Source organism: Saccopteryx leptura, chromosome 1 (assembly GCF_036850995.1).
Source record: "Saccopteryx leptura isolate mSacLep1 chromosome 1, mSacLep1_pri_phased_curated, whole genome shotgun sequence".
In the NCBI taxonomy this organism is placed as follows: domain Eukaryota; kingdom Metazoa; phylum Chordata; class Mammalia; order Chiroptera; family Emballonuridae; genus Saccopteryx; species Saccopteryx leptura.
Genome location: NC_089503.1, coordinates 233371370 through 233600958, shown reverse-complemented (window position 1 = coordinate 233600958; position 229589 = coordinate 233371370). Strand labels below are relative to the sequence as shown.

General features: G+C 42.4%; 1 protein-coding gene across 1 annotated transcript; it reads left to right on the top strand.

Moving 5' to 3' along the window:
* Positions 1 to 50649: 50649 nt before the first annotated feature.
* Positions 50650 to 227584, top strand: SH3RF1 (SH3 domain containing ring finger 1). Its single transcript, XM_066387869.1, has 12 exons — positions 50650 to 50835; positions 52350 to 52835; positions 167502 to 167777; positions 168650 to 168745; positions 187117 to 187419; positions 193813 to 193923; positions 200454 to 200596; positions 201755 to 201925; positions 204628 to 204887; positions 205760 to 206100; positions 216017 to 216375; positions 225222 to 227584. The coding sequence occupies exons 2-12, from the start codon at positions 52443 to 52445 to the stop codon at positions 225388 to 225390; spliced, it is 2622 nt and encodes an 873-aa protein (XP_066243966.1). The 5' UTR covers positions 50650 to 50835; positions 52350 to 52442; the 3' UTR covers positions 225391 to 227584.
* The last annotated feature ends 2005 nt before the right edge of the window (positions 227585 to 229589 follow it).

The window sequence follows — 229589 nt, the reverse complement described above, 5'->3', positions numbered from 1 at the left end:
GAACAAAACAAAACAAAACAGAGAAAAAGATTATTTCCTAACTCAGGCACTACAAATGTAACTACTTACTGTACTAGAAAGACTCTCCAACCATTTTGTGTTGAGATTTCTGCTTATTTTATTGCACTATACAGTATTAGTGAAAGACCCTTGGGGTGTAATATATGGTATTGATCTCAGAAATATATATTTCTCATAAGCAACTAGGTTGTATTTTTAATTTTTTAAAATATTTTAAATTTTTGTTGATTTGAGAGAGAGAGGAAGGAGGAAAGAGGCAGAGAGAGAGAGAAACATAGATTTGTTGTTCCACTTATTTGTGCTTGATTTTTATATGTGCCCTGACCAGGGTTCAGACCTACAATCTTGGTGTATGAGGACAACATTCTAACCAATTCAGCTAACTGGCCAGGGCTTGAACTATGAATTGTGTAATTGGTCACTTTTCTCCCTGTTGGTTGGTAGAAAGCTTAGAATCAAATTTGATCCTTAGTATTTAGTAAGTATATAGAAATTTATGGTATATATTCTTATATTATCTTTACTCCTAGTTTATTTAATATCTTTATTTTTTCCCTTTGCAATATATTTTACCTATATTTAATTAATGCAAACTTGGTACATTATATATTTCTTTATAAGCTATCTTAAATCCTAGGGAAGAGAATAGGAGACACAGAGAGAAATTATATATATTATATATTTACTAAATATATATATATATATATAGAGAGAGAGAGAGAGAGAGAGAGAGAAACTAACATCAGTTGGAAAAAGGAAATTAAAACACAACAACAAAAAAGACTTTACTTTGACAAAATCTAATAATGGAGGATTTCCTTATTCTCTATGCTGTTTTCCACCCAAAAGTTTGCTTATCATGTTGTTTATATAGCCTTACTATTCTGGGTTTTTTGTTGCAAGTAGAAAAGGAATTCATTTAAAGCACATTGGGTAGGTCAGGAAGTCACCAGGAGTTCTGGAGAACCATGCTCGAGAAGGCATCAGGAACACAGGGCACCCATGCAGTGGGAACCACAGTCTACATCACATCCAAAAGCCAGCACCGGCAGGGTGCTGCCATAGTGAACTGTGCACACCTGTCTACGCATCTGCCCTGCTGCTCCTGGAAACTGGGTTTTGCTGCCTCTACTGCCCTCAGAATGATTCTTAACAGCCTCCCCCCACCCCCAGTGCTTTTTTTTTTTTTTTTTTTAAATCACTGCTCCTGGTTCAAAGTTCTGGATAGGAGCCTCTCATTGGCTGAACCTCAGTCACATGATCATTCTCTAGTTGTGAGGAAAAATAGAGACATAAGTACTGATTTTTGAAAAATCTTTTTTCTGATGTGGTCTTTTAAATCTTTATGGTGAAAAGAGGGTTCTGTGTCTTTCCATATTCACCCAAAGAGAGAATTTCCCCTCAAATAAGAAGGTTCAGATCCTGGACAGCAAAATATTGACACCCGTCAACTCCAATCCACTTTTTTGCCTACCTAACAGCCACACACATACTTTTTTTTAGCTTACACTTTTTTTCAGGGCCTTTACCTAACCAAAATACAAAAAAACCCCTCACATTTCTAACACAGTCTTTTTCTAATGGTACATTATAGCCCAAAGCCTTTTGCGTCACTACAAACACCTTCATTCCCACTCTAGTTTCAGTATAACCTTGCCCCAATAGTCTGCAACCTACTTCAGTTTCACTATTGATAACGCACTCTATATAATCAAACAGTGTAGAAAAGGGAGAATGACACTTTCAACTTAATTGAAATATATAAACATGCTCATTTAGTTGAAAGGTGGTGGGTAGCATTCATTCTGCATATTCTACAGAAATAACTATCAATTGAGCTGTAGAAATTTGGATCAATTTAGAATCATAGTGTCCTATTAAAATATACACACATAAAAACAGAATTTAAAGCTGTTTATTTCTTAGTTAAAATTTAATTACAACAATAGCTATAATTTATCAACAGAAACATAATTCTGAGCTACAGTTTACTCTTAATAGAATGTTACATTTTATTGAGATTTATGAATTCATTATTCTTATAGATGAATATATAGTCTTGCCTATGTTTTGCATACAAAATTTTAATAAGCAGGTCTTCCAGCATTATAAGAGTTTAAAATGAAGCATAAAAGCTGTGGTTAAGTTACATAAGTAATAACTTTTTGAAGTATATCACATATTTTTATATACTTTTTTGGTATCTGTCTCCAAGGTGTCTGCCTACTTCCAAAAAAAATAGTCAATATTCCTCTCTAAATGTGCAAAATAAAATTTATTCTTAAAAATCTTTTTCAGAATTGAATAGCATAGGGCTTTGACTTCCTTTTAAAACTGAATTACTAGGCACACTTTTCTGTCTCCCTCTAGAAAAGTATTATTGCACAGACATTTAATTCCCTACGATGAGTAAAACAGCACACTGAAATCATTCAGGGTAGAAGCTGGAATGAACCATGAAGATACATAATCTAGTCAAACACTCTCCTATTAAAGATAAGAAATAGGGCCAATAAGATGAAATGAGGTGCCCAAGGCTACATCACTAGCATCGGCCTTACTGCTCCCAGATCTTATGATAGAGTCTTAAAATCTTTGTCAGATATGACTATGGTTGGAGCAGGTTTGAGGGCTATGTGAAACACAATCACTTATAAAGAACTGCGTCCTCTTACAGACCCTCTCTCCCCCTCTCCGGCATCCCCATGCTATGGAGAATACTGTTGACTTTGGGTTGGAATTTTATGGACCCATGACACAACAACATTCTCAGTGTCTTATCCTTCAGAACACGATTCAATATGTTGTTTGAGACTCATTGATTTTTTGAGTCGAATGGTGGCTTAGACATCTAGATAGTGGTTCTCAGTCTTTGGTGATGCTGATTTAACCACACAGATTCTGATTCAATTGATCTTAGGTGTGTTCCGGGCATTAGGACTTTAAAAATATCCCCAAATAATCCAACTGTGCCATGGCGGTTAAGAACATTCAACCCAGAACTACTTCCCAACTCCTCTGTCTTAATTTTGTAGATAAACTGAGACTTGGAGAGTTTGCTTATCATCACCAGCTGCATAATGACAGTTCATGACTTCAGTTTAGCCTTTCTGTCCTAAGAAGCAGGGCCAGTGACTGAACCTGAGACTTCACCAGCAGCACTCCTCTAGGCTGTCAGGCGCAGAGCATCTGTCCCTGGGGCATCTGAAGTGACCATACAGGACAAGTCTCCACTGTTGGATCAAGACATCTCTAGGAGGTTGGTATGAATTGCCTACCCCCATTTTATAGGTGATAAAATTGCTGGGAAGATAGATTTTCCTAAGGTCACTGTTATTTCAGGTTCTATGGGAGCTTTTGAACAAAATTCTATTATAATTAGTCTAAAGTACATCCAAATTATTTTGTTTTATTATTAGAAACCATATCCCTTAGCACTTAAAACTTAATTGTTTCACAGCCTCAGTTATTAATTAAATGAAAGGATGCATTCTTAAAAAGAGAAATGTATGAAAAGATTAACGCTTTTACCTTCATGGCCATGTATAGTTAACAAGGGTTTTTTTGTGTTTTTGTTTTTGTTTTTATGCTGATAATTAATGTGTAATGACATCCATATAAGAGGATTTTCCTTATAATAAATACCGTAAGAAACCTAAAATCTAATGAGAAATACTGAATTAGCACGAGTCAAGTACGTGAAATCATGTGGAAAAGGATCATGCGTAAATAATGCATTTGTAAATCCTATTCTGAGAGTGGAAGGTAATTATGGTTTCCTTGGGAAGGCTTGTTTGAGTCAGCAGTGACCTATGAGCCCACTGGCATTTGGAATACTGTTGGCAGAATTCCCCCTGTCATCCCGAAATCTGTGGCTAGGGCCTGGCACTGAAGTGGGGTGGGGGTGGTATGGAGGAACAAGGCCTTTGGTTGACGAGAGGGGGTGAGTGCATAGAAAAGGGCCACGCTGGACTGTAATTCAGAGTGACTCATGCTCTGACCTCTGAGGAGACAGTCACATAACTCAGCTGTTGCTTGTAACACCCCCTCTTTTTTTGGAAAACCTAATGATTATTTAAAATGTGCCACTGTGGGTGGGCAAGCCCTTCCTTAGCACTCCAGTCTGCTTCCACTATCTGGACAGACTCAGAAACCAGTGGGCTTCTTCCTCTTTGAGCCTATGTGAGAAGCCCCTGGCTGTCTGCCCATGGCTGGACGGTTCCTATGTCTGCTGTGTAGGGTAATTGCAATTGGTTCTAGTCTTGGAGATTTGACAAACTGCCCATGAGAGCTATGAAGGTGAGAGAAAAAAGTTGTAAGAATTGTCTGTCTCTTCCATGGGTATGACTGACTTCCAGAATGTATATTTATACATAGATATGGAGATCTGTAGATAGATAAATAATTGTTCTCCTTCTTTCTTGATCTATATATTTGTCTCTCGCTCAGCAAAGAAAAAAAATGGAAAGAAAATACAGGGTGGGACAAAAGGTTTACAGTTGTAAATATGAGTTTATTCTTGCATTGTTACATATTATTGTATTATTTTCTATATGAACAACTGTAAAACCTACTTTTGCTGCACCCTGTACATCAGATTGGTAAATAGTTGCTGTCTCTGGGTAGTAGATGGTTTTTTCCCCACTCCTGTTTCACTACGAGTGTTATATATATTATATGTTTTTAGTTGATATTTAGAGAGAAAGGAAGAGAGAGAGAGAGAGAGAGAGAGAGAGAGAGAGAGAAACATTGATTTGTTGTTTTACTTATTTAGGCATTCATTGGTTGATTCTTCTTGTATGTGCCCTGACTTGGGAACGAACCCCCAACCTTGGCTTATCAGGATGACACTCTAAGCAATTGACCTACTGGGCCAGGGCCAATTGCATATATGTAAAAAATTATTGTTAAATGTACACCATCTTATCTTTTTTGTCTCTAGCAAACAGTCTAATTAGCTAAAGTACTGATTTACCTTAAAACCAAGAAGATGGGTTACTTAAAACCCTTTTTCTTCACAGATAAAATGAAAAATTTGGTTAGCATAAACAGTATATTTAGAGAAAACTGGGAAGGTTAAAAAGACATTGCTAGCCATAAAAAAGCAACATGAGGGGTCCTGGTAATGATGGGCATGTCCTATATCTTGACTGCATTGATGTCCTTAGCTGGGAGGTGATACTGTATTTTTTATTTTCTTTTCTTTTTTGGCAACATGTTATCATTGGGAAAAACTGAATAATGAGTATATTAGATCTCCCTATTTTTGCTTACAACTTCTGATGAATCTACAGTTATCTTGAAACAAGTTGAATTTTCTAAAAAGTCCCTAGAAAGTATAGCTCTGCTATTTTTAGGAGCATTAAAGGCAGAAGGCTTCATCATTATCATCTATCTCGGAGTCATTCTGGAGGCGAATATTTAATTTCTCCCCTCATGATTTTGATGATAAAGTTTTTGTTGCATTGTCTTTTAATACTTTAGGCCATAACCATGTGCTTCAAAATAACCGAACACCTGGAAGAATAGAGTATACCATCAAATGAGCGCGCATATTTTTGGGAGCCAGACCTCCATGGGTCTTCCATGCTTCCGCTTATCCTGTGAGTGCGGCATGGACTTCTCTTCATTCTAGACAATCTCCTCAAGGAGGTTTGTTTAGCAAACAGACTAGGGAGATAGAATGTTTCCCTTCAGAGCAAAGGACAGGCATGTTTATTGTCTATTTAAGAACATTTAGATTCCCTAAGTGCAAGAGTCCCATTCTGTGTCACGACCCACTGGGAATGCAGGTGGCCTCTGGACCCCTTTGTGTCACTCTGTAGAAACTGAGGCTCAGGGAACCAGCACAAGAATGCTGACACTGAGGCTACTTCTATTACCGTAAGTTACACATTGCCCTTTGCCTCTGACCCAAGTCTTATGTCTTTTACCAGCATCTATGAAACTGTACCAGGGTAACTTGTTAAGTCAAGGAGGGTAGAAATCTCGGACCCCTCAGAGTTCTTGACAGTTTTGGTGATGAGTAGGGAGATGACCCTCTGGCACAGGAAGAATGAGGGCCTTGTAACTAGCTAATGGGATGTGAGGGATTTCTAAGGGAAATGGCAGGGAGCATGCTGATGAAGTTTTATAGTCAACAAGGTAATAAATGGTCTTCTTTTTTATTTCCTACTAATGAGAGATTTGGAATTGGGCTGGGGATTGGAGATAGATTCGAAGACAGCTGCCCACATGGTGCCCTGGTGGTTGCTAACTATGATCCAGTGGAGGATTTCCTTGCCAACCCGGCAGGCAGCCTCAGGTCCTCACCTCACCATAATAGTGAGTACCAAGACTTGTCCTGAGTGGGCAGTAGGCTCTTCTCTTTTCAAATAATAGTTACTGAGATCTGCAACTACGCTTAGTATGAAAGGAGGGAAATCATGACGGCTATGAGCAGAAACCAGCTAGATCACTAGAACTTGAGTTGGTTCGCGTGGAGATGTGATACCTTAGGACATATACTATTTACTAGAAAGACTAACAACAGCTCTCTGTCTTGTGGGTCAAATACTCCTGCAGTCCATCAGGACAACCTTACACCCGTTTGGAAACCAGGGTAAAATATCTCAGACTTGTTTTGCAGTAGGTCCCGGCTGCAGTAGAGAAGCTTTGGCCATTTTAAGGACGTTTCCCTGAGACAAATTAGTTCCCATCAGAAACCATAGATGAGGTATTGACTAGTATTTGAGCTCTTACTGCCTTGCATTGGGTTTATTTAAAATGCTGGTGCAGGTAATCAACTGGAGAATGAGAATCTGACTCAAGAAAATACAGATAAATTCTTGTGGTCAGTCTTGCCACCTTGAAAAATTCACCTGACCGTGATATGGAAACAAGATGAAAATAGACGTCTGATTAATGGGCTAACAGTTGTCCCAGATTATGTGAACTCCTCAAAGAAGGCCCCAGCTGTGTGAGCCATGCTTGAGTCAGCAGAGGGTACCAACCCCATGATCCCAAGAAACAATATGGCTGTGGCTGCAGAGTCAAGGGTTCCTAAGGCTGAAATAAATAGTATCAGCCATGAGGATGTCACCACCCAACATAGAGCACTGTGAGGGCCAAGAACAATGGAAGTTCATTGGGCCGAGTGATGAGCCACTGCTGTTCTGTTTGAGACTGAGAGAGAGTAAATGAAAAGCCTTGTTTAATGAATAGAGCCACAGTGTTAGTCTGCTTGGGCTGGCATAATAAAGTACCCTGACTGGGTGGCTTGAACAATAAAAACTTATTTCTCATAGTTCTGGAGGCTGGAAGATCAAGATCAAGTACAGGGCATTTTGGTTCCTGGTAAGAGAGCCCTCTTCTTGGCTTGCAGCTGGCTGCTTTTCCACTGTGTCCTCACATGGGCCTGGGGAGAGAGACAGGAGGAGAGCAAGAGAGATAGGTATCTGGTGCTCTGTCCTCTATTCCCCTCTGGTAGAGACACTAATCCTGTCATGCAGGCCCAACCCTCATGACCTACATACATAATTACCTCCAAAGACCCCTCTCCAAATACTATCACATTGGGGATTAGGAGTTTAACTTATGAACATGGGGGAGATACAAACATTCAGTTCATAACAACCACTCTCAACCTGAATGGCCCTGATTTCCCGTCCCACTCTACCCCAACCTCAATCACTTTAAGGAGAAAAATAATTAGAGGTGATGCTGACATTTCTGTGTCCACAAGAGGGAATCAGAGGCCGTACTCACCTGTCTTGAGAATGGTAGGGGTTTGGGGGAAAAGGAGAGACTTCAGTTTTATGGCTCTGTTGGATATGGGTGCTCAAGGCAATAGCCTATCTAGTCCTGTTTCCACAGGGGCCCCCAATTTAAGTGATGGAATTTAGGCAATAGAGAAGGGAAGCTAAAGTGGTCTTGTGCCAGGGTCCTTTGGGTTAAGTCGGTACACTATTGTGGATCCCCTGATGAATGTATAATTGTTATTAATGTTACAATGTTATTGATTACATACTAGTGTTGTAAATGTTCCTGAAGTCCAGAGGGGAGTCTCCTGATAGAAAAGAGCTGCATTGGTAGAGTGTCGGCCTGTGGCCTGGTGTGTGGATGTGCTGGGTTAGATTCCCAGTCAGGGCACACAGGAGAAACGCCCATCTGCTTCTCCACTCCTCCCCACTGTCTCTCTCTCTCTCTCTCTCTCTCTCTCTTCCTCCATCCATGGCTCCAGTGATCCAAGCAAAGTTGGCCCCTGGCACTGAGGGTGGCTTCATGGCCTTGCTCAGGTGCTAAAATAGCTTGTTGCCAAGCAACAGAGCAGCAGTCCAGAGGGGCAGAACATCACCTGGTAGGGGCTTGCCAGGTGGATCCTGGCGGGCTGGGGCCTGGGCACATTCAGGAGTCTTTCTATGCCTCCCTGCCTCTCACTTGAAAGAAAGAAAGAAAGAAAGAAAGAAAGAAAGAAAGAAAGAAAGAAAGAAAGAAAGAAAGAAAGAAAGAAAGAAAGAAAGAAAGAAAGAGGGAGGGAGGGAGGGAGGGAGGGAGGGAGAAAGACAAGAAAAGAGCCGCATTTAGAGAAGTACTAGAGGAACACATGCATCGCTCCTCTACCAACCTCCCTGACCCTCCTGGGTGATCCAACAGAAACAGTATAGAATTCCAAGGGAGAATAGCCTTGATGAAGAATTGAAAGGTAGCAGAGATCATAAGAGATGCAATATCTTGATATAATAGTCCTCTATAGCCAGTAAGAAAAGCTGACAAAGTTGGAGGCATACAGTAGATACTGCCAACTGAATTCAGTTGTTGATTCCATAGTCCCAGCTGTTCAGACATTGTGACTATAACTGAATTTATCACACAGACCAGTGGTACTTGGCATGCTGTCTAGGACATTGCCAATGCCTTCTTTGCCGTGCCAAAGGCACCTAGGAGTCAAAACCAGTTCCCATTCACATGTGTGGGTAAGGACTCCAATACACATTTGATTTGCAGTATTTCTTCAGGAGCTCACAACGTGTATTCCAGAGACTTCAATTTTTATGTAGAAGCCAGGCTTTAACTTGCCCCCTTCCTGAAATCATAGTGACACGCACATCAGCAGTAGTCAGAAACAAAACTTCAGCCCTGGAAAGTACTCTGATAACTTGAGCTCACCAGCCAGGATTGTTATGGATGAGGGAATTGCTTAAGACTTCCTCTTGTGCTTTTATTAACACATCCTGCTCTACTTGGAGTAATATCTTGAGCCAAGGGGATTTCCATGGTAGACTCTGATGGTTTATAGGATTTGTTAAACTTGGGACTCAGGGTGGGGGCGAAGGGTGGATATGGTTGAGGTTGACTCTGTAAATTAGATTTACCCTGGTGTTTGGAGTCTCATTAATAACAGCTTCAATTAAATACTATATGAGACACTCTGACCAGATTTGGTTTTAGCCTCTGTCAATCAGATTAATCAGTGTTGGCATATTCATGGGAATATCTACCAGAAGCTGAAATGGTTGGGTTGAAGGATGGCCCCCCAAAAGATATGTTTATGTCTTAGCTCCCAGAACCTGTAAATGGGGTCTGAAAAAGTTTTACACATTGTCTGACCTGTGGTGGCGCAGTGGATAAAGCGTGGACCTGGAATGCTGAGGTTGATGGTTTGAAACCCCGGGCTTGCCTGGTCAAGGCACATATAGGAAACAACTACTATAAGTTGATGTTTCTCGCTCCCCAACCCTACTTTCTCTCTTTCTCTCTACTCTTTCTTTAAAAAAGAAAAGCGTACATTATTAATTAAGTTAAGGATCTACAGATGAGATCATCTTAGATTATCGAGATATACCCTAGATCCAATGACAAGTGCCCTTTTAAGAAGACACAGGAGAAAAAAGGAGAGGGACACAGGAAGATAGAGGCAGGGGTTGCAGTGACATAGCTACAAGCTAAGGTACACCTGGAGTTACTGAAAGCCAGAAAGGGCAAAGGAGGATTTGAGCCTTTGGAAGGAATGTGACTATGACAACATCTTGAATCCAGACTGCTGGCCTATGTGTAAGAATAAATGTGTTGTTTGAAGTCACCCTGTTCCTGGTAATCTGTTAGGGCATTCTCAGGAAACTATACAGTGGTGTTGAAATGAGGGTTGGATATGGCTGGGCGAAATTTTTCCATGAGAATTTCATTTCTCTGTGTGCCTTGCATGCAAGACGCTGACTGCCTTTTTTTCTGGATTATTGCATGGCCAGCAATCACAGCTGTCATGGCCATTCACATGCAGGTTCCCATTGGATTTGGGCAGATGGTAAAAAAAAACAGTGGAGCCAAAAAATGGTGGGCCATTGCTGTATTAAAGTCTCGCACCGGCCAATGAGCAAACAAACACACAGGGCTCACAAAGCCATTGATACATAATTCGGTTCCACAGGCAGGAGAATCTTCTCCAGTTTTTCCTAGAATCAAAGGCCTCACCAGTCCCAAAGCCCCCTCACTTCTGGTTCCCTATCTGCCAACATGACTTCTCACTCTGCAAAACTGGCTTCTCTCTCTTTCCTTGCCATCTTGGCTTCTTTCTCCTCTCTTTCTCTTCCTTCCTCTCCTTTCTTTTTAAAACTTTTCTGGCGCAAAAACCTCTCCTCCAGAAACATTAGCATAACAATAGCCCTTCCCAAGCAGGAAGGTAAGTAGCAATTTCACAGATCACATACCTGGCACTGCCCAGCGCCATTTTTTAACAATTAAAGCGAGCAAACTCAAATAACACAAATTTTACAAACTCATTTGCCCAACAAGTATTCCAGGGAACAGTCTTAGAAGATATAGTGTCTCCCTTCAGAGCAAAGGGCAGGTATGATTTGTGCCCCTTATAAAAGATTCAGGTTTCCTCAACTCAGAGTTTCTCCCATGTAATTTAATCTACTGTATGCTCAGGTGTTACCTGGCCCTCTTCACATCACCTGCGGGAGTCAGGGCTTGGGGAACCAGTGTAAAATGCTGATACTTTGGCTACAGCGATTACTGTGAGTGATAACCTGGCTATTGCTTCTAACCATGGGAGGTTTGTATCTTCTACCAGCATCCAGGAAATAATTTGTTAGTTTGAATGTAGGTTAAATCTCAGCCTCTTCACAGTTACTGAAGGATACCATTCTTAAATCTCCTGTAATTATTCTGTGAGTACCACTTGGGCTCTGTCCCACTTTCTGTAAATGCCTAATTTAATCCTATCCCCCCCTTACAATTCTCTAAATTTATGTGAACATTTGTCAAAGAAGCACATAAATTGTAAAGAGGTTGATTTATTATAATATTTGATATTTTCATCAGTTAAGGACGGGAGTAAAGAAAGGAGAAGTTTCTGCTTTTCAAAATCTGCTGAGTCTAGGAGCAAAGACCTTGATGAACATATGAGTGTGAACACATTATCTTCACAAAGTCATAGGTCATCAAGAATGCTTTAGTTAGAATATATCATTCCTACTTGTCACCCTAAATTACATGGAGAGCTGAGTTGTTGACAACTTTTCTTCAGGCCAGAGACAGGTCCTGCTCCGGCCTCCCGCCAGCAGCCCCTGAGAGCCGAGATAAGGACAGGCATTGGTGCGAATTGAGCTTTATGAAATGACTAATCGGTGCCATTTGTGGTTAGATGGTGTAAATGCACCATATCAACAATCCTGTCATCATTCAGAGCCGGGCAGGAGAAGGGACTGGGAAGAATGTTTCAGTTAACAAGCCTGAGCTGGTCAGGGCAGGCCGGGGCGGTCCGGGACTGTTGAAGCTCGTCTTTGGCAACACCCACTCCCCCTCGCCTCTTAGCGCCTTTCACCGGGACCTTTGTGCTGCCTCCCGGCTGCCTCGGGCTGTCATCAGCAGTGCCAGAGCTCTGGTCCTCCCCCCAGCCCCAACATACCTTCAAAACATACCTGCCCAAAGATCTCCAAATTGCCCGTGTTGCAGACGAGCAGTGCCCCACGCATCCGGGTATGCTCTCTCAGTAAATCACTCAGAGAGCTACAGCAGTCAGGTGGGCAACAGGACAGACTGAAAGCCATGTGCCAAACCCTGGGGCACTGCATCTTTGATGGGTTGAATTGAGAAATGAGTTTCTATGTCTGTACACTCTGCCCTTTACTTTGAAGGAAGCGGGGGAAGGGGTGGCCATAACGAGGTAGGCAAGGGTTCAGATCTTGCTGTACTCTTCCCGGAGCTTTGAGGCAGGGAGAGTGTGAAAACCACGGGCCCTGAGAGCTGCACTACACTGCACAACTCCCTTGTCGACCACACAAACTGGGCCACCTGCCTGCAGGACTTTGCTCTCGTCACATTCATTCTGTGACTTCCACTCTGAGTGTGCAGCGTGGCTGAGGCTGGAGGGCAGGGCCATCAGGACCCCCGGAGGGGCTCAGGGGCAGTGGATGCAGCCCAGGTGAATGGAGCCCCTTTGATTAGCCCCTTCTCAAATGGAGAGACAAACTGACTACTCTCAACCATGGTCAAGACTCTCTCAGTCCTAAGGGACACAGACCCAAATCAAAGTAGTTCTATTAAAAATGGATTTATTGCCTGACCAGGTGGTGGCATAGTGGATAGAGCATCGAACTAGGATGCAGAGGACCCAGGTTTGGAACTTTGAGGTTGCCAGCTTGAGTGCGGGCTCATCCAGCTTGAGCACAGGCTCGCCAACTTGAGCGTGGGGTCGCTGGCTTGAGCGTAGGATCATAGACATGACCCCATGATCGCTGGCTTGAGCCCAAAAGTCACTGGCTTGAAGCCCAAGGTCGCTGTCTTGAGCCTAACGTTGCTGGCTTGAGCGAGGGCTCACTCGCTCTGCTGTTGTCCCCTGGCCAAGGCACATATGAGAAAGCAATCAATGAACAACTAAGGTAGTACAATGAAGACTTGATGCTTCTCATCTCTCTCCCTGTCTGTCCCTATCTGTCTCTCTCTCTGTCTCTCTCTCCGTCTCTGTCACAAGAAACATGTATTTATTGACCACATAAAGTCCAGGGCTGGGGTGTATATCAAAGGCTGGGGTGCATATCAAAAGCTCAAGAAACAACAGTGATGCCACTAAGTGTCTGCCGTGTGTGTGTGTGTGTGTGTGTGTGTGTGTGTGCGCGCGCGCATGCGCGCGCGCCTCTTCTCTCCCACCATGTGTGGGCGTGTACCCTGTGGTATGTACCCTGTGGCGTGTACCCTGTGGTGTGTGGGTTGGAGAGCTCCAGGCTTCTATTGTCTCTGCTCAGCCATTGTAAAGGAGAGAGAGTAGCTTTCTTCAAGTGCTCATATCTAATCCAAGATAAGGACCCTCACCCAGTTCCAGCTTAGGCCACATATGCATCTGGGGATCACTTTCTAAGCTGGGCAGATCTGAGTCACTCACCCACTCCTGAACAGTGATGGCCTCGCCAGTCTACTGGAATGGGGAAGGCTACGACCCCCAAAGGATAGTCAGTTTTTTTGGGTAGGGGCAGAGGGAGAGAGTAGGGGTGGAGAGCCTTGCCGGATCTCAGAACAAGATGCCTGCTTCCAAAAGCTCATGTGGCCACAGCTCTAACATGACTGTGATAAGCTGGGAGCTTCCAGATCTAGACACATGGTAGTGCAGGTCATTCACCACTTAATGACACAGCTGGCCTGGGATATTCTACCAATCTCTGGAGTTTGGGCCAGTTTCTGATCACTGTCTCTGTGGCAAGCACTTTACAAGAAAGATCTACTGTCAGATACTGCTGGATCATGTGGAACTGAGTTTCTTATAAGCTTCAAGGAAACCAAGGCCCTTTAAGCAATGCTGGCTATTGATTTTTATGTCTTATGCCACACCTGTTGGCAGTCATTAGGACAGAGACATTCATTCTGCCACCCCCACCCCAGTGCTTCTACCAGATATAACTAATGAATCAAAACACTCTTTCCCACTGAACCAGGAAGGACCTCATTCCCCAGCCAGTCACTCCCTGGTCTGTGTGTTTATACTAAGGGGGGCCTACTGCTCATTCCTGTGCTGTGCCATCACAGCCCACTCACTGAGGGCCTCTTTTTATTATGCCAGGACCAAGTAGCCTAGGAAGGACCTGTGTGACGTTCTCATCGGTAACATTGCAGAGAGACCGCACCAGATGGAAAAAGGAGCGTGGGCCCGTGCTCTGCGGAATAGGACAAGTGCCAGGCATGTGAAAGGTTCTGTTCTTCAGACACTGTGGGGAAAATGCACCCTAGAACAATAAGTAACCTGTTTATCCAGGTATTTTCCAACTGTCAATATACATATTAGGTATATTTCCAGATTTTCTTGTTTAAGAATGAATACATCAAAACAACAAAATAGGGACCATGACATTTTTCTTAAGTAGAAAAAGCCTGGCTCTAAAAATGCAGAGCAAATTAGTACTTAAAAGATTTACTGTAGGAAAAATGCAGGTCAGCCTTGGAGAGAAGCTCCTTTTGACCTCAATTACAAGAAAAGACTAACTTCTTAAAATGATATGGAAGTTACAGAAAAACACTGCAGATTTCACAGTGTAGAAAACTGAATTTGAAAGGTAAAACCCAACTTTAAGAATCTTTCCAAAACCCAAAAGCATAAGGATGAAGAGCATAAATGATTTGAATAAAACAGCCAACTTCAATTATGAATATATATACAAACCTGCAGTGGTCAGGATAGTTTTATAAATGAGCTCTACCAAGCCTTTAAGGAATCTTTATCATGTATACACTGTTTTGAAGAATAGAAAAAAAGAGGAAATTTCCCCAACTCATGATATTACAAAGGTTCTCAATATCAAAACCAGATAAGAACAGAAAAAGAAAAGACAATTATAGGTCAATTTTACAAATAAACATAAATTTAAGAAATTCTCTATAGGCCCTGGCTGGTGGCTCATTGTCCTGGCATATAGACATCCCGGTTTTGATTCCTGGTCAGGGCACACAGGAGAAGCGACCATCTGCCTCTCCCTACTCTATCTCCAACTTCTCTCCCTCTTTCCCTCCTGCAGCCAGTGGCTCAATTGGTTCTAGTGTGACCCAGGTGCTGAGGATAGCTTTGTTGGAGCAAACCAGCCTCAGGCACTAAAAATAGCTCGGTACTAGAGCATCATCCCCAGACAGGGTTGCCAGATGGATCCCAGGCTGAGTGCATGTGGGCGTCTGCCTCACAATCTCCCTTCCTCTGACTTAAAAAAGAAAGAAATTCTCTGTAGAATGTTAGCAAATCAAATAAAATCCAGCATTGTATAAAACAAGAATACATCACAATGAGTGCAAGGATATAGGGTGTTTTAACATTAGAAAATCTAGTATAGTTCAAAATGTTGACTGGTTAAAGAAGATAAACCATCTTGGTAAAGGAGAAAATGCACTAGATGAAAAACTCAGCATTCATTCATACTTGATAAAAGAAGAAATTTAGTAAATTAAGACTAAAAGAGAGTTTCCTTAACCCTTTGAGTAGTGAATTTTTTCATGCTCACTAACCACTAAGAGTGAGTGTTTTTTCAAAAAATGAAATTAGTTACAGTTTTTTTTTATTCATTTTTAGAGAGGAGAGGGAGAGACAGAGAGAGGAGAGACAGAGAGAGAGAAGGGGGGAGGAGCTGGAAGCATCAACTCCCATATGTGCCTTGACCAGGCAAGCCCAAGGTTTTGAACCGGCGACCTCAGCATTTCCAGGTCGATGCTTTATTCACTGCGCCACCACAGGTCAGGCACAGTTACAGTTTTATTAACTTAAAATCATGTTTGTTTTATAACCAATTTATGGAAACAAAAAGAACATACATTTGCCTTTTTTTAAAAGTTGCCTTATATATTTTTAAAATAAAAATTTTTATCTCATACAATTGTCGCGTACCTCCCATCTGTAAATAAAGAAGTATTGTCAGCAGAATCTAACATATGTACTCGCATATGATGATATTCTTAGGACAATTTATAGATATTTTGATTTATTCCTTATGTTTAAAATTTTTTCAAACTGTGGTATTCCTCAAACGTGGATGCAGGCAAGGTGGTTTGTTACATTCAGTGCACATCACCCTTGTGTGCCTCCATTTACGTCCCTTATTGCTTGCTGACATAGGAAGCGTTTTCGCTGTGGCTTATCCTTTGAGGCTGCGGCAGGGACTGGCTTTGGGAAGTGCCGCCCTGAAAGATGAGGGCTGTCTCCTACTGACGATAGTCAACTTCCTCTGGGTGATTTCCTCTCCTTCACAAACTCCTCCAGCTCAAAGTTTAAAGACGTACGTGTCTGATCATACTCTGGATGGTCAGGAGGCGTGAGGACAGACACGCATGTCCGTCCTACTCAAAGAGTTAAAATGATGATGAGTTCCAGCCAAAATTCTACATCACAATGATGCTTTATGTTAAAGTGGTGAATCTTTTAAAAATCAAATACAAAACTGCCAACTATCAACACATCTATTCAAATTGCCCTGGAGATCTGAGCTGCACAATAAGACAAAGAAAACAATAGTCGGGATAAGGCCTAGACCGGAAGAAGCCAGTCTGGCATTCATAGATACTGTGAGTTTCTACATTGAGGATCCAAGAGAATCTATAGAAAGAGTTTTTAAAAAACTTTATTGAATGTATTGGGGTGACACTGTGATTAATAAAATCATATCGGTTTCAGGTGTACAGTTGTTTAATACATCGTCCGTAGACTATAGTGTGTGTTCCCCACCCCAAGTCAAGTCTCCTCCCATCACCATTTATCCCTCCTTTACCCTCTTCTACCTCTGATATCACCACACCACTGTCTGTGTCTGTGAGGGTTTTTTTCTTTGCTTAATACCTTCACTTTTTTCACCTAGCCCTCAACTTTACATGTTATATGTAATGGTATGTGCATGTGTGTTTAGTGAATAATATTGAATGCCTACCCTCTGCCAGGTACTGAGCTACATGCCGAGTACACAGTGGTGAATGCAAGAGATAGGGACCCTGCCTACACAACTTATGACTAGTGAAGGAAAGAGGCAGAGAGAGGCAGATAAACACAACGATAATAATGCCGTGGGATAAATGTTCTTATAGGGGGAGACTTAGAGATTGCAGCAGAAACTTCTAATCCTGTTCAAAGAGAGGCTGGGAGTCAAATAAATCTTCCCAAAGAAATTGAAATAGGATCTGAGGCTTGAGAGCTGAAAGGCAGTTAGGCAAGAAGCCTGGGAAGAGTGTCCCAGTGGAGAGAACGCCACGCAGAGGTGCGAGGGAGCAGAGCACGGTGAAGATCTGAGTAGCTGGAGGTGGGGACACAGGGGAGGTGGCAGTGGTGAGGGGAAGGGCATTAGAAGCCTCGGGAAGTAATGTGAGCATCGTCCTCAGGGCAGTGGAAGCCATGCGAAACATTTAAGCTGTTTCCATGTTAGTAAAACCACTCTGGCTGCAGTATGGAGAATGAATGGGGAGAGAGTGTGCCAGACTGAAGCTAAGGAGACTAGTCAGGAGGAAATTGCAGCAGTCCAGGGAGGAGATGACAGTAGCCCATGCAAGAGTAGAGGCTGGGAGGAACTGGATAGATTTGGGATATATTCAGACGATAGGGTCACAGGACTAGGAGACTTGTTGGATACAATGTGTGAAGGAGGAATGACCAGCAAATTTTCTACAGGATATACCAAAGACTGGAAGGAAATGTACCAAAATGTTAAAATTATCTATTATTTATGAATTTATGAATGATTATATATACATATATATATTTAATATATGTAATATATATTAGCAAATACAAGAGAGACAGACAGGAAGGGAGAGAGATGAGAAGCATCAATTCTTTGTTGCGGCACCTTAGTTGTTCATTGATTGCTTTCTCATATGTGCCTTGATGGGGTGGGGGGGCTTCAGCTGAGCCAGTGACCCCTTGCTCAAGCCAGCAACCTTGGGCTCAAGCCAGTGAACTTGGGCTTCAATCCAGAGACCTTTGGGCTCAAGCCAATGTCTATGATCCCACGCTCAAGTCAGTGACCCTGTGCTCAAGCTGGTGAGCCCATACTCAAGCCAGATTAGCCCACACTTAAGCTGGCGACCTTGGGGTTTCAAACCTGGCTCCTCAGCATTCCAGGCCAACACTAACACTCTATCCACTACGCCACTCACCACCTGGTCAGGCTCTTTTTTATATTCTTTATTTCCCAGTGTTCTATACTGTCCTTATCACTTTCATAATCAAAGAAAGGGAATGAATAACTATTTTCTTGTTCCTGACATCTATTCCTTGAGACTCAGCTCTTTTCCAGGAAAACTGGTATCTATAATCCATGCTAACAGGATAATAGGTTGGACATATGCTATTTTTCCATGTAATGTATTTTTCTTTTTACTGGTGGCTTCTGATGGCAATTTGTAGTTCCAAAGAACTTTATGTTTAGGAAGCTAGCAATTAATATCAAAAGATGGAACAAACCCAAGTTTTGCAGAAATAGGGACCCCTGTTGCTTGTCAGCTTAGTTGTCTTGGGAAAGACACCTAATATCTCTGGATAGAGTGTCTATCACATTTCCAGCATCCAGTGTAATAATGTGTGTGAAAGCACTCATCAAACATCACACACACGTTAGTGGTTACAAGGCCTTACCTACAGCTAAAGTTCAAACTCCTTTCCTAGCACGTAAGTCCTTAAACAACTTTCCTGAAATTAACCCTTCAATTCTATCTCCTCACACTTCACTCTTCTATTAAGTACTCGCCATAGCTGTACTTCACTTTCTCAACCCCATGTCTATTTGAGTATTTGCGAAGACCGAGGCAATGGTGCGCATATTTTCAAAGTGATGCCTTATTGTGTAAGTGATCATATGTCCTGGTTTGCCCGTTCTCCTGGCATCTCATACATTTTGCACTTATCGTGAACAACTGTGTCTTTTATCATGTTCGGCTTTAGAAACTTTAGACCTGCTTGGTCTGCTAAATCCCTGCGGACTTTGGATCCCAGGAATGGGACTCAGACCTTGGACAAATGATCTCTCTTTGAACTTCAGTTTACTTATTTGTTTATTGAAAGTAATAATGTCCACCTTGTGGAGATTAGAAATAATATTCATAAAGTGCCTGGCACATAATAGGTGCTTAATAAATCAGTACCATTAATCCAGAGATTCTGTTGTAATCAGTCTGGTTATTTTGTATTTTCCAAAAATGAGCAAAAATACATTATTGTCATCAATATGACCAGCTTTTTGGTGAAGGAGGAATATAGGTTTATTTTTTAAATAATGTTTCCATATTCTTCTATAATGTACAATTTTCTGTGCCCAGTCTATGTAGTTCTTTCACAGATTGACTGGCTGTAACTCAAGTCATGGCCAACTATTCATTCAAGACAAGAAGATCCCCAAATCTTTAGCACCCACTGAATAAGTTATCTAAGAGAAAACTTCACTCTTTCACTCATTATTCCTCTCTATCCATTTTATAGTTAAACCTCGGTTTTCAGACATGATGGATAAAACTTGGCAAAGCTGCCGGGGAAGGAAAGGTGGAGCGTTAACAACAAGAGGAAAATCTGTCCATCAATCTTCATCCCTTCCTGACATAGAATGACAAGCACTTTCATTGAACATGTCCTTCTGGGAAGTATGGAATAAAAAAAAAGAACCACTTATTGTGTAAATAAATATAACATGCTTTTAAAAGGTTATATTAAAATTCGGTCGCACCCTTTCAAACATCTGGTCTGTGAGCTGAGTCTGAAAGCCTTCTGAAACTTCTTCCTCCTTTGAGATAAGATGTGTCAGTAGCAGTAGCTGTCAAGTGCTTCAAGGGGCTGAGCTGAGATAAGGCCCAGGGTGTCCTACCCCGCACAGTCAGTCATCAAAGGCGACCAAGGACCTGGAGGCCTCCATTGACCCTTAGCAGTGAGGAAGGTCCAGGGCTGGACTTCTAGGGCAACACAACATTTTTCAATTGTCCTTTAGGGGAAAGAAGCGTGTCTTTGCCCCTTTCTGAGGCCAGGCAAGCACAATTGCGATGCCCGTTGTCCCAAGGATTCTGACAAGAAATGGTGTCCTGCGGGGAGGGACCTGAGCTGCCTGCCTTGTGAGGACATTCCACCGGGAAACAGGTTCACGATAGGACAGAATTACGCAGGCACCTGTGATGTGAGGAAACCCCAAAGAATCGGTCAGCGCAGATGTCCGATCGTTTTTGCTGACGCAGCATCATTCTTGTGGATCCTTTTTCTCAGAGCTGAGTTAGCCTTATTCATAGCAAATTAATTCCTTTCTCTATCTCTGCTTGGGAAGCCCTGTGAAAATAAGTCAAGTAAACTATTGCTTCAGCTATATTAATCTTATTCTCATTTTTTTCCCTGAGAGCTATAAGATGTCTTGTCTGTAATCTACTTGGGTAATTTCAAGAAATTATTTCACCTTTAATTTTTCTTTTTCTACTTTCTGAGATCTTCCTTTGATGTTGAAGGAAATAATTTATTTACAGACAGGAATGACTTTCAGATGGCTTTTTTCCCAGAAAAGAAATTTCCAAATTAGGCTGTAAATTAAGATAAGCAGATGCATCATTTGCCAGCGATGAAATCTCAGGATTTTTCATGCTTTGGGGACGTTAGACGGAGCCTTTAAGACAGTCCAAGCTCTGTCTTTATCTCACCTCTATATTTAGGGTTGGAAGGGTGAAGACACGTGTCTATACAAAACGAAATGGGATCCTTGAGAATGATATGTCAGCGGGTGTCCAGGAGAGCACACACTCTGCGGCAGGAACACAAGCAGGCCAGCCACATGTCCGGGCGATGAGTCCGAGGCGGTGTGGTTGCAATTCCAGGGCGCACGTTGCTGGCCTGGAGCCAGCCTCCGGAGCTGCAGAAACCATTTGCACTCCGGACTGCCCGGAAGGTGCCGGCGGACTGTGAGGCAGGCACACGCAGGCAGCCTCCGCGGCCTCCCGGCCGTTCTACTCGAACTCCGGGACCACGTCCTTTTTCTTTTCCTGCTTAGGGAATTTAGACATGTTCCCATTTCTGTGCTTCAGTTTGTAACAGAAGAGTTGGCACCGTACCAATATTCCTACACTCGACTGCAGGAGAAGCATTTTGTATGGGTTTTATTAATTTATGAGCTGAAAAACCATATAAACTGTTTATAGTTCCTTGAGTGAAATGTGAACTCAAGAAGTGACATTTTACATGCATCAGAGGCCCGAAGAACGAGTCCCTCGGTTTTGATATCTCCTTGTTTTACTACCTAATGAGGGGACAGAGGGGCAAGATGCTTGAAGAGCACGGTTTAGAGACAAAAGCAGCTCTATTTCTTATCAGTCCTGTGATGCCTGGTCAGTGCTTTGTTTGTGTTCACGTGGGGATAATAACATGGAATCTCCTTAGGCTTAGGTGGTTATGAGGATCAACCAGTAGCAGTACTTGGCCTATGGTAGGTAGTCAGTAAATAGTTTTCTTTCTTTACCCCAGAATTTGACTGAACAGCTCTGGAAAATGTTACTCCAGCCATTGGTTAAATAGAAAATGAAAACAAAATGATGCTTTTTTGTTTGTTTGTTTTGTTTCTTTTTTTTAATTAAATTTAATGCAGTGTCATTGATAAATCAGGGTACATATGTTGACAGAAAACATCTCCAGATTATTTTGACATTTGATTGTGCTGTATACCCCTCCCCCAAAGTCAAATTGTCTTCTGTCACCTTCTATCTGGTTTTCTTTGTGCCCTTCCCCTCCCCCACCCCCTCTCTCCTTCCTCACCCCATCCCCCCTCCCCCCACCCCCCCACCCCCGTTGCCATCACATTCTTGTCCATGTCTCTGATTCTCATTTTTATGTCCCAACTATGTATGGATTCATATAGTTCTTAGTTTGGACCTTGATAACATTATACGGAGTGAAATAAGTAAATCAGAAAAAGCAAAATGATGCTTTTTGAACACCAGAAATACAAAGGAGCACAAGCATAATCCCTATCACGTGCTCCGTAGGTGCTCTGAGGAATATTTAAAAACTATGAAATATATAAATAATACAACTCAAAAAGAAAGAAACCAATCTGTTGAGAAAATACATAAAGTATACTTACAACTCAACAACAAAAACACAAACAACCCAATTAAAAAATGGTCAGGCCCTGGCCGGTTGGCTCAGTGGTAGAGCATCCGCCTGGCGTGCAGGAGTTCCGGGTTTGATTCCCGGCCAGGGCACACAGGAGAAGCGCCCATCTGCTTCTCCACCCCTCCCCCTCTCCTTCCTCTCTGTCTCTCTCTTCCCCTCCTGCAGCCAAGGCTCCATTGGAGCAAAATTTGCCCGGGCGCTGAGGATGGCTCTGTGGCCTCTGCCTCAGGTGCTAGAGTAGTTCTGGTTGCAACAGAGCGACGCCCCAGATGGGCAGAGCATCGCCCCCTAGTGGGCGTGCCGGGTGGCTGGTCGGGCACATGTGGGAGTCTTTCTGACTGCCTCCCCGTTTCCAACTTCAGAGAAATACAAAAAAGAAAAAAGAAAAAAAAATGGTCAAAAGATTTGAATATACATTTTTCCAAAGAAGATAGCCAATAAGCAAATAAAGAGAGACTCAACATCACTGTCCACTAGGGAAATGCAAACCAAAATCACAGTGAGATACCTCTTCACATCCACGGGGATGGCTATCATTAAAAAACAAAAGGATGACCAGTGTCAGAAGGGATGAGATAAGCTGACGCCCTCGTACACTGACAGTAGGAATGTCACATGGTACAGCCGCATTGGAAAACAGCATGGCATTTCCTCAAAAGGTAAAGTTACAGAGTTACCACATGGCTCAGCAATCCCACTCTTAGATGTACACTCAAAAGAAATAAAAATATGTCCACATAAAAATGTGTACATAAATCTTCATAGCAGCATTAGTCATAATGACCCCAAGTGGAAACAACCCAAATGTCCATCATCCGATGAATATATATATAGATAAACAAGGTGGTATACCCATATAACAGAATCATATTTAGCAATAAAAAGAAGTACTCATACATGCTACAACATGGATGAACCTTATACTAAGTGAGAACATACTAAATGAAAGAAAGATTACACATTGTATAATTATATTTATATAAAACGCCCGGAATACATTAATCTACACAGGCAGAAAGTAGGTTAGTGGTGGCCTCTGGCAGAATTGAGGGGGGCTTTTGGGCAGTATATTAGCTTCCTATGGCTGCATGTTAAAGAACCACAAATCGGTGGCTTAGGACAGAATATTATTCCCTCACAGTTCTGGAAGCTAGAAATCTGAAATCAGAGTTGGCAGGGCCATGTTCCCTCTGCAGGGCCTCGGGAGGAAGGTCCTAGGGGTGGGAAGACTCCTTCTTCACCTCTCAGTTCCGGTCGTCTGCTTTCCTTGGTTTGCAGAAGCATCAATCCCATCTCCGCCTGTCTTCACATGGCCTTCTCTCCTATGTGTCTCTGTCTGTGTAGGATTTCCCTCTTCCCATGAGGACATCAGTCAGATTGGATTAGGGCTCACTCTGATTGAGTATGACCTCATCTTAACCTGATTACATCGCAAAAAACCTGCTTCTGTATTTGGTCACATTCACAGGTTCTGGTGTTAGGACTCGAACAGGTCTCTTTGGGGGGTCGGAACACAGTTCAACCATAACATGGAGAAATGGGGAGCGTCTACTAATGGGTATATTTCTTTTAGGGATGATGATATTTTAAAATTGGTTGTGATAATTGTTCTTAACTTCACGAGTATACTAAAAACTAATGAATTGTACACTTTAAATAGGTGAATTGTATCTCAATAAATCTGTTATTAAATAGAACAAAGCTATCATACATGGTCCCTGCCCTACTGTAGTTTATGGTCTAGTTAAAGAAACCAGTTTGTTCATGTGAAACAAATGAACGTGTCATAGAATGACATACAGAATGACATGTCAAGTCATGCAATATGTTGACTGATAGTCTGGATGCTTAGAAAATAGGGAGATGAGTGAGAGCAGCATAATCCCAGAAACTTCATAGATAACTTGTGCTTCAAAGGGAACCTTGAAATATGAGTAGGGTTTAAAATTAATTCTGCAGAGATTTAGAATGGCTTGAAATTCCCTCATTACCCAGTGCTCTTTTGTCTCCAGGTGTTTACATGTGTGGTCCCTTCTGTCCTCCCATCCTCCCACCCTCTTGCCCCGGGGCTACCTCTGGCTGCTGCCATGGGTCCCAGTCAGAAGCCAGGTACCAGCTCTGTGTTGCTGATGTGCCTGGATGGCTAGGTGGAGTGGACTTTCCTGGATCTATCTCTGTGCCTCCCGAGGCAGGATGGAGAGGGGGGACTGTGCTAAAACAGAGATTTCGTGTGAGTCAGCTGACCCTGGGAGGGCAGTTTGCTGGTCTTTCAGATGCTCCACTGGGAAAGAAATCCATTCTCTGCAAAAGGCAAGAAGGAGCAGTCAGGCCCCATTTCTTGCAAGGAGCGAGGACTCTGGGAGGGTGAGTGGGATGGAAGTGTGGTAAAGTGAGGAGAAGTTGGGAAACGGGAGAAGCCCGGAGACTCGCGTGGCTCCTGGAGAGCCTCTGGTCGCTCCTGTGTGCTCCGAGAGGGACGCGGTTCCCGGGGGAGAGGAAAGAACTGTTTTTGTGTTATGTTCTGGACTCTGAGGCTGAGGGCAGGAACTGAGTCTTGTTCATTGTAGTGTCTCCCAGATAAAGCATATCTCCTGGAGCATGGTAGCCTCATTAAATATTTGATTAAATGAGTGTCTTATTCAGTTTATTTCTAGCTCTTAGGCACTGCTTTTTGTTTTACTTAATACACCCACTTAATGTTATCTTAATTTCTGAAGAAAAAGTAATAGGGATTTATTTATTTATTTATTTAGTTAGTTAGTTAGTTAGTTATGTGAGGGGAGAGGAGGCAGAGAGACAGACTACCACATGCACCCCGACCAGGATTCACCTGGAAATCCCACTAGGGGGCGATGCTCTGCCCACCTGTGGCTGTTGCTCTATTGCTCAGCAACCAAGCCATTCTTTTTCTTTTTCTTTTTTTCTTTTTCTGAAGTGAGAAGCAAGGAGGCAGACAGACAGACTCCCACATGCACCTGACCAGGATCCACCCAGCATGCCCACCAGGGGGCAATTCTCTGCCCATCTGGGGCATTGCTCCATTGCAACCGGAGCTATTCTAGCACCTGAGGTAAAGGTCACGGAGCCATCCTCAGCGCCCGGGCCAACTTTGCTCCAATGGAGCCTTGGCTTCACGAGGGGAAGAGAGAGATAAAGAGAAAGGAGATGGGGAAGGGTGGAGAAGCAGATGGGTGCCTCTCCTATGTGCCCTGGCCAGGAATCGAACCTGAGACTTCCACATGCCGGACCAATGCTCTACTACTGAGCCAACTGTCCAGGGCCAGCAACCAAGCCATTCTTTAGCTCCTGAGGCAGAGGTCATGAAGCTATCCTCAGTCCCTAGGGTCAACTTGCTCAAACCAATCAAGCCATGGCTGCAGGAAGGGAAAAGAGAGAGAGAAGCAAAAGGAAAAGGGATGGAGAAGCAGATGGGTGCTTCTCCTGTGTCCTGACCAGGAATCAAACCTGGCACATTTGCCTGCAGGCTGATGTTCTACCACTGAGCCAACCAGCCAGGGCCAGTAATAGGTATTTATTGTAGAACATCATGAACCGAAGTCTTGATAAAGAATAATTTTCATACATTGTACAAAGGTCAAGTAAAATCGAAGACTATACATTAATTATTACTTTTAAGTAATGCTGTTAGCACTACCTAAGGCCATCATCATCATATTATGTAGGCTATTTTCTTACATTATAAATTTTCTTTTTTTCTCAAGAATATGGAGTATTTTATAACAATTAGCATATAAAATTGGACAAGGGATTTTCAAATTTAATTGAGCACCAGACTACCTGGGGTGTTATATAAAATGAAAGTTCTTCAGTCTCACTTCTAGACAGTCGGATTAATAGGTCTGTGAAGGGGGTGCAGGAATCAGCATTCTTCATCGATCCCCCAGTGATTCTGATGCAGGCGGTTCCCAGATCACACTTGGGGACAACTTGTAATAGAATCCCAAAACTGAAAATAGGGTCAAAGAGAAGAAACCATATAAAAATGGTTTCTGAAAGGGTCAGCACCTTGTCTCTAACATTGCTTAAATTTATTTGTAGTTTTTTAATAACTCTTGCAAAAAAAAAAAAAAAAAAAAAAGAAAAAGAAAAAAATGGAAAGAAAAGAAAGGGATGGTAATTTACATGGCTTTTATTGGAAAACTGAAGGTGTACTATTCCTTAGGAGAAAAGTGTTTTCCTAACACTAGGCACTGAAAATTATTTTTTTGTAAGTGGTCTTTACAGAATGGATGCCTAGGCTTACTCCTGGGGTGCTCGCAAAGCTGTGTGCAAACAGAGGTGTTTGCTGAGCGGGAGGCTGTCATCAGTGGCTCTGTTCTCAGAAACGCAGCAGGGTTTCCCACGTGCCCGATACTCGGCTACGTGCTGGTTGAAGGAACAGCCCTGCTCCTGAGAGGCTGGTGGCCTGTGACACGGGCGGGCGGTGACAGGGAAAACCAAAGGTCATGAGCTGAGCAGGTGACTCCCTGAGAGGTGGGCAGAGCTCAAGTCTGGGGTGGAGCTGTAGCCCGATGGGAGCGTTGTCTGCCACGTGAGTGGGTAATGCTGAGGCGATGGCACGGGGGCAGGAAATGTATGTTTCTGTAGGGTGAGCCTCCCAGCTCACAGAATCAGGGGCTGGCCCAACAGGAGCCCCCCAGGTCAGAGCAGGCACCCTCAGTGACGTCCAGTGTGACTGGTCCTCCACATAAGTTGAATTCCATAATACAGTACAAGAAAAATGACATTTACTCAAAATTACTCTTGTAAAATTCCTTAAATGGTCCATAAAATAAGCGTACATACAGATAACATATGTAGAACCATGAGGTATGTAATTAGTAGAACATAAGCGGAAGGAAAGTTTTTACTTAAGTTACATCATTTAAATAATTTCCCTCTTGCTACCTACTTTCTAAGCACAAATGGTCGCTTTACATTAAGTTAAAATCATGTATGATGAGATGGCACTGAAATGAATAATGTCTTCAGTAGGACTTTTCCTTTTGTGCAACAAATACAAAAAAGATTTTATGTGAATGGTACTCACAGCCCTCTTCATAAAATCTGAATGCTAAACATTAAAGCGTAAGTCAGTCAAGGGGATGCTAACATTAATATAGGGCTCAGTGGGCTAACCTGCATTGAGGTAGACTTTCAAAAGCCTGGAATTGCTGAACTCTAAATATTCACCCTGACCTGGCCGGTTAGCTCAGTTGGTTAGAGTGTGGTGCTAATAAATATTCGCCCTTACGACATTCCCTAAACACCGCCCCTCTGCAAGACCCCTGGCGAGAGTTAGGTGGCAAGCAGTTTGATGATTTGCTGCCTGGCAGGGACTGAGGGACTGGTCCTCTCTGTCCATGATTCCAGTTGGTTTCTTTAGGAAAGCCACAGAGGAGACTGTAGAGATGACGTTCGGATGTGAAAGTTGTGGGGCCAAGCCTGTGTTTTTGCCAGAGTAGACGGCTATTCCACATTCACAAAGAGTGTGGCCACACAGATAGGGGTTTTTCTCGGGAACAACTTTGGGCCCACCTTAGTACTTAAATACTGCCCATGTCCCTGAGACCCCAAGTTTCATAAAATAAGGCAGAAATAGTTTGGGTCTGAAAATGTTTTCAAAGCAAGTGCTAGTGGTTTTCTACATCCAGGCCCAGTCTGGGCATAGAAAACCTTAGGGAGGGGATTAGGTGCTGTATTATTTAATTTGAGATTATGGCCTCAATTTGCTTTCATGCTTGCATGTTTTTATCCAGTTTGAAATAGTCACACAGATTGGCTGGCTGCCTTTGAAGTCAATCTGCTGGGCCAACCCAGTGGTTTGGACTTCTGTGTTACCTGTATTGAGAGATCTTGGGGCCTTTACTGACAAGACTCATGGACTAGACTTAAGGCAGTTTTTCTTGGCATGTTATCTAATACATACATGAGATCAGTTCCTCCCAACAGTGTTAGGTCTTATTAAAGGTGATGTGGGCCTGACCAGGCAGAGGTGTAGTGGGTAGAGCATTGGCCTGGGATGCTGAGGACCCAGGTTCAAAACCCCAAGGTCGACAGCTTGAGTGCAGGCTCATCAGGCTTGAATGCAAACTCACCAGCTTGAGTGTGGAATTGCCAGCTTGAGCATAGGATCATAGACATGACCCCATGTTCACTGGTTTGAGCTCAAAGGTCACTGATTTGAAGCCCAAGGGTGCTGACTTGAGCCCAAGGTCACTGGCCTGAGAAAGGGGTCACTGTTTAGAGGCCCCACCCCATCAAGGCACATATGAGAAAGCAATCAATGAACAATTAAAGTACCACAACTATGAGTTGATGCTTCTCATCTCTCTCCCTTCCTGTCTGTCTGTTCCTCTGCCCCTCTCTCTTTCTCTCGCTTAAAAAAAAGGTGATGTGGGATAGTTCTAAAGCTATGAGCACTTTACTATGATGTCATCACTATCTCAAACACTTTCTAAATAGGGCATGGCCCCAGTTTTCCTACAAAATAGTGAGTCCACATGTCCATGAGCTGGTCTTGGGTTAGTCTGGAGATATCAAATTGAATTGGGTTCACTGTAGAGCAGACAGAGCTTCTGTAGCTACTAGGTGGGGACACGGAATTCTCAGAGGTGGAGATTGGCTGTAGACCCACCTGCACCGCACCTGAATGGGGAAATGTGGACACGAACCAGATGCTTGGGTGCCCTGCTCTGCCATATCTGCTACAAGGTCCTTTACATATTAGTTCATTGACCCTGATGACACATAACAAGATTCCATACCTCTGTTAGACCAGGAAACTGAGATTTAAGATGATTGGTAACTTGTCTGACGTCATATGCCTAGTAGGTGGCAGAGACAGGATTAGGATCTGGGACTGCCTTTCACATTACTATATCAGCCTATCATCCTGGGGATATTGTGAAAGTTTATAATCAGCTTAGTGAGTCTTCTATAAAAGTAACAAATGAAAACAAAATTGTCCTGTGTGTGTGTATAGATACCTAGATGCTTAGCGCTTGTTCTAAAAATGTTCTCTGTAAGGTTTTACTCAAACGAAGTGTTAGACGTGTTAGAGTTCAGTTTAGGCTCTGAACTCTACTATTCATTCTTCTTTTCCTCTAGGGCTTTCACAAATAGAAAGGCTGGAGGTAAGAATCACTAGTCAAATGTGGATCAGAGCATAACCTTCATATTAATGGTTTTATATGTAATAAATGGTTTTATACTGATAAATGCTGAGCGGGGTTTTCAGGAGGCCATGCTGGAGAAAGTGGCTTAGAGCTGCAGTCTTGTGGGGTCTCTGCTCCCTCCCGAGGTCTAGACTTTTGCAGCCCCCTCTGCCCATGCAAGGAATAGCCCCAAAGAACCTCACTCAGGCTGGCCTTATCCTTGCCATCACCAGATGGGAGAGGAAGGAGAGGAGGAGGAGTGCTTTACCAACGGGGACAGCAAGTGAAAAGCAGGATGCAGGCTCGCTGAGGTCCAGCAGCCCCAAGAGAGCCACAGTCTAGCTGGGGCTTGAAACACACAATCCTGTCTTCTAGCAAAGCATGGTCCAAGGAATGCCAGGCCCTCACCCATCACACCAGCCCCCCCCCCCCCCCCGCCGCGTGGGAAAGACAGCAGGTGTCCTTGTGCCATGCTCCCCTCTACGGCAGGGAACAGAAAATCCCATCCTCTTTGGAAACTTGAACGGGGATGATAAATGTTCTTGAGCATTTGAGCTATGCAGAGAGCACCACTGAAAACCCGAAATAAACAGGAGGCTCTGAGCCAAGACGAGGTCACAGTGACAATCTTGTTATCCAAGCAAACTTTTCATGCTCGGAGCATTTCGGGGCCTTGTGAGTATGTCTACCCAGAGGCAGAAGGCGTCATGTTCTCAGCACAAAGTTCTTCTTAGAGTTTGTTTGGACTTCATCTATATTAGCTTGCTCTTAAATTATTTTATTTCTGTGTTTATTTATTTTTGCAGTGAAATATAATGTCCATTGCAGGAAAAAATAATGTCCTATTTTGTACAAAATAATTCCAAGCTATTATTTTACTAGTTAGTTTAAAGTAACTTGCACAGCCTTCAAGCAGGTGTTTCAACATACAAACAATGATGTTGTAGTTACTCCCAAATTATAGCAGCTAAAGGAATATTTTGTTTTTGCATTTTATCTGTGCAGCGATATACTTTTCCATGGTCATTACAAATTTACATTATTCCTGTTACTGACCTGATACTTGAGCTTACTTTTTAAAAAGCTCAAAGTATAGCTGTCATTCATTAGTTACAGTAGCTAACACGTGGCACTTACCACGTGCCAGGCCCTGTTCTTTATACTAACTCATTTAATCCTTCCTGCAATCCTTTAAGGTAAATGCTATTATTAGCTTCACTTAACAGGTGAGGAAATGGATGTAAATAAAAAATTTTGAAACCTGCTGTGCTTTTATAAAAGATGGGGATATAGTCTGTATTACATGCACATATACACTTAGTAGCCAAAAGTGTATGTGTGTATAATAAATTCCTGTATAAATATAATAGAATTTATCGCCCATGTGCTCCCTGGCCCCCCACATGTGCATAAACTCTGTCATTATCAACATCCCTCACCAGAAAGCTATTACATTTGCTACAATCGATGAACCTATCTATACTAAGCATATAATCACCCAGAGGTCAGAGTTTCCATTAGGATTCACTGTTGGTGTTGTAATTTCTATGGGTTTGGAGAAATTTATATTGAGATGAACCCACCATTACAGGATCATACAGAGTAGTTTCTCTGCCCTAAAAATCCTCTGTGCTCTGCCTAATCATCGTCCCAGTCCCTGGCAACCACTGTTCTTTCTACTGTCTCTAGTTGTAGCTTTTCCAGAATGTCATATAGTTGGAATCATGTAGTATGCAGCCTCTTCAGGCTGGCTCCGTTCACTTACGAATATGCCCTTAAGAATCCTCCATGTCTTCTCATGGCTTCATAGCTTCCTTCTTTTTTTAGCCCTGAATTATTCCATTGTCTGGATGGACCACAGTTTATCCATTCACCTATTGAAGGACATCTTGGTCGCTTCCAAGTTTTGACAATTACAACAAAAGCTGCTCTAAGCATCCTTGTGCAGGCTTTTGTGTGGACATTATTTTCAACACCTTCGGGTAAATACCAAGGAACACGATTGCTGGATCGTGTGGTAAGAGCGTGTTTAGCTTTTGTAAGAAACCACCAAACTGTGGTCCAAAGTGGCTGTACCATTTTGCATTCCCCTCGGCAATGAATGAGCATTTGGTGTTGTCAGTGTTCTGGGTTTTGGGCCATTCTAATAAGTGTGTAGATGTAATTCTTTGTTGTTTTAATTTGCAGTTCTCTGATGACGCATGATGTGGGGCATCTTTTCATATGCTATTTGCCACCTCTGTATTTTCTTTGGTGAGGTCTGTGCTAAGGTGTTTGACCCACTGGGTTGTTTGTTTCCTTATTGAGTTTTAAGAGCCCTTTGTATATTTTGCATAACAGTCCTCCATCAGATATGCCTTTTGTAAAAATTTTCTCCCAGCCTATAGCTTGTCTGTTATTCTTTTGACAATGTCTTTTGCAGAATAGAAATCTTAATTTTAACAAAGTCCATCTTATCATGTGCCTTTGGTGTTGTAGCTAAAAAGTCATCACCAAACCCCAAATCATTTGTTATCCTTTGTTATATCCTCTAGGAGTTTTGTAGTTTTGTGTAATACATTTGGGTCTGTGGTCCCTTTTCAGTTAATTTTTGTGAAGCGTGTATAGTCTGTGTCTAGATGATTTGTTTGGTTGGTTTTTTTGTTTTGTTTTTTGGGTTTTTGCCTGTAGATATTTAGTTCTTCCAGCAGCATTTGTTGTGGAGAGGTGATATAATTTCTTCCTTTAAATGCTTGGTAGAATTCACCAGTGAACCCATTATGGCTTGATGCTTCTGGTTTTGGAAGGTTATTAATTATTGATTCAATTTTTTAATAGACATAGCCCTATTCAAATTGCCTATTCCTTTACATTATTTTTATTATGGAAGTTGCATTTTATTTCTCTCAAAAACACCAAATTCACAGATTTATTATCTCTGACTATGTGGGATTCTCACTTGTTTTCTAATAGTCAAGTCACATAGTCTATGTGGAATATGTTAGCTATATGTCTGAACCATTATTTCTAAGGCAGGCAAACAGTAAGTTAAATAATCTGTAAAAGTCCATATTCTGTAAAGGGTTAAGGAAAACTAGGGATTATAATGTTTAAAAGTTGGAGGTTCGAGCATTTTAAAAATTAGTTGAGCGTGAATCTTCAGAGGCTGGTTTGCTTTCAGCTTGACCCTGGGGGTGTGAATCTGAGTAGGATCGCCTCTGAGAGAGACCCCTGCTGTGGACAGACCTGAATGATCGAGTCACATCTCAAAGGAAGGACTTGGCTTGTCCGTCTTTGCTCATATCCTTACATTCATCCATCATCACAGAGGGAGCATTTACTGTATGGCTGTCTCTCTTCCGTGGCTCTGTCCCTCTCCTGCAGTCTGGCCTGATTCCACTCCGCGCCACCTGCACGGCTCACACTGTGGAACTTTCCGTTACTGTGCTCCTTGGTTTGATCCACTCTTTTTGCGATCCCATACCTTTTTCTTTCTTGTTTCACTTCTTTGGTTGCTTGAACACAGCTTCACATTGCTTCTTCAGAAACATACTAGAGAGAGAGATTGGCTTTCTGAGTGCTTGCAGGTCTGAAAATATGTTTGCTAGTTTCCGACATAATTGATAGATTGGTTGGCGACAGAGCTGCAGGATAAGGATCCTTCTCCTCATCCATCCTGTGAGAGCTGCCTACATGGGCACCTCAGCTGTGCCCTCTCCTCTCCCAACTCAGTGCCGCTATGGACTCCTCGGGTAGCCCCGGGGGTGGGCAGGGAGGACACGCAGGGCCTCCTGTGCTGAGGGATCCAGAGGGGAGAGCCTGTCCTGCACAGGGACCTCGACATCCTCCGGGCCAGAGAGAGACTGGGGCCTCAGAAGGTGCCTGGAGACCAGGGCTGGCGCTCCAAAGTTATTGGAGATAAGAGGAGATATTAGAGGGAGAACTCTCCGACTGACTAGTGTGACCAGGCTTAGTCAGAGAGAAAGAGAGAGAGAGAATATATAAGACACCCAGTTAAGTCTGAATTTCAGATAAACAATGAATATGTTTTAAGTACAAGTCTGTTCCATGTAATATATTTTATCTCGCAACCCTGTGGCTGACACAGCTGTCCCTGGAAGGACGTGTCGGTCTCTCGGGCCCTCTAGAGTCACTGGCGAGCTCCCAGAAGGGCTGGGGTCTCTGGATCTTTGAGGCTGGGAGAAAACTAATCTTTGTAAGCTGAGGAAGTTGGATGAGAAGCTGAGATTTTTTTCCTGGCTGATACCTTGTCTGTCCACAGGGGTGGAGACCACCAAACCTCCCATAACTCAAGGGATGGAGGGTGGTTGCTTTTGCCCAGGGTGGATAATATTGCAGGCGGGCAGTCACAAAGTCAGAGCGGGGAGAGTGAGCAGAGCATGCTGGGTGGGCAGCTGCCAGCAAAATAGATCTGCGGGAGGGGCGCATAGCAACTTGAATGAGAAAAGAAGTAATTACTGCAATCAAGGGGCTTCAGTTAGAGCATTAGACTGCTATCACTGGAACTCAAGAACGTGATTTTTAAGTTTAAAAATAGAGCAGATGAATTGAAAAGAGTATGGCAACTGTTGAGAAGTGAACAGAGGCCTGGAAGAATGAGGAGAAACAAACCTCTCAAAACTGTAAAATGTAAAGACAGAAATCATAAAGCAAACACGAGAGAGCCAGAGATAGACCCAGACATTGTAACACAGAAGTAAATAGGAACTTCAGAAGGAGAAGAATCAATAGAGGGAGGAGAGGCAATGTTTAAACAAATACATGAAGAAAATATTACAGAGCTAAAGAAACACTCGAGTCTTCAGATAGAAAGGATTCTTTGAGTTCCAAGGAAGGAGTGACAAAAAAGGTAAACAGCAGACAGATTCCAGGAAAATGTCCTCATTCCAAGGATATGACAAAGTTCTCCAGTCTGCCGGACAGTAAAAGCAAGTTACTGAAACAGAAAAAAAAGCAGACTGGCTTTAGATTTCTGTCTGCCACTCTGAAATCAGAAGACAGTGGGATCATATCTGCTGACAACAACTAGTGTGGGAAAAAAAGCAAAACCCAACCACATGTTACTTGAAAACCCACATTAAACAAAGTGATAGAGGTTGAAATTCAGTGGCTATAAAAAAATACCATCAGATAAATATAAACCAAAGTAAGTAATATCTGGTGATATTAATACTGGGACAAATAGGATAAATACTGATATTATGTATTGACAAAAGGCAAATTAAAATAGGTAATAACACCATAAACCATGTTTATCAATCAATGTACATTAATTATATATATTAATATATATAAAACAGAAATATTTAAGAGAATGTAGTAAAAATACAATTATAATAGGGAACTTTAATATACCTTTTCAGAATCAAACAAATCTAGCAAACAAACAAATAAATAAATAGGAACAGAGGAATAGATTAAAACAACCAAGAAACTTGACCTAAAAGATATATGGAATGTTACATCTCATAACTACATTTCTTTTGTATTTTAATGGAACATTTATAAAAGTTAATCTTGTCTTTGGTCCCAAAGAATATCTAGGATCTCTAAAACAACTCACAAAGATAGAGGTTTTACTTTTATAGGCTACATTTCCCAATTATAATAATTTTTTTTTGTGTGTGACACAGACAGAGAGAGACAGAGAGAGGGATATATAGGGACAGATAGACAGGAAGGGAGAGAGATGAGAAGCATCAATCATTAGTTTTTCGTTGCGACACCTTAGTTGTTCATTGATTGCTTTCTCATATGTGCCTTGACCGGGGTGCTACAGCAGAGCAAGTGACCCATTGCTCAAGCCAGCGACCTTAGGGTCATGCCTATGATCCCACACTCTAGCCAACAACCCTGCACTCAAGTCAACAACCTCAGGGTTTTGAACCTGGGTCCTCTGCATCCCAGTCCGGCACTCTATCCACTGTGCCACCACCTGGTCAGACATAATTTTTTAAAAATGGAATAAGTAATGAAAAGGAGATGCCCCCCCCCCCAAATCTTCTCTAATTACTTGGACATTAAGAAACTATATTCTCTCTCTCTTTTTTTGTATTTTTCTGAAGTGAGATTCAAAGAGGCAGACAGACTCCCATATGTGCCTGACCAGGATCCACCCAGCATGCCCACCAGGTGGCAATGCTCTGCCCATCTGAGGCATTGCTTCTTTGCAACTGGAGCCATTCTATAGCCTGAGGTGGAGGCCATGGAGCCATCCTCAGCGCCAGGACCAACTCTGCTCCAATGGAGACTTGACTGCAGGAGGGGAAGAGAGAGAGATAGAGAGAGAGAAAGGAGAGGGGGAAGGGTGGAGAAGCAGATGGGCGCTTCTCCTGTGTGCCCTGACTGGGAATTGAACCCGGGACTTCCACATGCTGGACCGCTGCTCTATCACCAAGCCAACCAGCCAGGGCCAAGAAACAATATTCTAAATAATTCTTCATCAAAATGTAAATAAAACTGAAATCACAAAATCCTACAAAGCAGTACCACAGAAAACTTCATACCAAAACATTCACAGCACAGCTCAAACTATTCCTATTGGGAACTTATGGCCTTAAATGCTTTATTATTTTAAAAGAGAGAGAAAGCAAAAAATAAACTTGGAGCTTAATCTAGGAAATTAGAACAAGACCAAGAAAATGAACCAAAGAGTTGAAAGAGAGGAGCAGGATAGATGTTAATGAATAGAAAACAGAGGAGAAAGGACAAGTATATCTTAAAGCTGGTTCTCAGAAGAGACTCCCCTAAGGAGTTAAAGTCCCCGCCTGATGAAGGGAAACGCAGGCAGAGCCAGCGAACACCAGGGTAACAACGGGCTGATTGACTTGCCGGCTTCATGGCTGCAGCAGCAAACAGCTTTGTTTTCTTCCATGACTACTTCACACTTTTTTGTTGTTGTTGTTGTTGTTTTTGGTCAGAAATATTTCCTTGCTCTTGGTGACACTTCCAGTAGATCCCATGGCATGTTGCCTACTTTGCATTCTAAAAACAGTCCCATTTTTAGACAGTTTGTAGTTCGCTCCAATCTAAATGAAAACCTGCACATCTCATGCCATTCCGCGCTTCCCTGCTTTTCCCAGCGCAGGCCTCACACACTGCCTTCTAGACCAGAGGTGAGGGAGCGGTGTGAGTGCCCATCTCCCCCGCACCTTCCTCTACCCCCACGCCTCCTCCGGAGTGAGGCAGGGAGTGCGTGGAGAGCAGAAGGACTATTTGTACTACTTCTTTTTTATTTATTTTATGTTTAATGTATTGAGGTAACATTGGTTAATAACATTACATAAATTTCTGGTCTACAACATTACAATTCCGGTCTTACGGCCATACCACCCTGAACGCGCCCGATCTCATCTGATCTCGGAAACATTACAATTCCATATCTGTATACTATTCGATATTTGTGTGCTAACCACCAAAAGTCTAGTTTCCTTTAGTTTCCATATATTCTACTATTTCTTTTGTTAGTCATAGATCCTCTCTCATGACACACTTTCAAATTCTGGTTCTTTCTGTATAACTTCCTTTGGAGTCCTCCACAACTGCACACTTCCCTGGAAAAGCCCGTACACTCACCAGCTGACCTCTAAAACACCCCAGCTGCCCCCAGCCCCTGCCCTCTGCCTTTCTTTGGGAGGGGGTTTGTTTTGTTTTTAAGTGAGAGGAGGGGAGATACAAAGACAGACTCCCACCATGTGCCCTGACCGGATCCACCCAGCAACCCCATGTGGGGCCAATGCTCTGCTCATATGGGGCCAGTACTCACAACTGAGTTATTTTTAGCACCTGAGGTGGAGGCTCCACAGAGCCATCCTCAGTACCCGGGGCCAACATGCTCAAATCAATCAAGCCATGGCTATGGGAGGGGAACAGAGAGAGAAAGGAGAAGTGGGGGAGAAGCAGATGGGAATTGAACTCAGGACTTCCACATGCAAGCTCAACACTATTACCACTGAGCCAAATGGCCAGGGCCACGGGGGCATTGTTTAGGTTGGAATTCATATCAGTAGCCCTCTTTCTAGAAATCATTTCAAGGTGATCCAAGCCCTGCTACCTAATGATACTGTGAAAATAATGTAAGCATCCTTTTGCTGTCAGAGGGCAGAAATCCACCTACTTACATTGTAGCCCTCCCCCACCCCCGGTTGTAGAGAGTGCTCAGTCCACTTGCATCTTCGACTCTTCAAGGACAGAGACAAGCTCTAGTGCTATGAAGTGACCCTCCAATTTCAGGAGACACAAGTCAGCCTCTGCTACTGAAGCTTCTGCTGTGCTTTGCCCTGGCCCCATAGCCAGAGGCATGCCAGCCTCCTTTCCGATCAAACGTCCCTCCTACAAGTACAGATCTTAAAACGCGCTTCACTTGGCTTGCCGTGGGAGGTGAGGGAGACAAGAGCACTCCTCGGCATGCCCGTCCAGCTTGGCAACTTCCGCCTGGCCGATTACCTTCAATCTTGCCGTTGAATTTCTAGTTTTCTCTTTTGTCAGCGGGAGGAGTGTGTTGAGGTGAGTGATGCTGTACAACTGGTCATCCATCTGGAATTCAATAGTGAATCTCATGCCATCACAACAACAACAACAGTAAAATGAATTCTAGATGATTAAAGATTTAAATGTAAAAACAAGAATGACAATTAAAGGACTATAACCTAGGATTTCAGGATATCTTTCAAATAAAACAGAAGAAAAATTAGAAGTTATAAATAAAAAGCCTGACATGTTTGAGAACAGAAAAACATCATAAAGAGCTCTCTTCTTTCTCTTCCCTTTTCTTATTTCACTTTCTCCTTCCTTTCTCTTCCCTTTCCTTCACTCCCATCTTTTCCCTTCTATGCCTTTCCCCTTCCCTTCCCTTCCCTCCCCTACCTGAACAATTTAGTCCTAAAACCATTAGGGGAAACGGAGGTAGATTTCCATGGTGAGCTGAATAGTGACCTGGGATGAGCTGCCCTCACCTGAGGGTGTGAGGGGGGTATGGGGGAGGGGTGTCCCAGCACCAGGTGACAGAGCTTGGGCGGAAGGATAATGCAGCTGTCCCTACAGAGCCGCAGCCTGGGGCAGGGTGTCAGAGGACTGATGGGGTGAGGAGGGCTGCTGTGTAGGGGCAGCCCAGAAGGAGATGTCAGCCTCGAGGAAGGTAAAGAAGGTGTTCCTCTGGAGGGGTGGCCAGGTGTCAGTTGTCAGAAAGGGGGTGCTCACACTGGGAGGACGTCAGGGCCCAGGCAAGGTGAGGAGGGTGTCTGCACAGGAGGACAGCATGGGGCAGGCTCCCAGAGAACATTTAGGGTGACGAAGTGGCCCTCCTAGGGGGTTGGCTTGGACGGGAGGTAGGGAGGGTGTCCTTGTGGGGGGACCCTGTGTGGGGAGCAGACTGGCAGAGCACAGGTGGAGTGAGAGGGTTTCTTCAAGGAGGAAGGGGCAGCACAGGGCATGGGAAATGGGGTGCGTACAGAAGGGCTGATCGAAGAAGTACATGCACTGGGTGCAAGGAGACTCGGGAAGGGAGTTGTAGCTGTGGAAAGGGGGAAAGAGAACCAGCTCTGTGATAGCGATCGGAATTAGAAGTCTCTGGGGCTCAAGGATTCTGATGTCTATAAATGTAGAAGTGAATATGGATGCCAGTGTGTGTGTGTGTGTGTGTGTGTGTGTGCGCGCGCGCACATTTTCCTTACAGTCCACTGAGATGCCCTGAGGTGGAAACACTCCTAAAGCAATGAGCACAGTAGAACCAGGACACTGGTTTCTGAAAACCGTTCTCCACTAATAGAAGCCAGGGCTCCTTGGAGAAATGAGATTCCAGGGTTGGGGCAGGGTGGTTCCGAAAGGAACCTAGAACTCTGTATCGTGCCTCAAAGCAAGGAGATGTGCAAAGAGTTTCGGGTCATAGCAAAACAATACAAAAGCCATTGTGAAGGAACGTCCAGAAATCTGGAACACATTGAGCACCAAAGTATGACAGAAATCCCTATAACCCTTTGAATGAAATTGAAGACCATGAAAAAAATATAAATACATGAATAAATTGAAAGTTTGATAAGAGAATATTTACTTAGTCTCAAAATATGCCCTGAGTAAATACTACACAGAGAGAAGACAAACTGTATTTCCCCAGGTATAAGACACATATGTTTTGGAAAAATTTGGTGTCTGAAAACTGGGTGCGTTTATACAGTAGTTGCAGATTTTTTTTTACTTGCATTTCCAGCTTTTTATTTATTTATTTATTTATTTATTTATTTATTTATTTATTTATTTATTTTTTGGTGACAGAGACAGATAGGGACAGACAGACCAGAAGGTAGAGAGATGAGAAGCATCAGTTCTTCACTGCAGCTCCTTAGTTGTTCATTGATTGCTTTCTCATATGTGCCTTGACCAGGGGGCCACAGCAGACTGAGTGACCCCTTGCTCAAGCCAGCGACCTTGGGCTCAAGCTGGTGAGCTTTGCTCAAACCAGATGAGCCGGCGCTCAAGCTTAGGTAGCATTTCTTGCTTTTTTGCGCTTGTTTTTGCGCTCATTGTTGAAAACGGTGATTCATCATCAGACACAGATGAGGACAAGCTAATGGATGGGAGTTTTGACAGTGATGAGGAGTTGTATGAATTTTATAATGAATAAAACTTGAATTCAATAACTTTATGTAATACATTTTTAAAAAAATTTTGGGCCCCCAAATTAAGGTGCACCTTATACATGGGAGCGTCTTATACATGGGAGACACAGTAACTTTGCAGTGAGAAGACTGGAAGACACCGTCTTAGTCACGGTGTCACACTCGACCACACCAAGTCCTAAGTATGTGCCACCTGGATGTTATTGCAGCTTTGTTTTCAGTAGCAAAAACCAAAATAGTGAATGACTACTAATAGAAAAATGATTATGATACAAACATTCCATGGAAGTCTATGTGGCTATTATAAGTTAATTTTATACCAGAGTATATTTTTAAGAGGAAAAAAAAGCAAGATACAAAGAAATATATAAAATATAATCATAGTTTTTAAACAAAGTCTATTCTCTAATATATGTACATATATTTTATATATGGTTACAGAAGGGTGGATACACATAAGAGGGAGATGATGATCAACTCGGATTCATTGTGCCACTTTGACAAATTTCTATTGCTGTACACACAGTTCTTACAGTCTGGCTAAAATGATTACTGAGATGGTAGCAGTTTGGCTAAATTAATTAAGACTGCTACTGTGAAAATAGTGAGAAGTAATAATCTGTAGATCTATGGCCAAGCCCCAACTGAGGAGGCTGGGATCAGAGAAAACCAAGATCTGGAAGTAGGACAAGTGACTAACATGCTCAGAAAAAAATGTTGATAGCAAGGTCCAAGAAAAATTTATGACAAAGCCCACGGGTGAAGACTACTTACCAAAAGTGGATGAGGAGGTGGTGAGTAGGAGAGGAAGATTCCAAACAGGAGAGTCAAACATCAGAGGATTCTGCAGGCCAAGAATGTGAAAGGACTCAGGGTCAAGTTCTTACAGTAAGAATCCCATAAGTGGAAGATGGGTCTGGAGTTTATCTCACAGGTGGAAGCGTTGACAAAGCAGTGGAGCTGGGTTGGGCCCTCGTCTGCTCTTCCTCCTGTAAGGCGGTTCCAAACCCTCAGCGTTAAAAGGTTCTTGTGGCTACCGGTGCCAACAGAAAGGTAAGACAAAAACAAAGAAAGATAATAAACATTAAAACAGTAAACAAAAGATTAAAAATGTAAAATGCTGGTGTTATTAAGAGAAAAATCCTCCTAAATTCCTCCATGTGAAATTATCACATCAATACTAATGCTAACACCAATATTAATAGTAAGACTGTTTAAGCTTTGCCGAGTTTTTCCGAAGCATCATGTTACTCTATTAAGCACTCTCTTTTAAAATGTATTATCTCTTTTAAGCTCCACAACAACCCATGAGGCAGGAACCATTATCTCTGTTTGAGCTGATGAAACTAGGTAATTCTGATATAGGTTAAATAACATTCAGGTCACAGAAAGTGAAAATTCCCAGAGCTAGGACTCAAACTCAAGTCTGTCTGACTGCCCTGTCTTAAGTACTCTGTTTGTACAATCATTAATATTTATAACGATGACCTGGAGTCACCTATAAATGTTAATGTGTTGTGTCTTTCAAAAATCAAGGAAACTTATGCTACATCTCACGTATTTTCTGGAGAAGTTGACTTTCCAGAATAACCCGGGCTTCAGGGATTCTGGATAGTGAAGTTTTAACTGTATGTTGTAGCTTCTTACTAGATTTCGGCAATTAGAACTCTACAAGTTGATTGGAATTGAGTTGCAAATAAAATTTTTATGAAATACTATAAAATATATTGGTTGTAAATTCTGAGTACTACATAAACTCTATTACATTTCCTTGTGAACTTCTTTTTTTAAAAGCCTTTTAAATGTTTTGGCAGGATTTTTTTTTCTCTAAATAATACTTCAGTATGGACTTTTTCTTGGTAATCCATGTGATTTCCTGGAAGTTCCTGCTGAGTATATCCTTACTATGTAAACAGAAAAGTTGATTCCTTAGTAAAAGCATCAACCACTGGCAAATGCCAGTAGACCTCATTAGCAACTTGCAGCCTGTGAGGAAGGTCACTCTCTTTTTGCCATATTTTCTCTAATGTTTGTCGTATGGGGCACAGAACTCTTAGAGAGGTGATTTGCGAATTCTTCGATTTAAGACCTCAGGACCTTTTGACTAAACATTCCTTCATTTTCCTGGAGTAAAGAATCTGATTTAAGAATGCTAGCCAGCTTACCTGATCCCATTTCCTCCAATACATCAACTTAGCCATAGCAACTTTGAACATCTAACCTTTCCTTAACCCCCGTCACATTCATACAACTACACATGACAATATATACAGTTTCTTTTCATTTATCAAAAGAAAGAATCCTTGGGGGAATAAAGATTTGACAGCTCCTGTTACAAGATAATTGTAATACTTAAAAAATGAGAGAGAGACAGAGAGATGAGACAGATGGTGTACACTGGAGACATGTGGAAGTTTGCTTGAAAAATAGCTTCAGAAATTCAATTGAGACAGAAAAGAAATTATGCAAATTATCATTTTTGCATAAAAGCATCATGGAAAACAAGGAAATTGTCTTAATCTTCAGTGTCCCACAATCTTGTCAAAGAGAAAGAATGTCAACTGGACTGATACCATGTAATCAGTTTCGTATTAAAAAAAAATCCTTTGTAGACACTCATTTGAATTACAGAGAAAAGAGATTATTCTGAGTGAGATGGCTAAAATCCATTTTCTGTATTGCTATGCTTAGGTCTAATTCATTAACATCAACCATTAATACATTTTTGATGAGTTATTCAGTATTTTTATTATATATTATGTCATTTACATAGGGAATGCTTTATGAAAAATTTATTTGGTATTCTCTTCAATTTGTAAAACATAAAACTATGATAGAAATTTAATTTTATAAAATTGTGCTTGTTACTCTAAAAATGATAAAATTTACATGCTTGCCTGATTCACACATTGCACACACACACACAAAAGCATGTTCAAAAGGCTATGAGGACTCACACAATACAATATACAGATGATGTATTATAGAACTGTACACTTGAAACCTATACAGATTTATTAACCAATGTCACCCCAATAAATTAAAAAAGAGAGAAACTATGGGGACAGAGATTCTGTAAGAACAATGTGAAGATTAGGGTGAAAATTTTGGTGGAATAAGTTGAAGTTATAAGGGGCAGAAAAATAGTAAAGAAACTGATTTCAGTGAAAGGAAGAAAGCTCCTTACTGAATTCAGGAGAGTTTTCAGAAAAACAAATTTGAAGTACAGCGTGATCAGTATCTGGTGTCATGATAATTATGCTTTTAAAAAGATGAATAAACACACACATTATTTAGGAGCAAGAAAGAGAGAAGGCAAAGCGTAAAGCTATAGACAAACAAAAATGTTATGATGGAATCATTTCTAATCATTATGAAATCATAGACTAGAGGCTTGTCTGTGAGTTAGGGCCAATAAATTGAGAAAGGCCCATATCTTTTGCTGACTGTAATAATGACAAAAGAAACATGGATTATATAGTATGAGCCTCCAGTGAATTCATCACATGTTGTCTGTGTATGTGTGTGTGTGTGTGTGTGTGTGTGAGAGAGAGAGAGAGAGAGAGAGAGAGTGTGTGTGTGTGTGTGTGTGTTTAAGCTGGCCTAGTTAACTGCATAAGAAAAGTCAACCTTTATTTTTAATTTAATCAGAAAAAAAGAAGTCTGAAAATTGATAAACAATCTTTAATATATAAAGGTGGGTTGCCAAGAAAGATTATGGAATTTCATTTCCTGAAGATGGTTAGATAAAGTGATGGATATTTATCTACTCTCTAACAGTTTGGGCTAGGTAAAATTTGCTTAGAAGCAAAAAGATCACTTCTAGGTTTAAACTTTTAAAATGATAATAGAATTTGAGAGAAAGAGAAGGTATTTTTAATAGAAAGGAAGAAATCCTATTACACTTTCAGATTAAATTTACCTTTAAACTTGGGTCAGAAATGTACTAGGGGCACCTAGTTTTTAGGAATGTTTTCATTGAAGTTTAATAGTACTAACCTTTTAAGGCTTGATGTGGGTGACACTCGTTCAATTATGGGTAGCTTGGGGCCAGCCAAGTGTGTTTCTCTGGATGGGGTAATATCTTAGCTCCCTTTTAAACTGGTATTTTAAAAATATCTGTCCAGCATTTATTAAAAGGAGAAGCTGAGAACTGCATGGTGGAGCGGGCAGTGAAGTGGGGGCAGACTGTAATGAATGGGGGTGGCAACACTCAATGGCTTTCCTGTTGTCCCCCGCTCCAACCTCCCACAACCTTGTCAGCAAAACCAAAGCCCTAGAGAGTCTTTACAGATTAGCTTCCCTGGTCAGTGCCTGGGGTACCCCCTCTGTGAATGTGCCGCTGGGTGACTCTAGGTTAGCGTTTCTCAATTTGTAGTCCCCGCGTCACTTATATTGAAATCACCTGATTCTTGAACTGTGCTAGACCTACTAAGTAAGATTCTTTAGGGAGGATACTAGAGTGTCTTTATTTCATTTCTTTTTTTTTTAAGAGAGAAGAGGGGAGATAGAGAGACAGACTCCCGCATGGGCCCCCAGTGGGATCCACCTGGCAACAATGTCTGGGGCCGATGCTCTAATCAAATGAGCTATCCTCAGCTCCTGAGGCTGACTCTCAGACCAACCGAGCCACTGGCTGCAAGAGAGAAAGAGAAAGAGAAGGAGGAAGGGGAAGAGGAGCAGATGGTTGCTTTTCATGTGTGCCGTGATCAGGTATCAAACCTTAGATGTCTGAACTCTGGACCGACACTCTATCCACTGGGCCAACTAGGTAGGGCCTAGAGTGTCTGCATTTTTAAGGAGCTTTCCAAGTGGTTCTGACTGCATAAACCAATGGTAGTCAACCTGGTCCCTACCGCCCACTAGTGAGCATTCCAGTTTTCATGGTGGGTGGTAGCAGAGCAACCAAAGTATGAATAAAAATATAGATTTAACTATAGTAAGTTGTTTTATAAAGATTTATTCTGCCAAACTTAGCGAAAATCCAACACAAAGTACTTGGTAAGTAATTATTATTATATGCTTTAACTTGCTGTAACTCTGCTTTATAAATTTTATAAAGTAAAGTTACTTCCCTGCTTTATAAATCACCATTATTGTGGAACCAGTGGGCGGTTAGAAAGTTTTACTACTAACAGAGATACACAAGTGGGTGGTAGGTATAAATAGGTTGACTACCCCTGGCATAAACCCTCAAGAGTCACTCCCTGAAGGAAGAGTTGGGTTTAGGGTCAATATATAGGCATTGCCTCTATATTCTGTGTTGCATAAATGGCATTTAGCTGTTTTTTTCATATTAACTGTGAAACATAAGAGGAAGAGTCATGTATCCTCATTTTCTCCATAAAGATGTACTGATTCATAAGTTATAGGACTCAACAGAATTTGGAACATTATCTGCTTGATTTCCTGTCTGCAGGACAGTGAAGCACTAAGTATAGATGTAGCTTTAGGATGCAATAAATATTCTATACTTGATTATTCCTTATTTGAGCATTACTCTCTGGTGCCCACTATGGATTGGTTGGTTGTCAAGGATATTATGGTGAAGCAGCTCTCCCCAGGTATTCCACAGTTAAATAGCTCCTCAAATACTCAGATCTATTCCAAGAAGGCTGGAGGAGGATGCAGTTCCGTTACCTCCTACTCATCTCCTAGCATCCATCCAACTGAACTGAAATCCTGGGGGAATGCCTATAAATATGCCATCTGCTCAGATTTTCTTTGCCAGACGGTGGAGTTTACACCACCTTCCCACTACTGCAGACCAAAATAGTTTCTTTGGGTCTGCCTGATTCTAACTGCTAGGCGCCCAGTTTACTGACAACTAGGGCATCCCAAGGCACTTGGCATTTTACAAGGGATTCCATTGTCCTTGGGTGTCCTCTGTGCAATTAAGATGGAGATAACCTTTTCTTTTATTTTTTTAGCGAAGGGGAGAGACAGACAAACAGACAGACAGGATGGGAGAGAAATGAGAAGGATCAACCTGTAGGTGTGGCACTTTAATTGTTCATTGACTGCTTTTTCATACATGCCTTGATTGGGGGACTGCAGCTGAGTCCATGACCCCTTGCTCAAGCCAGCAACCTTGGGTTCAAGCCAGCAACTTTGGGCTTCAAGCCAGTGACCATGGGGTCACATCTATGATCCCACACTTAAGCTGGGACCCGGTGCTCAAGCTGATGGGTCCACGCTCAAGACGGCAACCTCAGGGTTTTGAACCTGGGTCTTCTGCATTCCAGATCAACGCTCTATCCACTGTGCCTGGTCAGGTGAGACAAACTTTTAATGCTGGAAAGAACCTTAGAATAATCCAATACAATAAATATATGGAAATAGATGCAGACAGATACATAGAAAAGGAGGAAGGAAACAAATGTTTAATTGAGTTCCTACTATGTGCCAGAAAGGCACTGTGCTAGGTTTTCAATGAGTTTTATCACTAGTTTTTTACAACAGGCTTTTAAAGTGGAGAAGTTATCCATTTGTGTAGGTAAGGAAGCTGAAACTTAGAAAATTAATTTGCAAAGTCATTCAGTTAAACATTGGGCTTCAAGCCCAATGATCTAGAATTGACTCTAGATTCCAATAAAAAATATTAACTATCATTTATTAAGCACTTACCATGTCTTGGGCATGGTTCCAAATATTGTTTTTATTACCTTATGTAAAATTGCCACAAACATCCTGAGGTAGGCAGTAGTACATGCCCCTTTGACCAGGGAGACTCAGATACAGAAAACCAGAAATGGCCCAGAGGTAACCCAGTCAGAAGATGGAGCCTTAGACTCCAAAGTTCTCTGCAGAATTGAGAACCTAGAGAGACCAGAAGCAGGGAAAGTGGTTACTGTCCAGGCAGGAGACAAACAGGCCTGAACTAAGGATTGGGAGGAAAGGGCAGGTTTAAGAAGCACTCCTGATGATCTCTGGATCACCTATCTATCTGGGTGGGAGGCAGGAGAGCAAGCAGAGGGAGAAGGAGGAGTTGAAAATAACTGCATTTGCTTGCTTGCTTAGGACCTAAGTACATGGTGACACCATGAACTAGACCTAGCATGAAGACAAACTGGCATTGCCTCTATATTCTGTGTTGCATAAATGGCATTTAGCTGTTGTTGTTTTTTTCATATTAACTGTGAAACATAAGAGGAAGAGTCATGTATCCTCATCTTCTCCATAAAGATGTACTGATTCATAGGTTATAAGACTCAACAGAATTTGGAACATTATCTGCTTGATTTCTTGTCTGCAGGACAGTGAAGTACTAAGTATAGATGTAGCTTTAGGATGCAATAAATATTCTATACTTGATTATTCCTTATTTGATCATTACTCTCTGGTGCCCACTATGGATTGGTTGGTTGTCAAGGATATCATAGTGAAGCAGACAGATCCAGTCCATAAAAGTTAGACAGAGAAAAAGTATTATAAGGATAACAAAGTGCTGTGGTAGAGCATTGTGGTGCAGGGTCCAGGTGAGAGGAGGTCTTGTAAGATGTGGAAGCCATTTGATTCTAAGTGCGATGGGAAGAAATTGATGAGTTTTGAGCAAAGGAGTGACATAATCTGTTATGCATTTTTTTATAGCTCGCTATGAATGTTACCACATTCAGGGCAAGGCTGAAGACAGAGCGGAAGCATAGAAAACAGGTTGGAGGGCAAGAGGCGAAGAGTGATGATGGCTTAAAGAAAAATGAATGAAGCAAAGGGAAGTGGGTACAAATTGAAATATTGTATATTGGGGGCTGCTGGCAGTCTTGCTGATAGAGTGGGACAGAGAGGAAAAAAGGGAGAAATCAAAGATCCCTAGGTTTCTCATCTAAACTACTGGGTAAATAGTGCTGCTGTTGACCATTATCATGGCAACTGGAAGAGGAATCAGTTTTGAAGGAAAATGGTGGTCAGACACATGTATGCATATGCGTATATAAATATGATGCCAAAGTTTACCAAAGAGTGCTCTTGACTGGGAAATTAAAAGCCTTATTTGTGTCTAAACATCATCAGTAAGAGTAATAACTTCTCTATACCTAATTTTTTCCCATCTGCAACATGGGGATGATTATATCTGTCTTTGCTGCTTCAGAGGGATGTTGAGAAGATAAATGAGATAACACATATGAACGTACTTTGAAGTCTGAGGAGGAGAAAAACTGTGTATATCCAAACTATCATTATTATGTACAGGGTGTGTTTATATTTTTACATATCTACTCAAAATCACAGTGGCCATCAGTATATCACACTTAGATTCTTTTCTTCATGTTCAGTTCTCAGAAATGGCAAGATGAACACACTTCTCACTCCTCAATTGTCCCTTCTCCTGTAGGATTCTCTTGACGAGATTTTGTAATTATTAGTGTTGTCTCATATTTTTTGAAGATGCTGGGGGAAAAAAAGGGGTTTTGCTGAGTATAACTCAGCTTGGGTGATTCTTGGCAGATAATGCTAATGATGGTATGTATCTTTTCTAGTAGAGATGTACCGATTACATAAAACACGCATGTTGTCTCACGTTGAATCCTCCAACAATGCTCTTCAGAAGGGTATTATTTTTTCAGCATTAGACAAAGGGAAGATGGTCAAGAGGTTAAAGTAATGTGCCTAAAACTTCATTTTACAGCTGGGGTAATTACAGCTAAAATAAGAGTTGTGTTCTAAAAAATAGCGTGAACTAGCATTGGGGATGTTCAAAGAACTGCAGCCAGGTCCAGGATAATATTCATGGATGTGTGTGCAAACTTCTTTGATCCCTGTAATCTTGGACACACTGTCTTCATTATTTGATAATGGTGTGATTATGCTTTTCCTGCTTAGAGTTTTGAGAGCTATACCATACCACCCACGGCCTGTGCTAATGTTCTCTTTAACCACAAATAAACAAAAAATAACAAGACAAAAAACTGTCCCTTGAACTCTAGAGTAATTACATGATTAACAGTACAGTCTGTCCCTTGGGAGGAGACACAGTGCACTCAGTTTTGTGGTAGGTGATGTGCTCACGAGAGGTCCTTGAAACAGTAGAAAGAAAACTGGACTTGGAATCCAGAGACATCAAGTTGAGTCCTGGTACAAAATTACTTATTGTGTCACCTGGGCATGAAGTGAACCTACTGGAGCTTCCCTTTTAATAACTATAAAGTGCATATAATAGTATTTGTGTTTGCTGGCTGTAACCTTCTAGTCAGCTTCACCTTTATCTGCAGAATTATAGAGCACAAGTATATGGTCTAGTCACTTTCAGAGTGACTTGTATGTAGACTACTGGACTAAAAATTCTCTATTCTGTTCATTTCCTCCCTTGTTTTAGCAAAATGCATGAGTGCTCACTTCTAATGGAAGGGGAAGCGGGCTATTATTTCTGGTATTCATGCAGTATGACGCTCACATCTTAAGCTATTTAGAACAAAGTTAAGGAGGAATGACATACAGGGTTGCATGAGGATTTAATTAATGCATGTAAAATGTTCAGCACAGTGACTGGCATACAATGAATAATTGATAATTGTTAGCTGTTACAATTTTTTCTTTCTTAGATGGTTCTCATTTGTCTCAAATGGTTTAGTTGTGGCCCTGTGTGGAGAGTGAATAATCTGACTCCCTTTAAAACTGTCCGCCTGGTTGTGGCCAGGGAGGGCTCTCTTGCATACTGTCTGTAACCTTTTCCTCTTATTTCTGCCTAGGTTCTGCACACTAGTTAAAGTATCTGGATAACTTTTCTTAAGTCTTTGGTAAATGCAAATAGAATGACAACTTTGAGATCCATGACAAAATTTTAACTTGTTTTCCCTCTGAACTGAGTCTGAAAAGCAACCCTAAACCTGTGGACAACTTGTTTTTCAAAACTGCATTTCTGCGTTTACAGGTGTGTGCCTGGGGCAACCAAAACAAAGATTACAGTGATGGTGATGGCTGCCTCCCAGGCTCAGATGAAAGAGGCGCCTCTCGGTTAGCGTCGTGTGCCAGCTCACTTGAGATCAGACTTTGAATTTTCCCCTTTTAGGGCAGGTAGAACAGGGCCTCCCAAGGCTGGGTTTTAAACCCACACCACTGTTTTCCCAGTCTCTCTCCCTTCCCATTTTGAGTTTCTGGGTCAGCAATCCTCCCTGCTCGCTCGCGTGTGTGTCCCGGGGGAGACGGGGGAGGGGGTGCCTGGATGCGGGCAGATGGGGGAGCAACGCTGGGAGGCGGCGACCCCGGAAGCGGGCCGGTGGACAGCTGCCCGGGGACTATCCCCCCAAACTGAGTCAACATGCCTCCCTCGAACCTAAGGGGTCACGGCGTTTGGCTCGGACTCTACCCAGCGTCTCTCCAGCGCTGGGTGAGCAGAAGCAAAGCAGAGTGAGCTCAGTTCCCGCCGGGGCTGCTCCCGCCCTGGCCCGGGACCCAGCCCTTCCCGCCGCCGGCGGGCGGACGAGGTGGCCGGTCCCTGCCCCGTGGCCCCTTCCTCCTTTGCTCAGCCGCCGATCCCAATCCCAGCGCCCTCCCCGCCGGTGGCTTCCTTTTGCAGGCGCGGGTCCCCAAGCCCGCCTCCCCGCCGCCCCGGGGTGCCCGCGTCCCGGACCTGGGCTCCCGCAGCGCCCCCTCGGCCCCCGCCCCTTCGCGCCCGGGGCCGCCGCGGGCCGCGCGCAGGTAGCTCCGCGCCGGCAGCAGGGCGCGACGGTTCCGGGAGGTGCGGCGGCCGCTCCGGGGGGCGGCGCTGTGGTGCAGGGCGGCCCCTCGCGCCCCGGGCGCCGGCGGCGGCTCTGCCTCCTCCTCCTCCGCCTCCTCGGCTTCCTCCGCCCTCCTCGGCTGGGAAAGTGGGAGGCGGCGGCGTGTGTGCGCGCGTGAGGGGGGCAGCAGAGAGGAGTCTCCGGGGCCGCCGCCGCGTCAGAGACACTGCGAGCCGCCAGCGCCGCGGGGCCGCGTCCGCATCCGCATTGGCATCGGCTGCGGCCACCGCTGCGGGGTCGCGAACAAAGAGGAGCCGAGTCGCGAGGTAGGGCGCGGGGACCGGCGCGGGCAGAGCCTCACGGCGGGGACGGCGGGGACGGCGGGGGTCGGAGCGTCCCCTTCTCCTGCCCTCCGCGCCGCTCACGCTCTCCGGCCCCCACCCTCGGGTCCCCGTGGGCCCGGAGCCCGCGGCCTCGCTCCGTCTCCCGGCAGGAAGCCGCCCGGGCTCGGTGCCGCGGTCTCCGGCGGAGCCCAGCTCCCCCCGCTCCTCGCTGGCTGCGTCTCTCTGGGGACTCCCGCCTCCTCCCTGCGGGATGGTCGCTGTGTCCCCGTGGCACTTTCTGGGGCTGACTTTCGCAACTTAAGGCTGAGAATTTATTTTTAAGTCCTCGAAAACTTACAGGTGGGGGATTTGGTGCTCGGCATGACCCAGAGGGAGGCGGAGATGAGAGACTGTTGAAGGAGATAGATCCCCATTCGGGCACCGGCCGGGCCGCAGCCCCAGCCCGGCACCCTCCCCTGCAGGTGCCGACGACACCTGGCCCCGGGGTGTGTCTGCGGCGCGCGGCCGCCGCGCCTCCCTGCGGAGCCGGAGTACCTGTGCTGCGCGGCGTGGGAGAGGGGCGCAGCCCGGGGGCGCCCCCCGCCCCGCCTCTGTCAAGAACAGCTGTTAACGCTCCCAGCAAAACCTCTTCACCCCCCTCTCTCCTAGACATTTGCATTTATATGTATTTTGGTGGTGGTGGTGGGAGAGCGGCGCAGTCCCTGGTTTAAAGGCTTTTTTTCCTGAATGGCCCCATTTTCAGCCTAGCATTCCATTGTCACATTCTTTTGGTGATAATTTTGCCAGATTTTCTGAATGGGGTTAGGACAGGCCGTTCAGAAAGCCGTGTCAGAGTTTGTCAACCACTGCCCTGAGGGTGCTTTTATATTTCAGCTGCTTTCAAGTAAATCTTTAGTTGTGTCCTTTAGAATTGTCACAACCTTCAGCTAGCTCATTTTGGTTGGGCAAGATTAAACAGTTCTATTTTTAAGGCCAGTGAAGAAACATATGTATTTAATATTGGGATCATTTACCACAAGTGATCACATGAGGCATGGTTTTTCTTAAACACTAAAGTGTCTTAAAAATTGGCAATTTTTTGGATTTAAAAGTAATTTCAGGTGGAGGAAACTTTCAGTTGCTTCTGTTCAGCCTCTCATATGAGTTGAGGACTTTATTAAGGCAGCTAATATCACTTTGAGAGCTGAAGAAATTATGGTTTTTATTGCATTTCATAAATCCTATTTATTGCAGGAATCCTGATAGTACTTCATAGTTGTTTCTCAACCGTGAACTCCTAAATATCGCTAGGGATTAATTTTGAATGTTTTAAAAAGCCTATTTTGTTTTTAATTGTTGACTTTGGGGTTCAGGAACCACATTCCAAAGCAAAGCTACACTATTCAGAGGAAGTAAGTACTTTTGTGTGCTTTTGGTTCTTGGCTCCTCGGTGAACCTTTTCCCCAGATAACAATACTAATTTTTTGTCTTTTTTTCCTTCTCTCCGGTGACTCCAGAGCAAGTCTGAAATGGATGTTACATGAATCACTTTAAGGACTGCACACAACTATGAATATTTCTGAAGCTTTTCCTCAGTAATCTAGATAAAGATGGATGAATCTGCCTTGTTGGATCTTCTGGAGTGTCCTGTGTGTCTGGAGCGGCTTGATGCTTCTGCAAAGGTTTTGCCTTGCCAGCACACGTTTTGCAAACGATGTTTGCTGGGGATCGTTGGTTCCCGCAACGAACTCCGATGTCCCGAGTGCAGGACCCTCGTTGGCTCCGGTGTTGAGGAACTTCCAAGTAACATCCTGCTGGTCAGACTTCTGGATGGTATCAAGCAGAAGCCTTGGAAGCCTGGCCCTGGTGGGGGCAGTGGGACGAACTGCACAAATGCATTAAGAGTTCAGAGCAGCTCTGTGGCTAACTGTAGCTCAAAAGATCTGCAGAGCTCCCAGGGTGGACAGCAGCCGCGGGTGCAAGCCTGGAGCCCCCCAGTGAGGGTGAGTAGCCTACAGGAGCAGTTTGGTTAATGATGGTGGTAATGACCATATTTTTTCTTTTTTTTTTAATTGGCTGTTTTCTAAATGAGCTTATTGCCAAAGAAGCCATACTTACTGTAACAGATAAAAAATTATGCCAGGGTATTTTTTTTCCCTTTTGGAATGAGATCAGATATAAATAATAAATTTTCTTCTTAAATTTTATCTAGATAGTCTCTATTATCTTTTAAGATAAATTTTGGGAAACAAGTAACAATTTAGTGAAATACAAAACACAGCATTTTTTTGTGCCCACTTTAAAATGGACATTTGTTATGGTTTTACCTATTTCATGGATTTGGGAAAGCTATAATTATGTGTGTATTGTGTACATTTATGTATACATTTTATAAATATGTGTGTGGGTAAATCTTAAGTAGGAAGTCAAGCCTTAATTTTTATGCTGCCTAGAGCCATTCTATTGGTTTTATGAATGCACAATACAGAATTTACTGGTTGGAGGAATTCTTAACAAATCATGGCCACAGGTAGCAGAGTTTCGTTGCTATAGCAACGAAATGTCATTTAGGACTGCACTAAAACAGCAAGAGAATCTAGTAAAATCTGGATTTTACAGGGAGGGAAATGAAACATTCCATCAAAATGATTTTTCTTGGGTTTTGGGTTTGGGCTGAAATAATTTTAAGTGAAGCTAAATATTTGGACAGTTACCACAACTTAACTTTCTGGAAGGTAAAGGATTCTGAATAAATCTGTATTTATGTTGTGGGTGATGGCACTCCAATAAGACATGCTTTTCTCACCTTTGTAAAAATAAAAAATAGTTATAGACTTAAGAGAATTCAAACAATTTCATTCGTGTTGGAAGAAATAATTTTGATAATTGGCCAAACTGATAAAATATATTTTTAAAGAACAGTTAATCTGGATGAGAATATATTTTTGCAAATATTTGTAGTACACACTCAAAGCTGGCCTATATTTAATATATGAACAACCCATTGGGACAGCATTAGGTAGTTTAAATTCATAGATATCACTCTCAGACAACTATAATGGGGACAGCCTTATAACCATTCCCTTACTTCCTTTTCAACTCATCTTTTAAAATGGTGTAAAGATGTAAAGTATATAAAGCTTTTAATCACTAGAAAACAGTTTTAGCTCTCAGAGTTTTTTTATTGATATTTAATTTTAAAAAATTTGTTTAAAAGTTAGCGACTACTTTGGCTTAGGGAGGTTTCCTTCCTAGATTTGAAGCCCACGTGTTGTTAACTTGATCTGCTTATGTCACTTTTCTCAAATTTTTTTATCGTATGGAGTTGACCAGTAGCTTGATTAGTGAATATGGACTCGTCAATATTTTAACCGCAGAATCAGTAGTCAAGTTAATCATTTCTGAGACTTCTGACCTAGGTCTGCTTAGCTTAATAAGGGTGTGATTTGCTTCTTTGGAGATATTTTGTATCCTTGTTAATTAGACCAGAGAAGGTGTAGCTTCTGGCTATGACTTGAACTATCTCAGTGGTTGACATGTTTGTTGCCTTACCTGATGTGAGGAATGCATTGAAGGTTTGATTACTGATAAAAAGGAATTTAACAAGAGGGCTCAAGTATTCAACTTAACATTTGCTTTCTAACAAATTGACTATGTAATGCTGTAATGTTCATTATCTGAACAGCTAAGCTCCCAAAATTTAGTTTCACTTTTCTTAGGTAAATTTTTGTGAATGTTAATGAGGTTAGTATTGTTTTCCTGGCTTATTGTTTCACGTTTCTTCTCTAGCATGAAAAAAAATTACTCACCAAAAAGGGCACCAGCTTGAGTCCTAGTACTTGGATGAAATAGTTGATGTCTATAAAACAGGAGATAGACTCTGTTACTTTGGGGGCGGCACAGACAGTGGAGGAAGAAACGGCCAAGTTTTTCCATTATCTGAGTTGATGCAAATGCTGCAATACTTATAAAAACAATAGTTTATTTTCTAGTCTAAAGTAATTTCTCTTTACCAATTACTAGTACCTTCTATTTTCAAATATTCAAGAAAACCCAAGGCTACCCAAAGAGTTCTAGCATGTGAAAGGTTAAAAACATCCCAGAAAGTACTCTTTTAAAAAGTAAGAAACCTGCAAGGTATGGACATGTGGAGGTTGTAACGCACTCCTTCGGACACTTCCCTGAGGTGAGTGACCGTAATAAATCCCAAACGTGCATCCTCCTCCCTTAGATGTTCTGACACGGCCAAGCGGTGCATGAGCCTGTTTCCACATGTTGCGCAAAGCTGAAAGTGATAACATGTGGAATGTTGCTTCAGTTTATTAGTTATGTTCTATGATCCGTTAGATGGTGACCATGTGGCTTCCTCATGTGTTTAGCTGAGGTAGATTGAGTGTTATCAGCAGATACGAACATTTCCAATGTGTGACACACATCTTGTTCCCAGAATTTTAGTGTTTCCTGTCTAATATGAAGGAGAAAATGAAAAAGTGTTGGGCTGGAGTCACCAAGGGAATCTGTCAGTTCTTTACCCCGAGTAAAGAATGGCTGTTGGTTTTAAGCCAAAATCAAGCAGTGGAGTGAGCCACAGGGAGAGGGTGACTGCAGATATCTGTTTAACGGACTAAAAAATACCTGCAGATGATAGATTTTATATATATATATGTATATGCAAAATGAGTTATGGAAAGCATATTTAAGTAATTCCTATAGAATTACAACCCGATAGGATAGTTAAATTTCTGCTTTCTGTGTGTGGTCCCATTGTTCAGGATCTATATCCATGCGTGTATCTACCTACTTAGCTATTATTTCTTAATGATTTCATACTGCCTCTACCTCCAAGTGAGTTTATTCAGCAAAAATGGATCCCACAACCACTAATTATTTACACTGATTTACACACCACTTAGTTTTTATCTAACAAATATTTATTGAGCACTTAATAGGTGCCAGGCTGCTGGATAGATAATGATGGACAAACCGGATACTACTTATGAATTTATGAGTCTGTGTCAATCTTACGAGAGAGACATTAATAACAATAACCATGCAGGGAAGATAATGAAACGTGGTAAGTGTTATGGTAGAGAGCTAGGGGAGAGGATCGGAGAAGGACCTGTGTTAAGTGTGAGGGTAAATTGCGTGTGTGTGTGGTCTTCAAAAGCTTCCTTGAAGAAAAGGCATTTATTTGAACTGAGGTCTAAAGGGTGAAATGATATTAGTTGAAATGGGGCTGGGCAGTCAGAAGGGCAGAGGGGAAGAGTATCCTGAAGTCCCGTCCAGCAGGGCAGGGCTCCCAGGAGGAAGCAATGGAAGGTGAGTTTGGACTAAGCGAGGGACAGGGATAGTGACCTAAGACGAGGCCTCAGGTGCATCAAGAGCCACCACAAGGCCACCTGAGGTTCAGGGCCGGATGAGTGGTATAGCTAGTATGTGCTTTGCATCTGGAATTAGAAAGACAGGTCATTGGGACTGGGCTGATCAGCAAGGCTTCAGAACAGAAACAGAGCTTGGTGTCCAAGCACTGAGAGGCAGAGGGGCCAGGAAGGGCGTTCTGGAGATGGGGGAACACAGGAGACTGCTCTCTCCTGCAGCTGCCGAGTGTACTTCAGTCTCTCCATAGTCACACCCACATCTCCTTTCTCTCTCTCTCTTTTTAAAATTTTTATTAATTTTAACTTATTGTGTTCACATGGATTCAAGTGTCTCAGTATATAACACCCTCACCCTCCACCCCATGTCCCCCATTACACCCGCTTTGCCCCCCTCCCCCTAACTCCCTCCCCCTTCCCTCTGGGATTTGCTGTCCTGTTATCTGTATCTCTGTGTTATGTATATATAATTTCACTAATCCCTTCACCTTTTCTCATCCCATCCCCTCATCCCCATCTTTCTCTCTTTCTATTGCTGGACTGTTATGGGCTGAATTGTTTCTCCCAGAATCCACAAGCTGAAGTCCTAATCCGGTACCTCAGCATGTGACTGTGTTTGGGGTTAGCACCTTTAAAGAGATGGTAAAGAGAAAATGAGTATATAGGGGTGGGCCGTAATCCACAACATGACTGCTCTTAGAAGAGGTTAGGAGACAGACACAGAAGGAAGACCGTGAGAGTACCGTGGAGAGGATGGCTTTCCTACAAGCCCAGGAAAGAGGCCTCCAGCAGAGCCTAACCCTGCCGACACCTTCACCTTGGACTTAGCCTCTACAGCAGAGGAAGTACATGTCTTCTGTGGCAACGTCCCAGATTCAACAAAGGTTTTGGAGGAGAGGGAAGGAAACGCTGGGAAAGAGAAGTACTGCTACCTGTTACCTCTCACAAGTGCCACTGTACCTGGTCTGGAGAGCGAGCTCTGCTGGCCCTGCTGGTGTGCGCAGGAGGCATCACCCAAAGGAAAGACAGCGAGCCAGCGAGCATCGGAGGAGGGAGGAGGGGAAGGCAAGCCGGCAGCTCCAGGGAGCACTTGGAAAGCTGACACTAGCTCTCAGTGGCACCAGGGACCTGTGCAGAGTTTTGTTCAGGCTCCCTGCTGTGCTATAATTTGTCCTACAACGGAGGTGGCAGTCATGCATGTTTTTGCTGAAAAAGTTTACATTTTTGGGGAAGTAAAACACCCAAGAAACAGCAAATAAGGCAGCATGTAGTGGAACAGCAAACTATGGGATGAGATATGGAGTAAGTCTCTAAAAGGAGGTTTGTGTCCAGTTGCCCCTGGTCAGAGGGTGGATGGAGTAAATGTGGGTCAGTGTGGCAGGGACACAGAAGGACATGTCCCCCGGGTGTGGGAGGTTCAGTGCAAACTCTGTCAAAGGAAATGATGTCTCTGCACAGGTGGAGACGGGGCCTGTCTTCATCCACACTGGACCCAAGCAAGACTTCTCGTACCTCGACCCCTGCTTCTGTCCTCATGTCCACTTCGTCCCTGACCTTTACTGTAATCCCCAGTTGGGCCCAAGGCCGGGATTTGGAATGGGGGTGGAAGAAGGGACCGGGGAGGGAGCCTATAATGCACACACTTACTGGGAATTAAAATATAAATGCTTAATTTAATGATTTTTTTATATCTATGTCATAGAGTATTATGTGACCATGATCAGGTAAATCTCACAGCAACCTGGGGTTAAGTATTATTATTGTTTAAAACATTTTAAAGACTGTAAGTATCAAATAAGTTTTAAAAAACATTCTGGTTATAAAAAAATCAACATTATAGAAGTTGATGTTATAAAATCTAGATCCTTTCAGATTCGTTCATATATATTCACAATGTGTATGCAGATTGTTTTTGTTTTGTAAGTAAAAGGAACTTCATACTTTGCATATTCGATAACTCATAGTCTAATCATGTCTGAGCATATACATCTGCCTCATTTAAAAAAACCCCACCTCTTTATTGAGGTATAATATACAGAAAAGTGCCTATATTGTAAGTTTACAGCTCATTGAATTATAATGTTTTATTATTTTTAAATGACTGCATATTATTTTCCTCTGTATTTGAAAAATTAAAGGTAATGCATGCCCATTGTAAGAAATTTTATGATGGAAAAGGATGTAAAGGAGAAATCAAGGCCTCTAACCTATATTTCCATTCTCCACTGTGAAGAGGCTTTCTTTGGTGTTCTTTTTTCCAGGGGGGAAAAATTAGTAGAAATAGGAACTCACAGTGTGCTATTGTGCAGTTTGAGGTTTTCCAGTTAATGGTATCACTTTTAGGGCTTCCCATATCTAACTTCAGTGTTCTATAAGAAGGCATTGTGCTGTCATTCTCATTTCATGTACACGAAAAGGATGGCCAAGAGGCCAAAGAACTTGAGAAGATCTTCTAGCCAGGAAGTGATGGATGTAGGATTCCACCCTAGGTCTGTCTGATCCCAAATGCTTCCTTTCCTTAACCACTGTCTACTTAGGGGACAAGTATCCTTTCTGTCCTCATGTCACTTGCAGCAGGGGAAACTTTTCTTAGTTGTAACTAGTGGAGGTTCTTTTCTCCTCACTGCCCTTGCTGCATTTATTCCGGATAAAGAGGGGACAAGTAAAGTTCCTTTATAGTGACCACGGGCCAGAAATCCAGCCCATCTTTAGCTTGGCGTATAAGAGGAGCGTGGTTTGGAGGTCAGAATTTGTGGCCTCTGGTTCCAACACTGCCATCAGCCAGCAGCGTGGCTTCATTTCTTTGACAGGAAAAAGCATGCAGAACCTTCAGTCCCTAACCCATGCAGAGAGTGGAGGGACAAGGATTGCTGAGTGTGGTTCATCTTTGACTCTTCAGAACCCTTGTGGTGTCCGGCGCATGTACACACTCCAGAGAGGCTTGCAGAACACATGTGTGCTCGTCTTTTAGGGCTGCTGTCCCAAAGTACCACAAACTGGGTGGCTTAGAACAACAGGGCTTTATTCTATACCAGTTCCGAAGGCCGGAAGTCTGAGATCAAGATTGTGGGCAGAGCCATGTCCTGTCTGAAGCATTCAGGGTAGAATCCTTCCTTGCTCTGTCCTAGCTTCTGGTGGTTCCTGGAAAAATACTTGTTTTTTTTTTGCCTTTGGATGCATTCTTCCAATCTCTGCCCTGTGTGCCTGTGTCCATTCATAGATATTGGTGGTTCAGACTTGAACTTAACTCTTTGGAGGACATAGTTCAACCTATAACAGAATGAATGACCGTACGAATGAATGTGTGCGTGAACTACCCTGCAGGGATTCTTAGCTGTGCATTCTCTCAACAGCTGATGTATGCTTGACCCCTTTGTGTGTGTCCTCACAGTCTGTAAAATAGGCTTAACCCTTCCCTATTTATAGGTTGTCTTCTGGATAAATGCAAGAATTGATGTGCAAACAATTTGAAAATGATAAAGTCAATGTAAATGGAGGTATTATTAGTAGTATAATTATCATTTAAAATTATTGGTCTTCCTCACAAAGGAATATATATCATTTCTATTTAGGGCAACAAGAACTAAAATAATTGAAAAGAAATTTGAAAGATCACAACATGGATGTTAGGTTTGGATATAGAGCTACACAAGATGGGGACATGAACCCAGTTACTTTGGTTCCTTACCTGTGAGAGACAGCCTGAAGAATGTCCATTCTCTTTGGCTTCCCCTGGGGGTTCCCCTTCCCCCTATTTATGTCACTAGTCCCTGAACCATGTCTTATTTCTCTGGGTGACTGAAGGAGAGGAAAGGAAGGGAAGGGGAGATCATTTTATGTTGCTGGCTGGGCAGGACGAGGGAGGAAAAGGAGAGAAAATCTAGTTTTGCGTTGTTATAGGTCCCTGCTGTGCTGCTGCTTTAGGAAAAGTCCTGCCTCACCCCTGGCTCCGCCCCCTCACCCAGGCCCCGCCCTCACGCAGGCCCCGCCCCTCACCCCAGTCCTCCTCGCCCCTTCACCCCTGGTTCCAGCCTCAGCTGATGTGGAGCTTCTGTAGTCTGTCCCCTTCCCTGCCTTCCTTCACCTTGCATTGCCTTGCCTTGCTACCGTGGTCTGCGTTGTCCAAGTGGGTAAGAGGGGGAAGATGGGAGAAATGGCGGAAAGGAGAGGGGGAGAGGGCCAACAGGGCTCATGCTGTTCCATTTTCCTTCCTTGAATTGCTTTTCCAGGTTGTTTTCCCAAATTGCTCTTTTTGGAGCTATAAGTAGTCTCTGGATTCATAAAGAGGAAAAATAAAAACGGGTACCAAAAAAAAAAAAGGAAAAAAAGCATGAAGGTAGGGACAATCTCTCAGTCCCTACCTCTGACCCGTATCCTGTCGCCCGGGCTCTGTGCCTCACCGCAGAGCGCCCTGGCCCCTCTGCACGCCTCCATTCCTCAGCTCCGCACCGGCCGAGGGAAGGCCTGCCCTCCCCACTCTGGGCAGGCAGGCAGGCACTCTGTCTCGGGGCCAGCCCCTCTCCAGGCCATTGCTTTCAACATGGTTTAAGCAAACCTGAGACAATACATGACAAGCCTTTTTTATTCTAAGGTCAAAAGGCAAGTGACTGTGCAGTCCGCTTTGTAGCGGAGTCTTCACGAGGAGCCCCAGGAGTAGAGCAACATCAGACACGCAGTACAGTGAGGCGTGCTTGCCACAGAAATACTACCCTTGGAAACAGCTCGACTGGTGAGGCTCCCTCGCCGTGCAGCTCAGACCCTTCGCTCTCCCAGCGCTTTTATCATGGCCTGACCTGTGGTGGCGCAGTGGACAAAGCCTCAGCCGGGAGTGCTGAGGTTGCCATTTGGGTTCGGAACCTGGGCTTGCCTGGTCAAGGCACATGACTTGATGCTCCTGCTCCTTCCCTTCTCCCTTCTCTTTCTCTCTCTCCTCTCTAAAATGAATAAATAAAATCTTAAAAAAAAAAAGTGTGTGTATGTCCTTCCTCCTCTTCCTCCCTTTTTTAGTTTCAGAGATTTCTGAAAGTAAGGCCCTTAAGAAGTAAAATTCTGAGCCCCAACCACTCGTCTGGTGGCCCTGCAGCCCTTCGCGGGCTGTGTGCCTGCAGTGCCTCGTCGGGGGGGGGGGGGTAGTTGCCTCATGAATGGTGACATTTGGGTCGCTGTACACACAGCCAATTTAAAGACAGATGTGTGAGTGGGCTCTGTTGGGGTAGCCGAGAAAGGACTGGCGGTGCCATTTCAGAAGGGTGACAGTGGCAGTTCTGTAGCAGATTATTTGCATTGTGACACATTGGAAAAGAGCCGTGGGAGGGTGTGCAAATGAGCTCTGAGCCACAATAAATATAGTGCAGGCAAGCAAGGACCGTCACATACAAACATTTTTCTGTTAGCCTAAGGAAAGAATACATCCCTTAGAGTATTTTTTTTGTAAGAAAAAAAAAGTCCTTTTGAAACCCTGCATGGTCATTCTTTATAATTCAGCAGTGAATGAACAACAGTGAATTTTCATTATTTTAAAGTGTAGGTGAATGATCCTAAGCAATGAATAATTATACCAGATATGAAATTAAAGTTTACTGTAGGGTGCTCCACGGCTAGTTTTAATTTATGTGAGTTCCCCCTCAAATGGTACAGTAGTCATAGAATAAGAACATTGGTGTTGGGTGCAAACAGCCCTGGCATTTCTATAAGGTTCCTGGGAGTGTGTTTGAGCACTAATATTTGAAAGTTAAAATTTTGATTTGTTATAAGGAGATTCACTTTCTATAGAGCTAAAAATATTCTTACATTCCTAATTATATAACTGCTTAGTTTTTAAAGATCTTTAAAGAACTTCAAGAGTCCTTTAAATACAATAGATAAAAATGAATTCAAAAAATAAAAGAAGTTCTTTAACACATTAAATGGATAGATTAAACATTAACCTGTATCATAAAATTAAATTTTAAACCTTCAATTTTTGTTTTGTTCAGCTTATTCACAGTGATATTAGTTGGCAAATCTCTCCATTTCCCCTCCATTGTTAAACTTGTCTTTTTTTTTTTTTCAGCGAGAGAGAAAGAGTCAGATAGGAAGGGAGAGAGATAAGAAGTATCAACTCATAGTGTGGCAGTTCAATGTTCATTGATCACTTCTCATACATGCCTTGCCCTGGTGACTCAGGGCTCAGGCTGAGCCAGTGACCCCCTACTCAAGCCAGTGACCTTGGGCTCAGGCCAGCAACCTCGGGGCTTTGAACCTGGGTCCTCATATCCCAGTCAGACACTCAATCCATTGCACCACTGCCTGGTCGGGCGGTAGGCCTAATTATTTTCATTCAATATTATGTGTTTTATAGTACGTAATATTATGTGCTAGTGTCAGCACTTTCATTTTTCTATCTATTTATTTATTTTTTTTACTTATTTCATAAACAAGTCCAGAATGTGAGAAGGTATTGAAAGCTTTAATTCAGTTGTACAAAGATAGTGATATTGTTGAAACGGAAGCGATGCTTGAAAGGCACTGTCACGGGCAGCTTGAAACTGTTTACAAATTCCAAGATAACCCACCTCTGGCACCAGAAATGCATTGGGTCTCCACAGATGAATAAGAAAATGTATAATGTGCAGAAACTGAGGATCCCCAGTAAGGTGACCAGAGTGATGGAGACCTGGTTTCTAGCCTTCTTTTTGTTGAGCCAGCGATTTCTCTTCCATAGGTTATAGTTTCCTCTTTTACAAAATGAGAGTTTTTCTGATATCTGAGTCTCTTTGCAGTTCTTACATTTTGGAAACAATGGATAGTGAACATTTAGAACAAACTGAGATTTGTGTTTGAATATTATCTTGGAGCTGTGAGATGAATGCACCTCTCTAGTATTGTATGGACACTAGCATCTGCTTCAGTGTCCCCTTCGAAGCCCATGAATTGCCGAAACATCTGCGCATGTAGAAGAGAGGCAGGGCAGAAAGCAAGGACAGCTTGGGGAGCCTGACGTAGGACCGGGCTCCAGGCGGGGCTGGTTTGCTTGCTGGGCCTCCTTGGCCTAGGAGGATCTACTGCCTGAGTGTTACCTGACATTGCAGCAATTAGAGATTGAATGTCCACGTATTAGAGAAGTTCTGCCCTTTGGAAGGGTATGGATTCATCTAATCACATTGCTAGACTTGAGAATGCCTACTCTGATGGACAGGATGTTGATGCCGACAGGGTGGGAGAGAAGAAACTGGGCTTCCTGGAGTCAGACCAGCCTGCATGGAGGGGAAGTGCAGTGAGGGTTTAGGGTTGGGTGACCCCGTAACTTATCCCCTGCACTGGGACACTTTTGAGAGGGAGAAGGGATGCTGTTGATATACTGTTGCAGAGTCAACACAAGTAAACTGGGTCTGTCCGGGGCACACGGGGCCGCACGGTTACCCTTGCTGAGGGCACTGTGAGTAAGCCCAGGATATAGAAGAGGGTTTCATCAAGTGTGGGGCGAATGCCAAAGAATACAGAAGCTCTTTCAAAAATTTTCAGGGGAAGCGAGGGGAATTGGTTTCTTCCGCTGAATGCTTCTTTCTGTGCGCTTTGTGGTTTTGCTGGAGCGAAAATGTGCTATCGTAGAAAAGGCAGGGGGCCCCAGCATCAGGCCAGCCTTCTTCTGCTCCTCGTTATCTCTGTGGCATGTTATTTCCTTCGTCTAATTTCTGAACTTGTAAAATGAGGACAATCTGCTGTCCAGCGTTGGAAGGATTACATGAGATACAGGATCTTAAGTGCCCAGGTAAATGCTAGTAAATGTTAGTGCCTTCTGTTTTCTGTTTTTCCAGAAATTAGAACTTTTAGTTCCATATAATCAGTCATATTAGAAAATAAAATCTGAGTGTGTGAGGGCACCCATATGGGTGGGTGTTGTCTGATCATTTAATTAATCAACACTGGTAATGGTAATACCATAGGACATTTGGTTCTGTTTGAAACAGCCAGGTCAGACTTCAGGTACGCAAGCTGTTCATCAGTTAGTGACTACCCACGGTGTTACTGAATGTGTGGTTTGTCCTGGATCTACCAGTAACTGGAGAGCGACCCCGGGTCTCTGGGTCTCGCCTGGGAAAGGAGATGGTGGACCCCATTATCTGTTGCACCTCCTCCAGTTCCCTCATCCCAGGATAAGAGGCCCAGCCAGAGGGATCAGTGACTGGTCTCATTGCTTCTCTTCTTTCTTCTTTTGATGATATGGGGGTGGGAGGTGGGGGAGGGAATAGGAGAGCAGATATTTTAAAATCCATATCTTTTGTTGACTTTGTTCTTTGGCATAGGATTGAAAAGAGATCGATCCCTCAGACTTCTTTCAGGGCAATGAGGTGTGCCTTGTAGTACTGTTCTAATTTTCTAAAATGAGTGTTAGGAAAGATTATTATGAACCCTCACATGGGTCTTTTAATGCTACTGTTGGATATAAAATGTGTGTATGTGTTTGGTTACCTTGTGGCTGATTTTTCACACCCCCTGTCACCCTCCCCCACCGTTCTTTCCATAGCATCAAGATTATGTTTTTTAGATAGATATTACTGGTCAGTTTATCTGTGTTTTGATTGTTTTTGTATCTTCTATCTAGACCAATGGATTGTCTTTTTTTTTTTTTTTTAAAGTAAGGCTAGAACCATCTCTGGCTAGATAGTGCACGTATGTAACTAATAACTTTCTGATGGCTTTTGGAAATGCAGCAACAGTGAAGAGCCTTATTGGGCTTCAACTTGGAATCAGTTTGTATGTTTTTTTAATGGAGCTTCTATTTATAGTTAAAATATTCACTTCCTGATGTTGGAGGGTAAGAAAGGGCACTGAGTGAACATTTTCTGAAAATGTCTTTAAAAAGTCTCGTGAAAAGGACATTTCAAAAGCTTGTTGGTAACTTATTCCTGTGCAGTCTTCATAGCCAGGAAGTCCTCTCTCTCTCTCTTTTTTTTTCCTTCAATAATTTTGTATCAAATCCAAATCCCTGCCCTTGCCGTGTAATCACATTCCTCTCGTCCTGTCCTTCATGGAAAAGAAGGGCTCCCCTGTCCACTGTCCTTCATGACCTTGTGGGCTGCTGCGCAGCGGGCCTCCTCCCTAGCCATCTTCTGCTGGTCTTGCTCCGGTTCAGGTCCACAATAGCTCTTCGCTGCGTCGCCCAGAGCCTGCAGTGGAAGGGCTACCCCGTGACCCTCCTGAGCACCGTGCTGGTTTGTGCCTGATCTGAGGTGCCTTTAAAAACACCTCACTGTGCTGCTCATTCACCGCTGCCTCAGCCCTTAGAGTTTTCTCTTTTCCTTATGTCGAGGTGGTTGGTGTTACTCCATTTTATATCTTGGATTTATTTGTGTTTACTCCCGTCCCAGTGGAACTGCCCCCTGTTGTCTCTGTCATCCTGATGGCCGTGGCAGCAGTTTGCAACTCTCACCGGCAACTGAGAAATGTCCATCCAAAATGCTGTAGCTGTTGTAGGTATTTGTAGTTATAGGCATGCTTGATTTTAAACACATATATGACTTGTTTATTACATTTATTTTCAGTACCCCCCCTTCTCCCCCCCACCCCCCACATTTGATTGTTCTCTTAATTAACCGTGTTTTAGTTTTGTTGCCAAGAATAAGTGATTTGAGAGCAGGGGCTCTTGTGTTTTATCCCTCTGTTCTGTTCTGTTGTTCAGTTGAAAAAGTAGTAGCCATTCCATTCAGTAAATACATCTTGATGGGATCGATTAGATGTATCACATTCCAGAATCCTGAGGTTCTCTTGGACACATTCATATTTTCCTAAGAGAGAGAACCTAGCCACAGGTATATTTTTGGCTCACTTAATGATATTCATTTTTCAGTATTTAAGTCAGCAGTGAAAGTATTACCCAGAGGCTGAGTAAACTCTCATGAAACTTATATGTAATTGGATCCTGAATAACAGTTCTCTGGAGGTGGCCCTGGAAACACTGGTGTTGCACCCACCGTGGTGGTCTAGAAATCACATTTTCCTAGTTTACTAGAAGGAATGTCCTGCCGAATTTAATCTGAAGCCTTATGGAAGTTAAAACATGTGATCTATTTTCTCTTATCCCCCAGGCACATCATCATTCCAACTTAGAGGAAAATGAAATGGAATTACTAGGACGCATGTTGATTTTTCCCAAACACCCTGTGATTTCTCTGCTTGCAAACCTCTACTTCTGTAGCGAAAATGTTACATGTAATAATGGCCTCTGTTCTGGTGCAGATTATCTATGTACTAAGTGATCCCCTTGTCAGGTACTCCTGTGTATGGTAGGAAGCGCAGATAATGGTGTAATTCGCAATAGCACCTTCCCATTCTAAATCCCACGAGAGGCAATGTGCATATTCACAATTAAATTAAAATTCTTGAGAAGAGGAAGGTGGGGAAGGGCAGTCAGAAGAATAAATGAGCTCCAAGGAACTCTTTCCAGTTTTGAATCATAAACTAGCCAGCTAGGATATGAATCCTCACAAGGACGCTGGCTTCCTAGTAGTTCAGATACCTGCAAGGTTGATTCTCTGTCAAATAGTTAACTATAATGCATAGAAGTACCTCAAGGGACTATTGCTTCTCTCAGAGACTAAGTTATGATACCTACAAATGAGTCATACTAGATCAGGGGTCGGGGAACCTATGGCTCGTGAGCCAGATGTGGCTCTTTTGATGGCTGCATCTGGCTCACAGACAAATCTTTAATAAAAAAAAAAATAACGTTAAAAATATAAAACAATCCATTCATTTCCTACCGCTCCTGTTCATGGTTGTGGGTGGCTGGAGCCAATCACAGCTGTCCTCCAGGACAACACCAAATTTTTATTGGATAATGTGTAACGTACACGGGTTGTTGTATGGCTCTCACGGAATTACATTTTAAAATATGTGGCGTTCATGGCTCTCTCAGCCAAAAAGGTTCCTGAACCCTGTACTAGACTGACCTAACATTTCATCCTAGATGAAAGAGAATGGCATATCTCAAGGAGCAACCTGTTAGGAGGGCTTGCTAACTTTAGAAATGTGTCACGCTGCGGCTTCTTAGTATGTAATGAAGAAGAGCTGTGTGCGGAAGGAGCGGCAGTGCAACCTGAATATTTGTGTGTAAATTTGTGTGTCTCTTGCTAGGTTAAGTTTCTTCTTTGTGATCCTAGCTTGTTTGATTTCCTGGGCTGAGAGGCGTTTATTTTTCACATTAACCTGATATGTAAATTTCTCGGCCCCCCGCTGGTGGCTTTTTTCCTCTTTACAATTTAGTGGTATAGGTCCATCTGGGCAGGGAGTGCCCATGATTAGCAACTAGCTGGTGTCTTGTCTGTGTTTAACTGCAGCCATTCCTTCTGTAGCTGGGGATTGTTGGCCAATGTGGGATTTATTTAATATGCTGTATGTTCAGTGCTATATGCTGAAATTTAGAATGTATGAAAAGAATGCATGTAGCAGTTGTTCAGTCTACATTTCTTCTCCGTCCTTGGGCTGAAAGGTCATTGTTTCTTGGCGCTGTTACCAGACACAGGGACATAGTGAATAAAAGAACTAAATTGGGGCATGGGAGGGGAGTTAAAGATAGATTGAAGCCAAAATTGATTTTCAGTTTGATACTTAATATCAATTTTCCTAGTCAGCTGAGTGTTATCTGACAGGTATGCGAAGTTGCTAATTGTTGGCCGCTATGAGCTAGATAATCCAATTTGCAAAGTTGGGAGTAATTAGATCCAACTCTTGGTAGCTTTAGAATGGAAACAGTAGCAGTTTGAGCTTGATAGCACCATCACTTTTAAATGGCTGTGAGATCATTTTAGGAGTTGATCCAGTGGAATAATGTATTGTATATCTGATTCAAGAAAGTAAATTATTGACTACCTGAATGTGGGGGAAAATATGTAACGAAATGTTCTGTGATCTGAAAGGGTGAGGAAATGTCTTGGCTGCTTTATTCTGTTTGTTGCATCTAGGCTAGCCATCGGTGAATTCATTCTGTTCTCAAAGAATTTGTTTTGCCTTGAAGCCACTCTTTGCAAAAGGAAGCTGTGATAAGTTTCATCAGCTGAAGAACTCAACATTCCCTAACATGTGAAAATGCAGGACTTCCTTTCATATACACTTAAGTGCCACCTGAATCATGAGGTTACCATGACCTTCCCCATCTCACGTGGTGCTTGAGTCTCTGGACAGTGTACCTGCTGCTGTAGTCAGTTTTCGTTTATAGTCCGCACCTGATGAAGGCACTTATTTGGCACAACACATAGGATCAAAGGTGATCTGAGCAATCATATATAGTTTTACTTAATGAATAGGCTAGGCTTTTTGGATAAGGTTTGAACAAAGAATGATATGACTAACAGTTTTGTTAATAAAATAAATACAGCTTAAAGACGGGAACTATTTCTAGTAGACTGTGCAGCTCTAAATCATTCAAAAGCAGTGAAGCAGTTTTCTGCAACAGATTGTGTTTCCTTATGAAGGAAGCCACCTTTGTTCCCTGTCACTGATGCATTCCTCCTAGGTGAGGTCACTCTGCGTTACTGATATCTTTTTCCTTTCAGAAAAGGGAGATGTGGACCGCTCCCAATGCATTCCATTCCTCACAGCCTGTAAAATAAGGCTTAAATGTACCTGTCGATTAAAAGCTTTTGAAGGACGAAAGCCAACCTCAGAGGCTTTGTGAACCATGAATTGACAATAAAAGACAGTATGCTTCTGTCTTTCAAATAGCCTGTTTAAGGACAAAAGAACTATTCACTCCTACATGACTTTCATGTTGTTATAATAAAAGTGAGGAGGATGGTCATCTTCGGTGCATGATTTTAAGGCTGTTTGACCAAGATTATGTGAAATAAGTTTTCAGTTATTAAAACTAATAAAGTCACAAGAGAGGATCTGCGTATAGCATGTATAAATGTCTTTACATCTCTAGCTTTGGATAGAATTAAAGTTCAGAAGTAGCTCCCCACCCCCTACAAAATCTAAGGAGTGAAACCATTTAGAGAGTATCAGGTTAAGCTCTAACTGCTGAATGAGTCTCCTAACTAATCTTCCCATTCCACCTGTGTCTCCTAGAGTCGTTCTCCTGCCTCTCAGTTCGTGTGACCTGACACTCTCTCAACACTGTATAACGGCTCCTTAGACTGAAGCAGTATAACTGGGCCCGGCCCTTTCCTTCACCTTATCTTGCAGGCTCATTATGTGTCTTGCTCCAGCCATACAGGTTCTCTTTGCCGTTCATCACACCACCAAGGCCCGGGGCCTTTGCACCTGCTCTTTGCCCTGCCATAAAAGAAGGTCTTTTTCCACCCAGATGTCAACAATCCTTGCTCCTTGACTCCAGTGTGATCTTTTCTCACGTGTCACTTCTTTAGAAGGGTCTTCTCTGACCACCACATCCAAAGAAGCCCCTCCCTCTAGTCCTGTTCGTCTTCCTGCCTGGTCCTGCTTTATTTTTCTATGTAGAACTTATGTTCATTTAAAATTATACATTTATGTGTCTACTCCCCACCCCCAATAGATAGGAAACTCCGTGAGGTCCAGGACTTGGACCACACTGATCCCTGTCTGTATCCTCAGCAGCTAGAACATTGCGTGATGCCTAACAGGCCCTCAATGAGAGTTTGCTAGATTAAACACATCAGTGAGTGAGTGTAAGGCTAGTAGCCACGGCCACCATCACAGCCACTTGCCCATGCAGGTTCGCATTTGATTCAGACAGACGGTAATGAAACAATGGAGCCAAGAACTGGTGGGCCATCATCTTTATCCTAGCTTGCACCCAGTGGGCAAGAAATACACACTGTGGGAAAACACTTCCCTTTCCATTCAGGGCTCCCAAAGCCACTGACTTATCTGAGTTTCCTAGAATCAAAGTTTTCTATCTCACCAGCCTTATTCACCTCTGTTCCCCATCTCCTTCTCTCTGCACAAACTCGGCACAAACTGGCTTCTCCTTCAGCACTCCACCATCTTGGCTGCTTCTCCTCTCCTCCACATGGCCTTTCTCTGTTATCTTCTAGCATGGGCTCCTCTACCCCACTTTATAGTTATAGAAATCAAAACCTTTAATCCAATATATACATACAAACAAGGAAGTCTCTGATACAAAGTCACTTATCTGAGGCATAATGGGATTCCTCATGAGAGTGCACCACCCCCTATCATGCAACAGTCAAGGGTGTGGGGAAAAGCTTAGTCTTAAAACTAAGCCGTAGGCTATAAGGACCCTGCCTGCTTACAGTCTTTCCCCCACACCCAATGCAAACTATAAGCAAGCAAATATATATATTATATTTACAAATTTATTTGACCAACAGTGAGGTTTACTTGATGCATATTGGCCTTAATTCAACCTCATGTTGAAAAATGGGGCAAGCAGAAAAACGACTGTTAATCGTTCAGATGTTTAGGTTGGAACTGAGAATTTCTATGGACAAGTGAATGCAAGTGTCATACCTGATTGTTTGGCGATTTATTTTGTATCGTCTTGCTTTATGAAGATAAAGGTGGGATGATTTAAACAATAATTTTACTGTGAGCCTTTCCTTTTCAACCCAGGAGATGAGCAACATGATATCAGACTATAGCAGTCTCTGTTTTTAGCTTTTGGAAATGAATGCAGACCCTTTGTCACTGGTCACTGCGTCAGTGTACGTCAGTACGCACGCTTTTAAAGCTACCCAGAGCACCAGCATGGGAGCCTGGGAAGGAACAGTGTCTTTTGCATATATTTTTGCAGATTCCTATGCTTAACCTACTCCTGGGAAGAGACATTGTTTTTTGTAGCTAAAACTGTTTAAGAAGTGGGTGGAAACACCTATTCATCTAGGCTGTGTCGTGACTTGAGCATATTTCCTCGTATGATGTAGTGCGGATGCAAATTAGCCTTCAGATAGCCTTTATTTTTCCTCTGCACAGTAACACAGACTTGTGGGTTGGTTCTGTTGAGTGTCCTGAGCCTGTTGATTAATGTCAGAAATGAGTTTCCGTTCTTCTGATCTAATCCTGCTGCATACATTACAAGTGGAATTCACTTAAGTGTCTCTCTGCAGGCACTCATCGACATGACTGCAGTCACATGGCTCACCAATGACCATACTTGAGGCTGCACGTGTTTTCTCTAGCTTTCTGACCCAGGGAGTCACAGCTTGCTGGAAATTCACTTTTCCCATCATTGCCCTGCGTGTGTCCAACAATGGAATGCATCTTTGCATTTTTTTCACTGACAGGTCATTCTGTACTTTACTGTGCGTTGGTCCTTGGGTCTGCATTCCACATAGAATTAGAGGATGTCTTCTCCACTCCCCAGTGGGGAATCACCAAAAGCGATTTTGGGCAGTTCTGCAGGGTCCATGTAAGTAGGCAGTACACTTCAAGCTGAAGGAACTCATGATGTCAGCAATCCAAATGATCACACAGTCATTGGGCTGTTCCAGCCAAGCCCTGCACTGGAAACCGGGACTTTTCGCATGGCTGTTTCCCATTCCCATTTCTGTTCGCACTCTCAGCTACGGAGTTCCCATCATCTGCTGGAATGTCACGGTGCCCTCTCAGACTCCGATCTCTAGGTCAAAAACCCCTGTGTCGTCTTCAGTTAAGTAATACTGTTCTCTCTGGCCCCAGCACAAGCTTGTGCCCCCACCCCCCTGCCTGTGTGTTACTAGTGTGTGTCAAGTGACACCACTTCCTCACTTTGCAGATTCCAGCCTTCCTCCTGAACTCGGGGTCAGAGCTCAGCCCAGATGGAGCATGCTTCTCTCAGGGCGGCAGCCTGGCTTCCCACTCTCCTGCTCCCAGCTTCCCCTTTGCAGGCTGTGGGTTGGCCCTGTGGCTCCCTTCACTTATCTCGTGTTAATTACCTCCCTCTGGGTCAGGTACACACACCTCTGAGGTTGCAGTGGACACTGTGCACCATTCCGTGTCTCAGTAAATATTTATTTGGAAAAAGATCCCTGAGCTAGTTTGACTGCCTTTCCTGTTCACCCTTTGTAATCTCTGTGTAAACTTACCACCCTACTTTTTTCTCCCCCTCCCTTTTCACTTTTTCTTTGCCTCGTCTTGTCCCTGCCTCCCTCCCACCCCCTCTCAGTCCCATCTCCAGTTTCAGTGTCAGAGCCTTTGTCTTCAGTCATCACCCTCTTCTCAATGAGCACATCAGGAAGGTCTTACTCTGTTAGACAGTCCCTAATGCCCCTTTTTAATTCCTTAACTACGTTTGGTGGAATAACCAGTAGAGAATAAAGCATGCAGTAACAGGCAGCTCTAAGAGTATAATTTTCCAGCAAAATGGAACTTGATCTCTGTCTACCTTCCTTTTTTTAAATGAGGAGCTATAAGATTACTTAAATTTTTCTGTAACAGCCTTGCAAGATTGTCATATTTACCAGGAATTATTTTAAAGGTGGAAAAGAAATTTCAATTGGCTTTTAGTTTCAGAGTAAACTGATTGCTAGGTAAATGACTTAACATGAGTGGATCAGACTGAGTTAACGTAAATTCGTCTCTCTCTTAAAATAAAAGTTGAGAAAATTAAATTTGTTCCTTGGTAATTTGATTTGTAGAAAGTGGGAAACAAAGGATTCCAAACAGGGCTTTTAAAATCAGTTCTAATTAATTGTGTGCAGATGCATCAGCTAAGATTGGGAGGCAATTAGTCTAATTATGTTTAAAATACAGTTGCACGCCTAAATAGATAATCACACCCCCAGGCCTGCCTATCTTTTTCTACTTTCTCCTTTAGGCGCAAAGTGAATTTTTTGGCCATTAAGCATGACCTCCTCAGTGGCTTTGGAGCAGAACAGAGTGACAAGGCGCAGGAGCAGGACTGCACGTTGCCCCAGCCCAGTCTGACGTCTCAGAGATAATACGCAGCACACACCTAGATGGAAAGATATAGATCTGCTGGGGAAGATTTACGTTCCCCTTCCCGCTTTTAAATCTCACTTTTGGAAAGCTGATCTCTTTCTACACAGTGTCCTTCTCGTGATCCCATTTGGAGTACTGAGTCCTATCGTGAACATTATGAAATAATTTGAGTTGTAGAATAACTCTTGAGTAAGTAATGTCTTGCCTAACAACATACTACGTATTAGCATGAAAGACCCAGTTACAGGCAAGATAGAGGGGCCAGGTAGAAGTATCACCTGTCAGGGAAGTACACCTGTCAGGTCTTCAGTTGGTACAACTTACAACAGATGTGACACCTGGACAGCACTGTACTTTCCTGTCCAACTTAAGCAAGTGATAGCTGTACAGGTGAATTAACAGTGACGTTTTCCCTGCCTTTTCATTAAAAACTAATGTGACCGTTTTTCTCTCTGGTAGATTGTTTTATGGGAAGAATCTATTGGAGGCGGTCATGTACAAATACTTCCCTATTGCCCTTCCTTTGGTTTCTGTAGCATTAAAAATGATTTATAAATTACACTTTCCGTTTATAGGATATCCCGCAGTTACAAGACGACAATCTTCATTCCTGATCTACCGCAGCGGTTTTGCTTATTCTTTCAGCTGTGTTTCCTGTATTTCGGACCAGTTCCTCTCTCTCTCTCTCTCTCTCTCTCTTTTTGTAGCAGAAAGCTGAGGTTGACTATCATTGCTCTGTTTACACTGGATTTTCTGGACTGTTTTTGCTACACTAGTAAAAGAACACAAGCTTACTCCATCAGTGGCGGTCAAAACGCAGTGGATTCGTGTGAACACTAGATAAACCTAGATGGAGATTTGAAAGGTAGACATTTGCATCTGCAGGATATCAGTCAACATGGCCTGTGCTGTGACTCCAGTATGCACCTTCACGAGGGCCTCTGTTCACATGACATCCACAGACACAGGCTTAACTCTCAGTGGAGTTGTTAAGAGGCAACAAATGGAAAAGTTTTGTTTTATTTCCTTCTTTGAGATCACTGGATCAGGGTTGGTAATGTTGCATTTGAGAACTTCAGACAGGCAGGAAGGGAGAGATGAGAAGCATCAATCTTCCTTGTGGTACCTTAGTTGTTCATTGATTGCTTCTCATATGTGTCTATATGCGGGGACTCCAGCTGAGCCAGTGACCCCTTGCTCAAGCCAGCAACATTGGGCTCAAGCCAGTGAACTTTGGGCTTAATCATGGGATCATGTTGATGATCCCACACTTATGCTGTTGGCCCTGTGCTCAAGCTGATGACCTCACGGTTTCGAACCTGGGTCCTCTGTGTCCCAGGCTGACGCTCTATCCACTGTGCCACTGCCTGGTCTAGCCAAACGACTCTTATTATGCTACACGTAAGCAAATTTGTTCAAAATTTAGACAAATGTAGGAGTTTGGTTTGTATTAAAGCAAAAGATAAATGTATTATTTCAGCAGATGTTTGATGCCAATCATGCTGTCATCATGGTGGGATGTCTGCATATAATTATAAGGATGTTTACTGTAGTGTATTTTCCTGTGTGTCACAAGATCTATATAAACATGTGACTGTGTTTCGCAAAACCTTTTCTGAGAACTGGGTAACTCACATTTCTCGTACCTTAAGTACCTTTTTCATGCAGAGTCTCATATACCACCCTTTTTGTTTCTTATTAATAAGATATTAAATCATAGAACAATTTAAAGATATTAAAGGAATTAACAGATACAACAGTATTGGAAAAGCTTTTATAAGTTTAGAAAAGCTTAGCACTGTGGGGTTGTCATTGTGTCCTAGTTAAGTGTGTATAACTTAAAAAAATTATTCTCTGATGTATTATCTTTTTAGACAGTCTTCACCTATCAGTTTATTGTCAATATTCCCTCATGCATTTTACCTAGTTAGAACACTAGATTTTGTGTCTTTCCCCTTCAAATATTGCTGGTTATAGTTGGCTGAATTTAAATGATTAATTTATGGTCTAGATTAAGAATTTTGATTGATATTCTGGCATTGCCAGTATATTGTATTCTCAAGTCTCCCCAAAAAGATGTATTGTAAAACTCTAGAATTGGTAGAAAGAGATCATCTGTCTAGTGGCTTAAAAAAAACAACTGGGAAGAGCTTTTACAAAACCAGCAGGAAGTAGTTAGTGAATCAGCCCTGGTCCATTGTGTGGAGCGGTTTGCAGATTTCTAATTAAGCCACTGAATACTTAGGGTCCTCAATTCACAGGGAACATTTTTCACATGGTGGTGAGGCGCGTGTGCATAGGACAGCGCATGTAATGGCTGAGAGTGAAAATTAGGAAAAGGAATGTGAGTGGAAACAGCAGGAGAAATGGAAATAAGAGTGTCTTTAAAAAAAAAATACTGGAACAACAACCCCAAAGTCACTGTGTAATTTCGAGATCAGACAAAAGGATGGCCAGAGCAGAATGGGAGCGTGTAGAAGCCTGTTGCTAAATCAGAAATGAACAGGAATGCAGTTCGGAACCTCATTTACTGCTCTTTAGTCTGTTGTCCTAGAGACAGACTTCACATATTGACTTTGGCAACTCCAGGGTAGCTTGCCGTGTCTGCAGTTATTTAAGTGAAAATCTGAATTGGTGATTTAAAAATATACGCTTACTGTAGTCAGTGCGACAAATTACATTTGTGGTTGGGTGGGAATTTCCAGAAGGTTCTAAGTCATCTCTTGGAAAATAGTGAAGTGAATAGATCCAATAAAGAATTCCAATTCTGAAAAGTTCAAGTGGGGAAACACAGGAAAGGAAAGCCAGCCTCATTGAAAACCCAGGGCGAGAGGCTGTTGAGGCTGATTTAAATTTCGGGCATCATCTCACTTTGTAGCGTGAATGAGGTAACTGGAGAATGTAGATAACAAAATTAATAGTCAGGGGAGTGCTTAAAATACTGCTGAAAGATGAAAATGAGAAAATTAGCTTGGAATGATCCAGATCTCTTCCAGTTCTAATTCTCGGTGATTCCTTGGAGCAAGTGAACATTTTCAGCTTTCTCTTACTCTGCCATGCCTTGCCTTTTGCTGTTATTGTAATTTTGCAGTTGCAGTGAAAATTGCATTTCAAAGATTTCTTTGAAAAACACTAATCTAATTAGGGATTGTTTAAAATAGCATCAAATGAAAAAAAAAAAATCATGGAGTTGGGAGAAGGGGCTTGAAGATTGGACAGCTCTAATGGAAATGAGTTCTCTTCCCTACAGTGCTGTTTTTCAAAACCACCTGCATCAGAAACCCCAGGCTGCTTATTAAAAATGCAGATTCCTAGTCAGGTCCCAGACCCACTGATTTTGATTTCCTGGGGCTAAGACACAGGAATTTGTATTTTGAATAAGGTCTTGTGCCCACTAATGTTTGAGGGAAAACACTTCTAAAATTTAAGTGCAAATCTTAGCTATTAAGACATCCAAATTTAATATTATTCTTTTCTTTTTTTATTTTAGTGAGAGGAGGGGAGGCGGAGACAGACTCCTGCATGCACCCTGACTAGGATCCACCGGGCAAGCCCATCTGGGGCCGTTGCTCTGTTGCAACTGGAGCACCATTTTTTTAGCGCCTGAGGCAGAGGCTGTTGAGCATCCTCAACTCCCAGGGCCAACTCACTCTAATTGAGCCATGGCTACAGGAGGGGGGAGAAGAGAAAGAGAGAGAGAGAGAGAGAGAGAGAGAGAGAGAGAGAGAAACTAGAGGGGGAGGGGGAGGGCTGGAGAAGCAGACGGGCGCTTCTCCTGTGTGCACTGACTAGGAATCGAACCCAGGACAGCCACATGCTGGGCCAACACTCTACCACTGAGCCAACTGGCCAGGGCCAAATTTAATATTTCAAATCTCTCTTTCCTCTGAGTATCATTTTAGAAATGGTATTTCATCCTAAAAATACTGCTTGAGAGGAAAAGATTATTTAGGAAAAGATAAAAGCCACTGCACAAGTGAGATGTCTGTGTGGGGAGAAAAGTTTTCATGAAAAAGAAGTTTTATGTTTGCGATTAAATCTTATTTAGATTAATGAGTAAAATGGTCTATAGAGTATTTCCCCTTTGGAGGATAGGGGCAGAGAATCATTAAGCATTACAATTTTTGCTCCTGTTCAAAAGAAATGTATCCTAATTAAAGTAGAACAATATTTGATTAAAACTCAAATCCCTCCCTTTCCATCAAAGGATATGATTTGTGATATTTTGGGCACATCCGCTTTATTGTTCCTGTATATTATTCAATTCAATTTTATTCAAAATATGAATGAATCGAAACTTAAATGACCTGAAACTTTTATCTCATATTATTAAAAACAGTTTTGATGCTTAGCTTTCTGCTGTTTCACTACCCGTTCAACAGACTTAGAGACTGCGGCTATAAGAGCCCCCAGACGCCCGCTGACTTGGCCACGTCACAGAGCCTTGTCCGTGGGAACTAGCCCCCTCTGTCCCGAGAGCAGTATGTATTTCACTAACCACGCTACCGGCTCTTGTTTGAATGGCATTTCAGTAGGATCTCAGCCTGCGCTTTTGACTTTATTTTAGAAAGATAGCCACATTCACCTTGTTGTTGAATGCATTTCTGGATTAAGTCAGGTCGTGCCCAGGTGGAGCTCAGGTGTGCCGATGTTAGCGATGGGCCTGTCCTGAAGCATGTCTTCCTTGCTCAGATGCTTACCAATCCTTCTGCACCCCTGAGGCCTTGCCTTTAGTGCACGGTGATTGAAAACGCAAACAGAACCCTCAGAAATCCAACGAAACAATTCTATACAGCATTGGGGGTGAATTTTAACTGCCAGTCTGCTGAAGGGTGAATCTATCTGGTGAAGGAAACCTATTCAAGTCCCTTCAAAGTAGTATTTAGTGTGTATTTCCTATACTGATTGAGAAGTGTTTAAACTTAGGTTTGTTTCACATGGACTTGAGCAGGGGCAAATAGTTTAAATGTTTTAGCCCCTAGCAGATGTTTTAAAAAGAAGACTTCCTTTCTTTCTAGAAGTCCTCTCTGCCGTGGATGATGTTTAATTGGGGCTTGTAAGCACAGGGATCATTGTGTGAGGAGGGGCTGGTGTAGAAGCCATGTAAGTCAGATCATGAATAAAGCACGTATCGTAAGTTGATCTTGATTTCTCAAACCACTTCCTTAAATAATTAAGTGAAACTGCATTTATTATAAAACACCTTTGAAAGTCAATTCACTAATTGACTTTGAACACGTTGATTGTCTTAAGATTCCCACTCTTAGATGTTCCAGTACCCACTTGAGAGCTTGTGCTTTGTAATTGTCACTGTAGCTCTTAATTATCTTTAAAGAAACATTTTTAATTGATAGGTTTTGTGTTATAATCGGCAGTTAATTGCAATTATTCTACTTTAAAATACTCCACTCATTTCCTCAAAATAGAAATGTTTGATAGTGAGGTAGACATTGCCAAAGCTGGAATGGTTAACATTTCTGAACCTTAGACTATGCCTTTAAATTTGTTTGGGAAAATCTTCGAACAGTTGTTTTAATAAAAATGCATATAGTATCCATATTGAGTAGCAGGGACTGGTTCCAAGGTTGATCCTTACAGATGTCTCTTTTGTTCTCTGAACAACACGTGTGACTCAGAGCCCACTTCATTAACCTCTTGTTATTTCTTCCTATGCCTGACTTCCTGAACATCAGCTTTTTTCTGGATGTCACTTGTGCACCGGGCCTGCATTATATTCTTCATGGTTTAATAGTAATTTGTGATGGTAACAAAAATAGTTGGTTTTTTTTTTACAAAGTAAGTAGATTTATAACCTTTCTTATTGGTGCAATTTGGGCCGCAACAGAGACCCACATAGGGTTCTGAAAAGGTCAAGATTCCATGTTGAAGAGGGAGGTAAATGAGATAAAAAGATGGATGAAGCATCACTTTAATGAGCGAAATGTATATTTTAATATTTAAGGATTGAGCAAGAACAGTGCCAACAATTAAACCATCATTTTTGACAGTGCATGAAAAGCCAATATAGTTCTAGAAACGGGAAAAGGGCAAGGGAGGAAAAAAAAAAGAGTTAGCTTGGGAATTATTTACCTGTCAATTTTTATGCCTGAAATAGTTGGATATTTTAAAGATCAAATGGGAGGAAAAGGAGCAGGACGCTGTAGATGCTGCTTTTGAAGTGGAGGGAGACAGAACCAGACGTGAGGCGGGAGGACAGGAGGATGGGGGGCCGGGGGGGGGGACGAGAGGCGGGGGGGGGGCAGGGGGGCGGGAGGACGGGAGGCGGGAGGACGGGAGAACGAGAGGCAGGAGGACGGGAGGACGGGAGGCGGGAGTATGGGAGGACGAGAGGCGGGGGGGGCAGGGGGACGGGAGGACAGGAGGCGGGAGGACAGGAGGATGGGGGGACGGGGGGGGGGACGAGAGGCGGGGGGGCAGGGGGACGGGAGGACAGGAGGCGGGAGGACAGGAGGACGGGAGGCGGGAGGACGGGAGAACGAGAGGCAGGAGGACGGGAGGACGGGAGGCGGGAGTATGGGAGGACGAGAGGCGGGAGGACGGGAGAATGAGAGGCAGGAGGACGGGAGGACGGGAGGACGGGAGGCGGGAGTATGGGAGGACGAGAGGCGGGAGGACGGTGCTGATGCTGGAAGAGCCCTTTATAGTAGTATAGTTGTGCAGCCCAAGTGTTGTCAGAGGCGGAAGCGAACACTCCCCAAGCTAAGGAGCCTGTGGCTAGTTCTTTTTAGCAGTTACGTGATGGGGAGGAGTAAGCCCTGGTGTGCAGTTAACTGAGTTGTTCTAGAATCATGGGGGCCAGGACATGTTTTTTGTGAGAGGAGCCCAAGGCTGATCTTTAACCTTGCTGGTCTTGAGAAAGTCATTTCACCCTGGTGGACGACAGCCCTTGATTCTCAGCCTTCCCCACCTCACAGGCGTCTGTTAGGACAGATCTGTGAGGATGCGCTGTGTGTTTGGGGCAGAGACATCCCATAGATGCCTGGTGTGAGTCAATTGGGAGGGCCGCAGAGCACCCGTGGAGGCTTATATTCCGTCTTTTTCTTCGTGGTGAAGATGGCTTCTGGGGCCACACCTCGCGGCCAGGGCCAGAGTTCCCCACGTGGACTCCCTTTCGCTCTGCTGTGATGTTCTACTGGTGCTGGCTGGACGTGGGCTGCTGGCTCAGTTATGGAGGAACTTTCAATCATCAACGCTTTTTTGTTTTAAACCTCAAGCCTCAGTATTATCATTTCTCACCTATCACCTTGTAGAAAAGCATTATGTATTTGAGCCACATTTTCCTGAAAATGTCCTGGATTGGTGAGCAAGTGCTTGCCGAGGTTGTGTTGTCCTCGGGCTCATCCCTTTGTTCTGATATTCAGTCTCCTGTCAAACTGTTGGATTTAGCTCTTCACCCTCTAGCTCCCGGAAGAGGAGGTTTGTATTCCAGCTCCTCACTTCTTCTCTTTGTCCTCTGACATAGGTCTGGAAGTGTCCAGAAATCTCTGACATTTTTTTCTCTTTTCTTTCTTCTGAGTTTGTATGAAAACTTCTGTGTGTACATGGAAATGTATTTTTTTTTTTCTTGTATTTTTCTGAAGCTGGAAACAGGGAGAGACAGTCAGACAGACTCCCGCATGCGCCCAACCGGGATCCACCCGGCACGCCCACCAGGGGCAACGCTCTGCCCACCAGGGGACGATGCTCTGCCCCTCCGGGGCGTCGCTTTGTTGTGACCAGAGCCACTCTAGCGCCTGGGGCAGAGGCCAAGGAGCCATCCCCAGCGCCTGGGCCATCTTTGCTCCAATGGAGCCTTGGCTTCGGGAGGGGAAGAGAGAGACAGAGAGGAAGGAGGGGAGGGGGGTGGAGAAGCAAATGGGCGCTTCTCCTATGTGCCCTGGCCAGGAATCGAACCCGAGTACCCCGCACGCCAGGCCGACCCTCTACCGCTGAGCCAACCGGCCAGGGCCGAAATGTATTTTTTTTTTTCCTGCAGAGAGTGTGCACACACTTGCCTCAGATCTCCTTGGGCTCCACAACCCCCAAATATTAAGAACCACAGGTCACGAATAAGCTTAGTTCTTGTTTCCTGGTTAAGAATGTACAATAAGTCTCTCTCTGCAGTCTTATTACTAATTCCTTATCCCTGATTTATGTCTAGTTGACCTACCTTCACCTTAACTGTCTTGCATCCTCTTGCTGACTTTTCTGGTCTCAGGCATTCTCCTTAATTTTTTTAAAACTCTATATAACTCGCTACAACCATCACAAGTCACACTACTTGTGACCCAGCTGGGTGTGTCCTTCCCTCCATTAGCCACGCCCAGGGCCTTTTCATTCAAATCTGTATTTAAAAATATGTAAAACTCCACCCATGCATTTTATTACACCAGTTTTTCTACATTACTTTTTAGTAGAGCAAGATATTTTTTCAGTATATAAGGATGGTTTGTTTTTTTTTTAAAGAAAGTCCTTTTCTGTGTTCTTCACTAAAATTATACCTAATAAAGACTTCAGAACCTTGTATAATTGTGGTATGGGCAGCTGGCTAACAGTCATAAACAACCGTCTCCCCTTGTGAAATCAGTTTGACTTCTTTCCCAGGTCAACAGAAAGCACCCGGAGAGAATCACCTTTGGATGACGATGCTTTCAAAGGTTCCGTAGTTCTGAGCATGACCCTTGTTCTGACCAGACCGCCTTCCATGTGTGCCTAGGCACACTCCAGGTTGCCTTTCCCAGCACGTCACTCCCTGTCTGTCTGAGTATTCTAGTCCCAGTCACGAGACGTCAGGGGCTGGTTTATTAGTAGACGTTACTGTGCATGTCACACGGCCAGTTGGCAGCACATCTTTGGCTCCTTTCTATGAATCTCATTCTAGTTGGCTGGCAAGTTCAATCTGTTCATTGAGAAGAGTGTGTGTGTGTGTGTGTGTGTGAGTGTGAGTGTGTGTGTGTGCGCGCGCTCGCGTTCATGCATGTTTATGTGCATATTACTGGCAGAGGATGAAGCGGAAGCAGAGATTGGGCTGCTTAAATACAGACATCTCTCTTCTGTTTCCTTTTATTCTTTTTTCATTATTTTGTAGCTGAGGAGATTCTGGGTTTTGCTGTTCAGTTTTTATGCCTGTTCGTCAATTATTTGTTAGCTTTCACATCTGTATGCTTAGCATTTTATTGTTAGAATAGTGAGACACAGTATAGAAACAATACATGTATTTCCTACCCATTGCTCATGGTGTAGAGACCCATGACCGCAGTGATAATGAGTTACAGCTCGCATGACAGCGTCCAGGGTAAACAGTGTGTTCTTGCTGTGTGCCAGGCGATGTTCCGGGTGCTTTATGTGTATTAACTTGTTATATTGTCACAGCAACACCATGAGGTTGTTGCGATTATTATCTCAGTTTTACATGACCTGTGGTGGCGCAGTAGCTGAAGCGTCAACCTGGAATGCTGAGGACACTGCTTTGAAACCCCGGGCTTGCCTGGTCAAGGCACCTTCGAAAAGCAACTGCTATGAGTTGATGCTTCCAGTGTTTCCACCCCCCCTTCTCTCTCTTTCTCTCCTCTCTCTCTCTCTCTCTCTCTCTCTCTCCTCTTTCTAAAATCAGTAAATCTTTAAAAAGTTTTACAAATGAGAAAATAGAGGTTAAGCTATGGGAAAGTAACAAGCCCTTACATTAGAGAGGCTTCACATGACAGAGACCTATTCCTCACTCATGATTCCTGTCCAGGGTGGGATCGCAGGGGACTCTATTTACAGAAGTTAGTTACTTAGAGACCGGGGCCGACAAAGGCTCCATCTCAACACATACTTCTAGGAGGAGGCCAGGTGAATCAAGCCCTGGCTTTTAAAGCTTCCACTTGGTAGTGACACATTTTACTGCTGCACACATTTCACCGTCCCAACCAAGTCACTTGGCGATGACTCCAGTTAAAGGAAGTGGGAGGAGCAGCCCTGCCCTGTGCCTTGGGGGAGGGACAAGTCAGAATATTTGTGACTGGCCATAATAACTATCCCAGTCAGGGCCAGGACTGGAGTCCCAGCGGTGGGCCGCAGAGGCTGTGCCATTATTACAGTACAGTGACCGTAACTGTATGAAAATGCATGGCAGGTGTCCTAAGACATATATATATTGTGCAGTTTTGTCATTTAGGTTGCAGAGGACATGTCATTGAAAGAAATTAAGTAAAATTCTCTTAGAATATGCTCATTATTGTATGATTTGTAATGATCAATGTGGCACGCCATTATATGAAAAGCAATGCAGCGTAGTAGGTAGGAACATGGATTCTGGAGTCAGACTGCTCGGATTGAAGGTACCTACTGTGACTGATTACCTGTGTGACCTTGGGCACGTTGCTTAACCACTCTGTGCTTCAGTTGCCTCATATTTAAATGGGAATAGGAATCGTGCCTATCATAATAGAGTTCTTATGTCATTGAAAGGGATTATAAAAATTTGTGTGTATGTGTGTTGCTATTAGAATAGTAAGTATGGGATTCATAGTAAATATTGAACACGTCAGTATTTCCTCATGAATTTTAATGTCACAGTAAATGACATCTTTAAAAACTTAACTATAAGCAAAAAAGTTTGAAGACCAGGTTAGTCCATGAGGATATTACTGTTATTATGCAAGCTTAATTTTTTTTCATAATGCTTGGGTATTTTTAATGTTTGTAAATTTCCACTTGTATTCATTAAGAATTAAAGAAGTATTGCACTGAGTATTGTTTCCTGCAGTAGGATTATAGAGGGAATCCTGTTTTAAGAATATCAACATAGCCTGACCCGGCGGTGGTGCAGTGGATAGAGCATTGGACTGGGATGCGGAGGACCCAAATTTGAAACCCCAAGGTTACCAGCTTGAGCACAGGCTCATCTGATTTGAGCAAGACTCACCAGCTTGAGCCCAAGGTTGCTGGCTTTAGCAAGAGGTCACTCGATCTGCTGTAGCCTCCCAGTCAAGGCACATATGAGAAAGCAATCAATGAATAACGAAGAATTGATGCTTCTCATCTTTCTCCCTTCCTGTCTGTCTGTTCCTATCTGTCCCTCTCTCCCCCTCTTTCTGTCTCTGTAACAAACAACAACAAAAAGAATATCAACATAAAATAACTTGTTAACTTAGTTATTAACTGTATTTGTGCCCAGAAAACCTAATATATGAAAATTCAGATGTGGAAAACTTAAATGAGAGGTTGCTTTTTGTTTTATTTTGTTATAGTCTAGAACAGTGGTTGTTACTGGGGGCATGGGTATGACTTTGCCCCCCAGGGGACACTTGGCAGTGTCTGGGGACACGTCATACTGGACTGGGCACGTTGGTGTTACTGGCATCTTGTGAATAGAGGCCAGACATACTGCTGAATACTCTACAATTCACTGGACAGCCACCCTCCCCAACAAAGAATTCTTAGGCACAAACATCAATAGTGCCAAGGTTGGGAAACCCTGAGCTAGAAACAGAAATTGATTTCCTATGTATTACTTAACATACAAAAAGTCCTTCGAGTGCAGGTAGATTCCTGTTGTGGTAAATACCGTTGTAATGGCCTTTTGGAAATAGTATGAGGCTGTGTCTAAACACTGCCAGGCAGCTTATTCTAGTGAAGCTGTACTCTGAGATGTAGCAGCTTTTAAGTGAGAAGTGACCTGTTAGAAGTGTGTTAATTAATCCTCACCCGTGAAAGCAGCTATTAGGATATCTCTCCTTAGATGTAGTAAGTGTTCTTCACCAAAACCGATGCTCTTTAAGCGCTATGGCGGTCTGTTTGAGGAGTTATATGTGAATTTGCTTCCTGTGAGAATTGGAGGATTGTGGCACTTGGTCTGAGATCATATCCTATATCAGGGTTTCTTTGACCTTTGGGGCTAGATAATTCTTTTAGGAGGGGAGTCTGTTCTGTGGATTGTAGGATATTTAGCAGCATCCCTGAAGTCTACCCACTAGATGCCAGTAGCGCCTCCACCTGAACAGTAGGGACAGTTCAGAAATTGGCACTGCCAAGTGTTCCCTGGTGTGGGGGCAATGCACTCAGTGGTGTCCGGAGGCACTTGGACGAGGCTGCTGCTGTCCCAGGGCATCAGGTGGACTGAATAGACCGGGTGAGCAGAGTGAGGTGGGAATGGAAAACAGCAGCTACCAACCAGGAGAGCTTTTCAGCTTTGGGGGCACAGAGAATCAGGGTGATCATTGGAGAGGATCTCAGAGTACAGGATGGGGAAGCAGGTAGTAACTACCAGGGACAGGAAGTGTTCTACGTATGGAGACACCGAGAGGGAAAGGAAGACCGTCAGACTTACCTGAAAGCTAGATTTTCAATTATGTCCCTTAATGAAATGTCAGCTTGTAAGGGCAGAGCTGACAAGTATGGAAGAGTAATGGTTCTGTGAAATAATAGGGTAGAAGGAGGTGTTTTGCTGATTAAGTTGCTCATTATCTGGAGGCTATGAAGAAAATCAGTCAATGAGTTATTAGGGTGAAATATAACCTTCATTTTTCCAGAAGCCAAATCACCAAAAAAAAAAAAAAAAAAAAAGAACTAGACTTGTTTTTCATGACTTACAATGACAATTCTTGTTTCTCAGTGAGTTAATGAGGTCAAGTATAACACAATGAGTTAATATGTAGATATAAAACACTTGGAAGAGTACCTGCCCATGGTAAGATTTAAATAAATGTGAGTTATCATTAGCTGTTAAAATGAAGACCATGAATAATCATATTCAGTATGGTTTTAATTTTAAATGATTTTAAGTCTTTGAAAGTTGGTAATTCTGCTCTGATGTATAGACTGCAAGTGAACTGTCAGATAATCAGAATATTGCATTAACCAGACCCTCCTGTTTGCAACTATTTTGAATAAACCAGAGTTTTATTGTAATCTGCTACATATTTAGACTTAATATTTACAACCAGGGAGTTTCCCCCATTGATCAGATTCATAGATTAGATCATGGTCAGAATTTAGAGACTAAATTCCTGTTTAATTGTTTGGTGAGTATGAACCTTATTTGGGGGTTTGAGCCTGTCACTGAGGAAGGGTAAAGCATATCTGGGAACAACCGACTTTCAGGGCTAAAGCAGAGTTTATACAAATTTCCTGAACCCACTTAATATTATATAGCTCTGATACATGGGCTATGCTTTTTCAAAGTATCTGATGAGTCAGGTTCAGTTCATTTGCCCCGGATACTACTCGGGGCTGTTATGTGACCAAACTTTGCCTTTTATTTTAACTTCAAGAAGTTCAACAGAGAGGGCCTGTGGAATGAGAAGACCTGAATTCAAGGGGCTGTTTTCGCTATTATTTAATCATTATTATGTGAAGGACCTTCGGCAAATCTTTTGATCTTGTTGAAGCTCAGTTTTTGACATTAAATGGGAATAGAATGCCTGCTCCGCACAAAGTTATTTGAAGAGTGAACTGATTTTGAAGTCATGAAAATCATAAAGCTTGATGATTTGGTCTTTTTTGTTGTTGTTTGTTTCTACTTCTGTAGATCTGAGCGCTAACTCCTCTGTGTAAGTTCCTTCAGAGCCCTCTATTGAATGGAAAATAAAGTCCAGAAGTTTTAACACAGTCTACAAGATAGTCTGCTGGGTCTGACGTCCACTTACTCTCTCAGCCCACAGGTCCCTGCCAGTGCCCCTCTGGCCGCCCAGCCTTTAGGACACTCTAAGCCAGCTCCTGCATGGCTGCCTTGGGCATGCCAGCCCCTCTACCTGTGTTTTCTCTCCTCCCTTCGTCTACCTGAGCAGCACCCTGGCTTGGTCCTCTCTTTCCCCAGCAAGGCAGCCAGGCCTTTATTATTTTTTTTTTTCCAGTTTAATAAATTCTAGAATGGAAATATATCCAAATGCCTGTGTATATTTTCATTCTAGAAGTTTTAAAACTGTTAAAATATTTTTTCCCACTTCTAAACTACTAGATTTTTAAAAACAGGACCTCAGACTTACGTATCTTTGTATTTCTGATGTCAAACAGTGCCCAACATATGCGAGGTGTTTGATAGATACAGTTGAGTGAATCAGTAATTGAGGAGAGATGGTTCAGGCAGAAGCAGAAAAAGGCACTGGTCGCTCCGAACTGTGATGGGAGCAGAAGTGGGTAGTTGGTGGTGGTTGTGGGTAGATGGTGGAGGTGTAAGTGACCTGTCACAGCTTTGGGTAAAAACTCATCTTGGCAATTTAGAATCTTGAGTGTAAGAAAAACTTATTTCCTTTTTATTTGTGCATAACAGATTTGGGCCAAACAACACGATCATATTGCGTGTAGTAAAACAACTTTTGTTGAATGCTTATGTGCCGGTAGTTTCCTGCGTGCTTGGCATATTTTAACTCAGTTAGTTCTCAGAATAACTCCATAAGGTAGGTGTTATTAGTCTGTCCAATTTATAAATGAAGACGCGTGGGCCCTGAGAAGGCACACAAGCCCAGGGCACACAGCGCTGTGAGAGCTGGGATCCCACTCCAGGCCCCAGAGTTTAGGATCATTAGCTGTATTTTAGTATCTCCCAGCGGGACACTCATTGGCCAGAAACATTGTCTTTTAACCTATTGGGCCTAGTGTGTTGTTTTTACTTAATGGCCATAAACTTAAGTAGATATTATTTTTATAGAATTTTTAACAAGGAAGAATCCATAATATTTGAATAGTTATTAATATTGTAAGCTGAAAGCTGAGATTTTAAATTGAGATTGAAATATTTCTAGAATTTTACTGAAAAAACAGGGTGAAAACCATTTAAAAGAAATTTTCCGTTTCTTCAGAACCCACCTTACTTGAGTTAAATATAATTTTTGATTACCTCAGTGGATGAAGGAAAAAAAACCCTTTACAGTGCATTTTCTGACTGTTGTTTATATGTAGTGATAGAGCATCTATGGTTCTATTTGAGGGCCAGCATTTTGAGTGAGATACATTTGGACTATTTATAAACATGGTGTGGTTTGTTTAGACTTGGATCATTTAACGTCATATTGAGTTGAACATTATTTCTTTTAAATGACCCATCCATATAAATAAGATTAGAATCTGCAGTATATTTTCAGATTTGTGTTATTTCTAGTAAATCTTAATCATAGTTGCAATTTGGCATTGTTTCTACATTTGACATTTGCAAGTAATATCTCCTAAACTCTCAAGGGCTGAACTTTAGTTGTTTTTTTTTTTTCCAGTTGTGATGAGAATGTTCTGAAGTGCTCAATAAGTAATACTCTAAGGAGATATTCTCTACATTAGTATGCTCTTCTCCTGCTCCTGCCTCCATCCAGAGTATTTATGGGGGTGTTAGGAAAACTTTCTGGAAACAGTGAGGTTGAACAAAGTTAGAAGTTTCAGTGCTTTGAGACTTAAGAGTTTTATACAGCTAATATGCACTGTGACCCTCCAAAGGATATATCTTCTCCTAACTTTATGTGACCACAGAATAGGATTTTTTGTTTTTATCTATCTATGTATCTGTGTATGTATGTATGTATGTATGTATGTATGTATCTTAAAAGGCACATCAATTTGCATCACCAAGTATTCCAAGAAACACAGTCGGTTTGGGGAACCAAAAAGACATGTATTTTAGAATAAATTATTTCTGTTTGAATTGTTTTGAAGATTCAGAAAGTGTTTCTTTGATCATTATTCAAAGAAAGTGGCCAACAGAAATATTAGAGAATAGAGTTGTTTGACAAAAGAACCATTCTTAATTAAGTTCACATATGTATTTTAATTATTCCTTGTGAGTCTCTTAATAAAAAAGAAGAGTTGTAAAGATGAGTCCATTTTTCCCACAATTGAGGTTAGAATTAAAATGTCATGATTTATTTTTATTGGAAAGCAGTGACAGTTGAGACAGAGTTCAGATATCTTTGGTTAACTAAATGGAGACTTAAGAGTTTCTGGAAAAGCTCACTCTTTTGAGATAAAGTTAACATAACAGAAGTCTAGCCATAGGTCAGCCTGCCTATTGCAGAATGAATTATAACTATAGGCAGGAGCCTTAGGACCTTTTCTAGAATCAGCCCTGAAATGCGATTACTATAGTAGATATCAAACTATTTTTGAACATAAAAGAGCTCTGTTGTGCTTTTATTGTTATTTTTAAAAAAGTAGAGTGAAACATTTTCTGGTTTCCACTTTTAGAACTATCTGAAATTTCTCTCAAGAACAGATTAAAAAAAAAAATAACATTTTAACATTACAAAATAGTAGATGTTTGTGAAGTTATTCAGCCGAATTAGTCTAGAACTCAAATTAGAGGAGGGAAATACAAAGGACTTCTTTTGTTTGTGGATATGGTGTATGTCTGTGTGTCTGTATGAAGAAGAAATACAATGTTATGTATACTAATAGATGGTTATGGCCCTGGCCTATGGCTCAATGGATAGAGTGTTGGCCCAGCATACGGACGTCCTGGGTTCGATTCCCAGCCAGGGCACACAGGAGAAGCGACCATTTGCTTCTCTCCCCCTTCTCTTCCTCCTCTTCTCCCTCAGCCAGTGGCTTGATTGGTTTAAGTGTGGCCCTGGATGCAGGGGATAGCTCCGTTGGAGTGTGTCAGCCTCAGATGCTAAAAATGGCTTGGTACTTCAGGATCGGCCCAGATGGGGTTGCTGGGTGAATCCTGGTTGGGGCACATGCAGGAGTCTGCCTCACTATCTCCCCTCCACTCACCTAAGAAAAAGAAAGAAAGAAATAGATGGTTACAAATTGTGGCAGACAGAATAATGTCCTTCTCCCCCAGAGAGGTCCTCATTCTAATCCATGGAACCTATGAATATGTTGTTAAATGGCAAATGGGAATTAAGATTGGGATGAAATTATGGTTGCTCCTTAGCTGACCTTGAGATGAGATGATCCTATGGTATTCAGATGGGTCCAGTATAATCACAAGGACCTTTAGAGGTGGAAGAGAGAAGCAGAGAAGGTCAGAGTGATGCTGTGTGAGGAGGACTCAAACTGCTGTGGCTGGCTTTGATGAGGGAGGAAGGACCCATGAACCAATGAATACAGGCAACCTCTACAGGCTGGTATAATTAAGGAAAGGGATTCTTTCCTAGAGCCCCCAGAAAGGAGTGCCGTTCTGCTGATACCTTGACGTTAGCCCAGTGAGACCCCTTTTTTACTTCTGACCTCCAAAATTGTAAGATACTTTGTACTGTTTTAAGCCACAAAAGTTGATTTGTTACAGCAGCTATAGGAAGCGAATACAGTGCCCACGGTTATTGTGACCTGTTTGGTTGAACGGCCTATATTTGAATCACCTGATTTTATAGCCAGTATTTTCAAGTGCAGATTTTTAGTTCTTATAGAAAGTATACATTGAAAATATGCATGCATTGATAATCTGCTTATTGCTCCTGGAAACAGTTTAAAAAGTAGCATAGTGAAACAACTTGTTGAAGAAAGATAAGAATTTAAAATGCATTTTGTTACTTTTATAGGAAATAAAATCCTTAATGAAGTTCAGATAAGGCATTTGGGATTCAGAAACACTCCATGACTCCAGGATTTATGGAGTTCCCTTCATTTACTCCTTTGATATTATTTTTAAAACATTTTCCTTAAAAAAAACAAAAACACATTTTCCTTAGAAGGTGGTAGGGTAGGTATAGGGGAGATAAGTGGTGATGGACAGAGACTGGATGTGGCTGGGTGAACACACAATACAGTGCACAGATGAGGTTGTGGAACTGTGCACCTGAAACCCGTATAGTTTTTTTAACCAGTGTCACCCCAATAAATTCAATGAAAAGGAAATAAGTTACTGAACTGATTTATAGACATTAAAATAAATAAATAAACACATAAATGAAACATTTCCCTACGAGTTTCTTGAATTAAAGCATTTTGAAACGCTGTTGATTCTGCTCAATTATCCAAAGATGATGTATCTCCATGTGGGAAGTTCCAGTCTAGCTATTTCGTTGCCCTTCAGCCTTCCTCTTGAAAGTGGCTGGGTTTATCTTGGTGGCACATTTCTGCTGCCTGGGGATATGTGTAGTCTCTCTATGCCCAGGTGGTTTCCAGCCCGCTGGTCGAGAACGGCACACTGAGTAATTATAGATCAATATGGTAGTAGAGTAAAATAAATAATGCATTGCTGTATGGGATACCCAGGGATCCCAGCTACCCCTGCCAAATGTTGTTTCATAATATAAAATGCCAATTCAGATTTTAAAAGAAACATTATGTTGCTGTGGGCTCCATTACAAGTTGTAAAGCATAAATTCCAACTTGACACCTGACACCTGTTAAGAAAACCGCAGAGGTTTGTAGCCATGGATGGTCTCCATGAATCGTTTTGCCTTGTACCTATCAGAGAAAGATGAAATATTTGGAGACAGATATAGTTTATTCAAGAAGAATATCTTAAAAATATGTGAAGTATTAGTGTTTTTAAATTAGTATCTTAAAAGTTTTTTTGACAATAGGTTATTGCTTGATGTTATAGTCTATTGATTTTTAAGTTCTTTCCCATTCTTACCATTTTGTAATTGGAATTAATTGAATTCTCAGTCCTTTTTTTTGTGTGTTTTTAAAACCAGTTTAGTAATTTAGGTATTATCACTTAGATTTAGAATCACAGTTATTATAAGACTTCAGTTTCACCGATGATTTTGGAGCATTCTATAAAATATAGTTACAAAATAGTTTCATTATTTATGGTAGTTTCCTATAAAATTGATGGGACATCATTGCCAGTTGTTTTAAAAGCTCCTGACCTAGACATTTGCTGCTGGCTGGGCTTATAATGTAACTCCCTGTGTTCGAGGAGGAGTGGTTAACACGAGCTATGATTGATTATCTCATTAATTATTTAATTCATCATTGTGTTTTCTTCTGCTTTTTAAAATCAGGCTCCAGTCTATTTTTTCTTGTTATAACATTCTATATTTATATTTTTCTTTTCACTGCTGTGAAATGGTGGTGTTATGGTAACCAGGAACAAGCTTGATATATAGACATGACAACGATGGTGAAAAGCAGCGTCCTTTTGAATTATGAAGTAGAAACTGAATTGTAAATGTCAAGTGATTGTGAAAGACAAACCAAGTAGGAGTTTAAATTATTTTCAGAAACAAAATACACTCTTTTTATATATAGCCATGTTTTCCATTGTCTGGAAGGTTCATTCACTTACCAAAGGTACTTAATCACCCACCTCTTTTATTCACATTAAGTGTATTAAACAAAGGAGATAACCTGTGAGTCACAACACTTGGTTGTTCCTATGTCACGACATTAAGTAGAATAATGGCATTAGTTAGACTATTGTTCCTCCTACAAGTGATGATCAGAAGACTGTTATTATATATATATATAGCTTTATTCCTTGCCTCACTGGTCACCCCATAACTTTGCATATTATTGTCTCCAGTCTTGGTTGGGCGGGGGCTGTCAGCAACATGACAGCCACTGTGGTGCATGGGCCTGATCATCTTCCCTTGTCTGCCAAAGGAGAGTGTTTCTTTTCTCCAAGGGTATCCTGTCTGCCCATTGCTTCTGCTACCTTGTTCCTTAGTAGATGGTTTCATCCTGCATTTTTAGTCTCTTTCTTTCCATTGATTCTTTTCTTTTAAGCTTCTCAAATTAATTCTCACCCTTAAGACACACACACACACACACACACACGCACGCACAATCACACACACACACCCTTCCCGTCAAATCTGCTCCTCCCTCAAGCTGCCATTTTAATTCCTTCCTTCCATGTGTAACTAACTGAGCCCTGACACATAGTGTGCACTCATCTGTATTTCCTTTTTTTTTTGAAATTTATTTTTATTTTTATTTTATTTTATTTTATTATTTTTTTTAATTTTAGAGAGGAGAGAGAGACAGAGAGGGAGAAAGAGAGGAGAGACAGAGAGAGAAGGTGGGGAGGAGCTGGAAGCATCAACTCCCATATGTGCCTTGACCAGGCAAGCCTAGGGTTTCGAACCGGCGACCTCAGCATTTCCAGGTCGACGCTTTATCCACTGTGCCACCACAGGTCAGGCTCATCTGTATTTCCTAGGCTGACTCACTTCTGTTAGCACGTGACCGTCACCTTTCTCTCTGGATGAAACTGCGCTCTAGACCAGTGGTCCCCAACCTTTTTTGGGCCATGGACTGGTTTAATGTCAGAAAATATTTTCACAGACCAGCCTTTAGGGTGGGATGGATAAATGTATCATGTGACCAAGACAAGCATCAAGAGTGAGTCTTAAACGGATATAACAGAGGGAATCTGGTCATTTTTTAAAAATAAAACATCGTTCAGACTTAAATATAAATAAAACGGAAATAATGTAAGTTATTTATTCTTTCTCTGCGGACCGGTACCAAATGGCCCACGGACCGGTACCTGTCCGTGGCCTGGGGGTTGGGGACCACTGCTCTAGACAGTTCCTGCCTCTCCTTAGTCACAAAATCCATCAGCCGTTTCTCAGTCTTTATCCTTTATATCTGTGCATTTGACCTTTATACACACAACTGATCCTTGAAACTGCCTCTTTCCTTTCTCCTGTGCCCGGCATTCCATCCAAGATTTTCTCTGCCTGCCTCCTCTCTGGTGGTGACACAGTTTCAAACATGTGACTTCAGTGGGTCACCACCTTGATGATGACTCCCAGACAGGGGTCCCAGCCCTAACCGGTGCCGGGGCTCTGGTTGCACGGCTGCAGCCGACTTTCCTGCCTGTGCGGTGGGCCAGCACTCCAGTCCAGTGTGTCTGAAACTGGACACACTGCCTTTCTTCTCAGGTCCTCTCCTTTCTCCCTGGTGCCTCGCTTTGTGCATGGTCTTATCCACCCGTCACCCAGGGCCAGCCAGTCACTCACTGACACTACCTTTGTCTTCGTGATGTCTTTGGATGCATCAGCGCTGAGCCTGCTGCCTTTACCCCTCAAAGATTGGGGTGTAGTTCTCCCTCTCTTCAGCCTCTTCTCTTTCCCATGTAGCCAGCACATGGCTATTGGATTACTCTGCTTAAGCAAGAAGTCCTTTTTTTGGCACCATGTTGCCTACAGAATGAGACGACACAGCTGTGCTGGCTCCCCAGGCCCTACTGATCCGGCCCCCGTTCCCCATTTCAACCTCATCTCCCACGTCACCTCTTGAATACTCTGCTCCAACTGGGTGAGCCCATTAGGCACATTCTGATTTCGCTTTCTTCAGAAAACCCCTGTTATCACTACTGTTCAGCACGCCCGGTATCTGCCATGCCAGTCCAAGCTGTCATGCTCCCTGGGGGAGTGCCGTTGTTCCTCGTCCTGTTTGAATCGCTTGTTGTTCTCACCCGATTTAGCTCTCGGCTCACACATCAGCTTCTCATTGATCACTCCTAGAGAAATCCCCTAGGTCCCTGTGTCCCGACCCTGCTCTACTGTCCTTCTTTATATGGACCACGCCCTGACACTTCCTCATATATTTACTTGTGGATCTGCTCGTCAGTCTCCTCCACGGGAAATTAAGCTCCCTGAGAGCAGTGACTTTGCCTGTCCTGCTCACGGCACCTCCCCAACACTGAGAACAACAGTACATGTGGCTGTGCTCAGTACACATTTGTGGACGGAGTAGAAGCTTGAGATCTGACTTGAGTGAATGAACGGGTGTCTGACACTTGCCCCGCCTCACATGGTGGTGTCCCTTCTGCCCTCATCTACAGAGGGGTGTCTCCGATTCCTAACCCTCCTCTCAGGGTCTTCCAGCTGTCCCCTCTTTCACGAAGCCTTCTCTGATCTTGCCAGCGCCTCAGAACTTGCATGGAACTTTCTATCTCTTATTATACAGGGGTGGGCAAATGTAGGTTCACAGTTGTCAGACAGATCGTATGGTAACTGATAAATAGTAATACAAGAATAAACTGTGTCTCGCGTACTCACAACTGTAAACCTACTCTTGCTCACCCCTATCCGTACGGTCAGCATTCTGCTGGGAGGTGTGGCTCCCCGTTTATGTCCACGCTCCAGGTTCCTGACCCCCACCCCCCCATCTGAGCACAGCACCTTGCTGTGGGTCTCCTCAGGAAGAGAGTGTTTCCTCCCTGAAGTTTCCTGCCTAGGAGGCTCTAGAGGAGTGTCATCAAATAGTCCATATGTTGGAGGATTGTCGCCACCCGGGAAGAAAGTTGGAGGCAATATTGGCATGTAGTTCCCCTTGTGAAGAGCTGCAGCTGGGCCAGCCCTGTGGGCATGACACCAGCTCTTCTATTATAATAATCCTCAGGAGGACAGGGGTGCTGTTGACACAGGGTTTACCACGGACTGTCTGCTTCATAGTCAGACAGCTCAGAGCTTTTCATCTTCCGCTGAGCTTTCTCAGCTGAACGCGTGTATTGGAGGCGTGGGGTAAGGAGTGGGATGGAACGTGGGGAGTAAGCATGTTCCATAAAAGTTAAAGTGTCGCAAAGTAGAGAGTTGTTAACGTGAAGCTCTTTCTCGCTTTTAGTTGTAAAATGCATTTTAGCAGGCGAAAGATTAACAAGGGAAGCAGTAAACTGACTGAAATTCGTCCCTCGGATGGTGACTCTACTTTTATTGTGGCAGACTGTGTTATTGTTTTGTTATGGTGTTTATTCAACTCTTGTTAATTTTGGGTTAATTCCATTGTCTTAAATCCTTGTTAGGAAGGTGTTGAAATATTACAGAACAAGCAATGATTTATAATTTGAAAGCTTGTAATAATCATCACATTACTGATTTTACATTGTAGTATGCTTTGCCTTGGGAGAAAATATAAGTCAACATTTTTAAAAAAAAGCAAATAGATTGAATATATATTATCACATAATAGACATCGACACTTGATAATATAAGGAAAAACTAGTAGTAGATAAGTTTTTAGATGGATGAGCAGAGGAAGGCTTACTTTTTAGAAGGAGGGATTGTATGGTTTATTATTTTTCTAGTTTGTTTATCAACTAAGCACTAATTTATGCTTTAGCTTAGCAATTCACTTTGTATGCTCTATGAAGATTCTATATAAAGGATCCCTCTAACAAAAGGCTATCAGAATTGTAGAGTGCACATGTTACGTGAATAATGAATTTCAAAATTCATGGCAAAATTTAGAGAGTAACAGATGAAATATTATGTCACTTTAGATTTAACAGCTGTATTCTTATAAGACATAAAGGGTGTTACCTTTAACTATAAATTATAAGGTATGTTACAAGGAGTATAGTATTTAGGTGTTAAAATGAAATGCTGTCATGAAGGCGTTAGCACAATGCTTGTATTTGGCTGAACCTTTTTACCCAATATCACTGTTTTCCAAATTTTCCGAGAACAGAGTTGTTAGTATAAGTGATTATGGTAAATCTTTTAAGTTATTGACTGATTGATTTAAGTTATTGATTGATTTTTGAGAGAGAGAGATCCATTTGTTGTTATACTTATTTGTGCATTTATTGGTTGACTCTTGTGTGTGCCCTGACCAGGGATGGAACCCAACCTTGCCGTGTAGGGACAATGCTCTACCAACTGAATTATCTGGCCAGCGCTTGACTGTGGTAAACCTTAAGTTATACATTATTTTATTTTGATGGAGGTCAAAACCAGCAATTTGGGCAATTTTTGAGTTTTAGTTTTGAGGAAACTGGATCCCGAAAGTGCTTCCAAATCCATGTCTGCAGGACGAGGACTCAGCTTGCTGATTGTCCATCATAGTTTGTTGGAAAGACCAATTTTTTATTTTATTTTTTACATTCAGATGATTCACAGGGATCTGTTGATAAACATTGTCGGAAGCAGAGTGTTAGAAATCTTCCACCTGAAAGAAAAATGACAAAAAGAATAAAATCATTACTTGACTTGCCTGTGGCTCTATGCTCAGCCCCTGATCTTAATGCCGTGGAGGATTACTCTTGCTCACCAGAGAGCCGGCTGGTGTTGTGTCAGCAATTTGAAAACAGTATGAAATGCAGAGTGTGCCTCTCATTTCTGATTAACCACTGAGACCTTTTGGTATTAAAGGTAAGTGTGCTTAAACTATTTTGACACGTGATGTTCAAAGACCATGTACTTTTTAACTAAACCAGAATTACTCGTCCACTAAACTTCTGCCCTGAAGTCAAATTTCACCTGTGACTGACCTTCAATATCATTAATTTTAACAATAATGAAAACCTCTGCAATGACTTTGTTCTTGAAAATTATAGATGCTAACCTCATAAAACGTATGGATTTATAGATTCTTACTCCAGATTGCGTTTTGTGTTTTTTTTAATGTAACGACCGATTCCTTTGTGTATTACATCCCGATAAATAATTAGAGGTTGTTAGTCTGTTCAGACCCTGTGGCATGGTTGTGAACTCTAGAGCTTTGTGGGTCCATTGTTTGACTGAGGAACCCAGTGTCGTGAAAGCTAATTCCACTGGAGCTGGGTGCTCAGGTGCCCAAGCTGCTGGAAGGCGGCAAGCGCCAGATTGCTGACACTGCCGAAAGGCCAGGTAACAGCTGTTCTCTGGGAACAGAGCACGTGTTCCCCACCCAGAACACCGGCCTCCTCCTCAACACCCCCTTGCCGAATACGTACTCTGAAAGTACTAGAAAAAGGGAAATTGATCCGTAGAGGAGAGGATCAAACAGAAGTTCACTGGGCTCATTCATTTTTCACTGAGGAAAGCTAGTATAAATATTTAATCATAGAACTTGTGAAATGACATGTATTTAAAATGAAATTTATCCTTCCTGTGAAGAGTCAGCTAGCGGTAGACACCACTTGCTGCCTTTCTGCCAGTTGTAGTTGTTAAGTTCAGAGTAAAGGAAGAAAATTATTACGCCTGACCTGCGGTGGTGCAGTGGGTAAAGTGTCGACCTGGAACACTGATGTTGCTGGTTCGAAACCCTGAGCTTGCCTGGCCAAGAAGCAACTCCAATGAGTTGATGCTTCCCACTCCTTACTCTTCATTCTCTCTCTCCTCTAAAAATAAAAAGAAAAAAACATTCTGACAATTTAAATTTTATTATTACAATGGTAAAAATTAAGCATAGTTATAAGAAAAATGAATTTCCTGCCTGAGTTGCTCCTCTGTCTTAGTTGTAGATGGGCGGTGTGGGATGAGGCAGGCTGATAGCTGATTCACTGTGATGGATTTGAAGTAATTTCAGTATTTCATTGAAACATAAACTGAGCTTTCTCCTTTCTCTGTTCTTCTTTCCTCCCTTCTGTGTGTCCCCTGATGTCGATCATCACCACAGGCTAATTGGAACTGGCTGCATGGATTTTGATTGTTAATAAAAAAACAAACAAAACCTGCCTATCCAAGTATCATTTTAGTCAGCTGAGACAAAAGAAAATCTGGGAATCAGAACCACAACGTGTAGGTGGAGAATATGATTTTCTAGAGGGTGACAAGTAAATAACTAATCCAGCTGATTGCTTGCTTGATAAAATAGAGGGGCACAGATGAAGACACAGTCCCAGCCACACTAATGCACCCCTGGTTGCATCAGCCAGGACGTAGGAACACAGTTCTCAAGTTCGGGCTCTTGGGGTAGTTGGAGCAGCTGTCTACTGGCCCTCTGTCTGCACACAGGCTAAAACAGCAGACAAAGGAGAATGAACGCAAGCTGCCCCATACACACAGCCCTCAAATATTTTGTAAGGGATTTCAGAGGAAAACACATTCGTTTTCTAGCAGATAATCTTTGATAGCATTGAAATAGTTTCTTTTTGGGAAGAAAACATTGAAAATAAAACAATAGCTCCTTTATTTGACATTGGATAGGAAATAAGGCGTTCTCGTGGTGGAAATTTATCTAGCTGGAGTTTATTATGTCAAATACCAGGGTTGTTTTGTAATTTTAAGTCAGTCTTCCCTTAAATACATCAAGCACTCCTCCCATTTATTGAACCAAGACTACAGCATAGATGGATTCTTTCCAGAGGACTTAGGGTTACCCCATTACATACATTCATTGTTGCTCCCCGCCTTGACACAGTCCAGAGTCTGTTTCTTCTTCTTTTGGGGTGGTCAGTTTTCATCTCATCCATGTTATTGTGCCTGCATCTGTCATCTACTCCTAATGTTTTAGGAGTTGAGAAATCAGGTAACTAAACTTACTGTGAATTCTGTTATGTAAGGAAGGGCAGTTAAGGAGTTTGAGTATGGAGGCTGTGTGATAAGTTCTCTTTGGGTGGAGGACTCCTGCTTCTGTGCTCAGAGGGCAGACCCATCAAAAGTGTTGACTTCTAGCCTGACCTGTGGTGGTGCAGTGGATAAAGTGCCAACCTGGATATGCTGAGGTCACCGGTTCGAAACCCTGGGCTTACCTGGTCAAGGCACATATGGGAGTTGATGCTTCCAGCTCCTCCCCCCCTTCTCTCTCTCTGTCTCTCCTCTCTCTCTCTCTCTCTCTCTCTCTCTCTCTGTCTCTCCCTCTCCTCTCTAAAAATGAATAAATAAAAATTAAAAAAAAAAAGTGTTGACTTCTAAATACTGGAGATTACTATGTTTTAAGGCACCTTGAAAGAACGGTTCCCTGGCTGGTTGGCTCAGCGGTAGAGCGTCGATCTGGCGTGCGGAAGTCCCAGGTTTGATTCCCGGCCAGGGCACACAGGAGAGGCACCCATCTGCTTCTCCACCCCTCCCCCTCTCCTTCCTCTCTGCCTCTCTCTTCCCCTCCTGCAGCTGAGGCTCCATTGGAGCAAAGATGGCCCTGGTGCTGAAGATGGCTCTGTGGCCTCTGCCTCAGGCGCTAGAATGGCTCTGGATGCAACAGAGCAACGCCCCAGAGGGGCAGAGCATCGCCCCCTGGTGGACATGCTGGTCGATCCCGGTCGAGCGCATGTGGGAGTCTGTCTGACTGCCTCCCCGGTTTCAGCTTCGGAAAAATGAAAAAGAAAAAAAAAAAAAAAAAAAAAAAGAAAGAACGGTTAACTCCTGATTAATTACCTGAAGCAAAATTTTACTTCTAGATAATCTTTACTTAAGATTTCTAAATTCTGAGGTGCTTCTTTCCATTAATTAATTAATGTATTTATTAGAATTATACCCATGTTGCATACCCTCAAATTCACTTTAATACTTGCTTCAACCAGCCTTAATTGGGCAGTTAATGCTACTCTAAACTTTAAAACTAACAATAAATGACTTTGGCTTTGTCTATTTCAGTTCAGACCAATGATTTTTATGGAGAGAGGGGCACATATTTAAATAACAAAATATTTGACCCTCCAAATATGTGTGAATGTATGCATATAAGTAAGTGTGTGTATGTGTGTGTGTGTGTGTATGTGTGTGTGTGTATGCATATTTAAAATAAAGATGACTCTTTCAAACTTGATTCTGACATAAACCCTGGAAATTGCTTATTCCCCCTAGGGATAAAAGCATTCACATTTGAATTAATTCCTTGCTGAAATTTTAGTTTGTAGGCTCGTCTTTGTACTGTAGTGATTTGAAGGATCATAGGAAGTTTTATAGTTGAAGAGATCCCGTATTTTTGATCAGTGATGCTAGAAATCATTTTTTCCCTTAATTTTTGAAAATTTTATATTTTATTACAGTAAAAATATATGTAACATATAATTTCCCATTTTAAAGTATACAGTTCTTTGGCACCCAGTACATCATTGTGCATTCATCTACAGAATGTTTCTGTCCTCTTCCTACTGAAACTCTGTACACAGTAAGTCTCTGTCCCTTCTCCCTGTGACCAGGCCAGTTTTATTTCTCATCATCAAGTCATGTCTAACGCTTGTCTAGCTGAGACCTTGTCGCTGTATCCTTTGTCTGGAACCCTTGGTTTAACAATGTGTCCTGTGTGTCCTCCAGGTCTGGTCTGTGCCTTTCTGTGTCTTGTGTTCCTTTCCCTTTCAGCTTCCCCTGGGCCCCAGACCGGTGTCCTGAGCCCTTTGGCTGACTGATTGTCTCTGACCTTGCCAGCCATTACCTACCCTGATTTCCCGTTTCTGATTCACCTCCTGAGACAGACATTCCTGACAGAGACAGCTCTGCTGGGTCATTTCTCTGTTGCTCAGCTGTTGGCTTTGGTGTTCTGCCTGCTAGCTTCTAGATGTCTTCTCAGATTAATCCGTTCTTCCTACAGCTGCCTTTATGGGCATTGGTCCTGTCCAGTAGGCCCAGCTCATGGTGGTTAACCGAGCCTTGCCTGACCACATAAGAAATAATATCAGGCAGATTTTAAATTGTAAACTACCTTCTTTTGTTGAAGACCATGGGGAGTCTACTATACAAGGCACTAAATGGTATTTTATTTATAACATGGAACATTGAAAAACGAAATACCAAATCTATTTTATTTACCAAAAATGTAAGCAGCAGGAAGAATACAGAAGACTTAACTATCTTTCTAAAAAGCAGTTTTGAGTTAGCAATTAATGAATAATACAAAAAGGATGGAAGAATAATTCCTTTTAATAGATTGGACTGCTTGTTTAAGAAATTTGTATTTATCCAAGTTAAGATGATAATTTCTTAAGTTCTGATATTGCTGTTTATTGCTGTGTAATAAAGCACCACTACATCTGATATCTTAATACAATAATTTATAATTTCTCATGATTCTTGGGTTGGCTGTGCTCAGCTGTGCAGTTCTTCTGTACCATGTGCTCTCTGCTGGGGTCCTTCATTAGGCCGCCCTCAGCTGGGAGCCGGGGTGGGGCTGGGCCATTCAAGGTGGCTTCACTCTGAGGTCTGGCACCTTAGCAAAGCATGCCTGGACCCCTCTCTCTCCGCGGTCTCTCAGTCTAGTCCGCCTTCATTGCATGGATGCAGTATCTCAAGACAGTGTCTATTAACTTTTTATTCTAACAGGTTAGAAATTTGTTTTCCACCTTGCTTTTATTAGTTTGCTGTTAACTCTTTTTTTTTTTTAACAGAGACAGAGAGAGAGTCAGAGAGAGGCATAGACAGGGACAGACAGACAGGAACAGAGAGATGAGAAGCATCAATCATTAGTTTTTTGTTCCATGTTGCAACACCTTAGTTGTTCATTGATTGCTTTCTCATATGTGCCTTGATCGGGGGGCTACAGCAGACCAAGTGACCCCTTGCTCGAGCCAGCGACCTTGGGTCCAAGCTGGTGAGCTTTCACTCAAACCAGATGAGCCCGCACTCAAGCTGGCGACCTCGGGGTCTCGAACCTGGGTCCTCCGCATCCCAGTCCGACGCTCTATCCACTGTGCCACCGCCTAGTCAGGCTGCTGTTAACTCTTTTAAAGATAGAATTAAATACACCAATTGTTATATCTAGTGGGGTGTGTGTGTGTGTATCTTGTAGACTAAAGAAAAGAATTTTTGCTTGTAATAACTAGATAGTTATACTGCTTTGCATATGTAGGTATAATTTTCAAATGAACTGCTCTCATGAGATATTTCTCATATATTGGAGTGTAGCTTGAGTCTTTGATATGAGAACACGAGGAGAAAGCATTTCTTGTTTCTGGACAGACATTTTTATGCTCCATAGTAGTCCCTGCATAGATAGTATTTATAGTCACAACCAAGACTAAGTAAGAGCAGTTATAGAAAACTCACCCTCAAAATATAGTACTTCAAAAAAACGCTAGGAAACAAAAATAGCTGGATATCTTTAATTCAAGAATCATGAAGACAAATACTAATTTTTAAAAGGCTTAAACCTTATAATTTTAAACATTATAATTTCTGGTTTTCTTAAACCTTTTATAGAATATGTACTTTTAAAGATTCTTTACTTATTGTTGCCTGCCTTAGAAATAATGGTTCATACATACAACTAACGTATACCACATAGACTACATGACTTGACTATTAGAAAACAAGTGAACATCCGCATATTCAAATATAATAAATCTGTGAATTTGGTGTTTCTGAGAGAAATAAAATGCAACTTCCATAATAAAACAAAAGTAATGTAAATGAATAGGCATTGTAAATTAGGCTATGTCTATTAAAGAAATTAGAATTAATAACCTTCCAAAACAGCACCAAGCCCTCAGGGGTTCACTGGTGAGTTCTACCAAACATTTAAGGACCTAGACCTCAATGTAAAATGCCAAAGTATAAAGCTTCATTGAAGATAACATAGAAAATCTAGGTGACTTTGGATATGATAACTTTTTAGATACAACGCCAAAGGCACAATCCATGAGAGAAAAATTAAGACACTGGACTTCATCAAAATTAAAAAATTTGCTCTTTCAGCCTGACCTGTGTTGGCACAGTGGATAAAGCGTCGATCTGGAATGCTGAGGTTGCTGGTTTGGAACCCTGGGCTAGCCTGGTCAGGGCACATACAGGAAGCGACTACTATGAGTTGATGATTCCCACTTCTCCCTCTCCCTCCTCTTTCTCTCTCCTCTCTCTAAAAATCAATAAATAACACACACACGCACAATGTGCTCTCCCAAAGACACTGTCAAGAGAATAAGAAGACAAAATCTACAAGAATTCTAAAGCTTAATGCGAAAGCAAGCAATCCTATTAAAACTGGGCAAAAAATCTGAACAGACACCTCACCAAGGAAAATATTCAGATAAAAATAAGCATGTGGAGAAATGCTCCACATCAGATATCATCAGAGAAATGCAAATTAAGACAACAACGAGATAACCTGCCACACACATATTAAAATGGCCAAAATCCAGAACGCCGAGAACACGAAATACTGCTGCGGTTGTGGAGCAACAGAAACTCTTACTGCTGGTGGGGATGGTAAGTGGTATAGCCACTTTGGAAGACGGTTTGGCAGTTGCTTACAAAAGTGAACATACTCTTAGCTTAAAATCTAGTAATTGTTCTCCTTGGAATTTACCCAAATGAGTCAAACCTTATGTTCACACAGACATTTGTAGCAGCTTTATTCATAACTGCCAAAACCTGAAAGGAAGCTATCCTTTAGTAGGTGAATGGATAAATTAAGCTACATCCAATCAACGGAATATTTTTCAGTACTTACTAAAAAAAAAAGAAATGAGCGGGCCTGGCCGGTTAGCTTGGTCAGTGAGAGCATCGCCCCAAAACACCAAGATTGTGGGTTTGATCCCCTGTCAGGACACATGGAAAATGAATAATGAATGCACAACTACCTGGAACAACAAATGAACACTATTCTATCTCTCTCTCCCTCTCTCTAAAATTGATCAATTAAAAGAAAAGAAACAAATTATCAAGTCATGAAAAGACATGGAGGAACCTTACATACATGTTACTAAGTGAAAAAAGCCAATCTGAAAAGGCTGCATACTGTGTGACTCCAACTATAACATTCTGGAAAAGGAGAAACTATGGGGACAATAAAAAGATCAGAGGTTGCCAGGAGTTCTGGTGGAGGGATGGAAGAGTTTTGGATCGGTGAAACTATATTGTGTATAATAGCACAGTGATGGATGTGATTATACATTTGTCAGAACTCATAGACTGTACAACATCAAGAGTGAACTAGATCTTAAGTTGTGGACTTTGGATAATAAAGCTGTGTCAGTGTTGCTATATCAGTTGTAATAAGTGTAGCCTCTGGTGGGAGATGTTCTTAGTGGGGGAGGCTGTGCGTGTGTGGGGGCAAAGAGTATATGGGAACTACCTTGTAATTAATGCCTACTTTTTTTTCGTGAACCTAAAATTGCTCTAAAAATAAAGTCTATTTAAAGGGGAAAATGAAAGGAAATACTGAAAAAATAAAAAATATATAGATAGGAAATACTGAAAAAATAAAAAATATATAGATGTTTGCTTAAATATTAGAAAGAGTCTTGAGGTTATTGTGTCATTCCATTGCTTCAAACTAGAAATTTTTACTTTTTCTTTGATAATGATTAGATATTTCAGAGATTTTTTTTTTTTTTTTTTTTTGAGAGAGAGAGAGGGAGGGAAGACAGACAGGGACAGACAGACAGAAAGGGAGAGAGATAAGAAGCATCAATTTTTTCATTATGGCACCTTAGTTGTTCATTGATTGCTTTCCCATAAGTTCCTTGACCAGGGTGCTCCAGCTGAGCCAGTGATCTTGGGCTCAAGCCAGTGACCTTGGACTTCAAGCCAGTGACCATGAGGTCATATCTATGATCCCATACTCAAGCTGTTAACCTCGGGGTTTCAAACCTGAGTCCTCAGCCTCCCATGCAGATGCTCTATACACTGTACCACCATCTGGTTAGGCTCAGAGAGTATTTCAGAAACTAGACATCACAGAACTATTTCTCTTAAACATTATTCATGAAAGGCTAAGTAGTAGTATGAAAATTGGAGAGATTAATTAGCTACATTTGGGAAGAGAGATCTAAAATAGTTTTTCTGCAGTTTTTCTTAATATTTTTTTGTATTGGGTTGTAAAATATATTGGAAGTTAATATCACTTTGAAAAGTTCTCTCAATGAGAGTGGAGTCAGGAATGGGGGCCATCCAGATGTTGACTTGGAGTGGGGTCAGCACGATTTTGTGCCAGTTTTATTGGCTTCTGACACATGCCCCAACACACACTGATATAAGACGTGAATGCTGTCATATACCAATCACACTCGTACATTTAGACATTTGTTATCTCGGTGCAAATTGTTTGTGGAGCTTTTCCCTTTAATTATGAAAACGCTGGAGAAGCACACAGGCCTTTTGTCAAGTTGGAGTAACTATCTAGGAACAGTTTGACCCGGTTCCTCCACAGCAGACAGGTTGTCCAGTGAATAGTGGCAGTGTGCTGGTCTGGGATTTAGTTCCTTAGCGAATGGGGTGAAATCACAAACCTGCTGATAATAGCGTGGCGACTTCTTATGGGAGTTTGGGTTTAAGGATGTAAGCGCTCTCTGTCTTGTTCCTATTTACGTTGTCCTGTGAAAATAAATAATTCTGTTTTGATGAAAGTGGTTTTATTTTTCTTGACATCATTCTGTTGGAGCTGCATCCCACAATAAATAATAATTGTGCAAAGTTGTGCACAATTATTATGGAATTTTCTTTCACAAACTAGATATATGCAATTTTATTTCAGTAGGGTTTTTTGTTGTTGTTGTTGTTCTTTAATTCTAAACACCCCATTAGGCTCGGACTGCTTTTGGAAATAATAAACTCTTAAGGCTGCATAATGTTTCATCACAATGTATGAAGTCAGCATTTGCTTCAATTTTTGCATCGTGCTATAAATAATGATAAGTTAAAACATATCTAGAGTATGAGCCAAGCCTTCACATAAAACATTTTGTCTTAGAGTAAATTATAAGAAAAACTCTGCAGTGAAAAAGATTGAAATAAACAGCAAGGTAAATACAGAAAGAGGGGCAGGGGGACAGAGCAGGGACATGGACTAGGGACACGTGACAGACGCATATAAGATGGCAGTGGGAAGGAGAGAGAGGTCTTGGTGGGGGAGAAGACTGGAAAGGACCTTGCAGATTGGAGAGATTTGAGGGCAAATGAAAACACATGATGAAAGAAAAAAAATTTCACCCTGTTGAGTGCCATGAATCGTGCTGGCACTTTCTGGTATAATGTTGTGTATCTTACTTTCTCCCATTTTGCAGGTAAGGAACCTTGAGTAATTTATGTCACAGTGTGAGTTAATGGTAGAGCCTGGGTTTAAATTCATAGTATTTAATTTTTCTGTAGTATTTACTGACTCTCATCATGCGCCAAGCTTGACATTGAGAATACTGTATAGTTATTCATGACCTGGGGGTTTTATGCATGGTTAGGGCGCACACAGAGCCTCCTTCTTGGCTTTGTCCCCTGAATGTCAGATTACTCGCAGTGAATGTTGGGCAGCTGTCCAGGAGCAGGGTGTGAGTGAAGGAGAGAGATAAGCTGAGTCCAAGGGCAGCTTCAAACTAGAAGTTGGTTGCTTGATCCAAAACTCAGTTTCATCTCATTTTGTCTTTGGGGTAAAATTAGTATAATTAAATTGTCATTTAAAAAAAAATTATTTTATTTTATTTATTCATTTCAGAGAGGAGAGAGTGAGGGAGAGAGAAAGAGAGAGAGAGAGAGAGAGAGAGAGAGAGAGAGAGAGAAAGGAGGGAGGAGCTGGATGCATCAACTTTCATATGTGCCTTGACCCAGGGTTTCGAACTGGCGACCTCAGCATTTCCAGGTCAACGCTTTATCCACTGCGCCACCACAGGTCAGGCAACTAATTAAATTGTCATTTACTGGTCTTTTAGTTTACATGTATTTATTTTAGTTAATAGGTAGGGATGAAAATATGATTTACTAAATCATAAGGAAAGTAACATTTGACTTGGTGGTAGCAATTTTTCAAATGCGACTAAAACAATACACAACAGCTTGTGTGCATGTATACCTACCTGCTTTTTAGGAACTTTTTGTGTCTGTCTTACTAAAAAAAAAAAAAGTATAGCTTTATGTTGTTCAAATGCATTTTCATCCCCCTCCCCACCCAGTAATAACTATTTCCTTTCTCTTTAAGAGTTTTTTTAGGAATAGAAGTAAAAGTGAGAGGAAAGCCAGGGCACAATGGGTTTCAGAGCGTCACAATAGGATGAATGGAATTCCTGCAGAAAATAAAGTGGGTGGAAGGGCAAAGGTCAGCTAAACTCTGGCCGGGAACTGCTAATACTCTGAGTCTTGGAGTCAGCAGCCGGGCATGGATGAAGGAGGTTAGTGGAGGAATGTGGTTTCCTTTTAGGAAACAAAACAAAACAAAACAAAACAAAACTGGAGGCTTTAAATAAGCAAGTCTGAGCTAAATCTTTACATTTTCTAAAAGAAGTTGTTTTTCTTGAGTGTGTTTGTTGCATCTGCTCTCTGCTGCAGACACGAAGGCTTGGCAAACCAGACTGCAGGCTCTGCTCACCTGGTTTTGTTTGGGTCCCCCCCCCCCAGGCCTTGCTCTACTACGTGGTACAGAAGGACACCCCCCATGGTGCCATCTTGAGCCCTGTGATCCGAGTCCAGCCCCGCTGGGAGGGTTGCTCCTTTGGGATGTGGCACCTGTATAAACAACCCCGTCTCCTTTTGTCCCCCGTGGGGTCTTGGTGGTTTCTAACCCAGTAGACAAGCCATTAAGAAAAAAGGGAGCTTTCTAAACAGCGTCCTCCACAGAGGGAGCCTGGCTGCCGGTGGCCCGGCCGGCGGTGACAGCGTGCTTCACGGCATCTGCCCAGCGGGGCCGCGGCGGCCGGAGCTCCCAGGGCTGAGTGGCAGCGGCACTGAGGACCACTGCGGAGCTGCTCGCCTGGGGACGGAGCTCTGGGCTTTTCCGTTCTTCCTCCAGGAGGATTGATCTAATCCGAAGAGGTGTCACTCTATTGTGGCGACTTGTTTTAAAATACAGGGATTTTGGTTTAGTGGATGGTAGACTGACTACCCCGAGGTTAGCTTCTTCATTTCCCACTGGACGTAGTTTTCTCACATCTGCCATGGCTTGATTTGTCTTTTGCTGCATACCTTATCCAGGTTGGCCCTTCGAGGCACCTGGCGTTTACCGAGAGCCTGGGGTGGGGATTCTCAGGGTAACTTACCGTTATAGCCAGCTTGTGGAGCCCTGCCCATGGCAAGTGCTTGACCCAAATGTCTGACTTCACTTATTTAATATTATTAATTCTATGAGCGGTTTTCTTTTGTTGTTGTTTGTTTGTTATTGGATATTAGGCCCTAGGGCAGTGTTGGCAGACCCCTGGATGCTAGATTTTTGCAAGAGGTCATGGATCCAATAGAACTTGTAGCATCCTGTCTAACCAGAGTCACGTACGGCGCACAGAAGTATCATTTTCAAGGATCTGAAAGTGTGGTGTCATTTGCAGCCGTAAATATTTCATAGGTTTTTGTCCTATTTTCTCTCTGTTTTCTTGTAGTTCTCTGATGTTCACGAGGGCTCTTTAGACCCGTGGATGTAAATTCCTGGAAATTATTGATCTTGAGAAAGGCTTTGGGTTCTCGGTCTCTCAGGTCGCTGTCTTTGCTGCTTTCCAGAATTCTATCATTATTTATTCCATTAGAGCTAGGAATGAAAAAGATGGGTTTCTTGCCCTCGTGTTGGCTGGGGTGGGCAGGGAGAACCAACCGTAAAAGGCCCGGAATTGTAAGCACAGCTAAAATGTGAATGTCTTCAGTAAGCGGGAATTGCTTTTTCAGAAGCCTTTTTGCTAAAAGGCACTTGGGAAGTTCTTGGGATATGGTTTGCTTGTTTTCTTGAGGCAGGGTTTTGGTTTTTTCCTGTGTGTATGTGTTAAGAAATTCTTGAACTATTCCTGGCTTTCCTTCCTTGAGGCAGAAGAATTTCAGTCAGTGTCAGTGTGCTATGTTGGCAAATTTCAAGAAAGGGAAAGATGGAAATGTATTAGTCCTGTTAAGGGTGTCATTGGGCTCCTCTTGGAGTGACTAGCTAGCTCTATTACTATGTGAAAAAAGACGCTGGAAGATTTTTCTGACAGGAAAGTATTTGTCAACACTTTAATGAGATCAACTGGCTTAAAAATAACCGAGGAAGGATATGTGCAGTGCTGTGCTAGGGCCCCTCTGTTTAGGGCCGTATATGCGCCATCCCTGGAAACTGGTCTGCATTTTTAGGTGACCTGACCTTATTTGTACAAAATCACAGTTATTAATGTAGAAGAGAGAGAGAGAGCTTGGGAGACTTTGCCGTGCTATTACTGCCTTATCAGTGAGATTACAGAAATATAAATTAGTTTCTACGATGGAACTCTGACAAGTCATTTCATTTTCTCCAAAGCTATACATGTGGTATTAATTTTGACCTCATTCATAGGTCCTCTGATTCCCTAACACACAAGAAGTGTGTGTAAAATAGCCAGACTTGTTGGCATTAACTTTCTTGCAGTTCTTGCCAACAAAGAAACACTATGTACTAAATTGAATCTGGTTTCAAAACAAATGTCAAACTTTTAAAACACTGGGTTTACTGGAAACGTAAATAGCGCATTTAATGAAGCTATTTCTCTTGACTCCCTTGTTATTCTGTCAGCACATCAGGTAACTCCACGTTGCCGGTGACTTTCCATTTTAATGTGCGATTCCCATCTCTGCTTCATTCACCAATGACTGACTGGCACCGAGAAAGGAAGTTCTGCCCTCTTCGAAAGTCTTGTAGTCAACAGATCAACTTCTCAATGTTCTGAATTGCTTCAATTCCAGGAACAAGACAAATGTGAGCCCAGACTCAGCCAAGGGAAGAAGTTGATATCCCTAATAATGAGATTCGGTCTTTTTTTTGTGTGTAAATTAAGCAATATATTAAATACCCAACTTCATACTCTAACCGTCTTTAGTTTATGTGGAACATTAAATTTGATTTACTTTGGAAAATTTCTATGTTTGAGGGCTGTTGGAGGAAAGAGACAATATATTATTTTATAAAAATATGCTATTTTGATTTATGAAAATGATGAGCCTTTTGACGGAATAGGATAATTTAATGAGATGATGTGCTGGAAGTTTTGTGGAATTAGTTTCGTTAAAAAGGATGAATGCCTCAAGATGAGAAGAAACTACAATAGTGAAGACCTTTAGGAACTGGATGGAGAACAGTATTACAGTCTCGAGACACTAGTTCTTTATTTCATCATAGTCAGTTTGGGATTTGTTTTGGCTTACTTTATCTTATTTAATAGTCTGCCGTCCAGTTATACTTATCCCCGAGTGTCTTTTTTTTCCTTAGGTTTTAAATTAGGGAGAAGTAAATTAGAATGAGGGAGAGACAGAGATGACTGGTAAATTTTGAGTTTTTCTGTTTACTAGGATTATGCCGGGCACTTTCTTCACTGCAGACTTGGGGGATGAAAGCAGTTTTAATCCCTGATTTGCAAAAAAGTAATTGCTCCGGATCACACAGCTAGCTAGCGGTACAACCTGACTTGACACGCTGTTAAGCTCTGTGGTCTGTGTTCTTTCTTCTGGAATGTGCTCCTAAATGTGTTTCCATGGATTGGCAGATTGCTGGTACCTCCTAGGGCAGGCATGGCCAACATATGGCCCATGGGCCGGATCCGGCCCGTGCAACGAGTTGATGCGGCCCGCGATTAAATTTTTAATATTCTCCGCACGACGCACTGTGGAAATGAAATAAGTGGTACTTTTAAATCGTTATACATAAACTATGATATCTTCAGTAATCTTCAGCTCAACTTATATTTGTGAACAAAGTTTTCCTTTAATGAATCTAAATAAAAGCACAAGATCAAGGTTGAATGATTTATATTAGGAGGCTGTGTTAAGAATAGCTACTACAAGTATAGAGCCAGATATTAAAAAAATAATAGGCGATGCAAAGCGCCTCAACAGGTCACATTAGTTTTTTTTGTTAATTTGTTGTACTAAATTACTTACATTTATTCATAAACCTGACATAATAAAATTTTGTTTACTTAAACGAATCATTTTGTATTTAACATTTTTTAATTTTAATATTTTGTCCGGCAGTTGAGAAAAGTTTTCTTTCTAATCTGGCCCGGGGGCAAAAACTGTTGACCACGCCTGTCCTAGGGAGTCTGGAAGAGCATTTCGGCAGAGTTGTCTCTTGACTAAAGTCAGGAGAAAAGTGAGAGCGGTTCAATCCCTTGTTCAACAAATATTTTTATATGCCAGATACTGTTCTAGGTGGATCTTCAGCCAAACTGGCCAACCAGTTTACATTCTTTTATATCATTTAGCTATGATTTATACATTTACAGGAGATAGTTTCTATTTCTCGTAGGGATTGGTGAACAATGAGAGACCAATCCCAAGTTACCTTTATTGTGAGGGAACCGCAAAGAGCGTTATGTTCAGAGTTGTGAGTTAATCCTCTGCGGCGCACTTTTAGTAGCTATTAATATGTGGCATACTTGGGATGTACTAAATACGAGCCTTTCTTCAGGTGTGTTCTATGAGGTATTGGTCAAATAATTTTCAGAAATGCTTGGTTAAGTACAGATGCACAGGTTACATTTTTTTTTTTCCTTAACAGAGACAGAGAGAGGGACAGACAGGGACAGACAGGTAGGAGGGGAGAGATATAGGAAGCGATATAGGAAGCATCAATTCTTTATTGAGGCTCCTTCATTGTTTGATTGCTTTCTCATATGTGCCTTTACCAGGGACTCCAACAGAGCAAGTGACCCCCTGCTCAAGCCAGCAACCATGGGGTCATGTCTGTGATCCCATGCTCAAGCCAGCGAACCTGTACTCAAGCAGGTGAGCTCGCGCTCTACCTGATGAGCCCGTGCTCAAGCCAGCAACCTCGAGGTTTTGAAACTGGGTCCTCTGGGTCCCAGTCTGATGCTCTATCCACTGTGCCACCACCTGCTCATGCCAGATTCACAGATTTACTGTAAAACTTCCTAGAGCCATTGAGATGCCAATGCACATTGTTAGTTTTGTGCATTATTAAAAGCTTATTTGGTCATGGACCTTGTTCTCTAAGAACAGCCTAGTGTTCAAGAGAATTTACATTACCATTAGAGAAAGCTCTGTTCTTCTCCTTTTTTTTTTTTTTTTGCTTTTCTTCTTAGAAAACATACAATAAAATATCAAAGTCCCGTTTATTGGTGACCACCTCAGCATTTCTAATGATATATTTATTTTTATTTTATGTGCAAAGAATAAATAGCTGATGATAATGACGCATTCTAAGGAACTCCAAGGGTTAGGTTTTCATTTTGTCATACACAGTTCCTCTGCTTGTCATGGTGCTGCTAGGTAAAATTATTAGGCTATTTTTTTAGAAATAGTCATGCAGGCCTGGAATGAACTGATACTTCGGTTTCTGAAGGTAGGTTTTGACTACTGTGGTGTTTTCAGAGGTTCAAATAATTGTTCCTATGCTTTAAATCCAAATAATAATTATAAGCAGGCTTCAAGCTAAAGACTTGTATTCATTTTAAATTGCCATTTAAACAGAACCACATCCCCTCCTTCAGATGAGATGGCAATTTGAAATAGTACTGCCCACCCGGGACTCCATTTCACATCCACACAGAGGGTCCCTGTCTGAGGTTGTTAAATGTGTGCTCTATATGCCTGGCTGTGTGGGCAGATCCAGAGGGCTGAGAATCAAGGTTGATCTCATACCAGGAATCACCTTCTACAGAGGGGGGAAGTAAGCACTGAGCTGAAGAAGCCGGGTGGAGAAACAGTTTTTGTTAGAGCCACAGCACTAACTCTGTCCTTTATCTAGAACCCGGATGCCGGGTGGCCCAAAGTAGGCACTCAATCAATATTTGCCGAATGACTAAAACAATAACTTCCTCTTTAATTCCGTATCCCGATGTCAGAGGTAACTTGAGTTCTGGGAAACTCAAGTTGACATTTGCCAGGTGCTGTGCTAAATGTCATGTAGACATTTCTCATTTAAATCTCATGACAAGATGAAGAACTTTTCCATTTTACAGATGGGGGGACTGAAGCTTGAGAATGTTAGGGACTGCGCCCAAAGACCCGCGCGGACCTCCTAACTGCTGGGGCCGAGTAGGAATCCAGGGTAGACTGACCCGGCTCTTGCAGTTTGAAGCCGTTTCCTGTGCTGCTAGCTTTCTCTCCGTGCCTCGGTTGTTATGATAGATGGGGTTTCGCTTTTAAGACCTTATCCCCAGAACTTTAAATAGTAAACCTTTTTATTTACATTGGCTAGAAAAAAAACAACGTGTGATTTTGACGGGGAAATCAGAGCTGCAGGGAGGTCAGGAGTGTTTTCTCTGTGACATCACAGGAAGTTACCATGGAAATGCTTATGGTATTATGAATACAGAATTATAACCTTGAGTGGGAAAGAAGCTGCCTAAGGAGACAGAACACTGAGGAACCACAGCGAAGTCATTGTCCTGAAAGCGCCTCTCAGATTTTAGGTGAACACATTTAGCAAAATGAGGTCTAAATACCTAGTCTCTTTCAGCGTTCCCAAACATCCGTGTTAAATCATTCCTTTAACTCTCCCTGGTTTTGTTACTACTTTCAGAACTTGTTGAAAGTAAAATAATTCCCATGTGTGCATATGTGTTTTTAGTTTAGCAAATACTGGGTTTTTTTCTGCAGAGCCTCCCCACCGCAGGCCCCCGCTAATCCCTTCTTCCCAGCGAAGATGAACTGTTTTCTGGGGTTTGCATCAACAAATTCCCTGTAGAGTAAGCCAGCACTGGTATTTGCTAATTGGTCAAGCCAGTTCTGGCAGTTGGATGGAAGGAGTGTGTAGTAAGAAAGTGCTATTTTTCCAACAGAAACTTTAATTCCAAATTCCATCATTCCTGTTGCTGTTCCGTGAATGCAACACTTTAAAAAAAAATGCTTATTTTAAAAACATAGGGCGTATATCTTAAGCTTTGTCATGGAAAACATTGTTTGCACTCCGGTAATTGGAAGTGGCTACAGTATGACATTATTGTTAACTATCTAATTTCTTTATATTTCCATCGGGTCCAACTGGCTCCAGGCCACACTGAAGACTCCTGCTACTTACTGCTGTCATTTTGCTTTGAAAGGGCTAACATTACTTTGAAAGTACTAACCCAGGGGTCCCCAAACTTTTTACACAGGGGGCCAGTTCACTGTCCTTCAGACCGTTGGAGGACCGGACTATAAAAAACACTATGAACAAATCCCTATGCACACTGCACATATCTTATTTTAAGTAAAAAAACAAAACGGGAACAAATACAATATTTAAAATAAAGAACAAGTAAATTTAAATCAACAAACTGACCAGCATTTCAATGGGAACTATGGGCCTGCTTTTGGCTAATGAGATGGTCAATGTGCTCCTCTCACTGACCACCAATGAAAGAGGTGCCCCTTGTGGAAGTGCAGCAGGGGCCGGATAAACGGCCTCAGGGGGCCGCATGCGGCCTGTGGGCCGTAGTTTGGGGACCCCTATACTAACCTCTTAGTACTTTTGGTCCCTTAAGCTCTAGAAACTTGTCAGTTTACTCATTCCAGATAGTACCAAAAACTATTCAGGGATTTCAAGTATCTTCCTCCACAGTGTATTCTGATCTGAAGTATTTTCCTAATCTGTGATTAGAAAGAGAATAGTGAATAGCAGTGGAGCTTTCTATTAAATAAAAGGGAATTTTAAAATGATAAAAGGAGCACATGGTTGATTGAATCATAGATGTATATGCCAGTATATGAGATAATAGTAATAGTTGATACATATAAAAAACTATGTAAGGATATGTGTTATGGAACTTAAATATATACTGGTGAACATACCACCCAATTTAAAAGTAGAACATTAATGGGCCTGGCTGGGTATCTCAGTTGCTTCAACCATTGTCCCAACATGCCAAGGTTGTAGGTTCGATCTCCAGTCAGGGCACATAAAAGAATCAACTGATAGCAGCAAGAATAAGTGGAACAACAAATCAATGTTTTGCTCTGTGTATGTTTCTCTCCCTTCCTTTCTCTCAGAAAATCAATAAAAAATAAAGATAAATGAAAATAAAGAGTAGAACTAATACCAGTGAGGTTATTTGGATGTTCTGTTACTTTTCCGCTCCTATGCCTATTACTGTTTTAACATTCACTTGTTTTGTAAAAACAGAGTTGTATAGTTTATGACATAAGTAATAGTTTTGAATAAATGACAACAGCCTGACCAGGTGGTGCAGTGGATAGAGTATTGACCTGGGACGCTGAGGACCGAGGTTCGAAACCCTGAGGTTGCCAGTTTGAGTGCAGCTCATCAGCTTGAATGCAGGGTCGTAGACGTGACCTCATGGTCACTGGCTTGAGTCCAAAAGTCGCTAGCTTGAGCACGAGGTTCCTGGCTCAGCTGGAGCCCCTAGTCAAGGCATATATGAGAAGGCAATCAATTAAAAATTAAGGAGCTGGCAACAACTTGATGCTTCTCATCTCTCTTTCTTTCTATCTGTCCCCCTGTCTCTGTACAGCCAGTAGCTGCGGCCGCCATCAAAGTCACCTGGCCTGTGTAGGTTTGCATTTGATTCGGACCGATCATAAAGAAACTGTGGAGCCCAAAACTGGTGGTCCATTTTCCTTTATTCTAGACTTGCTCTTGGCAAGCGAGTAAAAACACACAGTGGGAAAACACTTCCTTTTCTGTTCAGGGCTCCCAAAGTCACTGACTCATCTGAGTTTCCTAGAATCAAAGGTCCTCACCATTATTCTCCTCTGTTCCCCATCTCTTTCTCCTGCACAAACTGGCTTCTCCTTCACCATTCCGCCATTTTGGCTGCCTCCTCCATGTGGCCTCCCTGCCCTGCCACAACATGGGCATTTCCTCTCTACCAGAACGTGGTCATTCTCTCTCAAAATGGCCTCCTAGCTCCTCCTTTTAAAACTTTTCCCTGGAACAATCCCTTCCTCCAGCACACATTAGCATAACCAAGCCCCTTCCCAAGCAAGAAAGGTAATTAGCTATATCATGTGAGAGCCGCAGCCATCTCTAACACAGTGAGCAAAAAATAACTTATCTTCCCAACAGTCTCTCTCTTTCTTGCTAAAAGGAAGGAAGGAAGGAAGGAAAGGAGGGAGAGAGGGAGGGAAGGAGGGAGGGAAAGCAAAATGGCAACAGGTTAGCTGTAGCAATTACCTCAATTTTATGCTTCTTATTCATCCATATTATGAGTTGTGGTTCATGCCTACTGATGTATACATTTCCTTTTCTATCTTTACTTTGACTTATGGGTTATTTAGAAATGTTTAAAATATTTCTCAGCTTATGAGGATTTTAAATTTATCTTTATATTATTGATGTTTAACTTACTTGTTTTGTGAGTAGAGGACATTGTCTGTATCTGGTTTTCAATCACTGGTCAGCCAGAAATCTTGTGCTGGTCTACAAAAGAGTTAACTACCCTGATCTATGAAGATTATAGAGTCTATTCTTGGAAATCCATTAAAATGTGTTTTGTGGCAAAAAACAAACTTTGTGATCATACAAAATTTTTGAAAACATGTATGTGAAAAAAATGTATACTTTGTCATTATTTGGTACACTACATGTTTTTACTATATCAAACATGTTTTTTAATCTCCTGCTAAATAATAGAATTATACATTTCTCCTGTGTTTTTCTAAAATTTTGCTGTATCCATATTTGATGCTGTTTTAATAGATGTACTTATATAATATATAGAATTGTTATACCTTCCTGTTAAATTAGATTTTATTTTATCATTATGTGGATGCTCACTTCCTCTAATTTTTTTCTGTGAAGTTCATAAAAGATGCTAGTGTATTTCGATAATCTTTCTTTAGACTAATATTTACCTGGTATATTTTTCCACCTTTTTCAACCTTTTATGTCTTTGCTTTAGGTGTGTCTCTTATAAATAGCACATAGTTGGCTTTTATTATTGTTTTAAAATACATTATAACAGTCTCTAATATTAAACTGACAGATTACATTTATTATGATTAATGGTATGTTTGGTGTTGTACTATTATCCTTTCTGTTTGTCTCACTTTTTTATTCTTTTCTTTTCTCCTCTGTTGTCCTTCTTTTTTAATTGGTTGAATTTTGTTCGTTCTTTTATCCCACTGGTTTGGAAGCTGTGACGAAGACTCCTAGCTGAGCTCCTAAACCTGTAGCCTTTTATTCTTGAACATAGAACTTAATGACATTTCCCATTCTCCCTTGCCATTACACATTGCTGGGTGACTGAAGTTCAGCCAATGGAATTGGAAGAGAAGTGATGTATGATATTTTGGGGCCGAGGTGTTTAAGAAGTACCTGAACCTCATTTGCACTCTCTTGCACCTTCTGCTTTCTGGATGCAAAAGGTGATGAGACCCTAAGGATTGGCAGAGCCACAGGCGAAAAGACCCTCGGTCTCTGAATCTCTGTGTGGAAGAAAATGGCTTGCCAACCAAACATTGGACTATTCTGAAAAATATTGTGTTAAATCACTGAAATCTGGAAGTTTTTTTATAGTTGCTACTGTTTTTGTAAATAATTTCAAAATGATACAGTTTTTATTCTTCTAGCGGTACCCATGAAATTGTCCATGCATTACCTAGCAGAATCTAGAGTTAAACCTGGTTTTAAGCCTTTACTGAATAATGTAAGGATCTTAGAACGCAACTCCAGTCATCTCCCTTCTATTTTACCCTTTTTTTTAAAACCTCAGACATTATTAATGTTTTATTGATTGTTTAGATTTTGCCTCCATTTTACCAATTTATTTGCTTACCTTTCTTTCTTGGAACCCACCTTGCTTTCTAGGGTTGTTTTTATTCTTAAGTGCGACCTTTAGAAGCTCTAGGGGTAAAACTCGACTGGCAATAAATTCTCTCAGTTTTTATCTGTCTGAATATATCTCTATTTCTCCTTTGTTCTTTTAAGCCTAGGTGTTAAGTCTAGATTGATGGCCATTTTCTTTAAGTACTTTAGTGGTTCTTTCACTAACTTTTGGCCGCCATTGTTTCTGTTTCTGTTGGAATTTGTTTTCGCCTAATTTTCATTTCTTTGTTAGATATCCCACCTTTCTTTCTCTTTAAAGTCTTATCTTTGTGTTTGATGTCTAGGTGTGATTTATAAAAATTTATCCTTTTTAGTATTCATTTTGCTTAATGAATTTTTACATTTATAAAGATTTATATAAATTGGATGATCTTTAAAAAGGTCAGTCATCTGATTTATTTCCACAGAGCATGTATTTATTTTAATAACAGGAATTTCTTTGTAAATAGTACACAAATCTGGATATGTGTGTTGGTACATAATACAGTGGTACCTTAAGATATGAGTTTAATTTGTTCTGTAACTGAGCTTGTAAGTCAGTTAACTTGTATATCAAACAAATTTCTCCCATTTAAAATAACTGAAATAGATTTAATCTGTTCTAGCCCTGTGAAACATCCCCAAACCATCCTAAATTATGGGGAAAAAAAGTTTTTAAGAAACACACATGTTACTTTACCAATGCATAACAAAATATATGAAATAAAAGAAAAAAGTGTTATTTAGTACTGTATTCTTACCTTGGAGACCGACGAGTGCGGCTAATGGAGGTGAATGGCAGAGGAGGAGGGTGGGAAGAAGGGATGCAGGCACTGTAGACACGTAAACTAAAACTGCACTTTCTTAACACTAAATGTAAACTAAAACTGCATTTACTTTAAACAAACCTAAAACTGCGGCAGCTTCCCAAATCACGACTCATATCTCAGAATTTTGCTCGGATCTTGAACAAAAATATGGACCAAGTTGCAGCTTATATCTTAAAAAATTCATATGTTGGTCTGCTCGTATCTCAAGGTACCACTGTATATTATATTGAACATGACATAAAAATGTAGGGGCAAAATCAAATATATACATATTTTTAAATATTTTTAAGGGTGCATAATTTCAAATACACATTTATATTGACCAGCCCTATGGAAAAATTACAGCATATAAAGAGTTAAGAACCTGGTGATTTAATACTTTTTTAATATGTAGACTATAAGAAGTGCAGAAGCAGAACACTAACATTAATATAACTAGGGATGTTAAGAGTATTTATTTGCCTGTATTCTAAGAATGAGGCCTTTCATATGTGATTTAAAGTGTTGAAAGCTACAGTATCCTGACAATCAATTCCTGATTATAGAAAGCAAATGAAAGGTGGAGACAGAGGACTTTGTTCTGGACCTTTCCATAAGATAATTTACTTGTTCTCCAGCCCAAAGATATTGCCAGAAGGGGTGGAAAATATTATTATATGGAATAATTTTGGGCAAATTAAGTTTTCTAAAGCACTATTATGAAACACTTCCATTTTTCCCTTCAAAGAACATTTTTATTTTATATTTAGCAAATATGGCACAGGAGGGAGTGGTGGAGAAGGATTGAATAGGCCCAGCACAGAGGATTTCTAGGGCCATGAAACTACTCTGTATGATACTGTAATAATGGATACATGTCATTGTACACTTGTCCAACCCACAAATGAATAGAATGTACGTCACCAACTGTGAACCAGAATATAAACTATGGACTTGGGGTGATTGTGTATGCAAATGTGGGCTTGCCAGCTGTAATAAATGTACCCCTCTGGTGTGGGATATTGATAATGGGGGGGCTATGCATGTGTGGGGATAGGGGGCATATGGGAAACTGCTCTTTCAATCTTGCTATGAACCTAAAACTTCTCTAAAAATAGTCTTTAAATTAAAAAAAAGAGACTGTTTGGAGGCATTGTGGAGGTTATACAATAGTGAAGAGTTATGGGATCAGGATCTGGGAGAGTGGAGGCTCAGTTTCTAATTATCGTATCACCTGAAATGAGATTAAGGTGATTCCAGAGTACTACTCCCGTAGGTGTCTGGCAGAAACAAGCTTAAATCTCTTTCAAAAGAATATAATATTATCCTAGTCCTCAAATTATTTCTACTAACAAGTTTTCTAAAACACTGACTAACAATCAAAAAGATACAAGCACCTGAGGAGGAAAGACAACATTTGCAAAACCCAGAAATACAATAGCAATAGAAAATGCATAGAAGCTTCATATATTGGTGTTATCAAAATTAGACTTTAAAATTATGATGTTTGCTATTTTCTTTTTCTTTTTTTGCTTTTGTTTGCTATTTTCAAGAAAAGGGCAAGTCAAAAGGACTGGAAAGTATACATAAGAATCAAATGGAAATTCTGGAACTAAAAATTATAATAAACAAAGTGAGTACCTCAGTGGACAGGTTTAACACCATATTAGATATGGCTAAAGACACAATTAGCAACCTGAAAAATAGGTGACAGAAGATATGCAAAAATAAAACAGAGCTAATGGATGAAAAATACAGGACAGAAGTTAAGAAACGAAGAACAAACAACAAACTGACCAGTATTTCAATGGGAACTATGGGCCTGCTTTTGGCTAATGAGATGGTCAGTGTCCGGTTCCATATTTGTCACTACTAGCCGTAACAAGTGATATGACGCGCTTCCAGAGCCGTGTCGCATGCGTGCATCCCGTGTTACTGGAAGTAGTACTGTAGTGAGCGACGCTGCGCTTTGCATCCACCAATGAAAGAGGTGCCCTTCCAGAAGTGCGGTGGGGGCCAGATAAATGGCCTCAGGGGGTCGCATGTGGCCCGCGGGCCGTAGTTTGAGGACCCCTGCCTTAAACACACAGAAACAACAAAAACTGCCAAATAGTTATTAGAGAAACCTAATAACAATTGCCTGCATAAAATAATGACAGTGTTTTATTGGGTTTAAAATATCTAGAGAGTTGAAACACATTGACAGATAGGTTTTGAAAAGGTGCTCAACATAATTTGTTCCAGGGAGATGGGAGATACCATTTCCCTGAGAATAGCGAGACACCACTGCACTCCACCAAGAGTGGCTAGGGTCTGCGGCAGCTGGAGCCTTCAGAAACCACTGTGGGGGAACGTGAATCGGTCGATCCCAGCACCTTAGAAAGTAGTGTAATCTACAGAAGGGTATGAGATCATACCTGATGCTCCAGCAATTTCATGTCTTAGTATACACTTAACAGAAACACAATGCCAAAGTCATAATTCAAGACTGTTTCTAACAGCGCCATTCATAATAACTACAACCTGGAAAGAACTCAAATGTTCACCAAGATTCAATGGACAAATTATTGTCTGTTCGTCAGCTGGAATACATCAGCGGAAAGGAATAAGCTGACTACTACATGTAAATGTTAGCCTAGGTAGGTAGCTAGTTACTGAGGGAGAAGAAGGTAGTCAGGAGGAGTCAGGATATTAAAGTTTCATAAAACTGGAGGCTCTGCTTCAGTAGGAAGCTGCAGTATCCCATTTAGCCTAATTTGCTACAAGGCTAAAGCATTTATAGGCCCAGTTGCACATTTTGGAATCCATTGTGCCCCAGCCCTCTAGACTCAGGTTTGGGAGGAAAATCCCCAAGGCAGTGCCAGTCCAGTGCTGCGGGAAGCCAGGAGGAAATTCTTCCATTTTTGGACATGCACAATGGGAGTCATGATGGGACAGGGCTGTGAAACCCTGGGAGGTCCAGAAACGAGATTGGCTAAGGGGAGGGTCCAACTCAGGCCCGGACGAATCAGTGGCTGGAGGGTAATCTGGAGTCTCAGGGCAGTGCTGTTAGGGCCCGCCTGCCCTTCTTGTAACCAAGGGTGTATCATTTCCCCTGAAATGTAACCACTGTGTTTACCCTTTTCCACCGGTGGGCCACTGAAATTCTTGTCTCTTGATATGGGTTTATTTTCACCGGCAAAGTAAGCGCTTGGATACATTTCACAAATGTAATGTGAAGCAAAGACACACAAGCATACAGACCGCATGGTTCCCTAGAGTAACATTTGTACCAGGTGAACCAGAGCCATACCTTCTTCGAGTGTGTACTTAGGCCATAGGTCGGTGACTCGCTCTTGGGAAAGGGAAGGCCTAGTCATCAGCGGGGTCATGAGGGAGGCTCCCAGCGTCTGGCATGTTCTGGGCATTTCCCTTTGTGATAAACCTTTGAAACCGCACATCTTGTTCTGTGCATTTCTGTGAAGGATAGATTTCACAACCAGAAAGATTAAAGTGCATATTCATATAAATTCTGAACCACACATAAAAAATTTTAGATGGAGAGCTATCTCAGCTTCCTGTTATCTGATTGTGTGTGTGTGTGTGTGTGTGTGTGTGTGTGTGTGTCTGTATTTTAAAAAATGTTTTGGAGGTTCTCTTGGTTCAGTTGGTCAGCAGCTCTCATGCCCGTGCCAGGGGTAGCCTCGTCCCCTGGCTCCCCCTTGCCGCTCTGGCCCCAATACCTACAAAATCTCTATCCCTGAGGTCACCTTAGTGCAGCTAGAAGAAGATTTCAGCAAATATCCAGGGAGAAAAAGGCAGAAAAAAATACCAGTAACAACAAAGGAACAGAAACCTGAAAAACAGTCTCTTCTGTTCAGCTTTGAATCTCACAACAGCTAATTTATTACCAAGGCTTGTGGACTCTGTCCTCTTCGGTCTCTGAGAGAGCGTCTCTTGCCTTTCAATAGAGACCTCATCCCGGTTCCAGTTCCCGGGCCAAGGGACCTTTTCGTCACGTGACTGGCAGGGCTGCGTGGTGAGACCGTGCCCCCATGATATCGATGAGACGGTGTGTTCCCTGCCAGGGCTGACACTGTCATAATTACTCAGCAGTACAGCGAGCCAGGCATACTAGGAACAAAGGCAATTTATTTGTCCCAGAGGGAAGGATTTTAGCATGACAATTTTAACTTGCAGACTTCATATCTGTGTATGCTGAAGTAAAACATAACAGCCCTGGAATAGCTGCAGGCACTTAATTTATGTTTAAAAGGAAAAAATACGCCCCAACTAACTCTCCTAGGGGTGGAGTCCTCCTGCTTTGTCTCTGGGAGGCTGACACCTCTGCAGCGTTTCTGCTGAAACATAAAACTTAAACCTAAACTGAGCTGGGGGCAGGGGAAGAAGAGGAGCAGGCAGGAGGTAACCTGTGATGAGAGACCTGGACCTCTACAGCCTCAGGTGCTTTGCATGCTTGCCCTCTCTTCAGCCTCACCTCCCACCGTGGAGAAACTGAGCAGTCTGGCTAAGAACACACAGCCAAGCACGGCAGAGCAGGGAGAGGTCTCAAAGCTTGTTCTCTTCCTCTGCACCCTGTTTTCTCTTACAGCAGTGGGAAGTACTGATTTTATCTTGAACCCAGGGTATTGCATGGATGGCCCTTGAAACAGAAAATGTGTGACTGCTCTGAGCTCCGCAGAGGAGCCCCTGGCAGGAGACAGCAGTTGTGTCCTGGCCCTCACACCAGTTCTTCCCCTGTCCTGACGCTGGCCTTGTTCTGGCCGTGCGTGTCCAGAGCCTCGATGCAAGCCAGGGCACTCATGCCCACTCAGCCTGGCTTCTTGGCCCCGCCTGGCTCCACGTGGCACCCATCACAATAGACTACCAGGTCTCTGAAGGAGAGTGTTTTAATGGGACTAAAATAACAGCAAAGTCTCAGCACGAGGTGCTGACGTCTTGACTGCTTTATGACACATTTGACTCATTTCAGAGAGTCCTTTCTCAATTGACTTAAATGGTTTAGGGAGGGTATTGAGTTCATTATTGTGATAAATGTTGACTTTCTTCTGGGGGGCACTTGAATGTGGTGTCAGTGGAAATAGAAATGTGAAAACCACAATGTGCTTCATCTTGAACATTTGGAAAAGCTTCTGCTTGCACGGGTAAGAGTCTCTTACCGGTAAGAATAACGATGTAAGCCAAAGCTATCTTTACTGGAATGAGACAGTTTAATTGTATCCCCATGAATTTTCCTTTTCACTATGGATATGCCTTATGTATTTATCTTTCCTTCTCCGCTCTCCTTAACTTGTTGAAACTGTCAAGGTGACTAGCAATTCTATTGAAAAGTCAGTTACAAACGATACATTGATAAACTGTTTCCTTAGTGACGGCAGCCACCAAAATAATGAAGAAAAGAACATGTGTTCAACACTCCTTGCTGAAAGCTTGAAGCGTGCGCACGCGTGTGCGCGCACACACACACATACACACACACACACACACCTGATAATAGGGGGTATGGAAGAAATTATTTTGCCAATTTTGGCCACTTCTGCACAAAGCTTCTCATTTAGAATTTATTGAGCTGTGGCAGGCAGGTTGAAATTATTAAATAAGCCAGAAAAGCTTTAAAGATTTTGAGTCCGTCGATGTGTTTAGATGTGGGCTTTTTTTTCTTGTGTCAGATGTTCAATGAATGATAATGATTACAACTACATTTTCATTACTTTTTGTACTGTAAATAAGGGCAGGGTTTTCAGAACCGATTAGATGAAAGCGGTGTGTTGTTCCTCCATGATCATACGGTTAGAATAACAACCTTTGTTTGGTGCTTGCAGTGCCTTTGATTCTTGTAGTTTGGTGTTGCTTTTACCTTGCAGCCCTGTAAGGGTACAAAGAGCTACTGAATGTACGAACACGGCGGTTCCTGATGGCAGTGGTGAAGGACACTGAACAATTGTGTTGTGGTTAATATTAAGTAGCCAGTTGCTCTAGTATGATGCATCTTTGCTGCGTTAGGATTTTATTTTAAAAACAAATGTGTCATGGGGAAGCTCTTTTTCTCCCATGGTGCCTTTCAATCAAAGATACCCACCCCCACGGCTACTTCAGCAAAGTATACCGCAAACTGGGTAGGACATCTCTCAGAGTTGAATCTCTCACAGTTATGCAGGTAAGAATGCTGGAATCAAGGTGTGGGCAGGGCCATGCTCCCTCAGAAGCTGCTGGGAAGAACCCTTTCTTCTGTCTTCTCAGTGTGTGACAGCCAGTGTGCTTTGTTGTTTTGTTTTTTTTATAAATAAATTTTTATTTTAATGGGGTGACATCAATAAATCAGGGTACATATATTCAAAGAAAACATTTCCAGGTTATCTTGTCATTTAGTTCTGTTGCATACCCATCACCCAAAGAGAGATCGTCCTCTGTCACTCTCTATCCAGTTTTCTTTGTACCCCTCCCCCTCCCCCTCTCCCTCCTTCCCTCCCCCCACCCCGCGTAACCACCACACTCCTGTCCATGTCTCTTAGTCTCGTTTTTTATGTCCCACCAATGTATGGAATCCTGCAGTTCCTGTTCTTTTCTGATTCACTTATTTCACTCCATAATAATGGATAATGTTATCAAGATTCCACCATTCTGCTGTAAGTGATCCGATGTCATCATTTCTTCTAGCTGAATAGTATACCATGGTGTATATGTGCCCCATCTTCTTTATCCAGTCTTCTATTTTTTTTACGGTGATTAAAAGCCTTTAAGCAAACTCTTGGCCAATACAGCAAGGATCCATAAAAGAGTAGTGTCCTTAACATGTTCACCAAGTCCAAGTTGGCCCCATCACCATGCCAAGTCCCTGAAAATGCAACCCAACCACAGTTCAGTCTGTTAGGAGCTGTCACAGGGAGCAGGAGTCCAGGAAAAGTCCACATCCAGGAAAAGTCCGCATGGCACTGGAGTTGTCACCATTCTATACTTTGCAGCTCATGTCCAAGTCCCAATGACCGCTGCTTCTAGCTGGTAATGATTCAGGTAGACTGGAAAAGTCATTTGCAGCATGCGTGGATATGGAGCTTCTGTTCTTCTCTGCCTGGAGAGATGAGACCAGGTTGCTTTTTCCTGGAGCTCTGCGACTGTGGCATGGTAAAGAGAACCTTGGGATACACTAAGCTGGGTGGCAAAGGTAGATTCATAATAGAAGTTGGCAAAAGGGGGAAAGAGAGCTCTAAATTAGGAGTAGGTCCCAGCCTGAAATATGTGTGGGGCATTGAGGTAGGAGGGATAAAGGAAACACTATATATTAAGCAAAGCAGCAGAAAATAGGACTATCAACACCCACAACAGAGATCTTCGAGGGAAGAATAAAAAACCTGACTATTCAGGCAAAACATAGTTAAGTGACCCTTGTGCAAATGAGATCAGTTTACCTGCTTCTTGGAGGAAATACCGTAGGCTCGTCCACAGTGTCGTAGATGGGGCCATCGGCCCTGGGCACCTTCAGCCTTCAGTGGCAAACCCCAGTTTTCTGGGCAAGGTTAGGTCATAGGTGGCTGGAGCAGGGCTGGAAGAGACTGAACCCTCCCTTAGAGAAGCGAGGGGGAAGCCTACCTTCCAGTGTCCCTTTTTCCTCACAGCAGAGGCGTGTAAGTCTGGCAGGCTTTAGCTCAATGACCTTCCTTTCCACTATTGAAGCAGGACCCAGATGGCATCCTATGAGACCCCTTTGGGGTGTTGGAGCCTTTAAGGGTGTATCCTAAAAGCTGGTAGTTCCCCTGATCTCTATTGGGCTTTTTCTGCCTCTAGGTATCTTAAAAGCCATGCTCAGAAGATCTTGCTGAGGGGTTTGAGGATCCCCATCCACTTATATAAATCTTTTCCATATATCTGGAGCTATTTGGAAAAAGACAAAACAGTGTTATTAGCTGGATCTAATAAAGAAGGTAGTAGTTTGCAGGCAAAAAAGATTTGGTGTCTCCTGTTCATCAGCATTCAAAAGAAATGTAAATTTTTTTTTTTAAGTAAAAAGTATGATATGGTAGACCCGTAGGAGTTCCAGGATATGACTACCCCCTTTAAAAAAAAATTTTTTTTAAACTGATCTTAAAATGTTTGCTGAGTACACTTTAATAATACCTTAACTTTAAAGATTGTAAGCATGACAAAATACAGTGAATGCTTTTGCTCCATATGCAGGAGCATTTTCAGTTTAGCCAGTTTAGGAAATCCAATAATAGAACAATGCATACAGACAATGAGCTATAACATGCTTAGCAGCCTCTCCTGTTCTGACAGAGGTTACTATAGATCCGGAATATGTATCCACTGTAATGTGGACATACGACTGTTTGACAAATGAGGGTATATGAGTAATATCCGTTTGCCAAAGTTGTCCCGGTAGGGGTCCTTGAGGGTTAACTCCAAATGAAGGGGCAGTATAGGACCCCTTGGACAGGATTTCCCAATTTGCCGTGCTACTTCCCGAGAAAGTTGAAACTGTTTACACTGGGCTGCAGCGTTCTGGTGATGAATAGTATGAGACTGACTTGCTCGGTCTGTCATGGTTGCTTTATATAATTTTCTTTTGGGTAGCTTGATCAACAAGGGCATTCCTAGGCCCTGGCCGGTTGGCTCAGTGGTAGAGCCTTGGCCTGGTGTGCAGGATTCCGGGTTCAATTCCCAGTCCGAGCACACAGAAGAAGCACCCATCTATTTCTCCACCCCTCCCCCTCTCCTTCCTCTCTGTCTCTCTCTTCCCCTCCCGCAGCCCAGGCTCCACCGGATCAAAGCCACCCCGGGCACTGAGTATATCCTATGAAACATGGAGCTCTATGTTGACATATAAGTCTTTGAAGAAGGAGGAACTGCTGAAATAGTTCATCAGCATTTGTCCCTAAGACAGCACTCTTTATAGTGGAAACACCATAAGTAAATATTTGCTGTCTGTCTATAGATTAAAGGGGGAATATGCAAATGCTGAAAAGCCATGATCTTTGTGCCCCTCCCCTCCCCCAACCCCTTCCTCTCCTCCCCCCACGCTGTAACCCCAACACTGTTGTCCATGTCTCTGAGTCTCATCTTTATGTCCCACCTATGTATGGAATCCTATAGTTCAGGGGTCTCAAACTCGCGGCCCGCTGAACAATTTTGTGCGGCCCGCAGACTAATCCACGAAGTTCAAAATATTTTGGATAAAATTAAGTAAGCCTAGAGGCCTACTTGTATTTTTCATTTCTCTAGCATCCTAGCTAGATATTAGCTTAGTTAACAGCAGTTGTGATGCGAACTACAGTTTCTGGTCATTTTGTGACACTGAGTAAACTGCATGTAAGATTGTGCTTGTTGTACTGATTTTTTTTTGTTTTCAACTGCAGTGAGAAAAGTGTTGCGTAACAGTTGCCTTTTATAGACCTAGTGCGGCCCGCTGAACGGCTGTGATCTTGCTCTGCGGCCCACATGCTGAGTTGAGTTTGAGACCCCTGCTATAGTTCTTAGTTTTTTCTGATTTACTTCTTTCACTCAGTATTATGTTATCAAGGCCCATCCATGTTGTTGTAAAAGATCCTATGTCATCATTTCTTATGGCTGAGTAGTATTCCATAGTATATATATACCAAAGCTTTTTAATCCGCTCGTCCTCTGATGGACACTTGGGCTGTTTCCAGATTTTTGCTATTGTGAACAATGCTGCCATAAACATGGGGGTGCATTTCTTCTTTTCAAACAGTGCTATGGTGTTCTTGGGGTATATTCCTAACTGTGGTATAACTGGGTCAAAAGGCAGTTTGATTTTTATTTTCTTGAGGAATCTCCATCCTGTTTTCCACAGTGGCTGCACCAGTCTGCATTCCCACCAGCAGTGCAGGAGGGTTCCCTTTTCTCCACATCCTCACCAGCACTTATTCTGTGTTGTTTTGTTGATGAGTGCCATTCTGACTGGTGTGAGGTGATATCTCATTGTGGTTTTAATTTGCATTTCTCTAATCATTAGTGAAGTTGAACATTTTTTCATATGCCTGTTGGCCATCTGTGTGTCCTCTTTGGAGAAGTGTCTATTCATTTCTTTTGCCCATTTTTGGATTGGATTGTTTGTCTTCCTGGTATTAAGTTTTACAAGTTCTTTATAAATTTTGGTTATTAACCCCTTATCAGACACAATGTCAAATATATTCTCCCATTGTATAGTTTGTCTTTTTATTCTGTTCTTATTGTCTTTAGCTGTGCAGAAGCTTTTTAGTTTGATAAAGTCCCATTTGTTTATCCTGTCTTTTATTTCACTTGCCTGTGGAGACAAATCAGCAAATATATTGCTGCGAGAGATGTCAGAGAGCTTACTGCCTATGTTTTCTTCTAAGATGCTTATGGTTTCACGGCCTACATTTAAGTCTTTTATCCATTTTGAGTTTATTTTTGTGAGTGGTGTAAGTTGGTGGTCTAGTTTCATTTTTTTGCAGGTAGCTGTCCAATTTTCCCAACACCATTTGTTGAAGAGGCTGTCTGTACTCCATTGTATTTCCTTACCTCCTTTGTCAAATATCAGTTGTCCATAGAGCTGTGGGTTTATTTCTGGGTTCTCTGTTCTGTTCCATTGATCTATGTGCCTGTTCTTATGCCAGTACCATGCTGTTTTGAGTACAATGGCCTTATAATATAACTTGATATCCGGAAGTGTGATACCTCCTGCTTTATTCTTCCTTTTCAAGATTGCTGAGGCTATTCGTGTTCTCTTTTGGTTCCATATAAATTTTTGGAATATGTGTTCTATATCTTTGAAGTAAGTCATTGGTATTTTAATCGGTATTGCATTGAATTTATAAATTGCTTTGGGTAATATAGACATTTTAATGATGTTTATTTTTCCTAACCATGAGCACGGTATATGCCTCCACTTATTTGTATCTTCCCTGATTTCTTTTATCAATGTTTTATAATTTTCCGAGTACAAGTCTTTAATATCCTTGGTTAGATTTATTCCTAGGTACTTTATTTTTTTGGTTGCAATGGTAAAGGGGATTGATTCCTTGATTTCTCTTTCTGACAGTTCATTATTAGTGTATAAAAATGCCTCTGATTTCTGACTATTGATTTTATATCCTGCCACCTTGCCGAATTCATTTATAAGGTCCAGTAGTTTTTTGACTGAGATTTTAGGGTTTTCTATATACAATATCATGTCATCTGCAAATAATGATAGTTTTAGTTCTTCTTTTCCAATTTGGATGCCTTTTATTTCTTTTTCTTGTCTGATTGCTGTGGCTAGGACTTCCAGAACAATGTTGAATAAGAGTGGTGAAAGGGGGCACCCCTGCCTTGGTCCTGATCTTAAGGGTATTGCTTTTAATTTTTGCCCATTGAGTATGATGTTGGTTGTGGGTTTGTCATAGATAGCCTTTATCATGTTGAGGTATGTTCCCTGTATTCCCACTTTGCTGAGAGTTTTGATCATGAATGGGTGCTGGATTTTATCAAATGCTTTTTCTGCATCTATTGAAATTATCATGTGGTTTTTCTCCTTTCTTTTGTTTATGTGATGAATCACATTGATTGATTTGTGAATATTGTACCAGCCTTGCCTCCCAAGAATAAATCCCACTTGATCATGGTGTATGATTTTTTTCATATATTGCTGGATCCGGTTTGCTAATATTTTGTTGAGGATTTTTGCATCTAAGTTCATCAGGGATATTGGCCTATAATTTTCTTTTTTTGTGTTGTCTTTGCCTGGTTTTGGAATCAGAATTATGCTCGCCTCATAAAAGGAGTTTGGAAGTTTTCCTTCCTCTTGAATTTTTTGAAATAGCTTGAGAAGGATAGGAGTTAGTTCTTCTTTGAATATTTGGTAGAATTCACTTGAAAAGCCATCAGGCCCAGGACTTTTCTCTTTGGTGAGTTTTTTGATAGCTGTTTCAATCTCATTTGTTGTAATTGGTCTGTTTAGGTTTTCTGGTTCTTCCAGATTGATTTTTGGAAGATTATATAATTCAAGGAATTTGTCCATTTCATCTAGGTTGTCTAGTTTTTTGGTGTACAGTTCTTCATAGTATTTTCTTACAATATTTTGTATTTCTATTGTGTCAGTTGTTATTTCTCCACTCTCATTTCTAATTTTATTTATTTGAGTCTTCTCTCTTTTTTTTTTGGTGAGTCTCGTTAAAGGTTCATCGATCTTGTTTACCTTTTCAAAGAACCAGCTCCTGGTTTCATTGATCCTCTGTATTGTTTCTTTAGCCTCTATGTCATTTATTTCTGCTCTGATCTTTATTGTTTCCTTCCTTCTACTAGTTCTGGGCTTTACTTGCTGTTCTTTTTCTAGTTCTTTTAGATGCAGGGTTAAGTTATTTATTTGAGCTTTTTCTAGCTTCTTAAGGTATGCCTGTAATGCTATAAACTTCCCTCTCGGGACTGCTTTTGCTGTGTTCCATAAATTTTGAGTTGATGTATGCTCATTATCGTTTGTTTCTAGGAATTTTTTAATTTCTTCTTTGATCTCACTGTTAACCCATTCGTTATTTAATAACATGCTATTTAGTTTCCAAGTGTTTGAATGTTTTTCAATTTTTCTATTGTGGTTGATTTCTATCTAGTTTAATGCCATTGTGATCAGAGAAAGTGCTCAATATGATTTCAATCTTCTTAAATTTGTTGAGACTGCTTTTGTGCCCTAACATGTGGTCTATTCTAGAGAATGTACCATGAGCGCTTGAAAAGAATGTATATTTTGCTGTTTTAGGGTGAAAGGTTCTGAAGATATCTATTAAATCGAGTTGATCTAATATGTCCTTTAAGTCTGCTGTTTCTTTGTTAATTTTCTTTCTTGAGGATCTATCTAATGATGTTAATGGGGTATTGAAATCCCCTACTATTATAGTATTGCTGTTGATCTCGCCCTTTAAGTCCATCAAAGTCTGCTTTATATATTTAGGTGCTCCTATATTAGGTGTGTAGATATTTATAATGGTTATATCTTCCTTTTGGATTGCTCCCTTTATCATTATGTAGTGACCTTCTTTATCTCTAACTATGGTCTTTGTTTTTAAGTCCATTTTGTCTGATATAAGTATTGCTACCCCAGCTTTTTTTTCATTTTCATTTGCGTGAAATATTTTTTTTCATCCTTTTATCTTCAGTCTGTGTGCATCTTTTGATTTAAGGTGTGTCTCTTGTAGACAGCATACGTATGGGTCCTATTTTCTTATCCACGCAGCTACCCTATGTCTCTTGATCGGATCATTTAATCCATTAACATTTAAGGTTATTACTGATATGTAATTGTTTATTGCCATTTTTTTTTAAACTGTTTTCCTCTTTTGCTATATTCTTTTTTTCCTTTGATCTGTTTACAACAGGTCCCTTAGCATTTCTTGCTGCCTTAGTTTGGTTGCAGGGAATTCTTTGAGTTTTTTTTTGTCTGTAAAGCTTTTTATTTCTCCTTCAATTTTAAATGATAGCCTTGCTGGATAAAGTAGTCTTGGTCGTAGGTTCTTGTTCTGCATTACTTTGAATATTTCTTGCCATTCCCTTCTGGCCTCAAGTGTTTCTGTTGAGAAGTCAGAAGTCATCCTTATGGGGGCTCCTTTGTAGGTGATAGTCTTTTTTTCTCTAGCAGCTTTTAATATCTTGTCTTTATTATTTAGCTTTGGTATTTTAATTATGATGTGTCTTGGTGTTGGTTTCTTTGGGTTTCTTCTTAATTGAGTTCTCTGTGCTTCCTGAACATGTGAAATGTTTTCCTGCCTTAATTGGGGGAAGTTTTCCGCTATGATATGTTTGAACAAAGTTTCTATCCCTTGTTCTTTCTCTTCTTCTTCAGGAACCCCTATGATGTGGATGTTATTTCTCTTCATGTTGTCACAGAGCTCTCTTAGAGTTTCCTCAGACTTTTTGAGTCTCTTTTCTTTTTTCTGCTCTGCTTTCGTGCCTTTATTTATCGTGTCCTCTAACTCGCTGATTCGATTCTCTGCTTCATCCATCCTGCTTTTAATTCCTTCCATTGTATTCTTTATTTCAGATATTGTATTTGTCATTTCTGACTGATTCTTTTTTATTATTTCAATGTCCTTTTTTATATTTGTTATCTCTTTATTTTCATAATGGCCACCTATGGTTGTTCTAATATCTTTGAGCATCCTAACAATCGTTATTTTAAACTCTGCATCTGGTAATTTGGTTATATCTGATTCACTTAGGTCCTTTTCTGGGGATTTCTCTTGATTTATTTGTGTTGTATTTCTCTGCCTCCGCATTTTCTCTTTGCGAGAGTGGCTGTGATCACACGCTCGGGTGTACAAGTGTTGGTGGCCTTGGCCTTTGCACCGCCTCCGTCAAGTCAGTCCTGAGGGCACTGGCGAGCACCTTTGCTCAGCTGCAGGACTGCGTGCCCAAGCTCAGCTCAGTAGCGGAACTCTGCCTCTTCTGGGCTTTTGGCTCCACCCCCACGGGAGGAGCCAGATACCAAGTCAGACTGCAAGCCTGGGTTGCATGGGCGGGGCAGGGCTGTGCTCCTGCGCCCTTGCTCCGGGGCTGGTCTCCACCCTTTCGGGGGTTCCCACCCTTCTCCCGCAGGCTGGATTACAGGCTGCCGGCATCTGAGCTTGACCGCTTTTGCATGCCCCCTTCTCCCCAGCTGGGCAAGATTGAGCTCACACCTGAGCCCAGTGGTGGCCAGCTGGCTTCCGCCCCTGCCAGCAGAACCGCTGTTTTGTCTCCCACTGCTGCCCGCCCTCCTGCGAGCCCTCAGCCGAGTGGATGGGGGCTTTGCAGCTCGGAACCTAAGACTCACTACTGTAGACCCAAAAGCTCCCTCCTTCTATGCAACTCTGCTTTGAGTGCCGCGGGGGAGCTTGTTTGGCTGTTCTCCTGCTTCCCTTTGCTAGTATTGCTGTTTCCGGGGGAAATATTCACTTCAGCTTTGGGGAGTGACTCGTCCCAGGGGTTAGGGTGACTGTCTCCCAAAATGTTTCTCCCTATGCCTCCTAGATTACTCTCTCTTCCTGTTACTCTGGTCCTCTCCTCTCTCCCTGTCCCAGGAGCCCCGGGTGAGTGGTTGTGAGAGAGATGTTCTGCGCGGTCCCCTTAAGAAGGATCCTGGGTCTGAGAAATCAGACTCTTTCTCACAAACAGTATCCTGACTTGTTTCCCGCTAAATACTGTCCTTACGCCTCTTCTGGGCTGTGGGGCTGCAGGCTGGGGCTTTGTTCCTGGGGCTCAGGACTCCCCCCCCACCCCCCACCCCCACCCCCGCTAAACTCACTTCCCGCCACGCGAGTCTCTCCCTGCTGCCGTTTGCTCCGGGGAGCTGGGCAGCCCTCTCCGCATTTCCACTTTTCCTACCAGACTCGGTGTGGCTTCTTCAGTGTTCCTTGGTTGAAGAGTCTTCTTAGTTTAGTCCAAAGTTGGTTTTTCCAGATGCTAGTTCTTAAAATTAGTTTGTAATCCACTTTGGTTCTGGGAGGTAGATTTTGGTATGTCCGCCTACTCCAGCGCTATTTTATCTAATCCCAACGGTCAGCCAGTGTGCTTTGGTTTGCACCTTCCTCACGCCAGTGTCTGCCTGTGATGTCATGTCACGTGGCCTTCTTCCCTCTGTGTCTCCACGTGGTCTTCCACCAAGGACACTAGGCATTGGATTTGGAGCCTGCACGAACCTGGCATGACCTCATGGTATCACAGAACATCAATTTCCAAACAAGGCCACGTTTTGATGTTCCAAGTGGACATGACTTTTGGACTACTTAACCTAGTGCGAATACCTCCCTTCTTCCTTCTAAGGCACTTTTCCTTCATGTTACTGACACCTTGTTTATGTCTTTTATGAACTTGATTAAAATCTTAACTTACAGGTTGCAGATACCCAATTATATATTTAATTTTAACAAGACCTTCATTACTTTTTTAGAGCTAGGCGTTGCCCTTGTGAAAAGTGGGAGTAAACTTAAGCAAGTCGCTTACCAACTAGAAGAGCGAGAAAGAAAATGTGTCATAAAGACAATAAAACTATATGAAACAGCTAACTTAAAGTTTTTAATCAGAGACTAGAAAAATAGTTGCGTTTGTGTAAAACAGATACTTGAGGGATTACAGAGAACCTTAACTTACCCAGGAGTGGGGATGGTGCTGTCATTTTAAAGAACAGATTCCTTATTGATAGGCTATTTTAATAGTCAAGAAAATATATCTGTGGAAATATTGTTATTATTAATACTGGTATTTTCTAAAGAATATTTTGGAATGTATGACGTTAAAAGGATCCTTGTAAAAATAGTAAGTGCAATTTTCCTAATTTCTTGTACCTAAACGAACAGGGTACTTTCTTTCAGAAAGAAAATAGGGTTTGATATAAACAATTATTTTCTGGTCAGTGTTTGAGAAGAAAAAACTGCAGTTTTACAAAGTCATATACTTAAACTGCCTAAACAACTTTCTAACAACAAGTTTCGGCCCTTCCTGGCCACCACTCTAAAGTTAAGTTCTGAGAAAACGAGGGCAGTTATTACTTGTGTGGGAAGACAAATTCATTTCTTTGCATACGCTGAATTTCCGTGGAACCTGCAGGTTCCTAAATCAGGTTGGTAACATTACTCCTCCCTAAGTAGTAAAATTAAAGGAGGCCCCATCCCGTCTACTGTTTTGGGAAGTCTGGTGCCCTCCCTGGTGTTTCTGAGGATCTTGGGACAGAGACAGGCAGTAGGGGTCTGCCTCTATGGGGGGAAGCTGTTCCATGCCTTTTTCTGGTCTCTTTAACCTCGGAATCCCACCCCCCTGGTGGGGGGTTCTGATGACCGTGTGTGCTTCTTCCTATGGGAAAAAGTGCCCTCTTATCTTTCCTCAAAGCGCCATTTACCCAAAGCTGTTGTATATAACAGACTCTACTGAATGCTTAGGAGATAAAGGAGCCTGAACTAGAAAACAGTTTAAAACTAGGGGTGTGGTGTTAGGCTCATCCCCACGCTCCCATCTTCCTGTCCGCCTGGGCCTTCATCTTGCCCCTTCTCCACACAGTGCCCTCTGTAGCGAGCAGACTGGACAGCGCTCTCTTTCCTGCCCCCTAATTGTGTTGAGTAAGTCAACTCTCTCTTCTTTCCTATCCACACCAGCTTTGAGGGTAGGGGATAGAGGTTGGTAATCACCTTCAACTAGAATATTTTCCTCAAAGAAGAAAAAAGCTCCCTTAGAAAAATATTTCTTTTCCGTGTAGCTAAAGAGATCAGCCATGACTGCAGCTCTCTTTTAAGATTAGAGAATTCTTTTTCTCTATGACGTCTGGAATAGTTCAGCTGTTGGGGAAGTCTGGAAGTGTGGAGTTGAACTTCCTCCTGCCATGGTCTCTACTGGCGGCAGTCCCTGAATTCAGGCGTGGGCTTCCAACAACAGAAGTTGTCTTTCTTGTTCATCTAGTTTACCCTCAGTGTCTGGCATGGTGCTCGGTGTGCAGCAGGTACCAAGTGCACACTGAGCCAGTGTGCAGAAAATAACAAAACTCTCTTACCTCTAGTAATTGGGAAGTTGGGAACCTTTTTTCTCCACCAGCCTTCATCACCCAGAGATAGTCATCTTCTCGGTGGCTCATAGCTGATTATTGGTGGCTGTGGATTGCATTTAAAGGTCATGAGGCTTAGGTCTCTTCAGAATATTCCTGTATTGTTATATATGAATGGCTCAAAAGTTCAAGAAGAGTCTCCTTGTGTGAGGCTCAGTAAAGTGAAGTCACTCACTCGTGATGAAGTGAGGCGGCCTGGATTCAAGCCCAGGTCTGACTGACTTCACAGCCCATGTTGGTTACACGCTGCTTTGTGGCCTCGCCATCTGGTTTTCTAGAACCTTCAAGTGTGGAAGGTCAGATCTGTTTGCATATATGGGCATGTCTACTGTCTCCTGGTGTTGCTGATGTAGCGAAAAACACCTTAAAATTTAGAGTTGAATAGAGTGTTGCTGTAAAGCTGTCAGTAGGTAATTTGCTCTAAATATGCAGATTTCCTGCAAGAGCTCTCCAGCTATATGGAATGGACGTCAGAGGCAGCGGATGTCGGCTCACAGTCAACCTTCTGACGGGCTCTCCCGAGCTCTAGTTACTTCTGTGAGTGAATTTCCATGAGTCACCGAAGATTGCTTGTTAATGCTCTCCAGCCTCCTCACTATGACATCCCAGGTGACAGATTTAAGGAAAAAGAATGACATAAGCTATTAGTACTTTTAAAAACAAACAACCCTTCCTGTTAGCCTTGCTAATGGAGACAGTCTGTCAGCTTTATCTTTGTAGTCTCATAAACTTCATGATTTTACAGAAATAATAAGTCCCTTTCCTACATTCCTATTATCTTAGCAAAGGCTTCCAACAAGTAGTCATGTCCTAACTCATTTGTTTCTTGTTGAGATTTTAAAATCAATGTGCAACACCATGTTCTCCTGTATAAGCCCTTGCTCAGTAAATGGTTATTTTTGGTCATCCTCTTCTGTAATTGTATTTTACCTGGTTTTAATGCAAAAACCACCTGCTCACAAAAATTAGGGGATCAGTACTTTTAGCCTTTTGTATAGTGCATTCTCACCAATGAAATAAAAGTTGGTTTTGCATCTCATTTGCATAATAGAACAACTTTCTTTGACTTGTTTGCTTTTCTGATGTTCTTGTTTAATAAAAAAATTAAATGCTTCTTTTTTTATTGCTTCATATTAATTTTGAAATATTCCCTAATTATTGTGAGCAGTGTATTTCGAGCAGATAGTTGTAATAATGTATTCTTTTTTTCATTTATAGACTAAGATACAAATAACTTTAAAATTGTTAAGTTGACCCTAACCAGGTGGTGACGCAGTGGATAGAGCATCGAACTAAGATGTGGAGGACCCAGGTTCAAAACCCCAAGGTCACCAACTTGAGCATGGGCAAATCTGGCTTGATCTCTGGCTCACCAGCTTGAGTGCGGGCTTACCAGCTTGTGCATGAGGTCACTGGCTTAGTGTGAGGTCACTGGCTTGAGCATGGGATCATAGACATGATCCCATAGTCACTGGCTTGAAGCCCAAGGTCACTAGCTTGAGCAAAAGTCACTCACTCTGCTATAGCCCCCCAGTCAAGGCATATATGAGAAAGTAGTCAATGAACAACTAAAGGAGCCGCAACGAAGAATTGATGCTTCTCATCTCTCTCCCTTCCTGTCTTTCTGTCCCTATCTGTTCCTCTCTCTGACTCTCTCTCTGTTTCTGTTACCAAAAACAGAACAAAACAAAACAAAACAAAATTAAGTTGATTGCATTGAATCAAAGATATATGGTGTATGACTGTCACGTAATTTTCAAAACAGTCTCCATTTCAAATATTCTATTCCATTCTCCCACATAAGCCACAAAACTCCATTTATTCATTCAATAATTATTATTTGAGTAGTTCCATTATACCAGGCACAGCGCTAGACCCCATGTAAGACAAACATGGTTTCTCATTTTAATAGGAGGGTCATCATATATGATAAAAAAGTAGATATTTAAGACACTATCATGTATATGTCTATAGATAGGTAAGAAATGGTCTGTAAGTCCTATAAGGAAAAATAAAACAGACTAAGGGGATTTAGAGATTGGTGGGAGCACAAATATCAAACCATTTTTTTTGTCAGACCATGCATCTTACTATTTAGTTTGAAAAATTTGTCAGTTAAAATGACTTTTGAGCAACGGCTTTTGCCAGTAGGGTTGGTGAAACACCGAAGGGAGAAGTGAACTCATTCTGAGACTACTTGCAGAAATGACTGATGGGGTGGTAACCCTTAGACCTTATTTTCAGCTCTGAGAGCTATTCTCCATCCCACTCTTATCTGGTACCATGATCTTTGAAGAAGGAGAATAAGAGAGAAACAGTAGCAGTTTCAAAAGGACAGAGTGAGCAAGATAGTGGATTTTAGGGGTATGAAGTTTCAGTTATACAAGAAGAACAAATTCTAGAGATCTACTGTACAAGGTGCTGCCTATAGTTAACAATGTAGTATTATACATGTAAAAATCTATTGAGTGTAGATCTTATGCTAGGGTTTTTACCATAACAAAATAAAAGTTGAACAGGAGAAGGGATGAAATGTATATGAATGTATTAGTTATTCTTATGATATAGATGGAAGTCGAGGGGAGACTTTTACACACTCACATGTCATAGGGTGCCTCCGCTTTCACCATTATTTTCATTTCTTTGGCACCCAAAAGATCTTACCAATATTTTGGAGCCTTCTATGAAAAGAGTTTCCAAAGTGAGTGCAATAGGTAATGTCCACGTTCAGTGAGATGGAGGATCAATATTTCTGCAAATAATTTTGGATACAGTACATAGGTAGGAAGGGATGAGGAGAAGATGAGATGCCATCCAAATACGGTAGGAAAGAAACAGATTAAATTACACAGAGAGGCCATTCTTTTCAATATGGCTGTCACACAGAACATGAGCCGCGCCCGGTTGGTGCCCTCGCCCTGGAATGGTGGCTGGAGGGACTGGCCCACTGCGGGATGCTCAGCAGAGCAGGGTTTTATAGTTCACTTTGTGACAGGACAGAAAAGAGATCACAGTTCTTTAAATAAGGTGACCAACTTTTTTACAATGAAAAGGAGGACAAAAATAAGTTGAAGAAAGCAATATTGTAAATAAAAGAAACATTTTGCTCATTGCAACAATAATACACTATAATATGATAAATGCATAATAAAACATTTGTAATATTTTATATTGTAATTATGCTTACACGACTTAATTTTTAATAATAATTGTAAGAAAAAAGTACTCATTTAGATACAGATACATCACATGCAATGGATCGACTCTGCATCGATCGAATATGGACATTTACAAATGAGTCTTCCAATAAAAAAGGAGGATAGGTAGGAGGACACTTTTCGAGGGAGGACGGGACTTACAAAAGAAGGACTGTCCTCCCTAAAGGAGGACGATTGGTCACCTTACTTTAAACCTCCTTCCAGATTTAATAGTTGAACAGGGCTGTGGTCCCAAGCCATGCGCAGACACGCTCGGCACCCCGGCGGAAGGATCCAGCGTTTGTGCACAGTGTGTTTAAGAACACTCAGAGTCCCGTCTGTGGTTTTCTTGATTACCTGGGTTGGGCTCCATTTCAGATTTCATCTGCTAAGAAAAGAAGCACCCTGCTTTCCCTGGAGCGCAAGTGTGTTCACAGAGAAAAGGAAGGGTCACTAGCAGGTGAAATTCTTCCTCTGGCTGGTGAGGGGATGCTAATTTTTAAAGGGCTTTGTTTGTTTATTTGTTTAGATTAGGGTTTAAAAATTGAGAAGTAAGTTGTTTTTTGGGGGGTTATGTTAAAGTTTATGAAGATGAAGATTGTTTCAGATACACACGAAACTGATGTGAATTAATACATATATGTTTTACTATATCAGTGTCTATCAGGGCTTTTACGGAATCTTACTTCCTTAAGTAGGTAACAACCAAAGGGTAGACCAACTTAAAAAAAAAAAAAACAACAAGTGGGAGGAGAGAGGGGAGCCCAGGAACCCAACTCCTGCTGGACCAGCCTCTTGTTTCCTCCATGTTAGCCTGCATACTAAACATTTGTTCTTTTCTGTTCCCGTTATTGCTTTGAAGCTCAGCGCAAATGTAGCGGTGATGAGCAATTCACTGGAGTAGTTAAAATCCTCCAGTGGTGGCAGCGTGTTAGGCTGTAGTGTTGTTATTGTAACTGGCTAATTATGTAATGTCAACAGTTCAGTGAGGTGGAGGGTCAGTATTTATTATACAAGCGGGACTTACAACATGAGCCTTTAGACTCTCTGGTTTGGGCGCATTTTGCTCACATACAAGTTTTCAGTTTAACTCTTCCCTCGGCCCCTGACTACTTTATTCTTTGTGGATAATCCTTTCCCCAGTTGGGCACAGGACGTTGGAACCTAGAAAGGAAAGAATCAGAGAAAGCTGGGTGCCATTTTTCTGTATTTGCTTCTCTTGCCTCTTCTGGGAAGCAGATGGTCTGGCTTTGGTTGTTCAGCACGGAAACTACAGGTTTTCCTTGAATTCTGTTTGCCCCTCCATACAATGGGTATGAGCAAGGTTTATGCAGATTTCCTTTGCATTCAATTGAAGGTATTTGATATATTCCCACCTTCCTCAAAAAAGCTTAGTGCAGAATGGAAATCTAAAGGATTTGCGTTCCCACTGTAATTTACCACGATTACTAAGGCTTCTGGTATGACTTAGTGGGTGGAACATGTCTCAGGAAAAAAATACATAATTCTGACAAGATGCTTTTTGAAAAGTCCAAGCAGCTGTTTCAAGTAGAACACTGTAAAATTTATTCAAAGTCAATTTTATTTCACTTGGAAGCAAATGTAGTTCAAAGAATGAGCTAAAGTAAACAGTGAAATGTAGCTCAGTCCAAGTGTGTGCGGCGTTGTCTTTGTGTAGGGTTTTCGGCGGCTTTCTTTGCTGTTGTCAGGCCGCGCGCCATCCTCCTGAAGTTATCCTTGTGTAACCCGAGGACTGCGGGGAGTTCCTCTGAGAGAGGTGACGGGAGGCTGTCCATGTGGCCTTGGACATGGGGCTGGCCAAGGGATGAAAATGTGGGATGTTGATTCACATAGGGAATTCATTTTCTCTTGCTGCTGTAACACATTACCATCAACTTAGTGACTTAAGCAACACAAATGTATTATATTTTCATAGGTCAGAAGTCCAACGGGGGCCGCCAGGGCCTGGAATCAAGGCGTAGGCATGGCTGTGTAGCATTCTGGATCTAGGAGAGAATCTGTCCCCTTGCCTTTTCCATTGTCTAGACCAGTGGTTCTCAAAGTGTGCGCCAGGGAGCACTGGTGTGCCCTAGAAGATTTCCAGGTGCACCCTATGGTATTCCAGAGAAATATGTGCCTGTTGGGGACCATAAAACCTACAAGGTTTTGGGAGTTTTGATTTTTGGGAGACAGAGGTGTGGGGAATTGGCTGTAAGCTGACAGTCTGCCCAACCACCCACCTCACTTGCCTGATTAGTTGCAAAAGGCTGTTAAGCTGTGGTGCTGGATTGTTTACACTACCCCCCATGTTCCCTGGAAAGACTGGAGGCAAGTTTCTTCTATCCTTTGTTTGGTGTAAAGTTAAGATGATATGTATGGTGGGGCTTTTCTGCACTCAACACAATTAAGAGTAAAAAGAGAGAAATTCTTCAATGTATTGACAAAGAAATGAGAGTTTGCCTTTCAAATATATGCCCAAACATCGAAGAAATCACTAGGACACATCAGGCTCATGTTTCTCATATACACAAGAACGAAAAAACTTAACACATTTGCACCAGGACCTGCTGAATTTACTAAATCTTACTAAGAATGTATCTATATGTATAAAAGATAACTTTTTTGTCAATTTTTAAAATTTTTTAACCCCTCTTTTTTCCAAATTTTAAAAAGCATAACTCAAAAAATGTAACAAAAAAGTTTTTTAATGTCAGAATCAATTTAATTTTGTTGTATTTATTTTGTTTAATTACCATAAAAGCACGCTTGGACTTTATATATTTTTTTTAATATTTGACTTAATTATTATAACATATTTCTCAGAAATTTGTATGTAGTGCGCCTACAAGTATTTGTAGGATTTTAAATGCACCCAGACTTCAAGAAGTTTGAGAACCGCTGGCCTAGAGGCTCCACATGTCCCTTGGCCTATCGTCCTCCTTCCTCACAGTAACGACGCAGCTCTCTGCTCATAGACAGCAGTCTTCTTTCCTAGTTATATTGGCCTCCGACTCTGAACTCAACTGGGACTGTTTTCTGATTTTAATGTCCCTGTGACTACATTGTGCCCACCTAGCCTGCCCATCTCAAGGTTCTTAGCTTCATCCCACTTGCAAAGTCACTTTGGCCATTAAAGTAACCCGCCTTCTCAGGTTTTAGGGCCGTGGCTTTTATCCCTAACCAGCCATGTGATTTTGGGTGTTGTGTTCAACTTCCTGTCCTGATGTATGTGAGTTGGGCTGAAAATCCTTAAGGTCCCTTTCAGCCCCAGCATCCTATGATTATGGAGCTTAAAACAGGGTCAGGTTTGTTGTTACTAAATTAAAAAAAAAACACAACTCTCAAAGACGCCGTCTGTGAGCATCCAGGCCTTACATCTTTATCTGTCAACTTCATGAGTATCTATATTTGTATTCACATTATACATACATATATATAATGTTTTCTCTTCAAATAGACAGCGAACTGTGTCTATGAAGTATATATAGAACCTTTCCTCTACCTTTTTTTTTTTTAGAGATTAGACGTTTTTATTATTTTTTTTAACCCTTTTTAAAAATATTTTATTTAATCATTTTAGACAGGGGAAAGAGAGAGAGAGCGAGAGAGAGAGAGAGAGAGAGAGAGAGAGAGAAGGCGGGAAGTAGCAGGAAGCATCAACTCCCATATGTGCCTTGACCAGGCAAGCCCAGGGTTTTGAACCAGCAATCTCAGTGTTCCAGGTCGACACTTGATCCACTGTGCCACTACAGGTCAGGCTCCTCTATCTTTTAATTCCTAAATTCCATAGAAACCTGTTTATATATATGTAAGCAATTTGAAAATACAGCAGTATGTAAAAATATTTTCATATTTAACTTACTTTAAAATTAATAGATTACCCAGTTAATGCATAGTTAAAATGTCCCTCAGTCTAAAATTGTTAACACGTATAATAGCTCATATTAGACTAATCCTTTTAGTGTGATGGACATATACAATGGATTATGAATGTTCTTTTTGTTTATTTAATGAACTTTTATTGCATTTACAAATTTATTGTGTGTTCAGTAAAATCAGTGTGAGGATCTTTCAGTGTTTAATTTTATAACTTTATTTCTGTTCTTGCAAGTGTTGTCCTTTGTTTAGTTGATGTCTTCTTATTTAATTAGAGGATGACAAATAACTCCTTTGGTAGAAGTGGGTGTTTATAAAATAAGGATCTCTAGGGTACAAGCTGAGGATGGCATAACATCCCTTATTTGTTTTATAATAATTGAATTATATACAAGTGCTATACTTCAGGATAATTTATCATCCCTTCAAGTGTAGCTAGCTAACACTGGTTTTGAAGAGTTGTAAAAAATCCCCATTCAGTGTTCTTTGCTGTGTGTTTGAGTGAGTGTTTAGATAGAAAAGGAAACGTATTATTGAAGAATAGTGATGAGAAGAGGATGGGATCTATGAGCCCCTCCCCAAGTTGGCTGTTTTCTGGGCAGCATAATGACAGATGGTTAGCCAGGGACTGGAATACTGCTGTTGACCAGGAGCTCATTATTGGAAAATGTCTTCCTTACATTGGAAAAGAGCTTGGTGCATTATAACTTCTCTCTGTTATTCCCTTATTTTTTATTCAATCTGCTGGGACTTCTGTAGCTTCCCATACTTGTGTGAGCGGTTTTAAACAATGAAATATACAAGTTTATGCTCATCCCTGTGAATATTTGCTTTGTTTGGTCTCTATCAATCATCGGTGAAAATCTTTCAAAATCTTCTTTCTGTCATCCAGCATACTAGTTGGCTTTACCTTCCAGGATCATGTCGCTAGCAAATTAATCATGTCCTAAATCCCTTCATTCAAATTATTAATAAAAATGCTGGACATCCCAAAGGGTAGATAGTTACAGAGCTGTGGGCCTACATTACTGAGCCCTCCTTCCAGGTTACGTTCTGTTGAGTCATTCATTTTTCACCATTGTCTTGGTTCACGCTACTATAACAAAATACCAGTTACCAGGTGGCTTACATGATAGACAATTATTTCTTATAATTCTGGAGGCTGGAAAATTAACGGTCAAGGTTCTGGCAGGTTTTGTTATTGGTGAGGTCCTTCTTCCTGGCTTGTGGATGGCCACCATCTTGCTGTGTGCACACGTGGCTTTTTCTTGGTGCACACATGTGAGGAGAGAGGAAGAGGCAGCAAGCTGTCTGGTGTCTCCTCATATGAGGACACTAATACCATTTTGAGAGCATCACCATTGTGACCTCATCTAAACCTAAGTACCTCCCAAAGGCCTCTCTTCCAAATACCATCATATAGGCGATTAGGGCTTCAACATACAAATTTTGGGGGAGGGGGCAAACCTTCTGTTCATAACAACCAACATGCAGTGCCCACACTTTGCTAGGTACAGTCATAGGCCTGTGATCCTATCTGAAACAAAACAAACTGTCTTCTAGACCTTATGGTCTAGTGTTTTGGGGTAGGAGGGGAGAGAAAATAAACAAGCCAACAAATGAACAACTAGTGTCACTTCAGGTGGTGAGAGAGGCCAGGACAAAAATGAGCAGGGTTGAAAGTGCAGGACAGGGTGTAAAGCCAGTAGCCGTGGCCTCCATCGCGGCCACCTGGCAGGTGCAGGTTCCCATTGAATTTGGGCAGACGGTAATGAACTAGCGGAGCCAAGAACTGGTGGGCTATTACCTTTTATTCTAGCTCGCACCTGGCAAGTGAGGACACACAAACACACTGGGCTCCAAAACCCACTCACTCAGCACTCACAAAGCTACTGACACATCTGGGTTTTCCTAGAATCAAAGGCCCACCAGTCTCAGTCATCCTCATCTGCACGCCTCCATCTTGGCTGCCTGCCTCCCTGCAACCATGTGGCCTCTGCAAAAATGGCCTCCTAGCTCCTCCTTTCTCCTTTTTAAAATTTTTGGTGCAAAAGCCCTCCTCCAGCACACATTAGCATAACCAAGCCCTTTCCTAAGCAGGAAGGTAATTAGCTGTATCATATGGGAGCATCATCATATGAGCAGTGGCCATTTTTAAAAAAAATTTTTTTTGACAGAGACAGAGAGAGATTCAGAGAGAGGGGTAGATAGGGACAGACAGACAGGAACGGCAGGAACAGAGAGATGAGAAACATCAATTTTTTGTTGTGTCACTTTAGTTGTTCATTGATTGCTTTCTCATATGTGCCTTGACCATGGGGCTACAGCAGACCAAGTAATCCCTTGCTCAAGCCAGCGACCTTGGGTCCAAGCTGGTGAGTTTTGTTCATACCAGATGAACCCACGCTCAAGCTGGTGATCTCCACATCCCATTTCGACACTCTATCCACTGTGCCACCGCCTGGTCAGGCAAGCAGCAGCCATTTTTAACAGTAAAAGTGAGCAAAACCAGAAAATACAGATTTTACAAACTTATTTGCCCAACACAGGGGATTATGGTGGCGCTGATGGTACAAGGCTATTCTCACAAGTTAGGGAAGACTTGTCTGGGGTGACACTGGAATAGAGACCTGAGCATTGTGCAAGAAAGCCTGTCAAGAATATTGCAGATTTAGGACAAACAAGAGAAGACCCTGAGGCCGAGACGAGCTTGGAGTGGTCATGAGCAGCAACAAGGCCAGTAGCTGTAGGCTAGCAGCCGTTGCAGGTTAAGGTGTGAAGGAAATTGGAGAGAACCAGAAAGTTAAGCAGAGGCCAGATTTTAGAGGGTTATGCAGGCCATCAGAAGGACTTTGAGTTTTGTTGTCAGTGGGAGGTGAGCAGACAAGATAGTGTGGACAGCAGGTGCTAGGTGTTCAAGACTGGCACTGTGAAGATAGTGTTGCCTGGCTGAGGCTGCTAGCAGTGTAAGTTGTAAGAAGAGGGCTGGTTTGGGATAGATTTTGAAGGCAGAGCACCAGCAGGCTTGCTGGTTGCGGGATGTGAAAGAATGGGAATAGAGGCATCATGGTAAAGCTCAGTGTTTGCTCCCAGGCAGCGAGGTGACTGGTGGGGCCTTGGACCAAAATGGGAAAACTGGTAGAGGACCAAATTTTGGTGGGGACCTGTGGGAATCAACAGGGCACTTTTATAAAAGTCAGCGTGGAGACGCCTTTTCGACATTAGAGAGGAGATGTGGAGTGGGCACTCGGAATGCAGGGGGTCGCAGCTGAGATGAGATCCGGGCTAGAAGACATGGGGGTGGGTATAGATCAGCAGGTCTTAGCCCTTTATATAAGAATCATTGAGGAACTTTTAAAAAACCTATCCTTCTGACCCAACCCCGGAAATTGTTATTTAATTGGTTTGGGGTGGGGCTTTAAAAGAAGGAAAACTCCCTAGGTGATCCTAATATGTGGCCAGGGTTGGTAACAGCTCCAGTAAGTGGTTTTAAAAGAAGAGAATAGATGAGATCATCTTGGGAATGAATTTAGAGAGCAAAGAGGAACTGTCAGGAGATTGAGCCCTAGAGCAACTGAGAAAGAACAACCAGAAGATAAATATCTATCTCTGTCCGGTTCTATATAAAATGACTCGGGGGAAATGAAAATAAAAGTATAATTCTATACTTAAAGTGAGACCAGTGCCGGTAGTAGGGGGTGCGCTTATATTTCTGCAAGGCATTGTGAGAAAGAGAGCAATGGCTTTATTTCAAACATTTTAAAATCTCATCTCTGATTGTCAAGTTTTGGTGACTGTGGTACTATGAATTCATATACTATCAACTTGCTATTTGAAGCGTCGACCTGGAATGCCGAGGTCGCCAGTTTGAAACCACAGGCTTGCCTGGTCAAGGCACACACGTGAAGCAACTACTTCAGCTAGTGCTTGACTTACGACCACGATTGGTTCCGACAGACTGGTCGTAATACGATTTAGTTGTAAGTTGAGTAGGCTATATGTACTGTACTGTGAAATGATGTTATAAAAATCTTTAAGTCGCCTGACCAGGTGGTGGCGCAGTGGATAGAGCGTCGGACTGGGATGCGGAAGGACCCAGGTTCGAGACCCCGAGGTCGCCAGCTTGAGCACGGGCTCATCTGGTTTGAGCAAAGAGTTCACCAGCTTAGACCCAAGGTCGCTGGCTCCAGCAGGGGGTTACTTGGTCTGCTGAAGGCCCGCGGTCAAGGCACATGTGAGAAAGCAATCAATGAACAACTAAGAAGTCCCCACGCGCAACGAGAAACTGATGATTGATGCTTCTCATCTCTCTCCGTTCCTGTCTGTCTGTCCCTGTCTATCTCTGCCTCTGTAAAAAAAAAAAAAAAAAAAAAAAAAAAAAAAGTCTTTAAGTCATATTTTATCATAATTTTCTTTCATTATTGTTATATATCATAATTTTCTTTGTTCATTTTATGCTATTTGTATCATCTGTAAACCATTTTGTTTCTTATTTTTGTATTCGTCAGGTTTAAGTAAAACAGTGCATTACCAGTACAACTGGTTTAATATTTGCAAAGACAATTTCCTCTTGGTAGACATCTTGGGAGGGGTTTGATGAAAAATATCCAAGACACAAACACAAATTGCTGTACCAAGTCTGGGATAACAGTTGAAGTAGTGCACGCGGAGATGGTAGAGCTCCCGGAAGCTGGTCCGCACTGTTGTACGCCCAGCTGGGTAATGCTTGCAATGCCAGATGCAGAGCAGTCGTGGCTAGCGATTGTGGTCGTAAAGTCGAATGGTCATAAGATGCATAGGTCGTAAGTCGATCAATATTTGTACATGTTGATGCTTCTCGCTCTTCCCTCCCACTCAAATATTGAATACAAATTTTTTTTTAAAAGCAGCTTGTTGGCCCTGGCCGGTTGGCTCAGCGGTAGAGCGTCGGCCTGGCGTGCGGGGGACCCGGGTTCGATTCCCGGCCAGGGCACATAGGAGAAGCGCCCATTTGCTTCTCCACCCCGCCCCCCCTCCTTCCTCTCTGTCTCTCTCTTCCCCTCCCGCAGCCAAGGCTCCATTGGAGCAAAGATGTCCCGGGTGCTGGGGATGGCTCCTTGGCCTCTGCCCCAGGCGCTAGAGTGGCTCTGGTCGCGGCAGAGTGACGCCCCGGAGGGGCAGAGCATCGCCCCCTGGTGGGCAGAGCGTCACCCCTGGTGGGCGTGCCGGGTGGATCCCGGTCGGGCGCATGCGGGAGTCTGTCTGACTGTCTCTCCCCGTTTCCAGCTTCAGAAAGAAAAAGAAAAAAATAAAAAGCAGCTTGTAAATGATTAAATAGCTGGTGGATTGGATCACATTTGATCCAAGTTTACATAAGAAGTAGGTATTTTAGAAGTTGATATGTCAAGAGACTTCCATATATTTCACAAATCTAGTAAACTAGCCCCTCTTGAAGGTATTTTTGCTTTTATTTTTCTCTAAAGCTAACATGCTTAACTTCCCAGGCTTCATGCACTATGCCTTGGGACCACCAGCTCCTAGACATAAATTCTCTAGGTGATTAATCAAATCACAAGGTCTTGAAGAAGTGGGGAGCATGATTGTGGAGACAATTTATGTCTTTCCTTTTTTAAAAAAACAATTGCATTTACTATATTTATTTGTTCCTTTTAAAATATCCATTAAGGAAATTAGCACAGCACACCAAAACGTCAGTATTTGTTATAAAGATAGAGTCTGAATAACAAGGGTGTGTGTGTGTGCGGAGTGGAAATCTTACTGATGTTCTATATATAAAGGGCCAGAGTCAATTAGGAGTAACTGGGAGTGGGAGTAGGGGTGTGTATTTGTCTAGCTGTCCTTCTTTTCATTTTTTTTAAAAGTTACTATGTGGTCGGTGAAGGAGACCTCAATTGAATTTAAAATGTTTTATTTTTCAAGTTAAGTTGTGGATACAGGGTTATCTTTTCAATTATTCATCTTTGTATGTCTGCATTATTTAATAAACAGCCTATTAAAATTTATAGTGAGTACATTAGAATTTTACTCACTGCATTCTTTTTTCTTACACATTTTATTTTTAAAGTTATACCTGTCCATGATAGAACATGTGTAACCACACAGAAGATTCTAAGGTAAAAATGGCCCCCACTCTCAGACCCTAGCCCTGCTTTCCAGAGCTGAGCGCTGACACTTTTCTGTAGTTCCCCTACTGGTGACCCTTCCAGCCTCAAATAATGTGTTGCATCTCTAGTTCCTGATCTTTTACACTTTGACAATCTCAATTTCAGGTACCAAGAGAAAAAGTTTAGATTACTTCTATGTCTCACCTCCCTTTCCCTACTCCTGATTTTTGTTCAGTACATTATTTTTTTATGTTATCAGAGTTTATAACACTTTATTCAATAGAAGTAATTACTTCTTCTTTGTTATGTGTGGAGATTGAGTCTGAAAATTGAAATCCCATACAAACAGCATTTGCAGTGTTCTGATTATAAAAACACTGTTACTGTGCTGTAGTTGTGTCCATAAAGACAGAGCTGTAACCCATGGCACCTGACCCTGCCTCCCTGCACACGGGGCGAATCCAGCTTCTCAGTTTGGCGGATCCTCTGTAAATATCTTCTCCATTTTCCTAGCCATCCCTGTTTCTTCTCTCACGTCACCTTTCTAGGAGTCTTCCACGTTTTTTTGGGAGGGAAGTGGAAGATACCTCCTTGGATAATTCTTTTTTTTTCTACTTCAAATGCACAGGGGATAAATATGTGTTAAAAAGTACAGCATTTTGTCTTGTTTTTTTTTTTGTTGTTTGTTTGTTTTGTTTTTGACCACACACTTAACAGTTTAGCCAACTAAGTTTATCTAAATCATGTTGTCTCAGGAATTTTAAGGTGTTGTTCTGTTATTTTTTTTATCCAGTATTGCTATTAAGAAATCAGGCTCTAATTCCATAAATAGTAAACTCTTTTGCTTTAACTCAGAATTTTTTCTTTGGAATTTTGAAATCTAATAAGATGTGTGTATATATGAATCTTTTTCCCTTTATTAAATCCTGCTTGGAACTTAATAAGACTGTTTCAACTGTGATTTGTGGTGTCTTTAGCTGAGGACAAATTTCTTTCATGATTCTTCTCCCTCTTATTATTGTCTCTATTCCCTTTTCATCTTTTATGAAGTTTACTTTAGATGGATATTGGACCTTTTAGAACTGTCTTTTGTTTCTCTTTTAAAATTGTTCATCTCTGTCTTTCCCCCCTATGTTTTGGGTACTTCCTGAGGAAGGCCATCACCATTTCGTTACCCATGCCCTATTTATTTTTTCAATATAGTCTTTGAAATTCTTCTGATTCTACTTGCATTCTTTCTTCTAGAAGTCCCTAATTTTTTTCTAGTATGTTAATAGATGTTTTCCCTATTTTGTAGAACTGTTATGCTTTTATTTTTTTAAAGGAATACTTCTTGTTATTTCAATTTGACCTTAGGAGGAATGTCACTCAGACAATTAAATGCTTGTGTTTAGCCCACCACTACAAATTACTGCCTTGATATAAGTCTCTTCCTTTCCTTTTCTTATCTAGGTCAGGTATAATAACTTCATGTCAGTCCTCTGACCTTTTGCTTGTTGGTACGTATAGGCAGACGGCACTTGGGACACTCTACTGATTTCCTAAGAAGAATTCCTTAGAGTGGGACACGAGATGTAGATTGTCAGCTTGAATAGAGGTGTGTGATTGGAGTAGAGACACTGCCTCCTCTTTCTTAGAATTGTCCTAGTAAGTGAAAGAAGCATTGTTTAGAGGGAAGGATTGAGCAAATTCATGTCAATAAATATGCTTACTATGTATAAGGTATAATACTAGACTCTGAAGGTGATTCAAGAAGGCATAAGGGACCATCTCTGCCATTGAGGGATTTCAGTCTGGCAGGGTTATTTGTTAACTACATAAATGTGTATAATAAAAGGTACAATAAAGCCAACAGAGAACTATAAACAAAACCTTCTGGGGTGCAAAAGAAGACTCTACATCTTTATTAAGAAGTCAGGAAGGGCTTAGAAAATGTGGAATTTGAATTGTGTCTTGAGAGGTAAATGGAGCCTGACCAGGCAGTGGCACAGTGGATAGAGCATCAGACTGGGATGCAGAGGACTCAGGTTCAAAACCCTGAGGTTACCAGCTTGAGTGAGGGCTCACCAGCTTGAGCACAGGGTTGTTGGCTTGAGTGTGGGATCATAGACATGGCCTCATGGTTGCTTGGTTGAGCCCAAAGTTCGCTGGTTTGAGGTTCAAAGTTGCTGGCTTGAACCCAAGTTTACTGGCTTGAGTAGGGGGTCACGGGCTTAGCTGGAGCTCCCCAGTCAAGGCACGTATGAGAAGGCAATCAATGAACAACTAAGGTGCTGCAACAAAGAATTGATGCTTCTCATCTCTCTCCTTCCTGTCTGTCTATCCTTATCTGTCCCTTTCTCTGTCTCTCTGTCTTGTTAAAAAAAATAAAAGGAAAGATGAATAGATGAATGGATGTCTGGCAAGTGGATATGAGGTGTGGGAAAGAGGTCTCTTTGGATGGAGAGAATGGCAGAGAACAGTCCCCAAGGTAGGAGAAGAGAGACCGTATCATAGGAACTAGAGAGAATCGGTTTAGATAGAATATGGGATACTTGTTGGAGAGGAGTGTCAAATGTTTGAGAAAACAGTTTGGAGTCAGAATGCGGGCATCTTAAGTGCCAAACAGGGTTTGAGCTGAGTCTGTAAAAAAGAGAATTAGAAAATGTTGACCCGACAGATGATCTGGTAAGTGTGTTTTTTAAGAAGGTGAATCTATAGGACGGAATGAAGTAAGAGGTGGCAGAAGAACAGTCATCTCGCGAGCTGAGCTGACTATGTGCCGTGTGCTGGGCTGTCAGGATGAGGAAATGAATGAGATCCAGCCTCTGCCCTCAAGTCTCTCACAGCCTGGTGAGCATGAGAAACTACTCGCTTTGCCCAAAGAAACATTTAGTTAAGTAATTTTTAAAAGCACATACAAACATAGTGTATTATATGAGTAGACATTCTAAAACTGTAATCGGTTGCAATGGACATCCCAGATTACCAACTTTCTCATCTCAAATTTTCTATTGTTATGAATCCAGGTAGAATGATATTCTTATGCAGTGTATATTAAATGCTTAATAAAAGTCATTGCCAATTTACACATGTGGACTCTTGTTTGGTTTTATATTCTTTGCTATATATTCAGTCACCTAGAAGTATAAAAAGTAATGAAGCACTTTTATATAATGGTTATTTTGGTTAAAAATGTCTGTAATTTGTATCCTACTGTTTAATTATTTAAGTGAAAATAAAAGAGTTGCATTTGGGCTTGTCAGAACTGGCTTAGTTAGTAAATCCTTATCTCTCAAGTTTCTCTTATTTCTTATTTTTGGTGATTAGTACACTTGAATTTGAATACCTTATTTATTTATTTATTTATTTATTTTGGAGGGAAGCTTCAATAAAACTGCTTGTTTTAAAATAACTATTTATTGGCCTGACCTGTGGTGGCGCAGTGGATAAAGCGTCGACCTGGAAATGCTGAGGTTGCCTGTTTGAAACCCTGGGCTTGCCTGGTCGAGGCACAAACGGGAGTTGATGCTTCTTGCTCCTCCCCCCTTCTCTCTCTCTCTCTCTCTCTCTCTCTCTCTCTCTCTCTCTCAATGAATAAATAAAATAACTATTGATAAAGTTATTCATTACAAATGGTTACCTTTTTTTTACACTAGCATTACTCACACAGTCATTGTAGTGAAGAAATTAAAAAGTAAAGGCAATTAGTGTTTTCTAGTAACACTCATTTTACTACCACAGACTATTTGCAAGTATTTTTTAAGCATCATTTTACAATAGAGTGAGTCAAAGGTGAAATAAGTTAGTTGAAACAACTATAAGGTGGTCTCTACACTTACTTCATACTTTTAATACTTTTTAAAGCCAAAATTTAAAAACATATGCATATTTTTAACAAAAAGGCTTATTTATATTTTAAAGACCTTCATTCTACCCTATGGGTTTCACAGGATTGGCTTTTATATCCTTGTACTAAATTTATTTCAAAGTAAGAAGGTGTTATCCTGCAGTAATTATTCAGTCATCACTATGTAAACTTCACATTTAATTGACTAGCAGAATACTCCCTTGAAGAGCAGTAATAGTAAAATACACATTATGTGTTACTTTTTCAACATAAGCGAAAATAATAAGATTAAAGACAGCTTGGTATGTTTGACCACAGCTGAGCTTGCCTGTTTTTTTCCTCACAAGATTTTAATAGGTTGTGATCGACTTCGGAACATTGAGGCAGCTTGATTTGATTTCTGCAGACTAATTCGTGTTCTCATTTTTCCCCTAAATGTCCCCTCACTCTCACATATCTCATCAGTACCTTTATTCTTGAGATTCCACTCCTAAAAAAGGATGAAGTTATCAAGACTAAAATTATTCTTTCAAATGGTCCGATTGCCAAAGAAATCCTGCTATTAGAAATCATGTTATAATCTGTTCCTTTGCTTTTGGGCAGAACCAAACTTGTAAAACTGTCCTATTTTTAAAAGTCTTCAGTGAAAGATATCCTAATCCATCATAATATTTAGCAACCTTCACCATCAGGAAGTTTCTTTATCCAGTCTAAATAATGCATGCATTGATTTAAGCCTGTATTTTCTTCTTCAGTGAAGATGAAGCTGATTTACTTTCCCTGTGTTCGATCTTTCCATTGTGTTTGAAGACTTACTTTAATACTCCCCACTAATATAGCACAGTTTCTGCAGCTTGTCTTGTCATAATATTTTCCAGACACTTTCATCATCTGTATCTCTCCCCACTGAATACACTGCAGTTTTCCGTTCCTTTAGTTTATGGGGTTCAGGATATACGGTATCCTGGACATCTAAGTGAGAGACTGACTAGTGGTAAATGTAAGTTTGGATTATAGCAGTAAACCCTACTTTACGGATCTCCATTTCTGTACATCAGTGATGGATTTTCTTTTGGAGAAGGAGACATCTTTCTAGGCACTCATCTCTGTACTTCTGGACGTCAGATTTCTTGTTTTCCAGTTTGCCGCTCTTGATGGCCAGTGTGGCTTGTTCCTGCTGTGGTACTTTCCTAGCTTTTCTTCTCTGCATATACAGTCACTAATCTGCTGTATGTCGCCATTTCCAATTTTTTTTTCTAAGTGCTGCTACTGGTTTATTTTTGAACATTTTAATATTGAGATAAAATTTACATATGTGAATTGCAGTTCTTAAGTGTGAAATCTATTAAGTTTTGATGCATTTCAGCAACTCGATAACCAACATCCCAGTTGGTTAACCAACATCAAGATAACCAACATCAAGATGTAGATTTGTAGTCTCCCTTTATCCACAGGGGGTATGTTCCAATACCCTCAGTGGGTGCCTCAACACAGGATAGTACCAAACCCTAAATATACTATGTATATTCTTTTTCTGTCTTGTTCCTTCCTTCCTTCCTTCCTTCCTTCCTTCCTTCCTTCCTTCCTTCCTTCCTTCCTTCCTTCCTTCCTTCCTTCCTTCCTTTTGATATCATTTATTAATTTTAGAAAGAGGAGAGACAGAGAGAAAGGGGAGGGCAATGAACAGGAAACACCAACTCATAGTAGTTGCTACTCATATGTGCCTTGACCAGGCAATCCTGGAGTTTTGAACCAGGACCTCAGCATTCCAGGTTGACACTTTATTCACTGCGTCACCACAGGTCAGGCTACTATGTTTGTTTGTTTTTTCTATACATGCATACCTGTGATTAACCTTTAATTTCTAAGTTAGGCACAGTAAAGGATTATCAATTAACACCTAATAATACAATAGAACAATTATAACAATATATGATAATAAAAGTTATATGAATGTGGTCTTTCTCTCAAAATATCTTACTGTGCTGTACTCACCTTTCTTCTTGGGATGACGTGAAATAATCCAATGCCTGCGTGATGAGATGAAGGGGAATGACGTAGGCACTGTGACTACTGTTAGGCTACTGTAAGAGTTATTTGAACACAAGGATTCACAAGCACTGTAATACCCACAATCAGTCTGATAATTGAGGGAACTGTTAAGTGATTAATGGGCAGGGTGCATGTACAGTATGGAGACTCCGGCCAAGGGAGTGAATCATAGTCCATCTGGGATGGAGCTGGATGGTATGAGATTTCATCAAACTACTCAGATTCATGCTCAATATTAAAGCTTATGAATTGCTTATTTTTGAAATTTTTCATTTAATATTTTTGGACCACAGTTCACCATGGATAATTGAAACCATGGAAATGGACATCACAGATAAGGGGTGGGGACTATTGTATAATAACAGAAATTCTTCTCATATCCCCTCCTTCATAGTCTACCCCTTAAAGACAAGTACTAATACAGTGGTTCTCAACCTGTGGGTCGCAACCCCGGCGGGGGTCGAACGACCAAAACACAGGGGTCGCCTAAAGTCCTGTGTTTTGGTCATTCGACCCCCGCCGGGGTCGCGACCCACAGGTTGAGAACCGTTGTACTAATAGGATTTTTATTACAGTGGATTTGTTTGAACCGTTCTTGAATTTATGTAAATGTAACTGTATAGTTTTTGTTCTGATTTTTATTTCAGTCGTGTGTATCAGTGAGTCATTTTATTTGTCTAATTAGGATTCCACTGTTTAGCTATTCTGTCCTGATGGACGTTTGGATTTCAATGTCTGATATTCTGAATAGTGCTGCAGTGAGCATTTCTGTACAAGTCTTATAACATTTTATTTTATTGGTGTGGCACTGGTTAACATAATCATATGGGTTTCAGGTGCCCAATTCTGCGACACATCGCTGTAGTTCGTATTGCATGTTCACCATCCCCAAGTCAAGTCTTCCTCCACCAGCATCTACCCCCCCCAGCCCCCATGCCCTCCTCCCCCTCCCCCATTCTGTGCCCTCACTGCGCTGTCCGTGAGCTTTTTCTTTTTCTTTCTGTACAAGTCTTTGTGTGGATATGTATCTTTATTTCTTGGGTTAATACCTAGGATTGGAGTTATTGAGTCCTAGATTGAGTGTATGTGTAACTTTATAAGAAACCGTCAAACAGTTTTCCAAAGTAGTTGTACCATTTAGACTCCCGCTAGCGGTGCTCAGTTCACTTTGCTCTATACCTTTGACTACATTGTCTGTGTCAGTCTTTTTAAGATTTTAATCACTCCACTGAGTGTGATACAACATCTTATTGTGGTTTTATTTTGTATTTCCCTGATAACGAATGATGTTGCGTACCTTTCCGTGATTATGTATTTTTCTTTGTGAAGTGTGTTCTGCTGTTTCACCTGTTTTTAAATTGAGTTGCTTGCTGTTGATTTGCATTGCAAATATTTTTGTAGATATATTGCAAACATTTTTCTTATGTGTGGCTTGAATTTTTTATTTTCCTAATTGTGTCTTTGAGGAACAGAATTTTTCAGTTTTGATGAAATCCAATTTATAAATTTTTATGGTTAGTTATCATCACTAAGATATTGGCCTATGTTTCTTCTTAGAAAACTTAAAGTTCTGGGATATTTCCAAATATGATTATTAGCTATTTGTCACATTAGCTTTTGTATATGATGTGTTAGGTAGGAGTTAAGACTCATTTTTCCCCCACGGGCTTCTAATTGTTCCAGGGCCAGCTGTTTGAAGGGCTTTATTTTCCCCAGTTGAAGTGCCTTAGCGCTCTGATCAAATTGTCCTTACAGGTGTGGGTCAGTTCCGATTTATTTTAATTCTGAAATTGTGAGCCATCTTTCACATTTAATGTCATATTTAACTTATATGAGCATACTCTCTCCAGGATATTAGTGGATAAAAAAAAAAATCTAAACCCAGGCCATTGAATTGAATCAAGGCCTTTCCTGCCCTTTTAATTTAATAGTAAAACCTGCTCCCACACACCCCTCTCCCTCTGCGTTGCTGGCTCTCCTTGCCCTCCTGGGTTTGTGTAAGGGTTAGGCAGGGCCATGCAGAGTCCTCAGATGGTTACTCCTCCCTATGTAATGCCACATCTCCAGGGGCAGGTGGGAGGTTTTGGTAAGGGCAAGGGAAGGGCAGGTGCCTTGCCAGGAATCAAGCTGTTTTCCAAATAGAAACTTGACTTTTTACTAGGAATTATCCCTCATCCTGCCTTAAATTCTCAAGATGGTAGCTCAAGTTACTGCAGGGTATTTGCCTGATAAATGTTCCTGCTCTTTGCAGAATACTATTGTAACTATTAAACACATGATGAGATGGAAAACTGATATTCAGGGCAATGAGTGGTATGAGTTTTCTGCATTTTAGTTCAGTGACTGCATGCTCAATAACTATCTTCCCTTAGAGAGATTAATAAGATGTCTTCTCTAATGATGTGTCTGTTGAATACTCCCTTTCTAAGGCCGTCCAAGTAAAAAAGCTATGTATCATTTCATTTTCATGATTATTTCCTCATAACTCCCAAATGAGTCTGTGAGGAAAATATTTGTTTGCTGTGGTTTGCTGCATAATTTGTTTCACATTTTTCAACCGCCAACAATTTGGTACAAAGCACTCAGTTGCCTTTTTCCAGAATGCGTTGTGTTTCCTGAGCACGCCAAAGTGGACGCCAGTCAGCGGGACTGCGGTCGCTTCCCCAGGTGCTTCTCTACCACCTGGGGGGCCCAGGGTTCCCAGCAGCCTTAGGGAATGGGGAATGGTGTTCCTCCTTCCGTACTCCTGCTCCTCGTGTGTCTCGGTGTCAGGTGTCCACTAAGCCCTGTGTGTCGTAGGAGGCACTAAGGACAGTTTTTAAAACATAGACTGACAGTCTCCCATTCACGAGGAGTCCCAGAGACATGTAAACACATTAGTGCATGTGTTGTACAGTGTATGCAAAGCTGGTGACCTGACTTGTCCATAGGATTGTCTTTTACGTTGCTTTTCCTTTGAAGGGTGCTAAGATGGATGAGGTGTCCACATCTTAGCACTCATCCCTGTAGAGATAACATTTTTTATTTATTCATCTAGACACCAAGGCAGGTGCTTATTACATAAAGATGGCTGACCCACAGTCCCAGATCTCCCGGAAGTAACTGTCCAGTCAGGGGAAACGGGTTGTAAACTGAGTGAGAGCAAGGCCATACAGGAGTATGCATGAGATACTCTGTGCAGAAGGGCAGCCCCTTCTGCAGAGACGGACAGGGCAGAGGGGGAGAATCTTCCCCAGGGACACAACGCCATACTGGGTCCTGAAGAACAAGCGGTTCTTACAACTAGGAGCCTGTCCAATGATCCTACAGCAGAATCCTCCTCGTTATCTGGTTACATCTGGTTGCAAACAATAGAAGCTGTCCTCCTAGAAAGACATAAAAATGTAAGTGAAAAAATACAGTATAATTAGCAGCTGCAGCTGTATAATGATATGTACACAAGTACTGGGACTCTTGAGGTTAGAAGATGGAGGGAGACATGGGCTGTTTTTGATGAATTTCATTTTAGGAGTGTCTTAGTCCATTCAGGCTGCTATGATACAGTGTCACAGACTGGGTGGCACTTCTAAACAACAGAAATTATTGCTCACAGTTCTGGAGACTGGGAAGTCCAGGAGCAGGGGACCAGCATGATTGAGTTCTGTGGAAGGCCTTTTTCCTGGTTCATAACTGGCACCTTCTCACTGTGTCCTCACAGGGTGAAAGAGGCTGGAGAACTCTGTGGAGCCTGTTTTATAAGGGCACTAATCTTACTTATGAGGGCTCCATCCTCTTGACCTAATCACCTCCCACAGGCCCTACCTCCTAACGCCATGACCTTTGGAGGCTAGGGTCTCAATGCATGAATTTGTGGGGGTCGAAGGGACACAAGCATTCAGGCAAGAGCAAGGAGGAAAGGCATGTTTGAGGTTGGCGGTGATGACAAGAGCCTGGTTTGCTGGCTGAGTGTGGAAAGTATGAAGTGGAACAGTTAGTCCAAATGGAAGGCCATAAACTCACAGTTTAGAACGTTAATTTGATTGATGATAATTGGAAATTGTTTCCTGGTTGCAAAGACATGGGTGATGTGGATTAGAAATTAGTCTTGATATTATAGTTGTATTTGTCTGGTCCCTTTCCTACCTCTAGTTCTTGGGGTTTAATTTATCCCCTAAATATGAGTAGTTCCTAAACAATGCACCTTAGTTCACTTCTCTCCCTACAACACTGCCTTCCGGACTGTGCCGGGGTGCCTCTCAGGCTCTCCCGGACCAGTAGGGGAGAGGGACCCAGGGGATGGCCAGGCCTGACTCACCTCACACAGATACATTTGTCTGTCCTCCGCATTGTGGTTCATAGAAAAGAATTTAACAAAGGGTCCAAGATCATTTATTTCTGAAGTTGGAAAGCTCTATTTTCTCTCTGATGTTTGAGTATAATCTTTTGACCTCAATTAACTTCATTATGTATTTATATTTGGTTAAGTATTAGATTAAGTATTGAATAGGTAAATGGTTCTGTGCTGTCATTTCAGTAGTAATGAGAGTACACAGTGCAAGGAAGTTGCTAAGAAACTCTTTTCACCTTTTACCCCTGGATTTTGTGGGTTTTCCCCCCTCTTCTTCCACCCTTTCCCTAAACTGTTTATACCACTAATACAGCAGGGCAGAAAACTGTAGCTGGCTGATGGCTATTTCTTCACAGGTTGGGCTAGAAATTCTATAAAAATTGGTGAATTGGATTGTAGGAGCTAAATGTGAGAAAGAATAGACAGAGAGTGAATGGACTGTGAGCAGAGCCGAGTGTGCAGAGGGGAGTGGATGGCGTGCAGGGTGTGAGCAGAGCCGAGTGTGCAGAGGGCAGTGGATGGTGTGCAGGGTGTGAACAGAGCCGAGTGTGCAGAGGGGAGTAGATGGCGTGCAGGGTGTGAGCAGAGCCGAGTGTGCAGAGGACAGTGGATGGCGTGCAGGGTGTGAGCAGAGCCGAGTGTGCAGAGGGGAGTGGGTGGCGTGCAGGGTGTGAGTGTGAGCCGAGTGTGCAGAGGGGAGTAGATGGCGTGCAGGGTGTGAGCAGAGCCGAGTGTGCAGAGGACAGTGGATGGCGTGCAGGGTGTGAGCAGAGCCGAGTGTGCAGAGGACAGTGGATGGTGTGCAGGGTGTGAGCAGAGCCGAGTGTGCAGAGGGGAGTGGATGGCGTGCAGGGTGTGAGCAGAGCCGAGTGTGCAGAGGACAGTGGATGGCGTGCAGGGTGTGAGCAGAGCCGAGGGTGCAGAGGGCAGTGGATGGCGTGCAGGGTGTGAGCAGAGCCGAGTGTGCAGAGGGCAGTGGATGGCGTGCAGGGTGTGAGCAGAGCCGAGGGTGCAGAGGGCAGTGGATGGCGTGTAGGGTGTGAGCAGAGCCAAGTGTGCAGAGGGCAGTGGATGGCGTGCAGGGTGTGAGCAGAGCCGAGTGTGCAGAGGGCAGTGGATGGCGTGCAGGGTGTGAGCAGAGCCGAGTGTGCAGAGGGGAGTGGATGGTGTGCAGGGTGTGAGTGGGAGCTCAGTGTGTAGAGAGGATTAGATGGCGTGCAGGGTGTGAGTGGGAGATGAGTGTGCAGAGGGGAGTGGATGGCGTGTAGGGTGTGAGCAGAGCCGAGTGTGCAGAGGGCAGTGGATGGCGTGCAGGGTGTGAGTGGGAGCCAAGTATGTAGAGAGGAGTGGATGGCATGTGGGTATGAGTGGGAGCCAAGTGTGCAGAGAGGAATGGGTGGCGTGTAGGTGTGAGTGGGAGCCGAGTGTGCAGAGAGGAGTAGTTGGCGTGCAGGGTGTGAGCAGAGCCGAGTGTGCAGAGAGGAGTGGATGGCATGCGAGTATAAGCGGAACCGAGTGTGCAGAGAGGAGTGGATGGCTTGTGGGTGTGAATGGAGCCGAGTGTGCAGAGAGGAGTGCTCGCGTGCGGGTGTGAACAGAGCCGAGTGTGCAGAGAGGAGTGCTTGCTGCGGGTGTGAGCGGAGCTGATTGCCCCAGGGCGCTGGAGCAGTGCACAGCCTGGCCTTGGAGAGCCCGGTCTCTGGAAGCAGGCTGGAGCTGGAACCAGGAGCCGAGTAGAAGGAAGGTGGCAGACTGGATGGCAAACTACTTAAGGAGACTTCAGAAAAAATGAGTATGCAAGAAAACGAGACAGGGGAATAGACTGAGGACAAGAAAGAATGAATAGGAATGATGCAAACATGTTTTTCTTTATTTGTTTATTTGCAGTGCCATCCTCAACGTGATTAAAGTTAGTCTGATTAGGAAATTTTTATGTGGCTAATTTGGGGTGGGTGGGAGGTAGGAAGTGATGATGGTCAGGTAAACATGCCGAGCACGATGCTCTCCTCAAGAGTTAAAGGAAAGAACAGATAAAAAGATGAACTATTGTGGGATGATGGGATCTTCAGTCCCTTCTGATACTGCTTTAGAAAAAGAACTTGTAATGTGCATCTTAGACACATGTTATATTGAAGTTGAAATATTTCAAGTGATGGTTAAATAGCATTTGAGGGATGATCCAGTCTTGACATCTTGTGAATAATACTTATTCACTATGAAAGAATCAGTATTTTTATGAGTTAGTGTTATTATATCCTGATAGATATTTCACTTTATAGGGAAAAGCCGACATGTATTTTGTTGTACAAAGGACACTAAAAAAAAAATTCTTTCTTCTACCTGTTTTGCTACTTATTACTCTGTTTCCAGTACCTCCAGTTACTATGATTTTCTTGTGCCTCAATTCTTTCTGGTAGTTTTTGAAATTCAAGTTGGAATCACGCAGCGTTTCTGCCAATTTAAATATGACCAAATTACTAAATTATACACATTGTATTGCTCTTCCCACGACAAGAGCACCTTCTAGATATACCTTTTAGTAGGTCATTGAATCTTTTTTACTTTATGGAGCAGTAAGAAATGCATGAAAGAATTTGAATTTCGAGAGCCTGTCTTGCATTTATATCTGAGCATTGGCATTTAGAGCCTATAAAATAAATTGGCAGTGAATGTTTTATTTACCTGTTAGAATCTCAGCTAGATCATCAAGTAGCACTTTGCCAGAGATATTGAAATACACTCGATGGTACAGAAATGCAGTATAAAGCATTTAATCAAAAATATTTGTGCGCAGATCTCATGAGGAATTGAGTGTCAGAAACAACACCGGTACGTAGAACATAGAAGCAAACAATTATTTGAAAAGTAAAACTGACTCACTGTCACATGTTATACGAGCGAAATAGTCACTAGTCTTTGAAATGTATTTTAGATGAAGACTCGTTATACCACTTCACCTGTCTGAATTGCCGAGTTTTTTGAGAAGGCCGGCAGCATGAATGACAGCTGCAAAGCCAAGGTTAGACTGCAGAGTTGCTTTCTCTCCGGCTCTCTCTCTCCTTTTAAGCCTCCCTTTCATGTGTAGCCAAGTGAAATGTAAGCTGTGCAGATCCTTGGGGCCTTGGCCTGACGGGAGGGGACAGAAGAAAGGCAGCAGTTTGGAAAGCCTGCCGAAGGCGCTGAGGGCAAAGGGCCTGGGTGATGACGTGACTCCCAGACCTTTCTAAGCAGATGAATGAGAAGGCAGGGCCTCCACGCACTCCGGGGGTATTTTACCCGCTACGGTAGTCCCAGGCTATCAAACCAATTGTTTTGGCTTTCTCCTGCAGATATTGCAAAAGAAAAATACATTCTTGTATTGTCCTTCCAAGTCGTTAACCAGTTCATCCTTAATCATCTGCATGCAGTCTGTGTGGGACCAAGTCTTTGAAAGCTCACTGAACTTTGCTTGATTTGAAATCAGAGGAGAATTCATTTTGTGTAATGTGGGAAACTTGCTTTTGAGAAACTTGACACAAGCTGGCTTCTTAGCCTCCTCTCATTGAATTGGAAAAGAAGACTGTAGAAAAACACAGCCAGTGGCACATGTCTGCTCCTAGGTTAGGTCGCCATTAGCTCTCTGATTCCTTCTCTGTGGTTATTGGTTGTGGAAACAACCTTAGCAGTCAAGATGTAGCGAGTCAGTGTGAATGAAAGCCGTTTCAGACTGCAGTCCCAGGGATGCACCTAGGCTGACGGTCACATAGAACACTGTTACCAGGTCGTCCTGGCCACTCATGGTGTTAAGTGTGTTGGATGATTTTAGGGACACTTCATAGATTTGCTTTCATGGATAAGTTAACAAGTCCATTAGGCCGCTGGTATGTAGATGTGGATCTGTGAAGAAACAAATTCCTTCGGTTCCCATGTCCAAATATCACAAAAGAGACTCACTGTGGATAGTTTGAAATTTTACAGATCTCCTCAAGGAGCAGTTGAGAATGGTTCATAAGAATGCTAAACAGGGATCTCAGTGCATGGATTTGGCTGGCAGAGTGGGCCAAACAGTGCTAATTGAGGTGGTGGGGGAAAAATATGGAGAGAACAGGCTGTAATGGTGAATAGAGTTATTTGTCACCGAGTTTGTAATAGGATTTCCAATTAATTCATGCAGGCATCCACTGCCTGACATTAGCCCTGTCAGGATGAACTACGGCCACATCTAAAATGCCATCCCCTATTAAACGGTGCATGTCAGTGAATTTGTAATGTCTTCTGTTCAACCAGAAGATAAATGGATTCCACTCAGAAAACAAATGTGTGCTTCAGAAGTGCACATTTTGAAATCCCGAAAACTTCCTAGGAAGAGCATTCTTTGCATTGTTCTACAGTGAATACGTATTAAAATGTAATTGCTGTGCGAATCCGTCCAAGAAGAAAAGCATCCAGCCGCATAGAGACAAATACGTTTTCACGTGCTGCGTTTCACTGGTGAGCAGGCATTTCATTCTGGGTGATGATGACGACGATGACAGTTCATGCATGTAACGCTTCCTGCCTGCTGGGCCATTTGTGTGGTGCCTAGACATTCACTCACTGAGTCCTCACAACTACCCAGATGAAGAAAATGAGGCACCCAGAGGTTAACCTGCTCAAGATCACACAGCTAGCAAGTGGCTGAGCTGGGGTTTAAACCCAGGCATCGACTCCGGCACCAGTGCTCCCAAAACATACCTTCTATTGCCTGATCCTGGTCCCATCAGCCGTGTTCGAAAAGTTGGTTTACTTCAGAAGTTTTCAGTGCTCTGTTTCTGGTCTGATCACTCCTGTGCTTGCTCTCTCTCTCTCTCTTTCTCTCTCTCTCTCATAGGCATATGTCTTTATTTACTGTTATTTCCTCAAACCTGTCTTGGGAAATATTGTTCAACTGTGATAACCAGACTTCAAGAAATATATAATGAGGCCTTGGCTGGTGGCTCAGTGGATAGAGTGTCAGCCCAGTATATGGACATGCCAGGTTCAATTCCCAGTTAGGGCACACAAGAGAAGTGACTATCTGCTTCTCCTCCTCTTCCCTCTCTCCCCTTTCTCCTCTTTTTCTCTTGTAGCCAGTAGCTAGACTGGTTCGAGCATAGCCCTGGTTGCTGAGAATAGCTTGGTTGGTCTGAGGGCATCAGCCTCAGGCGCTAAAAATGGCTTGGTACTCAAGCATCAGCCTCAGATGGGGTAGCTGGGTGGGTCCCAGTCATGGGGTGCATGTGGGAGTTTGCCTCACTATCTCCCCTCCTCTCACCTAAAAAAAAGATGATGAAGAAGAGAATGTAGGGAGGCATCTCCATGAGTGTAGATAGACATGAGAGTCCTTCCACAAAGTTGGACACTGAACAGAATATCACCAAAGGCTTGTGAAGTACCAGAGTCCCTGATGGGCATTGCCCATCTGGGGAAACCACAGGGCACAGCAGAATTATTTACAAGATTCAGTCAGAGGTGGGTAACAGGAGTTGGCCCATTAGAGGCAGCATCATAAGGCAGGGTCCAAAAGTCAGAGGGCACATGAGGGTCCCAGGACTTCTGGAAAGCTCAACTCTTGTCTTCCCAGGATATTGGCCTCTAGAGCAGCTCTAATTAACCAAACACAATATCATACAGACCAAGCCAAGACAAGACGACTGCCAATAGCATTCTGAGATCCAAGAATTGGCTATTCCCCTTAAGCCAAACAAAATTAACAGAAAAAGTTTGGCATTTATAAGTAGGTCAGATTCTAAATCTCTGACTTAGAAACCAAACTATTTTTTAATTATAATATGAAGTTTTGTTGCTATCAAGGGTATAAAACTTTGTTCCATTTTTTTTTTGTGGGTTGGTGGGCGGGGGCTAGGGAGAGGGTGGTAAGATGAGTCATGCTCCCTATTGCTCTATTTCATTAGAAAGATTAAACTTAAAAAAATAAATAAATAAAACTGTTTCAACTAGTTTAGGCCTGTGCTTTACACAAAGCTGTCTGCCTGCCAGCCCACTTCCTGTCCGTTTTCCACCCTGCTGCCAGACTCGTCCGCCTGCTTGTACGTCGTTCTTACCACGGCTGCTTGTGCTTCTGTCCCAGGTCCCGGGAGTGGCTTATTGCTGCCTGAAGGACATGGCCATTGAAACTCTTGAGCTTGTCAGTCCAGGCTCTGTATAAGCTACTCTCTGCCTATCTCTCCTGTACTTTATATTTCCATAGTTCCTCTCCAGGAATACTGCGTTCTTTGTAAAGCCCCACTCCCTCTGCATGGCATGCTCCACGTCCCTGCTGGTGCCGGTGCCGGTGCCGGTGCCGGTGCTGGTGCCGGTGCCAGCGCCGTCTTTCCTGTCCGCATTGCTCAGGCTCTTCTCTTTCATGCTGCCACTCCCGCGTTGCCTGGCTAACTCCTGTGTATCCTGTAAGACCTGGCTCTGGTGTCACTTCCTCCAGGAAGGGTTTCGTTTTTCCACCCACCAAAGACCTGGGCTTTCTGCTCCTCTGTCCTTGCACAACTCTCTCACTGCTTTCATTCACTGCACTCTATTATAATTCTTTCTACCATCTTACCCTTTAAGGATAAGGACTGCGCCCTATTCCTCTTTAAACGCTCAGTGCTAGCACATTGCCCAGTAAACAGGAAAAGCGCAATGCATGTTTTCTGGGTAAGTACATGGAAAGTAGGAACCCAGTAATCTCATTCAGCGAATCACTCTAGTATGTTTGAGTTGCCATTTATTCTTCAAATCAGTGATAGGCAGCTGGGTCCCAGAGAGGCCAGAGATCTTCTTAGAGTGACAACCAGTGCTCAAGAATGGGTACCCCCAGTGCCATCGGGAAATATCATAGTTAATCCATCTGGTGATTAGATTGCCTGGAGGCACACACACATTTTTAAACCTGTCAATTAAAATCAGAATGCAGTGCGGTAACATTTAAAACCTCAACTATTAGCATATCAGTCTTAACAGTGCTCTGTAACCAGGAAAGTGCGAAGCTGAGTGATCTTACACAGATTGTGAAAGACATCTGTCTGAGAGGGCAGCAACGGTGGCCGTCTTATTCACTGTTGTGTTCCAGACCCTGGCACACAGCAGACTCTTTAACAGATACTTGAGTTCATAAGAGAATAGGACCTACTGTCCACATTAAAAGCAGTTGGGAAAGTTTCGCCCAAAGCCAAACTCTGATTTCTTAACAATTAAGCTTAAGAGCAGTCAGTAAATGAATTAATTGTGCTTCTATGTAAATTTTTCTTCCCAGTGCTTATCATTTATCCTGCCGAGTAAAGTAAACTTCTTTACTTCTTTTTCTATTGGAAAAGAAGTTTGTTTTTTTATTAATTTTTGAATTTTACACCCTAGAACCAGACTCCGCAGTAGCATTTCTATGTATTAAATAACCCAAATAAACCCCACTAAGTTATTAGACTTAGGAGCAAGAGGCTAAAAAGGCTAACTCGCAGACGGTGCACGGGCGGTATGCTGTTCTTATTTCACCAGGACACGTGTTTGTTTACTAACGTGTAGTTTTTTGGGTTTTTGTTTTTTGTTGTTGTTGTTGTTGTTTTTAATGTGAGATTTTCTTCCTAGGGCAAAGTGTTGGTTTGGCCTTGGCTTAAAAATAATGATAACCCAGATAAAATTTTCAGACGTTTTGGAGACGTTCTTTCATTAAAACTCATCTCTTTCTTTAAGGGTATACCTCAGTTACCATGTGCCAAAGCATTATACAACTACGAAGGGAAAGAGCCGGGAGACCTTAAATTCAGCAAAGGTGACATCATCATTTTGCGGCGACAAGTGGATGAAAATTGGTACCATGGGGAAGTCAACGGGATCCACGGCTTTTTCCCCACCAACTTCGTGCAGATCATCAAACCATTACCTCAGCCCCCACCGCAGTGCAAAGCGCTTTATGACTTTGAGGTGAAAGACAAGGAAGCGGACAAAGACTGCCTCCCATTTGCAAAGGTGAAGTGAGAATGAGGTGGTTTTCCGATTGGTAGCTGTTTCGCGGTACCCAGATACATACATAGCAGGGTGGCTTGTGTTTCGTTTTGCAAAGGAGGTGCAGTAGTTGTACGTGAATTATATCACTGCGCTTTTAAAAATACCTGGGGGAAGTCTTCTGAAAGGCGCACCAAGAAAGGAACTTTGTGCTTGTATTGTTCTAGAGGAGAGATCATTTCAGTGGACAATCTATGTGGTATCATTTTCACATGTACAGCCTAAATTTTAATTCTGAGTTACTTTACAGGGTATGTGTGCCACTTGGAGATTTTAATTCACTGAGTTATGAATAATGAAATGAAACATTATTGCTTTCTTATTTTATATGTAAATTTCTTTGCTGAAAAGCATACAAGAATATACCTTCTGAATTGATAATATCTGTATGCTTTGGAATTTTAAGTAGGATATTGTGTGTGTGTATTTTTATTGTTTGTGTGTGTGTGTGTGTGTGTGTGTAAAGAAACCAGTAGGATATGCATTTAAATGGCATTTGGTGTATTATCAGAGAGAAAGTGAGAAGAGCCTGAGAATCAATCTAAAACAGAGGTTCGAGAGGCTGGGTAGCATGTGAGGTTGCAGTTCATGGGTCTAAACTAAACGAGCAGCCATCCCTTGTAGAGAAGGGGTTCCTAGTTTGACAACTTTCTGAAAGGACACCGGATTGACTGAAAGTTACCATTTAGTTCATCAAACCATTGGATTTATGTACTAACATTATGTCTTAGCGTTTTTATTCATGCACTCTTAAAATCTTAGTCTCTTTATTGACAAGGAAAATGAAGTGACAGGCGTGGCGGGATCAGGTGGATTGATGTGTCTTGTTTCTTTAGGATGATGTTCTGACTGTGATCCGCAGAGTGGATGAAAACTGGGCTGAAGGAATGCTGGCAGACAAAATAGGGATATTCCCAATTTCATATGTGGAGGTGAGTTGCTTTGTTGAAACGTGTACATGTTAGTATTCGGCTTGGCAAATGAATCTTAATTATGCCATTTGAGTATTAAGAAGTCGTAATAGTCATTTTGCAATATAGACATATGTTAAATCGTTATGTTGTATACATTAAAAAGGTACAGTGTTGTATGTCAGCTATATATTAGTAAAACTGAAAGTAAAAAAAAAAAAAGACAAAACACCTAGTCTATTAAAAAAACAAACGAAAGAAAGTCCTTATAACACAGAGCCCTGGACTGCCCTGTTCCCGCTCACTGGATAAAGTAGGAAGAGTCCCTCCCTTCTGCCCTACACTAACTGAAGATTTTGAGTCTATGAAATATTTGAAACTGTTTACCTTGTGCACCTGCTGAAAGTGTCCCCGTGTCTTGTGAAATGCTGCTGTACGCTTCCTCCTGGCACCTCTATTTGTACTGTTTCCAGGTGTTCCGCTCCCTTTGCCAGCCTGGGGCCCAGAAGGCTGGCAGAGCTCCGGTGTGAAGGGGAAGATGAGTGTGTGCGCTCATTTGTTTACTTGTCTCTTTGATTCTCTGCTTCATCGTCAGAGTGAGAATAGTGATTTTCAGAATAAGCCTCCAATAAACTTGGAAGAAATGAATGAATCTCTGTTCTATCCTGGCAACAGCTTGTCCCTTCTGCCCCCTTTTTAATTAGCTTTACTCAGAAAGGTGATGGCCAACCTGATTCAGGAAGTGTGTTTAGAGACTATGTCTAAAGTAACCAGGTTGTATTATTTTATAGAATAACATGAATTAAAAATGAACTAGGGGCCCTGGCCAGTTGGCTCAGCGGTAGAGCGTCGGCCTGGCGTGCGGGGGACCTGGGTTCGATTCCTGGCCAGGGCACATAGGAGAAGCGCCCATTTGCTTCTCCACCCCCCCCCCTCCTTCCTCTCTGTCTCTCTCTTCCCCTCCCGCAGCCAAGGCTCCATTGGAGCAAAGATGGCCCGGGCGCTGGGGATGGCTCCTTGGCCTCTGCCCCAGGCGCTAGAGTGGCTCTGGTCGCGGCAGAGCGACGCCCCGGAGGGGCAGAGCATTGCCCCTTGGTGGGCAGAGCGTTGCCCCTGGTGGGCGTGCCGGGTGGATCCCAGTCGGGCGCATGCGGGAGTCTGTCTGACTGTCTCTCCCCGTTTCCAGCTTCAAAAATTAAAATTTAGAGAAAAAAAAAATGAACTAGGAAGCTGCGATTTGCAATAGACCTTCATTACATGAGGTACCGTACAGTTTCATGTCCTTCAGTGAAAAGACTTTCTTGCTGAAAACAAAATGGAAGGCACTTGCAAAGAATGAAAGAGCCCGAACAACCATACAGGGTTAGGCGAGGTCACAGAGGCTCCTGGAAAAGTGAGAACCCTTCGCGTCGGAAGACGAGCGTGTAAGCGAGTACTGACGGCCTGCTTAGGGAACTGGCGGCGGTGCTGTCATTTAAGATGTCAGAGCATGTAAAAAAGAACCACCATCCCTTCTTTTCCCATCCTTTTATCTGAGGCATTTGTTTTGGCACAAGTCAGTTTCCCCCATAGATAGTGAGATTGCCAAAGTTTTCATAAAAGAGTCAGTTTGGCTACCATGTACCCATGGAAACATAATTCAAACCATCCACGAGCCTTGAACTTTATCCACACCCTTCATGTAGTCCTGTTTATTGAAATATTATTCTTCCTCCTTTGAAAGTGAACACCAAAAACAATTCTGAACTCTCAGGCAATCCGTCCTGTATATTATTTATCTATTCTAACTGTGGGTCCTGGAAAATGACAGTCCTTTCCAAGAATCTGAGTAGTTACGCCGAAGAGCATGGGTGAGCACAAGCTTAGTAATGAAAGCCTGCCTTTACTTGTTAGGTTTTATTGATACTGCATGCTGGTACTTGGTGTGTGATGCGTGAAAAAGGATTGCTCTGCTTGTTACTGCACAGGTGTAGAATTGCTCAGATAGGCACAAAGATCCACCCAGGGGAAGTCCAGAGTCACTTAGAGCCGCTCAAGTCATTGGATTATTTACTCTGACTGAAGTTGGAAAGATAAACTGCTGTCCAAGTGGAGAGTATTTTTATTCTCCTGCCTCTTGTCCTTCCAATGAGGCTTTTCCTCGTTCGAAGCAGAATTTTGCCAGTTGAGACCCGGTAAATACACAACCTGTCTCTCAGAGACGGTGACTATTTCTTTGATGCCAGGCCATCAGATTGAAGTTTCTGGGGGGGGGGGGGGAGCAAGGCATCTGGGGATTAGTGACACCTGGCTTAGACTTTTAGGTAAGAAGAGGAGGCAGACTCCAGTGGCAACCTACCGAAATTCAGCTACTGAAATAAAGGACAGACTATCTTACGAGGCAGTCTCAGATAAAGGAAAGCCAACTCTAGGAATAAAACTCAGGGCTTTTTTCCTGAATAATGCCCTTTCTTTCACTCTGTGAACTACTTCAGGGCCCAGACCATGCCCAGTGCAAAAACAGGCTGTGTCACAAAAATTCATTTGTAAAGTATCTTCTCACGTCTTGTCAATGTATTATACATTTAAATCTCCATCGTTGTTAGCTACTTTTGCTTTTTTCATAGCAGTGCTGCCAGTAACTGCCCCCCTTCCTGCGCCCCCAGATGTTTTGAGAAGAGCAGGTGTGATAATATATCTCAAAGGGTCTGGCACTGCTATGTCTTATGCATGGTGGTTTGGAGCTCAGATTAGACTGTGACTCAGAGTATGAGTGTAGTCATGATCAAATCAGAGAATCACACCACCATGTGTAATGAGGGAAATGAGCTCAGAATTGAATTCTGAGTCTCCAGAGAAATGTCTCCGTCTGCCACAGGCTTCCGCAGAAGCCGGAACCCCCCCCCCCAAAAAAAGAAAAAACTCCTTGGTTGGCTTTGATAATGGAAATGAAAAGGCCCAAGGAACTTGCTGCAGTAGAAACTAAACAGACTGGACCTGGGTGTAGGTTGGGATCTAGAGTAGATTCTCTGGGGTGAGAGATTTAGCTGTGGAATTAAGAAGTGGGGTCATTTGAACGGAGCTGAGTATTAGAGATAGTTGAAGGTAGAATTGAGTGGGAGGACTGAGAAGTGAGAAATGCTACTGCAATAGTTGGTCCTCCCTTCTTGTCTTCAGTTGTCCTTTCTCTTCTCCCTCAGCTTCCCATAATTGTGTACCACGGTCTCTACCTGTGTTAGACTAGGGGTAAAAATGGGGGGTAGCGGCCTCGTGATTTGCAAAGAAACGACCTCTTATTTATTTATTATCTGTGTGTGTGTGACAGAGATAGCTCCTTAGTTGTTCATTGATTGCTTTCTCATATGTGCCTTGACCGGGGAGCTACAGCAGACCGAGTGACCCCTTGCTCGAGCCAGTGACCTTGGGCTTCAAACCAGTGACCTTTGGGCTCAAGCCAGCCACCATGGGGTCATGTCTATAATCCCACGCTCAAGCCAGCGACCCCGCGCTCAAGCTTGTGAGCCTGTGCTCAAGCCTGGTGAGCCTGGGTGAGCCTGCGCTCAAGCCAATGACCTTGAAGTTTTGAACCTGGGTCCTCTGCGTCCCAATCTGATGCTCTACCCACTGTGCCACCACCTGGTCAGGCAAATGACCTCTTGTTAAAGTACAAAACTCTTCAAGAGAAAATTGGTTGGAGGGATTGAATAGGAGCAGGAATGATGGTATAAATGACCTTGGATTTTGTCCCTTGGAGTCTTTTAAATTTTAAGATACTTTTCTCTTACTTTGTTCACATTCATTCTTCCCTTCTGGAGTCTCTTGTCAGACCCCTCTCAGGTCATAGAGGTTATCGACCTTATTCTTTTTAGACAAGACTTTCCTAGGCTTGAGCAAGTTAGAAATAATGAGGGGTAAGAGTTTCTTGGTGGAAACCCAGAGAATTCATCCAAGACACCATGTCTGGATATATATAAAAGAGTATATTTGTCAAGAACTGAATGCAGCTAAAAAAGTAGCTTGCTTCTTTCTTTATACAAAAATACCAGTCTCCTACAAAATAGAATGGAAGATTTTAACAGCCTCATTAACTAGGAGCTGACTCAGGCAAGTTTAGCAGTCATTTGGGCAAGGATGACATGATTCTTAGCAAGCAAAAAGTTTGAATGAAGTAAGTGCTAACCATCGGATTTTGGATGTTTTTCACATATTATGTATGGTGTATTGTAGGCTTATGAGCAACTATAAATTTTCCTGAAGTTTATCATTTTACTTTGATTCCTAGTCATTTGTTTAAAATGTCACTTGCCCCGGTTTAAAAAAAAATAGTAGTAACTTGCTCCTCTGCTGTCGATGTAATATAAAAATCCAGCATTTCTTCTGTGGCTATGGCATAAGGTAGGCATGGCTCCTAGTCCAGGACTCCTAGTCTGTAGTCACTTCCAGAGAGAAGGGTTATGGGTCTCGCTCTTTAGATCTCTGCTCAAATGTCACATCTCCTGACAGACTTCCCCTCACCACTTTATTTTAAGGAGTTCTTCCTCTTCCATTTGCTGTAGTTCACACACAGGTGGTGTGGTCCTGGGAAAACTCCTTGGACTCTGAACCCAGATGGCTGAGATTCAAGTCTTGGCTCTGCCTCTCATTGTCTGAGTGACTTTGGGCCTTGTCTCCTCATTTGTAAGACAATAGAAGGCCTTCCTAGGGTGAGTTCATCCCAGTGATTCTTAGATATAGTAGTGTAAGGTACCTGGAAAGAGCTGTGTAAGTGATAACTGTAATTACCATCAGTGTTATTATTGTGCTTGCAGAGCACTTTTTACTCTCTGTAGCTATTTTATTTGTTAATATGGTGACTGTCTCCCAACAGTCCATTGCCTCCGTTAGAACATGCACCTCCGAAAGCCAGCCTCTTGTCTTTCTGGCTTACCTTGGGCTCCTGCCCCTAGGAAGCACTCAATAAATATTGACTGAATGAATGAATGAGCAGCCTGAGAACCTTTTGAACCTAAACCAAAAACAAGTTGGTTTTTAGATGTAGCCAACTTTTACATTGTTTTCCTCCCATCATTCACTACCTAAGCACGTATTTTATCACTGGTTTATCTTCACACTATCAGGAACTTACAGTGTGTAAAGCCAGAGGTCCTTATGTAACCTTAGTAAGATCTTTTTTTTTTTTTTTTTGTATTTTTCTGAAGCTAGAAACGGGGAGAGACAGTCAGACAGACTCCCGCACGTGCCCGACCGGGATCCACCCGGCACGCCCACCAGGGGGCGACGCTCTGCCCCTCCGGGGCGTCACTCTGCCGCGACCAGAGCCACTCTAGCGCCTGGGGCAGAGGCCAAGGAGCCATCCCCAGCGCCCGGGCCATCTTTGCTCCAATGGAGCCTCGGCTGTGGGAGGGGAAGAGAGAGACAGAGAGGAAGGAGAGGGGGAGGGGTGGAGAAGCAGATGGACGCTTCTCCTGTGTGCCCTGGCTGGGAATCGAACCCAGGACTTCTGCACGCCAGGCCGACGCTCTACCACTGAGCCAACCGGCCAGGGCCAGTAAGATCTTTTAAAAATGAAATTCAGTATTTGGTTATACCAAGTTTAGGATTTTTTCAGACTTAAGATAATGGTGGATTATTTTGGATACTGTGCAGATTAGGTCATGGAGCATCCATCTTTTATCTCTAATAGGGAGGAGACTCCCTGATGCTTTCTTAGATGAATTTTCACCTGCTTGAGATTATTCCTTTGGTTAGGGTGGCCTTATTGTCAAGGAGTCTCATTTTAAAAAAAGTAACTTGATTGAGTTATACAGCACATACAATAAACTGCACTTATTTCAAGTGTACAATTTGATGAGGTATTGTATGCCATTTTCAATGATAGAACCAACCCTTAGGCAAATCTTGGGAGACCTTTATAGCACTAGGGAATAGAATAGTGTTAGTCTCAATGGAAAATCACATGTGTGGGTCTCAAGCGGCCTTAAGGGTGGGATTGTACCTTCCTCTTCTAAGGAGTTCGGAAATCACCGTCTGTGTTCCAAGGAATAAGAAATGTCTGTGTTCCAAGGAATAAGAAACCAAGGTTTAGGTGTGTGGTTTGAAGTTGCCAAGGTGACCCTTGGAGGAGCTAAGAATAGCAACGTTAACTTTTTTCTTAACTTTCAGCCTTTGCTCTAGAAAATAAGGAGAGCAGAAGACCAAAACAATAGTCTTTTGATTTAATCATTGGAGTTCATTGAACAATATAAAAAGATATTCTGTCATTTGTATTTTGAAGAATGTATTCTTTTTCCTTTAAAATAAAAAAGTGAAGTGTTCAATGGGTTGAAATTATATTTATTTAAATAAAATTGAGGGAAGTTGGAAAGACAGAATTGCTATATTGCTTAGCATCCAGACCCCCCCTTCATTTCTGAAGTAAATTAATTTTTATAAAAGCAATTTAGAGAAATAGTTGGAAAGTTGGGAAGGCAGAATTACTATGTTGCTCACCACACTGACTGCCTCCTTCAGTTCTGAAGTAAATGAGTGTTTGTGAAGGAAAGTTAGAGAGATTGTTAAGAAACCAGCAAGGGAGAACCATTCTTTTGCCTAGCATCATACATTCATCTTTAATTCTGATTCACTGGATACTTGGGAGCAGCAATTTCTTTAGTACTGGAGGCTGTGTCCCATGGTACAGGTTTATCATATCTTCTGAATGTTACCAGCTTGATACAAGTCATTGTCGCCTCTGGTTCTGCCGCACTGCTACGAGGAAATCTGAACACTGGCTTCTGAATTCCTAATGGCAAAGGCAGGTCACCTCTGGACTCCAAGAACAACTGCTCAATATATACAGCTAGAGGCGACTGGGCTAGACTCAGAAAAGGCGTCCTTTAATTACATAAGAAACTTTATTTAGGGCAGTTTATGCTCCATCTGTTATTCAGCAGCCTCTTACCAATTTAAGAGTTTCCTTTTGTTCTCCATTAGGAGAACTTCAGGGAGCTGAGATTCTAAAGATCAGTTAATGTTTATTGAGTTCTCCGTGCATGAATGGACTGTTTCCGGTACTCTGGGTAATTTTACAGAACATAAAAACGCAGGTCTCTTGTAGAGCCTTAATCAGAGGCCGAGGATAATGACCAAATGGTGTCTAATGTCCACAATGCCTCCCCAAGGAGTCCTCAAATTCTTTAGTCTGGCCGTATTCCCCTACACATACCCGGAGCCCTGGCTAAGTTGGTCTACTGATCATTCCTGGAATTATATACCATGGAATAGTTGCCTTTACTGCTCATCGGGGATATTTCTTTGTACTTATATCTGTGGAAAGCTCAACCTTTTCTCTAGGTTCAAATGAACACTCTTATTCCTAATTGTCTTATGAAGAAATAATACAGAACGTAACACAATACAACAGAACAGCCCTCTCTTTGCTCAGACTTCTACAGAATGCTGTTTATATCATTCCTGTACACTTGGCACATGCCAAGAGGATAGTTCTGTGTGTAGATGATTTGATGTTTTCCTGCATTCCTTAAGCGCCAATTCTTACATAAAATATTTTAAATTATTTATATCTAGAATATAATCACATTCCAGAAATGTTGGAAAGGAAATAAATAACCCTTCATCCTAGCACATATAATTTTGCTAGATACCCTTTCACCCTTTTTCCTTGTGCTTTAATGATACTACATGCATGATTTTGCCTTTATATACATTTTTTTAGTACGGCTAACTATCAATTTTATGATTGCGTAGTAAACTTTCTAGTAGCCAAACCGTTAATTTAGTTAATTATTTTTTCCATTGTTTAAACAAGGTATGTGTCTTGTTTGGGAGCACACGGCCAGTCATTGAGGAGTGAATCATGGTCTCTATCCATGGCTGCCTAGACTCCTGCACGAGCCTCAGAGCACATGCATTCCTAATGTTGGTACAGAGTTACAATTTTTATAAAGCTTCCCTTAAGAAGTGTATCTCATTTTGCCTGTCCAGGTGGTGGTGCAGTGGATAGAGCATCAGCCTGGGACACTGAGGACCCAGGTTCAAAACCCCAAGGTCACCAGCTTGAGCCGCGGGGTCACCGGCTTGAGTGTGGGATCATAGACATGACTCTATGGTTGCTGGCTTGAGCCCAAAGGTTGCTGGCTTGAAGCTCAAGGTTGCTGGCTTGAGTCTAAGGTTACTGACTTGAGCAAGGGGTCACTTGGTCTGCTGTAGCCCCCTAGTCAAGGCATATATGAGAAATCAATCAATAAACAACTAAGGTGCCGCAGTGAAAAATTGATTATTCTTATCTCTCTCCCTTCCTGTTTGCCTGTCTCTTTCTCTAAAAAAAAAAAAGAAAAGAAGTGTATCATGTTTTGATTTTTCATCAAGAATAATGACAAATTTTGAAGTTCTAACACTTAAAAGGTTAATTTTGGTTTGTGTCTACCCAGAGATGCCAAAAAAGGGGTTAATTTTTACAATGATTCATTACTCAACAATTTCAAATATGAGGTTGCCTTTTTTAAAGTGAAAATTACAAATTAATTAAAAACCTTACTATTTTAAAGTCTTTTAAAATTTATTATTTAAAAATGTTATTATATTGCTATATACATGCTCAGTTTTGCTAATAACTAGGGTTTTAAGAAGCAAAGGAGGTTCACTTTAATTAAGTGTTAAATCAGGTCTGTATTCTATGAAGAAGACTAGATGAATGTTCTATACTATTCTGTCCCCTTATGTGCATGTGTAGCATATAATAACTTGAACAGATGAAGTTTCTTGATTATTAAACTAATGAGGAACAAGTTTCTTTGTAACAGTATAGAATGTGTTTCAGGAACAATTTTCCGAAGTGCTTAAAATGACATTGCCTTCTAAATGAAGTTAGTGGCAATGTATCTAATGGGTTTCACATACTGTATAGAGCAAAATTTTGTCTGTATGCTGAGAAGGATAATCTTAAAAGTATGAAGTCAGATACTCTCAGCATTCTCTTTTGGTGCCAGATTTCTTCTTCTTTTTATTCTTATTTTAGAAAGAGACAGAAACATCAATCTGTTTCTGTATGTACCCTGATCAGGAATTGAACCAGCAACCTTTGCATATCAGGATGATGCTCCAACCAACCGAGCCATCCAGCCAGGGCGCCCCTCTCCATTCCCTTTACACCCCCCCCCCCCACACACACACTTACTTTAGGTACAAGGGCAGGGGAACTATTCATTCACTGATTTATTAACCAGCTATTATGGGATTTCTGTCAGTGGGTCATTATATATTGACAGTTTTACTTAGAATTTAATGACAATTTTGTATTCTTAACTTTCTGAGATACATGTATATTTCTTCTGTAGTATTCCTACATCTAGAAATGAGGTCCTTGAAAATGAGTTGTGTCAATGGAATGTATCTTTTTGGTTTATAGACATTTCTTATTTATAGTGTGCATTTGGTGAACAAATATGAAATAGAAAAAAAAAGCATACACAAAAGTTATTGTCAGATCCAATAAGCAGTGCAAACTGAACTGAGCCCAATTTTTAAATTATTCATTAGTTGGTCTCCCCAGCAACATAATTAGATTGTAAATCTGTCTGTTGCTTCAGAAGTAACCGATTACTTACATTATTAAGTATTACTAAGTCTTACTGCCTCTTTAGCCTCAACTTTCAGGGTGGAGCTTTCTTCTTTCTGGACATCTTTTCTGCATAGTCACTGTTCAAAACCTCTCTCATCTTGGAGGATGAAGTGTTTGACTTCCTTTGCTGTTGCCACCTCCTTCCTCCTGGGTCTTTCATTGCCAGGAACTTGGTCACATCAACTATATCTCTAAGCTGTATTCTTTGACTTCACTCCCCTCCAGTTATGGCTCTACCTCTTCCTTCCTTTCCCTGACAAATCTGCATGAGAATCACTCACAACTACTGAGTGCTTCTGTTTCTGACCCCCTGCACTTAGCCTTCAGATCCCAAGTCCCTGAGATCACCCTCCTGGCTGCCAACTCGATGCCTTTTCTTAGCTCTTGTTTTGTTCTTTATCTTCCAGTGGCATCTACCACTTCTCTCTTTTCCCTTTCCCTTTCCCTTTCCCTTTCCCTTTCCCTTTCCCTTTCCCTTTTCCTCCCTCCCTCCCTCCCTCCCTCCCTCCCTTCCTCCCTCCGTCCCCCCCCTCCCTCCAAAATTAACCATTGTGACCACCACTCTGAATCTCCCTGAAACTCTGCCTTTTTCATTTCTGGGGCACTGGTTGGATGGTTGGTCCGGGAAACTTTGCAAGGCCTTTCCATAGCCTGAGAATTCTAAATGCCTTTTGCTTTCCCTCCTGCTCTTGCTAGATGCTTTACTTTTTCCTCCCGAAGTCAGAGAACACCAACTTCTATGGCCCTACAAGGTGTTTATGCTTGGCTTGCAGAGTGGTTTTGTTTTAATTAGTTGTTAAGATAGAAAAATCAGAAGATTTTACATAGGCGTAAATTTCTAGCTTTTCTTAAAAAGCAAGCAAAAATCAGTGGACACTGGTAAGCGGCTGACCCCCTGAGAGGGCAGGACACTCCTTAGTTCACCATAGTGTCCCCTGCTCTCGGTTGGTCTCTGTCTGGCCTTCTTCATTCGTTGACCTCACCTGCTCAAGCTCTGCTGACACGTGAAGTTGCACCTCCTTTCCGTAATGTTAGAAATCCATGGAGCTATTTCCTAGGTTCTCTTTCCTCACTAGTCAGAGGGGCATTTTCTCTGTTTCTCCCTTTTCCCCACCTACTACTACACCTAGCTTTTAACAGCCACTCGACACTTGGGTTGGTGAAAGGCTCCACTGGGTTTGATTCTGGTCCAGTGAACCCCGAGGGCTCTATACTTGACACAGAGGTCTCTGTGTCTGAGTATTTATGTTTTAGGGTTGAGAAAAGTTTCTTGTATTTTACATAGGCATACAACTTGACAGATCGTTAAGTCCAACATCATGTTACATTATGAGAAATAGGAGACACACACAAGATAATAGGAGACACACACAAGATAATGTGACTTGCCCAAGGCAACAGAGCAAATTAAGGGCTGGCTGGAGTCCCTCTGTGCCTAGTGAGAATAACCCACATTCACATAGCCCTTTAACCTGTTCTCATTTCTACCTGGTGTATGCAGAGTTGATATTACCTTCCCCATTTCATATGGCTAAGGAAACTGAAGCCATAGAATTTCAGTGATTCACCCAAGAGCACTCAGCTCAGTGAGGGCAGAGACCTGACTCCAACCTAGACCTTTCAAGTTCAAAGCTTTTCCTGTGTTTTTTTTTTCTGACAGTCTTTATTCAGCTCTCAGCTAAAATTCTTTTTAGGCTTTTCATGAAGTGCACCCTGCCTTTGTCCCTTACATTTCAAATTCAGAAACATTAAAAAAGAACATTCTAGTTTATGTTTTAGCAGCTGAGGCCAACAGAAGTGAAGGTAATTAAAACAAACAATGAGCTGAGGTATTGATATTGCATCTTCCTAACCTAGTACAGTGAGGCAGTCACTTTGAAAATCCTTTTTTTCCTTTGATAGGATGCCCTGAGGGTTGTGTTGTGAGTCCATGCTCCTGTCTGTCCTCCTGAGAAAAGGAGTGACCCTGTTGTCCTGGCTAGTGAGCTACTTCAGGGCTCAGGAGACTTGAGATATGTGCACTGTGGGAGGTCAGAGAGGAGTCTCAGGCATCCTTTGTTGACCTAAGGAAGGTCCAAACCGGTAGGAATTTTCATGAGTTATTTGAGCCAAACTGACAACAATTGCCAGGAAGCAAAATTTCAATGCATTGAGAAAATGCTCTGGAGAATAGCAGATTTATAGCTCATTTTATATATTAGACTCAAAGCCGGGACTCAGGAGGGTTCTGTGAAATCCACTGGTGGTAGATTAGGGAAGTGGGAGAAAGCAGAGCTGGGAAGTCTCTGAGACTGGATAAAGAGTAGAACAGAGAGACATGCACTTGCTCTACGTTGGTGGGTCCGGGTTAGTTAGTAATAAAAGTCTGCAGCGCAGAGAGACAGAATGTGGGGAATAAGATAGCGAGGGGCTGGAGTCCTGTGCTCTGCTGAGATTGTACCCTGGGGGGGGGGTCAGGAAAGAGGACTACTCTGACATTCCGGGGCTGTGCTATGCCTTAGATGCATAAAGACAGCAGACAGACTCACTTAAGGTAGAGACACTGACCTCCGTTAAGGAAGCTACAGGCTGAGGTTGTGACCACCGCTCACGACCTGCTTTTAGTTAGGAATTTGTAAGTTCAGACCATCCTGTGTTGGTAGGACCCAGCATGCCAGCCTGCCTTGAGCTTGTCGGATTCAGCATGTGGCCCCATTTTGGTCCACACGTGCTATGTTGAGGAAGTCATTGTGCTTACTGAGCCTCTGCATCGGGCCGCTCCAGTCCCCTCATGAGCTTCTGGGGTTTGGTCTGCACTGTCCAATGTCTAGGGCTGCTGCACACTTGAAATGTGGGTAATGCAGATTGAGATGTGATGTAAGTGTGCAGTGCACACTGGATTGCAAACACTCAGTACAAAATACATGTAACTATCTCAGTGATTACATGGTGAAGTGATAATATCTCGGGTTAAATAAAGTATCATTAAAATTTGATTGACCTGTTTCTTTTTATCTTTTTTAAAACGACGTAGAAAACTTAAAATTATCCGTGACGCATATTATGCTTCAACTGGACAGTGCTGGTCTAGGGGCAGCCCTTTCTTCCCTTGGTAGTTTTGAGAGACCAACATTTTTATTCATTCAACAAATGTTTCCAGAGGCCTCAAAGGAGCTGCTACCTGAGGGAGGCTTTGGATCAACTTAAAAAAAGACTCCTGAGTAATCCCTTCAGTCTCTCTAATTGTTCCCCTTCTGTGGGGGAGTCCTGTTTTATAAATGCAGACTGGGCTTGCTTTTGTATTTAGGCCATCCCCGAACAAAAACCTTGTTACCTAAATTGCAGGGAAGATCGGAAGACCGATGGACATACAAACTCCCCGTTGCCATTATGTAAAAACGTTCGGCAAAGGATTATAACGTGAGGGCAGAGTATTTTCATTTCTCCTAAGAGGAGGTGAATGGCGTGAACCTCCACCGCATAGCATCCATTCCACTGGTTTCCTGCCCAGGGCCTGACTCTCTGAGGAGCGCCCACCAGACCTAGCCATACGGCAGAACGTGGAAGTACTCCACTTCATCTTTTTCTTTTTCTAAATCAAATTGATAGGGGTGATGACATGACATAAAGTTCAGGCGTACACCTGTAGAATACAGCATTTCAGCATAGCTTTGTGAAGGGCGCATTTCAAACCAGCGGGGGAGAGACGGGCAGTCAGATGAAGAGTGAAGAGGCAGCTGCTCGGCCACGTGGGGGAGCAGAGCCCTGGCTCCACCTTCACACGGAGCCAAATGGTTCCTGCGGGTCTGTGGTGATCTGTAAAAAGGAAGGAAGGAATGATAAAAATACTAGGAAAAAAGTGATTTTCTTTTTTAAAATAATTATGGAATAAGGTTTTGAAAGCATGATATTAAATTGAGATGCCATAATGGAAAAAGATTGATCAGTTTGGCACATAATATAAATAATGTATGTATAGCAAACATATATCAAGTTAAAAAACAGATTGAAACAATGTTTTTACTTTGGTGGGTATAGATATATACACATTTATACACACCATATTAAAGAATTATTTATATGATGCATAAAGAACACTTATAAATTTGTAAGAAAAATATCAACAACCCAAAAGAAATATGGCTAAAGCGTGAAAATAAGCAAATCCTAGATAAAGAAAACAGATGCTTAATCTCGTTAACAAACAGAGAAATACAGATGAAAGCAGAGTTTTCTCACCTCTCCAACTAATAGAAGTTTTAAAATGATTGCTAACACTTAATGCTGTTAACAATATAGGAGAATGGGCTTTTTCATACATTATTGGAGGTGATGAAAATTGGCCTTTTTTTGGAGTTCAATATGACAATATCCTTCAAAAGAATGTTCTCAGCTTACACTTTGATCTGACCGTTTCACTTTTAGAATCACCTTGCAGATACGCTGGCGAAGGCGTGCCTAGTTATAGTGTATACAGTGCCAGGTCTCTGCAGTCAGAGAGCGGGCTCTAAGCCTGAGTCTGTGGACCTGAAGAGACGTTCATGAGACACTGTTAGAGGACAAGATGGTAGTATGTGCTGCATGTGTTCAAGTTAATGAAGTAGATGCATACTTAACAACATCTACATAGAAAATATACGGAAAGGTGTATTTTATAATATATATTTTAAAGTCTTTTATTTTGCCTTTTATCAAAAAATTGTTAGGTTGAGGGCACTCTAGTGGATTATAAATTCCTCAAACCTACTATTTGTGTTCTCAAGTGCTCAGAAACTAGAGACTGATTCATCGCTAAAGCTTCATAAAAAATAGTGCATATTCATGTTAGTGCTCATTAAATACTTTTGTTCTCTTTAAAATAGTAAGTTCTGTCTTTTAAAAAGGCTATATTCTCTTTAGCAAAGGGAACAACCCACATACCAAAAATTAGTTTGATATTTCTTAAGCTACCTTGTTATTGTCATTATTATTTGTTTTTCCTTTTTCATGTTTATTTATACTTTTGATAAACTCAAAGACAAATTCTTTAAGGTTTACCAAAAAGGGGCATTCAAGCTCTAAGATCAGCAAAGCCCACTAATCCATGCTTTTAGCTCTTGCATGTGAATTTTACCCTGTATCCAACCTACATCTTATTAAATATTCCTTATCAAGTATTTGGAAGAAGGTATTTTAGGATATAAATTTTCTTGCAGGTGATGAGTGCACTCCTAAACTTAAAGGTCATGGCTAGATAAATGTCAGAAGCCTACACTACTGAGCTTAAACATTCATAAATGAACTTTATCAAACTCCCTCCTGTCAGACTCTTGCATTCCTATAGTTACCCAGGTTAAGTTATACTTGCAGCGAAAGTCTCTAAGTTTCTGCCTGACTTACTTCATGCTTCTACCAAATCATCCTAACTTTAGGATTTTCTTTATAGCCTATAAGGTAGCAAATGCTGTTCCTTAATGCTGACCTCTGCTCCTTTAGAAGAACTCTGAAGGAATTTTAAAATATGACAACATTTTGCTAACACATACTGACATCCATGTGTAAAAATGCAATGTGGCAAAAAAATATATAGCAGGCTATTTAGAGGAGTAGAAATAAAAGGGACAAACTAGGAAAATGAACTACCTGTAGACCTGTTTAAAATGAGATCATTATACATGTGGGGAGCTCAAAGAGACAAAATGGCCACTGGCTCCGGCTTCCTTATGTTGTAGATGAGAAAGCTGCCGTCAGGAAGGGTCACGTGGTAAATGGCTGTGTGAGTCCTAGAACTGTGGTCATCTGTCTGCAGTTTGCTGGTGGCAACACGCCATGTATCCACCTGCATATGCGTGCTTCTGCACATAGACTCCAATTTTCTAAACACACCCAACCCTGTGGTCCAGCAGTTCTGTGTCTGGACATATACGCAATATCCCCCAAAAGGCTGGTGCGAGATTATTCATGGCAGCATTGTTGTTAGTAGCCAAAATCTATAGAAAAGAAAGAAGGGAGGGAGAGAGAAAGGGAGGGAGAGAGAAAGGGAGGGAGGGAGGGAGGGAGGGAGGGAGGGAGGGAGGGAGAGGAGGAAAGGGAAGGGGAAGAAGAGAGAAGAAGAAAAGAGGGTAGGGTAGGGAAGGGAAGACCTAGATAGAAATCAACAATAGAATGGATAAATAAATTGTGGTATATCCACACAATGAAATATTCCACAATTATAAAGAATGACTGATTCATGGAGCAATATGGATAAATCTGGGGGAAAAAGCGTATTGTTGAGTGAAAGAAGCCCAACATAGGAAATTATGAGTGCATGTGTGCTAGTTATATGTCTGTGTTTATAAACTCCTTCAGGGCAAGCATCATGTCTCTGCATCTGTAGATCTTCAGCACCTAGCACATTATCTGGCACGTAACAGGTGCTCAATGTCTATTTATTGTGATGGAAAGTATTTGATATAGAAAAAGACACAACGGAAGTATTTTTCTATTGAGAAAAAAAACCCAGCAGGAAATATAGGGAATAATAATTAATTCTTAGATATTTTTATGAGAACACAGCATATAGGAACCTAAAATAGTTATACAATACTAACTATTAACTGACTCGTGGCTGGGTATGACCGTAACTAGACCAGTAATATTTCAGATGGTTTCGGTACAGATGCTGCTAATGGAGACTGTGGTTTGGCTCCAGAATTAAGTCAACTGTGATACTAAGCAGATGTAATAGTTTTCTCTATTCATATTTTTTGGCCTCAGTGGGGAGGAAGGCTTGTCGGTGCCTTCCTCTATCTCTTACTCAGTGCAACAGGATGCTGCCGAGTTTATTGGTACAATTTTAGCACACTGATTAGGTCATGCTTTTGAGGATTTGTGCCTTGGGGACTCAATGAGCTTCTATTGGAAGAAGGCTTCTCTGAGTCCTTGTCCTCTGGCATTGCTGGGTGCACTGCCCTTCATCTCACTGGGGTGACAGTTTGGGATGAGGGAAGAGGACTAACTCTTCTGTCTCCTTGGATTTCAGATTTCTTATACCCAGCTTGTGTGGGAAGGAGGATTGAGATTTGGACATTTCCCACCATAAAAAATAAAGCACTACGTTGCTTTCTTGAGGCATTTGATTCTCTTGGGGACCACCCAGAGGTGGGAGGGCTAGACCAAGGTGGGATTGGCAAATTCTGGATCTCCTGATCAAATGCCATCATGATGCTATGACAAGACCACCCTTCAGTAGAACCTCATTTCTTCATCCCTGAACACAAAGCACAGAGAATCATGGTTCTCTTTCTCCGCTGTCGGCGCTTCAGGCATTGATAGGTGTTACTGGGCACTCTTGCCTATTATTCCAAGTCATCACAGGGAAGAAATCCTTTCAGTCTTAAGGAAAGGTGTGTTTGTGTTTGAAGAAGATGTGCTCTCCTAATTATAGATCAGACAGGCCAGATGAATTCGAGTCCTTGGGTGGACCACAGGGACAAATTGTTAATCAATCTGCAATCATCTATAGAAGCCCTGCTTACTGAACTGCAATTAATACAGCTTTGTGAGCAGCCACTTGGGCCAAAGCAAGTTCACTGTGAAATATTGACCGACAGGATTTCCATTCTTCTAGTAGGACATTCACATCAGCAGGATGAAAAGACACAGTCCTAACCATTTAGGTAGGTGAAAAATAATATTTGATGGTGTTATTTTATCTAAAGGTATATGTGGAGCACTGAGCGTGCGATGTGGAGATGGGAAAATCTCTTGTTATTTTTCCTATTACCTAAATTACCTTAAATTTTTTTTATTGATTTGAGAGAGTGAAACATTGATTTGTTTTCTATTTACACATTCATTGTGTGATTCTTGTATGTACCCTGACCTGGGATCAAAGCCACAATCTTGGCTTATCAGAAGGACGCTCTAACCAACTGAGCTACCCAGCCAGGCAGCCAAATTACCTTTAAAAAGTTTTGTTTTATCTCATTGTATATTATGAGAGGTTAATTTATACTCAATATTTTTCCATTATTGTAATATCTAGGTAAGTTACATGCAGCTTATTTGCACTGAAGGTTTCCAGAAATATCTTTTACCTCAGGGAAAAGAAAAGCCTTCTGTTCTTTCTTTTCTTGCTGGTGTTATCAGCTCACTGCACAGCTTTTGATCCTTGGACCTTTACTGCATTTACACTCAGACAACTTTTCAAATAGAGTGAGTTAGCTTGCCAACAGGACTTGAATCTCACGTCTTACCTTGTCATGATTTAAAATTTAAGCACATGTGAAAATAATTGACACAATGGCATGACAAAAATAAATCGAGAGTTTCTGCCCACCTTTTTGTGAGGCTCCCCCAAATTTATACAGAAGCATACGAGTTAACACATATGTCTTTATTCCTCATCACCTTGCCCAGAAGTCGCCCCTTCATTGTTCAGCTGTGCTCTGAGCACATACCCAGCCATTGCTGGACCACTGAGTCTTTAGTCAGATAAACGTACCTTTTTAAATTGCTCTTCTCTAAATTTCATCAGTGAACTGAAATAAGTCTTTGTTAATGGCCAGTTTTAAAATAAGATATCCTGAAGATTCATGGAAAAAATGGTTTCTTAACCTTGCATTGGAATTGTTTATTCTCAAATTAGCATCTACCTGTGATGTAGACACTACATACAATGAAATCCCAGTATTGAGAGAAATGCTATCTCACATGGAAACAATATGTATATACATACTTACATATGCTAACTTTAAGTGGTGATGTTCAATTTTAGATAAAAGCATGTTGAAAATACATCTCAGTGAGTCCTTGGGGATTGTCTAATTTGCGTTGATTTGATGGTTTGCAGTTTAACTCGGCCGCTAAGCAGCTGATCGAGTGGGACAAACCTCCCGTGCCCGGAGCTGATGCCCCCGAAGGTCCCTCGGCAGCAGCTCAGGGCAGCGTGGCCCCGAAGCACTCCGACACCAAGAAGAACACCAAAAAACGGCACTCCTTCACCTCCCTCACCATGGCCAGCAAGTCCTCGCAGGCGGCCCAGAACCGGCACTCCATGGAGATCAGCCCTCCCGTCCTCATCAGCTCCAGCAACCCCACCGCCGCCGCGCGGATCAGCGAGCTGTCCGGCCTCTCCTGCAGCGCCCCTTCTCAGGTACGGGGTCCGAAGGGCGTGGAAAGAGGCCCCTCACAAAGGGGTCGAGTCAACGGCATGTTTGGTCACCAGCTGAAAAGTGGTGTTTGTTTTTACTTTCAGAAGAGAATTGCTTTCCTGGGGAGCAAAGCCTTTCTCATTCTGCAGGTGGGAAAATGGAGAAGGGCAAAATCACTTGAGTGTAGTAACCCAGAGCTATACAGTCGCTGTCAAAGGCCAGATGAGAAATTACAAGATGATTTAAATGATACCTGTCAGTCTTGCTAAGCAGTCACTCAGTTTTATAGAAAGCTACTTTGGGAGATCTTGCCACTGGAAACTTGATCTCCATCCAAACTGAAGATGCTGTGGTCAAAACTCAGAGTCTGCAGTTGCCTACATCTGTGCAGCCTACATCTGTGTAGCCTGCCTTGATATTTGGGATTTCTGGTCAGAGTTAACAGGAAAAGGACACGAAGAAACATTTCATTTAAGTTAGAAATTGGCCTGACATTTTTTAAAAGCTCATTCATTCATCAAGATCTTGGACTGTCATAAAAAATAGTTATACATTATTTCTGCATGAATAAAAAATGCTCAAGATGATTGGGAATGTCGATTCATTCATTCGGCGAATGCTTACTGGGTGTGTTATTGTAGATTCTTCATGGAACTGGGTACATCAAACAAAATAAGATGTAGGACTTCCCTATTTTAGGCCTTAATTCTGGACTGCAACAGTTGTGGTTATCCAATTAGATGATGGCTGTATTTTTCTCAACCCAAAGGCCAAAGAGCCCAGTCCAAAGTAGCCTGCCACAAGCAGGAGAAACTTCTTTCAAGTCTCATGTTTTATTTTTAAAATTCATGCAGATTTTATATTCTGCGCTATAGTATTTATAGCTGTGGTTTAAAAAACAACAACATGAGAATAAATTATTTTCCCTTAAAGGAAAGAAAGAAAAAAGAAGCCAACAGACACAGTCCTTACCCTCGAGAAACCCACGCAGGTTTAATAAGTGTCTGTTTGACAACCGAATAAATGTTTACAATAGTTTTTGGCATTCCTTGCTAATATTATTAAAAAGTTATTTTCTCTCAGACCCGTTTACTTGACCCTGCTTCTTTAGATTGATACTGTAGGTTGTGAATTAGATGGTTCTAACTCTCGGAACAGGATTGCAGGGTTTTGTTTTGTTTTGTTTTTAATTGAGAGGCAGGGAGGCAGACAGACAGACTCTCAATGCATCCTGACTGGGATCCACCCGGCAAGCCCCCTATGGGGTGATGCTCTGCCTATCTGGGGCCACTGCTCCATTGCTTGGGTAACCAAGCTATTGTAGTGCCTCAGTGCTGGGGCCAACCTGCTCAAACCATTTGAACCATGGCTGCTGAAGAGAAAGAGAAAGAGAGAAAGAGAAAGAGAGAGAAAGAAAGAGAAAGGAAGGAAGGAAGGAAGGAAGGAAGGAAGGAAGGAAGGAAGGAAGGGAGAGAGAGAGAGAGAAAGAAAGGGAGGGAGGGAGAGAGAGAGAGAGAAAGAAAGAAAGAGAGAGAGAGAAAGAAAGAAAGAAAACAAAGAAAGAAAACAAAGAGGGTAAGGGAGGGGTGAAGAAGCCGATGGTCGCTTCTCCTGTGTGCCCTGATCGGGAATCAAATCCTGGACTTCTACAGGCCAGGCTGACGCTCTACCGCTGAGCCAACTGGCCAGGGTGAAGGGATTGCGGTTTTTTGGTGTGTTTTAGGTGGTAGAGCCATGAAACTTTTGATTTTATGAGGAAATAGGAGAGACACACACACATACACGTTACTGGAATGTGAGAACAACAAGGGCAGAGGTGTTTGTTTTGTTCACTGATCAAACTCAAATGTCAGACATACAAGAAGCACCCAAATATTTATTGAATGAATGAGTCCCTTGAAAAATGGGTAGAGAGGAGAACCATGTTACAGGGGGTCCTCGGGTTATGACACAGCTCCATTCTTATGACAGTGATGTAACCCGTATTTTGATGTAAGTCAAAACACACCCTAGTCTAACACAAATGGAACACTGGAGCTTTTAACAGTCCACAATGGCGTAGGTAAGTGTACTGGGGACGCCAGCTCCCTCACTCATACACCGCGTCACTGCCTATTCTCCCGCTGAATGTAGCCAAACGAGTTCGCCCACGTAGCCCACAAGTACGATGCTAACGGCGTAAGCCGAAACACTCACATATGAATTTTTTTAAGTTTTTATAGGAGTGAGCGTTATAAACTCGAAATGTTTTATGTCAAGGTGGTCATAACCCAAGGACCCCCTGTATTTTACATGTAACTATACTATGTGAAAAATAGACTATCGGCAAGAGCACAAAGTACCCAGTGAAGCTGCTCTGGAAAGATACTAAACTGAAGATTTTTGGGTTGTTTCTGGTGGAGGAAGCTAGTGAAGGTGGCCATTCACAAATAAAAAACAGAGTCATTTGAGTGTGTTTTTTTATTTTGTGACCAAGCCACATTTGCCCTAGTGATGTTTTCATAAAATAAAAGATATATTTCTGCCGAGACTACAGGCAGCTCACAGTGGGAATTACTTTAAAAGACTAGATGGTAATCTTTTGGCAGTAGAGAAAATTAAAAGAGAAAGGAAGGTAAACCTGGCACTTCTGTCTTCTTTTGTAGAGACCTCGGAGTCAGGTGTGAGCATGTCTGCCGCTGCCACACCGGAGCTGGGAGTGAGGACTGTAAAAGGAGAGCTATTTTTGTTTGGGTTTGAATCACTTAGGAGACAAGGCTCTGTCTGTGTTCCACTGGAAACAGTTTCCCCTTCAACCGTTCCACCTTCCTCCCATATTCTAATGCATTCTGGTTTCAGTGGGAGCAGGTTGTCTCGGGGAGAGGTTATTTCTAGGAGAGGATGAGAGTTGTTTGAAGTGCTGCCTGGTTTCTGCAGCCTAGGTTTACAGAAAACATGACTCGTCTGGGGTACTGTGTACATTAGAGGCAAACACGGCCCACAATAAAGTGATAAGTGTGTGCCGCATATGTGGCCAGCAAACACTCTGATGACCATGAGGATGAGTAGACGTGGAGAACAGGTGTTGGCGAGGCTGTTTAAAATAGGGCTTTCCTGGCCCTGGCTGGTTAGCTCAGTGGTAGATCATTGGCCCGGCCTTTGGATGTTCAGGGTTTGATTTCTGGTCAAGGCATGCAGGAGAAGTGCCATCTGCTTCTCCACACACACACACACACACACACACACACACACACACACACACACCCCGTTCAGCCATGGCTCCATTAGAGTGAGTTGGCCCTGGGTGCTGAGGATGGCTCCATGGCCTCCATCTCAGGTGCTAAGAAGAGCTCAGTTGGTAAGCAACTGAGCAATGACCCAGATGGGCAGAGTACAGTCCCCCTGTGGACTTGCTGGGTGGATCCTGGTCAGGGTGCATGCCAGAGTCTGTCTCTCTGCCTCTTCTCCTCTCACTGAATATAAAAAAAGAAAAAAGAAAAAGGGCTCTCCTGTTCTTCTGAGCAGAAGACCTCTCAGTGGATGTGACTGAGGCCCATGGCTGAATGTATCTCCTGCTATGGGCCTGATTTCTGTTTTGCTTTTCCTTGATTAGGTTTGGTTGCATCTATTTTAAAAATCCAAACTAAGGAGCTTAAAGAAGTGGGTGTTCATTTTTATCTCACCCAAGTGGAATCTTCATATGGGTGGTTCCGTACTGGTGTGATGGTGCTTTGCAGCTTACCTTCCCCCATTTGGTTAGGTCCTCAGCCTCATATTTGAGATGGCAGTCGGAGATCTTTCTGTTCAACTGTTAGGCAACAGGATGGGGAATGAACCGAAGAAAGGAGCAAGAAAGGGCTTGCTTGCTATTTTATTTGGTGACTATTGAGTGAAGGCTGAACTTTCCAGTATGTAAATTAGAAGATCATTCATAGGCTCTGCTGTCCAAGTGGGTCACCAGAACAGATGCGCACAGATGTCTGTGACTGACCCCTGTAAAAGCACCTACAAGCAACCAAGACGTTTTGTCTGCGCCTCTGGACACACCCGTGGTTTTTTGACCTCTGCCAACTGGAGGAGTGATTCATAATATTGTTTTCGTGACACTTTAGGGGAAGCCAGAAAATCCACCCCCTCATTCCCATTTGCTTCCGCCCCTTCTCTCCCCCCAACCCCAGACCTTTCTGTTAGGGAGACCTCCCTCATCTGCAGTTCCAGGAGAAAAGGATGAGCATCGCCTGAGGTCAGCGGTCCCTACTGGGGCATTCATTCTGGCCACGCCCACCCTCAGCCGCTTTTCTTCTGCTTTCAGTCCTTCTGTGGCGGCCTGTTTTCTCTTGCGCTACCCCTGTGCCGGGAGCAGCTCTGCGCTGGGCCAATGCACGCGGAGTCCGCCATGCTCTCACCGCTGCGCTGCTGCTGCGTCTGGATGCCGGAGACCTTAGGGAACTTCCGGTCCACTCCTCACCGAGGGCCAAAGATGTGGCGGGGCTTAGCTGTCCCAGACCCTGCGCTCATTAGCAGCTAATTATCCTCACTCCCCATTGTCTGGGCCTTGTAGAGAAATGTCAGTTAGTACCGAGATCTTTTTTAGATGTTTGTAGGGTCCAGCCCAGGAAGCTGTGTTTTGATGGGATTTCTCCTGCCCCACCAGGTTCCTTGGTAATGGTGCACACTTTGAAGTGGCCTTCCTTGTGTCTAAGAAAAACTCCCTATGTTATGTGATGCCAACTTGCAGATGCCGTTGGAGCATGTTTATAAACAGATTTATTGGGTAAAGTAGCTGAGGGCGATTAGGGTTTTTTATTTTTATTTATTTAGCTAGAGAGACAAAGTGACAGAGAGACAGATAGGGATGGACAGACAGACAGGAAGGGAGAGAAATGAGAAGCATCAGTTCTTTGTTGCAGCACCTTAGTTGTTCATTGATTGCTTTCTCATATGTGCCTTGACGGGGTGGTGGTGGTAGGGTTGCTGCAGCCAAGCTAGTGACCTTGGGCTTCAAGCCAGTGACCTTTGGGCTCAAGCCAGCGACCCCGTGATCAAGCTGGTGAGCCCATGCTCAAGCCAGATGAGCCCGCGCTCAAGCCAGCGACCTTGGGATTTCGAACCTGGGTCCTTTGCATCCCGGGCTGATGCTCTGTCCACTGCGCGACCACCTGGTCAGGTACAATTAGGTTTTATTCCAGGAATGACAAACCATTGTGTTTCCCATTACAAATTGATTAGAAATAGACTCTAATTCACAGAAGAGACAGGAAAATGAAAGGTTGAGGGAAAACCTATTAGTGGCACCTCTTGAATCTGTTTAGGTTCAATCAGCAGATACAGAGGTGATTTTAAAGAGATGGAGATTCCATGTACAACACAGACTTATTGGTAAAAATAAATTAAACACTGTGAAGTTGACTCTCCTTGGCCCTGGCAGTGGCTAACCCAGCGGGTACTGAATGTCCTCTTTAGGCCTTCTGGGAACTAACGAATCTCTGGGCTTTCTTTGTCCTGGCAGTCTTTTTTCTTAATTTATGGGAGTTGAGGGAATGTTTGGGATTAAGTTCTCATTACAGAAGGCCTACCATTTTTGGTAGAGCATTGTTTCCCTGGGGAAACGAGGTAGCAGCCAACCACGTTTCTTTGCTGAGAAGAGGAAACATGGCTTGTGCAGGAACCCACCCTCCTGGTTCTGTGCATCAGGTGACACTCTGCAGTCGGACCTGACGTGCCCCTAGGCCGAAATGGATCGAGTAACTGAACACAGGCAATGAAATGACCTGAACAACTCGATGTCTTTCTAGTAAATAAATCTTAGGTAGTATCATGGCTAAGACACCTATGAAAACAGCTAACTTGGCCTGACATTGTTCCCTTCAATGCTTTATAAGTAAATGCTTTATAAGGAATTTGGGCAGCTGCATTTTAATTATGTGTCCCCACTGAAAGGTAGAACTCATGAAAACGATTCTGAAAATAGCAAAACACCTTACACATTTCACACAGATTGAACATATTGATAGACAGGTGGGTGGAGTATTCAGCTACGACTCATTTCAACAGGATCTTCAGGGAAATTGTTAGCAGGCCAGTGGAGTGCCGGCCTGAAAGGCCGGGTTGTCTGAAAAGCCGATGGGTGGACTCAGCATCCCGAGTGAGGCAGCCTGTTGCGGTGGAAGGCGACAGCGGTTCAGCTCTGTGTGGGGAACACTGTAGTGACCGGCGTTTACCACGTGACTTCCACGTATCTTAATATGGATTAAGTAAGCAGTAAGTTTGGGGTTGAATCAACTGAAACAGCTTCTCTCTTCCAAAAATAATAACTTCAAATTTAAAAAACATGGTGACTTACCTTCCCAAGGTTTAGCCTGCATAATCTATTATATTATATATAGTCTTTTCATGAATTTTTCTTTTCTTGGCAGGTTCACATAAGCACCACCGGGTTAATCGTGACCCCGCCCCCCAGCAGCCCAGTGACAACGGGCCCGTCGTTCACATTCCCGTCGGACGCTCCCTATACAGCCGCGCTAGGAGTGAGTAGTTTCTCCCTCCTCAGCTTCTCTCTTAGGCGTTAGTTGTGTTAACCTGGCGCACTCCACCTCCCAAGAACCTGCAGTGTACATGCCACCTGCTAGGTGAGGTGTCTCTCTATCTGTGATCTATTATTTCTGTTCATCTTACAGAAAAACTAGAAAACTTCTTGCCTGCAACCTGCAATCGTTTTTAACGGGGAGGGATCCCTGGCCTGAAGCAATGAGAGAACTCTGTAAAATACTTTTAATGCTCATCTGTTTTCCTGAAGGTGTAACCCTTTATTTCCTTCGAGTTTCTAGACCTTGCTTACTTCTTGCAAAGACACGTTAATAAAACTACTGAGGAAGCCAAGGATCGCCAAGGCTCAATGGTTTGCTACAGTCACATGTTAAATTGATTTCAAGTCAAATTGTCTTCTGTTGGTGTAACTACACCCATGGCTGCCCAGAGGTCTCTGATGCCTTGGAAGGCCCCTCAGATTGTGGTGGTTTTCTTTTTGCAAACCGAGCATTTTGCAGACAGAATCTGAACACTACCTGCTATAAAACATCCTACCAGGGGAAACTACTAGGAAGAATGAGGGCAGCCAGGGGAGATAGATACAAAGAAGGAGAACACTCTAGAGAGAAAATTAAAAGGGAGGAAACAAGCAAATGCAACCTCAGGTAGCAGAAACACAATAGTTTAAATCGCTGTTTCCTAAAATTGAGCTGCATGGAACCAGCAGTTGTGAGGCATCTCTGATCCAGGCCAGTGCCTTGACTGACACTTTCAGACTATTTCTTTCAGTGCTGAGTTGAATGAGGGTAGAAAAGATCACTAAATCAGATGTCCCAGTGGACCCTACCTCTGTAAATTGCTGTACCAAATCTTACCTGGTTGTGATGCTTTGAGAGAAATGCTGTGGCCGTGTGTGTGTGTGTGTGTGTGTGTGTGTGTGTGTGTGTGTGTGTGTGGTATGATGTGGGTATGTGTGAATATACCTGGGTTGGAAGTCCAGTTCCTTCACTCATTTGTTATATGACCATGAAAACTGACTCACCCTCTTTAAGCCTCCACCTGTCTCTCTGTGAAATGATCCTAATAGTACCTACTCCAGAATTAGCAGCACACCTAGAACGCAGAGAGGGCTGACGACTAGTCAGCTTGTTATTGGCCTCTAGGGACTGTTTCAAGGCGAGCCTGTGGCTTGTGCCACTGTTTTTCTCTCAGGATGCTTTGGAGTGCCTGGTTCATTTTGTCATGGTTTTCTCTGCTCTCTGTCCCAGGAATAGTGAGGCTTCTAAGCAGCTGGTTTGCTTTTAGGTTGTGGGTTTTTATATACGTTGTAAAGATTATATTTCCCTCTGCTAGAATGCTTAGAGCCAAATTGGTACCCTTCTGTAGCTGGGACCTCACAATGTTATTAGTCAAAATGTTGGCTCCATCTTGTTTTATTATTCTCGTTTTCCTTTTGCCTTGTTTTTTTCTCTTATATTTGTCCTGATACATTCTATAAATCATTGACAACCGACTTTGAAACAAGGTGGGATGTAAATAAATGCAGTTATTACCTAGTTTGACTTAGATTTTTGAAAATGTTTTATAGCATAAGCATGTTCTTGTATTTAAGTGGAAGTTAATAATGTACTGGTTAAAGGTTAAATGTTGTTTTGGTTTTTTTTTTTGAGCGTGTGTTTCCAGAATGACTGTAGCTTCCTTGATAGTGTAAGTGTCAGATACGGGAGGGTAAGTTGCATTGATACCTCTAGTGAGAAGATGAAGTTCCGCTAACTTCCTGCAGGGTGGTTTCCCTAAGGTTCTGGTAGCCCCAGCTATCCTAACCCGAGCCAAGGCCCCTCACCATCCTGCCTTCTCACCTTCAGAGAAGACTCCTTTCTCTCCTTCCCTTTCCACCCGGACACGACACATCTCCAACCAGTTAGTATTCCCATTTCCAGATGACTAATTCTTATGGAAAAATCCCAACTTGATTGCTTCAGGGGAAAAAAGCCTGACTTCCCTGATCTTAGAAAACTTAGTGGGAAAGACTTAGAGCTGGCTGAGTTTCACCCCTTGTGGGTTAAAAATGTTGTGATACAGTAAATCTCCAGCTGCTCTTAGCTGGAGGCACACTCTAGGGCAAATCAATGGGACAGGGCACAAGAGAGCATAAATATACAAAAATTAATTTTCAGCCAACGAATTCATCCGAGGGTTACCTGAGGAAGCTTGCATGTTAATCAAGAGGAAGGTTTATAAATGGTATATCTACTGTGGCAATTTCCTTTAATGAAAAACTAATGACAAACAGACATGTCTGTCATTCCAGGAGATGTCTAGATCTCAAAGTCCCTGATAGGTTGGCAGAAATGTTATTTTTGCATTAAAAATGTTAGATTTAAGTGGGGTCGAGGGATGTTAAGTAGTATTTTCCCACAGAATCCAGAAATGCCCCAAATCTGTCCCTTTTTATTTTGGGAGGTGTGTGAGGGAGATGCACACGAAAGGGACAGTCAGCAAGAAAAGTGAGCCCTTCATTCTCAGTGACTTTCTACCTAAAGTTCCAGTGCAAAGCACTTCACTGATAAGCTGGCCTGCAGTCCTTAGCCCCAGTTAAAAACCCCTGTGTTCATTGCAGTGTGATTTACAATAGCCAAGATTTAGAAGCAGCCAGGTGCCTATCAGTAGGTGAGTGGATAAAGAAGCTGTGTACATTTACACAATGGAATACCACTCAGCCGTAAAAAAGAAAGAAATCTTACCTTGTATGACAGCATGGATGGATCTGGAGAATATTGTGCTAAATGAAATAAGCCAGTCAGCGAAAGACAAACACCGTATGATCTCACTTATATGTGGAATCTAATGAACAAAGTAAACTGACTAGCGAAATAGCAACAGAGACATGGCTACTTGGGACAGACTGACAGCTGTCAGAGGGGAGGGGTGTGGAGGGGCTGGGTGAAAGAAGGTGAGGGGATTAAGCAACGAGAAAAAGCCTCATAGACACAGATAACAGTATGGTGATTACCAGAGGGAAAGAGAGGTGGGAGGAGGTAGAAGAGAGTAAAGAGGGAGGTAAATGACTATGAAGGAGACTTGACTTAGGGTGGTGAACACACAATACCATCTACAGATGATATATTACAGAATTGTACAACTGATACCTATGTAATTTTATGAACCAATGTCATCCCAAGAAGTTCAATAAAAATAAAATATAAATTAAAAAAAATAGTTCTTTGAATGAGTGTTGGCATTTGAAGCAAGAAACAGGAAAGGGCCTGGCCCGTTATGGCGCAGTGGATAAAGTGTTGACCTGAAATGCTGAGGTCGCCGGTTCAAAACCCTGGGCTTATGTCGTCAAGGCACATATGACAAGCAACCAATGAACAACTAAAGTGAAGCAATCATGAGTTGATACCTCTCATTCCCCCCACCTCTCTCTCTCTCTCTCTCTCTCTCTCTCTCTCTCTCTCTCTCTCATCTTTCTGTAATATCAATAAAGAAAAAAAAAGAAAATAAAAAAGAAAACAGGAAAGGGATATCATTTCAATACTCAATTATAAATGTCAGGATTTGGATTGTGGGTCTTATTTCAGTGTCAGTCCTGATGCTGATGGGAAGCCTTCCTTACTGCTTTTGAATCCTAGCTCTGGTTAGCTCACTGGACAGATGATTTTACTGGTGCTCAATGTGTTAAACCCAAAACAAAAGAAAGAAAAAGACCTAATGGACCTTGTCTTTAGCCAACTCCAGATCTAACCCCTGTCTGGGCCATCACTATGGACAACTTTACCTTGATAATATGGACATGCTGCATTTCGGTAAAGCAATGAGCACTTTTTAAGCCCCTATTAATTTAAATATGCAAGTAGCTAGTGAACATGGCATTGAAGTATGGTATTTGGTTCTGTACAATAGTAAGCCATTGAAATATTGTTAGCGAAATGTCACCTATGCTAGCAGGGTCTTCGATGTTTTCGTTTCTGTTTCTTCCTGCTGGAGGAGAGTGCGTCTTGGCCTCTGGAGCCGCAGCTGGCCCAGGCTGTGAAGTAATAGGCAGGTCTCCGGGTCAGCTCTGGGTGAATGAAAGGCTGTGGTCCTCTCTGGAGAGATTTCAGGTCTTGCAGGACAGCAGGCTAACTGAAGCGCAGCACACAGTGGGTTACCTTTTGAACTTCCACATCACCAGATTATTTCTGCTTAGGTTGTTTATAAAGCAACCCACAGAATTTCCTAGTCTGTCACAGCCCTGGACTCACAGAGCCCTATCATTTTCCCAATCCCACAGGGCTGAGCAACATCTAGGAATCTGATTTGAATCAGACTTTCTTCTTTCGTCTTTGTGTGCTTATATACCCGTGGCTATGCGTGCACACACATACGCACATTTCCCCAAGTACGGGCAACCCAGCACCGGGGAAAATCCTGCCCAGTTTTAGTGAGATTGTCTATTTCAGTCAGACAAAGGGAGCTATAACTATTTTTTTCTTAAGCACAAGCTCTGGGATTTTTTTCAGAATATCTTCTTTTATCGATGTTTCCAATGCCTACTATTTACTCTTTGTAAAAGTAAAGTATATGAACCATTTGTTGACTGTATTTGTTAACTATGAGAAATGACCTTTTTTTTTTTTAACATTTTGTTAATAAACTCTGACATATATTTTCTATTAGGTCTGCAGATACCCTTGCCTTCTTTGTCTTAGGACCAATTCAATACAGCCTCTGTTTTAATGAGTTAAAATATATCAGGCAGTCTGAATTTCCTTTCCTCTTGAAGTGGAATTCTACGTAGTGTGGGATGGAGCATTTTGGGTCTATGCCTTCGGGACTGTGTTAAGTATGTCATTTCTAGGAGCAGTTACTGTCGGGCTCCCGTTGGGCACATGTCATTTGTCTTCTGCCTGTCTGTAGCCACGCTGTTTGAGTTCAGGCTTAGGAAGATTTAAATGGAAATCAGTTAAGTGTTAGTATGACCGTCTCTGTATATTATTTGATGTCCAGTCTAGACTTGTTATCTCACCTGTCAACCCTCGGATGTGTTATTACCCATGAACTGCCCAGGTCACATTGGCTGAGTGTTTTACCAAAGATTAGCTTCACTTCTCCCTCCTTTGTCACTGGAAGGAGACCAAATGGAAAGAATGCTTGATCTTCCCCTTCCTAAAGGTTTTGAAGGCTCTAAGCCCAAGTCTGTGCCATTTCCAAAGCTGTAACCAATCTCCACGCTGCCCAATCTTTTGCGCGGAGAACGTTCCCAGAGTTCTGATTTTCTGAAGTGGCATCTGCCTTGTCCAGTTCGCACGCTGTAAGCAGCTCTGCACCTCATTTATTTCTGCACGGACTGTTCTGTAACAACTGCAGCTGCTGTATGGGGAAAATCCTTCCAGAAAGTCGCTTTCAGAAAAAAAATTTTTTTTTAAATATAATGTGTGAGACAGTTGCAACATATGTCTAGAAATTTGAAGTTTTTTTCAACTCAGTTTATTATGTTTGTGGATATATGGATGTTGATAGGCAGATGAAGTCAGTGTTGATGATATTCAAATTTTTATTCCAAGAAATAGAAATCAAATGACTGTTATGAACTATGTTTAGAAGTCATTGGATTTGTCTTATGACTGTGCTGATGTATTGAAGCCATTTTTGCTTTCTGAGGTGCATTCTTGACTCCTCATTTCTCCTTTGATTTAGTTTTTATATCTAGTGGTTCAAAGATTTGGGGAGAGCGAGGTAGGGATTCAGGTGGATCTTTGTGTGCCTGTTTTCCCAGGAGTTTCAGTATATAGACCCCAAAGAATTATCTGGGGTTTGTAGATCAGAAGGTAACAATTGCTCCATTGATTTCCAAAAGGCGTGGACTCCTGTAGGCAGAACCCCATTAGTCTGTGCCCATAAAAGAACCAGCAGCTTTTCACTGGTGTACTTGTTAAAGATTACCAGACTTGATAGTCCTGCATTTCAAAAGCTGGCATAGTGAAGAAAAGAATAAGCGAAAGTAGTAACAGCCCAGTGATTGTGGCTTGCTATTGTTTGGGCTTTCTGGAGACTGGGCATCAAAGGAAATTTTCTTCCTAAGGCATGGGTTGAGATATAGTGCAGCCCTATTGTTTCGTGTTGTGTTACAGAAACACTCACAAATGAATTCCTAGCAAGCAGTGTGACATTATAGCTGCCCCCTTGAATGGCATTTGGATTCTTGTCCAATTCTATACTTAAGAGTGTTATTAATCTTAAAATTACATGCTATTGTTTCATTTTTTTTCCTCCTTTCAAGTGTGATTACTTACCTTTTTGCTGAAAAAGGTTGCTGTGGCTTTAAGATCTTAAAGGACAACAAGACAGGAGTGTTTTTTGTTGTTGTTGTAGTTTTTTTAAAGGAGGCTTTCATATTAGGTAGCCTGCTGCTCCCTCTCTGTTTGGATTCCATTAGAGCCTTTTTTTTCCATGGATTTCTGATTCCTTTTCCTTCCCCGTTTCCATCAAAGACGTAAATAAATACTTTGTTCCTTTTTCCCCCTCTCTTTCTTTCTTACACCAGACTATGAATCCTCCTCTCCCCCCGCCCCCTCCGCTGGCCTCCACACCGCCAGGCGCTGCCGCCGCCGCTGGAATGGGACCGAGGCCCACAGTGGGACCCGCTGACCAGATTCCACATTTACGACCTCAGACGCGCCCCAGTGTGTAAGTGAGGGTGTCATTGATTACTGCTTCCACGTTCATTTCAAACTCAGCCCAAACAGCAGAGGTAGAGAAACACCTTTCTGATACGAGCTGGTGACAGGCTTATGGCTTACCAAAGTGGTTTGTGTTCTGCAAACTTCTGCCCAGTCATGCATATAATTAGGAGCCGGCTGAAACCAAATGGGCCTAATACAAGAGCTTGCCAGGCAGCCGTCCTGCTGAGGAAAGGCCTTTCATAGCTTAGGGAAACATAGCTGTTTGCTTCTTCATAATATTATATGTGCATGGAGCTGCCTTGTGAGCTTTCTGCCTTCATTTTCGCTCCTGGCCTTAGGATACTGAGGAATGGGAAGGTATTCACACAGATCTGACCTAATTGTAGAATGCGTGTGAAACGCTATAAATCCCCAGGAATAGGTATCTGTAAACATGTGACTATCTTGCTCAGAGTTTATCCATGGCAGAATACAAGTAGAGTTTTGCGGATCTTATACTGTGTGACTTTATACGTGGAACAGTTTAGAGCCCCAGTAAAACACTTGGGTAGAGTTGCCTGCCTGGTTTCCCTAACTTGGCAGAGTGAGTCACCCTGCCTTGTGGGGTTGTTTTGTACTCTCTACAATCTGGACTTTATTTTTCTTTGACGTTTTCAAAGTCAGTATATTGTTCCTGGCCGAGCATACAAAAGCAGGTGCAGCCCAAGCCGCTAGTTCAGCTTGTGTGTGGAAGGCAGCATGTTGGCTTCGCAGGGGGTTTGATACCATATGGACTCATTTGGGGCTACTTCCCAAGTCTAACAAGTGCCATTTGAAGAGCTCAATTTTCCCAGCGGGCACCTAAGTCCCAGCAGCAGCTTAGGCACTCTGGGAAGTGGCGTTAATTCTCTCACACCCGGCAAACACCATTTGGTGGGATAGTCACCTTCACACCGGGAGGAGCAGGTTGGCAGTTCTTAATCCGGAAGCCCTCTGCCTTTTCAATGCAGGTGGTAAACTCTCTTTCAAGAGACAAGTCCCAATACTAGTTACAGGTTAAAGGATTATACTTTCTGTTTACATTTGTTACACGGCATTCAAGACTTGATACCAAGGTTGAGCTTTGAGCATTGTGGGTTTTGTGTGTTACTCAGCCCAAAATCAAATATTCTTTCTATTCTAGGTATGTCGCTATCTACCCATACACTCCCCGGAAGGAGGATGAGCTGGAGCTGAGAAAAGGGGAGATGTTTTTAGTGTTTGAACGTTGCCAGGATGGCTGGTTTAAAGGGACATCGATGCACACCAGCAAGATAGGGGTTTTCCCTGGTAATTATGTGGCCCCAGTCACAAGGTACGGTTTTGAATAAATGGTTTACTAAGTCCCAAACAGAGAAGCTTTGTTCTTTTCCATGGCCCTCAGCCTATCCAGATTCCTTCTCACGTTATAATTGCCTGTTCTGTAGCCAACATTTTAAAAAGTCCATATCTACGTCTGCTGAGATCCTTTCTGACGCTAAGATTCTTAGCTTACTTTTCATGTGGATGTCGGTGAAATTGTAGGTTTCTACGAATAAATGTACTAGGTTTTAAGTTATTTGCTTTAAGTAATATGTAGAAGGCTCAATTAGACTGTTTTCAGTATTTTTCTGCTCCAAAATAAAAAGCATAATGTTGAATATAAACAAGAGCTATATTTTGATACTCCTAGCATGCTCACTATGGGCCAGGCAGTCCCATTTCTAAATGCATTGCACACATTAACTCTGAGTCCTTAAACAACTTGTTGTAGTTTCTGTTATTATCTCCACTTGATAGATGAGGAAATGGAGGTACAAAGAGTCGAAATAACGTGTCTGAGATCACACAGTGGGGAAGTGCTCAAGCCCAGGTGGTCTGGCTCTGTTTTCCAATAGTAGTTTGATTACCTATGGATTCTGGCAATTAATTTCTATAGTGTAGTCAGAAATGAAATTCCCTAAATATGGCATAGATCCTTTATCCTTCTTAACTGCAGGTGGTTTTGCTCCCCAGGGGAATTTGGCAGTGTGTGGAAAGATTGTTGGTTGTTGTGGTGAGGGTGGTAGGGGTTGTGTTGGCATCTAGCACGGAGAAGCTAAGCTGAGGAAACTGCCGAAGATCCTGCCATCCACAAGCCAGCCTCCCGCAGCAGGGATTATCTGGCCCAAAGGGTCGTTAAGGCTGAGACACCTTGTTATAAAGTAATGGGAAGTAAGAGCTTTTAGATACACAAAATGTTCTTTGTTTTATTTAGAGGTAAGTCTGCCTTCTGGTCACTGAGGAAAGTGGCCTGGGAAACAGAACGAAATGACCTATAGTGGTATCAAGGTCGACATTGACGGAGCCTTAGTGTTTGGCCAATGGGCTCCCGCACGGTCCCAGTTTAATTGTGTTTAATCATTCCTTAAACCCTCTGATTTTTGAATAAATGGCTTAATGAATTGTCATGTTTGTCAGCTGTTGGCCTTGATTTATAGGTTGGCCAGCAGCCTAATCAAATGAAAATCAGTATTGTTACAGATGGTGACAGGATGCTAGCTTTAATTTGACTTGCAGATTTTTTATCCATATAAACCTTCTTTTCTGTATATGTTAAAATAAACATTCGAGACCCAGAAGATGGTTAGCTAGACCCTCCCTGGTGGGGAAAAAAGCAAGTCACTAAACAACTAAGGGAAGTAAAATAAACTGAACAACAACAAAATATTAACTTAATAAAGGAAACCATTTTCATAAGACTCAAAAACAGATTATTTAAAGTCTCCAGAGAGATGCTGACTTAGAGTTAATTCTTCATTATTCATCATGGTAAATAATAAGGATATTTAAGTTAATGAAATATTCTATGCAACAGTAGTAGTAGAACGTCACTATACACAGAATTGTTGTTTGAATGAATATCAAAAAACAATACATTACAAAAAACTCTACCAAACCTAATTTAATTAAACCCAGCCAGTGTGTATTTGTTTAGAGCTGGCTGCATGGTTGTAACTGCAGATCCTGGGAAAATGGAAAAGAACATTTCACACTGGCCCCATCTTCAAGGAACTTCTGCTGAGTCAGGAATGTTTAATAAGGAATTTACTAAAAAATAATGCACCCTATTTTATCATCAGGGTCATAGAACAAAGAAATCCCCATGAAATAGGGTCCTAAATCTTAAGCCTGAGCAAGGCTTCTGAAATGATGGGATTTCTACTGGATCTTGAAACAAAAATGAGATTAAGGTAGGTCAGGAGAAGCCAGAGAGAACATTCCAAGAGCGTTTGTTTCCCCGTGTATAAGACGCTGTCATGTAGAACAACACGCACATTAATTTGGGGGCCCAAAATTTGGGGAAAAAATGTATGACAAAGTAATTGAACTCAAGTTTTATGCATCATAAAATTCATACAACTCCTCATCACGGTCAACACTCTCATTCATTAGCTTGTCCTCATCTGCGTCTGAGGACGAATCACTGTCTTCAACAGTGAGCGCAAAAACAAGTGCGAAACAGCGAGAAATACAAGTAAAAAATCTACAACCACTGTATCAGACGCACCCAGTTTTTGGACCCCAACTGTTTTCCCCAAAAGGTGCATCTTATACACGGGGCGATACAATAAGTGTATGTGCAGGTGTGCAAGTACACAAGCCCCTGGGCGATGCAGGGAGAGGCGTGTAAATTGAGCAAGGCGTGGAAGTGCGGGGATTGTCAGGCAGCAAATCTGGCTCCCTGCAGAGATGAAGTAGGAGAATCCAGTAAGAGGTTTGGCCTTGATCTGGAAAGCTGAGCCCAGTCATTGTAGGTTCTTGAGCAGCAGAAATGTATGGTTTTCTGTGACTCAGAATACATTTCAAGACCTTTCTCTGCCTCAGGGCCATTGTTAGTTTGTGCTGTCCTTACCTTTGTAAAAATAATTCCATTCATTTTTAAAAATGGTTTGTCTTAAACCTTTGTGTCTTTTTTGTTTCTGCACTTAAATAAATGTTCTGTCTTGCCTGCCACTTCGCTGATGGATCAGGCTATCTGTGTTTCTGTCTTGGCAGGGCTGTGACAAATGCTTCCCAAGCTAAAGTCCCCATGTCTACAGCCAGTCAGACAAGTCGGGGGGTGACCATGGTCAGTCCTTCCACTGCAGGAGGACCTGCCCAGAAGCTCCAGGGAAATGGTATGGCTGGAAGCCCCAGTGTCGTCCCCACAGCCGTGGTGTCTGCCGCTCACATCCACACCAGTCCTCAGGCTAAGGTCTTGTTGAATATGACCGGACAGATGACAGTCAACCAGGCCCGCAACGCCGTGAGGACAGGTACGGAGGAAATCAGACTGAAAAGTATCAGGAAAAGGGGTTGCCTGCCTTGATATCAGATCTTTTGTGACAGATGTTGAGAAAAGCAGCTGTGATATTAAAATAACAAATAACAGGAAAGAGAAGTAGGCACAGCCTAGTCAATGGCACTTTACATCTGCTTATTTTGGCTAAGCCTGCTCCACACGTTAATTCAAGCTTGATCTACAGATTGAAAGCCTGAAAGAAATTAGGCTGATCCTAAGAATGCCAATAGTAATTGAAAGTATGGCTTCTGTAGTCAAGATCTCAGATCTCACTGCTGCTGGCTGCATGTCTGCTGCACAGTAACCTGCTCACCAGTGTGCTTATGAATTTAGTCACAAGTCTATTTTAGACCCAGTGGGACCTTAAACTGCTTTCTTCTTTCTATAGCATTGAAAACCTACTAAGAGCCTTGGGTAACAGTAGGCGTAAACTTGTGACTTCTCTTTGAAAAACCAAAAGAAAGAAAATGGATAGTAAGAAAAGAGAAGAATTTTAAAAGAAAAAAAAAATGGAGGCCAGTGTAGTTTGACAATGCAGACTGCCATCAGAAACTGGCTCCATTTCTCTAAGTCTGGAAAGGCCTATCTGTCTTAAGTGAAGGGCCTCAGGGTTACAGCTGAGCTTCTGGGTACTCAGCAGGCTCAGGGGCCAATCTGGAATGGAAATGGCGACTAGGGACCTGGCTAAGATTAAGTGCTTTTAAAACATCAGCCATTCATTATTTATTGTAATAAATGCAATAGCAACCTTTCATTATGGTCTGATGCAATGAAATGACTCATATTTTGATGAGGAGCATTTATTGGAAAGTTGAATTTGACTGTGTGCCTACTGTCATTGACTAGTTTTGGCACACAACCAAGAACGCCCTACGGCAGCCGTGACGCCCATCCAAGTACAGAATGCCACCGGTCTGGGCCCTGCCTCTGTGGGCCTGCCCCATCATCCCTTGGCCTCCCCGCAACCTCCGCCCCCAATGGCTGCTGTCAATATGGGTCGAGCCAGTGCCCCCCTAGCCTGTGCTGCAGCTGCTCCGATGACCTCCCCAAGCATCACCGCCGCCTCTCTGGAGACCGAGCCCATTGGCCAGATAATGGCCATCCTCTCTGGACTTCCCGCCTCTCCGGACAGCGCTTCGTCAGCGGGTGGGAACAGCTCAGCAGCCAAACCAGACAAGGACAGTAAAGTAAGACCACCATCCTCTCTCTCTGCTCATGTTGCATCCCATCATTTCTAGTAAATAAAGGACCTGTTCAGCAGCTCTTCAAGTGCCTGCCGTGTGCGTGCCATGGTGCCAGGTTCTAGGCTCATGTTTCTCTGCATTTATTTCTTGGTTTGTTTATTTCTTTATTTAAATTTAATTTTATTGGGATGGCACTGGTTAACATAATTATGCAGGTTTCAGGTGCCCAATTCTTCAACATGTCTCTGGACACCATATAGTGTGTTCACCCCCCTCCCAAATCAAGTCTTTCCCTATCTCTATTTCTTCCTCTAGGGTTTAGGCCCCACTCCTCCCGGCATCATCTCCCCCACTTCCCACAGCTGAGATACCCCTCCGGAGCCTCAGCTGCTGCCCACAGGCGTGGGGGCGGCTCTTCTGCATCTCCGCCCTTCCTACCCGTCTCCATGTGGCTTCTTCTGTGAATCTGAAATTAAGAAACTCCTCTTCATTTAGTCTTCAGTCGGTTTTTCAGCATGATTGTTCTTAACCCTTTGAGTAGTGAGTTTTTTTTCATGCTTGTGTGAGTTTTATTTTCAAAAACTGAAATGAGTTCCAGTTCTAGTTTTATTAACTTAAAAAATCATGTTTGATAACCAATTTATGGAAACAAAAAGAACATACATTTGCCTTTTTTAAATGTTGCCTTACACAGATTTAAAATAAAAATTTTTGTATGATCATACTCTGGACATTCAGGAGGCACGAGGACGTACATGAACGTTCATACTACTCAAAGGGTTAAATTTAGTTATAACTCCAGTTTGGTCCTGGGAGGGGGTGAGTGTAGCAGCCACCTATGCTGCTGTCACCTGGAATCTCCATCTCTCGACATTTAATCGCCCACTAGTTGCCAGCCCTGTGTTAGATGCTGGGGAGATCACAGTGAGTAAGACCGAGTCACTTCTCCACCTGCAGCTACATCTCACGGAAGCATGTCCTTGCCCCTTGCTCATCCTTTCATCATTTTGCTGTCCTTAAGTCTCCCTGTCTAGTCAGTTTTGCTTTTTTGCTAGCAGTTCTTCGAAAATATATATTAAACGTACAAAGGGGATGAAACTGTTGATCCAAAGTGTTATTTGTGGCTGTATTTTTTCAACAGTATACTTGATTGTAATCAGCATGGATAGTTTTTCTCTTGACTTGAAATATAGGGGGACATTATTTTATAAATCCATTGGTCTTTTAAAAATCTTTTGTTTGGGGCTGAATTTCAAAGAAAATATAAATAGAAGACTGCGTTTAAAAGCCCAGTCTATGCCTGGGTTTGGAGACAGGTGGTTGGAGGTAAGGGAAATTGATGGTGGTTAAATGTGAACAGGAAGAGAGGGGTGATGACAAACTCTGGGCAATTGTGTTATTTTCATGACCTTTTCCTCAGTGTGTCATGCATTTCTCTTTGAAAGAAGCCCAGTCCTTGGGAGCTCTAGGGTATTCATCAACTCTTAGCCACCTGGTTCATTGGTAATGGATGTCACTCTATTGAAATAGTTAGGTAAGCCTGTAAATAGAGCTTTATAAGGAAATAAACTTTACAGCCTCCTAAAAAGTTAATATTTAATTATTGGGTTAACATGAGCAGTTTTGAAAAAGATTGCTATCTGTTCAGCATTTATAATTAACTACATTAAACTTGTGCTCAAGCTGGCATGTTCAACTTTGTCAGCATCTTTCAAAGAATTATTTTATAGTGTAGATTTTAAGGTTTTGGAACAATGTGTCTCATCGCCCTTGTCACTGTGGAGTCGAAGGCTTCTTCAGCCCCTGTCCTCCCAGAAAAGAATTCATTGACTCTCTGAGGTTTGAAAGGGACCTGTGCTAGACAGAATGATGGCTTCCGAAGGATGTCCATGTCCTACTCCCTGAACTGCAAAAGGAGTTTTTCCCCTCCGTAGCAAAAGGGATTTTACAGGTGTGATTAAATGAAAGATATTAAAGGGATTATTTTAGATTACCAGGCTGGGATGAATATAATTGCGAGTGTCTTCATGAACTGGAGGCAGGAGGATCAGGGCCAGAGTAGATGCGACCTCAGAAGCAGAGATCAGAGTGATTCAAGGAAGGAGCCACAAGCCAAGACATGCAAGAAGCTTCCAGAATCCGGAAGGCAAGGAGACACATTCTTCCCTGGGGCCCCTGGAAGGAACATAGTCCTGCTAACACCTGGACTTTAGGACCTGATTTTTCTCACAAAGGTTTTTATCCTTATGCAGATTATCCTGTTGTGTGCCCATCCTTGACAAATGGGCACTGGCCTCTGTTTGGATACCATGTTGACCATGAGTGCCCTAGGTCCAGACTGTCCCATGGCATTTTCTTTATTTTGAGGTGCTCTGTAGAAAATGTTGATCTCCTTTCTGTATGATGCCTTAAGGAATTTCAGGGTTATCTTCTTCTTTTTTTGAAGAAACACTCTTGAAGTTTTTTCTCTATTCCTCTTGTCACAGGTTACAAATTTTTCCTTCCTAAATATAGCACCTCATTTAATGTTCCCGGTCCATTAAGAGACTTTTTCTGATTGAAATGTACATTCAGTAATTCCAGGTTAACATGACTGCAGTGTCATTGAGCCCACATTTCTCCATCCTGTTTACAAGGATATTACGAAGGACTCTTTAAACCCCCACTGAAATCCAAATGTCTCTTACATTCTCCCATCCCAACAGCTCTCCAGTAGCTCCGTAGTTGTGGCTGTTACTTCCTCTTAGGAAGCAGCTCACGGGGAGTCTCCTCCTCCGAGTCTCATTTCCTTTCCTAAGTAACCCTTTCATTTAATACACTATATTCTGGGATTTTCCAGACAGTCTGCAGAGTGCCTTGTTGTCCTCTTTTTGAAAATTAGGACTACACATGCCCTTCTTAGGTGTGTTCAGTTGACCTGATTCCAGATTCACCAGGATCTGGTTAAAGATTATTGGTTGCATTTCAGCTATTAATTTCCTCTGTACTCTGGGGTAAATTCAGTCTGTCAAGAGTAGTCATCTGATGCTTAAATCCCAGTCTCTTCATCCTTTTCCCTCCTATCAATGTTAGTTCTTCCCTTCCAGTCTGAAGATTGCCCTTGCCTTTCTTCATACCATCTGAGAGCCACCGTTGTCCCAAACAGCAGGTCGATGCCTTTGTCTTCTCCTCGGTTCAGACATGACATTAAAGCAGTGCACCCCTCCCCTTCTTTGGTCTTGAGCATTTTTGCAACTTTAAGCTCATATGGACCATGATAATGTCCTTTCATATGAGCCCTCTCCTTGATCTTTTTGTAGGAGTCCTTTCAAATTGGAGCCTTTTTAGGCAGCTCCCCGGGGGATTGCATCAGTACCTTCAGATGCCTCTAGGTTTCCTATGCGGGGGTGATTTGCAATTGCATGGTTAGAATTTTATTCTGGAGAGCCCTCCCCTTCCTCTTGAAGTATCTTTTCTTTTGAGTTTTAGGTCATGCATATATTTTCTTTGAACTTTTAAAATCAGTTCTTTTAAACATTAGAGTTCAAATCCAAGGATAGCCAACTTCTCTTTGAGTGCTTACTTTTAAGTTCTCAATGTTTCTGCTTCCCCTGCCGAATTTCTTCACCCCTTGGTCCCTACCTTTACCCCAGTTGATGAGAATTAGGTCCAAAGTTGCTGTTTGCTCAACTTTCTTTCAAGTTAATTTACCAGAAATGTCCAGGAAAAAGTGTAGCAGAGATTCTAGCATTATTAGTTGAGGCTTCCAGCAAATATCTAGGTATTGAATATTCTCTCATTATTTTTATCTTATTTTGTCATTTTGTGATCAGCATCATCCATTTACTTAAACTCTCCAGGCAGTGTGGGGTGTGTCCCCCAAGTGACAGCTTGTCAAGTGCCCCTTTCTTTGCACCCAGATGCTCTGCCGTGGGCTACCGCGGCATGCCACAGAGGCGTGTGACTTTTCAGTGAGCACACAGGACTGTTGCAGCTCGGCACCTGATTGGGCTGTTTCTTTTGAACAATGTTTCACTTGGAAGTCCTATATCACAAAGGCTCAGAAATGCGATATTGTCCCTGACTTAAAGTCTCTAGCTAATTTGTTTTGGTAACTGCATGCAGTCTGTGGTTTGATACACAGGCATAGAAAACTTTGTGATATCTTTCCAAACATCATCTCAGTAATTTCTTGGTCAAAATCCTCGGCTTTTCCGCCATTGTTGTTCTTTCTATAAGATTTCTGATGTCTTTTATAGTGACCAGTTTAACAGCTTTATCTGGATATTTTTTAACTGCACATTCAGTTTAAAGGCCTCATTATTTGGTCAGCTAGTCTCTGGGCAAATGTATTTAGCAATCCTTATGAGGTAGTCATATATATATTTGCATATTTTATTGTGTTTTCTTATTATATAAAAAAATTATACGTTTTTATTTAGAAGTTAGAGAAAATCTGAACATCCAAACAGAAAACCTTAATAGGACCCAAAATTTCAAATAAAACCATTACTATTATTATATATATGTTTTTTCCCATATATACCAAAATATAAAAATGTTATTTTGGTATATAGTAAGCTTTCATCTAGAAAATAAAGTCTTTTTCTTTTTTATTTTATTTTGTGTATTTTTCTGAAGTGAGAAGCAGGGAGGGAGTCAGACAGACTCTTGCATGCGTCCAACCAGGATCCACCTGGCATGCCCACCAGGGGGCGATGCTCTGCCCATCTGGAGCATTGCTCCATTGCGGCCGGAGCCATTCAAGCACCTGAGGCGGAGGCCATGGAGCTATCCTCAGCGCCGGGGCCAACTTTGCTCCAATGGAGCCTCGGCTGCGGGAGGGGAAGAGAGAGACAGAGAGGAAGGAGAGGGGGAGGGGTGGAGAAGCAGATGGGCGCTTCTCCTGTGTGCCCTGGCCAGGAATCGAACCCAGGACTTCCACATGCCAGGCCAATGCTTTACCGCTAAGCCAACTGGCCAGGGCAATAAAGTCTTTTTCTTAAGGGCCAGTTATGTGATTAGCTGTTCGTATAGTCTCTAAATTCTGTTAAAAGATAAACTGGGGCATGTTCAAAATTTTAAGAGTTCAGTTGAACAGATACCTATTAAAATCAGGCAGCACCAAACTAGAAGTGGTCTGGGTGCTCTACCAGCAGGTATCAGGGACAAGACTTCTATAGAGGGCAAGAAGCAAGGCAGGGGATATTTGATTGGCTATAGCTTTAGCAGTTGCCTTATTTGGGAAAGGCTAGTTCGCCGTTTTGATTGGTTGTCCGTAGGTTTTGATTTCTTAACCATGAGGCGTTTACAGGATTAGGTTTTGGTTTGCTATTGTAGGCTGCTAAGGCATTAGAAGCACCTTAGTCGAATGGCCTCTAATTAAATCGCTAATGCTTTAATTAATTTGTCTTACCCTCACAGCAGAAAAAGAAGAAATCACCTCTCCTGTGTCCCCTCTCCCTCATGTGCGTCCATTTCCTACCCCTACCTTCCTAGTCGGGAGGCCCTTCAGCACTCTCTGACACTGTCCTTCATTCCCAGAGGCATTAGCAGGAGTGGGCATTGGGCACCATGCCCTCTGCCATATCCTGGCTGTGTTCCTGAAAGATAGCATTTCTGCCAGGGGTGGACATTTAGTACCTCAAACCCCTCACTCCAAATTTCTGATGACTCTCTCCCTTCAGCAACAAACCACAGGTTTTCTTTAATCAACCCGCTCATGTATGAGGACCTTTGCTATTATTCTTGGTTTTCTTAAGGAGAGGGTCCCTGTAGTTTTTAAATGCCCATTTTCTTCTATTCTGAATACATGACCTGAAGTCCCTACTGATCACTTTCTTTGCTCACGCAATCTCCCTTGTTCCCGTTTTTATTTCACTGTCAAAAACAAGATGGTCTGTGAGCTTCACCGGATCATTCTCTTAAGGAGAAGCCCACACTTCCTGTTAGTGGTTGGAGTCATGGTTCCTGCTGACAGCTGGGATGCAGGCTAGCTCTGGGCAGCGCAGATCTGCACACAGTGCAGCTCCAGGTGACTTTGTGATGACAGGTGAATGTGTCTGTTCTTAACCACTGCACAGAGGCGATGTGCTTCTAGAGATATTGCCTGTGCTGAACTCACCGAAGAGTGGGGCTTCACTTCAGTATCAGCCCTTACTAGTGCTGTGATTTTAGGCAGACTTAGAGAGGTTTAGGCAATGATGCCTAGCTCATCAGGTAGGTGTGAGGAACAAATGTGGCAGTCTTTATAAATGTGTTTAATAAGATTCTTGAATCTAGCGGTATTGAACCATCTCTAGAATTTCACATGGCCTTTCCCTTTCTCTATGCACTTCTTTAGAAAATGCTCTCCTGCCGCCCCCCCTGCCCCGAGCCAGCACCCCCTGGTCATCCTCTCTCCCCTCGCCCTACTTTACTTGTCTGCAGAGCACCTGTTCTGCAGCCTTGTGGGTGTCTATGCCAGGGAACGTGAACGGCTGGCATCCTGCTCATTGTTGTGTTCCCAGAGCTCAGCACGTTGTTGGTTCATATATGACACTCAATACATATTTGTTGAAAGAATGAGTGATTATCATTATTAGACAATGACATATATTAAGTTTTTCCTTACCTAAGAACAGTGACTCTGGTTATTGGGAGCCTGACTGGGTAAATTTTTGTTTGATGACCAATGGCTGGAAGACGTTTATCTTTTGCTACTTTCTCTGTTCATCCGAGGACAAGGAGAGGAATAAGGGGAGGAGTCGGGTAGAATGCGGTTAATTGGCTGTTGCTCTTATGAAGTTCATTTTAGTTTAGGAAGTCTCTCTGACTTGATGTTTCCCATATTGTACTCATTCTGTATAATGTGATTAATAGATAGTTATTACGTTGATGTTCAGAAATTACTTCTATGTGTAAAAATTACTCTTATACCTGGTGACTATATTCTGATGCAAATAGTTCTTTCTTTTTTTTTTGTCTGATACGCAGTTTTAAATCATCAAATCTTCTGAAGAGAAAATTATGACTATAAGATCATTATTTCATCTAAGAATAATTTCTTGGGATACCCACGAGAGAAATTATTAAGGTTTATGTTAAAAGATATACCCCCCCCCCCCATTTCATGCATGCTCACATTATACCTAAAAAATTGCTTTGCTGAGAAGTGTAGTTTTAGTTAATTTCTCTATAGTTTTTATGTCTGCCATTGGATTTTGAAAAAGCAAAGGTGCCCTTAGATGAGAAGTGTCTGAATTTGCAAAATAATGTCTCTCATGTGGCACATTGTTCTGCTAATGTAGAAAACCTTCGAATAGGATAGGAAAAGTATAGCTCCTTGGGAAGAGGGCAGCATCTTCTACATGGCCACACCCCCAGGCCCTCCCTGCACACCCCGTGACAACACCTCACCCTCTGCCTTCTGCTCCGTGGGTCGTCGCTTCTGCTGCTGATGATAACACATCCCCTAGAAGTCATTAAAGCAATCTGTATTTAATGTGTTTAATCATTTTAGATGAACCAAGTCATCTTTCTTCTTAATCACTTTAGCGGCCATTCCCCAAGCGCCATTCAGTTAACTGATAGTTTTTGGAGTGCCCGCACTGAGCTTTTAAGAAACATCTTTAGCTGTGGCTTGCTGGGATTGTAATTTATCGATGGATTTGATGTTCTTAGTGGCTCCGTGGGGGTCCAGGGATTAGAGAGTGCTTTCTTACATCATGGCAGAAGGAGCTGGGAGCTGGGCTGACTGCCGCTTTGGATGTCTGAGCCTTTGCACACCCTCGTTCCTGGCTCCCTGCCCATCCCCCACACTTCGGGCTCCTGTAAAGAAGTGTGGCCGCAGCTCTGGCCGGTGTTTTGTCACTCAGGCCTCTTCATTGGCCACTGTGTAGAGGAAAAGCTTTATCACCACTGGAAAATCCAGAATATCCCCTCCGTTTTTTCTTTTTTTTTTTTTTAAGCACGCGAGAGAGTAGAGAGACTGAGGGACAGGCGGGGACAGACAGGAAGGGAGAGAGATGAGAAGCATTAACTTGTTGTTGCAGCACCTTAGTTGCTTTCTCATATGTGCCTTGACTGGTGTCCTCCAGATGAGCCAGTGACCCTGGGCTCAAGCCAGCGACCCTGTGCTCAAGCTCGTGAGCCTGAGCTCAAACCAAATGAGGAATGAGCCCATGCTCAAGCCGGTAACTTCAGGGTTTCAAACCTGGGTCCTCAGCATCCCAGGTCAGTGCTCTGTCCACTGCACCAGCACCTGGTCAGGCTTCCGTTCTTTAGCTGGGGGGGCAGTGAGCTAAGTATTTTCCCCTCCTCCCACCTGCCTCATCTTCTTCTAGTCTTGGCATCTCAGCTCAGGAGGTGCCAGCTCAGGAAGTGCCAGGGTGTGTGGTACAGAGGGATATGGGGTCCAGGCACTGCTCTCAAGCAGGTAGTCCAACTTTATAGGGTTATTTATTGGAACGCATCTACTAACCTATTGGCAAATGTGAAGTTAGATAAATGAAGCAATGGCTAGCAAGGTACGTTGAGGCCAGGCCATAAAGAAAAATGCAAAAGAATCTTCCTTGGGCTGGAGTGGGGAGGTAGGGGGTACACAGTTGACTGCTTGGCTCCTCCTGTCGGCAGCTTGAGTTGAGCACGTGCAGAAATGACAGCACTCCCCACTTTCTGCCGCCCCCCCACACCCCTAGTCTAACCCAGGCATTAGCACATACTGCGAGCCGCATTAGGTAAGTGGGGCTTGGGGTGCCATCTCTCCAGATGCCTTTTCATTGTGTGATAAACAGTTACTTCTGTCTCTTCCTTTTCCCCTGCTATTTGGTGTCTAATGGGACTGTGTTATTATGCAGTCAGACTCTTTTCCCCAAGGGATTTCTACTGAGTATGAACTAACTCATATTCTCAAGAAAAATTCCTCAGTGTTTATCTCTGTGTGGGCCCCTCGTAATTCTGTTTTTCTATTAGTGGACCATAATAATTCCAATTGGCTTCTGGAGTTTTCTCAGGAACTGTTTCTCTATGACACGTTTTTTTCTTCAAGCCATGTTTCCATTCAGAGGACTTTGTGATACAGGTGACATCTTAGTAAAACGCCGTAAAATGATGATAGCTGTTATGCTTGGTCATCAGAAAGAATATTGACGTGTAGGGTTCGGGAATGAAGGGGCACTAGCTCTAGATCTGGTTTTCCAAGAGGAGCAAAGAACAAACATGTCAAAAGAGACAAAGCTTCAAGAGACGGCTTCTGTGGAGTGATAGTGCTGGGAAAATTCTTAATTGTATGTTTGCTTGCACAGTGAGACGTACAATGGTTTTGATTATACGGGAGCTTTAAAATTTTTGTAGAGTTGTTTTTGGCTTTCTAAACAGGGAGGTACTTGCACAATAGAAATGATTTGACATCTGTTATTTTTGGCTTGTTAAATTTTATAAAGGTGGCATGTGAGAACTAGTTGAGCCCTTAACTGTGATCAAGACATCACTGCCTACAAATAGAAGATGTCAAGTCTGTGGATAGAGAGTAAAATGGTATTAGGTTTATGTTTAACTCGGCATACAAGAACCACAGATGGGATAGGCAACATTTCAGGAAATTAAATCCCTGATATGAGATTTCCATTTTGTCCTAAAATGTCTGCTTCTACCTTCACCAAGCCTGAGATATGAATTGGTGAGTTTTTTTGTTTGTTTTACATCGTTTTTATCTGCTTAGTCTACCTCGGTAGAAGGTAGTGATGCCCCAAACAAGCAATTACATGCAGGCAGAAAGGGAGAAGGAAGAGCAGCAAACGGTTGGGCTCATACCACACAGAACTGACAGGTCGATCACGGGTAACCAAATGCCCACAGAAACCACTTTAAAAGATCAAACCCCAAACTGAAACTGGAGTGCCTGGTAGATTACAACATAACTGTACTGTCCGTCTTCAGCTAACGTATTTGTTTTTTCTAGAAAGAGAGAAAGGGTTTGTTGAAGTTGCTCTCCGGCGCCTCCACCAAACGCAAGCCCCGAGTCTCCCCGCCGGCCTCACCCACCCTGGAAGTGGAGCTGGGCGGCGGCGAGTTGCCTCTGCAGGGAGCGGTAGGTCCCGAGCTGCCGCTAGGGGGCGCCCACGGCAGGGCCGGATCCTGCCCCGCGGACGGGGACGGCCCGGCCTCGGCAGTGGCTGGAGGAGCCGCTCTGGCCCAGGATGTCCTTCACCGCAAGACCAGCTCTCTGGACTCTGCTGTACCCATCGCTCCACCTCCGCGCCAGCCGTGCTCCTCCCTGGGCTCTGTCATCAACGAGTCCAGGCCTGTTGTTTGTGAAAGGTGAGTTCCATGTTTTTCTCCAGTACTAAGACATGCGTGGCCAGCTTTATCCTGGAATATGGATTCTGCTATTCAAGATATTTTCCCACATTCTCCTAAGTTTTTTTTTTTTTGTTTGTTTGTTTTTTTTTGAGCTGACTGTGTAATAACAACCAAGCATGGGCCTTTTACCACGCGCCAGGACATACTCTGGCCCGGGCTTTTCCCTCCCGTGTATCTTACCCGGGGTTAGGTCTCCAGCCCTCTTTTTGTGTGTTTGCTGCAGACAGCCACTGCAGAGTTGTGTCGGGATGAAGGCCGGCCACCGCTGGAAACCCTTTCGTATCAGTTCCTCCTTCTGGCTTCTCTTCTGTCACCAGCAGTTGCTCCCGTGTTTCATCCTTGGCCTTTTTTACTGGTACCTGCTACTCATAAAGCAGCTGGAGAATTCCGCCAAAGAGGATTCTCTTTTTCTTCTTCCTGAGCCGGAAGAGTGTGGCTCAGTTCTCAGAGACCTGTCACCGGGGAACTGGCCGGGTGACTTGGTTCGGTTACCACTCAGAGCAGTGAGCCCTGTTCCAGTGATTCTGGCCTTGAACAGGGGTTACAGATGTGAGCGGTTCTGTTTGACACAGTCACTGGGGGTCTAAGAGTGCACTGGGGAACAACATATATTTAGTAAGACAAATATCTGCTAGGCTCCTATGAATTAAAAATGAAGCACTATGGGTTCCCCCGGAAAACATCAAATACACTAAAAATAGTGGACTGGTTTCACATAACGCATAAATGTATAAACATTTGTTTCAAACAGTGTCATCTGTTTCATCGTTTCTATAAGCGTTAGGCCCTCTGTACCTGCATTTCATGAATCAAGCAGACTTCTCATTGGTGGAGGTGTTGCTTTTAGGGGGCATTTCCCTTTATGGACTTGGAATCTTGCTATAAAGTGCTGTACTTTAAAATGACTCCAATTCACTTTAACTCAGTAGTTCACATGAACATTCATACCCCATCAAAATCTGAGGCCTTTGTTCATATATTTTTAGGCATATTATTATTATTATTTTTTACCCAAATATAAACTGGAAAAGAATAAACTTCAAATAACCTATTAAAGTACAAAGTATACAATTTTAGTGCAAATCTTTATAGTAAGGTGAGATCATTTTCTGGAATTCTAATCCTTATAAAACCAGTCTTGAAATGAAATATTACCTTCCAAAGAGTTCTTCCCCCACCAATAAAATCAGCCTGTCTCTCATCTGTTGTGCTCTTCGTAAAGCTTTGACATTGTGTCCTGAATTCATGCCATCCTTCACTCTGAGAGTCCCTCTTTTCCTCCTGCAGCATCACTCTGCTTTCCAGGGACGGAGCCTCTGTCCCTGGAGGGAGTCCAGGGAGTCGCTTACTTTCTTTTGGTCACAGAGGCTCCTCCGCTCCCCACCGCCGGGCATTGAGCTGCTGTATTTTCCAGCATGCCCCGAGTGGCTCTCGTCTTCTCCCTGTCATTTGTGGTGTTTATGTGACCATTCCAAGCACTCATTCACTTGGCCCGGACTCTCCCTAAGCCCTGGCCGGGCACTGCTCACCCGCCCCCATTGTGTGTGCCTTTTCAGTTGCCAGATGTCCTCTGTCTCCATGGCTCCTGCATTCCAGGCCCTTCCTCCTAGAGGAGCTCATTTCTAACAGCAGGCTCCTGTCGGTCATTGCGTATGGGAAGGAGGACAGACAGGTGACAGTGGTCCAGAGAGCACGGGCTGCCCATCAGGCCGGGGGCGTGGAGACGTTAATGATGGGACGGATGGGCACGGGCACTCTGGAGTTCTCTGGCATGTGTTTTATATAACCATTTCCATTTTATAAATAGGAAAGGGGTCTTTGGAGAAGATTTCTGCCCAGATTTATATTTTTATAATCCACAGGCTCAATGGACTAGTAAATTTAACAGCCAGCCCGACCACGTTTCATAGCCCCTCTGCCTTCATGCAGTGATGGCGATCGTGTTTATTTCGCTTGGAGTCGTAGGTCTGCCCAGCTATAAAAGCATTAGGAAAAATGGAGACAAGTAGTAAGGGAAAACATCCTGTTATTCACTGGGAAAGTTTTTTTTTTTGTTTTTGTTTGTTTGTTTTTATGGGAGTTTTTTTTGTGTGTTTTTTTTTTTTGGTTCATAGAAAGCTACCAACTCTATCATTTGGATATTTCAAAACTTTCAACAGAATAAAAAGTATTTCATGCTAAAAATGAGGGAACCAATTAACTTTTTCATCAGTATGGCTTCAGAAAGCATTTCAGGGTCTTGATTCACAAGCTCAATATCAACCACTCCCGCCCTGGCACAAGTGCAGAATGCCTTTGGCGGGATTTTTACTGATAGAATTTCCTAGAACTGTTTTCCAGGGTATAGTACTGGTTCAGTATGAGACAGGATTCCTCTGCAGATTAGAGTGAGAACAAGCATAAAATTTCTTCTCCAACCATGACCCGGCCCCATAAATCTAAAGGGAAAGAATGTGACGAGGCTGCCAGCGCTGTCACCGGAAAGAAGCCTTCCCCTGACAGAACGACGTAGGACGATCCCGCAATAAGGAAGGATGAACCTTGAGGTGTGTTGACAGCTGTTGGTGTCAGCCGAGGGGATTCTCTGAGGAATAAGAGGATTCTTTTGTGTTTGTCAGAGAGACTGAAGAGAACAAGCAAGAAATAACTCTGTGTCCTGGAGGCAGCAAATGTATAATTGATGACAGCAAAAAATAATAGAACAAATACTTTAGGCTCTGTTTTAGAGGGATTGAGGGAAAAAATAATCAGGCAAGTGCAAATAGAATGTAGCAATAAAATATCTCAGAAGGGATGGCAAATAAAAGAAACTATCCATGACAGCTTTTTTGTCTTCTGCTGAAAAACATATAGATAAAGGGCTTAAGGAGACACGGCAAGTCATCCCTGTGTGCCTTTGTAAGTTTAGGAATTAAACCGAAAATTACATACCTATAAACCCATCCCCTAAATTAGAAAAGAACCTATGATCGGGGATTAAGCTAGAACACTTGGAAACATACAAATTGGATAGAGATAGATTTACAGAGAGGTAGTCGGCTTAACCTGCATGATTAATTTGAGTCAGTGACAGTGAACTCACTGGGTGATGCAACGGACATCATTTGCTTGGACTTCAAGCAGACTGCAAAGAGAGCTAGTATAGTTTTGCCAGTGAAATACTTAATTGGCTATTAGATTGTATCTAATACAGTCTATGAGATTGTATCTAATACAAGCTATGAGATTGTAGCAACTAGCAAAGTGCTGTACAAGGTTGCCCACCCAGAGCAGGGGGGTGGGCAAAATGCCCCCCCCAAACATAAAAATGAGACTCAGAGACATGGACAAGAATGTGATGGTAATGGGGGAGGCATGGGGGGGGCGAGGAAGGAGAGAGAGGGGGTGGGGGGAGGGCAGGGGCACAAAGAAAACCAGATAGAAGGTGACGGAAGACAGTTTGACTTTGGGCGAGGGGTATGCAGTATAATCAAATGTCAAAATAATCTGGAGAAGTTTTCTCTCAACATATGCACCCTGATTTATCAATGTCACTGCATTAAATTTAATAATAATAAAAAAATCTTAAATATTATAATAAAAAAATGTCCCCCCTGAGCCACTGGGGGTCCAATTTGGGCTATACCAGGAGCGATTAGAAACTAAAATGTATCAGCTACAGAGAATGCCAGAGAGGCCAGAAGATAAAGGAAATAGAAAATGTATACTAATAAAGGCTTGCGAATGCCTGTTCAGATGAAAGCGTAGAATACCATAGCCCAGACCAGGAAGAGGAAGGCAGTGGAGCTTCCTCACATAGCAAGCTCCTGTGTCTCAATTCCACCCTGGTAAGGAGCACCAAAAACTGAGTGAGGGCCCAATGGTCACCAGACCACACTGTGCGCCCACACTGCCTCCCAGGTGCTCGGCTTTAAGGGAGCGGGAGCCGCCTCCCAAAAACCAACTTACCACTCAGTCTGAGATGCTTCTACTTTTTCTTCTTCTCTAATCTTTCCATTCATTTCATTTTTCACTTATTCATTTTATTTTTAAAATTGTGGTACAAATATATATGTATAAAATATATCGGTTTTTTCCATTTCAGATTCAGTGGCATTAAGCACGTGCACGTTGTTGTGTAGCCACCATCACTATCCATTTCTAGAAATCTTCCATCAGCTCAGACTGAAACTGCACCCATTAAACAATAACTCGCTAGTCCCTCCCCCACCCCTCAGCTACTCTTCAACTTTCTGTCTCCACCACCTTGACTATTCTCAGTATACGTGAGATTGTGTGATATTATCCTTTTATGTGTGGCATATTTCACTTAGCATAATGTTTCAGGGTTCATCCATAGTTTAATATTTGTCAGAATTTCATTCTCTTTTAAGGAGCTTTGTACGTTTTTAAAAATAGTTTTACTATCTCGTTAGGCTTTTTCTTTTAGTCACTGAATGTGCTTATTAAGAATGGTTGCACCCTGACCAGGTGTTGGCACAGTGGATAGACTGTTGGCCTGGGATGCTGAGGACCCAGGTTCGAGACCCCAAGGTCGCCAGCTTGAGCACGGGCTAACCAGCTTGAGTGCAGGCTTGCTGGCTTGAGTGTGGGATCATACACATGACCCCATGGTCACTGGCTTGAGCCCAAGGTTGCTGGCTTGAGCAAGGGGTCACTGGCTCGACTGGAGCCCCCCGGTCAAGGCACGTATGAGAAAGCAATCAGTGAACAACTAAGGAGCCGCAATGAAGAATTGATGCTTCTCCTCTCTCCCCCTTTCTGTCTGTCCCTGTCTCTTTCTCTCTCGCTTACAGAAGAAAGAGTGGTTGTATGTGCTGTGATAGGTGGTATGAGGTGTATCAGTGGTTTGCCATCGTCTTGCCCCTCAAGCGCCTTAGTCTGGGAGAGTGAGAGGGCACGCAGGTGGTGGCAGTGCAGCATGGACTGGGCTGGGCACCGTACACGTGCACGTGAGGCCTCTGGGGGCCGGGGAGCCTGAAGTCCCCTCCAGCATGGCGGCTGGGGAAGTGTTCACAGGGGAGAACGGGGCGAGGCTTTGAGAGGTTGATGGAGTGGATGGGCAGAGATTATCAAAGGGCGTTTCCAGGGGCAGGGCCCGCCTGTGCCAGGTTACGGAGCAGAGGGAGAAAAGGCCGTATTTGGAGGACACGTGCAGGTGGAGAAAAGGGTTTGGTACCTTCTCGGAGATAACAGTAACTATAACTCTAAAGAGAGACTGAGGCCAGATCTTTGAGCACTTATGTACCAACCTGAGGGTTAATGAGCCTTACTCACAGGCACTGAGAAACTGGTCACGATTTTTGAGCAGCAGGGAGTCACGAAGAGAGTTGCTGCTTAAGAAAAGGAATGTGCTCGGTGTAGAATGGAGTGAGGACCGGAAGAGATTCGAGGCAGGACTGAGAGGTAGATGACCTGACCAGGGGGGAGGTGATGAGTTCATCCACAAATGATGGTGGCAATGACAGTGAGGAGGAATGGATTTTGAAGGTTGGATCGGCAGGTCCCATGGAGGTCATGGGAGAGGTATTTCTGACTCCCGAGGTCTAGAACTTCCCAAAAGCCCCATTCAGATAAAGACAGGCACAATCTGAGCGAGGCAGAGGGAGCAGCAGCAGATGGGAAGGGCCCCTGCAGCGGTGCCTCGTATCTGTTTGTTAGTCGGTAAACATTCTACTTGGCCAGCCCTTTCTGTGCCTGAGATAGCTGGCCAGTGTGCCCAGTGTTTGGCTTCAAGAGTTCGGATTAGAAATCTATACGCAAACTACCTCACAAGGCTCCAGGCCAGAATCGGAGCTGGAAGATTTCTAAGTAGAGTCTGTTATGTTACTGCTGCACCTGGTAGTCTTCATACAATCGAGACTGTGTCACAGTTTCCATTATGCACATGGTTTCTCGTTCCGCCCCCCCCCCCCCCGCCTCCCCCCCCCCCCCAGGCTTATAACTTAGCAGTGAACACGTGCTCCCCCGGGAACGTAGCAGGAAGATTATGTTCTCAGCCCAGCAGCAGTTCTCGTTCAAAAAATAAAAATAAAAACTCTTTGACAAAATTGGTTTAGTGCCTTTCATAAAATGCAAATATTAATCTAATTCACTTCAAGTTTTTCAAGAACTATTTTCATTTCATTTTCCCTTGCAGGCAGCTCACAGAGAGCTGGTGGGGAACACGTTTCATCAGACATCTCCTTCGGAATGTGGTCTGAGTCCCTTGTTCCCCCCCCCCCCCTAGAATTATAAAGCTTTGCTCAAATTTTAACATTCCCCAAATGGCAACTATTTACAGGGCTTTTTAGCATGTTGGCAACAGACTTGAGAAATCTCATCTGGATCCCTTCCTTCAGATAAGTCCAAGATGAAGTTATTGTCTTGCTTTTACAGATGTCGGAGAAGGGATTCCAAACTCTTGACTACGCCTTTCTAAAGTTTGTCAGATCTCCTCATCAGGCGCTTTTCCTTTGGGTTGTGTTCCGAGGCTGTTTCCTGGGGAGCGGTGGCCAGCTACCGACTGGCCCGGTCTCCTCCTTCAAAGTAGACCCTGCCTGCTTTGGCCTCAGCCCCACGAGCCTAATGGGATGAGAACTGTGTGAGCATCACACTTATAGTCCCACTGCATTACATGATAACACCTGTTTCACTCACTGCAATCCTATTCTACAGATGAGGAAACTGAGACCAAGAGAGCTGAGGGAATTAGCCCAAAGTTAATCTGTTCCAAACGACCCTTACAGCCGTGTCAGACCCCCGGCCAGGGCTCCCCCCACAATGCCATGCCTCTGCCTTCATGCCATGCTTGATTGAACCCTAAGCCTTATTGTCTATAAATACTCATGTTTGAATTAACAGAACCTTTTTTAGAAAGGAGAAGCCAGCCTCCTTGCTGTGCTTCTGCTTCAGATCGTGGAGGATCCTTTGGTCTTTGTACCCGGAGTAGCTCTGGGATTGTTTGGGCAGCCACTAGGCCATGGCACAGATACCCTGTTAATAGAGTGATAGCTTGAGACTCTTGCTATGTTCCTTCTTAATGAGAATGGATTCTGCTTTTTATGAGATGGAGATCGGTGAAGCTATCAATCTTCTGAAAGGGCCAGGCTCTCTAATGGGTTTTATAAGTTTGGGAACAGTTCTATAGAATTCATTCTAACCATCATGTTTTAAGCCATAGCATTATTTATTTACAGTCAAAAGTGGGCCCTGTAATCTACTGCCGTGTAACAAACTACCCCCAAAATTTAGTGGTTAAAATATTTAGCTGTGGCCAGGTAGCACAGTTGGTTAGAGCATCATCCTGATACACCAAGGTTGCAGGTTTGATCCCCAGTGAGGGCACATACAAGAATCAGCCAATAAATGCGTAGATAAGTGGAAAAACAAATCAATGTTTCTCTTTCTTTCTCTCACCCCCTTTCCTCTATCTCTCTCTGAAAATCAATATAGGTAAAAATACTTTTTCAAAAACCGATAAGCATTTATCAACTCCCATCCTCTGTGGGTTGGAATATTGGGAGCAGCTTATCTGGGTGGTTCTGGTTTAGGATATTTCTTGGAGTCACAATCCAGATACCAGCCTGAGCTGCAGTCAACCAGAGGCTTGATCAGGCCGGAGGATTTCCTCTCAGGGTGGCTCACTCATCTCACCACTGGCTAGTTAGTTTTGATTTTTGGGGAAGAGACCTCAGTTACCCACTAAGTGGTCTTCTCCACAGGGATGCTGAATTTTCTCAACATGGCAGCAGCTGATTTTTCCCAGAGCACGTGATCCAGGAGAAAGTAAAATAGAAGCCACAGGCCTTTGATGACCTAGCCTCAAAAATCATACCCTGTCATTTCCACAATATATTATTGATCACACAGTTTATCACGAGGTGTTATTGGAGGAGGCTACACAGAGTACGAACACTAGGGGGTGAGGCTCACCGGGGCGGTCTTGGAAGTTGACCCCTGTACACCACCTTTCTTCCCCTTCGGTAGGAAAAAGCAAGGGAAGGCATAAAAATGCTGGAAAAATGAAAGGGGAAACAAGGATATAGAGCATTAACCGGGTCACGTCCCTCTGGCTTCTGTGGCTGCTCGCCATCATTGTGCAGGAGACCAAGGAGCATGGACATGGGAGAGACAGCATTAAACCCACAGGGCTTGTGGGGCTCCGCAGTGATAATTACACCTTTTCAAAACTGCTGTCTGAGTTGAGAACCCACAGAGACACAGTTATCTCACTAATGGAGGTCAGAATGTCAGCCTCCTTACTGGTGATGGTGGATTGAATTTGTGGTTTTGTGGCCACAATCTTCCCCTCCATGTCTAGACCGTAGGGAAACCTGGCCGAGGGAGAATCGACTATGGAAAGCAGATGAACTTCCTGAGATTTGCTGCCTCGTCCACATCAAAGCCCAGTGTAAGGGACATGGAGAGACTGACTTTCAGATCCTGCTCTAGAAGGCAGACCCCTGGCCACTCTGTGCTTACAGCTCGAAGGGGAGGCGGAGCCCAAGCCCACAGGGCCTGAAGGTGGCTGAACCGTCCTGCCCAGCTACTCTCCCCAATCTCACCAAACAATCCCACTCCTTTCTTCTTAGAGAAAAGAGAAGGACAGGGCATTCAATTACACCAGTCTGGGTCGTCAGTAGTGGCCTACTGAGTCTATCCAAGCTGTTAGCGCCAAGTCTCTACTTAACGGAGAATAGTGGTATTTCGAGTTGTTTTTCAAACATGATGAACAGACACGCTCCTTCCTGTTCTGTTTGTGTATGCTGTATTTAGTGCCACTTCGCATGGCCTTCACTAAAATCTCTCTCTCTCTTTTCCAGGCACAGGGTGGTGGTGTCCTATCCTCCTCAGAGTGAGGCCGAACTTGAACTTAAGGAAGGAGATATCGTGTTTGTTCACAAAAAGCGAGAGGATGGCTGGTTCAAAGGCACGTTACAACGTAACGGGAAAACTGGCCTTTTCCCGGGGAGCTTTGTGGAAAACATCTGAGCAGACTGACGTTGAAAAGGCTTAAAATCGTATCATTTAATAGAATAGCACAACGCAGTGTAACGGAGAGAGCACATTTATGGACATCCAGATAGTCAGGAGATGGACAGAGGCTTAGTGTGCGACCCCAGTGCCCCCAGCACATTCGGACCAGCAACCCGCGTGAAGAAGGCGTGTATGGCACTCGATGCTGATGTGTAAGGTGTGCCTTGTACTGTCTGATTTATTATACAGAGGAAACCCCGCCCCCCCCCCCTTTTAAAGATATATAGCTACAATGGACAATTGTTTACAAGGCTTAACTAATTTATTTGCTTTTTAAACTTGAATTTTTCTTGTACCAGATCAAGTCTTTGGGTTATGGTTTTAAGGAATTATTAATTTATGAAATGATAGCTAAGGAGAAGCTGGATTCTCTCCTGTTGAGAGCAAGAGATTCTTTTTGACATGAACTCCCGTCTCCCCACACCGGTGTTATTTGTTGTTTTTTTAAAGACAGAAATGTCAGTCTCTCATTTGGTTTTCCTCCTTAAGAAACAGAAAACATGCATCCGAGTTGATACTGATAAGGGCCTGGGGTCGGGGGACAGAAACGTGAGGAGAGAGAAGTTGATGATGGCCTGTCTTTCTGGTGTGGTCAGGAATCACCCTTCAGACCTAGTCCTCAGTTTAATTTCGTGGGTTTTCAATTTTCCTGGAATGAAACCGATGAAGTGATAAAGAAGAGTAAAGCACAACCCGTGAACGAACAAAAAATGTATTCAGAAATATATTTAGTTTTCTAAGGGAAGCAGCTCAGTTCGTTGGCTGGGACTTGGAAAATCTGACGTTGTCCTCTTGTCTGAGAATGGCTGTGAAGTGTAATTTACCCATTGTACCTTAAGGGGTCCGCATGCCCAGGGCCCAGTAAAGCATTTGTGAGATAGTGGTGGTCAGTAATGCGCTTGTGCTGCAGTCCAAGGCTGTCAGAAACACTGTGAAGAGTTTACATTCATCCATCGTGCGTCTCTCCCCACCATTTGCATGTGTTACTGGACTCTCACGGTCCTCTGCGCTGTGCATGGTCTGTGTATGTCATTGCCATTTCCCGTTGAGGTGAGTTTGCGCTCAGAATTGACTGATGCAGGAGCTGTAAAATAAACAGTACTCTTCCCTCTGCCCTAGAGCCACTAACTGACCAATTTTTCTGAGTGCCCTCCTTCCATCCCCGGCTAACGTATCCATCAGCCCTGACACAGGTCGTTAGTGAAAACGGCCCCTTTTATGTCCTCCCAGTGAATGGATGTGAAGGGTGAGCCAAGAGGCTGCTGCTGTCACTGTCCCCTGGCAGCCCTTGGAGGCGTGGTGGGAGTGAGAGTGCCCACACCTTACAATTGTGGCGGGATCCAGCTGAGCCCGTCTTTTTATATCCGTGCTTTGATGTCCTTGGCCTCGTCCGCCACCGCCACCGTTGTGGGTCTGGGTAGTCCTAAAATCCAAGAGGAGGGGAGACAGCCTGGTGGTGAGCGGAGTCATTGCCGCGGTTCTCTCACGAACAGACACAGAATCCTTTTCAGTTCTGACTTTGAAGAATTACAACCAGGAAATAGCAACATGAACTGAAGTCTTCTGCAATAGCAAGAGGTTTCATGGTCTTAAAAAGATATACTCTGTGGTTGAGATGAAATCATTCCTAAATTAACCCTTTTTTTTATAAGACACTGTACATTATGTTCCTGTGTGTTGAATTTTTTTAAAAAAATACTTTACTTGGATATTCATGTAATATATAAAGGTTTGGTGAAATGAACTGTAGTTAGGAGAGAAAGCTGGCATCTGTGTCAGTTGACACCAATGTGTCATAATATTCTTTATTTTGGGAAATTAGTGTATTTTATAAAAATTTTAAAAAGAAAAAGACTACTACAGGTTAAGATAATTTTTTTACCTGTCTTTTCTCCATATTTTAAGCTATGTGATTGAAGTACCTCTGTTAATAGTTTCCTGGTATGAAGTTGGTTAAAATTTCATCTGTTACTAGATCACTTAGATATAATGTATGGGTTTTTTATTGGGATTTTGGAGACAATAGGTGGAGATTTTGTAACAATGGCTTGTTACACATTGATAGGGTAATGATAAAATTGCAATTTACCATGTTAATACTTTGAAGACTGGAGAAAAGGTTCAAGATTAAAATTTGATGTTCATCCTTTATATGCCCCTTGTGTGAGTCCTTAAAATTGTTTTTTTTTCTTTTTTTTTTTAACCTGGAACACATTTGACTTAATTTCTACTTCATAGAAATTCTTTGCATGTACCTCAAACAAAAAATGTCTATGATAATCATTTTGCTGGTTATACCACATTTTATCTCTCCAACAAACAAACCTTATTTGGTCAATTCCCCGTGACATTTCAAGTCTCCTTAAAAGAGTTTGTGGCGTTTCCCCAGGTATGACACTTCTGTTCCCCTCTCCCTCTGTAGTCTTGTGACTGTCAGAAGCTCTGTCCTCGCTATATGAGTGCCAGACCTGCCAGCACCTGTGTGGTAACTCCTGGGCCTCAGCAAGGCTGAGAACATAATCTAGGATTTTAATCTTCTGTGGAATGCCAAAAAGTCATAAGTTTAAAAGGACCATGTATGTCATTTAAAAAAAAAAATCTTTCCTACTTTAACTTTTAGTTACTATCAAATTACTTATCAGAATGAAAAATCAGGAATTCTAGGTCAGGGGTCCCCAAACTTTTTACAGAGGGGGCCAGTTCACTGTCCCTCAGACCATTGGAGGGCCGGACTATAAAAAAAACTATGAACAAATCCCTATGCACACTGCACATATCTTATTTTAAAGTAAAAAAACAAAACGGGAACAAATACAGTATTAATAAAATAAAGAACAAGTAAATTTAAATCAACAAACTGACCAGTGTTTCATTGGGAACTATGGGCCTGCTTTTGGCTAATGAAATGGTCAATGTCTGGTTCCATATTTGTCACTGCTAGCCATATCAAGTGATATGACGCGCTTCCAGAGCCGTGAGGCGTGCGTCCTGCGTCACCGGAAGTAGTACTGTATGTGAGTGACGCCATGCTTTGCGGTGCTGCCACAAACAGTGCTCCAGGATCCTGTGCTCCTCTCACTGACTACCAGTGAAAGAGGTGCCCCTTCCAGAACTGCGGTGGGGGCCAGATAAATGGCTTCAGGGGGGCGCATGTGGCCCGCGGGCCGTAGTTTGGGGACCCCTGTTCTAGGTTGTATCATAGCTTTGCCAAAAAACTCTCTGTAGCCACCAAGACAAGTTGGTTATTACTCAGTTTCTTCTTCTTGCTGCTCTGTGTACCTCCCTGAGTGAACAAGAGGAGCGAGGGACACAAAGTCACTGTTTTAAAAAGTGCTATTTTAATATGTGGCATTATTTTCATCTCTACTGCTATGCATTTAGTTTTCTATTCATAATTATAACAGTGAGACATTATCCATACCTCCAGAAGTACAGGCGGATGTTTCAATTCAGAACTCTCATCCTTAGAATTCAAGTTTGGAAAATGCTTTTAATAGACTTAAGTAGTACAGCTCATTATGTGTGTCCAATGTGAAAGTTTTAGAAATGTGTTTTGAAACAATTAAGCTACTGTATTTCCCCAGGTATAAGACGCTCCCATGTATATGATGCACCTTAATTTTGGGGCCTGAAATTTGGGGGAAAAATATATTACATAAAGTTATTGAACTCAAGTTTTATTGATCATAAAATTTATGCAACTCCTCATCACTATCAAAAATCCCGTCTATTAGTTTGTCCTCATCTGTGTCTGATGACGAATCACTGTCTTCAACAATGAGAGCACAAAAACAAGCATGAAAAAGCGGGAAATGCAGGTAAAAAAATCCACAACCACTGTATAAGATGCACCCAGTTTTTAGATCCCAAATTTTTAGAAAAAGGGTGCATCTTATGCATGGGGAAGTACATTCCGTCCTTACCAAGGTCCTATTCTAGTATATTCTTTTATTTATTTAACTTTTTTTCAATTTATTTAATTTAGAGAGGAGAGAGAGAGAGAGAGAGAGAGAAAGGGGGGAGGAGCAGGAAGCATCAACTCCCATATGTGCCTTGACCAGACAAGTGCAGGGTTTTGAACCAGCGACCTCAGTGTTCCAGGTCGACGCTTTATCCACTGCACCACCACAGGTCAGGCGGTCCCATCCTATTTT

Coding starts and splice junctions, on each gene's coding strand:
- SH3RF1 (XM_066387869.1), top strand. CDS start 52,443: ATGGATGAATCTGCCTTGTTGGATCTTCTGGAGTGTCCTGTGTGTCTG. Junction 167,778..168,649: donor ACTGCCTCCCATTTGCAAAG/GTGAAGTGAGAA, acceptor TTGTTTCTTTAG/GATGATGTTCTGACTGTGAT. Junction 204,888..205,759: donor CCGCAACGCCGTGAGGACAG/GTACGGAGGAAA, acceptor GTCATTGACTAG/TTTTGGCACACAACCAAGAA.